Source organism: Oryctolagus cuniculus, chromosome 7 (genome assembly GCF_051225735.1).
Source record: "Oryctolagus cuniculus isolate XC-2025 breed Fujian yellow rabbit chromosome 7, ASM5122573v1, whole genome shotgun sequence".
Lineage (NCBI taxonomy): Eukaryota > Metazoa > Chordata > Mammalia > Lagomorpha > Leporidae > Oryctolagus > Oryctolagus cuniculus.
Window position 1 is genome coordinate 149,791,244 of NC_142873.1, and position 241,373 is coordinate 150,032,616.

The 241,373-nt window shown below is 56.9% G+C and overlaps 6 protein-coding genes and 1 long non-coding RNA gene across 20 annotated transcripts in view; 2 read left to right on the forward strand and 5 right to left on the reverse strand.

The window, feature by feature from the left end:
* Positions 1 to 2,034, reverse strand: part of LOC100348913 (chymotrypsin-like elastase family member 3B) — a 6,220-nt gene extending 4,186 nt beyond the window's left edge. For 2 of the 3 annotated variants that reach the window (XM_089299206.1, XM_089299205.1), the window contains exons 1-2: positions 1,907 to 2,018; positions 618 to 703 (exon numbers count right to left, since the gene is read on the reverse strand). In XM_089299206.1, the coding sequence (XP_089155332.1) occupies positions 618 to 655 (38 nt within the window). In that variant the 5' untranslated portion in view covers positions 656 to 703; positions 1,907 to 2,018. Of the gene's footprint in view, positions 1 to 617; positions 704 to 1,906 lie in introns of all 3 variants that reach the window. The other variant, XM_070076755.2, reaches the window with a different exon arrangement.
* Positions 2,035 to 24,611: 22,577 nt separating this feature from the next.
* LOC100339830 (chymotrypsin-like elastase family member 3B) lies at positions 24,612 to 31,207 on the reverse strand. Its single transcript, XM_002716039.5, has 8 exons — positions 31,151 to 31,207; positions 29,803 to 29,888; positions 28,524 to 28,621; positions 28,276 to 28,401; positions 26,323 to 26,459; positions 25,999 to 26,141; positions 25,297 to 25,446; positions 24,612 to 24,688 (listed from the first exon to the last, which is right to left on the reverse strand). The coding sequence occupies exons 1-8, from the start codon at positions 31,188 to 31,190 to the stop codon at positions 24,656 to 24,658; spliced, it is 813 nt and encodes a 270-aa protein (XP_002716085.3). The 5' UTR covers positions 31,191 to 31,207; the 3' UTR covers positions 24,612 to 24,655.
* Positions 31,208 to 81,280: 50,073 nt separating this feature from the next.
* On the reverse strand, positions 81,281 to 88,632 carry LOC100349163 (proproteinase E). The gene is made up of 8 exons (XM_002715997.3): positions 88,575 to 88,632; positions 86,490 to 86,572; positions 84,886 to 84,983; positions 84,624 to 84,758; positions 83,121 to 83,257; positions 82,718 to 82,860; positions 82,006 to 82,158; positions 81,281 to 81,368 (listed from the first exon to the last, which is right to left on the reverse strand). Exons 1-8 carry the CDS (start codon positions 88,612 to 88,614, stop codon positions 81,351 to 81,353), a joined length of 807 nt encoding a protein of 268 aa, XP_002716043.1. The 5' UTR covers positions 88,615 to 88,632; the 3' UTR covers positions 81,281 to 81,350.
* A 24,801-nt stretch (positions 88,633 to 113,433) lies between these two features.
* Positions 113,434 to 115,943, forward strand: LOC100340079 (uncharacterized). Of its 3 annotated transcripts, none has more exons than XM_051856721.3 (2): positions 113,434 to 113,577; positions 114,943 to 115,943. In XM_051856721.3, the coding sequence occupies exon 2, from the start codon at positions 115,012 to 115,014 to the stop codon at positions 115,867 to 115,869; it is 858 nt and encodes a 285-aa protein (XP_051712681.1). In that variant the 5' UTR covers positions 113,434 to 113,577; positions 114,943 to 115,011; the 3' UTR covers positions 115,870 to 115,943. The 3 variants fall into 3 exon arrangements, with proteins under 3 accessions (XP_051712681.1, XP_008263946.1, XP_089192891.1); XM_008265724.4 differs by having other exon boundaries at positions 113,434 to 113,540; XM_089336765.1 differs by lacking the exon at positions 113,434 to 113,577 and adding an exon at positions 114,126 to 114,715.
* Positions 115,944 to 129,817: 13,874 nt separating this feature from the next.
* On the forward strand, positions 129,818 to 231,576 carry HSPG2 (heparan sulfate proteoglycan 2). Of its 10 annotated transcripts, XM_089299212.1 has the most exons (103): positions 129,831 to 129,987; positions 166,043 to 166,178; positions 166,569 to 166,613; positions 174,351 to 174,460; positions 174,553 to 174,611; positions 174,791 to 174,951; positions 175,899 to 175,949; positions 176,319 to 176,447; positions 176,706 to 176,954; positions 177,042 to 177,161; positions 179,369 to 179,500; positions 179,675 to 179,819; positions 179,905 to 180,056; positions 180,153 to 180,299; positions 183,003 to 183,166; positions 183,708 to 183,887; positions 183,984 to 184,180; positions 184,288 to 184,435; positions 185,065 to 185,192; positions 185,525 to 185,611; positions 185,688 to 185,746; positions 185,903 to 185,970; positions 186,726 to 186,866; positions 186,946 to 187,122; positions 187,283 to 187,462; positions 187,551 to 187,669; positions 188,303 to 188,414; positions 188,611 to 188,724; positions 188,806 to 188,933; positions 189,287 to 189,373; positions 189,759 to 189,808; positions 190,109 to 190,203; positions 190,393 to 190,533; positions 190,712 to 190,903; positions 191,871 to 191,909; positions 192,330 to 192,431; positions 192,938 to 193,150; positions 193,855 to 193,938; positions 196,102 to 196,194; positions 196,514 to 196,594; positions 196,798 to 197,028; positions 198,838 to 198,951; positions 200,160 to 200,287; positions 200,420 to 200,506; positions 202,362 to 202,420; positions 202,565 to 202,729; positions 202,854 to 202,964; positions 204,548 to 204,648; positions 204,768 to 204,948; positions 205,614 to 205,739; positions 205,874 to 206,026; positions 206,104 to 206,246; positions 206,501 to 206,636; positions 206,730 to 206,887; positions 207,039 to 207,189; positions 207,863 to 208,014; positions 208,100 to 208,235; positions 208,647 to 208,798; positions 208,959 to 209,094; positions 209,169 to 209,317; positions 210,289 to 210,424; positions 210,565 to 210,716; positions 211,107 to 211,245; positions 211,346 to 211,497; positions 211,952 to 212,087; positions 212,189 to 212,340; positions 212,540 to 212,678; positions 213,186 to 213,337; positions 213,533 to 213,680; positions 214,657 to 214,808; positions 215,203 to 215,344; positions 216,016 to 216,167; positions 216,513 to 216,654; positions 216,790 to 216,930; positions 217,245 to 217,379; positions 217,603 to 217,784; positions 218,112 to 218,307; positions 218,576 to 218,755; positions 219,037 to 219,297; positions 220,385 to 220,589; positions 221,099 to 221,196; positions 221,560 to 221,826; positions 222,497 to 222,606; positions 222,798 to 222,945; positions 223,034 to 223,150; positions 223,457 to 223,474; positions 223,724 to 223,835; positions 224,427 to 224,571; positions 224,661 to 224,760; positions 224,907 to 225,016; positions 225,141 to 225,249; positions 225,676 to 225,774; positions 226,144 to 226,365; positions 226,626 to 226,870; positions 227,201 to 227,372; positions 227,456 to 227,578; positions 227,683 to 227,739; positions 229,277 to 229,352; positions 229,441 to 229,519; positions 229,673 to 229,743; positions 229,847 to 229,930; positions 230,205 to 230,308; positions 230,457 to 231,576. In XM_089299212.1, the coding sequence occupies exons 1-103, from the start codon at positions 129,925 to 129,927 to the stop codon at positions 230,627 to 230,629; spliced, it is 13,680 nt and encodes a 4,559-aa protein (XP_089155338.1). In that variant the 5' UTR covers positions 129,831 to 129,924; the 3' UTR covers positions 230,630 to 231,576. The 10 variants fall into 10 exon arrangements, with proteins under 10 accessions (XP_051712682.1, XP_069935230.1, XP_089155340.1 ...); XM_051856722.3 differs by lacking the exon at positions 175,899 to 175,949 and having other exon boundaries at positions 129,818 to 129,987; positions 186,705 to 186,866; positions 202,562 to 202,729; XM_070079129.2 differs by lacking the exon at positions 175,899 to 175,949 and having other exon boundaries at positions 129,818 to 129,987; positions 202,562 to 202,729.
* LOC138850717 (uncharacterized) lies at positions 150,967 to 152,504 on the reverse strand. Its single transcript, XR_011390860.1, has 2 exons — positions 152,170 to 152,504; positions 150,967 to 151,210 (listed from the first exon to the last, which is right to left on the reverse strand). It is a non-coding gene; the product is annotated as an uncharacterized LOC138850717 (long non-coding RNA).
* A 158-nt stretch (positions 231,577 to 231,734) lies between the features above and the next one.
* On the reverse strand, positions 231,735 to 241,055 carry LDLRAD2 (low density lipoprotein receptor class A domain containing 2). The gene is made up of 5 exons (XM_051856743.3): positions 240,595 to 241,055; positions 237,702 to 238,136; positions 233,986 to 234,117; positions 232,172 to 232,333; positions 231,735 to 232,086 (listed from the first exon to the last, which is right to left on the reverse strand). The coding sequence occupies exons 1-5, from the start codon at positions 240,980 to 240,982 to the stop codon at positions 231,869 to 231,871; spliced, it is 1,335 nt and encodes a 444-aa protein (XP_051712703.1). The 5' UTR covers positions 240,983 to 241,055; the 3' UTR covers positions 231,735 to 231,868.
* Between the last annotated feature and the right edge of the window lie 318 nt (positions 241,056 to 241,373).

The window sequence follows — 241,373 nt, forward strand, 5'->3', positions numbered from 1 at the left end:
TGGCCCACAAGATTGCAGCACCTGCTCTCTGCCCCCTCACAGAACACGCCTGATGACCCTGCCCACGGAACGTTCTGGGCTATGGAGCGGTTCTCCTCTCTGCTGTCCACAATCGGAACCACTGCCACAGCTGGCTCTAGAACACTTGGAATGTGGCTGGCACTGAAGGACTGAAAGTGCATTATTTGATTTGATTAATTCACATTTGCACATCCCCGTGTGGCTATGGCAGCTCTGCAGCACAGCACAGCAAGCTTTGGGCTCGGTGCCACCTCCTCGGCCCTGGTGAGTCTCCCCACTCCACCTGCTCCTGACCTTAGGCCCTGTCCTGTGATCTGAGGCTCTGACAATCAGTGCCCAGCTCTGCCTGCCTGAATTCCTCTACTCCTACACCAACCCCTTGAGAGAAGCCTTCCCCGGCCCCTGATCTTGCATTTTATCTGCAAACACCCTTGTGAGATTCGTAGATGGAACTGGAAAACAGCAGGTGAAGCCGACTGTCCAGCGCTCCTAGTTCTGGGCAGCTAAGAGGAGACAGGGAAGGGGCCATGGGCCCAGGACTGGCGCCTGCAGTCAGCACCTAGGGTGGGAGTCAGTACTGTTGGCGCTGCTCTCACCTGCCAGGGCCAGCTGTGGGCTTCTGCTTCCTCGCCATTGACCACGCGGCTGGAGGGGTTGTAGAAAGGTAGGGCAGAGCCCGAGGCTGGAGAGGAGAGGAGGGGCGTCAGCCAGCCACGGGGCCCCAGCAGGAAGGAGGGCAGGCCCCACCCAGCTGTGCACAAACGGGCTGTGTGACCCCATGCAAGGCGCTTTCCCTCTCTGACCCTAAGTAGCCGCCAATGAACAGTGAGGTCTGGGGATTTTGTCACTAACTACGGTGCCTGGAGCCCCGTGAGCCCTCATGATGGCGGCTACGTCACAGCGCGTGTGAGCATTGCGTGCACACTTGATGCTGTGGTTTTGGGGCCCCGTGAATCGCCCTCATCAGAACTGGTGTTGCCCGGCTTGCAGTTTGGCTCTGTGCTCTGTGTCTCTCCAGTGCAGACCACCAGGGCCAGCAGTGAGGCCCAAGGACTTGCGTCCTGTGACCCTGTGGCTCCCAACTCAGCCCAGTGGGACCCTGGCTGTGGCAGGCATCTGGGGAGTGAACCGGAGGATAGGCGATATCTGTTGGTCCGTCTGCCCCCTGCACTTTGGAAATAAAATGCTAAGTAGCATAAGCACAGTTTTGGTTTTTTAGTTTTAAGAATGGAGGTTTTGAAGTAAGACTTCCTGGGTTCAAAGCAGCCCAGCCCCTGGTTGTAGGATGCACTACGTTCCTTCTCTGAGGGTCAGTTTCTCCATCTGTGAAATGGGAACAAGAATAGCACTGACCTCATGGAGCTGGATGAGAACTGCATGGGGTCATAGGAGACGAAGGACTTAGCATTCTGCCTGGCATCCAGTAAGCACTCGGTAAATGTTAACTATCACCATGGCTGTCAGTCAGGGAGGCTGCTCAGAGGAGGTGGCCCTGAGCTGCAGTGTAACAAGGCAGAGAGGCCAGGAAAGGCTGGGCGGGGACGTGTGAGTGGGGGATTGGAGGGTCAGCAGAGGTTTGGAAATGCCACCCCACCCAGTCTAAGCACAGAGCCAGGCTCTTCACCATGAGGCTGCGTTCACTGCCCCTACTGAGGACACCCGCCCCAGCCCTGGGTGCTGCTCCCAGTCCTCCTGAGCTGCTCCATCCCCTGCTTCCCCTCCCCCTCCTCCCCTGCACCAAGCTAAAGCCCCCACTGCTGTGCCCCAGGTGTGAGCTGAGACCCTCCTGTGGAGCAGGGGCTGGGACCCCGGGACCAGGGTGGGGAGCAGATCTCAGGGCTCCTGGCCCAGGCAGCACAGGGCACAGACCGGGCTGGGTTCTTACCAAGGGCCACCAGCAGGAGGGCGCTCAGCAGCCGGAGCATCGTGAGTGTGGAGAGAGGACGAGCGACAGAGCCCGCGTTCTAATATAGGGCGAGGCAGGCAGGGGGCTGGACTGGGCCCCTTCCCAGCACAGGTGGTGGGACACCAGGTCTCTCCCATGTCCAAGGCCACAGCCCCCACCCCCTGCAGATGGAGGCATCACAGCCAGTGGGAGAACGCCCTGTTCCCTGCCCCACGTGGCCCCACAGGTGCACTGGGAGCCCAGTGATAACAGGGACCAGCATGGAAAGTTGGCATCAGCACGCGCCACTTCCTTCCGGAAAGGACTCAGGTGCTGGACCTCGCAGCCCCGGGCTCACGGCCGCTGTGCCGCCTCCGGCTCCGGGCCCTCGGGCACGGCTTCTCCTCATCTCAGCTTTCCCTCCCCCAGTGGGAGCAACGTTGTCTCCACCTCCTGATGAGACCTTGCTGAGCACCTGCTCTCCACGGGTCAGGCTCTGCTCTGGGGGCTGCAGCCGGCACCTACTGGGCCCCGACCTCCAGAAGTTGAGTCGAGTTGGGGAGTCCACAGCGAATCGATAGAAATTCCTGAACGCTGTGCCCGGCAGTAGGTCAGGTTCCACAGAGCAGATGAAGCAGCAGTGGCTGGCGGGAGTGGAGTGACTCACTCGGGGGAGGCAGGGACAGTGACACTGGACTGAGGGGCAGTGCGTGGCTGTGCACTCAAGAGAATGTGCACAGCGGTGAAGGTGCCACGTGCAACACCCCCGACCCATCCGGGGGCGCCTGGGCCCGAGCCCGCTCTCTGTTCTGGATCCAGCTCCCTGCTGGTGTGTGCCTTAGGAGACAGGATGTGAGAGACAGGAGACAGGTCCTGGGGTCCTGGCTCAGTGCCAGCCGTTGTATTTCTAGAATGAACCACTCAGTGGATGCGCTCCTTCTCTCTGCCCAATTGAACTGGTTTTTAGATTATTTGTTTTTATTGACACACAGTAGTAGTACATATTTATGGGGTACAATGTAATATTTTGGTACATGCAGACATTTTAATGATCAAATTAGGATAATTGGCATCCATCACATCATATATTCAAAAACGATTTATGTGGGGCCGGTGTTGTGGTGCAGTGGGTTAAGCTGTGGCCTATGATGTCAGCAACCTCTGTGAGTACTGATTCGAGCCCCAGCTGCTCTGCTTCCAATCGAGTTTCCTGTTAATGCACTGGGGAGGCAGCAGAAGGTGGCTTAAGCGCCTGGGTGCCTGCCCTCTTGTGGGAGTCCTGGACGGGTCTACTGGCTCCTGACTTCAGCCTGGCACAGCCCAGCCACTGTGACCGTTTGGGGACTGAGCCAGTGCGTGGAAGGTTGATCCCTCTCCCTCTCCCTCTCCCTCTGCCTCTCCCTCTGCCTCTCCCTCTGCCTCTCCCTCTCCCTCTCCCTCTCCCTCTGCCTCTCCCTCTGCCTCTCCCTCTCCCTCTCCCTCTCCCTCTCCCTCTCCCTCTCCCTCTCCCTCTCCCTCTCCCTCTCCCTCTCCCTCTCTTCCATTACACAGTGACATAGACAGAGCTGGGTCACTCCAAAACTGGCTACATCACCCAGAGCTGGTCCAGGCCAAAGCCAGGGGCCAAGCATTTCATCAAAGACTCTTTGGCAGGGACACAAGCCCTGGAGCCATCCCGCTGCGTTCCGGAGCACATTGCCAGAGAGCTGGATGGGAAGCTAAGCAGCCGAGACCCATCCAGCACTGGGTACAGGATGCTGGGACTTCAGTCAGTGGCTTGAGTCACTGTGCTGCCACCCCGGCCTGAAAATCATTTCTATAAAATGCCAGTCAAGGAAATTCTTGACGGCACACACTGCACGTGGAAGGGACAGCAAGTGCAGCGTCTGGAGATTGGAATTGGCTGACGGGAAAAGAGGCCGGTGGATTGGAGCTCAGCAATCCAGAGAAGCATGGAGGGGGCTGAGGTCGAAGCAGAGGTCACTCCCGGAGCTGGACTCGGGCTGACTCCCCGGTCCACTCCTCTGTGTGCGCCTGTGAGCAGCTCTTGCACTGTGCCCTAAGGGACATGGGTGAGAACCTTCGTACAGACCCCGTCCTCAATCCTTAATACCAAGGAACTAGAATACACCGAAATGTCCACCAAGTGGATGGCGGCATACATGTAGGACACTCACCTGGCTGACGATTAACTAGCCAAGCGTGAGTGACGGTGACATGTCACATGTAGACTCTGCTAGGAATATGAACGAAGATCAAAAAGTAGGCTCTAGAGAGAATGCACAGCTTAATAGCCTTTTTAAAAATGTGTTTATTTATTTGAAAGGGGTAGAAACTGAGACAGACGGCAGACAAAAGAAACACCTGCCACGCGCTGGCTCACTCCTCAAACGCCTACAGCAGCTAAGGCTGAGCTGGGTTGAGGCCTGGAGGCTGAGCATCATCCGGGTCTCCCAGGTGAGTGGCAGGGGTGCAGGGGCTTGGGCCACGCCTGCAGCCTGAGTGTGGGAATCACCCTCCTGGGGCATGCATGGGTCCCATGGGGCATCTTAACTGCTGCGCCAAATGTCCACAGACACCTGTTTTTAAAGTTGAGAGGCAGAGAGAGAGCGAGAGTAAGAGCAAGAGAGAAAGAGAGAGAGAGAGAGATCACATCATTTCCTTCCCCAAGAGGCAGGAGGCAGGAGCCAGGAACACAAGCCAGTCTCCCGTGTGGTGCCAGGAACCCAATTACTTGAGCCGTGCAAGGGTCTCCTGCCTGGCCAGGAGCTGGTCAGGAACTGGAGCTGAGAATCCAACCCAGGTATTGCGGTGTCTTAACTACTAGGATCAAAATGCCCACCCTGTTCATGTCCTTTTTAAAAAATTAAAACAATCGAAATGTGAAGATGCATTTTAAGGATTGCAAACAGGTGGGCGGCACCACATAAAAAGAGGAAGAACAGAGGAAGACGCTGGGGCTGCTGCAGCCACGCTAGCCCTGCGGTCACGGTCAGAACTCAGAACGCCTGGCAAAGCCAGAATGAAATCGCAGCAGGAGCGCTCAGCGCCACAGTTACTCAAAGGAAATAATGCTCAGGCCAAGATTCCAGCAAAGAGAACACAGCAGGTGTTACTCTGCCAGTCTTTGAACAGTGCCTGAAGGAAGGGGCAGTTAGGAACCCACTGGTCTGTCCAGAGCTGGGGAGCAATCGGCTAAATTAAGAGGAATTGTGTCACAGCAGTGGGACTGCTGGTGGGAGCAGCTTCGCGGCACACTTCCGGTGTGAAGGTCGCCACCAGGCACGTGACCCCCACCCAACACGTCATCATTCCCCGCACTGAGGGTTCCCTTGTTCATATCCCCACAGAGCTCGTCAGAGAGAGTGAGAAGTGTTTTATAGACTAAAGAAAACGCAGAAGAAAAATTCTCGAGAAAAAATGGAGAAAGACTTGGAGCAACGTACAGCTGCGGGAGAGGCCGTGGAGCCGGCTGATCCGGCTCAGTAGACTGTGCACCTGCTGGCGTGAATCGTCCCTGCTCTGGGGCTTCCGGGATCCTCACACGGGCTCCGTGCTCATTCACCGGGTGTAGGCTGCTTTCCTTTTTTCCGAAATTTTCACTGACTGTCAAATTCACCTGAACGTGCATTTCTGGGATTACGTTTGCAGAATCAGAAGTCAGCCATTTTTCACAGGTGAGTGAGATTGGTAAACCCGTCCAGGCGCTTCCAGGGTTTATCTGCGGCAGCGCACTCGCCCCACGGACGCTGTATCGTGCGGGATCTGCTTGGCAGGTGTTTCAGGAAGCGCCCTTGGGAACCGAGTGCTCCCAGCAGCCACTGCGCAGCGGCCTTCCCCGCGCCCACTCCTGGACCGTGGCGTTTAGGCTGGGTGGCTGCAGCCGCCCTGTGTTCCCGCGGGACTGCTCTCCCAAGTCACAACAACCTTCGCCGGTTTTCCTCGCATCACTGGTCTTTAACTTGGGAGCTGTTCTGCCACCTTAAATGCAGCTATGGTGTACATAGAGTAAAATGATTTAAAAATAAATATTCCCAGGGCTGGCACTGTGGCACAGTGGGTAAAGCTGTGGCCCGCAGTGCCGGCATCCCACATGAGTGTTGGTTCTAGTCTCGGCTGGGAAAGCAGTAGAAGATGGCTCAAGTCCTGGGACCCCTGCACCCATGTGGGAGATCCGGAAGAAGCTCCTGGCTCCTGGCTTCAGATCAGCATAGCTCCAGTCATTGCAGCCAATTGGTGAGTGAACCAGCAGATGGAAGACCTCTCTCTCTCTCTCTCTCTCTCTCTCTCTCTCTCTCTTTCTCTGCCTTTTCCTATCTGTAACTCTGCCTTTCAAATAAATAAATAAATCTTTAAAAAATAAATCAATGTTTTAGCAGTCAGCTCTCAGGCTGACAGGTGCGCATCCCGCCATCGCCCACAGAGCTCTGTTTGGACAGAGACAAAGCATAGACTCACTGCCGTCCATGTTACCCCGAGACACCTGCTGCATTCTGGTTATCAAGAGACGATCATGAGTGGGCTAGGAGGGCTTCACAACACCTCTCTCTTCCCTAAACTAAGGAAAACAGTGATTCCTATTTTGGAGTAGGTAAAAATATAAGATTTAAATTTAAAAAAAAAAAAAAAGAGGTGTTGGGAAGCAAAGGCTTTATAATAAGCATAGGATCAGGGTGACGGCTGGCTCGAGTCTGGGACTCGGACAGGGGACAGAGTGGATGTTGTTGCCAGAGGGTCTAGCTCTGGTCTGGCTTCATTGAAGGTTCATTGACATATGACAAATCCACAAGATTTCGATTAAAAACTTAAATGAGATTGAAATGTAGTGAGCTTTGACAAATACGTACATGCTCGCAGCACGAGCTTAATCATGACACAGATGTTCCCACTACTCTAAGTCACCCCCACTCCTGCCTGGGCACAGTCTGCTCCCACGCCAGGCCCCCGGTACCCGGCCACCTGCTTTGGTGGTGAGGGTCCTGCCTTTCCCAGACTCTCCGAGCTCCGATGGAACCACACAGTAGGGACAACCCCACCCCCCACCCCAGGCCTTTCTAATTTAGCAGTGTTTATGAGATCCCTCCCTGTCCTTGTATCACAGTCCATCTGGAAAGTTCTAGAGACATTATTGAAAATCACCGTGAGGTGTGGTGGTGGCCACATGGCGTCCAGCCCAAGTGGGGAGCCGTGGGGAGTGGGCTCGTGGCTGCCGGGCTTCCTGGCTCAGCAGGAAATGAAGCTGAAGACAGGACAAAGACGACGAAGACAGTGACAAAAACAAGGATGAAGGCGCTGGGATCACCGAGGAGGAGGCCAACACTGAGTTTGCGGCTTCTTCCATCTCGGGCCGCGATTGCACGGGACTAGGAAATCGCAGCGGTCTGGTCACTGCAGAGCCACAGCGCGCTCGGTGCAACAGAGCCAATCCGGAGCATCGTGAAGGAAAGAACCAGCGAGGCACACGGCCAGCAAACCACGCAGGAAGTGCTGCTCCCGCCTTCTGAGTAGTAGGACGACTGTGGAAGAATTCCATCAAGAAACGGAGCGACCAGAAGGAAGCGGAGTTGATGTTCGCAGCGCAGAGGTAGACGGTTCTGTGGGAGGCCACCAGGCAGGTCAGAGCTGGGCGCAGCGCGTGACACTCCTCTGGGAGGCAGCTGGTCTCTCTTGTTGGTTTTTTTTTTTTTTCCTTAAACTTTTATTTAGGCTGGCGCCGCAGCTCACTAGGCTAATCCTCCGCCTTGTGGCGCTGGCACACCGGGTTCTAGTCCCCGTCGGGGTGCCGGATTCTGTCCCGGTTGCCCCTCTTCCAGGCCAGCTCTCTGCTGTGGCCCAGGAGTGCAGTGGAGGATGGCCCAAGTGCTTGGGCCCTGCACCCCATGGGAGACCAGGATAAGTACCTGGCTCCTGCCTTCAGATCAGCGCGGTGCGCCGACCGCAGTGTGCCAGCCGTGGTGGCCATTGGAGGGTGAACCAACGGCAAAAAGGAAGACCTTTCTTTCTGTATCTCTCTCTCTCTCACTGTCCACTCTGCCTGTCAAAAAAAAAAAAAACACTTTTATTTAGTAAATATAATTTTCCAAAGTACAGTTTATGGATTATAATGGCTTCCCCCCCCATAACTTCCCTCCCAGCTGCACCCCCCCATCTCCTGCTCCCTCTCCCATTCCATTCACATCAAGATTCATTTTTAATTATCTTTATATACAGAAGATTGATTTAGTATATATTAAATAAAGATTTCATCAGTTTGCACCCACACAGAACATAAAGTGTAAAATACTGTTTGAGTACTAGTTATAGCATTAATTCACATTGGACAACACATTAAGGACAGAGATCCCACATGAGGAGTAAGTACACAGTGACTCCTGTTGTTGACTTAACAATTTGACACTCTTGTTTATGGCGTCAGAAATCTCCCTAGGCTCTAGTCATGAGTTTCCAAGGCTATGGAAGCCTCTTGAGTTTGCTGACTCCAATCTTATTTAGACAAGATCATAGTCAAAGAGGAAGTTCTCTCCTCCCTTCAGAGAAAGGTATCTCCTCCTTTGATGGCCCCATTCTTTCCACTGGGATCTCACTTGCAGAGATCTTTCATTTAGGGTTTTGTTTTCTTTTGTTTTGTTTTGTTTTGTTTTTGCCAAAGTGTCTTGGCTTTTCATGCCTAAAATACTCTCAAGGGCTCTTCAGCCAGATCCAAATGCCTTAAGGGCTGATTCTGAGGCCAGAGTGCTGTTTAGGACATCTGCCATTCTATGAGTCTGCTGTGTATCCCACTTCCCATGTTGGATCGTTCTCTCCCTTTTTTATCCTATCAGTTAGTATTAGCAGACACTAGTCTTGTTTGTGTGATCCCTTTGACTCTTAGACCTGTCATTGTGATCAATTGTGAACTGAAATTGATCACTTGGACTAGGGAGATGGCATTGGTACATGCAATCTTGATGGGATTGTATTGGAATCCCCTGGAATATTTCTACCTCCACCATTTGAGACAAGTCCGATTGAGTATGTCCCAAATTGTACATCTCCTCCCTCTCTTATTCCCACTCTTATATATAACAGGGATCACTTTTCGGTTAAATTTCAACACCTAAGAATAAATGTGTGTTAATTACAGAGTTCAACCAATAGTATTAACTAGAACAAAAAAAAATACTAAAAGGGATAAAGTATTAAATTGTACATCAACAGTCAGGACAAGGGCTGATCAAGTCACTGTTTCTCATAGTGTCCATTTCACTTCAACAGGTTTCCTTTTGTGTGGTTGGTTAGTTATCACTGATCAGGGAGAACATATGATATTTGTCCCTTTGGGACTGGCTTAATTCACTCAGCGTGTTTTCCAGATTCTTCCATTTTGTTGCAAGTGACCAGATTTCATTGTTTTTGACTGCTGTATAGTATTCTATAGAGTACATGTCCCATAATTTCTTTATCCAATGTACTGTTGATGGGCATTTGGGTTGATTCTAGGTCTTAGCTATTGTGAATTGAGCTGCAATAAACATTAAGGTGCAGACAGGTTTTTTGTTTGCCAATTTAATTTCCTTTGGGTAAATTCCAAGGAGTGGGATGGCTGGGTTGTATGGTAGGGTTATATTCAGGTTTCTGAGGAATCTCCAGACTGACTTCCATAGTGGCTTACCAATTTCCATTCCCACCAACAGTGGGTAAGTGTCGCTTTTTCCCCACATCCTCACCAGCATCTGTTGTTGGTAGATTTCTGTATGTGAGCCATTCTAACCGGGGTGAGGTGAAACCTCATTGTGGTTTTGATTTGCATTTCCCTGATTGCTAGTGATCTTGAACATTTTTTCATGTGCCTGTTGGCCATTTGGATTTCCTCTTTTGAAAAATGTCTACTGAGGTCCTTGGCCCATCTCCCAAGTGGGTTGTTTGTTTTGTTGTTGTGGAGTTTCTTTATCTCATTGTAGATTCTGATTATTAATCCTGTATCTGTAGCATAGTTTGCAAATATTTTTTCCCATTCTGTCTGTTGCCTCTTCACTTTCCTGACTGTTTCCTTTGCAGTACAGAAACCTCTCAATTTGATGCAATCCCAATAGTTAATTTTGGCTTTGACTGCCTGTGCTTCCGGGGTCTTTTCTAAGAAGTCTTTGCTGATGCCAATATCTTGCAGGGCTTTTCCAATGTTCTCTAATAATTTGATGGTGTCAGGTCATAGATTTAGGTCTTTAATCCATGCTGAGTGGATTTTTGTGTAAGGTGTAAGGTAGGGGTCTTGCTTCATACTTCTGCACATGGAAATCCAGTTTTCCCAGCACCATTTATTGAATAGACTGTCCTTGCTCCAGGAATTGGTTTTAGATCCTTGATCAAATATAAGTTGGCTGTAGATGTTTGGGTTGATTTCTGGTGTTTCTATTCTGTTACATTGGTCTATCCATCTGTTTCTGTACCAGTACCATGCTGTTTTGATTACAATTGCCCTGTAGTATGCCCTGAAGTCTGGTATTGTGATGCCTCCGGCTTTGTTTTTGTTGTACAAGATTGCTTTAGCTATTCGAGGTCTCTTGCATCGCCATATGAATTTCAGCATCATTTTTTCTAGATCTGAAAAGAATGTCTTTGTTATCTTGATTGGTATCGCATTGAATCTATAAATTGCTTTTGCGAGAATGGACATTTTAGGATGTTGATTCTTCCAATCCATGAGCATGGAAGATTTTTCCATTTTTTGGTATCCTCTTCTATTTCTTTCTTTAAGATTTTGTAATTCTCATCGTAGAGATCTTTAACGTCCTTGGTTAAGTTTATTCCAAGGTATTTGATTGTTTTTGTAGCTATTGTGAATGGGATTGATCTTAGCAGTTCTTTCTCAGCTGTGGCATTGCCTGCGTACACAAAGGCTGTTGATTTTTGTGCATTGATTTTATATCCTGCTACTTTGTCAAACTCTTGTATGAGTTCCAATAGTCTCTTAGTAGAGTTCTTTGGATTCCCTAAATAAAGAATCATATCGTCTGCAAAGAGGGATAGTTTGACTTCTTCCTTCCCAATCTGTATCCCTTTAATTTCTTTTTCTTGCCTGAAGGCTCTGGCTAAGATTTCCAGAACTATATTGAATAGCAGTGGTGAGAGTGGGCATCCCTGTCTGATACCAGATCTCAGTGGAAATGCTTCCAATTTTTCCCCATTCAATATGATGCTGGCCATGGGTTTTTCATAAATTGCTTTGATTGTATTGAGGAATGTTTCTTCTATACCCAATTTGCTTAGAGTTTTCATCATGAAAGGGTGTTGAATTTTATCGAATGCTTTCTCTGCATCTCTTGAGATAATCATATGGTTTTTCTTCTGAAGTCTGTTAATGTGGTGTATCACATTGATTGATTTGACTGAACCATCCCTGCATACCAGGGATAAATCCCACTTGGTCTGGATGGATGATCTTTCTGATGTGTTGTTGTATTCTATTGGCGAGAATTTTATTGAGGATTTTTGCATCTATGTTCATCAGGGATATTGGTCTGTAATTTTCTTTCAGTGCTGCATCTTTCTCTGGCTTAGGGATTAAGGTGATGCTGGCTTCATAGAAAGAATTTGGGAGGATTCCATCTTTTTCAATTGTTCTGAATAGTTTGAGAAGAATTGGAATTAGTTCTTCTTTAAATGTCTGGTAGAATTCAGCAGTGAATCCATCTGGTCCTGGGCTTTTCTTTGTTGGGAGGGCCTTTATTACTGTTTCAATTTCTGTCTCAGTTAGGGGTCTGTTTAGGTTTTCTATGTCTTCATGGTTCAATTTAGGTAGGTTGCATGTGTCCAGGAATCTATCCATTTCTGATAGGTTTCCCTGTTTGCTGGCATACAAGTCCTTATAGTAATTTCTGATGATTCTTTTTATTTCTGTGGTGTCTGTTGTTACATTTCCTTTTTCATCTCTGATTTTATTGATTTGGGTCTTTTCTCTTCTTTTTTTAGTTAGTTGGGCCAATGGGGTGTCAGTTTTGTTTATTTTTTCAAAAAACCAGCTCCTCGTTTGGCTGATTTTTTGGAATGTTTTCTTGGATTCAATCCTATTGATTTAGTCTCTGATTTTAATTATTTCTCTTCTCCTACTAGATTTGGGTCTGGTTTGCTGCAGTTTTTCTAGATCCTTGAGATGAATTGAAAGCTCATTTATTTGGTGCCTTTTCAATTTCTTGATGTAGGCACCTATTGCTGTAAACTTTCCTCAACACTGCTTTTGCTGTATCCCATAAGTTTTGGTATGTTGTGTTGTTATCCTCATTTACTTCCAGAAAGTTTTTTATTTCTCTCTTGATTTCTTCTATGACCCAGCGCTGCCAGCCTCCTTCTCAGCCAGGGTCCGTTAGAGTCAAACCAGAAAACAGAACTCTCGAGTCTCGGAAAGGAATTGAATGGAATTCAGGGAACTGAGCTCCCCGGTGAATGAATCGCTGAGACGCCACCTCCCAGGATGGCAGAGCACAGGGGCAGACGACGGCAGCCAGCGCCTGGTAGAAGCCGGCCCAGCTGGGCTGGCAGGTGACAGCCAAGGAGGAGGTGTGGCTGTCCTCCTCCTGCCCTCCCATCTCCCCCACGCCTGCCGTTCTGAGCATCCGGAAGTCCAACCTGCTCCTGCCAACCGCAGCGGAGTGAGGGACACACCTAGGGCTGGGGCGTCTGTGGGAAGTGAGGGCGGAGATGGGCAGACTCCTGCAGGGCGGGTGCCCCGTGGTCACGGGGAGCCCTGGTAGCAAGAGAACAGGATCCAGCTTGTGGCGGCACAGCGTATCTCTGGCTGCCGAGTGGAGAAGACTGTGAAGAGGAGCAAGAACCCCGTGGGGCCACCCGGGTGAGATTCTGCAGATTGGCCAGTGGCCGGGGTGGGGTCAGTGCCGGAGCAGGTGGGCCCGGGATCAAAGTGGTTCCAGAAAGGCAAAGCCTGGAACTGACGAAAGGACCAGGAGGGACGTGGCCAAAAAAAAAAAAAATGTCGCAGATATACAACCACTCCACAGGACAGGTACATCATGGGCATCACTGCCCAAAGCCTGGGGCACACACACACACACACACACACACACACGCCAGGGCTTGGCCACACCTGGCTCTTCTTCTGCCCTTCCCATGGAATCCGTCCCTGTAGAGTGCTGTGTTTTCAGAAAGCTTTTGGCCATGAGGCACAGATGACCCCCGTCAGGCAGCCCTACGTGCTAGGGGTCATCTTTCTGAGCCGGAAGGATGGCAGCCACCGCTGGGTCAGCTCAGCTGCCTGGCGCCGTCACTGCACACCCAGGCTTTCCTTCTTTGTGCTCTACTGGCCGTGAGTGCTGGCCTCGCCCCTTGGGATTGTTTCTTTATTGTCCCAGGAGCTGACCGAGGTTGGAGTCAACTTCGGGTCCAGGTGGTTTGTCTAGACGGTGACCCCAGGACACGTATGAAAGGGAACACAGAAACGAGACCAAAAGGGAAGTGCAGCCACGACAGGACGTGTCATAGACAAGGGGCCGCACATCCCACCAGGACACTCAGTCCAAGTGTGAGCAGGCTGCTGTACCCTTCCCACACATTGCACTTGGAACACGTGGAGGCCCCCTCTCCCATGCCCAGAGCCCCGTGTCCAAGCTCAGCCCCAGAACGCTCACCCCAGCACCCTCTTGTGCACACTCCTCACACCCACAACCCCAGAGCACACACACGCGCATCCACATCACAGTGCACCTGGTCCTCCCACTCCGTAACATATAGTTCCCTCTCACTCCTCTTACTGCAGACTGTGGTCACGACCTACCAAAACCCAGGACGTTGAACAATTCTGACAAGAACTCAGCCTAGCGGCACCAAGTGGAAATGCCAGCCTAAGCTGCATTGGAGGAGCTGAGGGGAAGCCCCAGGTCCCCTTCCCACAGGAGCACTGCGGCGCTCCAAATTACCAGCAGGTGGCGTGCGAGAGCGATGATGGTCACTTCAGGCTTACTCTGAGTGGTAAGAGTCAGGAGCTTCTCCTGGGGCGGCAGGTTGAGGGTGGTGCAGGCACTCACCGTCAGTTCTAGGCAGTGCACCTCTCCAATGCCCTGGCACAGCGATGGAGCTTGGTTCCTGTTAGATGAACGGATTGATTGATTGGTGAATAAATGAGAGGATGGACAGATAGATGAAGAGATGAATGAAGGACGGGGGAATAAGCAGAAAGGAAATCCCCCAAACAAGGAAGGTCTGGACAGGCGTTTGGTTAAGAGGACACTTGTAACACCCATGCCCCATAATGCAGTGCCTGCTTCGAGTCCTGGCTCCTCTGCCTCCAGCCCCACTTATTGCGAATGTGCACCTGGCAGGCTGTGGTGATGACGCAAGAATTTAGGTCTCTGCCACCCACATGGGAGACCAGGATGAAACTGGTCTCCTGGCTTCAGCCTGGCTCTGACCTGGTTGTAATGTGCACTCGTGATCCAGCAGAAGGAAGATCTCTATGCCTTTCAGGCTTGTGAAAATAAATTTTGAAAAACAAAGGTAAAGTGGCCAGCTCCGTGGCTCACTTGGCTAATCCTTCACCTGCAGCGCCGGCACACCAGGTTCTAGTCTCAGTTGGGGCACTGGGTACTAGTCCCGGTTGCTCCTCTTCCAGTCCAGCTCTCTGCTGTGGCCCGGGAGTGCAGTGGAGGATGGCCCAAGTCCTTGGGCCCTGCACCCGCATGGGAGACCAGGAGAAGCACCTGGCTCCTAGCTTCAGATCAGCAGCCATTAGGGGAGTGAACCAATGGAAGGAAGACCTTTCTCTCTGTCTCTCTCTCACTGTCTATAACTCTCTCTCTCTCTCTCTCTCTCTCTCTCTCTCGTCTAACTCTGCCTGTCAAAAAAAGAAAAACAAAGGTAAAGAGAGAAGTAGGAAGAAATCTGAAAGGCAGACAGACTGGTGTCAGGGAGAGTGGAAAGAGAAATGCCAGGGAGTCCCACCGCAGGAGGGGTGAAGTGAAGCAGGGGAGAAAGTCACATCTGCCAACCTCAGCGCCTTTCCACAAGAGGTCTCCTCCTCCCAGTGTGCCCCCTGCTTCCCAATAAAGCTCGCAACATTTCTAGCCCATTTGGGATGGCACCTTCTTCGGGAAGCCCTCATTGGGAGCAGACCTTCCTGCCATTTTGTTCCCACAGCTTGGGGGGGATTCTACGTCCCACCCTCTGCTCCTGAAAATGTGAGAGTGGGGTCAGACGGGGAGTGAACCAGCAGATGGAAGATTTCTCTCTCCAGGCCTCTCCCTCTAGCTCTGTAAATATGACCTTCAAATAAATAAAAATAAATCTTTTTAAAAAGAACAGAAGTATGCACTCTGTATAAAGCTGAAAAAATATCTGACATTTGAAAACATGCAAATCCCTGCTGTGCTGTGTAGCCCCACGTAGACCATGTCATGGCTGTGAAAGAATGTTTGAGATCAATCCCATTCACAGTAGCTACATAAAGTGAAATACCTTGGAATACATTTAACCAATGACTTCAAAGATCTCTATGATGGAAATTACAAGACATTAAAGAAATGTTCATGGATTGGAAGCATCAATAAATCAAAATGTCCATACTACTGAAACCAATTTACAAATCCAGTGTGATCCCAATCAAAATATCAAGGACATTCTTCTCAGATCTAGAAAAAAATGATGTGAAAATTCATATGGAAACACAAGAGACCATGAATAGCTAAAGCAATCTTATACAACAAAAACAAAGCCAGAGACATCATAATACCTGATTTTGCAGCATACTACAGGACAGTGTTAATCAAAATATCCTGGTACTGGCACAAAAACAGACTTGTAGGCCAATGGAACAGAATAGAAACTCCAGAAATAAATCCACGCATCTATAACTATTTATCTTTGACAAAGAAGCTAAAATCACGACTGGAGCAAGGACAGCCTATTCAACAAATGGTCCTCAGAAAACTGGGTCTCCTTATAAAGAAGGATGAAACTAGACCCCTACCTTACACCTTCCACAAAATTCCACTCAAAATTGATCCAAGATCTACATCTACAACCCTATACCATCAAATTGCTAGAGAATATTGGGGAAACTGCAAAACATTGCCATAGGCAAAGACTTCTTGGAAAAGATTCCAGAAGCACAGACAATCAAAACCAAAAATGGGGGGCGGAGCCAAGATGGCGGAATAGTGAGGGCGCGCACCAATAGTCCGTGAAAATTTAGTTTAATAAAAGCGGAGTTACGGTAGCCTCAGAAAAAGGATCAGGAAAAAATTGCAGAGGAAACTCTTCCGGATCTAGTGGCTGTGACTCAGAGGACCTACTGGGAGAGCAGGGTCGCCCACCGCGCAGAAGCTGAACCGCGGGAGCCGCAGAGTCTGAGCGCCAGTGCGGGAAGGGGAGACGATGTGACACAGACACCAGCGGGTAGAGGAGGGACGCCCAGGGCTCCAAGTCCACACATCAGCACTGGAAGGAAAGGTGAGCTGAGTAACCGGAGACATTGGCGGGGAAACGGCGGACAGAATTTTAGAGGGAAGAGGGCTTTGAAGCGGGAAAGTTCACCAGACTGACTACAGGAGAGAAAGAAAAAAAAAATGTGGGGGGGTACTGGTACAGACAAGTTTCTCTCTCTGCCAACCTTGCAAAGGCGAGCAAGAGACAAAGAGCTGGGATATACATAATAAAAGGGGAGAGTTAAGGCTACAATTCAGCAGCCTAGGCAACCCAGTGGGAGTCCACAGGAGAAATGGAGCCTGCACAGACTCTTTGGGTAGAAGCCAGAGATCGGAAGCTAAATACCATCAATTCTGCTCAGCCTTGCAGTATTACTTACCTCCTGAATAAAAAATAAAATAAATAAATGAATAAATAAATAAAGAGAGATTTACCACGCATAACCTGAGGGTGTCACCTTTGCACACCTATAACCCTGAAGAACCAAGCAGAGCTCTCAGGCCACACCCATCTCAAGCCTCCAAGGCTCCTCCAACAGCAGGCAGTCCACTTAACACAGACATAGAAAAAAAAAAAAAACCTCACAGTGAGGGAAAAAGAATTAACCATGCCAAGTAATAAACATAGAAATCGAGGGAACAAGATCAACGATGACACTATGACGCCTCCAAATAAACAAAACACCCCAAGCCAAGATTATGAAGATGATGAGATAGAAGAAATGCAAGATACGGATTTCAAAAAATTTATGATAAGAACATTTAGAAGTTTTCAAAAGCAAATCCTTGAACTACAGAAATCCTTATTGGACAGGATTGAAAATCTCTCTCGTGAAAATGAAATTTTAAGGAAGAATCAAAATGAAACGCAGAAACTAGTAGAACAGGAAAGTGTGATAGTGAAGAGAAATCAAAATGAAATGAAGAGCTCAAGAGATCAAATGACAAACACATTAGAGAGCCTTAAAAACAGAATGGGTGAAGCAGAAGAGAGAATATCGGACTTAGAAGATAGAGCACAGGAAAGGATACAGTCAAACCAAAGAAAAGAAGAGGAAATTAGAAATCTAAAAAATATTGTTGGGAATCTACAGGATACTATTTAAAAAACCAACATTCGGGTTCTAGGAGTTCCTGAAGGCATGGAGAGAGAGAAAGGATTAGAAGGCCTTTTTAGTGAGATACTAGCAGAGAACTTTCCGGGTTTGGAGAAGGACAGAGACATCCTAGTACAGGAAGCTCATAGAACCCCCAGTAAACATGACCAAAAGAGATCCTCACCACGACACGTTGTAATTAAACTCACCACACTGAAACATAAAGAAAAGATGCTAAAATGTGCAAGAGAGAAACGTCAGATTACTCTCAGAGGATCTCCAATCAGACTCACAGCAGACTTCTCATCAGAAACACTACAGGCTAGGAGGGAATGGCGAGACATAGCACAGGTGCTAAGAGAGAAAAATTACCAGCCCAGAATATTATATCCTGCTAAGCTCTCATTTGTGAATGAAGGTGAAATAAAGACCTTTCATAGCAAACAGAAATTGAAAGACTTTGCCACCACTTGTCCCGCCCTGCAAAAGATACTTAAAGATGTGCTACACTCAGAAACACAGAAACACGGCCATCAATATGAAAGAAGGTAAAGGAAGAACACCTACCAGTAAAAGAGCATGGGAAGCTCAAAGCATATACTAGAAAATATCTCTGGGAAAATGGCAGGGCAAAGACATTATGTTTCAATAGTCACCTTAAACGTTAATGGACTTAACTCTTCAGTTAAAAGACACCGATTGGCTGACTGGCTTAAGGAACAACACCCAACTATTTGTTGCCTACAAGAAACACATCTCTCTAACAAAGATGCATGGAGACTGAAAATGAAAGGTTGGAAAAAGATATTCCATGCCAACAAAAACCAAAAAAAATAAGAATTGGAGAACTCAGAGGGCTTCCATAACCTTGGAAACTCATGACTGGAGCATAGGGAGACTACTGATGCCATAGACAGGAGTGTCAATTGGTAAAGTCAACAACAGGAGTCACTGTGCACTTACTCCTCATGTAGGATCTCTGTCCTTAATGTGCTGTGTATTGAGATTTAATGCTATAACGAGTACTCAAACAATATATTTCACTTTGTGTTTCTATGGGGGTGCAGACTGTTGAAATCTTTACTTAATGTATACTAAACTGATCCTCTGTAAAAAAAAAAATTATCAACTCCCAACTTGACTCTCACTGGGATTAAACATGACAATAGGTCTGATCTGATTCCATCATCATTTTAAAAAAATCATCTATTATTTTTCACTTTATGTTTCTGTGTGGGAGCAAACTGTTGAAATCCTTACTTAATGTATACTAAGCTGATCTTCTGTATATTAAGATAATCGAAAATGAATCTTGATGTGAATGGAAGGGGAGAGGGAGTGGGAAAGGGGAGGGTAGTGGGTGGGAGGGACGGTATGTGGGGGAAGCCATTGTAATCCATAAATCGTACTTTGGAAATTTATATTCATTAAATAAAAGTTAAAAAAAAAAACAAAAATGACACATGGGATTATTTCAAGCTGAGAAGCTTGTGCACTGCAAAAGAAACACTCATCAAAATGAAGAGGCAGCCAACAGAATGGGAGAAAATATTTGCAAACTATGCAACTAATAATGGGTTAATATCCAGAATCTGTACTTCATCTTCGTGGTCTTCCCTCCCCACAAAGAAACCTTTTATTTAAGGAATACGGACTTCATTCATTTCATAAGTACAACTTTAGGAATATAATGATTCTTCCACAATACCCACCCTCCCACCCCTCCCCCTCTTCCTCCTGCCTCTCCCATTCTCCACTAAGATCCATTTTTGATTAACTTTATACACAGAAGACCAACTCTGTACTAAGTAAAGAGTTCAACAATTTGCATGGAAAACAAAACAAAAAAACTGTTCCTCAACAGTCGAGGCAAGGATGTTCAAAACCATCACATCTTGAAGTTAATTTTACTTTTTAGAAGCATAATCAATTTTAAAGAAGCACCCAAGAGTGATACATCTCTTGGGAGTACTTGGACATTAATTGTAATGCAACTCTTTGAGGACAGAGGTCCTGCATGAGAAGTTAGTGAACTTGTTGCTAATTTAACAATTAACACTCTTATTTATGATCTCAGGGATCACCCAAGGCTCTTGACATGGGCTGCCTAGCCTATGGAAGCCTTTTGAATCAACAAACTCTGTCAGTATCTAGACAAGGCCATAAGCAAAGTGGAAGTTCTCTCCTCCCTTCAGAGAAAAGTACCTCCTTCTCTGATGCTCACTTATTTCCACTGGGGTCTCACCTACCAAGTTCCTCCATATGGGACATTTTTTGTCACAGTGTCTTGGCTTTCCATGCCTGAAATGCTCTCATGGGCTTTTCACCCAGACCAGAATGCCTTAAGGGCTGAGTCTGAGGTCAGAGTGCTATTTAAAGCGATTGTCATTCTATGAGTCTGCTATACAAACTGCTTCTCTCCTTTTTAATTCTATCTATTATTATTACTAGATCCTAATCCTATCCATATGATCACTTTACCACTTAAGATGGTATTTTTACCACCTAATATTGAAGTGCTGTGTTCCTTTTGGGGATTCATGTTATCTTCCTTGTTGTTATTTCTTGTATTTCCATTCTTATTTTTAGGCATTTGTGGAAACACCTGTTTTTCTCCTCTGAGGACTTTATCTTTGAACAATGCCTCTGCAGCATAAGGAGTTTCTGCTCCTTGAGTGAATATCCAGAGATATATGATGTATGAGGCAGGGGTTTCTGGCTCTTGCTTGAGGGTGGGGCAGTAGTCCAAAGTGACTGCCAAGTCAGGCTTGGTAGATCTCTATCATCAGCATGGGGAGGGTATGATCATGCTGGCTGGTGTAATCACAGCATCAGCCCCTCGTTGCCAAGGTGAACCAACCTCCTGGGGTGCATATACAGTGCCTAGGCACCTTATCTCCATTGTATCTGGAACCAACATAGGATCTTTGTACTCCTCAGTGTGAGCATGGAACCCCGAGCCTCTGAAACCAGAATAATTTGCCTAAAGACACAGCCATGCCATAGCACATGCTCTAGTGCACAGGTCTCCCATAGTCACAGGAAGCAGGGCTTCTGCTGTCAACCCACAAGCCTCCTCAACTGTGGAAAAGACTGTGTTGTTCCTTGAGTCAGCTGCTTCACCAATAGAGGTTGGCTGATTCTCCACCTTTGCACGTCTAGTCCAGCTACTTAGAATGGAGGGGAGTGCTTTCCAAGTCTATTTGGGTGCCCTTCCCCCTGCCAATTTAAAAGGCTAGAATCAAAGTCAGTGGAGTTCACAGATTTATCCCTCAGATAAAATTTATCCCTCTGATAAAACAGAATAGAAACTCTAGAAATCAATCCATGCATCTACAACCAACTTATCTTTGACAAAGAATTAAAATTCAATCCCTGGGACAAGGACAGTCTCTTCCACAAATGGTGCTGGGAAAACTGTGGCTATGGGTGCAGAAGTATGAAACAAGAACCCTACCTTATAGCTTACACAAAAATCCACTCAAAAGGGATCAAGGACCTAAATCTACAATCTGATAGCTTAAAATCACTACAGAATATTGGGGAAACATGGTAAGACATTGGCACAGGCAAAGACTTCTTGGAAAAGACCCTAGAAGCACAGGCAATCAAAGCAAAAATTTGACAAATGGGATCACATCAAGCTGAGAAGCTTCTGCACTGCAAAGAAACCTTCATCAAAGTGAAGAGGCAACCAACAGAATGGGAGAAAATATTTTCAAACTATGCAACTGATAAAGGGTTAAAATCCAGAATCTAAAAAGAGCTCACAAAATTCAACAACAATGAAACAAACAATCCAGTTAAGAAATGTGCAAAAGACTTGAATAGGCATTTTTCAGGACAGGAAATTCAAATGGCCAACAGACACATGAAAAAATGCTCAGGATCACTAGCCATCAGAAAAATGCAATCAAAACCACAATGAAGTTTCACCTCACCCAGTCAGAATGGCTTTCATACAGAAATCAATGAACAATAAATGCTGCAAAGATGTAGGAAAAAAGGTATCCGGATCTACTGTTAGCAGGAATTAAGCTATTGAGTACATGTAATTTCAAGGAGTTGAACAGCTGAGACCTGAAGATTAATTAAGCAGAATCATGAACTTTTGACCAGATTGCTGGCAGTGGTTGACAAGAATTCCTGGCTCTCCACGGCCCACGCGCAGAGCGAATGGGTGACAGCAGTTCCCAGCCCTCCCCCGAGGCAGGGTGGAAGAGGCCTGTCCACCACGTCTCAGTGCATGTTATCCTGAAGCTATTTTGGAAAACTCTCCAAAATTTGGAAATTTGGAAAATTCTCCTTTCTCTGACCCATCAGGAGGAAGAGCAACAGTGGGAGAGATGGCTGCAGAAGAACTTATCAGGGAGGCTGAGACATCAGGGCTGACCTCAGGACAAGACTAGGGATGATTTGTCAGATGTGGGGGAGTGAGTGAGGCAAGACAAAGCAGGGGCTGTAAGAAGTGCTATTGATAAACTCCCTTTGGAGAGCAGTGTGGGCATGGGTGAAGGTGAGAGTGGGCACCTCCCTCTGAGAAACTCCATTTCTTGGAATATTCCCCAGAGAGCTCTCACACAGGTGCACCTGGACACACATCTAAAGACATGGCTGAATCACAGTTTGTAGTCACAGAAAATGGACCCTGCTCTCAGCGTCCATCAGAACGGCAAAGGTCAAGTAACTGGTGTGGTTATACAAGGGAGGCACGCTAGCACCCAAGAACTATGGAGACAAAGCAACAAGAGGAGACCTCGGGATTCCAAGGTCACAGGGAAGAAGCAAGTTGTGGGACAGCCCACTCAGCATGAAGCTGGGCTTGCTTTTAAAAACCAGAGCACTCCAATGAGTTGTTTGTGGGACTTACACATGTGATAAGATATACCAGCACGAAGGGGTAGGGCACACACCAAACCTATTCTATCAATCAGGATAGGTTAGGTTGAACTCCCTGTAACAGACTATGCCAAAATCTTGATGGTGGCAGAGTTTGTGTCTTGGCTGTGCTGCATGTCCACCAGGGGCCTGGGTTGGCTCCACTCCACACCTCCCCCACTGGGACCAGGCTGGTCAGCAGCCAGCAGAAGCCATGGCAGAGAGAGTGAGAGCTCGCAAATCACCCTGTCTACCCAAGCCTCATGTTGGCTGAAGTAAGCCACTTGGCATATCCAGGTTTAATAGATTATGTGCCCACAAGGAGAATGGTAATACTTGGTGTGCAGCCCTACACCCATCATGGTGCACAGAGAGGCCCCACTGTAACTATGGTTGTTATTTTTGAAACAGGAAGAATCTGAATTCTGTTATTTCTGAAGGGTAGACACATTCCAAGGTGTCTTCTACGAGATTACCCATGTCATCTGAAAGTATAATTTTTATTGAAATTTTTCTTTAAGTTTATTTGCAAGGCACAAGGAAAAGTCGCATTCCCTGGTTCATTTCTCAAATATCCAAAATGCCTGTAGCTGGGCCAGGCCTGCAGGAACCACAAACATAATCCAGGTCTCCCAGCTGTGCAGAGGAAACCCAATTGCTTGAAACACCATTTTTCTCTCCCATGGTCTTCTACACAAAGCTGGAATCAGGAGCCAGAGACGAGACTCGATCCCAGGAACTCTGATGTAAGACATGGGCATACTACACCTGCTCTCAGGAGATATGTGTCCAAGATTTATTTACTTGAAAGTAGGAGTGGGGAAGAGAGAGAGAGAAATATCTTCCATCCACTGGTTCACTTCCCAGATGGCCACAACAGCCAGAGATGGGCCAGGGCGAAGTATGGAGTCTGTAACTTGACCCTCGTCCCCTACGTGTGTGGTAGGGGTGCAAGCACCGGGACCATGCTCCAGTTTCCTCTGGCCCATTATCTGGGAGCTGGACTTGAAGCAGAGTAGCTGGACCTCAAACAGGTGCTCCTATAAGGGACGCCAGTGTCACAAGCAGAGGCTACTCCTGTGGCATCAAATGATGGATGCAATAAGTATAACCTTTTTTAAAAGATTTATTTATTTGAAAGAGTTACACAGAGAGAGAATGAGAGGCAGAGAGAGAGAAAGAGAGAGAGAGAGAGAGAGAGAGAGGCAGAGGTAGAGGTCTTCCATCCTCTGGTTCACTCAATTGGCCACAATGGTCGAAGCTGTGCCGATCCGAAGCCAGGAGCCAGGAGCCAGGAGCTTCCTCTGGGTCTCCCATGAGGGTGCAGGGGCCCAAGCACCTGGGCCATCCTCCACTGCCTTCCCAGGCAGCAGAGACCTGGATCAGAAGTGGAGCAGCCGGGACTCAAACCAGCACCCATATGGGATGCCAGCACTGCAGGTGGCGGCTTTACCCACGACGCCACTGTGCCGGCCCCAGTACGTATAACTTTTAAAGAAAGAGAACAAGGAACACACCTAGTTAAAGTAGTTGATGCCTGTCCTTGCTAGGGCCATGCTCAATGCTGCAGTGTTTAGGAGGAACCCAAGCTTCCGGGTTTGGCTGTTTGGGTTTCTTCTGCCTGTACCGCAGAGGTTGTCCTGACCTCCAGGAGCACGTGCTGGGTTCCAGCCTGCGTGCGTCATTGCACGCGTCCCTGTGCCTGTGTGTGCATCATCTTGTCCGACAGCCAGGGCTCTCCCTTGGCTGTCCCACTCGCCTCTGGACTCCCAGCTCTGAGCCTGCTGTCGACAGGCAGCCAGGCACTGCTGAGCGAATGCCTCTGATATGCTCATCTGTCATTATTTAATGAACCACTTCAGGGCAGGACCCACATCTCCCTCCCTCTCGGAGCCCACCTGAAACGATGAATGGTACTGAAGCAATGAATGAGCACAGCCCTCCTTTTCCTGCCAGTCGTGGAAGCAGAAGACATCTGGTCTTCCCCCCACACACACACAGGCCTCCCATGAGGGTGTAGGCTCAGGTTCTCTGCAGATTTCACCACGTTTGCGCCTGCATGGAGAAGCCACTGCTATACGTGGGACTACCCTGGAGTGACCTACTTGTCCCAGCTTTCCTGCCTCACTTTCCACACTGGAAGTCCAGGGCCTGAACCCCCAGCCCCAGGCACACCAAGAGGGTCAGTCTCCCATCACACTCCTTCTCCCAGGCCTCGTGCGGTCCTGGTCCTCCCAGGAGAGGGGGCTCTGGTCTCGTCTGCAAATCAGCTCTCAGGTTTAGGACCCGGCCAGGGAAAGTCACTGACGGACACAGATCCACTCGGGACTTGAGAGAGCTCTTTATTCTTTACACAGGACGTGGGGTCAGCACGAGCACTTGAGGCTGCTACCAATTTTCTGGAAAAGACAGGGAGGGGACAGAACAGTGGAGTGAGGGTGACAGGTTCTGGAGTCAATGGAACTGGAGCAGCTCCCAGCCCCCACTCAACTCCGTGTGGCCCCGAGGGAGTGACTGGCCCTCTCTAATGGGAGTGGTGATCCCAGCACTCACCCTGTGGGGTCCTGATTAAAGCATAACCAAGGCCCCAGCCCAGTCCTGGTGCTCATCTACCCAGTCTATACGGTGCTCACTGAGGTCACCATGGACAACACTGACCCTCTCTGACCAGCTGTCCCCAGATGACACATTTATTGCTCACTTCCCGTCTCCCCCAGCAGGGGGCGCCGTGGCCCTCTGTGCTCTGTGACAAGTAAGGACCTGACCAGAGCACACCCCTGAGAAGCCCTCCTGAGTCAGGAGGTGCAAACTCCACCCAGAGCCTGCGAATTCCTGGGGCCACGCAGGGCAGAGCTCACCCCCCTGCCCTCTGCCATGTCCCCAAGGCTCCGCCCCCTGCCCTCCCAGGACCCCTGCAGCCCCTCCCAGGATCTGCCCCTCCTCCCTGTGCCCCAGCCCTCTCAGGACATCCCCCACCCTGCAGCCCTCCCTGCTGCCCCGTCCTCACCGCCTCAATCCAGTCAATGAAGGCCGACACTCGGGTGAACACCGTGGGCTTCTTAGGGGTGTTGCAGTATTCAGGACCAAAGCTGACCACACCATTGACCTCCCATTTACACTTCACTCCAGGGCAGTTGAGGGGTCCCCCAGAGTCACCCTGCAGCAGTCAGAGGGGACAGGGCTGAGCCGCGTCTGAGGGTCAGGAATGGATCCTGAACTTGGGGACTGCAAACCACACCCTCAGTGTTGACCTCTGAGCCTCAGGGGCTCCTCTGAGCCGGGAGCAGGGTCTGTCCCACAGGGGCTGCTGGGGATGAGCTGGGACAGAGCTGACCTCAGCCCCACACCTGCAGAGAGGAAGCCCCGGGAGACGCCGGCTCCCACTGCCCGTGGCGCAGTCACTCATGGACGTGACGCTCATGCACACCTTTAACACAGGGGCTCAGGGTCCCTTCAGAACACAGCGTGGGTGACTTGGGATGTCCTGGTGCCAGTGCCCCCTGCTGTGCTGCTGGGGCCGCCTGAGCACCAGGAGGGATGGTGGCCTCCCAGGTCAGGTGAGCCAGGGTCAAGGCTGTCTGCATGGCGCTGACTTCCCCCACGTCCTGCCTGGACTGAACTCCCAGGATGCAGCGGGAAAGACCCCTCCCCTACCTCCACAGAGATGGTAGAGGGGCCCCAGGGCTGGGACAGGTGTGGGCTGACTCACGTAGCAGCCAGCGACGTTGGCACCGCCGGCACACACATGGATCTCCTTCACAGCCGAGCCCCACCAGTCCGGCTGGGAGCAGTGTGCATAGTCCACCACGGGCAGCAGCCCCTGCTGTAGCTTGTCCGGGGTTGGCCCATCAGCTGCAGGGACACAGAACAAACCCTAGGCTCCCGTGTGCGGCATTCAAGGCACACAGTGGTTCTGGCCGGGTGGGGACTCTCCTCCCACCAAGTCCACCACCCTTCACGCTCTGGGCACAGATGCACCCTGGCCTTTGTCCCCAGCTCTGTCTTTCCACCACTGTCCCCGGTCAGCACGTACTGTTGAGATTGCCCCAGCCAGTGACGTAGCATTTCGTCCCGTGGGGCAAGATGTAGCCAGCAGGAGGGAGGCAGGCGAGTTTGACTTCATCTGTCAACTCAGCTTTGTACGACAGCTTCAGGAGGGCGATGTCATAGCTGTAGGGAGGGAAGAGACGTGGAGCCTGATCCTCCGACTGGATCAGACCCCAGCCTAGGCCTTTGCTCCTAGGGTTCACGTGTTGGGGGCCCCACTGCTAGCTTGCCCCTCCCAAATCCACTGTTAGGAAAGAGCAGACTTCAGAAAGCCCAGTCCATTCAATGCCCACCAGCCCTTGGCCTTCACAGCTGTCCTTGTGTCCACCTGTGCTCCTCACATGCAGCATCCCAGGGCCGGCACTGTGACATAGCAGGTAAAGCCACTGCCTGCAGTGCCGGCATCCCATATGGGTGCTGGTTCAAGTCCCGGCTGCTCGCCTTCTTATCCAGCTCTCTGCTATGGCCTGGGAAAGCAGTATTAGATGGGCTGAGTCCTTGGGCCCCTGCACCCACGTGGGAAACCTGGAAGAATCTCCTGGCTCCTAGGTTCGGATCAGGGGCTCAACTCCAGCCGATGCAGCCATCTGGGGAGTGAACCAGCGGATAGAAGACCTGTCTCTCTCTCTCTCTCTCTCTCTCTCTGCCTCTCCTTCTCTCTCTGTGTGTAACTCTGATTTTCAAATAATTAAATAAATCTTATTTGAAGGGAAGAGAAGAGAAGAGAAGAGAAGAGAAGAGAAGAGAAGAGAAGAGAAGAGAAGAGAAGAGAAGAGAAGAGAAGAGAAGAAAAGAAAAGAAGCTGCATCCCAGATAGCAGTGCCTGGGTTCAAGTCCCAGCTCGGCTCCCCAGTCCGGCGCTCTGCTCTAGTGCACCCTGGGGCAGCAGGTGACAGCTCCACTGTTTGGGTCCCGCCATGCATTTTGGAGACCGTGACAGAGTTCTAACCCTCTGATTCTGACCTTGACCAGTCCTACTGCTGCAAGAATTGGGGTAGGAATTAGTGAATGGCAGATGATGGTGACTATTTCTCTCTCTCTCTCTCTCTCTCTCTCTCTCTCTCTCTCTCTCTCCATCTCCCTCCATCTCTCGCCCTCTCCTTTTCAAGGAAATAAAAATACATACGCAGAATGTTAAAGCCACGCATAGTTCAGGGGCCAGGCCAGGTTTCCTGAGGCTGTGGTGTGGCCGAGGCCTGAGATCTGAGGTTTCAGCGGGTTCCCGGGGGCTGCTGGTGCTGCTCACCCACAGACCACTTTTGGATCCATTGTTCTGCTGCTGCCACTCGGGACATTTTGTCTGGGTCTCCCTGGTCTCCCTAGGCCCCAGGAGCCCCGCCAGGACGGGCCGGGGTCTCCATCACGGTGGCCCCTCCCTCCTGCACTGTTCCCCAGGGTTCCGCCCCCTCCTGTGCTCCTCTCACAGAAAAGGCTGAGCCTCCCGGACACACAGGTGAGCACACAGGTGAGGCTGAGCGGGGCCTTCCCGCCCGTCACCACCACCAGGAAGCCCTGCTGCAGGTCACCCTCTGACCAAGGGGAAGCCGAGGCCCAGGCAGGGCCGTGACACCCAGGCCACTCAGGGAGTGACTGCCAGGGCCGACTCTCCACCCAGTGCTCCTCCTTTGTCCCCAGTGCCGGGACCCAGCTGTGCCGGATGGACCTGTGCTGACCACAGAAAACCTTGGACTTGGGGTGGTGCCCGAGGGGTCCTGGGCTGCAGAGCCATGGAGCCCAGCAGCCGTGGGGGGCTTCCTGCCTCTCCCTGGGCCTGCTGTCCCCTCTGCAGGGAGAGACGTTGGTGCTGTGGGTCTCAGTGTGTGGGGGCTGGGCCCGGGCTGCCCACTTTCCCGGCTGTCCCTGGGAGTCCCCTAGATGCAGCTGGGGGTCACAGAGGAACTAGCACAGGAGCCCAGGCGCCTGCTGGGAGCTCACTCACCCTTGGGAGGCATCATCGTTGTTGTAAAGTGGGTGCACGTAGATCTTCTCCACGGGGATGAACTGCTCGGGTCCCTCGGAGATAGTTATATCGTGCTCGCCCAACGCAACCCAGTATTTCTCGTTCCTGCCAATGGAGGGGAGGTCAGTCTGGGCCTCACAGCCAACTTAGGCCGCTGGCTGGCCTGGGCCGCCTGGATGTCACACAACAACAAAGACCAGGGCGGGGGTGGGGAGAGCAGGACTCACGAGATGCAGTGGGCGGCCGTCAGAACCCAGTTAGGTTTGATGAGGGTCCCGCCACAGTATATGTACAGCCAATCACCCTGCTCAATCAGCAAGAGGACCTGGAAGTCCGGAAAGAACAGACTGAGAGGTCCAGGCCCACCGTCCAGGTTGCTGTCCAGCTTGTACACTGCACAACTCAGGAGGACACCATTCACACAGAGACGAATAACCCCTTCCAAAACATGCAGTGTGCAACCTGAACCACTGCTCATGGTGGCCCTATCACTTCTCCCCTGGGATCACACTGTGGCTCTGTAGTCTCCCATCCCAGGACCTGTGACCTCCCGAGGACTCCAACGTTCTCTGCCCTCTGGGGCCTCCCTGAACCTCTGTCTCCTGGGAGCCCCCAAGACCCTCTGGCCTCTCAGACCCCCCATTCTCTGCACCCCAGCCCTGCAGGCCTCTCGAGCCCTGCAGGCTCCACTCCCCCGAGTCCTCTCCTCCCTTCCCGTCTCCTGCACATGCAGGGTTTCCCGATCTCCCTGGAGACCAAGGGTGACAGCTATGGACCCCGGCCCAGTGCGCCCATGGTCTGTGCAGGACGTAAGCATTCACGCACACAGGCCGCTCGCACACACACGGACCATCTCTGGCTGCTTTCCTGCTGCGATGGCAGGGCTGAGTCCCTGCTGGAGAAACCACGTGGCCAACATGGCTGCAGCACCTGCTCTCTGCCCCCTCACAGAACACGCCTGCTGACCCTGCCCACGGAACGTTCTGGGCTATGGAGCGGTTCTCCTCTCTGCTGTCCACAGTGGGAACCACTGGCCCCAGGTGGCTCCGGAACACTTGGGACGCGGCTGGGACCTCGTCACTGAGTGCTCCACTTAACTTGATGAAGTTCATGGAGATTGAAACAGCCCCATGTGGCCAATGACCCCTGGGCTGCCCAGCACAGCAAGCCCCGCCCTCGGTGCGGCCCCCACTGCCCCTGAGAAAACTCTCTACTCCCTGTCGTGCTTGACCTTGGAGCCCTGGGGTGTAAGTCAAGGGCTCTGAAACCTCCCTGAACCCAGGGCCTGGCTTCCTCTCTCACTGCACCAACCCCTTAGGTTAAGCCTTGCCTGGCCCCAGATCCTGCTTTCCATTTGCAGACAGCCAGTGAAATGTGCAGACAGAGCTGGAAAACCTCCTACCCCTGGGCAGCTGATATGGGGACAGGAGGGAGCCGCGGGCCCAGGACCGGTGGCCTTGCAGTCAGCGCCCAGGGTGGGAGTCAGTGCCCGGGCGCTGCTCTTACCTGCCAGGGCCAGCTGTGGGGTTCTGCATCTTCGCCATTGACCACGCGGCTGGAGGGGTTATAAAAAGGTAGGGCAGAGCCCGAGGCTGGAGAGGAGAGAAGAACACTGGTCACCCAGAGGGTCCCCAGCAGGACAGACGGGCAGGTCCCAGTCCTAGCTGTGCCACTAACAGGCTGTGTGAGCCCTGCAAGTCACATCATCCCGTGGCCCCTGTGAACAGTGAGCGTGCGACTTGAGCAGGGGTACAGAGTCCCTGCTGTCCAAGGCTGCAGATGCACACTGAGAACTGAGGGGCTGACGTTCTGACACGGCCTGGCGCCCAGGCCACCTTCCCATGGCCACAGCTGCTGTCAGAGTGCAGGCTTCGGCTGGAGCATTTGGTGCTGTGCTTACGACACCCATGGAACACCCGCACCCCGTATCAAAGTGTCTGCATTTGAGTTGCAGCTCTGTTCCCAGCTGCAGCTCACTGCCTATGTGCTCCCTGGGAGTCAGCGGTGATAGGCTGAGTACCTGGGTCCCTGAAACTCAGGGCTGCCGACTTCGGCCTAACCCAGCCCTGGCTGCTGGAAGCATTTGGGGAATGAACCAGAGGATGGGAGATACCTGCCAGCCTGTCTCTCTCTACTTCTGAAATAAAATACATAAACTTTTAAAAAATAGTGGAAGCTTTGAAAAACTATTTTCTGTGTTCAAAGCCCAGCCAGGCCCCTTGCTCTAGGATGAGCTACTTTACTTCCCTGAGGGTCGGTTTGCCCATCTGTAAAATGGGGACGATAACGGTACTGACCTCACGGAGCTGGGATGAAAATTACAAGAAAACGTATTTTTAAAAACCTTTAGCATTCTACTAAGCACACAGTAAGCACTCGGCAGATTTATCTGTTCCCATGACTGTCAGTCAAGGGAGGCTGCTAGAGGAGGTGGCCCTGAGCCGCAGTGTAACAAGGCAGAGAGATAAGGCTGGGCCGCAGGCTATGGAGAGGGTGGAGGGGGAGTGTGAGTGGGGAATTGGAGAATTGGAGCGTCCAGCAGGGAGTGGGAATCCCACCCGACGCAGTCTGAGCACAGAGCCCGACTTCACCACCCGGCTGTGTTCACTGCCCCCCACCAGGGACGCCGCCCCAGCCCTGGGTGCTGCTCCCAGTCCTCCTGAGCTGCTCCATCCCCTGCTTCCCCTCCCCCTCCTCCCCTGCACCAAGCTGAAACCCCCACTGCTGTGCCCCAGGGACGAGCTGAGACCCCTCCTGTGGAGCAGGGGCTGGGACCCCGGGACCAGGGTGGGGAGCAGATCTCAGGGCTCCTGGCCCAGGCAGCGCAGGGCACAGACGCGGGCTGGGTTCTTACCAAGGGCCACCAGCAGGAGGGCGCTCAGCAGCCGGAGCATCGCGAGTTTGGAGAGAGGACGAGCGACAGAGCCCGCGTTCTAATATACGGCAAGCAGGCAGGGGGCTGGACTGGGCCCAGTCCCAGCACAGGTGGTGGGACACCAGGTCTCTCCCATGGACCAAGGCCATGGCCCCACGCACTGCTGACAGAGGAGTGACAGCCCATGGAAAGAGCCAGGGTTCCTGCACATGTGTCTGCACAGGTGTCACGGGATGGACCAGGATGGAAAATTCTCATCAGAACGTGCTGCCTGCCTCAGGAGAGAGCACGGCTCGGGAACCCCTGCACTCCCAGCCTGCGTGGTCACGTGCCAGGGCACGCGGCTTCACCTCTCCAAGTCTCAGGTGTCCCAACCCTGAGATCCAGGCTGATTCCACCTCAGTAATGAGGTCTAGCTGAGCACCTGCTCTGCTGGGATCAGGCACTGCTCCGGGGGCTGCAGCGGAGCTCAGCACGTGGTCCCCGCCCCCCATGGAGAGTGAGTCTATTGGAGGAGACTATGACAAACCAAAGGCTGTGTCCACTCAGGGGGGCAGGTGTCCCAAAGAAGACCAGTCCCGGGTGCCTGGGGCGGGAGTGAGAATGGCTCACTTAGAGGGAGGCGAGGGAGCATGACATTTGGGCAGAGGGGAAAGCATGTTTTGAGTCCTAAAGGGAAAATAAAAGCCAGCTAAGAGAGGGGCGACAGACTGACAGTTTTAAGATGCCTCTTGCAAGACCCTCATCCCATGCCAGAGTGCCTGAGTCTGAGTCCAGATCTGCTCCCAAGTCCAGCTTCCTACAAATGTGGACCCTGAGAGCCAGCCTATGATGGCTCAAGGGCTTGGGTCCCTGCTACCCAGAGACTTCCTGAGCTCCCAGCTCCGGTGTTTGGCCTGCCCCAGGCCCGGGGTTTGTGTGGATTGTGTATGGAGCTCTTTCTCTACCTTTCGAATTAAACGCACATGAATCTTTAGAAATGATTTGTTTGGGGCCAGCGTTGTGTTCCAATAGTAACCTGGTTCCTGTGACTGCTTTGTCCCAGGCGGGTGTTCAAGCCCAGGCTGCTCCCTTCCCAGCTAGCGCCTCGCGGATGCACCGTGAAGTCAGTGGAAGATGTTACAAGTGCTTGGGCACCTGTGCCCATGCAGGAGACCCTGGTGGGCTTCCCGGCTTCTGACTTTGATGTGGCCCAGTCCTGCCCATTGCAGCCATTTGGGGAGTGAACCGGAAGATGGAAGGTCTCTCTCTCTCTCTCTTTCTCTGTCTCTCCCTCCCTCCCTCTCTCTCTCTTCCTCCCTTCTTAGCAACTCATCCCTCCAAATTAACAAAATAAATCTTTTAAAAATATTTATTTTGCTTATTTGAAAGACCGTGACAGAAAAGTGAGAGAGACAAAGAAATCTTCCATTCACTGGTTATTCCCAAAATGACTTCATTGGCTGGGGCTGCTGCAGGCCTAGCCAGGAGCCACGAACTCCATCCGGGATTCTGGGGCAGGGACTCCAGCATTTGGGTCCTCCTCCCCTCCATTCCCAAGCACATCAGAGGCAGCTGGACTGGAAGCCGAGTAGCCAGGTCTCATACCCGCACTTGCATGTGGTGTGCTTGGCTTTCAATTGGAGGTTTAATCCACTGCACTCAAAAATAAACTTTTTTAAATGCTAGGCAGGGGAAGCCCTGAAGTAAACACACTCCAGGTGGAACAGGTGGCAAGTGCAAAGGTTGGGAGGATCGAACTGGCTTGGCTTCTTTATGAAGAGGCCAGTGTCCTTGGAGCTCGGTGGTCTACGTGGAGGTGGAGAGAGGTGAGGCCACAGCAGAGGGGACCCCTGGAGCTGAACACTGGCTGATCCACTGTCCCCCTCACTCCTGCTCTGTACCTGGGAACAGGTGCAGCCACGTGCCCTAAGGGACATGGCTGAGAACGCCCATAGAGGCCCCATCCTCAATGCTCAAGAACAAGGACCAAGAAGCAACCCAAATGTCCACCTAAGTGAATGGATGCATGTGTGGGACATGCATGCAGGAAAAGATCAATCAACAAAGAGTGGATTGTGGTGACGTGGCACATGCAGACACTTCCCAGGCAATGAAGGGGAAAAAGTAGTTTCCAGCAGATTATATGCATTTTCACATTCTTTCTAAAAATGATTTATTTATTTGAGAGGCAGAGAGATGGAGACTTTCACACAGACACAGAGAAAGTTCTCCCTATGCTGGTTCACTCTCCAAATGCCTGCAATAACTGAGGCTGAGCCAGGTAGAGGCCTGGAGCCTGGAAAATTTTTTTTACTAACAGTTCCCCCTTTTGTTTTTTATAAAGCAGGAGCTGTGTGGGATTACATTAGCCCTAAAGTCCAGGAGGGGTAGAAGGACAATAACCTGTCCTTAGAGCTATTTCCTGCCGACATGGGGAGACAAGGTACTCTCTGCTGGCATGGAGTGATGTCTTAAGATGCTGTCTCCTGGGTGGGGAGCCGAGAATATCCCTGTAGCAGCATTTGGTTGACCGCCTGGTTGCTGAAGGCCTTGGTTCGTTCCATTATCAATTCCTATAAACACTTCAGCAGATATGGTAGAATAAAAGACAGGATGAGAATAGCAACCAATGATCCTAAGAGTGGCATTAACCAAGTAATGAGAGGATTTCATAGAGGAGAGGAGATGAGGAGGGTCTCTGGACCCTTGGGAAGACTGCTTGATGGATGCGGTTTGAAGCTCATCCCAACCAAGACCGGAAGAAAGGCCACTCATCTTTCAGGGGTAGAGGGGTTTGTCTGTAGAGAAATCTGAACAATCATACAACATTAAGTGGGGCAGAGGACCATCAATACACAGGTCAGGACTGGAGCCATTGATGTTAGAGTAGAGGCTATGATTACAAAGGAATGAGGCCCCAGGTGGGCTAGACAGGGTCTAGAACAAAGGACAGAGTCATTACTAGAGGACCTAAGAGAGGTGCTGTCTAAGCCACGTCTAAGTTCTCTTATTGAGAGGCAAATAGAAGCTGACAGAAGGGGCCTGATAATAATCAGGTGGGCTTTAAGGCCGTGCCAGTTAGGAGGCCCAGGCCTATCTATCTCTTCACATGGGGTATATCCTAAGGGAGGTGTGAGCCTCCTTGGGAAGGCACCCTGCTGACTCCCATCACCTGGCTGGCCTGGGAGGAGAGCTGGCCAGGTGAATGCAGGTGGCATCTCTCACAGGAAATTCACTGTTCTGCCTACAATGTTGCTGACTCTACTTGGCCATCCCCTCAACCCCAGCAGTTACCTTGGAAGCTGAGATGAGTGAAGGGCTTTTCAGCTTAGAGCCAGTAAGATCTGTGGCTCTGACCTGGGCATCCTTCAACTCCAGGGAAGGTCCATTTCCAGTGATCCAACTCAGCTGGCAGAGCTGCCAGGGCTCTTCATAAGCTGACTTCTGCTGAAGCCCTGGCCTTCCACACTGAAAGCCACTGCAGTGGGCTGGCCTGTTGGGTCTCTTCGAGGGCAGCCCACTGTACAGAGCACCGTTTAATAGGTTTGCCACCTATCCTTACATTGCTTCTGATGCCTGGCTTTCTCTTCCTCCTGGTTTTTGTTAAAGCAAGCCAGAGAATGCAAGTCAAGGGGGTGCAGAACCTGGAAATTAATCTGGGTTTCCTATCTGGGTGACAGGACCCAAAGTGCTTGAGACATCACCTGCTGAATCCCAGAGTGTGAATTAGCAGGAAGCTGAAATTGGAAGCCAACCTGGGACTCGGTCCTAGGCAGTCTGATATGTGACACAGTGTCCCACGAGGCATCTTAACTGCACACACACACCATTTTTTTTTTTAATTTATTTATTTATTTGAAAGACAGAGTTACAGAGAGAGGGAGAGACACAGAGAGAGGTCTTCCCATCCGCTGGTTCACTCCCCAGATGGCCGCAATGGCCTGAGCTGCCTATCCAAAGCCAGGAGCTTCCTCTGGGTCCCCGATGCGGGTGCCTGGGCCCAAGCACTTGGGCCATCTTCCACTGCTTTCCCAGGCCACAGCAGAGAGCTGGATCAGAAGTGGAGCAGCCAGGTCTCGAACTAGCACCCATATGGGATGCTGGTACTGCAGGCAGCAGCCCCAGCCGCTATGCCACAGTGCCGGCCCCATACCCTTTTTTTATTTGAGAAGTAGAGACAGAATGAGAGGGCATCAATTCTGGCTCCTATCCACTGATTCTTTCCCTAAATGGCCACAAGAATGGGACTGGGCTGAGGCTGTTGCCAGGAGCCAGGAACACAAGCCTGGTCTCCGACATGGGTGGCAGGAACCCAAGGACTTGAGCCATTGCCACTGCCTCCAGGGTATCCTGCCTGCCCAGGAGCTGGTCAGGAACCAGAGCTGAGAATGAAATGCAGATATTCCAATGGCTTAACTAGTAGAATAAACACTGCCACTCTCATAATATCCTCTTTTTAAAAATCTTTATTTATTTATTTGAGAGACAGAGTTATAGACAGAGAGCTAGATCAGAAGAGGAACAGCCGGGACATGAACGGTGCTCATATGGGATGCCAGCGCCACAGGCAGAGGCTTAGCCCACTACACCACAGAGCCGGTCCAATATCCTTTTTAAAGGATTAAAAACAACTGAAATGTTAAGATGTATTCTTGGGGCTGGCACTGTAGCATAGTGGGTAAAGCCACTGCCTGCAGTGCCAGCATCCCATATGGGTGCCAGTTTGTGTCCTGGCTGCTCCATTTCAAATCCAGCTCTCTGCTATGGCCTAGGAAAGCAGTAGAAGATGGGCCAAGTCCTTGGGCCCCTGCACCTGTGTGGGAGACCCAGAAGAAGCTCCCGGCTCCTGGCTTTGGATCAGCGCAGCTCCAGCTGTTGTGGCCAATTGGGGAGTGAACCAGCAGATGGAAGACCTCTCTCTCTCTCTCTCTCTCTCTCTCTCTCTCTCTCTGCCTCTTCTTCTCTCTGTGTAACTCTGACTTTCAAATACATTAATAAATCTTTAAAAAAAAAAAAAAGCTGTATTATTTAGGAACCAAAAACAGGTGGACAGCAAAGCTAAGAGAGGAAGGTACCGGGGCGGCCAGGACTGGAGCAGCCACGATCGCCCGGCAGGATACCCAGGCCACGTGGTCAGTGCAGAATGTCGGACAAGGACCAGATTGAAGTCCTCTCCTGGCCAGCGGCACAGACCATCATGAAGGATCATTGAGGAGGAACACAGAGAAGCTGAAACCCCTAAAGAGAAATGCAGGTGCCCTACTGCTCCGCGTTCATCAGCCCCTAAGGAAGGGATGAGACTGAAGTGCTGTGGGCGCAGTAGGGACAGAAGCCGCCTTTGCACTAGGCGAGGCCACGTGCAGAGCACCCAATTATCCAACACATAAACGAGGCCCAGGCGAAGACGAGCAGAGACCACGGCGGCGTTGCTTTGCCGGTATCGGAACTCCACCATGACGGAACAGGCTGTCCTGAGCTGGTTTAGCCAGGGGCGGGGAACAGTTGGCTGAATCAGAGAGGCATTGCGCCACCGCCGTGGGGCTCCTGGGGGAAGCAGCTGCACGGCCGATGTCAGATGAAGCTGTTAAGGTAACTGACAAGCATGCAGATGCCATTGAACTTGTCATCACTCCCCGGATTCCCCTTGTTGATATCGTCAAAGGGCTGGATGAGAGAGCGCGAGGGGATTTTCATAGCTTCAAGAAAATTCAGGAGAAGACAGCAAATCTCGGAAAAACCCGAGAAGGTCTTGGAGCAACGGAGAGCGGCAGGAGAGGCGATGGAGCCTGCTAGCTTTCGGGCTGAAGAGAAGGATGCCATGGGGCCGGCGCTGTGGCGCAGCAGGTTAATGCCCTGGCCTGAAGCGCCGGCATCCCATATGGGTGCCAGTTCTAGTCCTGGCTGCTTCACTTCCAATCCAGCTCCCTGCTGTGGCCTGGGAAAGCAGTAGAAGATGGCCCAAGTCCTTGGGCCCCTGCCCCCACGTGAGAAACCCGGAAGAAGCTCCTGGCTCCTGGCTTCGGATTGGCACAGCTCAGGCCGTTGTGGCCATCTGTGGAGGGAACCAGTGGATGAAAGACCGCCCCCCCCCCCTGCATAACTCTGATGTTCAAATAAATAAATAAATCTTAAAGAGAGAGAGAGAGAGAGAGAGAGAGAGAGAGAGAAGGCTACATCTCTTCCGTGTGAGTCATCTTTCCTGCTCTGGTGCTTTTGGAAGCCCTAACACCGGTTGCGTTCACTCAATTAATATTGGTGCAGACTAGTCCCCCTTTTGTGGCCCCAAAATTTCACAGATAGTAAATTTCCCTGAATTTCATTTGTGGAATTACTTCCGCAGAGTCGCAAGTCAACCATTTATCGCAGGTGAATGAGATTTGTAGAACCTCTGCTTTCAGGGTGTATCTGCAGCAGGCAGGCGCTCCATTCACTTCTGTGTCCTGCGTGGTCCGCTTACCAGGCATTTTAGGAAGCGCCCTCAGGACACAAGAGCGGTCTCAGCCAACCACAGTGCAGCCTTCCGTCCACACCACAGCCAGCTCTTGGCAGTGATGTCATCCACGGAAGATTCTCCTTGGACAAACAGAAAGTGGGAGAATCCCCGCGCTCATCTCCCTTTACTAAGAGGTTTAGCCTGAGACAGCTGCCACATTTGGGGTCGCTACCAAATGACTGCCGGTGAGTTCAGAGGGCTTCCTAACGCCTCTTTCACTCCTAACGTGAGGAAGATACTAACACTCATTTCGGAGTAAGTAGTAAAGCAAGTTTTTACTATTTAAAAAGGGGAAGCAGATGGCATGTGGCTGAAATCTGGGACAGGGGACAGGGGACAGGTTAGATGGTGTGGGAGGTTCTAGCTTTGATCTGGTTTTAACCAAGATTCATTAGCATGTGGTAAATCCACTCGTTCTCAATTAAAGACTTGGCTGAGTTTTCCAATTAGGTGAGTCTTGACAAACACGTGCCGTCCTGACACCAGCACGATCATGACACAGACACTCCCACTGCTCTAAGGGACCCCCTTGCTGCCTCATCACAGTCTGCCCCCCACATCTGGCCCCTGGCACGTGCCTGTCTGCTTCCTGCTGTGAGGGGCCTGACTTCCAGAACCTTTGTGCGCAGACAGACGCACGTTGGGAACCTCTGTACCTGGACACCTCTCACTGAGCACAGCGCTTCTGGGCTCCCTCCCTGTCCTCGTATCTCATGTGGTCTGGAATGTTCTAATGACATTGCTGAAAATCCCTGGGATTCTAACAACAGCGGCCATGAGTTGTTGATGAGGAGAGCAGCTCATGGAATGAAGATTGTGGTTAACCCAATTCTGCTACCACAAATCCAAATTTAAAGACACAGCACTAGCAACTGGGTGAGAACCAGACCCTAGAAGGGCTCCTGCAGAGCTCAGTGTCAGGACGTCGTGTCTTCTTCCTTTTAAAATTTCTGTTTATTTATTTTCATTTTTATTTGAAAGGCAGACACACGGAGATCTTCCAGCTGCTGATTCACTCCTCAAATGGCTGAAAGTACCAAGGCAAAGCTAGGAGATGGAAACACCATCCCACATGGGTGGCAGGGACCCAGGTACGTGAGCCGTCACCTGCTCTGTCCCTGGATGCACATTAGCAGGAAGCTGGAATCAGAAGCAGAGCCAGGATTCAAACCAGGCGCTCCACTGTGAGATGCGAGCATCCCAGACAGCCTCTTAGCCACTGCACCAGCACCTCCGAAACATAAGGAAAAAGTCAGGTTTCAGGCCAGGAGGTGGGGGTAGGGTGAGTCAGCAGAAACAGACCTAATTGCTTATCGACATTTTCCAGAACTCACTTCCTGGGTGCTGTAGGGAGCATGGGAGGGTGATAGTGAGTGGGAGCAGCTGGGTTTGGCCACCTGGAAAGAGCCTGGGTTTGTGGGACCTGGGGGAGGGAAGGCTGTGGCCTGGGATGCTGGAGGTGGACGAGCAGGGCTGTGTGGGATCAGCGTGGATCTGCAGCTGGAACAACGCGTGAGGCCGTCCCTGCGCCGTGGGAAGTGAGTGCCTGGCCCGAATGCAGTGAGCCTCGGCCCGAGGACCCTGCATGGTCAGAGACACAGCAGCTATGGAAACCCCGCACGTGGTGATAAAAAAAAAAACTGCTCTCCCTGCCCATTCCCTCTGGGCCTGGATGTATTGATTTTGAGTTTTGCCCCCAGAGACCTTCCCCAGACCCTGAGCTGAGGAATAAAGAGGGAAGGACCAGGAGGGGCCTCAAGGGGCGGGGTGAGGGGTGGCCAGTCCCCATCCCACTGTGAAGCATTTGGACCCGACAGGGCCCCAGAGAACGCGGGATCCGCGGAGGTTCAGCTGTGCCGCTGGTTAACCCTCTGGGGTTTAGTTTGGTTCCTGTGTTTTATGGTATATGGATTTATTTATTTATTTATTTATTTATTTATTTATTTGAAAGGCAGAGTGACAGAGAAAGGGAAAGACAGACATCTTCCATCTGCTGGTTCCTGCTCCAAATGCCTGAATAGCCATAGCGGTGCCAGGACAAAGCCAGGAGCTTGGAACTCCATCCCGGATTCCCACATGGAGGCAGGGGCCCAAATATTGGACCATCTTCTGCTGCCTTCCCGGGTGCATCTCCACGGAGCTCGAGCAGAAGTGGAGCGGCTGGGACGCCATGGGCTGCGGCATCACAAGCAGCGGCTGAACCCGCTGCACCACACCCGGCCCCTCTGGGGGTTTTCTTCTCCAGGAGCAGCGTGAGCAAAACCCCTAGTGATGGTCACCCCCACCCCCACCCCAGAGATCACGGCCTATGGCCTACCGTAGGTCTCAGCCTGAACAAAGCAAACTGCTGTCTGACTGGGGGGTGGAGGCCCCCGTCGGGGGTTCAGATCTGCATCTGGGCAGGAGGAGGTGGGAAGCTGGGGCCTCCTTGGGGAGGAGGTGACTTCCTGTCCTTTCTAGATCCACCAGATGCGGAGCTCCAGGGAGGCCCAGACTTCTCATCCACCTTCAAATTCCCGGTGTGCAGAAGGGAGCCTGACACAGCAGGGGGTCGACAACAGCATTTATAAAAAAGGCAGCGAATGAATGAGTGAGTGAATGAATGAAGCTGCAGGACCTCAGACGTCCTCGTCCTCCACCCTGGAGGTGCGGTCGGCCTTGGCGCCCACACAGCCGCTCTGCAGGCCCCGTGCGTCCCCGACAGGCTCAGCAGCAGCGGCACTGCCTGTGGTGGGGCCCGGACAGCCGCGTTCCCCAGGGAGGGCGTCCTGGGATGAATGCCTTCCTGGCAGGGAGCACCCCCAGCAGGGTTCTGTCTGCTCTGTTGCCTGCTGGGGCCTCGCGCTCAGAACAGACCCCAGGAAGACCCAATAAACAAGCAACAGTCAGAAGGGAGAGGGAAATACAAGGTCGACAAAGGTCAAATGGTTCCTGCCTGCGGGACTTCTCAGAGGCTTTAACAAACCAGCGTCCACTGCGGGTCACACACGGTGGTCTCACGGCCAGGACTCCCTGATGCCCCAGGGGCCTCCAGCGCTCCTGCTAGCAGCCCCCTCCCCAGGCGGTGCAGCCCAGCCTCGGGGAGGTTAGGGAAGCACAATGTGTGTCAGGTGCCCTGTGTGTGGCAGGAAGAAACCCCGGAAGGGATCCAGGGCTGGGATCTGTGCAGGTGGTCCTGTACCAAGGAAGGCGACCTCTCAGCTGAAACCTGAGCGGGTTCTTGGACGGAACCCAAGGGATCACTCAATAAACAATCAAAGGTCAGAAGAGAGTGGGCGATACAAAGTTCAGATGGCTCTTGCCTTCAGGACTTCTCAGAGCCTTGAACATGCCTGTGATCGTTCGAAATAACACAGTAGCCTAAGTCAGGACTGTCTGATGCCCTCACGGCTCTGTAACACTCGAGCCACGGGCTCTTACCCCTCAGTCAATGCAGCCCAGCCTCGGGGGAGAGGCCCCAGCTGTGGGACCCCCTGTTCCCTGCTACTCTTCTGTGGTCTTCCTAGCAAACACCTTCAGTAAACATTTGTGGAACACCTACCAGATCCCAAGAACTCTCCGTGCCCCTGACAACCCAGTCATGAAGGTGACACCCAGGGCCTCACCATGGGCGTCCATGGGCCAGGGCCGGAGGGCACCTCTGCAGGAGCACAGCACCGTCTCCACCTCGCTGTCTCCCTCTGTCTCCCTCTCGGCTCGCAGAAAGAGGGGATTGAGGGACTTGACTCTGGGAAATGCGGGTGCTGGCAGGAGACGCAGGACAGGAGGGTGCAGTCGGGGTATCTGTGCCCCAGCTGCCTCCTCACAGGCCCTGGTGTGCACTGGGTGTGCTCCTCCCCAAGGCCCTTGCTGCCACCCAGCACCCTTCCCCTGGGCTCCCGTGACTGCTTCCTCTGGGCCCCTTACGGCCGAGGGGCGGCCTCAGCTCTGCTGCTGCTGGACCAGAGGTCACCACCCCTTGTGAGTTTCTCCAGCTGTGCCCCCATTTTATCAGATATTCCTCAGTTCCTCCAGGCTGACATCTGTTCCCTCCAGGTCCTGACTGATGACGCAGGTGTGGCTGAGGTCGCAGACACCCAATCACAGTGCATCCATAGAGAGAAGCTTGTTCCCCTTCAATCCCAACCCCGAGCTGGCCTGTGGCTCTGCTCTGGGACTCCTCCTGCCACTTCTATCTCATGACCCTCCATCCCTAGGGGGCCCCCCACCCCCTGGCACATCCTAGGCATGGAGTTGTGTCCACCATGATCCCCGGGCTGAAGTCCTAACCCCTCAGACTGTTGCCTCATCTGCCATAGTCGGCCTCATCCGCCGACGTAATGAGCTGAGCTGAGGTCATTAGTGGCCCTCTTGCACTGTGACAGGTGTCTTTGTTAAAAAGGAATTGGAGGCACAATGAGACAGTATGGAAGGAGGGTGGCCCTCTCCACACCGAGGAGAGAGGCCTGGGGCAGAGCCCTCACGGTGCTGGGAGGAAGCCACCCGCTGACACCTTGGTGTTGGACTTGTGGTCACAGCCCTGTGCACAGTGGGCAATCCTTGTGTCACAACAAAAAAAGGAGAATGGATATTAGTGGTCACTACAGGTGTAGCAGGAAATACAAGATAGAGGGGCTCTTGATAAGCCGGTGGAAGCCACGAGGAGCAATTAAAATGACAGGTAAAATGAGGTCCACCACCACTGGTGAGGCCACGTGCTAGGTCCCAAATCTGCGGCTCACATCGCTAAGCTGAAAAGGCCAAGGCTAAAGAAACTGCCACAAGGCTGGGATACAGGTGCCTGTACAGAAGAACAAAGATTCTCAAAAAAAAAAACACCACTAGGTTTGTCTCAAAAGCCATGTTCTTGGAACTCTACAATCCACACTGTATGCTATTGCATTCGTTTAGAGTGAATGGAAAATAAGCATGCATTTTTCATTTTTGCTAGATTTCTCAACTTCTTTCAATACAACTGGCACTTCCTTTCTAAGTTCTTCCCTTCACTGACTTCAGTTAAGCCACATTTCCTTAGTTTCCCTACTATTTACATGGCTACTTCCCTCTTCATCCTGGTTATTTTTCTCTAGCAAGTCCCAAATATTGGAGTATTATAGGAGTTATTGCATCGCTTTAGAAGTCCCTGTGACTTTAAAGTGTATATTATGGCTTTTAACTCCTGTTTGGTCTCTGGCTTCAAAGGATATTACTTTTCATGGGGAGGAGAGGAGAAATCCTTAAGACAATTCCATGCTTGTTGTGCAGGTATATCATTCTCTGGGCTGCCCAAACCTTTGGATTAATATCTGTCTCAATTGAGGGAAGGCATAAGGATTGTCCTGGAGCCTTGAATACAGTGGTTCCCATCTGGGCTAATTGATCACTTCCTAGAAGTGGTGTTGTACTCTCTGGTATTATAAGGAAGGCATGTGGGAAAAAAGTCATGTCAAGTACAGCTTAGAGGCTGGATGCAGTATCTAACCAAAGACTTCCCTGAGATGTGTCCCAGAGTCATACCAAGAGAAGAGGGGAGACCCAGACTAGCAGAAGGACAGGAATGGTGGCTCCCGTGTCTAGAGGAAACACCTGGGGCTCCTGAGTGCTGACCGTCTGGGTGGTAGGAGCCTGTAGGATGAGCCCTAGGCCCTTCAGTCCTGCTGGTCATCCAGAGAAGGGGGCCCAAGCCCAGAGGCAGTGTCCTCTGGAGGTAGACAACCCTCCAATGACCCCCACTTTAGGATGACAGGGCCGTGCGGGTCCTCTCTGGCGGCATAACGGTGGACACTGCTTCTCGAAGTGCCCCTGTGAGCACAGTCATGGTACTTTGGAGGCTCCTGGGGACCTCAGGGTGCTACGACCATAAGGCAGCTAACGGAACTGTGATCTTCTTCTTAGCTTTATCTCCTTGTTGAGTCTCCTCCTGGTCCTGATTATAAAATAATGAAGTAGAAGTACTGAACTCGTGACACACTGGGTTAAGACTATGGTGCTGGCATTACTGGGTACTCCATCTCTGATCCAGATCCCTGCAAATGCACCTGGGAAAGCAGTCGAAGGCGGCCCAAATACTTGGTCTCCTGCAACCCATGTGAGAGACCCAATGGAGTTCCTGGCTCCAGGCCTTGGCCTGGCCCAGCCCTGGCCATTGTAGACACTTGGGGAACCAATGGATGGAAGATTCTCTCTCTCTCGACCTCTCTTGACCTCTCTGTCCCTCCCTGTATCTTTGTAACTTTATAAATTAAATAAATAAATCTTTTTTTTTAATGATCAAAATGGCAAACTGTGTGAAGTATTCTAAGTTACTCTCAGGTCAGCTAGCCAGGTTTTGAAGCTCTCTCTTAATCTGAAGCTGATTGAATAATCAAACTGGCGGCCGGCGCCGCGGCTCAACAGGCTAATCTTCTGCCTAGCGGCGCCGGCACACTAAGTTCTAGTCCCGGTCGGGGCGCCGGATTCTGTCCCGGTTGCTCCTCTTCCAGGCCAGCTCTCTGCTGTGGCCCCAGAGTGCAGTGGAGGATGGCCCAAGTGCTTGGGCCCTGCACCCCATGGGAGACCAGGAGAAGCACCTGGCTCCTGCCTTCGGATCAGCGCAGTGCGCCGGCCGCAGCACGCCGGCCGCGGCGGCCATTGGAGGGTGAACCAACGGCAAAAGGAAGACCTTTCTCTCTGTCTGTCTGTCTGTCTGTCTCTCTCTCTCTCTCTCTCTCTCACTGTCTACTCTGTCAAAAAAAGAATAATCAAACTGGCTTCCACGGAGACAGGAGATAGGGAGGCATTTGGGCTAAAGCCTCTCTCAGTCTTTCTGGAAAAGTTGAGGGATTCTTTTCAGGGCCCTGGTCTATCAGGGATCGTTTTGAGTAGTTTAATGGCTGGGTCTTTATCTCATATGTGTAAGTAAACTGTCTTTGAGTTAGCTGTTTTCTAAACAGGTAAACTCTTTTAGTGTTTTTTAAGGTCTGAGGGCCAAAAGACTGCCAGTGTCTGAAATGCACTCCAAAGGAGCACATGGCAAAGAAGATTTAGCTTAACTACGCCAGCCACAGCACTGCACTGCGGTCTCTCCACTCATGCTCCTGACCGTCTGGACAAGCTCCTAAAAATGTCGCAGGAATCTGCAGTTAGTACAGCTCTCTTCCTCCATGAGGTTTGTAACGTGTGTCCACAAACACCGGGGAGAACAGACAAGAAAAGCAGTTTATTGAGAGAAAGCAACAGTAAAACTTTAAAAATCTAACAGCAAAAAGAAGGGTCCCTGAAGAAGCCCCTGATGAGTAATGATTTTCTCAACTTTTTATAGGTTGTAAAGGGGGATTTTCTCATGACTGGTCTCAGAGATGAACGGTTTTCATTTGTTAATTGGGTGAAAGTTCCATCAAGACTCAATAAAGACAACAAAAAAGACATGAAACTTTTCTCCAAGATGCATACAATTCTCTACCTAGATCAGTTACAACAGCACAGAAAAACCTTGATAACAAGGACTAGCACGTGGCCTCAACTGCTTCACAGAAGCCAGGTGCCTGAATCTTCTCAGGTCCTCCAAGACTCGTTTCCACATGGTGGGGAAGGGACCCCTCCCTGGACCCTGGAGTTTATCCTTATCCCCCGGGGTGAGAAACAGCGGCGGCAGAGGACCACGGAGGACTTGGCCCCTGCAAGCAGGGGATCGGGAGAGGGGTAATGAGAGGGACGAAGCGTGATGGAAAGCCCTTGACTGGCAGCTCAGCTGCCAAGGGGCCAAGGGGCCAGCTTGGAGGCCATGGGTGGGGAGAGTCAAGCCTCAGGACTGTGAAGGGTGGGCCGCCCTGCCCTGTCCAGGACACTCCGAGACCCTGGCGTCCATCCCCGCAGCACTGGGGAGGGAGACGCAGCTGGTCTTTGTGGGGAGGTGGAGGAGGGGAGCTGAGTGGGGAGTGGGGAGATAGCTGCCCACCACCCTCATCTTCAGGCTGGGCTGCTCACCGCAGCGATGCCCCTTCTGAGACGTCCAGTGTGGGACAGGCACCACTGCTCGTGGTGTCGCTATCACTCTTCCACTGGGATCACGGGGATTCTCGTCTCCCCACCCCTGTCCCTGGGGACTCCAACATTCTCTGTCCTCCAGGACATTCTCACACCTTCTGTCTCCTGAGAGCCAAACGAGACCTCTGGTCTCAGCCCCTCTCCCCACACTCTCCTGACCACAGCTCTTCCAGGGCCTCTTGGGTCTTCGGAAGCACCACTCCCCCCGAGTGCTCTGCCTCTGTTCTCATTTCAGATTGGAGATCAGATCCCTGGAGACCAAGGGTGACAGCTATGGACCCCAGCCCAGTGCGCCCATGGTCTGTGCTGGACGTAAGCGTTCACGCACGCAGGCTGCTCGTGCACACACGGACCGTCTCTGGCTGCTTTCCTGCTGCGATGGCGGGGCTGAGTCCCTGCTGGAGAAACCACGTGGCCGACAAGGCTGCAGCACCCGCTCTCTGTCCCTCACAGAACACGCCTGCTGACCCTGCCCACGGAACGTTCTGGGCTATGGAGCTGTTCTCCGTCCCTGCTGTCCACAGTGGGAACCACTGGCCCCAGGTGGCTCCAGAACACTTGGGACGCGGCTGGGACCTCGTCACTGAGTGCTCCACTTAACTTGATGAAGTTCATGGAGATTGAAACAGCCCCATGTGGCCAATGACCCCTGGGCTGCCCAGCACAGCAAGCCCCGCCCTCGGTGCGGCCTCCACTGCCCCTGAGAAAACTCTCCACTCCCTGTCGCGCCCAACCTTGGAGCCCTGGGGTGTAATTCAAGGGCTCTGAAACGAGTCCCCCAACCCTGCCTCCCTGAACCCAGGACCTAGCTTTTCTGTTACTCTGCCAAGCCCTTGAGATAAGCCTTCACGTGGCCCCAGACTCTGTTTTTAGTTTGCAAATAGCACAGTGAGAATCGTAGATAGAACCAGAAAACCTCCATGTGAACCAAACCATTCAAGTATTCCTGGCCAAGGGAAGCTGAACGGCAGATTGCAAAGGGAGCTGCGAGGCCAACACCGGAGGCCTTGCAAATCAGAACTTGGTGTCCAGAGTCCACGATGGGAATCGGTGCAGCCGGTGGCGCCGTTCCCTGCCAGAGGCAGCTGTTGGGAGCCACACATCTCTACTGAGCCCACGGAGGGAGAGGCTGGGAAAGGTCAGCCTGAGACAGAGACTAGAAAGGAGACGAGAGGTGTCAGTCAGCCAAAGGGCCCCAACAGCACAGGGGGCGGGACCCAGCCCTAGCTGACCACAGATGGACTGTGTGAGCCGTGCAGGCCCCTTTCCCTCTCTGACCCTCAGTAGCCGCCTATGGACAGTGAGCACTGGGACTACAACAGGGGTCTCCCGGGTCCCAGGAGACCACGGATGGAGATAAAAACGCAGCCCCGTCAACGGGAGGACTGAAGAATTCGACACTTCCAAGTGGCATTGGAATGGCGCCTGGCAACAAGGAGGCTTATCAAGGTGGTGGCTATTGTCACAGAGAGTGGTGGCTTGAGGAGGACATTGCATGCGTGATTATAACACCGCAGGAAACACCCATACTCTATGGGAAAGTGCTGGGATCTGAGTTTTAGCTCCATTCCCAGTTCCAACTCCCAACTGGTGTGCTCCGAGAGGCAGCATTGGTGGACCAAGCGTAGGAGTCCCTGCAACCCACTAGCTACTGTCTGCAGCCTGACCCAGGCTGTTTGTTGCAGACATTTCGGAGTGAACAGAGAATGGAATCTCTCTCTCTCCCTCTCTCTCTCTCTCTCTCTCTGTCTCTCTCTCTCCCTTGAAGTAAAATGTAAAAGTAGAAAAAAATTTTAAAGATTGGAGGTTTAGGGGCCAGCACTGTGGCACAGAAGGTAAAGCTGCCGCCTGCAGTGCCAGCATCCATATGGGCACCAGTTCAAGTCCCAGCTGCTCCACTTTTGATCCAGATCTATGCTGTGGCCTAGGAAAGCAGTAGAAGATGGTCTAAGTTCTTGGGCCCCTGAACCCTTGTGGGAGACCCGGAAGAAGCTCCTGGCTTTGGGTCGGCACAACTCTGGCTGTTGCAGCCATTTGCGAAGTGAATCAGCAGATGGAAGCGCTCTCTCTCTCTCTCTCTCTCTCTCCCTCTGTCTCTCTGTAACTCTGCCTTTCAATTAAATAAATAAATCTTTTTAAAAAACTGGAGGTTTAAAATAAGACCTTCTCAGATCAAAGCACGCCATGGCCCCTTGTTCTAGGATGAGCTATTTTACGTCTCTGAGGGTCAGTTTGCCCATCTGTAAAAAGGGGCAATAATAGGACTGGCCTGTTACAGCTTGGATGAGAATGTCACAACATTAGGTAAAGAAAAAAAAAAAACTGCGCACCTTCTGCCTAGCATACAGAAAGTACTCACTACATGTTATCATCAGTCAGGGAGGGTAATTGGAGGAGGTGGCCCTGAGCTGCAATATGAGGTGGTAGAGAGACCAGGAAAAGGCTGGACCACAGGGAGAGAGTGAGTGGAGACATGGAGCATTCAATGGAAATTCAACCCAAGCCGTCTAAGCTCAGACCCTAGGTCTTAACCTTTTGGCTTTGTTCATCACCCCCACAAAGGACACCCTCCACAGCACTTGGGGTGCTCCCAAGTTCTCCTCCTGACCTGGTTCACCCCCCGCTTCCTTCCACTCTCCTCTCTGGCACCAAGCTGAAAGCCCCCACTGTCCTGCCCTGGGCATAAGCTGAGACCCCTCCTGTGGAAGTAGGGGCTGGGGATCATGGGACCAGGGTGGGGAGCAGATCTCAGGGCTCCTGGCCCAGGCAGCACAGGGCACAGATGCGGGCTGGGGGTTTAACAAAGGTCATCAGAGGAAGGGACTCTGTAGCTGGAGTGTTGTATGTTTGTGGATGATGAGAGTGAGACACAGAGCCTGGGCTCTAATACAGGGCAGAGGCAAGTAAGGGGGCCTCCCTGAGCCCAGTCCCAGAACAGGTGGTGGAGCACCATGTCTCCCACGGCCCAAGGCCACTGCCACCGCCCATCAAAAACTGGGTACTGAGCCAATAAGGACTCAGTGTTCCTGCACCATGTGGCTCAACAGGTGGTACAAGGTGGACAACTGATAACAAGGGACTAGCATGGAAAGTTGGCATCAGAATGTGCCATAGGGGCCAGCGCTATAGCACACTAGGTTAGTCCTCCGCCTGAGGTGCCAGCATCCCATATGGGCGCCGGTTCTAGTCCCAGCTGCTCCACTTCCGATCCAGCTCTCTGCTATGGCCTGAGAAAGCAGTGGAAGATGGCCCAAGTCCTTGGGCCCCTGTACCTGCGAGACTTGGGCACTTGGGCACATGGCTCACATCTCTGAGTCTCAAGTTCCCCATTGCCAACATGGGAACTATTAGTCTCCACCTCCCTGGAGATCTCGTTGAGCACCTGCTTCACCGCGGGAATTCCTGCCCTGGGATTCTGCCACACAGCAGTTCAGAGCCCCCACCCTCGCTCTCCTAGGGTTTGAGCCTAGTTGGGAAGACGAATGACAAATCAATAGAAATCCACAAGGCTGTGTCCAGTCGTGGGAGCAGGTGCCAGGGCATAGAAGGAGCATGGGCGAAAGGTGGGAATGGAAGTGACTGACACTCTGGCTGAGGGAGCCGTATTTGGCTGAGTCCTAAAGGAAAAGTAAAGGCAGCTAAGGAAGGGGTGCGTGTCTGCCGTAGCAGGTAAGACACCATGTACAGCACCCCCGTCCCACACCGGGGTGCCTGAGATTGAGTCCAACTCTGCTCCTGATTCCAGCTTCCTGCTAATGCGTGACTTCAGGGCGAGGCGGCGACGGCTCAAGTACTTGGGTCCCTGCTACCCACAGACACACATGGAGCTCCTGGCTATGGCTTCTGATCTGACTCAGTCCCTGCTGCTGCAGGCACTTTAGGAATGAATCAGTCAATGGAGGAGCTATTCCTCTCTCTGCCTTTCGAATAAATGAAAATAATGTTTTGAAAAAACTTGTTTAGGGCCAGCACTGTGGTGCAGTGGGTTAAGCCACAGCCTGTGTTGCCCCCATCCTATATGTGTGCTGGTTTGAGTGCCAGCTGCTCTGCTTCTGATCCAGTTCCTGCTCATGTGCCTGGAAAGGCAGCAGCAGATGACGGATGTACTAGGAACCCTACGCCCAGGTGGGAGACTCGGACTGCTGCCCCGACTGCAGGCTTCAGCCTGGCCCAGCCCAGACACTGGAACCCTCTGGGGAGTGAACCAGCAGATGGAAGACCTATTCTACCCCCCCCTCTCTCTCTTCCACTGTGCCCTTCAAATAAATAAATACAACTTCTTAAAAATTTATTTATTTTAAAGGCAGAATGACAGAAAGACAAAGAAATCTTCCATGTGCTGGGTCACTCCAAAGACAGCTGCTTCAGCAGGGACTGGTCCAGACCAAAGCCGGGAGCCAAGAACTCCACCCGGGTCTCTTGGGCTTGGACACAGCACTGGAGCCGTCCTCCAGTGCACTCCCAAGCACATAAGCACGAAGCTGGATTGGAAGAGGAACAGCCAAAACTCACACTGGCACTTGGATATGGGACGCTGATCTTTCAGTTGGTGGTTTAACCCACTGTTCCACAACCCTTCCCAAAAATAAATTTTTTAAAAGATTTTATTTATTTATTTATTTATTTGAGAGGTGGAGTTACAGACAGAGAGAGGGAGAGACAGAAAGGTCTTCCATCTGCTGTGTCACTCCCCAAATAGCTACAGTGGTCAGGCTGGGCCACGCTGCAGCCACGAGCCAGGAGCTTCTTCTGGGTCTCCCATGCAGGTGCAGGAGCCCAAGGACTTGGGCCGTCTTCCACTGCTTTCCCAGGCCACAGCGGGGAGCTAGATTGGAAGAGGAGCAGTCGGGACTTGAATTGGCGCCCATAAGGGACACCGGCGCTGTAGGTAGAGGCTTAGCTCACTGTGCCACAGTGCCAGCTCCTCAAAATAATTTTTTAACAAATGCTAGTCAAGAGAAGTCCAGAAGGAAACATACCACAGGTGGCAGGGACAGAAAGTGCCGGGCCTGGAGGCTGGGAGGGGCTTGGCTTATCCGAGAAGAGGCCAATGTGCTAGGGGCTCAGTAGTCCAGGAAGAGCATGGATGGAGGTGAGGCCAAAGCAGAGGTGATTCCTGGGGACGAGCTCACAGCAATACCCCGGTCTCCCATCCTTGGCCCTCAGTAAGGAGGACCTAGGTGCAACACGGATGCCCAGCAAGGCGGCTGGGTGCACCTGTGTAGGGCGCACGCAGGTGGGAGATGAATCAGCAGGGAGTGAGCCACAGGGCCCGGCACATACAGGTACGGCCTGTGGATGCAAATGAAGGAGAATCAAATGTGGGTTTCAGAAATGATATATAGTTTAGCACTTCTTTAAAAAAGTGTTTTTGTTTATTGAAAATGAAGAGAGACAGAGGGGTCAGTGCTGTGGTTCAGTGGATTAACACCCTGGCCTGAAGCACCAGCATCCCATGTGGGCGCCGGTTTGAGACCTGGCTGTTCCACTTCCAATCCAGCTCTCTACTGTGGCCTGGGAAAGCAGCAGAAGATGGCCCAGGCACTTGGGCCCCTGCACCCACGTGGGAGACCCGGAAGAAGCTCCTGGCTCCTGGCTTCGGATTGGCGCAGCTCGGGCTGTTACAGCCAATTGGGGAGTGAACCATCGGATGGAAGACCTCTCTCTCTCTCTCTCTCTCTCTCTCTCTCTCTCTCTCTGCCTCATCTCTCTCTGTGTAACTCTGACTTTCAAATAAATAAATAAAATCTTAAAAAGAGAGAGGGAGAGAGAGACAGAGACAGAGGCAGATAGAGAAAGATCTCCCATTTGCTGGTTTACTCCCCAGTTTCTGCAACAGCTGAGGCTGAGCTGGGTTGCAGCGTGGAGACTGGAACTTAACCTGGTTCTCGCACGTGGGTGGCAGGAACCAAACCGCTGGAGCCTTCACCTGCTTGCTCTCAGAGTGTGCATTAGCAGGAAGCTGGAAGAGGAAATGAAACTGGAACTCAAATCCAGGCAGTCTAATATGGGACACAGGTGTCCAAGAGGCATCTTAACCCTGCACCAAATGTCCACACACATCGGTTTTTTAAATTGAGAAGGGGGAGGGGGGAGTGCTTTCATCCACTGGTCAATTTCCCAAATTCCCACATGACTGAGGCTGAGCCAGGAATGCAAGCTGAGGCACCCACATGGTGGGGGGGGGGGGGTCAGGATCCCGATTACCTGAGTGATCGCTGCTCCCCGCCCCCCGGGTCTGCACTGGCCAGGGGAGAGCCTGGAGCTGGACCTGAGAGTCAGATCCAGGTATGGTGGTGTCTTTAATGCTAGGATAAAAACTCCTGCTCTCATAATATCCATTTCAACAACTGAAAAACTGCTGAAATTTTGAGATGCATTTTAAGGGCTACAAACAGCTGGGCGGCACTATCTAGAAAGAGAAGCCACGCGAGGAAGGCACTGTGGTGACCGGTACCGGAGCTGTGGCAGCCACAGCTGCCTAGCGTGGTCCTCAATCCAGGCACTATCAGACTGTCGGGGAAAGACCAAGCTGGAATCTTCCCCCTCGCCAATGGCACAGTCCATCATGAAGTCCCATTTAAAAGAAGCCCAGACAGGCCAAAACCTAAAGAAAAAAAAAAAAAATGGATGCCTTAACGCTTTGAATGCAACAATCCTAAGGAAGGTAAGAGTTGAAAATGTTGGCGGGAGAAGCTGCCTTTTCCTTAGCTGAGGCCAAACTCACAGCAGAAGACTTCAGCGCCACAGTTATCCAAAGTGTAAATGATACCAGGTGGACAGCTGAGCAGAAAAGATAACACAGCAGGTGTCAGTTTGCCAGAATCTAACCACTACCACGAAGGAACGGACAGTTATGAGCTGACTGGCTTAGCCAGAGCTGGGGAATCACTGGTTAAATTAAGAGGAATAATGCCGGGGGCTGGCGCCGTGGCTCACTTGGTTAATCCTCCGCCTGCGGTGCCAGCATCCCATATGGGCGCCGGATTCTGTCCCGGTTGCTCCTCTTCCAGACCTGCTCTCTGCTGTGGCCCGGAAGGGCAGTGGAGGATGGCCCAAGTGCTTGGGCCCTGCACCCCATGGGAGACCAGGAGGAGGCTCCTGCCTCCTGGCTTCGGATCAGTGCAGTTCTGGCCGTGGCGGCCATTTGGGGGGTGAACCAACGGAAGGAAGACCTTTCTCTCTGTCTCTCTCTCTCTCACTGTCTCTGTCAAATAAATTAAAAAAAAAAAAAAATGACTCGTGCCAAAACAGTGGAAAGCTTGGTGGAAACTACTTCACTGAAGACTTGCTTTGCAGCAACCGAAAGGCGTGTAAATGCCAATCATTCCCCAGATGGAACATCACAGAGATGGATGAAATAGCAAGAAGAGTTCTACAGGTTAAAAAGAAAAATACAGGAGAAGAAAAATATTCTCAAGGCAAAGTGCAAGAACGACCTGGAGCAGCAGAGAGAAGCGGGAGAAGCGATGGCGCCTCCAAGTCCGGCTGAAGACAAGGGCGAGGCTCTTCTGTGTGAATTCTTTCCTGCTCTGGCTCCTCCAGAAACCCCAACACTCGCTCCGTGTTAATCCGTGGCCTGTAGGCCATCTTCTTTTGTGGGCCCAAGAATTTTATGGGTTGTAAAATGTATCTGAAGGTCCATTGATGGGATAACTTTGCAGAACCATAAGTCAACCATTTATCACAGGTGAATGAGAGCTGTAAAACCTGCCCAGTCGCTTACAGGATTTGCTCTGCAGAAGTGTCACCAGCTCCATTTATAGCTTCGTTACGCGTGCTCAGTTCACCAGGCGTTTTAGGAAGTGCCTTAGGAAACACGGGCGGTCTCAGGACGAGGACTGTGGGGCAGCCGTCACTGCTACGCAGAGTCAGCTCCGTTGCCGAGATGAGTGCGGAATATTGTCACCCACAGTAGCTTCTCTGTGCATATACAAAGTGATGGCGTGCCCCACCGCCACCCATTAGTGATCGGGACAGCCACTTCACTTGGGGTTACTAATAAATGATTGTCATTGAGTTGAGAGGGCTTCATAATATCTCATCCTTCCCTAAAAGAAAGAACATTCTAAGTCTCATCTTTGAGAAAGCAACAAAGTAAATCTTTAATATTTATTAAAAGGAGAAGCAGAGGTCTTAAAACTCTGGGGCCCCCAATGACGGTTGGCTCAAGTCTCCGGCAGGGGACAGGGGATAGATTGTATGTTGCTAGAGGTTTGGTTTGGTCTGGCTTTATTGAAGGTGAATTGACGTGTGATCAATCCACCCGTTTTCAGTTAGAAACTTAGACGAGTTTTCAGATGTATAACTTGACACACACATATACTCCCGACACCAACACAATCACGAAACAGACATTCCCACTCCACAAGTTACTGTCCCTCCTGCCCCTTCCCAATCCTTCCTCTCCCCTGACCCCCGGAACCAGGCCATCTGCTTCCGGCCATGATGGTCCTGCCTTTCCCCGAATATTTGTGCAGGTACGGACCCACACGGTGGGAACCTTGAGTTTCCGGGCACGTCTCGTTGAGCGTAATGTTTGAGAAATCCGTCCCGTCCTTGTCTCATGTGCAGCCTGGCTGGTTCTAACATCACTGGAAATCACCGTGATTCTAAGTAACAGCGGCCACGAGCAGACCAAACGATACCATTTCAGCTGATGATGAGAGCAGCTCAGGGAAGGAAGATCGTGATCAACTCAGTTCTGCTTCCTGAAGTCCAGCTTGAAGGAGGGAGCACTACAAGTGAGAGAGGAGAGGGAGACCTTAGAAGGACCCGTGCACAGGCCAGGGTGACAGGAAGTTTGGTATTTCCTCCTCGTTTTACATTTTTGTCTGTTTATTTTCATTTTTAATTGAAAGGCAGAGACAGAGAGGTCTTCCATCCACTGGTTCACTCCCCACATGACCGCAATGGCCACAGTTGGGGCAATCCGAAGCCAGGAGCCAGGAGCTTCCTCTGGGTCTCCCATGCGGGTGCAGGGGCCCAAGGACTTGGGCCATCTTCCACTGCTTTCCCAGGCCACAGCAGAGAGCTGGATGGGAAGTAGAGAAGCCGGGACTAGAACCAGCACCCATATGGGATGCCGGCACTGCAGGTGACAGCTTTATCTGCCACGTCACAACGCAGGTCCCATGTGTTCTTTAATCCTAAAAATTCTCTCTCTCTCTGCTGGGTTCCTGGCTTGAGCAGTTAGCTAAAATGCAAATGTGTGGGGCTGGCACCATGGTTCACTTGGTTAATCCTCCGTCTGCAGCGCCGGCATCCCATATGGGCGCCAGGTTCTGGTCCTGGTTGCTCCTCTTCCAGTCCAGCTGTCTGCTGTGGCCCGGGAGGGCAGTGGAGGATGGCCCAAGTCCTTGGGCCCTGCACCTGCATGGGAGACCAGGAGACCTGACTCCTGGCTTCAGATCGGCACAGCGCCAGCCGTAGTGGCCATTTGGGGGGGTAAACCAACAGAGGGAAGACCTTTCTCTATCTCTCTCTCACTGTCTAACTCTACCTGTCAAATAAAAAAAATAAAAATAAAATGTAAATGTTGGTATCTTCAAGGAAAGGAAGGCCAGCATGCAATGCTCACACCGAGGGGATTTGAACAGAGAAGCAGAGAGGGCAGACCAGTCTGTGGCCAGCTAATGAAAAGTCATGTTTCCAGTTTGTCTATAGAGTGTTTGTAGGGTGATTTTTTTATTTTTAATTTTTATTTATTTGAAAGGCAGAGTTACAGAGAGACACCTTCCACCTTCCATCCTCTGGTTCAGTCCCCAGGTGGCCTCATCACCCAGGGCGGACCCAGGCCAAACCCAGAAGTTCCATCCGGGTCTCCCATGTGGGTGCAGGAGCCCAAGCACTTGGACCATCTTCCATTGCTTTTCCAAGGGCATTGTCAGGGATCAGAAGTGGAGCAGCCAGGACACGAACCAGTGCACATACTGGATGCCAGCATTGCTGGTGGTGGTTTTACCAGCTACGCCACAATGCCAGCCCCTTAGGCTGAATCTTTATCATGGAACAAGCCAGAACTTAAATCTTTAGATTTTGTAGGTGGATTGCCACATGCAGACCAGTTTCTGCTTCGAAGGCTTTCATTTAAATCAGGCATGGCTTCTCGCTTGCCTATTTCTCAGTCCACCTGGTCAGAAGTGCACTCAAATAGGCCATGTGGCTGAACAGCCACGTCCTACTATGGGAGCGGGAGCTTCAGCCTCCAAATGGAGGAAGCGCCACGTCCACCAGTGGAGGGTGAGATTTCCGCCTCCAGTATGGCGGCGCCCACCGGGACTTCCGCCCTCTCCGGAAGTTGGGCAGACAAGACACAGTTCCAACATGGCAGCCCCCACAGCTGATTGCACGCTGCCTGCCCCAGCATCTAATGTTCTCAAGGAAGGGGTTTTTCAGCTACAACATCTGAAGATGCCTGGACGGGAGCTAAAACTCCGGTAGCTGATTTCAGCCTGGTGCTGGGGTTTTTCTCACTCGGAGCTTGACCTCCCGGCGTGAGGCGCCCCCTAGAGATCAAAATCTTGAGCAGCGGTGGCAGCAGAGCCCAAGGAAATTTGGGCCACAGCGGAAATGCCCCAATTTCACATGTGTTTGACTCCTGACTCCTGGTGGGCTGGCATATTTATGATGGCATTATGTACCCTGGAGGCCAGCTTACCACAGGTGTGGCGCATATGCATATATATAGAGAGAGAGGGAGGGAGAAGGAGAGGGAGAGGGAATAGATAGAGGGGCATCAGGCAACGGGTAATACCACAGGTCAACTTGTTTACAACAGGGAACTGCCAAGTGGGCTGTTAACAATAGGAAGCCCCAATTTATTGTACAAAAGAGATTCTAAGGTGTAATTATGCATCTTCAAGTCACATCCTTAAACAAAACAAGGCTCCTGGAGAGCCATGTCTACTTTTGTCTTCTCAGATTCTACAAAGAGATTTTTCAACAGTGTATGACTCTGCATTCATTCCTAAGGACTCCCAAGGATACAGTTTCAGAAACAGGCCATGTGGGGCCAGTGCTGTGGCGGAGTGGGTAAAGCTGCCACCTGCAGTGCCGGCATCCTACATGAGCACCACTTCAAGTCCCAGCTGCTCCATTTCCCATCCAGCTCTCTGCTGTGGCCTGGAAAAGCAGTGGAAGATGGCTCAAGTGCTTGGGCCCCTGCACCCGTGTGGGAGACCTGGAGGAAGCTCTTGGCTCCTGGCTTTGGGTAGGCCCAACTCCAGCTGTTTCAGCCATTTGGGGCATGAATCAGCAGATGGAAGACCTCTCTCTCTCTGCCTCACTCTGCCTTTCAAATAAATAAATAAATCTTTTCTAAAAGTCTTAGTAAAATACTCCACTAAGACCTCTGTGGTCCATTTCCCCAATGCAAAGAAGTGATCATCAAGGAGGAAATGTCCCTTTCTACAAGGGAAGACTAGAACTTGCACTTTGTGCTTGGCCTTGTCAAATCCTGATGGATTCTGAGAATTCAGGAGGCTTCCACAGCCTAAGCGGATCACTGATGTCATACATAAGAGTGTTAATTTGTTAAAGTAATAAAAGGAGTTCCTGCCCACGCAGGAACTCTGTCCTCACAGCTGTACTACCATGGGAGTGGACAGTAAACCTCACTGCCAAAAATTGAGTTTATCCAGTGTTCCAGAGAGAAGATCTTTGTATACCTCACTAATTTGCTGATGTCTAAATGCCTAACGACCTCTCTCAGCAGGGATGTGCTGTCATCCCTGGGTGCTTCCGTGAGGTCAGCGTCTAAGTTTAATTCACTCATGTCAGCAGGTACTGAGGAAGACCTTCCTACTGAAATAAGAGAGTGATCCTCAAATCATGGAGCACCCGTGCCCGTCAGAGTTTTATTAACAGACAAAACCACATTTCCTCATTGTCCTCAGTGTCCCATGACAACAACAGCTATAGAGGGACTTCAAGCCTTGTCTGAAAGCTTTCTCAAACAAGGTTCTTGACATTTGATGTCATGGTTAAGATGCCCCTTGGGGGCCAGCGCCGTGGCTCACTAGGCTAATCCTCCGCCTGCGGCGCCGGCACACCGGGTTCTAGTCCTGGTCGGGGTGCCGGATTCTGTCCCGGTTGCTCCTCTTCCAGGCCAGCTCTCTGCTGTGGCCAGGGAAGTGCAGTGGAGGATGGCCCAAGTGCTTGGGCCCTGCACCCACACGGGAGACCAGGAGGAAGCACCTGGCTCCTGGCTTCAGATCGGCACAGCACGGCGGCCGTAGCAGCCATTTGTGGGGTGAACCAACAGAAGGAAGACCTTTCTCTTTGTCTCTCTCACTGTCTAACTCTGCCTGTCAAAAAAAAAAGATGCCCATTGGAACACCCACTCCCACGTCAGAGTGCCTGGAATCGCCCCTTTCCTGATTCCAAATTCCCACTGATGTGCTCCCTGGGAGGCAGCGTTAATGGCACAAGTACTGGGCCCCTGTCATCCACTGGCTTCCGGCTTCAACCTAGCCCATCACTGGCTATTGCATTTGGAGAGGAGCGATCTCTCTCTCTCTCTCTCTCTCTCTCCATTTCAAACATAACACATAAATAAAGTAACTATTTTTAAAGGGTGGAGGCTTTGGAGTAAGCCTGCCTGGGTTCAAAGCCCATCTAGCGCCTTGTTCTGGGATGAGCTCCTCGACACTTCTGAGAGTCAGTTTGCTCACCTGTAAAATGGGGATGACAACAGTGCTGACCTCAGAGAGCTGTGATGAGAATTCCTTGGGATTCAGTGTAGGAAAAAAACATCAGGGACCAGCACTCTGGTGCGGAGAGTTAAGCCACAGCCTGCAATGCCCACATACCATACGGACGCCAATCCGAGTCCTGGCTGCTCCACTTCCAATCCAGCTCCCTGCTAACGTGCCTGGGAAAGCAGAGGAAGATGGCCCAAGTACTCCCACATGGGAGACTCAGATGAAGCTCCTGGCTCCTGGCTTCGGCCTGGCACAAACCTGATCATTGTGGTCATTTGGGAAGTGAACCAGCAGATGGAAGCTATATCTTTCCCTCTCTCTCTCTCTCCTTCTCTCACTCTTAACTCTACTTTCAAATAAATAAATAAAATCTTTTTAAAACTTGGCATTCTGCCTGGAATGCAGTAAGCACTCAGTAAATGTTTTCTGTTACCAAGATTGTCAGTCTAAGGAGACTGCTGGGAAGAGGCGGCCCTGGGTTGCAACATATAATGTGTCAGAGAGATGAGGAAAAGTCTAAGCCAGAGGCTATGAAACGGGTAGGAGGAGTGTGAGTGGAGAATTGGAGCATTGGGCAGAGGAGTGGAAATCCCACCCCATGCAGTCTGAGCACAGAGCCAGACTCAACCATTCAGCTTGGTTTGCAGCCCCACAATGGATTCCCACTTTGGCCCTGGGTGCTGCTCCCAGTCCTCCTGAGCTGCTCCATCCCCTGCTTCCCTTCCCCCTCCTCCCCAGCACCAAGCTAAAGCCCCCACTGCTGTGCCCCAGGTGTGAGCTGAGACCCCTCCTGTGGGGGTAGGGGCTGGAACCACGGGACCAGGGTGGGGAGCAGATCTCAGGGCTCCTGGCCCAGGCAGCACAGGGCACAGACGCGGGCTGCGTTCTTACCAAGGGCCACCAGCAGGAGGGCGCTCAGCAGCCGGAGCATCGTGAGTGTGGAGAGAGAGGACGAGCGACAGAGCCCGCGCTCTAACATAGGGCGAGGCAGGCAGGGGGCTGGACTGGGCCCATTCCTAGAAGAGCAGGTGGGGTACCACGTACCTCATGGTCCAAAGACACAGCCCCCACCCACTGTAGGTGGAGGAGTGACAGCCAACAGAAGGACCCAGGGTTGCTGCACAGGTGTCACCAGGTGGCACGCTGATAACACAGCGGGGTGGAAAGTTGGCGTCAGAGCACTGCACCATTTAGGAAAGAACAGGGTCACTGGATTCCTGCACACCTGGATTCAGGTCCTGCCTGTGCCACCTCCCAGCTCCGAGACCTCAGGCACATGGCTTGGCTTCTGGGAGTCTTGGGTTTCCCGTATCAACACACCCTCAATCCCTCACTGCAGGGCTCAGCATTGAGAAGTTTGAATGCCAGAGTTTTCCAGCTTCAACATCCAAGGATTTAAATGCACTGGCATCACCCTGGTGCATAGCCTCCAGGTGTGGATTCAAAGCCCCCAAAGTTCAAGGTCCCTAAGGACGGCAACACAAGCTCCCAAAAATATTCAGGGCACTGGAGCTTCAGGATTCGAACTGAACTCTGAACCCTGGATTCAGCTTCAAACATGTTTGATGCTGGGGTCACCCTGGGAATAGACCCTAGGCATGGCTTTGATGTCACCTGGGGATGGCGCAAGACCCCAGATATATTTGGCGCACCGGATAATGCCCTGAGATAGACATCTCAGGCGTGGGTCGGAAGCCTCCTCTGCTTTACTGGACCCTTAAGTACAGCAGTGCCCTCTAGTGGCCAGAAGTCCTGGTACAGCGGTTAAAAGGCACCCAAAACTACTTGGGGCACTAGGAGATTGTATCCTAGGCCAGAGAAAAGAAACACAAATTAAATCAACGTACAGGGAGCATTGAAGAAGGCTGGGAAAGAAAGACCCAACTTGTGCTGCAAAAAGGAGCTCCTGGGAGGCCAGATCTGACTTGAGACAGATTCAAGTCACGGCCCTAAACACAGTGGGGACTTCTGCCTTCTCAGGCTCTGCAGTAGCTTCCCTTAAAATCAGGGCTGGCACTATGGCACAGTAGGTTAATCCTCCGCCTGCAGCACCAGCATCCCTTATGAGCACCGGTTCTAGTCCCGGCTGCTCCTCTTCCAATCCAGCTCTCTGCTCTGGCCTGGGAAAGCAGTGGAAGATGGCCCGTCTTCTAGTCCTTGGGCCCCTGCACCCGTGTGGGAGACCAGAGGAAGCTCCTGGCTTTGGATCGGTGCAGCTCTGGCCGTTGCGGGCACTTGGGGAATGAACCATCGGATGGAAGACCTTTCTCTCTGTCTCTCCTTCTCACTCTCTGTAACTCTAACTTTCAAATAAATAAATAAAATCTTTAAAAAAAAAAAAAAAAAAGGAAGCTATTTGCATCTGGGATCTACTTCCCAGAGGTGTGGATTGTGCATTTCCTTAACAAGTCTGTGCTGAGAGGCCCCTGGGAACATGACCCTGTGGAGACAGGAGTCCTGTGCGGGTGTTGGGATAGACTGACGCCTGTGTCAATTCAAGAATCAACACCTGACCCGTGATGCCAGTGAGGATCAGCTGGGGCTCTTGACACAAGAAGCCTCGGCTGTGGACGCCTCAGGCCCCATCCGCCTCCCGGCAAGGCCGTGAGGCCAGGCAGACTCCCTTCCTCTCTGCAGAAGAGGAGACGGTCCCTCTTCCAACCACACCTCTCATACTCCTTGCGCTTTTGTCTCAGCTTTCTGTACCTACATTTTCCTGTGGGCTTTGCTGCCAGACCATAATGTCTGCTGCATGATCCCGAGGTCACTGGGCACTGTTTGAAGCAACTGCTACCGTATGAGCCTGTTGCATGCACTGCTCCCAACGTTGGAGCAGTTTCTTCAGTCTGGTCTCTATTATTAACCACCTGAAAAGTCATTTTTGCCGTCTGGTTCCTGAGTGTCTGGGGTCCCGTGGTCAATTTCTGAAACTGTGCCCAAAGCAGTGAGTCCATAGGAATGGATGCAGAATCAGCCATTGCTGTGGTGCAGCGGGTTAAAGCCCCAACCTGCAGTGCCAGCATCCCACATGGATGCCAGTTGGAGTCCCTGCTGCTCCTCTTCCAATCCAGGCCCAACTCCTTGGACCAACCCACAGTGCCGGCCCCTCTACTAGTTTTTAAGGATACTTTCATAAGATGGATGGAAGCTTTTCCAACCTCAGCAGAAAAGGCACAAGAAGTGTCTAAAGACCTAGTAAAAGAAACAATCCCAGGGCTGGCTCTGTGGCATAGTGGGTTAAAGCCCCAGCCTGTATTGCTGGCATCCCATATGGCACCAGTTTGAGTCCCAGCTGCTCCACTTCCAATCCAGCTGTTTGCTATGGCCTGGGAAAGCAGTAGAAGACGGCCCAAGTGTTTGGGCCCCTGCACCACATGGGAGACCCAGAAGAAGCTCCTGGCTTCTGGCTTCAGATTGGCTCAGCTGCTGTCGTTGTGGCCATCTGGGGAGTAAACCAGCAGATGGAAGACCTCTCTCTCTCTCTCACTCTCCCTCTCTCTCTCTCTAACTCTGCCTTTCAAATATATAAATAAATATTTTAAAAAGAAATAATCCCTCACTTTGACCTCCCAATGTCACTCCCAAGTGACAATGAACCCTCTTTGGTGTCCAGAGTAATTCAGCAGATAGCTTCTGTTCTAGGGATCTCTTAGCGATCTCCGTCTCTCAGAGACTCAGCTGTCAAGCAAAGTTAGATAAGTTCATCGTTGCCTCAAATATATTCTAGTTCAGCTTGCAGAACCTGGTTAAGCCTCAGAATCACGGCTTAAGCTACTGCCCATTGCTCTCCTTGGAAAGAGAATGGCACCTAAGGTCACTTTAAAACTGGCCCGTTTGAGGCAAAGAGTTTCTGGAAAAGACCCAGGAGGCACAGGCACTCAAAGCCAAAATCAACTATTGGGATTGCATCAAATTGAGAAGTTTCTGTACTGCAAAAGAAACAGTCAGGAGAGTGAAGAGACAACCGACAGAATGGGAAAAAATATTTGCAAACTATGCAACAGATAAAGGGTTAATAACCAGAATCTACAAAGAGATCAAGAAACTCCACAAAAACAAAACAAACAACCCACTTAAGAGATGGGCCAAGGACCTCAATAGACATTTTTCAAAAGAGGAAATCCAAATGGCCAACAGGCACATGAAAAAATGTTCAAGGTCAGTAGCAATCAGGGAAATGCAAATCAAAACCACAATGAGGTTTCACCTCACCCCGGTTAGAATGGCTCACATACAGAAATCTACCAACAACAGATGCTGGTGAGGATGTGGGGAAAAAGCGACACTAACCCACTGTTGGTGGGAATGCAAACTGGTCAAGCCACTATGGAAGTCAGTCTGGAGATTCCTCAGAAACCTGAAGATAACCCTACCATACAACCCAGCCATCCCACTCCTTGGAATTTACCCAAAGGAATTTAAATTGGCAAACAAAAAAGCGGTCTGCACCCTAATGTTTATTGCAGCACAATTCACAATAGCCAAGACCCGGAACCAACCTAAATGCCCATCAACGGTAGACTGGATAAAGAAATTATAGGATATGTACTCTTTAGAATACTATACCGCAGTAAAAAACAAGAAATCCAGTCATTTGCAACAAAATGGAGGAATCTGGAACACATCATGCTGAGTGAAATAAGCCAGTCCCAAAGGGACAAATACCATATGTTCTCCCTGATCGGTGACAACTGACTGAACACCAAAAAGGAAACCTCCTGAAGTGAAATGGACACTATGAGAAACAGTGACTTGATCAGCATAGCCCTGACTGTTAATGAACAACTTAATACATTATCCCTCTTAGTGTTTTTTTTTTGTCTATTCTACTTAATACTACTGGTTTAATTCTGTAATTAATACACAGTTATTCTTAAGTGTTAAAATTAAACTGAAATGTGATCCCTGTTAAATATAAGAGTGGGAATAAGAGAGGGAAGAGATGTACAGTTTGGGACATGCTCAAGCTGACTTGCCCCAAATGGTAGAGTTAAAAACATACCAGGGGATTCCAATTCAATCCCATCAAAGTGGCATGTACCAATGCCATCTCACTAGTCCAAGTGATCAATTTCAGTTCACAATTGATCATAATGAAAGGACTAAGAGTCAAAGGGAGCACATAAACAAGACTAGTGTCTGCTAATACTAACTGACAGAATAAATAAAGGGGAGAGCGATCCAACATGGGAAGCGAGATACATAGCAGACTCATAGAATGGCAGATGTCCTAAACAGCACTCTGGCCTCAGAATCAGCCCTAAAGGCATTTGGATCTGGCTGCAAAGCCCATGAGAGTATTTCAGGCATGGAAAGCCAAGACACTCTGGCAAAAAAAAAAAAAAAAAAAAAAAAAAAAACCTAAATGAAAGATCTCTGCGAGTGAGATCCCAGTGGAAAGAACAGGTCTTCAAAGAAGGAGGTACCTTTCTCTGAAGGGAGGAGAGAACTTCCACTTTGACTATGAGCTTGTCTAAACAAGATAAGAATCGGAGAACTCAAAAGGCTTCCATAGCCTTGGAAACTCATGACTGGAGCATAGGATTACTGATGCCATAAACAGGAGTGTCAATTTGTAAAGTCAACAACAGGAGTCACTGTGCACTTACTCCTCATGTAGGATCTCTATCCTTAATGTGCTGTACATTGAGATTTAATGCTATAATGAGTACTCAAACAGTATTTTTCACTTTGTGTTTCTATGTGGGTGCAAACTGTTGAAATCTTTACTTAATGTATACTAAACTGATCTTCTGTATATATAGAAAATTGAAAATGAATTGTGATATGAATGGAAGGGGAAAGAGAGCGGGAAAGGGGAGGGTTGCGGGTGGGAGGGAAGTCAGCGGCGGGTGGGGGGAAGCCAATGTAGTCCATAAGCTGTACTTTGGAAATCTATATTCATTAAATAAAAGCTAAAAAAAAAAAAAAAAAAACTGGCCCGTTTGGAAGATCCCTTTTCACCTCTGATATCCTCTCTGATTCAGACACTGAAGATCCGATTAAGCAGATCATCGTTCTAGGTCAGGTTAAAAAACAAATGGCACCAATGGGTTATGGTAACAGACTTCGCCCAGTGCCAGATTCCAAGAGTCTCAGTCGATCTCCCAGGAGATCTAGTTCTGTTCAAAACTTGGGAGAAGGATCTCCTCCTGACCAGTTACAGCCTGAATGGAAGGCACCTCGCAGGGGTTACCTAGCAGTTAAATCGCAGGGCATCTACCTCACAGGTGCACATGCCGGACGAGTCTGCCTGCTCTTGGGAGGGAGCCGAAGACCTCAAATACCTCCTCTAAAGGAGAAGTGGTCCGCAATCCGTGCTCTTGCCGTATCGAGGCGCTGGCGCTTTATGGCAGACATGTTTCACCTACGTCTTCTCCGATGTGCTCAGGAAGCTGCAGTTTTCAGAAAAACTCCTTAACGAGTTCTTCCACAATAACAGAGAACATTCTACGTTAGCTCTTGAAAACACTTTTTAAAAATCCATTGCCTTGGCAACCTAGCCCAGACTAAAGTCTAGATTTTATAGCAAGTGATCAAGTCTGTGGCTGATGTAGCCACAGCAGTCTGAGGACGACTAAGTAACCCTAGGACGACTAAGTAACCCTAGGACGCACACTGGAGCAGCGGTTTGTGTCTCGGCTGTGCCGCACATCCATCTGGGGCTGGGGGAGGCTCCACCCACATCTCCTCACTCTGGGACCAGGCTGGTCAGCAGCCAGCAGATGGCAGAGGGAACCAGAGCTGACAAGCCACCCTGTCTCTTCAACCTCCCCTTAGCCGAAGCAAGCCTCCTGGCCACGTCTGGCTTTCAGGGCTCAGGGAAGAGCTATCCTTTTTGTGCCCAACAGAGGGAGCAGTGATGTTTGGTGTTCAGTGCTACACACCCATCGGAGAGGCTGCGCTGTAACTATGGTTATTATCTTTTAAACTATGAAAAAATGTGAAATGTAGAATTTCCTAGGCAGATTCCTACCTAGGTGTTTGCTATGATGTTTTCCAGGTTGTCTTTTTTGCCTTCGCAAAACTGAGGGTATAATTATTATTTAAAATTATCTTTAGGTTTATTTGAAAGGCAGAGACACAGATAAAGAGAAGGCTCCCATGCACTGGGTCAGTCCTCAAACATCCACAATGGCTGGAGCTGGGCCAGACTGTGCCAAAAAAATCAAGGGACCCAATCCAAGTCTCCCATGCAGGTGGCAGAAACCCAAAGACTTCAACCACCATCACTTCCTGCCAAGGTTTGCATTAGAAGGAAGCAGGGCTTAGGAGACATAGCCAGAATCAAGCTCAGGTACTCTGTAGTAAGACAGGGGCATTCCCATGAAAGTATATTCTTTTCTCCCCTTTGTTAAATATTTGTTTGAAAGCCAGAGTGATAGAGAAAGGAGATGAGAAACACAGAGAGGAAAAGACAGAGAGAAAGACAGATCTTTCTTTTGCTGATTCATTCCCCAGATGGCAATAATGGCTCAGACTGGGTCAGGCTGAAGCCAGGAACCTAGAATTCCATCTCAAACATGTGTGTGAGGGTCCAGGCACATGGGCCATCTTCCGCTGTGCTCCTAGGCCAGCTAGCAGGTAGCTGGATCAGAAGTGGAGCGGCAGGGACTTGAACAAGTGCTCTGATAGGGGATGCCAACATTGAACGCAGCAGCTTAAACCGCTGCACCAAACACCCGATGAAGAAAGTGGGACTTTTCCAGGAAGGGAACAGGGTGCAGGCTGCTAACGGCCGTGGCTGAGGCGTGTCCGTGCCGGGGCCCTGCCCCATTCTATGCTGGGAAGCAGAAACATGAGCATCGGGGACTGGACTGGTCACGTCTCTTTCCTGTGACGTCTTGTTGGTTGGTCCATGTGCAGCCCTGCGTGTGGCCCTGTGCCAGCGTGCGGTCTTCCCCTCCTGTGGCCAGAGCTCTCCCACTCCCTTTATCCCAGTCAATAAAAGCCAGATGATCCCATCTGAGGAAATATATAGCCTGACTCATCCACAGACAGTATCAGGAAGGTTATCAAGAAATGAATGTATGTGCTTCAGAATGGCCGGGGGAGAAAGAAGAAAACATTTTTCATTCTGTATCCTGCTGTTTTACTCTAAACTACAAATATGAGTTACTTTCATAACAATTCAAGGGGAAAAAATGTTCAAGCTCTCTACCCCTATCCACAACCTATTAGTAAAAATCCCTAAACCACTTAGGAAAACACCTTCTATTAATTTTTCTTATTCCCAGCACCCAAAGTCCTTACAACCTTGTATTATAGAAATGCTTTCAACTGTCAGCAGGCCAGATCTCAAGGTTGGCTCTGCAAGGCAAACCAATTCCACAACGGATCAAGTCTATAAATCCTATCAGTGTTAGAAGAGCAGCTGACAAACACAAGGCTTCCCTCACCAGTTACCAACCCAGTTCACTGAGCACGTAACTCCCATCTGGTGCGGTACCGAATGGTATACGCTCTCCTTGAAAGAATCCTCTCTTGTGAAATTCTGGATACAGCAACTGCCCCAGAAGTCAGCAGGAACAGCCAAAGTCATTGCTACAGATGCCACTAGGGACTGCAGCGCTCTGCTTGTTCTACTCGCGGACTCCAGTGCGGGTCGCTTGTCCGCGACTTCTTTAGCTCGAGCGCCCACACTCCTGAGCTCCTGAGCACGTGTAAAATGTGGCCTCGAGTCCGAGTCAAGCTGCTCAAGGAAATACACAGATCCTCATAGCGACTTCCTGAAGCCCAGCCGCGCTTTCCCTGTTATGCGGGTGCTCATCAGGGACTTGTTTCTGCCAACAGCAGAGTGTTTTACGACTATGACTAACTGGAGTTCTGCCACAGCCACTGCCCTAAACACGCAGGCCATCCTGTAGCCGCTGAATCCAGTTGCTTACAAAACTAGGCCACTAGCCACGAAAGGGACCCAGTTTCTGAGTGAGTGCTCCCAGAGCTATTCCTCGCTGCTCTGCTGCAGACGGACACTTTGTCCAAATTGGGGTTTCCCGGTGCCAAAGCTTCTGCTAGCAGCTCTTTAATCCTTTGGAAAGCCTCCTGTTGTTCTCCTGTCCAATCAAGTGGGTCTGTGCCCTGGCACTTTAAAACTCGTATAAAGGACTGGCTGTCAAACCAAACCCTGGAATCCATATTCTACAAAAACCTTTCATTCGGGGCTGGCACTGTGGCACAGTAGGTTAATCCTCCACCTGCGGTACCAGCCTCCCATATGGGCACCAGTTCTAGTCCTGGTTGCTCTTCTTCAGTCCAGCTCTCTGCTGTGGCCTGGGAAAGCAGTAGAAGATGGCCCAGGTCCTTGGGCCCCTGCACCTGCGTGGAAGACCTGGAAGAAGCTCCTGGCTCCTGGCTTCAGATTGGCCCAGCTCCAGCCATTGTGGCCATCTGGGGAGTGAACCAGCGGATGGAAGACCTCTCTCTCTTTCTCTCCCTCTCTCTGTAGCTCTGTCTCTCAAATAAATAAAAAAATATTTTTTAAATTTTAATTGAAAATAGATCTTAGTAGCTGGCGCCGCGGCTCAATAGGCTAATCCTCCACCTAGCGGCGCCGGCACACCGGGTTCTAGTCCCGGTTGGGGCACCGGATTCTGTCCCGGTTGCTCCTCTTCCAGGCCAGCTCTCTGCTGTGGCCCGGGAGTGCAGTGGAGGATGGCCCAAGTGCTTGGGCCCTATACCCCATTCAGATCAGCGTGGTGCGCCAGCCACAGCACGCCGGCTGGGGCGGCTATTGGAGGGTGAACCAACAGCAAAGGAAGACCTTTCTCTCTGTCTCTCTCCCACTGTCCACTCTGCCTGTCAAAAAAAAAAAAAAAAGAGTAATCCAGGAGGCTGTGCCACAAACGCAGCCCCTCGGCTCCTCGTTACTTCCTCATGACACAAAAGCTTGCCTCCTCTGCCATCCTTGGGAGGTGAGCTTGGCGCAGGTGTATCCAGAACACCTGCCACCCCAGGTGTGTAATCCAACAGCTAAGCTGCCCTAATAAGCTCTTGAATTCTGATATGAAGCTTCCTGCTTCACATCTCCCATACCAGCACTCCCGCTAAGCTCAGAGGAGCTGTCCTCACGCAGCCGTGTGTATTCGCATTGTTAAAAGAAGAATGACTGTATCTCTCCACTTTCTTCTTATTCTTTCTTGTTTATCTGAGCGGCACAAGAAACAAAAGGAAAGACACAGACCTCCATCCGCTGATTGACTCTGCAAACGCCTGCTACAGCAAGCACTGAGCAGGCCAGAGAGGGAGGCGAGAAACGCACCTGGGTGTTCCCCACGGGCGGCAAGGACGCAAGTGCTTGAGCGTCACCCGACTCCCCCCAGTGGACCCACGCACTCTGACAGCATGGGGTATGAGCCTTCCAAGTGGCATCAGCCATGCACTTTACTTTATCTCTTACCCATTAAAGACAGGGGTCACAAGGCCAAGGGCATTGTCTGTCCTGTCCCCATGGCCCCAGCACTCAAGACTCAGCATAAGCTGGGTGCACACTTGTTGAGTGAGTGCATGAATGAGCAGAGAAGTTTAAATCTTATGAAGAAGTCCATCTGATAGAGAGCACCGGGGGTCCAGTCATAGTTTATTCATTTTTTTAAATATTGTGGTGTCTCCTTTTTTTTTTTTTAAAGATTTACTTATTTATTTGAAAATCAGAGTTATACAGAGAGAAGAGAGGCAGAGAGAGAGAGTTCTTCCATCTGATGGTTCGCTCCCCAACTGGCTGCAGTGGCCGGAGCTGCGCCAATCCGAAGCCAGGAGCCAGGAGCTTCTTCCGAGTCTCCCACACAGGTGCAGGGGCCCAAGGACCTGGGCCATCTTCTACTGCTTTCCCAGGCCACAGCAGAGAGCTGGATTGGAAGTGGAGCAGCCAGGACATGAACTGGCACCCATATGGGATGCCAGTGCTTCAGGCCAGGGCGTTAATGCACTGCGCCACAGCGCTGGCCCCACAATTATAGTTTAATAAAGTCAGGTTTATTAGCTTGAGCCAGCAGCAGAGACACTACACCAGAAAAAAATGTGGCATGTACACCAAAGATTAGGAAGAAACAAGACTAATCACAGGAGCTGGGGAAGTGTGGGATTTAGGTGACATTGAATTGGAGCAGTGTTGATAGGCTGAAAGCAAGCCCAGCTGTGTGTAAAACGGCACTGCCTGCCTAGGGCTAAGAATTGGGCTCAAATTCCAGTTCCCCAGGCAAGAAAACAAGGCTTTGTCCCCAGGAACAGCAGTGGGCGCTGAATTTAAATTTCTGTAAATCAATTACAGATCTGTAATTGATGCACAGTTATTCTTAAGTGTTGAAAATTAACTGAAATGTGATCCCTGTTGAACATGGTGGTGGGAATGGGAGAGGGAAGAGATGTATAATTTGGGACATGCTCAGGCTGACTTGCCCCAAGTGGTGGAGTTGGAAGCATACCAGGGGATTCCAATTCAATCCCATCGAGGTGGCATGTACCAATGCCATCTCACTGTTCCAGGTGATCAGTTTCAGTTCACAGTTGGTCATGGTGAAGGGACTGGGAGTCAAAGGGAGCACATAGACAAGTCTAGTACCTGCTAACGCTAACTGATGGAGTAAATAAAGGGGAGAGTGATCCAACATGGGAAGTGAGAATCTCAGCAGACTCATAGAATGGCAGATGTCCTAAATAGCACTCTGGCCTCAGAATCAGCCCTAAAGGCATTCGGAGCTGGCTGAAAAGTTCATGAGAGTATTTCAGGCATGGAAAGCCAAGACACTCTGGCAAAAGATCTCTGCGAGTGAGATCCCAGTGGAAAGAACAGGCCATCAAAGAAGGAGGTACCTTTCTCTGAAGGGAGGAGAGAACCTCCACTTTGACTATGAGCTTGTCTAAACAAGATAAGAATCGGAGAACTCAGAGGGCTTCCATAGCCTTGGAAACTCATGACTGGAGCATAGGGAGATTACTGATGCCATAGACAGGAGTGTCAATTGGTAAAGTCAACAACAGGAGTCACTGTGCACTTACTCCTCATGTAGGATCTCTATCCTTAATGTGCTGTACATTGAGATTTAATGCTATAACGAGTACTCAAACAATATATTTCACTTTGTGTTTCTATGGGGGTGCAAACTGTTGAAATCCTTACTTAATGCATACTAAACTGATCCTCTGTAAAAAAAAAAAAAAAAAAAAAAAGAAATTATCAATTCCCAACTTGACTCTCACTGGGATTAAACATGACAATAGGTCTGCTCTGATTTCATCATCATTTTAAAAAATCATCTATTATTTTTCACTTTATGTTTCTGTGTGGGAGCAAACTGTTGAAATCCATACTTAATGTATACTAAGCTGATCTTCTGTATATTAAGATAATCGAAAATGAATCTTGATGTGAATGGAAGGGGAGGGGGAGTGGGAAAGGGGAGGGTTGTGGGTGGGAGGGACGGTATGGGGGGAAAGCCATTGTAATCCATAAGTCGTACTTTGGAAATTTATATTCATTAAATAAAAGTTTAAAAAAAAAAAATTTCTGTAAATCAGCTATGTGGTTTTCCTAGCTGCTTTGTAAACACTGAAATCTGTCTCCCTCTAGCTGTGTCTACTTGGAGTTTCAGACAGACCTTTTCAAAAGCAAATCTGTATTTTCTTTTTTTTTTTAATGGCAACTTTTTAAATATTTATTTTATTTATCTGAAAAACAGAGTTACAGAGAGAGGTAGAGACAGAGAGAGAGAGGTTTACCAACCACTGCTTTGCTCCCCAGATGGCCGCAATGGCCAGAGCTGAGCCGATCTGAAGCCAGGAGCCAGGAGCTTCTTCCAGGTCTCCCATGTGGGTGCAGGAGACCAAGGACTTGTGCCATCTTCTACTGCTTTCCCAGGCCATAGCAGAGAGCTGGATTGGAAGAGGAGCAGCCAGGAGTAGAACTGGCGCCCATATGGGATGCCGGTGCTTCAGGTCAGGGCTTTAACCCGCTGTACCACAGCGCTGGCCCCAAAAAATATTTGTATATTCTCTTCTTGATGCTAATAGCTGCAGGCCAGCAATGGGAACAGGCTGTGAGAGTTCGGGAAATGCTGCCAGTGACATAGAGAATGGCAGCCCACAGCCACTCGCCCACGACACATGGGTGTCACTGTGGGTGTCACTGTGTGGCCACAGGAAGTTGCTGGAGTTGGTGCCCCTGGGAGACATGGTGGCACCCAGCAGTGAGCCAACACTGCCAGATTCCATGTGGCAAAATTAGACCATTTCGGGCTTCAGATTCAGGCTTTTCCCTATTCACACCAGCAGTGCAGCTTGCCAACTCCACCCATTGCTTATGGGAGCGGGAGGAAGGCTATAAGCCCTAGCTGCAGGGGTGCAGGCCCCAAATACGTCTGAGGCACCAGGAAAGGCCCTGAGATAAGAATCTCAGGCACAGGCCCCGTGCCTCGTCAGGCTTACTAGAGCCTTAAGTACAACAGTGCCCCCTAGAGGCCAGGAGTCCTAACCCAGCGGTGAAAAGACCCTGGAAAATAATTCGGGTCCTGGACAATTCATTCTATCTTATGTCTGGGAAAACACCCCCCATCTAGATCAACTTGCATGGAGCCCTGTAGCAGGCTAGGACAGGAAAAGCCACATGGGGGAGGAGGGTAAAAGGGAGATCTTGGGATACCAAATGTGTCCTAATGCAAGGCCTTCGAGCAGGGTCCCTAAACACAGCCGGGCTCGTGGGGAGCTAAGAATATTTTTTTCTTCTCAGCCTCTGCAGAGATTTTCAGCCATGGGTGATTCTGCATCCATTCCTTTGGAATCACTGCTAAAGACACAGTTTCAGAAACTGGCCATGAGGCCCCACACACCCATGAGCCAGATGGCAAAAATAACATTTCGGGTGTTGGAGGCGACCCAGACAGCAGGCTCATAGGGTAGCAGTTGCCTTTTTTTTTTTATGACAGGCAGAGTGGACAGTGAGAGAGAGAGACAGGGAGAAAGGTCTTCCTTTGCCGTTGGTTCACCCTCCAATGGCTGCCGCGGCCGGCGCACCACGCTGATCCGATGGCAGGAGCCAGGTGCTTCTCCTGGTCTCCCATGGGGTGCAGGGCCCTAGTACTTGGGCCATCCTCCACTGCACTTCCTGGCCACAGCAGAGAGCTAGCCTGGAAGAGGGGCAACCAGGACAGAATCCAGCGCCCCGACCGGGACTAGAACCCGGTGTGCCGGCACCGCAAGGCGGAGGATTAGCCTCTTGAGCCACGGCACCGGCCAGCAGTTGCTTTAAATGTTGTGCAGTGGCTCAGTATCAGCCCAGCGGACATCCCGGCCTGGCAGAAAAGATCACAGGAGAGGGGTTAGGTGCAGAAGCTGAGACACAGGCACAGGACTGTTCCTCCATGTAGGACACCTCTTGCCGTCCATGATTCCAGTGTAAGAAAAGGGCCGTCGTAAGTGGGCCTCTCCCCTCCTCTGAAGGAGGAAAGAGCCCCTGTCACTCGTGGCCTTGCCTTAAGGCTGAGGGGCCTGAGGACTCAGGAGGCGTCCACAGCCTGGGCTTCTCATGTCAGGAGCCCCAGGGATCACCAACATCGCAGGTAAGGTGTTCATCTTTAATTGACACAGAAGTCAGTCTTTCTAATGTCCTACACAGGACTTCTATCTCCAAAAATTATATTGTTATGGGAGTCGATGTTAACCTCGCGCTCACAGATTTACTTTAGTGTGTCAAATAGAAGATATCCTAATCTCACCAATTTTGGGTAACATCTGCAAGTCCAACTCCTTTCCTTGGAAGAGATTTGCTTTCATCCCTAATTGCTCCTAAGTCTCAGTTGTTTGCCATGTTAATGAGCACAGAGGCAGACCCCAGCCTGGATGACCTTCCAGATGAAATAAGAGAGCAGACCCTCAAGTCAGGGGTCAAGGGATACTTAGACAGGCTTCACACGCTGTGCCTGACAAAGACCTCTTCAGAATCAGTAACCCACAAAACCAGAAGCTGGATGGGGGCTCCAACCCTTCACTGGGAAGTTTCTCAAACCTGGCTCTGTGTCAGTCTACCTATAATGCCCCAATTCTGCCTCTTTTAAAGTTAAATGAGGGGCTGGCACTGTGACACAGTAGGCTAATCCTCCACCTGTGGCACAGGCATCCCATATAGGTGCCGTTCTAGTCCCAGCTGCTCCATTTCTGATACAGCTCTCTGCTATGGCCTGGGAAGGCGGTAGAGGATAGCCCAAGTGCTTGGGCTCCTGCACCCATGTGGGAGACCCAGAGAAAGCTCCTAGCTCCTGGCTTCAGATTGGCTCAGCTCCGGCCATTGAGGCTATTTGGGGAGTAAACCAGCAGATGGAAGACCTTTCTCTCTGTCTCTCCCTCTCACTGTCTATAACTCTGCCTCCCAAATAAACAAATAAAATCTTTTTTTTTTTAATAAACCTTTTTTTTTATTTTTTTTTTTTATTTTTGACAGGCAGAGTGGACAGTGAGAGAGAGAGAGAGAGAGAGAAAGGTCTTCCTTTTGCCGTTGGTTCACCCTCCAATGGCCGCCGCTGCAGCCGGCGCACCGCGCTGATCCGATGGCAGGAGCCAGGAGCCAGGTGCTTTTCCTGGTCTCCCATGGGGTGCAGGGCCCAAGCACCTGGGCCATCCTCCACTGCACTCCCTGGCCATAGCAGAGAGCTGGCCTGGAAGAGGGGCAACCGGGACAGAATCCGGCGCCCTGACCGGGACTAGAACCCGGTGTGCCGGCGCCGCAAGGTGGAGGATTAGCCTATTGAGCCACGGCGCCGGCCAACAAATAAAATCTTTTTTTAAAAAGTTACATGGGAAATATTGAACAGTTCAAGACCTAAGGACTATTAATTAGTTATTCCACTTCACCCTATTCTACCAAGTCCTTAAATGACATTAACACAAAACCCTGAAGGCACCTCCTGATACACAGTCCTAGACTTAAAAGATACTTTCTTCTTCACACCATTAAGCCCAAAACACCAGTATTTATTTGCCTTGAATGTACTAACCCACACTCAAAAGTAACTCATACTTAGACAATTCTTCCTCCAGTCTTCAAAACAGTTCTTATTTGTTCACATGTTTGCGAAGGAACTCAGAGAGCTCCAGCTGAAGACTGGGGCCATCCTCCAAAATGCAGATGACATTCTCATTTGTGGCCCATCCAAGGACTGAGATGAAAATGCCTTCCAGGCCTCAGATTGTTTTGGAAAGCAGGGATATAGAGTTCCCCAAAGTCCAGATTTCTAAACAGGAGGTGAACTGTTTAGGGTATATTCTGATCCCAGAAAACCAGGCCTGCTCACTTAAGAGTGTGGAAACCATGGTATGTGTAGGGCCACGGCAAAGAAACAGCTAGGCGCACTCCTAGGAATGGCCGGTTTCTGTAGAATATAGATTCCAGGATTTGGGTAGGTAGTCAGACTTCTATATCAGGTTTTAAAGGGCCCTGACACAGACCCACTTAATAGGACAGGAGAGTGACGGGAGGCCGCCCATGGATTAAAGAGCTGTTAGCAGGAGCTCTGCACTGGGAATTCCAAGCTTGGACAAGCTGTTCATTCTTGTAGCAGAGAAACAGGGAATAACTCCAGATGTGTTCACTCGGAAATTGGGTCCACTTTCATGACCCGTGGCCTACTTTACTCTTTTTTGAGATGTCTATGTGGCAGGCAGAGCTACAGAGAGAGAAGCAGAGGCACAGAGAGAGATCTTCCATCTGGTGATTCACTCCGCAATGCCTGCAGTTACCAGGACTGGGCCAGGCAGACAGAGCCTCCATCTGGGTCCCCCATATCAAGCAGGGGCCCAAGCACTTGGACCATCTTCTGCTGCTTTCTCACGCACATTAGCAGGGAGCTGGATTGGAACTGGAGCAGCTAGAACTCTAAAGGGTGCCCACGTGGGATGCAAATGTCACAGGTGCAGTTTAACCTGCTATGCCATGACACGTCCCTTACTTTTCAGGCAACTAGACTCAGTGGCTGCGTGGTGGCCTGCATGCCTAAGGGTAGTTGCTGCTATAGTGTTTTTAGTGGAAGAAACCACCAAGCTGACTTCAGCCCAGCCACATGAAATTCAAGCTTCATGGGGCTGGCGCTGTGGCGTAGTGGGTTAAGCCACCGCCTGCAGTGCTGGCATCCCATATGGTGCCGTTTCATGTCTTGGCTGCTTGAACCAGTGCCCATAAGGGATGCCAGCACTGCAGGTGCCGGCTTTACCCACTATGCCACAGTGCCAGCCCCTGCTCCACTTCTTATCCAGCTCTCTGCTAGGGCCTAGAAAAGCAGTAGAAGATGGTCCAAGTTCTTGGGCCCTGCACCTGTGTGAGAAACCTGGTAGGGGTGTTGTGCCCAGATCGTTAGATCCCCGCAGAGACCCCCAGAGACTCGATCACACTGAACTGCAAAAGCAAGGTTTATTCGGGAGTACAAGCCGCGACAGGGACCCCATCCAACCAACCGGCACAGCGGAGGAAGGAGTGCGGCCCCGGTCTTTGTTGGGGAGAGTTTTTAAAGGAAAAAAGGGCTACATCAGCAGGAAAAAAGAGTTACATACAGCACAGAAGCTCTGGGCACAGGGAGGTGCAGCGGGGGCTTACAGCACGGAAGCTCTGGGCGCAGGGAGGTACTTTGTTCAGCAGTCTCTACTGTGCTGTCCTTGGTCTACCGAGCTCGCTGTCCCTGGTGAGCTTTGGTATCTCCGGAATGCCTGAATGCCTGCTTTTACAAGGACCCGGGTCTGCTATGGGAAACGGAGGCTGCTTTTTTATTGTTTTAAAATGGAGTCACTTTGGTTCTTCAGGGGTTCCTGGCTCCTGGCTTTGGATCAGCCCGCCTCTTGCCGTTGTGACCATTTAGGGAGTGAACCAGCAGATGAAAGACCTCTCTCTCTCTCTCTCTCTCTCTCTCTCTCTCTGCCTCTGCCCCTCTATAACTTTGAGTTTCAAATAAATAAATAAATCTTTTTTAAAAAAGATTCATACAACGCAATTGGAGTTCCTGGGTTTAATACTTTGCTACGCTCCTGACTCCAGCTACCTACCAATGCAGACCCTGGAAGGCAGTAGGTGATAGCTCAAGTGACTGGGCTCCTGCCACCCATGGGGGAGACCTGGGTTGAGTTCTCAGCTTCCAGCTTCAACCAAGACCATCCCCAGCCATTGCAGGCATTTGGGGATGGAGCCAGCAGGTGAGAATGAAAGCTTGCACTCCATGGGACTCCAAATCCCATTAAGCTGGCAGCTACCAATGCCATCTTACTAGTTAGAGTGATCAGTTTAAGTTCATAATTGATCACAAAGATATGATTAAGTGTTAAAGGGATCACATAAATAAAACCAAGTGTCTGCCAATAATAATAGTAGATAGAATTAAAAAGGAGAGAACGATCCAACATGGGAAGCAGGCCACATAGCAGACTCATAGAATGACAAATGCCCTAAACAGCATTCTGGCCTCAGAATGAGCCCTTAAGGCATTTAGATCTGGCTAAAAAGCCCATGAGAATATCTCAGGCATGGAAAGCCAAGACACTGTGGCAAAAAATGGCCTACATGAAAGATCTCTGAGTGAGATCCCAGAGGAAAGAATAGGCCATCAAAGAAGGAAGTATCTTTCTCTGAAGCAGGGAGAGAACTTCCACTTTAATTATGGCCTTGTCTAAATAATGTCAGAGTTTGTGGCCTCAAGAGGCTTCCATATCCTTGGCAACTAATGACAAGAGCCTCAGGTGATTACTGATGTCATAAACACGAGTGCCAATTGTTAAATCAACAACAGGAGTCACTTGCTCCCCATGGAGGACCTCTGTCCTTAATGTGTTGTACTATGTGAATTAACAGTAAAACTATGCTGGCGCCATGGCTCACTAGGCTAATCCTCCGTCTGCAGCACCAGCACCCTGGGTTCTAGTCCCGGTTGGGAAGCTGGATTGTGTCCCGGTTGCTCCTCTTTCAGTCCAGCTCTCTGCTGTGGCCAGGGAAGGCAGTGGAGGATGGCCCAAGTGCTTGGGCCCTGCACCCACATGGGAGACCAGGAGGAAGCACCTGGCTCCTGGCTTCGGATTGGCGCAACACGCTGGCTACAGCGGCCATTTGGGGGGTGAACCAACGGAAGGAAGACTTTCTCTCTGTCTCTCTCTCTCACTGTCTAACTCTGCTGGTCAAAAAAAAAAAAAAAAACCAGTAAAACTAGTCTTCAAACAGTACTTCATACTTTGTGAGTCTGTATGTGCAAACTGTTGAAATCTTTACATATAGAGTTGATCTTCTGTATATAAAGATAATTAAAAATGAATCTTAATGAAGAACGGATGGGAGAGGCAGTAGGAGGTGGGACAGGAGTGGGAGTGAGAGGGCGGGTATGGGGGGAGAACTGCTATAATCCAAAAGTTGTACTTATGAAAGTTATATCTAGGGGCCGGCGCTGTGGTGTAGCAGGTAAAACTGCTGCTTTAAAGCCACTGCATCCCATATGGGCACCGGCTCAAGTTCTGCTGCTCCACTTCCCATCCAGCTCTCTGCTACGGCCTGGGAAAGCAGTGGAAGATGGCCCAAGTCCTTGGGCCCCTGCACCCACGTGGGAGACCTGGAAGAAACTCCTGGCTCCTGGTTTCAGATCGGCACAGCTCTGGCAGTGGCAGCCAATTGGGGAGTGAACCAGCAGATGGAAGACCTCTCTCTCTCTCTCTCTCTCTCTCTCTCTCTGTGTGTGTGTGTAACTCTGACTTTTGAACAAATAAATAAATCTTTAAATAAAAGAAATTTATGTTTGTTAAATAAAAACTTTTTATAAAGAAGAAATAAAAATAAGAAAGCTTACACTCTCGATCTATCTCTGCCTCTCAAGTTATAAAAATAATAATAAAAATCTACTTCCCAAGGTTGAATTCTCTAAAATGAGTCCAATGTTAATATTCTGAAAAAGAAAAAGTAATGGAATTTTTGACACTGTTAAGATGACGAGACTGAATTATTGACACTTTAATGATTTTAAAGGATGATGAAATCATTGATATCATGTTATTAAAAACACAGTATTCCTGTGCTTGTCTCCATCATTTTTAAAAGGGAAGTGAAGGACTGGATTGTGCCTTTTCAAAAAATTGTCTGTTGGCTTTTCATGATTTGGACAACAAAGGCAAAAGCTTGCTGGCAGTGACATTACTTGAAAATTAAGTCATTGGCTAGATGTTATCTAAAAGATTTGAACTGTTGACACCTGAAGATTCTTTAAAAGGAAAATTGAAATGTCGATTCAAGTGCTGGCAGCTCTGGACAAGACTTCCTGACTTTCTGTTGCCCTCGTGTGGTGAGAAGTGGACACAGCAGTTCCCAGCCCGCCCCAAGACTTGGTGGGAGGTCCACTGCGGGTGCACCTCCTGGCCACATCTCCCTGCCTTCATCCTGAAGCTATTTGGGAAAACCCTCCCAGGACCCATCTCTGACCCATTAGGAAGAAGAGCTGCAGTGTGGGTAATGGCTGGAAGAGAGTTGTGTAGGAAGGTTGAGGCACTAGGAGTGACTTTAGGAGAAGAATAAGGGTCAATTTTTCATATGTTGAGGGCAATGGTGAGAAAATACCGAACAGGGACTTGTATGAAGTGTTGTTGGGGTCTGCGCTGTGGCACAGCAGGTTAAACCCTGGCCTGCTGTGTCAGCATCCCATATAGGCACCAGTTCGAGTCCCAGCTGTTCCACTTCCAATCCAGCTTCCTGCTAAGGCCTGGGAAAGCAGTAGAAGGTGGTTCAAGTCCTTGGGCCCCTGCACCTGCATTGGAGACCTGGGGAAAGCTCCTGGTTCCTGCCTTTGGATCTGTTCAGCTCTGGCTATTGTGGCCATTTTGGAGTGGACCAGCAGAGGGAAGACCTCTCTCTCTCTCTCTCTCTCTCTCTCTCTCTCTCTCTCTCTCTGTAACTCTTTCAAATAAATAAAGTAAGTAAATCTTTAAAACAAAGTGATGCTGATGCAGTCCCTTTGGAGAGTGATGTGGCCACTGGTGCAGGTGAGAGGGAGCTGTCACACTTCTTGGACTGTTCCCTGGAGGGGCTCTCACACGGGTGCACTGGACGCGCGTCCAAGGACACGGCGGAAGCACTGTCTAACCACAGGAGATGAGCCCTGCTCTCAGGGGGAGGAGAGAGAACTGGTGGTGTCCTACAAGGGGCACAAACCTGCAGCTGTGAGCTAGAGTCGGGGGAGACCCCAGATGCCTAAGGTCACAGGGAAGACAGCCCACTCCCCATGAAGCCAAGCTTATTCTAAAAACCAGAACACTGTGGCATGTTGTTGTGGGTACTTAGACATGTGCCGAACACACACCCGTGTGGAGGGGAAGGATGACCCAGTCCTGTTTTATCAGTCAGGATAGGGTAGGTCCGAGCTCCCATAACAGACAACGCACAAACCTTGATGTGATGACCGAAGAATTTGGTCTCTGCTGTGCTGCCCAGCCAGCAGGGGCCTGGAGAGGCTCAGCTCTATGGCCTCCCACGCTGGGTCCAGGCTGGTCTGCAGCCAGCAGATGACAGAGGAAATGACAGCTTGCAAATCACCCTGTCTGTCCAGCTCACCATGGCCAAAGCAAGCCACATGCCACCGTGGACTTTAAGGGGGCAGGCAAGAGCCATCCGATTCCATGCCCACAAGGAGAAGTGGTAACGCCTGGTGCACAGTCCCACGGCCACCATGCAAGGACCTCTGGGAAGAGCACCGAGGGGCTCCCCTGCCACGATCACTATTGCTTTGTAAATATGAAGGCAAATGTGACATTCATCAATTCTGAAGGGTGGACACCTGCCGAGGTTTCAGCTGTGATGTTTTCCATGTTGTGACTGTTTACCTTTGCAAAAGTGAAAACGTAATTTTTATTTAAAATTTTCCTTAAGATTATTTGAGAGGTAGAGAAAACACACATCCCCTGGTTCACTCCTCAAACACCCTCGATGGCTTGAGTCGGGCCAGTAGCCAAGAACAAAACCCAGGTCTCCCAGGTGAGGGCAGATGCCCAGTAACTTGAGCCAGCGCTCCCTTCCAGGGTCTGCATTAGCAGGAAGCTGGTGTCAGGATCCAGAGCCGGGAACTGAATTCAGGCCTCTGATGCAACACAAGGGCTGGGCTAAACACCTGCTCCCCAGAAAGGCTAAATCCAGAGGAGGGAACAGTGGGACACAGTAATACTGACAGTGATTGACGCGTGTCCTTGCTGGGCCGCGCTTCATTATGGGGAGTTCTGCAGGGAATGGGCTGTGTGTGTTTCTTCCGCCTGCACAGCAGAGGGCGCTCTGACCTCCAGGACTGCTTGCTAGGACCGGCCTGTGTGCAGCCCTGCACCTGTGTCCCTGTGCCTGTGCCTGGCTCCTTGCCCTGCAGCCCAGGGTCTCCCTCTCACCTCTGGACTCCCAGCCTGGAGCCTGCCAGGGGCAGGCAGCTGATCAGTGTTCACTGGATGCCTCTGCCATGCTAACTTCTCTTTAACTAATGAACCCACCTGTCCCTTCCCCTCGGAGCCCTCCTCTGAAATAAGGAATCAATGGTACTGAATGAAAGAATGACCACAGCCTTCCTCCTGCCAGCCAGTGGAGGCAGAACCCCTGGTCCTTCCACTCTGTCTGTCACTGGCCTCCCGAGAGGGTGTCGGCTCAGTCTCTCCGCAGGTGTCACTGTGTTTTGTGCCTGAATGGAGAAGCTGCTGCTCTCTGTGGGGCTCTACCCGAGGCTGACCTACTTGTCCCAATTTTCCTGGTTCTGTCTCAGTTTCCACATTGGAAGTCCAGGGCCTGAACCTCCAGCCCCAGGCACACCAAGGGGGTCAGTCTCCCCATCACACTCCTTCTCCCAGGCCTCATGCAGTCCTGGTCCTCCCAGGAGAGGGGGCTCTGGTCTCGTCTGCAAATCAGCTCTCAGGTTTAGGACCCGGCCGGGGGGAAGTCACTGACGGACACAGATCCACTCGGGACTTGAGAGAGCTCTTTATTCTTTACACAGGACGTGGGGTCAGCATGGACAGCCGGGCCTTGGTCCTAGTTGTTTGCGATGGTCTGGGAAAAGACAGAAGAGTGGAGTGAGGGTCACAGGTTCTGGAGTCCGTGGAACTGGGGCAGCTCCCAGCCCCACTCACTCTCCATGTGGCCCTGGGGGAGTGACTTGCCCTCTCTAATGGGAGTGGTGATCCCAGCACTCAGCCTGTGGGGTCCTGATTCAACCATAACCAAGGCCCCAGCCCAGTCCTGGTGCTCATCTACCCAGTCTATACGGTGCTCACTGCAGTCACCATGGACAACCCTGACCCTCTCTGACCAGCCGTCACCAGATGACACTAAGGGGCTCAGCTTCCCCTGGCTCTCACAGCCTTCACCATTATGGCTCACTTCCCATCTCCCCCAGCAGGGGGCGCCGTGGCCCTCTGTGCTCTGTGACAAGTAAGGACCCAACCAGAGCACACCCCTGAGAAGCCCTCCTGAGTCAGGAGGTGCAAACTCCACCCAGAGCCTGCGGATTCCTGGGGCCACACAGGGCAGAGCTAATCCCCTGCCCTCTGCCATGTCCCCAAGGCCCCTCCCCCCCTGCCCTCCCAGGACCCCTGCAGCTCCTCCCAGGATCTGCCCCTCCTCCCTGTGCCCCAGCCCCTCTCAGGACAGCCCCCGCCCTGCAGCCCTCAGGCTGCCCTGTCCTCACCTCCTGGATCCAGTCAATGAAGGCCGACACTCGGGTGAACACCGTGGGCTTCTTGAGGGCGTTGCAACCGAGGGAGGAGACGAAGCTGGCCACGCCGTGCACCTGCCAGGAGCCATCTGCTGCGGGGCAGTTGAGGGGTCCCCCGGAGTCACCCTGCAGCAGTCAGAGGGGGCAGGGCTGAACCGTGTCTGAGGGTCAGGAGTTGATCCTGAACTTGGGGACTGCAAACCACACCCTCAGTGTTGACCTCTGAGCCTCAGGGGCTCCTCTGAGCCGGGAGCAGGGTCTGTCCCACAGGAGCTGCTGGGCATGAGCTGGGACAGAGCTGACCTCAGCCCCACACCTGCAGAGAGGAAGCCCTGGGAGACGCCGGCTCCCACTGCCGGTGGCGCAGTCACTCATGGACGTGACGCTCACGCGCGCCTCTAACACAGGGGCTCAGGGTCCCTTCAGAACACAGCGTGGGTGACTTGGGATGTCCTGGTGCCAGTGCCCCGTGCTGTGCTGCTGGGGCCGCCTGAGCCCCAGGAGGGATGGCGGCCGCCCCAGGTCAGTTGAGCCAGGATCAGGGCTGTCTGCACGGCGCTGACCTCCCCCATGTCCTGTCTGGCCTGGAGTCTGACTGGCCAGCAGAAGAGACCCCTCCTCCGCCCCCTTGGGGATGGCTGGAGGACCTGGCCCTGTGCGCCTGGCGTGGTGGGAGCTGACTCACGTTGCAGCCAGAGACGATGTCCCCGCCGGCGCACACCATGGTCTCCTTCACGGTGAAGCCCCACCAGTCCCAGCGGGAGCAGTGTGCGTAGTCCACCACGGGCAGCAGCGCTTCCTGGAGCTTGTCTGGGAGTGGCCCGCCAGCTGTGGGGACAGAGAGCAATGAGCCAGTGGCCTGAGGAGCAGGACTAGGGGCCTGGATGTGGGGCATTGCAGGCACACATTGCATCCTGGCCTGACGGAGACCCTCCTTCCACTAATCCCACCATCCTGGTGCCTGTGCACCTCTGCATCCCTAGACCTAACCCTCAGGAGACCCCCTGAGGTGCTCAGAAGGAGAAAAGCCCAAAGACCATGCGCTCGCCGCCCCCAGGCCTTTCTACCATTCCCTGGTCAGCACGTACTGGAGAGACGGCCCCAGCCGCTAATGTAGCAGGGTGCTTCGTTGGGCAGGATGTCCCCCGCGGGAGGGAGCTGGGCCACCTGGACTTCAGGGGTCAGCTCCACGCTGCGCGACAGCTTGATGAGGGCGACATCATTGCTGCAGGGAGGGAAGAGTCACACGGAGCCTGGGCCTCCAACTGGACCAGGTCCACCCTGGGCCTCTTTCCTGGGTGTTCACCTCACAGGGACCCCCACTGCTCCTCTGCCCCCCTCAGATCCCCTCCTGCCCCTTCAGCCCATGCCCTCAGCCTTCAAATTATCCTCGATGGCCACCTGTGGTCCCACAGTCCAGTTGCATCAGAACACCCTGGAAGACGCATGAAACACAGTTTGGGGACAAGCCTTTGAGGCCATTTGCCACACTTGCATTTCATCTGGGAGTGCCAGGGTCTAGCTCCTCGCTCCACTTCCTACTCCAGCTTCCTGCTAATGCGCATCTTGGGGGCAGCAGGTGAAGGCTCGAGAGCTTGCGCTACTAACACGCACTTGGAAGGTCCAGGCACAGTCCCAGGATCCTGACTTTGGCCTGGCCCAGCCTTGGCGGTTGTGGGCACTTGGGGAGGGAACTAGCAGATGGAAGACTAGCAGATGGAAGATCTCTCTCTCTCTCTCTCTCTCTCTCTCCTTTCTGAATAAGTAAAATTTTTAAAACCACACAGGATTCTGGAGCTCACCCCAGGCTTTCTGAGGCTGTGGCCTGGCCGATGCCTGAAGGCTGATGTTCTAACAGGGCCCCAGGGGATGCTGATGCAGCTGCCCCTCAGACCACACCTTGGAAACCACTGCTCTACTTGCTATCAAGAAAGACATTTGCCTGGGTCTCCTGGTCTCTCTACAGCCCCAGAAGCCCTGCCAGGACGGGCTGTGTCTCCATCACTGACCTGCACGGTGGCCCCTCCCTCCTGCACTGTGGTTCCCAGGGTTCCGCCCCCTCCTGTGCTCCTCTCACAGAAAAGGCAGAGCCACCAGGACACACAGGTGAGTACCAGGTGAGGCTGAGCGGGGCCTCCCCGCCCATCACCACCTCCAGGAAGCCCTGCTGCAGGTCACCCTCTGACCAAGGGGAAACTGAGGCCCAGGTAGGGCCGTGACACCCAGGCCACTCAGGGAGTGACTGCCGGGGCCTGACTCTCTGCCCAGTGCTCCTCCTTCGTCCCCAGGGCGGGGAACCCAGCTGTGCCGATGGACCTGTGCTGACCACAGGAAACCTTGGACTTGGGGCAGGTGCCTGAGGGGTCCTGGGCTGCAGAGCCACGGAGCCCAGCAGCCGTGGGGGGGCTTCCTGCCTCTCCCTGGCCCTGCTATCCCCTCTGCAGGGAGGGAGGTTAGTGCTGAGGTTCAGTGTGTGGGGGCTGGGCCCGGGCTGCCCACCCTCCCCGCTGTCCCTGGAGTCCCCTAGATGCAGGTGGGGGTCACAGAGGGATGAGCACAGGAGCCCGGGCCCCGGCTGGGAGCTCACTCACCCGCAGGCCACACAATAGGAGTTCCATTTTGGGTGCACGAAGAGGTCCCCAGCATTGATGGGGATCACCTGCTCGGGTCCCTCTGTGACTGCCCGGTCGTACTCGCCCAACACCACCTGGTATGTCCGGGAGCTCCTGCCAGTGGACTGGACGTCATTTGGGCATCACTGCCAACCCCCCATAGCCACCCACTGGCCCGGGTGGCCTGGGTCCGGCACAGAGACAAAGACCGGGGCAGGGAGGGCTCAGCAGGGGAACTCACGAGATGCAGTGGCCGGCAGTCAGGACCCAGTCAGGGCTGATGAGGCTCCCGCCGCACGTGTGGTGGAAGGACCCATCCCTCTCATACTGCAGGGAGACCTGGGGGCCCGGGAAGAGTCTGAGAGGCCCAGGCGCACGGTGAGGACTACTGTGGAGGTTGTGCACTGCACGGCTTGAGAGGGAGCCATTCTGAGAAACAGTGGCCCTGCTGAGACCTGCAGCGCCCTGTGGTCGCCCCGAGGACTCCAGCGTTCTCTGCCCTCTGGGGCCTCCCCAAACCTTCGGTCTCCCGGGAGCCCCCAAGACCCTCTGGCCTCTCAGACCCCCGTTCTGCACCTCAGCCCTGCAGGCCTCTCGGGTCCCCTGGGGCTCCACTACCCTGAGCCCTCTCCTCCCTTCCCGTCTCCTGCACATGCAGGGTTTCCCGATCTCCCTGGAGACCAAGGGTGACAGCTATGGCCCCCGGCCCAGGGCGCCCATGGTCTGTGATGGACATAAGCGTTCACGCACGCAGGCCGCTCGCGCAGGACGGTCTCTGGCTGCTTTCCTGCTGCGATGGCGGGGCTGAGTCCCTGCTGGAGAAACCACATGGCCGACACGGCTGCAGCACCCGCTCTCTGCCCCCTCACAGAACACGCCTGCTGACCCTGCCCACGGAATGTTCTGGGCTATGGAGCGGTTCTCCTCTCTGCTGTCCACGGGGAACCACTGCCCCAGGTGGCTCTAGAACACTTGGAATGTGGCTGGCACTGAAGGACTGATAGTACAACATTATTTGATTTAATTAATTTGCACATCTCCGTGTGGCTATGGCAGCTCCGCTCCACAGCACAGCAAGCTTTGGGCTCGGTGCCGCCTCCTCGGCCCTGGTGAGACTCCCCACTCCTCCTGCTCCCGACCTTAGGGCCCTGTCCTGTGATCCGAGGCTCTGGAAATCACTGCCCCAGACTCCGCCTCCCTGACGCAGGGCCTGGCTTCCTCTCTCACTGCATCAACCCTTTGAGTGAAGCCTTCCCCGGCCCCAGTTTGAGCTTTTAAGTGCAAACAGCCCAGTGAAAGTTGCAGATGGAACAGGCAAAACCTCCATGTGAAGCAAACTGTCCCGAGGCTCCTGGCCCTGGGCAGCTGAAGTGGGGACAGGAAAGGAAGCTGTGGGGTCAGGATTGGAGGCCTTGCAATCAGAACTTAGTGTCCAGGGACCAGCACTGTGGCATAGCGGGTGGGGCTGCCCCCTGCAGCACTGGCATTCCCATATGGGTGCCGGTTCGAGTCCCGGCTGCTCCACTTCCCATCCAGCTCTCTGCTGTGGCCTGGGAAAGTAGTAGAAGATGGCCCAAGTCCTTGGACCCCTGCACCCACAGTGGGAGACCCAGAAGAAGCTCCTGGCTCCTGGATCGGCATAACTCTGGCCATTGCAACCATCTGGGGAGTAAACCAGTGGATGGAAGACTTTCTCTCTCTCTCTCTCTCTCTCTCTGCCTCTGCCTCTGCCTCTCTGTAACTCTGCCTTTAAGTAAAAATAAATAAATCTAAAAAAAAAAAAAAAAAAAGAACTCGGCGTCCAGCACCCAGTGTGGGAATCAGAGCCGCTGGCGCCGCTCTTACCTGCCAGGGCCAGCTGTAGGGGACTGCGTCCTCACCGTTGACCACGCGGCTAGAGGGGGGGGAAGGTTGGCCAGAGCCCGAGGCTGGAGAGGAGAGAGAGGAGAGGAGGGGCATCAGTCACCCAGGGTCCCCAGCAGGAAAGGGGGGCAGGTCCCAGCCCTGGCTCTGCCACAAACGGGCTGTGTGAGCCGTGCAAGCCCCTTTCCCTCTCTGACCCTCGGTAGCCGCCTATGAACAGTGAGCACTGGGACTACCGCAGGGCTTCCCGGAGCCCCAGGATGGAGATAAAAACGCAGCCTCCATCAATGGGAGCACTAAGAGGTTGACACTTAAAACACTGCCAGGGGTTTGGCATTGTGGGGTAGCAGTAAAACCACCGCTTGTGACGCCAGCGTTCTATATGGGCACCAGCTCGTGTCCCTGCTGCTCCACTTCTGATCTAACTCCCTGCTAACGGCCTGGAAAAGCAGCAGAAGAAAGCCCAAGTGTTTGGGCCCCATCACCCATACGGGAGACCCAGATGAAGCTCCCAGCCCCCTGGCTTCGGCCTAGCCCGGCTCCGGCCGTTGCAACCATTTGGAGAGTGAACCAGTGCTTGGAAGACCTCTCTCTCTCTCCCTCTCTCCCTCTCCCTCTCTCTCAGTAACTCTGAGTTTCAAAATAAATAAATATTTTTTTAAACTGTGCCTGCCCCCAGTAAGCCCTCTCACAGTGATGGCCACTCTCACAGAGGGTGGAGGCTTTGGGGTAGGCATTTGGTGCCATGGTCAAGATGTCCATTGAGACACACGCACCCCACATCTGATGCCTGGCTTGAGTTCCGGATTCACTCGCTATTCCAAATTACTGCCGAGGGGCACCCAAGAGGCAGCTGCTAACTCAAGTACCTGGGTCCACTGGCTCCTGGCTTCAGCCTGGCTGGTGCAGGCATTTGGGGAGTGAACCAGAGGATAGGAGATCTCTCTCTCTTTCTCTCTCTCTTTCTCTCTCTCCCTTTCAAATAAATAAAAAAAAAATCTTTTTTGTTAAAAAAAAAAAGAGTGGCAGCTTTGAAGAAAGACTGCCTAGGCTTGGAAATGCAGCGTGGTCCCTTGTTCCAGGATGAGCTGCTTCTCAGAGCATCAGTTTCCCCATCTGTGAAACAGGGACAATGACAGGACTGACATCATGGAGCGGTGAGAAGATTACGGATGTATTTAAGAAAGAAGTCTTGGGGTCCGCGCTGTGGCACAGTGGGTTAACACCCTGGCCTGAAGCGCCAGCATCCCATATGGGCGCTGATTTGAGACCCGGCTGCTCCACTTCTGATCTAGCTCTCTGCTATGGCCTGGGAAAGCAGTAGAAGATGGTCCAAGTCCTTGGGCCCCTGCACCCCTGCACCTGTGTGTGGAAGACCTGGAGGAGGCTCCTGGCTCCTGGCTTCAGATTGGCGCAGCTCTGGCCATTGCAGCCAATTGGGGAGTGAACCATCGGATGGAAGATTTCTCTCTCTCTTTCTCTCTCTCTCTCTCTCTCTCTCTCTGTGCTTCTCCTCTCTCTGTGTAACTCTGACTTTCAAATAAATAAATAAATCTTTTTAAAAAAGAAAAAAGAAAGAGTCTTAGCATTCTATCTACAATATAGAAAGCACTCAATGTTATCTGTTACCATGATTTGTCAGTCAAGGGAGACTACTCAAAGGAGGTGGGCCTGAGAGACCAGGACAAGGCTGGACCACAGGCTATGGAGCCGAGTGGGGGGAGCGCGAGAGGAGAATAGGAGCGTTCAGCAGGGAGTGGAAATCCCACCCCCACGCAGTCTGAGCACAGAGCCCGACTCTTCACCACCCGGCTGCGTTCACTGCCCCCACCAGGGACGCCGCCCCAGCCCTGGGTGCTGCTCCCAGCCCTCCTGAGCTGCTCCATCCCCTGCTCCCTCTCCCCCCTCCTCCCCAGCACCAAGCTGAAGCCCCCACTGCTGTGCCCCAGGTGTGAGCTGAGACCCCTCCTGTGGAGCAGGGGCTGGGACCCCGGGACCAGGGTGGGAGCAGATCTCAGGGCTCCTGGCCCAGGCAGCGCAGGGCACAGACGCGGGCTGCGTTCTTACCAAGGGCCACCAGCAGGAGGGCGCTCAGCAGCCGGAGCATCGCGAGTTTGGAGATTATGGGAGCCAGAGGGAGCCTGGGCTCTAATATAGGGCAAGCAGGCAGAGGGGGCTGGACTGGGCCCAGTCCCAGCACAGGTGGTGGAGCACCCAGTTTCCCACGGCCCAAGGCCACAGCTCCCAGCACTGCCAATGGCAGTAGCCAGGGTTCCCGACACCCTGCGGCTGCACAGGTGGCCCTGGCCGGACAACTGATAAGGGGAGCAGGATGGGAAGTTTGCATCAGAATGTTCCACGTCCTTCAGGAAAGAACTCAGACACTGAAACACTGAAGCCTGGACCTGGACCCAGACCTGGACTCCCGTCCTGCCCGTGCCGCCTCCTGGCTCGGAGCCCTTCCGTGCTCTGCGTCTCAGGTCTCCTGTCTCTAACGTGGGATCGACATTCACATCCCTCTCAAAAAAGAGGTCTCGTTGAGCACTCGCTCTGCAGATCAGCACTGCTCTGGGGCTGCAGCCGAGCACAGTGGGTGGTCCTGCAGCGTCAGTCTAGTCGGGGAATCAACGAGAAACCCACAGACATCAGCAAAGGCCGTGTCCAGTCGCGGAGACGGGGCCACACAGCTGAAGCGTGGGTGGCTGGGGTAGGAGTGGGAGCAGCTCATGTCAGGGGAGGCCAGGGAGAGTGACGTTTGGGCTGAGTGGGCCGTATGTTCCTAAAGGAAACCTAAAAGCCAGCTAAGGGAGGGGCGGTTGTTCGGCACAGTAGTCATGATGCCACTCGGGTGCCTAACCGCACCTTGAGAGGCAGCCGACGATGGCTCAACTGCTTAGGTCCATGTAGCCCACATAGGCGACTCATGTTCAGTTCTTTTTTAAAAAAAAATTATTTATTTATTTGAAAGCAGAGTTACAGAGAGGCAGAGGCAGAGAGAGAGAGAGGTCTTCCATCTGCTGGTTCACTCCCCAAATTGTCGCAATGGCGGGAGCTATGCCAATCCGAAGCCAGGAGCTTCTTCCGGGCTTCCCACACAGGTGCAGGGGCCCAAGCACTCAGGCCATCTTCTATTGCTTTCCCAGGCCACAGCAGAGAGCTGGATGGGAAGTGGAGCAGCCGGACTCAAACCAGCACCCATATGGGATGCCGGCACTACAAACAGTGGCCCTACCCACAGTGTCGGCCCCTCATATTGAGTTGTTGATTGCCAGTTTTGCCCTGGCTCAGTCCCAGCTATTGTGGTCGTTTAGGGGAATGAACCAGTGGGTGGAAGGTCTCTCTCTGTCTCTGTCCCTCTGCCTTTCAAATAAAATGAAAGTACATTTGCAAGAAATGCCAGCCAAGGCAAGGCCTGAGGGAACATACTTCACGTGGAAGGGATGGCAAGTACAAAGCTCTGGAGGCTAGAGTGGACTTGGCCTGTTTAAAGAAGGACGCCAGAGTGCTTGGAGCTTGGTAGTCCAAGAGGAGCATGGAGGGAGGGGAGGTCAAAACAGAGCTGAGTGGTGGAGCTGGACTCCCAGCCCCACTCCGCCATCATCTGTGAGCGTCTCTCGCACCAGTGCCCTAAAGGAGGTGGATGAGAATGTCCACAGAGGCCCTTTCTCAATCCTCAGAAGCAGGGACTTGGGGTGTCACAAGATGGCGGAGTAAGGAGGGCGCTTCCTGCTCTAGTCTAGGGGAAGATCGTTTTTAAAAAGTGGAGAGAATGCAATCTCAGGGAAGAGTTAGAGAGAAAACTCCACCCAAATTAGAGGGACACTGTGGACCTATGTGGAGAGTGGGGACGTGCACAGCTCAGGACCGAGCAGCCGAGAGCCTCAGCACCAGCTTTGGAGTGAGGTGAGACCAGACTGCAGAGCCCAGGCCACTGGTGATAAAGTTGCAGGAAGAGCCTGGCTGGAGTCCGGCTTGGAGCCCTGTGGGGGAACAGTGTACCTGCCGACCTAGAGGGAAAGAAAGGGCACGTTTCTCTCTCCCTGACCACTCACCAGCATCCTGTAACTAGCCAAGAGAGGGTGGGCCCCATTCTGTAACGCTGCGCCAGCTCCTGTCCAAACGGCCAGCAAGCAGCCAAGAGGAGAAGCCTGAGTCTGGCTGGGAGAACTGACAGGGGCCTGAGTCCTCGTGACTGTGGGAGCCTTGTGTGCTGGGACTGTGGAAACACTGTGGCTGCGTGGGAGGGTGCAGGGTGTGGCTGGGAAACTGGGCAGTCACTGTGGTGGCCCCACATGCTGGGGCTCCCTGGGTCATTGCTGTGGGATTCGTGCACACACCAAGGACTGCATGGATCCTTTATGTGGTTCTTGTGGCAGTGCAAATGAAGATTATATCCACTGGGGGTAGCAACCAGGCATTGGTCTCCTTTGAGGAAGTGAGCACAAGACTACACCAACAGAGCAGATTAATCCTCTTCTCTGATTAAAAGAGAGAGAGAGAGAGAGAAACTCCCCTCACCCTGGAGCACTACACAGAGCTCCTGGACCACACCCAGCACACACCTGTGGGTATTCAATGAAAGAACGGACACTCCACTAAACCACAGAGGCATAGTCCAAAGATAAAAGCTATCATGGGGGAAAAACAACAACAAATTTCTCTGCAAATGCCTAATAATAATCAAGAACCAAGAATGAGGAAGACAACGTGATGCCCCCACAAAGAACACAACACTTCAATACTAGAATGTGAAGATGAAGAGATTGAAGAAATGCCAGAAACAGAATTCAAAAAATTGATCATTGGATTACTTAGAAGTAATCAGAAACAAATCCATGACCTAAAGAAATCTACATATGACATGAATGAAAAATTTTCCCATGAAATTGAGATTTTAAAGTGATATCAAAACAAGATATTGGAAGTGAAGAATTCAATAGAACAAATAAAAAGTGCAGTGGAAAGCCTTAACAGCAGACTCGGTGAGGCAGAAGAAAGAATATCCGAGTTAGAAGACAAATCTCTGGAAATTTTACAGTCAGAGAGGAAGAAGAAATTAAGAAACAGTATTGGAGGTCTATGGGATATATCAAATGACCTTAGGAGTTCCTGAAGGTGTGGAAAGAGAATGGATTAGAAGGCCTTTTTAGGGAGATAATTGCAGAAAACTTCCCTAATTTGGAGAAAGAAAGGGATATCCAAGTACAGGAAGCACATAGAACTCCTCATAGACACGACCAGAAAAGATCTTCACCATGACACACGGTAGTCAAACTCTCCACAGTAAAACATAAAGGGAAGATTCTAAAATGTGCACAAGAAAATGCCAGATTACAATCAGAGGATTTCCAATGAGACTCACAGCTGACTTCTCATCAGAACCCCTACAGGCTGGGAGAGAATGGTGAGATGTATTCTAAGTCTTACAAGAAAAAACCATCAACCCAGAATACTGCACCCTGCAGTGCTCTCATTTATGAACCAATCCCTGGAGCAAGCACAGTCTCTTCAACAAATGGTGCTGAGAAAACCGGATCTCCACATGCAGAGTATGAAGCAAGACCCCTACCCTACACCTTACACAAAAATCCACTCAATGTAGATTAAAGACCAAAATCTATAACCCAATACCATCAAATTATTAGACAGCATTGGGGAAACATGGTAAGACATTGGCACAGGCAAAGACTTCTTGGAAAAGACCCCAGAGCACAGACAATCAAAGCCAAAATTGACAAATGGGATTACATCAAGCTGAGAAGCTTCTGCACTGCGAAAGAAACAGCAAAGTGAAGAGGCAACGGACAGAACGGGAGAAATTATTTCCAAACTATGCAACTGGTAAAAGATTAATAGCCAGGATATATAAAGAGATCAAGACAGCTAACGCCAGGGCTCAATAGGCTAATCCTCCGCCTGCGGCGCTGGCACCCCAGGTTCTAGTCCTGGTTGGGGCGCCAGATTCTGTCCCAGTTGTTCCTCTTCCTGTCCAGCTCTCTGCTGTGGCCAGGGAGTGCAGTGGAGGATGGCCCAAGTGCTTGGGCCTTGCACCCCATGGGAGACCAGGATAAGCACCTGGCTCCTGCCTTCAGATCAGCGCCATGTGCCAACCACGGCCTGCCAGCCGCTCTGTGGTGGCCATTGGAGGGTGAACCAATGGAAAAGGAAGACCTTTCTCTCTGTCTCTCTCTCTCTCACTGTCCATTCTGCCTGTCAAAAAAATAAAAAATAAAAATAAAAAGAGATTAAGAAACTCCACAAAAAAAACCAAAACAAACAACCCAGTAAAGAAATGGTCCTAAACAGACATTTTTCAAAAGAAGAAATCCAATGGGCAACAGACACATGAAAAAATGCTCAGGATCACCAGCCATCAGGGAAATGCCAATCAACACCACAATCAAGTTACCTCACCTCAGTTAGAGTGGCTCACACACAGAAATCAACAAACAACAAATGCTGGCAAAGTCCCCTAATCCACTGTTGCTGGGAGTGTAAAACTGGTACAGCCACTGTGGAAGACAGTATGGAGATACCTCAGACATCTGACTATAGACCTACTGTATGGTCCAGCCATCCCACTCCTTGGGGTTTACCCAAGGGAAATGAAATCAGCACATGAAAGAGTTATCTGTACCCCCATGTTTATTGCAGCTCAATTCTCAATAGCTAAGATGTGGAATCAACCCAAATGTCCATCAACTGAAGGCCAGATAAAGAAATGATGGGATGTATACCATGGAATACTACACAGTGGTTAAAAAAAATGAAATCCGGTCATTTGTGACAAAATGGATGAAACTGGAAAACATCATACTTAGTGAAATAAGTCAGTCCCAAAAGGACAAATACCGTATGTTCTCCATAATCTGTAATTACTAATAGAGCACCTAAAAGGTAATCTATAGAAGTGAAATTGACTTCGAGATGCAATGGCTTTGAACAGCCCCTGTCTCAACCGTTGAGGAACAGTGTTTTTTAATACTATTTCTTGAGCTCTTTACTTAGTATAGAGTTAATTATATGTGTATAAAGTTAATTGAAAATAGATCTTAGTGAAAAACAAGAATGGGAATAGGAGAGGGAGGAGGAAGAGGGGAGGGAGTGAGGGTGGGAGGGCGAGTACAGTGGGAAGAATCACTGTGTTCCTGAAGTTGTACTTATGAAATGCACAAAGTTTGTATTCCTTACAGAAAAAGGTTCTGGGACAAAAATAAAAGCAGGGACCTAGGTGCCACCCAAATATCCACCTGGTGAATGGATGCGTTGCTCCGCTGGGCATTCTTTTCTGCAAAATTTATTTTATGTATTTATTTAAAGGCAGAGGGGCAGAGGCAGAGAGAGAGAGAGAGAGATATTTTCCATCTGCTGTCTCACTCCCCAAATGGCTGCAAAGGCCAGAGCTGAGCCAATCCAAAGCCAGCAGCCAGGAGCTTCTTCCAGGTCTCCCACATGGATGCAGGGGCCTAAGGACTTGGGCCATCTTCTACTGCCTTCCCAGGTGCATTAGCAGTGAGCTGGACCAGAAATGGAGCATCCAGGTCTCGAACCAGTCCATATGGGATGCTGGCACCGCAGGCGGCAGCTTTACCCGCTACGCCACAGCGCCGGCCCCTGGACATTCTTGTGTCAGAGAGGAATCAGCAAAGGGTGACTCACAGTGCCGTGCCACATGTAGACTTCCTGGGACCATGACAAAGGAGAAAGATACTGAGTTCCAGAAGACTGTATGCAGTCCATAGCCTTTAAAAAAAATGGAGCTGTTTATTTGAAAGACAGACACGGACAGACGCACAGACACAGAGAAAGATCTTCCATGTGGTGGTTCACTCCCCAAGTGCCTGCAACAGCAGAAGCTGAGCCAGGCTGGAGCCTGGAGCCTGGAGCCTAGAACTGGGTCCCCCATGTGGGTGGCAAGGACCACAGTACTTGAGCCATCATCTGTTGCCTCCCAGAGTGTGGGTTAGAGAAATCGGAAGTGAAACTGGACTAAACCCAGGTACTCTGACACAGGCACAGGTGTCCACGAGGCATCTTAACTACTGCACCAAATGCCTGTAATTTGAGAAGCAGAGATCAAGAGACAGAGAAAGCGAGTGAGAGAGAGAGCACTCCCATCCACTGATCACTCTCCAAATGCTTACAAAGCTGAGGCTAGGCTAGGGCTGGACCCAGGAGCCAGCGGTCCCATCCAGGTCTCTCACATAAGTGGCAGGAATCCAATTACTTGAGCCATCACTGTTGCCTCCAAGGGCTGCGTTGGTCAGAATCCATGGTCAGGAACAGGAGCTGAAAACCCAGTCCAGGCGTGATGATGTCTTACCCACTAGGTTAAATACCCCCTCTTATAATATCCTTTTTACAGAATTAAATACTTCTGAAATGGTAAGGTGATCCTTTCAAGGACTACAAAGGTGCGGCTGGCACTATACAAAAAGTGAGGCAAAGGCCTGATAGACATTAGGACCCTGGATGCCATTGTCTCAAGACTGGGACAGGGGTCAGGGGACAGAATAGATGTCGCTGGAGGTTCCGGCTTTGATTGGCTTTATTGAAGATTAATTGACTTGTGAGAATCCCAACAGTTTTCAATTAAAAACTTAAATGAGTTTTAAAATTTAGGGAGTCTTTGCAAACGCATGCAGCCTGACCCCGCCATCAGAATTATGATACAGACGCTCCCTCTACTCAAGTGACTCTCCCTCCTGCCCCGTCACACCTGGTCCCTGGCACACGGCCATCTGCTTTTTGACAGTGCTACTGCACAAATAATCAGGCCCTGGCTGCTCGCCCCTGGACAGCCAATTCACCAGGGACAGGAGCGGGGAAGAAGAAAGAGTTCATTTCAAGAAGCCGGAAGTCTTGGGGCAAGAGTGACTTTCAGATCCTAAATGTGCTCTTTCCCTTCCAACAAGTTGGCGTCAGGGTCTTTGAAGGGTTGGGGTAGCTGTAGGTGGAGGTTGCAAAAGCAAGGAGCCTTGGGGCCAGCACTGTGGTGTAGTGGGCTAACCCTCCCTATGGGATGCGGCGCCGGCATCCCATATACGCACTGGTTTGAGTCCCAGCTGCTCCAGTCCAGCCCTGGGAAAGTAGTGGAAGACGATCCAAGTCCTTGGGCCTCTGCACTCACGTGGGAGACCCGGAAGAAGCTCCTGGCTCTTGGCTTCAGATTGGCCCAGCTCTGGCCGTTGTGGTCATTTGGGGAGTGAGCCAGCAGATGGAAGACTTCGCTCTCTGTTTGTAACTCTACCTCTCGAAGAAATAAATAAAATCTTAAAAAAAAAAAAAAGGCCGGCACCACGGCTCAATAGACTAATCCTCCGCCTGCAGTGCTGGCACCCCGGGTTCTAGTCCCGGTTGCTCCTCTTCCAGGCCAGCTCTCAGCTCTCAGCGCATAAGCTGCAGCGGCCATTGAAGGGTGAACCAAGGGCAAAAGGAAGACCTTTCTCTCCGCCTCTCTCTCTCTCACTGTCCACTCTGTGTGTCAAAAAATTTTTTTTAAAAAAAGGGAGCCAGATTTAAGGTTCTGATGATGGTCTGGGTAGAGACAGCTTGGTAATGGAGGTGGAGCTCAGCTGTCTGCAACTGATGACTGTGTGGGGAGGCAGAAAGAGAACCAGCAGGTGGACAAATAGGGGAAAGAGTGGGTCCCGAGATACGTAGGGAACAGTCCTGTGCCCAAGGATTACTAGAAGAAACAGTTTCTGACAGGTGCTAACGACAGTACTGAAAATCTCCCCGATCCTAACTAACAGCGGCCGTGAGTAGACTAAGCGATACCATTTCAAATGCTGGTGATGACAGCAGCTCATGGAATGAAGATTGTCATTCACCCAATTCTGCTTCCTGAAATCCAGATTTAAAGAGAGAGTGCTTGCAGGGTGGCATCATGGCCCAGCAGTTAAGCCACCGCTTGCCTTGCCGGCATCTCATGTTAGAGCGCCAGCTCTGGATCGGCTACTACACGTTCACTCCAGCTCCCTGCTAATGTACCTGGAGAGGCAGCAGAAGATGGCCCAAGGACTTGTGCCCTGCCACACGTGGGAGGGACAGATGGAGACCCAGGCTCTGGCACCAGCCTGGCCCAGCCCTGACCATGCTGGCCATGTGGGGAGTCCACCAGCAGATGGAAGATCTCTCGATCTCTCTCTCTCTCTCTGTCTCTCTCTCTATCTCTATCTCTATCTCTCCCTCTCACTCTGTCACTCTGGCTTTCAAATAAAATTTTTAAAAATATGTTTAAAATAGAGATCACTGACAAATTGAAAGAGAGAGATGAGGGCCAGACCCCAGAAGTGCCCCTGTGCAGGTCAGAGTGATGTGAGGTTGGATCTTTCTTCTTGTTTAAATTTTGATTCATTTATTTTATTTTTATTTGAATGACAGAGACATGGACAGAGAGAATAACAGGCAGAGCTGGGCCAAGCCAAAGTCAGGAGCTGGGAACTCCATCCGGGTCCCGCACATGGGTGATAGGGACCCAGGCATTGGAACTACCACCTGCGGTCTCCTGAGGTGCACGTTAGCCGGAAGCTGGACTCAGAAGACCCTGAGCTCCAACCAGGCACTCAGATACGAGATGCAAGCATCCCAGACGGCATCGTCACCATGCGCCGACCGCCCACGCTCGGTCTCTATTCGAAGCATAAGGAGGAACCCTGGGTTTCAGGCCGTGGAAGGGGACATGGGGTGAGGAAGCAGAGAAGGAGCCGGAGTCTCACTGATGTTTTCCAAGACTCTTGTGCTGGGTGCTGCAGAGGGGATGGAGGGGTGATGGGGGAAGGGGAGCAGCTGAGTTTGGCCACCTGGGCAAAGCCTGGGTCTATGTGGGATGGGGGAGGGAGGGGCGTGGCCTGGGACGTGGTGGAGGTGGACTTGCAGAGCCAGGTGGGTCAGAGTGGATCTGCAGCCGGAACAACACGTGCGGCTGTCCCTGCGCCGTGGGAAGTGGGCACCTGGCCTGAATGCAGTGAGGGTGATTCTGATGGATTCGTAGATCAGACTCGGCTCCTCCCTGGCTGCTGCTGGGGACAGCGCCCGGCCCGGAGTTGGAGGGGCTCGGGGACTGGTTCTGAACGAGGCGGGCAGCCGCCGAGACCTCCCTGGGAGATCCCCGCCGCCCTCCCCACCCTGCTCTGAGTGCCAGGCTCCTTCCCACGAGTGTCCCTGGCCGTGCACAGCCTTCTCTGGGGCTCCTCTGTGTCACAAGCCCAGGAGGAGGGCAATGGTGAAATGTGTGAGGTGGATCCCCCCGTGGTGCAAAGTCAGACGTGGGGTGGACAGTGACATCTACCCCTGCAGACACAGGTCTGTCTGGGCTCGAGGACAGCGTGTGGTCACAGGCACAACGTGGGGAAACCTCCACACGGTGATAGCACAGCCCTGCCCTCCCTGGCCCCATTCCCTCTGGGCCTGGGCGTATTTATTTGCTCAGCTTTGCACCCAGAGACCTTCCCCAGGCCCTGCGCTGAGGAAGAGGAGGGAGGGGCCAGGAGGGGGCTCAGGGGAGAGGGGCAGGTGGACTGCCCCCAAACCCACCGGGGAGCATCTGAATCCGACAGGGCCCCAAAGACCATGCGATCCAAGGGGATTGGTGAGGAGCTCACGTCCAGGAGAAAAACTAGGACTGGCTCAGGGCCCTTGGAATTGTTGCTGCTCAGCCGGACAGGGGTAACCCAAGGTCACGGGGAGGCTCAAACCCTCCCCCAACTCCAAACAAGCAGCCGCCAGCCCTTGTCCATTGGCCTTGAGCAGTCCCAGCCCTGACTGCCCTGGCCCTCTGCTAGGGCTCAGGGCAGATGGGCCCTCAAAGCCACGGTCCCATCACAGTCCCTGCCAAGTCAGCCTCACCTTCGAGGCCTTGTGGACAGACACGGGCAGCTGTGCCCCTGACCAACCCTCCGGGGGCTTTCTCCTCTTTTTTTCTTAAAGCATGTGTTTGTTTGTTTATTTATTCGAAAGGCAGCCTGACAGAGGCGGAGAGAGAGACCTTCTGTCCACTGGTTCACCTGACAAATGCCCACAAGAGCCAGGGCCAGAAGAAAACCAAGAGTCAGAAATTCCATCCTGGTCTCCCATATCTGTGGGAGGAGCCCAATACTTGGGCCACCATCCGCTGCCTTCCCAGGGGCATTACCAGGAAGCTAATCTGAGGTGGCTTAGCTTGAACTTGAACCTGTGCTCTGATATGGAATGCAGGCATCACCAGCAGCGGCTGCACCTGCAGCACCACAACCCAGCCCCCTCTAGGAGTTTGCCCATCCAGGAGCAGGTGAGCAAAACCCCTAGGGATGGCCCCTCCCTCTCCAGGAAGGAGCTTCCAGGGGAGACCTTGGTCTCAGCCCAAAGCAAAGCAAACGGCTTCCTGGATGGGAGGTGGAGTTCAGGTGAGCGATCCGGAGCGGGTCTGGGCAGGAAAGGGAGGGTTAGGGGGGTTGTCGAGTGGGAGCCTTCTTGGGGAGGGTGCGGCCTCCATCACTTTTAGCTCCTATCAGATGGGAAACTCCAGGGAGATCCAAACTTTATCTCACTCGTCCTGAAATTCCCAGGGTCTACAAGGGAGCCTGGCACGGAGCAGGAGGTCAACAGCAACATTTATTCCAAGGGGCAACAAATGAATGAATGAATGAGTGAATGAATGAAGCTGCAGGACCTCAGACGTCCTCGTCCTCCACCCTGGAGGTGCGGTCGGCCTTGGCGCCCACACAGCCGCTCTGCAGGCCCCGTGTGTCCCCGACAGGCTCAGCAGCAGTGCTGGCGGGGATGGGCCCTGAACATGGGGCCCCACAGCTCCGTAACGCTCCAGCCACGGGCCCTTACCCCCCAGTCAGTGCAGCCCAGCCTCGGGGGAGGGGCCCCAGCTGTGGGACCCCTGTTCTCTGCCCCTCTTCTGTGGTCTTCCTAGCAAACACCTTCAGTAAACATTGGTGGAACACCTACCAGAGCCCAAGAACTCTCCGTGCCCCTGACGACCCAGTCATGAAGGTGACACCCAGGGCCTCACCATGGGCGTCCGTGGGCCAGGGCCGGAGGGCACCTCTGCAGGAGCACAGCGCCGTCTCCACCTCGCTGTCTCCCTCTGTCTCCCTCTCAGCTCGCAAAAAGAGGGGATTGAGGGACTTGGCTCTGGGAAATGCAGGTGCCAGCAGGAGACGCAGGACAGGAGGGTGCAGTCGGGGTGTCTGTGCCCCAGCTGCCTCCTCGCAGGCCCTGGTGTACACTGGGTGCGCTCCTCCCCAAGGCCCTCGCTGCCACCCAGCACCCTCTTCTGGACTCTAGGAATTGATTTCTCCAGGGCCCCTGGAGGCCGAGGGGCGGCCTCAGCTCTGCTGCTGCTGGACCAGAGGTCCCCACCCCTTGTGAGTTTCCTCAGCTGTGCCTCTCCCCCTTTTATCAGACATTCCTAAGTTCCCCTCCAGGCTGACGTCTGTTCTATTCTGAGGGGGCACCCCACCCCCAGGCACATCCTAGGCATGGAGTTGTGTCCACCACAATCCCCGGGCTGAAGTCCTAACCCCTCAGACTGGGGCCTCATCTGAAATAGGGTCCCGCCAATGTAATGAGCTGAACTGAAGTCATGCAGGGACCCTCATGCGCTGTGACAGGTGCCTTCGTAGAAGGGGGAACTGGGGCACAATGAGACAGCATAGAAGGAGGGTGGCCCTCTCCACACCGCGGAGAGAGGCCTGGGACAGCCCTCGCGGTGCTGGGAGGAAGCCACCTGCGGACACCTTGGTATTGGACTTGGGGCCCCCAGCACTGCTGTTACCAGGACTGTGTGAGGGGGAACACAGCCAGGAGGGGCGGGGCGGGCTCACACAGCCACGCCCAGACAGGAGGAGGTGGGGCGGGCTTAATCACTGAGCAGCCAGTCTGGGATCTGCACCACCTCTTCCGCACCTGGCCTCACCTGGTCTAACCTGGCTGTCTGGGAGGCAGGGAGATGTGGTTTCCATTCTGAAGGGAGCAAGAACCCGGTGGGGCAGCCCAGGTGGGATTCTATAGGAATTGGTCAGGTATCCAGGGGGCAGTGGAGGGAGGGGGCCCAGAAAGACAAAGCCTGGAACTGACAGAGGAACCAAGTGGGACATGCACAAGCACACGTCCCAGATACACAGACCGTCCACAGGGCTGGCACACGGCAGGCATCAACACACATGGTGCACACACACACTGGACACGGCTCTGTCTCCACAGTTCAGCCTCAGCTGGCGCCAACCTGCAATATCCTTTTTTTTTTTTTTTAAGATTTATTCATTTATTTGAAAGTCAGTTACGGGGTAGGGGGGAGACAGAGAGAAAGAGAGGGAGAGAGAAGGAGAGACAGAGAGAGAGAGAGAGAGGTCTTCCATCTGCTGGTTCACTCCCCAAATGGCCCCAACAGCTGGGGAGGGGCCAGCCTGAAGCCAGGAGCTTCTTTCAGGTCTCCCATGTGGGTGCAGGGGCCCACGCACCTGGGCCGTCCTCTGCTGCTTTCCTAGGCACCTTAGCATGGAGCTGGGTTGGAAGTGGAGCAGCCAGGACTTGAACTGGCACCCACATGAGATGCTGGCATCACAGGAGGTGGGTTTACCCACTATGCCACAATGCCGGCCCCAATATTCTTTCTTTTTAAAGACTTTATTTATTTCTTTATTTAAAGGCAGAGTGAAAAAGAGGGAGGGGGGAGGGAGAGAGAGACAGAGAGAGAGAGAGAGGGAGGGAGAGATCTTCCACCCACTGGCTCATTTCCCAAGTGACTGCAGCAGCTGGTCCAGGCTGAAGCCGGGAACCTGGGACTCCATCCAGGTCTTCCACATGGTGGAAGGGTCCTAGTACTTGGGCCATCTTTCACTGCCTCCCTAGGCAAGGTATCAGGGAGCTGGATCAGAAGTGGATCAGCTGGGACTTGACATGGCGCTCCAACAGGGGATGCTGGTGTCACAAGCAGCCGGTTAACTCTCTGACCACAAGGTGCTGCATTCTTAGACAGCTTTCAGCCACAAGGAATGGATGACCCCACACCAACAGCCCTACATCCTAGGGGTTTTCTCACTCAGCTGGAAGGAGAGGCAGCCACCAGCTGGTTAGTTCAGCTGCCTGGTGGTGCCATCACCAGAGACGCAGGCTTCAGTGGGCTGGGGTCTCCCCCTGGGCTGCTTCCTTCATGATCCCAGGAACAGATGGTGGCAGGAGTTGAATTCAGGCAGTTTGTCTGGAAGGTGACTCTGAGAAACATATTAATAGGAGCAGAGAAGCAAGACCAGGAGGGAAATGCAGCCGTGACCGGGTGTATTATGCACAAGGGGCTCCACCCCACCAGGGCACTCTGGGAGCCTCAGAGCCAGATGTGAATAGGCTGCCGCACACCTCCCCACCACAAGCACACACCCAGAATTCACACCCACGTGTACACCCCCTGCACCCGCAACCCCAGGGCTCACACACACCATGCACATCTAGTGCACGTGATCCTCCTGTCCCCATAAAAAATACTTCTCTCTGATGCTTCTTACAGCAGCCTGTGATGGCGGCCTGCCAAAAGCCAGGGCACTCAACATTTCTGATAAGAACTCCAACCTGGAAGCCCCTAAATGAAGCTGCCATCCTACACCACAGTGCAGGAGCTAAGGGAACTGCCCCGTGGGCCCTTCCCACGGTCACATCCAGCCCCAGATGTATTCTCCCAGACTACCAGCAGGAGGCGGACAAGAGCCATGATGGTCACTGCAAGGGAGGACAAGTGTCAGGGGCTCCCCCACCCCGGGGGTGGAGCTGAGTGTGACGAGTGCACTCACCACCAGCTCTAGGCAATGTATCCCTCCAATGCCCTGGCGCAGAGATGTAGCTTGGTTCATGTGAGATGAATGGATGATGAATGAATGGGTGGATGGAGTGAGTGATGAATACATGAATGGATGAGTGGGTGAACAGACGAATGGAGGACTAAGGGAATGAAGAGAAAGGAATAACCCAAAATAAAGGAGGCAGGGGCAGGCATTTGGCACAGCCGTTAAGACGCCACATGGGGAGTCTACGTCCTATATTAGCATGCCTAATTCTAGTCCTGACGCCTCTACCTACAGATCCACTTACTGCTAATGTGCGCCCGGAGGCAGCAGGTGATGGCTCATGTAACTGGGTCCCTGCCACACACATGGGAGATGGATGGAGAGCTGGGATCCTAGCTTCAGCCTGGTCCAGCCTCTGCTGGTGTGGGCATTCAGGGAGTGAATCAGCATATGAAAGATTATCTCTCTCCCCTCCCCTCCCCTCCCCTCTCCTCTCCTCTCTATCTCTGTCACTCTTTTAAATAAATTTTTTAAAAAATCTTAAAAACTTGGGGCTGGCACTATAGTGCTGTGGGTTAAAGCCCTGGCCTGAAGCCCAGCATCCCGTATGGGCACCGGTTCAAGTCTCAGCTATTCCACTTCCAATCCAACTCCCTGCTATGTGCCTGAAAAAGCAGTGGAAGATGGCCCAAGCCCTTGGGCCCCTGTGCCCATGAAGGACACCCAGAAAAAGTCCCTGGCTTCTGACTCCCATCTGGCCCAGCCCCAGTCATTGTAGCCATTTGAGGAGTGAGCAAGAAGATAGAAGATTGGTCTCTCTGTGTGTGTGTGTGTGTGTCTTTCTCTCTCTGTATCTACCTCTCTCTGTAACTCTGCCTTTCAAATAAATAAAAATAAAATCTTTTTTTTTTTTTTTGACAGGCAGAGTGGACAGTGAGAGAGAGAGAGAGAAAGGTCTTCCTTTGCCGTTGGTTCACCCTTCCAATGGCAGCCACGGCTGGCGCGCTGCAGCCGGCGCACCACGCTGATCCGATGGCAGGAGCCAGGTGCTTCTCCTGGTCTCCCATGGGGTACAGGGCCCAAGGACTTGGGCCATCCTCCACTGCACTCCCGGGCCACAGCAGAGAGCTGGCCTGGAAGAGGAGCAACTGGGACAGAATCTGGCGCCCCGACCGGGACTAGAACCCAGTGTGCCGGCACCACAAGGCGGAGGATTAGCCTGTTGAGCCACGGCGCCAGCCAAAATAAAATCTTTTAAAAAAATCTTTAAAACAAAAAAAGCAAATGAGAGAACGATGCATTCAGTGAAAAGCCATAGTACTTCTGGCATTTGAATACATGCAAATCAACGCTGTGCTGCGTGTAGTCCCGGGGAGGGTTAGGATAAACAAGCACAGCAAAGAGAATCAGAGATCAGCCGGTGCTGCCTCCCAAGGAGAGAGGGGCTGGAGCTGGTGGGGCTTCAGCAGCATGAACTGCACCTGGGAGCTGAACTTGGTTTTGAGTTCCTTGAACATGGTGAAGGGAGGGAATTCATAGCCCTTCTCGGTTTTAATCCACAACAACCCTAAGCATGAAACAGGAGGGAGCGGCAGAGGGGCATGGAGAAGAGTCCCCCATCATCCAGCCTTTGGGAAGCAGAGATGGGAGTGGCCCAGGCCCCCTGACCCCAGCTGCCCTCCCGGCCCAAGCAGGTGCTCTGCATTCGTGGAGTTGTCGCTGGTGCTTTCTGGTGGCAAACCAGGTGCCCAAGTTGCCGGGTAAAAGCAGCTGAGCTCTGGCACACTCGGCAAGAGGGGTAGACCTCAGCGCCCTGGTCCAACACTCAGCCATGACTGGGAGAAGCCAGGGCCCAGGCCCAGGGAGGCCTCCTGCCTTCAGGTCTGCTCCCAGGCGACCTCCTGGTGGTCAGTGGTCAGGGCTGTGGCCAGACTTGGACGGGGTCTCTGGGGCAGGAGGCGGAGGCCTCTGAGCCGCTGATCCTTCAGCCCTGGGGCGATCCCAGACTCCAGAGCAGGACCCTCAACTGCAGACCCCCAACCCCTCGGGCTTCATTCACTGGGTCCACGATGTGCCAGGGCTGTGCTGGGTCCTGGGAGACAGAGATGAGGCGACAGCCCCTCCCCTCCAGGGCCTCCAGGGCTGCTGGTACAGACATGAAAATGAAGAGGGGCCTAACGGATGCTCAGTACGCGTGTGGGCTGAAGAAATGAAAAGGATGCCGTAGAATCCTGCCCCTGGAACGCTGCTGGAGACCGGCCTGTGCGGCCCCGAGAAGGGCTGTGGCTTGCTCCAGGGCACTGAGTAGTTCAAGGGCACAACTGAAACTGGAGTCCAGGACTTCACAGTCAACCCAGGGCCCTCTCTACTGCATCCCACTTTTCTTTATTTTTCAAGGCTTATTTATTTGAAAGGCAGAGTGAGTGAGAGAGAGAGGGAAAGAGGTCTTCTATATGCTGTTTCACTCCTCAAATGGCCACAGCAGCCCAGGCTGTACCGGCTGAAACCAGGATCCAGGAGCTCCATCTGGCTCTCTCCCAGGTGCAGCAGAGGCCCAAGTTCTTGAGTCGTCATCTGCTGCTTCCCCTGGTGCCCACATGCAGGAAGCTGGGTGGAAGTGGAGTGAGTAGCCGGGACGTGAGTGGGTATGGGAATGAGGGTCCTACAGAGCCGTGGTGCAGCAAGTTAGGCCTTGAGACACCAGGATCCCCTATTGTATCAGTGTCAGTTCCAGTCCGGGCCCCTGGAAATGCTCCTGGCAAAGCAGCAGAAGACGGCCCAAGTGCCTGGGCTCCTGCCACCCCTGTGGGAGACCTGGGTGGAGTTCCAGGCTCCTGGCTTCAGCCAGGCCCAGCCCAGGCCATTACAGCCTACAGCCATTTGGGAAGTAACCAGTGGACTGAATCACTCTCTCTCTCTCTCTCTCTCTCTCTCTCTCTCCCCACTCCGTGTGTGTGTGTGTGTGTCTTTCAAGTAAACATATAAATAATTCTTCAAAATAAGGAAGACAACGATAGGCCCACTAGGAAGGGGCCCCTAGAGGTCATCAGTATGAGCTTTTTATTTTTTTTTAAGGTTGATTTATGTATTTGAAATTAAGAGTTACACAGAAAGAGGGAGAGGGGGAAAGAGGGAGAGAGAAAGAGAGAGAGAGATCGATCATCCATCCACCAGTTTACTCCCCAGGTGGCCACAACGGCCAGGGCTGGGCCAGGCCAAAGCCAGGGGCCAAAGGCTTCCTTTAGGTTTCCCCCATGGATATCAGAGCTCCAAGCACTTGGGCCATCTTCTGCTGCTTTCTCAGGTGCATTAGCAGGGAACTGGATCAGAAGAGGAGCAGCCGGGACTCAAATCAGTGCCCATATGGCATACTGGCATAGGTTATCTGCTACACCACAATGCTGGCCCCCAGTATGATCTTAAATAAAGAATAGAACTGGGTCCTTTGGGAAGCCACCTGCAGCTCTGTGACACCCCCATGGGGGCAGTGTTGCCTCCCCTCCAGGCCCGCCCCAGATATCCTCCTTGCGCCATGGGACAGATCCCTTTTTGCCGGGAGTTCAGAGCGTTTCCTGGCTCCATAAAGCCTCTTTGGCACCAGCTGGGTGCCCAACACTTCATTTGTGACACTGTCCACCTGATGTTAGCTTCAGATCCCACAAGACGTCCCCCACTTCAGACACCTGGTGCAAGTCTTGCCCCTACCCCCACCCTGGCCCCTTCCCTGTACTTCTATGGATCATGCAAGGTTCCCACGACCCCCTTCTCAGGGTTGACAATTTTCTAGAACTCACAGAACTCGGGAAAGACACTTGACTTACGTTTACCCAGCTATGACAAAGGACTCCAAGGAAGAGCCAATCGGAGAGGTGCACAGGGCAGGTTCCAGAAGGATCCAAGTGCACAAGGCAAAGACTCATGGATGTCGATAAAGAGAAATGCGGGCCTGGAACAAGCTGTGGAGACCAGGCACCCCAGCTTCTCTTTCGGGGCGGGGCAACGGAGGTCTCGCTCATTTAGCAGCTTCAGTACCAGAGCTGGGTCTGGAACCCAGTTCCTCCAGCCGCCAAACAGTGCTGCAACAGGCAGTGTTGATCAAGAGCCGATTGCCTGCCATGGATCAGGCTTCGGGGGCAGGTGTTGTGAACCCCAGTTTACAGCTGAGGAACTGGAGGCCCAGGGAGGGGACAGAACTTGCCCCGAGGTCCCCCCGGCTGACCTGGAGCAAACCCACGGTGCTAAACGGCTCGCCGGGGAAGGTGATGCTTGTCCCCCACCACGTACTGAAAGGAGCCAGTCATCCAGCAGAAACCCTCGTGGGAGCTACCTCCCCTGTTAGTAGGAGAGGCCAAAGGAGGCTGTGCCGAAGGAGACTGTCCAACACCCCTACCCCAGGGAGGCCAAGGGAACCAGGAGCCACTTTGCTGAGTACAGAAAGAACCAGAAATGTTGGCCTCTCTGGTCAATAGGCTGATGCTGCTCAGCTCCATGGGGGCTGTGGGTGTGGGGGTCCCAGGGGAGGCAGGTATGACAGAGAAGGGTCTCCCATGCCCTACACGGAGGGAGGCCTGGGGCTGAGGGGAGGAGACCAAGAGGAAGCATGAAGACCTGAGTCAGCACGGCTGTGCTCTCTCCTGTGCTGCGGGGTCGTCCCCTCGGTCGCCCCCAGGCCCAAGGAGAGTGTGTCCCAAGAATGAGATCCTATCACTTGCAGCAACAGATGAGCCTGGGGGACACTGCGCCAGACACACAGACAAATACCGCGCATTCTCCCTTCCACGTGAAGCTAAAATGCCAGATGTTATGGAATAGAGGAGAGTGCGGGTCACACAGGCTGAGAAGCATTGGGGGAGAGAGGCTGGTTAACGGGTGGGTACAGGGCTACGCGTGGGCAGGGGGAATAACTACCAATGTTCTATAGCACCGTAGGGAACGACGGTTAACAACCATTCGTTCAGTATTTGAAACCAGCTAAAAGGACTGAATGTTCCAGCATGAAGATATTATAAATGCTCCATGGGACGGATATGCAGTTACTGTGAACCCATCACTACCCATTGCGTGCACGCACGGAAACACCACGGAGCACCCTGTACGCATGGGGTATGTCTCAAAGAACTCTTGGCCAGAGCTGGGCCAAACCAACGCCAGGAGCCTGGACGTCCATCCAGGTCACCCATATGCATGGCAAGGGCCCAGTTGGGCCATCTTCTGCTGCCTTTGCAAGCGCATTAGCAGGGAGCTGGATCAGGAGTGGAGCCACCAGGACTCAAATCAGTGCTCATATGTGACGATGGCGTCCTAGGAGGTGGCTCCAGCTGCTGCGCCACAGTGCTGGCTCCTATCTATTTGTTTAGTCTGTCATGCTAATTGCACGTCCATGAAGTTCTGGTGCACGGACAACACAGGAGTTGTGGCCACAGTGGGGCGTGGTTGCAACTCTGCTGAGAGAAAATGACCACCACTGGAGGTGGGGCAGCAAGACGGGCCAGGAACTGGGTCAGAAGCAGGGATTCAGAGACAGGGGCCACAAGAGGCCACGGCCGTCCCCTGAGCTTCCTTGGAAATAGCAGGAAAAACTCAGAACTTCCCATAGCACAGAGGGTGAGGCTTAGAGGAAGAGTGAGCCCCGAAGGCTGGAGTCTGGGGTGCACCTGTTAGCTGCTGAAACATTTAGGGCAGTGCCGCCACTCAGTGAATGCTTCCTAAAGGCCAGTGTGGTGATCGCCATAGACACAGCAGAGCACGGGTTTAGCAGGCAGACCGGAGACAGATGGTTTAACCTGAGCCAAGGTTGCAAGGTGAGCTAGGCTGCTACCTACAATGTCAGCATCCCGTATAGGAGCGCTGGTCTGGCTGCCCCACTTCCAGTCCAGCTCCCTACTAATGTGCCTGGGAAGGCAGGGGACGATGGCCCAAGACTGGGCCTCTGCCACCCATGTGGGAGACCCAGATGGAGCTCCATGCTCCTGGCTCAGTCATTAAGGCCATTTGGGAACTGAATCAGTGATGGAAGATCTCTCTCTCTCGCTCGCTCTCGCTCTCGCTCTCTCTCTGTTTCTCTCTCTCCCAACTCCCTCACTATTTCTCTATCACTTGGCCTTTCAAGTAAATGGATAAATCTTTTTTAAAAAAGAAAAAGATCGTATTTTGGCCCTGTCATTTTACACAAATTATTTCACCTTTGCCCTTTAGTGTCTCATCTGAAAAGTGGGGGTGCTGTTAACAGCAGTAAGGTTGTCATCTGGAGCAGACGAGACAATGCGTGGCACCTAGGATACAGTTAGCGCTCTCTCTATATGCTATTATTATTATAATTATTATTATTATTATTATTATTCCATGGAAGCAGAAACAGGCTCAAAGGTTAACATTTGGCATCAATCACTCAGCTCCCGTGGTGTGCTGGGGAACCAGGTCTCAGGTAAACCAAAGAAGTCTGGATTTGTCACCTAGTTCCCGTGCTGTAAACACACCACAGCTGATTGCACGCTGCCCCTGGCTAACAACCAGCCTGCCACATTCCAGAATACTTCACAGTGGGCAGCGGCTGGCTCCATCACATCGCCACAGCAGGTGCATGTGGGTGGAGCAGTTAGGGCCACACCTGGAACCCAGGGAGCACTATGCAGATGTGCCCTACTGATGCAGGGCGGTCACGGCAGCCGCCTTCCTTACCCCTGTCTCCCAGGACAGGAGACTGAGGCTGAGAGCAGTTCAGCTACGTAGCCCAGGTCACAGCACAGCCAGTCTCGAGCTCTCCTACTGCCCCTGAGTCCTGTCTCCTCTCGGCATGGCTGGACTTGGCCTACAGATGACCCTCACTTGGACCCCCCCCCTTTAGAGGGCATTTCCCCAGCCCCATAAAGATGGCTGTCCTGTCCCCACCTGGACTGTGTGAAGCCTCAAAACCTGGACAGAAGGGAAGCTCCTGGTGGCTGGGACTCCTGCCAAGCCCCACCTGCCCATTGCTCCTGAGCGCAGATCTGTCCTGGCTTGTGCCTCCCACATGTGGGCTTGGGATGCCTGTTTTTGGCAGTGGGTGAGGGCCCTTATCTTTGAGGGTGTGAGATGATGGGAGGGTGACTCATTGAGGGGGAGGAGGTGGAAGGTGCAGAGGTGGGGAGAAGGCAAGAATCCTGGCCCCAGGGGAGGTTTTCAGCCCCGTGTGCAGGTCAGCGCAAGGCCAGGTGAGTGACACTGCCACAGTGACCCCAGCCTGGGCACAGGTGCCTTTCTGGCAGGGTGGGAGAGCTCGGGCGGTCTCACGGCCCTTGGCACTAGCTGTTCCTCACGTGTGACTGCTGAGCTGGGCTTGCTGCCACATGATGTTTCAAGAGCCATGTGGCTGAAAGGACAAGAGGCCCCTCCTCCCAGCATCTCAGGCCCAGGGCAGGAAGACACTGCTGAGTGGCAGGGAAGGGGTTAATGCTCAGCCTTGTTCTAATGCGCAGGATCCTAAGGTCTCTGGAGCACAAGACGGCACCCCCTAACTGGGGAAGTGCAGAGGAATGAGATGACCTTGAATTCTTTGTGCCTGGGGTGGGGGGCAGGAGGGACACAGGGCAGTGGCTGAGACTGTGGCCCTGCGGGGGACAGGGAATCCGGTGAAAAGGGAGAGTGGGAGGGGCAAAGCAACTTGGAAAGTTTATGATTGGCAGCTGGGTTTGCAAGGAAGCCAAGGAGCCAAGAACGGAGGCTGCGGAGGAGGGGAGAGCTGAGGCTGGGGACTGTGCACAGTGGAGCGCTCCACTCCACGCAGGACGCTCTGAGACCCTGGTGGCCATCCCCGCGGCACTAGGGAGGGAGAGGCAGCGGGGCTTGGCCAGGAGGTGGAGGATAGGAGCTTAGTAAGGGTGGGGCTGCAGCTGCCCGCACGCTCATCTCCAGGCTGATGGCCCCCAAGGCTCAGCCCATGAGACCACTTAGTCCCCCAGACCTGGGCGTGGGGAGATGGCTTCCTCTCCCTCACTCAGTGCTCTGCACCCAGAAGGGGGCGTTTCATTCCCGCTCTACTGGCTGAGCGTGGCCAAGTCCCTTGCTCCCTCTCTGTCTCAAGGACCTGGTCTGGAAGACAAAACCACTGCCTGTCAGGGGTGCTGTGAGGATTAAACCAGAGGGTGGGAGCAACAGGCGTGGCCACGACAATGTCAGGGTCTCTGGCACCCAATAGGTGCTTTTCGGACATCACCTTACAGGGGTGGGCCTGGACAAGGGGTGGGGCAGGCACCTCCCAGTCCTCGCAGTCACGTGTGCTGGCTCGGGGTCAGCCAGACCCCAGCCGGCCCACCCTAACTGCAGGCTGGGCCCTGAGAGCCCAGGATCTTAGTACAGAGGCCGCCTTCCCTGACCAGGACATGGGGCTGGAGCCTCCTGACTCCACTCCCCACTCCCAGCCCCTCCTGGCTCCGAGAGCCTCTGCAGCCCCCGCGGGCCTGGAGGTCTCCCGGAGTGGGGGCTGGAGAGGGACTTCCCCTGACCTTCCGGGAAGTTGGGGAAACAGCACATTCCTCCCGAAATAATTGTCCCAGAGCTATTTCCAGCGGCTGTCAGTGCTCAGGCCAGAAATGGCCAGTGATCTCGGTGCCTGGGTACCTTCAGGACAAACGCCTGGGGCCCAGCCCTCCAGCTGGGCGCCTGCCCGCCGGGCCCCAGCCTGGAGCTGAATGGCGCCCTGGCCAGGCCCCCCACGGAGCTGCCCCCATTCCTTCCCACGTGCGCTGGGTTCCCCCACAGCCCCTTCTCTGTCCTGCAGCGATGGTCTCTGATCCCTCCCACAGGCTCCCTGCTTCAGGGACTGTCACGCCCCACCCCAGGGTGAAAGGCCCTCCGCTCCCAGCGACTGTGCACTGGGCTCTGTGTGCTAAAGCGCTTTGTGGTCCTGGGTCTGGTCAGGAGGAAACAGCAGATAACCCACACCAGAGAGCATTCCCCAAACACACCTGCATTCTTCAATCATGTCACTGTCCCATGAAGACATGACGACCGAGTACGGAGGTTTGCCCTGATTTGAAGTCACACGAGGCATGCAGGCACTGGGTCATCACATGGTACCCCATTTTTATGTGTCAGTTAAAAATCATATCTAAGGGCCAGTACTGTGGCACAGCGGGTTAAGTCACTGTCTACAGTGCCCATATCTCATATGGGCACAGGTTTGAGTCCCAGCTGCTCCACTTCCAATCCAGCTCTGCTGTGGCCTGAGAAAGCAGTAGAAGATGGCTCAAGTCCTTGGGTCCCTGCACCCACATAGGAGACCCGGAAGAAGCTCCTGGCTTCAGCCTGGCCCAGCTCCAGCCGTTATGGCCATTTGGGGAGTAAACCAGTGGATGGAAGATCTCTCTCTCTCTGTAACTCTGCCTTTCAAAAAAAGCAGATAAATCTTTAAAAAAAATAAAAGTCTACATCCTAGAAGACAGAAGAAGGCTGAGAGACTCTTCAAGTTTCCAGGAAGCTAGAGAGACATGGGGGTGAGTGCAGTGCCCGACCCTGCCCGGGTCCTGGACTAGAAAAGCGGTTGCTGGGAAGAACATTAGAGACATCCGGCAAAATCGGAACGCGTACTGTTGAATAGATAATAACGCTGGATCGAGTTGAAATATTTGGAATTGGAACAGTGATTAAATTGCCGCTTGGAATGCCCACACCCCACATCTAAATGCTTGGTTTGAGGCTCCTCAGCTCCTGGTCCAGCTTCCTGATAGTGCGCCTGGGAAGCAGTGGACGATGGCCTGAGGACCTGGGTCCTGTCCACCCGGTGGGAGGCCTGAATGGAATTCCAGTCTCCTGGTTTCAGCCTGGCCGTTGTGGGCATCTGGGGAGTGAACTAGCAAATGGAAGATCTCAGTGTCTCTCTCTCTCTCTCTCTCTCTCTCTCTCTCCTCTTTTCAAATAAAATGAAAATAAATACATTCTTAGAAATTTTTCAAAACCTCTGAATTTGATCACTTAAGGATCCATATGTAAGAAAATGCCCTCGACACCCCCTAGCAGGAGGGACATGAGGAAATAATCCAGGGCAAAAAATACTTCTGTCTGTGAGTTAGTCACAGAATTGTGCAGGTGACAGCTACGGCAACATCGCTAACAATTCATGCACTTGATTGAAGCATATATATATATGTATATATTTATATATGCTTCCCATTTTATATATATAGTTCCCGTTATATATTAGATACATATAATATATATTATGTACATTATATATATTATATTTATATTTATATATATAATGGGAGTTCGTTGTCTTCTAAGTTTTCAGTAACTTTGAGAATCTTTGGGAATAAAAAGCCAAACTGCATTTTCCATATTCATGAAAAGAAAATGATGGAGAGAGGCAAAAACCATCAGGCCTCCAAGGAGAATTTCGTTCACACACCCACAGCACTTGTACTGGGTGCTCCCGACAAGCCAGAGGGCCCTGGGGTTCTAAAATGAGGGCTGAGATTTACCCCACGAGGGCCCTCGGATTCTGGCCAGAGCCCAACACCTAGCAGATGCTCAGTGTGGGGTCGTTTTATTTTTTGAGAAGGAGAGACACAGAGTATGCACTCCCATTTGCTGGCTCACTCCCCCCAAAGGCCTGCAATGACCAGGGCTGGGCAGGGCAGAAGCCAGGAACTCAACCCAGATCTCTTACGTGGGTGGCAGGCGCTCAGCCACCTGAGGCATCACCGCTGCCTCCCAGGGTCTGCATTAGCTGGAAACTGGAATCAGGAACCGGAGCCAGGCTTCAGATCCAGGCCCTCCAGTGTGGGCCGTGGGTGTTCTAACTGCTAGGCGAGCACCCCTGGGCAACGTGGGGTTGCAGGCAGGAGAGGCAAGAAGGCAGGAGAGCGTTATGTCCCTATGCCCATGGATGGGCCAGCTGCAGGGACAGCACTTGAGACTTGATACCTGTTTGCTGCTGACCCAGGGAGATAGGAAAAGAAATTGATGCTGACCACAGCAAGCAGGAATTATGTTTGGGCTAGCATAGAACTTTCTGGCTCTCAGCATAATTAAACCCGAGGAAAACAACAAGGAACTCTGGACCACGGCCACCCCAGCCTCATTTCAAAAATAGAGCCCATCTGTCCCAGCAGGCTTAAAGCGGCGCTGGCCCTGAGGCAGGGGCCTGACCCGCATGACCCTGGAGGCCCCTCCCAGCTCTAGGATTCCATGATTCTATGACATGGCCAGCAGTCTGGAGTGGCGGCATGAGGGTATCCCCAGTGGAGAGCAAGAGGAGGTCTAAGTCATCTACCTCCCAAAAGACAGAGTGAGAGGGGAGAGGGCCCAGCAGCCAGGCAGGGAGGGTAGGTCCCATGGGCTCAGCCCTCAGTCGCCTCCTGCTTGTCCAAGGGCGGAGATGGGGTGGGGTTGGACCAGGGAGGGAAGAGGCCCTGGGTATGGACATTCCACCCATTTCAGACCCAAAGGACAAGGGCAGCTGAGGGGCTGTGGGCTGCGAGAGGGGCAGGCAGCTGTTTTCTGGGCGGGATGAGCGCAAATCCTCCTCTTTCGCCAGGCAGCCATGGAGAATCAGCAGCGAGCTGGCAGTAGCCAGAGAGAGAAGTCCGAACGTTCCTTTGGGCAGGGGTGGGGGAAACGTGGGAGGGTCAGGACTGGGGGACCAAAGGGGACAACAGGGACTCCCCTGCCCTGGTTGTGTCCGAGCAGGCCCGGGGATAAGAGGAGTTAAACAGACCAGGCACTTCTTCGGCCTGGGCGTGTCTTGGGCTCCAGAAATGCCCACTTTGGGACGAGGAGAAGTGGGAACCCCACAGCCCCTCCTCTTGTGAGATGACTCAAAGGGGATCGAGGCCAAAGAACTTGAAACCTTCTGGTCCTGCCGGCCCAGCCCGGAGTTGCCCTGTCACATCGGCTGCTCCTGCTCTCCCTTGGGCCTCCCCCGAAGCCCAGGTCAGCAGGGTTACCGATTAGCTAGCACCCCTCTCCATCGACCTTCTCCCCACGGGCGCCCCCATGCAGTCAGGCAAAGCAGGTATGCTGGGAACTCATGGCCAGAAGACTGGGAGGGGGGCCAAGGTCACCCGTGACAACACAGCATTGTCTGTCGGGGGCCACCGGACATACCCCAGACAGGACCCTGGCACCCGCACCCCCGCACTGACAAGTTGAGTCATCATAGGCAAGTCACGTCATCTCTCTGAGCCTCAGTTTCCCCATCTGTCAACCAGGACTGGGACAGTCAGAACTACCCCTTGCCGTGTGGCGGGCAGCGAATGAGTCCCTGTGAGAGCTGCAGGGAGGGGCTGAGCACACGGGGGCACGGGGGCAGCGGTGACGCGCAGACGCGCTGTTCTAGCGTGAGGGTGCGTTGCTCAGCTGGTTAGCTGCTTGAGATTACCGAAAGCCCATCTCTGCTTGGAATTTCGCCGTTAGAGATTCAGTCCTTAGTCCCTGTGGTCTGCTGGAGCCCCAGCTTCAAAGGTGAATAAGAATTTCAGAATGTGGGCTAGAGTGAAAAGAAAAGACACAGCCCTGTTTTTCTCCATCGCCTGAGGGTCTTTACTTCCTCCTGGTTTCCTTCCTGTTCTTGGAAGAAGCGAGGGTGGGGAGAGGGAGCGAGGCCGGACTTCCAGGGGACACCTGGGGAGGAAGCCTCTGGGGCAGGTGGCAGGGAGCCCCTGTGAGCTGATCTGACTCTCTCCTCCCAGCCCAGGCAACTCACCCTGATCTGTCCAGTCGGGACAAAGTCGTGAAGCTTGATCCGTCCAGCTGGGACAATGTCTGGACGCCAGGTGAGCCACTCCAATGCTCACAGCCGCTTGAGGCAGCCCTACAACGCATCCTTTCCAGCCCGAGCTCCAGGCTGGACCCAGAGCCCCAGCCTGAATGGGGCGAACAGCCTCAAGCGCCCACGCACCCCGAGTGGCTCCGAGTTCAGCAGCTGCAGCAGCCACTCGGATCGCTCCTTCAACCCCGGCTCCCCCAGACTCCCACTGCGGAAGATCTGCATGGGCCGGCCCTACAACTCCAAGTGCGTGGAGACAAGCCACCTGGCCAGCCACCGCAACGTGGCCAAGAAGCCCGCCTACCGCAGCAGCCCCCACTGCCTCCTCTGCACAGACCGTCCCTCGGACCCTTCCAGCCCCACGTTCCTGGACCAGCTCATCAAAGGCATCAACTACCTGGACCGATCCACCAACGCCTTCTATAACAGCTGCCCCAAGTCGCTGAGCCTGCCCAGACTTGCAGCCAACTACCTGGAGCGAGCCGCCAACTCTCTTTACCTGGACCACCTGGAACAATCTGCACCACGCACTTACTCCAGCCCCAGCGCCAGTGTGCCCTGCCCAGACACCAGCACCCCCAGCACCCCCAGTACCTGCATGGTGCCGTCCCCTAGGGGTGCCAGCGCTCTGCAGTGCCTGGGCGAGCCCAGCACCCCGAGCTGTCAGTGCCAGCCTCCTTACCGGAGCCTCACCCCCGTGTTACCCCAGAGGTCAGGTATAAAGCTGCCTGAGATCCCTTTGTTTGGCAACGGGCTCTTTTCATTAGGTCGGCTGCCCAAGTTCTGGGAAGCAATCCGCTCAGGCTGGAGCGCCCCCGAGCCCATCCCCAAACCCTCTAGCTGGTGGTGACCTTGACACCCTTTGTGAAATGGACACATGTCCACCAGGCTGCAGTTGTGGAAAATAAAGTGTCTGTGGCAAAATGCTCTTTCCAAGGCGCTGCAGGGGAGGGGAGAGGAATGGCCGCTCGGATTGGGGGCTGCAAACCTCAAGGGCGTCACTGCACAGTTACACGTGTGAACGGGGCTGGTGGCGGCTGGGCAGTGTGCAGACTGCGAGTCGCGAGGGACGGCTTGGTCTGCACCCAGCTCTCAGTGGTGGTACCGTCTTTAAGAGAGAGCCAGAGGATTGATTTTTCTAAGGCAACAGCAAATTCAACAATGTCACGGTGCTCTGTGAGCTGAAAAGAGTAGTTGTGGTGAGGGGGGAGGTCTCGGTGCCGCAGCTGGGACACCACTTGGGACACCCACATCCCTGAATTTGAGTCCAGCTCCACTCCTGATTCCAGCTCCCTGCTAGTGCACACCCTCGGGTCCCTGCCACCCACGTGCATGAACCAGCAGATGGAAGATGTCTGTCTTTCTGCCTTTCGTATAAATAAATCAATTTTTTTAATTTAAAAATTTGCCCTTAAAAAAGTACTTTGAGGCTGAGAGTGAAGCCTGCAGTTCTCAGGAATCTCGAATGGGCCACTGAGGTAGGGGCAGGGGGAGGAGCCTCTCTTGGCCTCAGTTTCCCCATGTGGAGAAACAGACCGGCCATTCCCTCCCAGTCCCTCCTGCCTTCCCAGGATTGCTGATTGTAGCACAGTCCCCTGGGAGCAGAACAACAGCACGCTCATGCGGTAGGAACAGTTCTGGATGCCCACGGCGTCCAGAGCTAGGCCTGGGCCCAAGCCAGGAGCCAGGGACTCCATGCGCTGCTCCCACCTATGTGACAGGAAACCCAGCCAGGGTCTGCACGGCAGGAAGTCAGAGTCAGGAGCCAGAGCCGGGAATTGAACCCAGCTGCTCTGCTGCGTCCTCACCGGTGGCTTCCCTGCTAGGCCCACACCTGCCCTGCGTTCTGAGAACGTCACACCTGCTGATCCTGTTAACGTGAGCTATCGATGACCAGGGCAGAGGGCAGACAGAGAGAGGGCTCTGGTGGCTGGCGCGAGAGGAGTTAGGACAGGCCGCCAGGCAGAGTCGCGGCCAGCAAGGTGAGCCTTCTGGGACGTCTCTGAACAGTGATTCTGCCTGGGCCAGGCAAGAGCCGGAAGGGTTGGAATGAGTGAGTCCCTTTGTCCCTCGGCCTTGCTTGCTGATCTTGCTGATGGGATCTGGCAGAATGTTCCCTCGGCCACAGAGGGCTCGAAACCTTCAGAGACCCCGCTGATTCGGGTGCTGGGAAACCAGCCCCCAGCTGCCCACCATCCTGGAGACCAGGATCCCAGCCTAGTCCAGCCTAGTTCTGCCCTGAGACTGTGAATACACTGCTCCCCACTCCAGGCTTTTGCTTCGCCAGCTGGAACATGGGTGCAGCAGCTTTGCTGACCTCTAAGGGCCCCCAAGACCCTGATGTTTCTGAGATCCTCCTCCTGGTCCCAGGCCAGGCCTGGCGCCTCCTTAAGAATCAAGAGTCCCCCACCCCAGGACTCAGGCCTCCTCCCCAGGCTGCCCAGGGGCCATTTCTGTGTGGTTACAAACTTCAGACCCAGTCCATATTGCTGAAACTCTCCTGTCTCCTTGGCAACGTGCAGGCCAATAGCAAGTCAGAGTGTGGAATGGGGCAGACCTTGAGACAATGCAGAAGGCCCACAAGGTTCCTGGGTGCTTAGAGACCATGCTCTGCTGTGGCCTGGACCCTCTGTCCCTACAACTATCCCCACCGTGAGCTCACCATGATGGTCCCAGGACAGGAAGAAGGAAGGCACCAAACCCCTGGCCCATGGAATTCATCCCTACTCCAATTCCATCTCTGGGGGACAAGGGAGCCTCCCTGGGCCCAACTCAGCATGCAGCACAGCCCCTTCTCTGTCTCTTGCACCCCTTGCCTCCCCAGGGAGAAGACTTTGGTCTTAGTCTAATGGCTCCTGACTCCAACAGCGACCTGTTCCCCAGGTGAACATGCACAGGAATGCAGCTTGTTAGAATCCAGTTCGATCCAGTTCAAGAGATGGTTCAAGAGTGACCTGATTCCTAAGCCCTCTGCCTGGTGACTCAAAGCCATCCCCTTCCTGTTCCAGGTCTGTGTTTCCTGCCTCTGGGAGATGCCCCCTTCCAAATGGTCTGATTTCTCCCAATTAAAGTGTAAGATGCTTGCTTAGGACACTGCTGTTGAGGTTTGCAGCATCTAGCTCAGTTCTGGCTCACAATAGGGGCGCAGTTTTTATACTAACATTGGTTACAAGGAGGCCGGCGTCGTGATGCAATGTGGTATGCCACTGCCCGAAATGCTGGCGTCCCATATGGGTGCCAGTTCAAGTCCCAACTGTTCTGCTTCCAATCCATCTCCCTGCTAATGTGCCTGGGAAGGCAGCGGAAGATGGCCCACGTGCTTGGGCCCTGCCACCCTCATAGGACACCCAGATGGAGTTCCAGGAACGCTGGCATCCCAAGCAGCAGCTTAATCGGCTTTGCCACAGTGCCCATTGCCAACATGAAGCTCGTGACTTTGTGCCAAGCCTTGTTTTAAGTGCTCTGTGTGTATTAACTCATTTAAGCCTCAAATCAATTCTTTAAGGAAAACACTATTATTGCTATTTTACAGTTGAAAAAACAGGCCCTGGGGCCAGTGCTGTGGTGTAGCGGGTAAAGCAGCCGCCTGCAGTGCCAGCATCCCATATGGGAACCGGTTCAAGTCCCGGCTGCTCCACTTCCGATCCAGCTCTCTGCTATGGCCTGGGAAAGCAGTGGAAGATGGTCCAAGTGCTTGAGCCCCTACACCTGCATGGGAGACCCAGAAAAAGCTCCTGGCTCCTGGCTTCAGATCAGCCCAGCTCTGGCCGTTGCAGCCATCTGGGGAATGAACTAACAGATGGAAGACCTCTCCCTCTCTCTCTCTCTCTCTCCCTCTTTCTCTCCCCCCTTTCTCAAATGAATTTTTTTTTTTTTGGACAGGCAGAGTGGACAGTGAGAGAGAGAGAGAAACAGAGAGAAAGGTCTTCCTTTGCCGTTGGTTCACCCCTCAATGGCCGCCACGGCGCACCACGCACCCGTGCGCAGCCCGCGCACCACGCTGATCCGAAGCTAGGAGCCAGGTGCTTCTCCTGGTCTCTTATGCGGATGCAGGGCCCAAGCACTTGGGCCATCCTCCAATGCACTCCCTGGCCACAGCAGAGAGCTGGCCTGGAAGAGGGGCAACCGGGACAGAATCCAGTGCCCCAACCGGGACTAGAACCTGGTGTGCCGGTGCCGCAGGCAGAGGATCAGCCTATTGAGCCATGGCGCCAGCTAAATGAATTTTTTTTAAATAATAAAGCAGTGGAAGTTGTGGTGCAGCAGATCAAGCACCACTTAGGATGCCCACATCCCGTATCACACCACCAGTTCAAGTCCCAGCTGCTCCATTTCCACCCCAGTTCTCTGCTGCTGCACCCAGCAGGAAGCAGCCAATGATACGCCAAGCACTTGAACCCCTGCCACCCACATGGGAGACCTGGGTGGAGTCCTGGCTCTTGGCTTTGTCCTGGCCCAGCCCCAGCTGTTACAGGCATTTGAGAGTGAATCAGAGGATGGAAGATCTCCCTCCCTTTCTCTCTCTCCCTCCCTCTCCCTATCACTCTGCTTTCCAAATAAATAAATAAACAAACAAATAAATCTTTTTTATAGGCTTTAGTATTTAAAAATTCTTTCAAAAATGAATTAAGATAAAGTGCATGGAAGACAGCGGCTCTTCGAACACTGGCAGCTGGCCTTGTTATTACAGAGTAGCGGGTGCAGAGCGTGCACTCAACAACAATAATTACCTCCAGGACTACCCGGTGTGGCTCTGCAAATACCCTCGGTGTGCCCCTGGTGACTACACAGGTCATTATAGGGTCTCCTAGGTGCTTAGATGAGGTTTGCGCATCGGTGGGGATTAGATTACACCCTACAGGGACAGAATCTCTGCCCTTGGCCCACAGGAGAGAGCCTCACTGCTCACCAATCCCTTCCACGGGTTCCCTTGCGAGCGAGAGAAGCGCCCCTGGAGAGGCCACAGGAAGTCCCCCACGTCCACAGTCCAAGCCGTGCATCTGCACAGTCCGTGTAAACAGGAAGCAGCACTCTGGCAGCAGAACAATGCCGCAGCCTGCTGGGACGTCCCCCTGCACCGAGGAGCAGCCGAGGTGTCCCGTGGCTGAGGAAGGCTGTTCACGCCACAGGTGACTGGGCACCCACGCCGTGTGCCAGGTAGGCTGCCGTGGCCTGAAGCTCTCAACCCTTCCCACTGCCAGGCTGCATTTTACTACCCCATTTTGCAGAAGGGAAAACTGACACACGGAGCGAGAAGTGGCTGACCCCACCCCTGGAGAGCTGGGATTCCAACCCAGGGCTCTGCCCTCAGCCAAGGCCCTTCCACCCAAAGTGCAGTTTCTATCTTGATATTTATCGAATGGGTTCCAAGAGAAAGGGGTACTTGGCCTCCAAAATATACAAGCAAGGTGGCATTTTCATTGAAAAAAAAATTCATTTCATTTATTTGAAAAGCACAGTGACAGATTGAGAGAGGGAGAGAAATAGTTCTCCCATCCACTGATGACCACAATAGCCTGGGCTGGGCCAGGCTGAAGCCAAGAGCCTGGAACTCCTTCCAGGACTTCCACGTGGGTGCAGGGGCCCACGCACTTGGGCCATCTTCCACTGCTTTCCCAAGCACATTAGCAGGGAACCAGATGTGGTCGTTTTCAAATAGATAATCTAGCATCACTATTTTATGATTCTAGAAACTAAATGAAGCCTGAAAAAAAAAAAAGATTTGGGGCCAGCGTTGTGGTGTAACGGGTTAATCCACTGGCTGCAATGCCAGCATCCCATATGGGTTCGGTTCAAGTCTCAAATGCTCCACTTCTGATCCAACTCCCTGTTAATGCACCTGGGAAAGCAGAGGAAGATGGCCCAAGTTCTTGGGCCCCTGCATCCATATGGGAGACCCAGATGAAGCTCCTGGCTCCTGGCCTCAGCCTGGCCCAGCCCTCCTGGCCATTGTGGCCATTTGGGGAGTAAACCAGTGAATAAAAGATACCTCTCTCTCTCTCTCTCATCTATCTATTTATCTTTCTTCTCACTCTCTGTAACTCTTTCAAATAAATAAAAAAAGTTAATCTTAAAAAAAAAGATTTATTTGTTTGAAAGGCAGAATGACAAAGACAGGGGAAGAGAGAGAGGGAGAGAGAGATCTCCCACACGCTAGTTCACTCCCCAAATGGCTACAACAGCCAGGGCTGGGTGAGGCCAAAGCCAGGATCCTAGAACTCCATCCCGGTCTGTAATGCGGATGGCAGGGGCCCAAGGGCTTCTTCGGCAGCATCTTGTGTGGCCTTTCCAGGCACAACAGCAGGGAGCTGGATTGGAAGTGGAGTAGTCAGGACTCGAACCCGTGCTTAGGTATGGGATGCTGGTATCACAGACTGTGGCTTAACGCCCTGCACCACCACACTAGCCCTGGCTTTTTGTCTTGACCAAGATGCATGCACGAGAGACAAACTCATCCCGTTCTTGATGTGCTCCTCCCCGAACCTTTCCTAGCGAACCCAGGCCTCTGCGGTCTCAGCCCACCTGTCCCGGAGCCCCTCGGGCTCCCCTGCTGCCTCTCCCATCTGCACACAGCTTACTGTACTGGGAAACACACAGCCAGGGGTGGTGGCACCCCCACCCCAATGGCATCCTCAATGCCCTCTTGGAAGTTGAAATCTGCGGGAGAAGCAAAGGGCCGGGGCTGTGGGCTGGGCCTGAGCTGGTGGCACCATTTTTGGCAAATTCTTTAACAGCCCCCCAGGCCCCTCCCAACAGGGTAGGAATTTCTGGTGAACAATTGAACAAAGCCGGGAACTTGGAGGGAGAAGGCACAGGACATTCCAAAAGGATTTCTCTCAAGCCCCAAAAGACAACAGGCAGGAACACTGCTCACGGCCAAGCAAAGACAAGCATGAAAGAGACGGAAGATCTGCCGGGTAGGAAGGGCAGGGCAGGCCTCCCTCCAAGGAGAAGGAACCAGGGGCCAAGGGTCAGGAGGCCCAGGCAGGAGGCCCCTCTCTGCCGCTGTGTCCTTGTAAAAGCCACTCTACCTCTCTGGCCTCGGATCTGTGGTCCTGAAAACCGAGGGAGCAGGGCCTAAGCGGCTGTGTGGGATGCCAGCACCCCGTTCGCAGTGCCTGGCTTGCAGGCCCAGCCCGGCTCTCTATCCCAGCTTCCTGCTAACACACACCCTGGGAAGCAGGGGTGAGGGCTCAGGGAGCTGGGTCCCTGCCACCCACGTGGGAGACCTGATCGAGTTCCTGGCTCCCAGCTGCAGCCTGCCCTAGCCCCAGCCGAGACAGGCACTGGGGGAGTAAACCAGAGGATACTAGCTCATTTCCTCTCTCTGTGTCTCTCAAATAAGGAAAATGAATGTTTTCTTAAAAGATTTGTTTATTGGATCTATCTCTCTGTCTCTCCTTATCTCTCTGTATTTCTGCCTTTTATTTTTTATTTGAAAGATAGAATTACAGAGAGGCAGAGAGAGATCTTCCATCTGCTGGTTTACTCCCCAAATGTTCACATGGCCAGGGCTGGGCCAGGCCGAAGCCAGGGACTAGGAGCTTCTTCCAGGTCTTCCACGTGGGTGGCTGGGGCCCGAGGACTGGGCCATCCTCCACTACTTTCCCAGGCCAGCGCAGAAAGCTGGATCGGAAGTGGTGCATCCGGGACACGAACCAGCACCCATATGGGATGCCAACATCGCAGGCAGAGGCTTAACTTGCTACACCACATCGGTCCCTAAATAAATAATTTTATAAAGAGAAATATTACGTGCAAATATTAGTGCTATTTAAAGTACCTGTTCCACAAATTGATAATGGTTACCATCTGCAATAAAGAGCATGTACCACAAAAGAAATGTTTGCCTCCAACACGGAATGAGCATTGCTGGGAGAAAAAATGTCAGCTGAGCTAGAAGTGCTTACACACTGGAGCAAGGTCCTTATCACAGTCCCAGCAAATAAACACTCTGGGGACTGGCATCCGTCCACCGGGCCGCGTCTAGGTAGCCCTGGTCTTTACTGATGCACAGAATTGTGTCTACGAAACCAGTTGAGAGAAGCAAGACACGAAATCGTCCGTGTACGCTGAGCACAGTGACACAGAACGCACACATCCACACAGACAGAGGACGGCCACGGACATTCACGGCGTCCCAGCCCAGCCCCGCGTGGACGTCTTCCAAGCTGCAGCAGGGGCTTAGGAGCAGGAATGTGGGGGGGTGGACGGGGGACCAGGAGAATTCAGCCTGGCTGGAGGGGCGTGGTGGGGTGGGGAGCAGGGGTGGCACATGCGAATGATAAAGACCATGTATGGTCAGCTCAGGAGCCAGGCTGAGTGGAGGCAGGCAGTGTTGGGAGGAACAGTAGTCCTGTGAGAGGTTAAAGGGGTTTCCTACAAAAACAAGCTGTTTCCGTTCTTGAATCTGTTGGGGAAGGTTGGATTAAGCAGGGCTAGGAGGTGGGTTCCGAAGCTTTCCCGAGTCGGTGAAGTCCGAGATAGATGGGTCGGAGTTGGGGGGAGAGCAAGCAGGTGACCCAGGAGGCTGTGTGGGAACCCTGCCCTGGGCCTGGGCTGCAACGTGGGAGCTCAGCAAGAAGGTGATGCCAAGGGAAGACATCAGGAAGGGGCAGGGGGGCCAAATCCAAGGTCACCCTGAGAAGCCTCGCTCTTCTGCCTGGGCAGGGTTGAGAAGAACCTGGGACGGCAGACCTGGGTGTGGCTGTGAATCCCTGGCTCTCCCCCATTCTGGCTGCGTGAACTTAGCAGACTCATCCCTGAGGTCTCAGTTTCCTCGGCTGGAAAGGGGAGGTAATACAATACACTCACTTGGGACCGGCCCTGGTTCAGCAGGCTAAGTGGCTGCTTGCAGACATCAAACGCCCTCAGCACTGGAGGGCCAGTTGAGTCCCGGCCACTCTGCTTCTGATCCGGCTTCCCGCTAATGCCCCTGGAAGGGCAGCAGAAGACAGCCCCAGGACGTGGGCCCCAGCACCTATGTAGGAGACCAGAATGGAGTTCCTGCTCCCTGGCTTTGGCCTGGCCCAGACTTGGCTATGTGATCATTTGGAAAGTGAACCAGCAGATGGAAGATCTTTCTCTCCCTGTCACTCTCCCTCTCTCTGTCACTCTGCCTTTCAAATAAATAAATAAATAAATCTTTTAAAATATGGGGCTGGTGCTGTGGCATAGTAGGTAAAGCTGCTACCTGCAGTGCCAGCATTCCCTATGGGTGCTGGTTCAAGTCTCAGCTGCTCAACTTCTGATCCAGCTCTCTGCTAATGCACCTGGGAAAGCAGAAGAAGATGGTCCAAGTACTGGGCCCCTCACCTACATGGGAGACCCGGATGAAGCTCCTGGCTCCTGGTCTCAGCCTGGCCCAGCCCTGGCCGTTGTGACCATTTGGTGAGTAAACCAGTGGCTGGAAGATTTCTCTCTCTCTCTCTCTCTCTCTCTCTCTCTCTCTCTCTCTCTCTCTCCCTCGCCTTCTCCCTCTCCCTCTCCCTCTCTATAAGTATGCCTTCCAAATAAATCAATCCATCATATGTATACACACACACACACACACACACACACACTTGCTTACTCAGGACTGTGGTAATGATCAAATAAATTACTTTCAGGGGCCAGCACTGTAACATGGCAGGTTTAGCTGTCTCCTGCCACACTAGCATCCCATACAAGCTCAGTTTGAGCCCTGGCTGCTCCACTTCAGATCTAACTTTGTGCTGACGCAGCTGGGAAAGCAGCAGCAGATGGTTCGAGCGCTTGGGCCCCTGCCACCCACACGGGAGACCTGAATGGAGCTCCAGGCTCCTGGCTTCGGTCTGGCCCAGCTCCAGCTATTGAGGCCATTTGGGGAGTGAACCAGTAGATGGAAGCGCGTGCTTGCTCTCTCTTTCTCTTCCTCTGTAACTCTACCTTTCAAATAAATAAATACGAATTTTTTAAAGATTTATTTTATTTGAAAGGCAGGGTTACAGAGAGGCAGAGAGAGAGAGAGAGAGAGAGAGAGAAAGAGAGGTCTTCCATCCGCTGGTTCACTCCCCAAATGGCCCCATGGCCGGAGCTGGTCTGATCCAAAGCCAGGAGTCAGGAGCTTCTTCCAGGTCTTCCCATGCAGGTGCAGGGGCCCAAGCACTTGGGCCATCTTCCACTGCTTTTCCAGGCCATAGAGGAGAGCTGGATCGGAAATGGAGCAGCTGGGACTCCAACCGGTGCCCATATATGGGGTGCTGGCACTGCAGGCGGCGGCCTCACCCGCTATGCCATAGCGCCGGCCCCAATAGATATTTTTAATGATAAAAAATGAATAAATAAGTTACTTTCAGTGTTGACCGGTTGATAAAGCGTTCGTCTTTGTCCTAAGTGCAAACCAGAAGAGGAACATGTACACCACACACAGGGCCTGCACCCACTTGTTCCCTCGCCCAGGGAAAATTCATCTCAGTTCCAGCTCTGTGCCAGGCACTATGCTCTCCATGAAGCCAACAGGGTTGCGCTGTCTCCATCACGCCTCCTAATAGTGGGTGATCTTCAGGGTCCAAAATGCTAAGAGAGATGGCAGCTATGCCAAAGGGGCCTATCCTGGGAGGCCAGGGAGGACAGCTCTGGTGACATGGCACTGAGCTGACCCTGAAGGAGGGGACAGTGATGGGGGTGGGGGGCAGTGCTGGATGGAGAAGGAACAGCATTGCCAGGACCATGTTGGGGAAGGGGCGTGGCTGGAGAGGTGGGCAGGCCCTGGGGGGGGGCTCCCCCCACCTCCATGGGATCTTTCCCTGCTTGCTTAGAACGGCGCCTCACTCCACCCCCCGCACCGCCTCCTTGCTTCCTCTCCTCCATCTCCAGTGCCTTGCACACCAGTTTCTGGGCCCTCAGCCTTCTCTGCCAGTACCTCTTTCCCAACACGGTACGGAAACCCTTGTGGATAGTAGGTGTTTAATTCTAGAGGGGATTTAGGGCCACAGCCAGCCCAGGGAGTGCTCTCACAGGTATTGACAAAGGGTGTCCCCGCTGGGCAGATGGATCCCCTACAACAGGATGTATTACAATCCCGATTTTGCCCACTTGGCTGCACACACTTCTTCAGTGAATAACCTTCCCAACTGCGCGCTGCAGCCCTGAATGGATAAATAAATGAGTGAACAAGGAATGCGAGGAAGCTGAATGAGAAGCCCTAAACCAGAGGAAAGGTTTGGATTGGGAGTGGAACCAGGAGAAGCTGAGTCCTGTCAATTTGGGGGCGACAGACAGGTGAGCCGCAAACCCTAGCTATTGCTTCCAAACACCCCCAACTCCTGTTTTTTTCCAAAGCCAGGCTGAGTGGCGGTTCCTGCCTATCCCAGCTCGCGAAGTCTCGCGCCACTTGAGTAGCTCTGTCCCGTAGGGAAGGGCAAGCACGCTGGGCTCCAAGCCTGGACAGCGCAGATCGGGCACCCCAGGGCTCGCTCAGCCAAGTGCAAAAAGCCCTGCCTCTGCTCTCTTGTAAGCCATATGAGGAGATAGCCAGGGCCGAAACAGAGAACTTGAGTGTATTTATTTACTCAAGACTCCGAGGACCGCAAAACAAAACAGGGCCAGCCAGATGCCTTAGTGGGAAAGAGGGTCAGAGTAGACAGGTTCATGACCACTGGTCAGCTCCCTGGAAACCTTGCTAGCCTGGGGGGGGGGGGGTATTTTCTTGCCCTCTGGGTCAGCCCAACCCCTCCCCGCCCCCACTGGCTCTACCATCTCCCTCCCCACGCTCTTCTAGGAAGCAAGACTTATGGCTCTCACTTCATCTTGACCATGCATCCACAAAGAGCCGCTTGTTCCCCTTTCCCTTCGCTCATGAGCAAATCATCCAAGAAAAGCTCTGGGACTTAAAGGGCCCGAGGTGGGGACCAGACACAGAGGCAGCTCATGAAATGCGATTTGTCACGGATGCTGACCCTCCACCGGCAGGCAGAGCCTCGGAAAAATCCCGCCACCAGGCGGGCCGCTTGCCAGCTCTGAAGTCAGCGGCGTTGGGAGCCTTCCTCATCAGACAGAGAGCTCCTGAGGGCAAGGCTGGACTCCCCCATCAGACTGAAGGTCCTGGACCTGGGGACGCATCTCACCATCAGACTAGGAGCAACACACTGGGTGCACAGGCTGCTCCCCCCCCCAGGCTGGAGCTCCCTGAGGGCAGATGGTGTCTCCTTTTCAGATTAGGAACACAGCCAGAAAAACTGAGAGCAATGGCTGCCACTCATTTGGCGCTTACCACGTTGATTGATATAAAAAGACTACGAGGGAAGTCTCAGCACGATTCTCTTTTGCTACACAAGGAGACTGACACGTGGAGGTTGAAGACCTTGCACAGTTAGAGGTGGGTACTTGGTGCAGCGGCTCAAGTCACTGCTTGGGACACCCGCATCCCATATCCAAGTACTTGGCTACTTTGTTTCCAATCCAGCTTCTTGCTAAGGCACATGCTGGGAGGCAACAGGCAGCTCAAGTGCTTGGGTCCCTGCCACCCACGTGGGACACCCAAAAGGAGCTCCCAGCTCCTGCCTTCGGCTTGGCCGGGCCCTGGCTATTTTGAGCATTTGGGAAGTGAACCAGTGGATGGAAGAGCTCTTTCTCTTTGTGCCTCTCCCTCTCCCCCACTTCTGTCATTCAAATAAAGTGAAATTTAAAAATTAAATAAAAGCCAGTTTTAAAAGAGACTGCACAGCCAGGTGGTGTAGGCAGGGCTCTCCCCCAGACTGTAGAGTGTGAGCACAGAGAGCGTGCCCCCCCCACTCTCCCTGCAATCAGGTTAGGGACCTGCACTGGGGGGGTCTTTCCTCTGCCCACCCCATCTCCCTGTCTGGGATGGCGACAGCCTTAGTCAGGGTTGTGCCTGGAGTCTGGGCTGGGGCCGGGGTTGACGGAACCCTTGAGGACAGAGTTTCTGCCCCTCACAGCTCTGAGCTGGTCCCCAGAAGCAGACCCCTGATGGCAGAGAAGAAGTCAATCTTTCAGAGACAGGGCCTCTATCTGGGGTGGGGGTCCGGATCTCCCAGGGGCTGGGCTGGGTGCCCTCGGAGTGCCCGGAAGCCTGCAGGCCCTATCACAGGGCACACGCCTTCCCAGGGTACCACCCAGCAGGCCGGGCATTTCCTCCTGTCCACAGCTCACCTCACTCCTGGCTGCACACCCAGGCAGGAGCCTCTGGGGCCCAGCAACGCTCGCAGGAAACAATGGAAATTTTGGTTCCTACTCTCCTCCCTCTGTCGTTACTCAGAAGGTCCCTGCCCCCTACACACACACACACACACACACACACACTCTTCTCCACGCAGCCTGCCCTGAACACTGCAGACAGAGGAGGGGGCCCCGCAGCGGTGTGGCCGCCTGTGGCACTGTGATTGACTGCCCTGGCATCTGGAGTGGGCACTTTGGCAGGGGTTGTATCGGGCCTGGGTGTGTGCACGGCTGTGTCACCACAGCGTGGGTCTGGGAGTGCTGTGTACGGAAAATGGTGCAGGGTGGGAAGACAGCCCACTGAGACACTGTGACTAACCCAGGAAAAAACGTCACAAACACAGGCTAGGGCAGGTGTTTGGCCTGGCAGTCAACATACGGTTCAAGAAGCCGGAGTCTCGGGCACTTCTTGTGGTGCGGTGGGTGACGCCACCTCTCGCAATGCTGGTGTTCCGTATCGGAATGGCAGCTGGAGTACCGGCTGCTGCACTTCCAATCCAGCTTCCTGCTTATGTGCCTGGGAAAGCGGCAGAAGGCAGTGGAGGATGGTCCAGGTACTTGGGCCCCTGCTGCCCATCTGGGACACCAGGGTGGAGTTCCTAGCTGCCGACTGAGACTTGGCCCAGCTCTGGCTGTTGCATCCATCTGGGGAGTGAGCCAGCAGCGAGAAGATCTCTCTGTCTCTCTATCTCCTTCTGTTGCTCCACCTTTCAAATAAATCTGAAAATAAATAAATAAATAAATAAACACGGGAAAGTCTAAGGCCCATGTCGGAGCACCTGGGATCAGTGGTGGCTCCCTAACTCCAGCTTCCTGCTAGTGCAGACCCTAGGAGGCAGAGGGATGGCTCTGGTAGTTGACTTCCTGTCATGCTAGCAGGAGACACCGGCAGGGTTCCTGATTCCCGGCCTAACTTCAATGCCTTTGCTGGAGTGAGAAAGAGGTCAGGCAACAGATGGGAGCTCTCTGTTTCTCTGCCTTTCAAATAAAACTCAAGAGGAGTACCCACGGGGCAAGTGCCTGTGAAACTGGTGTTTATGTGCAGTGGCCACCTCACCTGGGCAGGTGCACTTCACAGCATGGGAAGGTGTTCACCTAGTGTGAGGGTTGTTGGTACCCCGAGGCTAACCCGGAGAGTGCTACAGTGTTGCCGGGAGCCAAGGAGCGGTCAGTGCCTGGAACCTGTGAGGTCAAAAGTGGGGGTGCATCGGCAGCGTCAGCGCTGTGCGTAGAAGGTAGAAGGCAGTGGAGGATGGCCCAGGTACTTGGGTCCCTGTCCTCCTGAGCTGCCCGAGGGGTGCGGGAGCCTTGGCGGTGCGCGTGCATGGACGGAGGGCGGGGCCCGGCCGCTCCGCCCCGCCTAGGGCCCCCGGCCCCCGTCCCATCCCTCGCTCCAGGCCGGGTTTGGCCGGGAGCCGGCGGGCCCGCGGTCGCGCGGAGGGGGCTGGGGGCCCAGACAAAGGCCCAGTCGGCTGCGCGGCCGGCTCGGGCGAGCCGAGCCTGGGCCCGGGGGCGGGGCCTGGCGCGCGGGGGCGGGGCCTTGGCGGCGGGGGCGGGGCGGCCGGCCGCGGGGGCGGGGCGGGCCAGGGGAGGGGCGGGGGCGGTGGGAGCGGGCCGCGCCGTCCCGAGGACTCCCGAGGCCAGCGAGCGGGCGGCTGCGGGCGGCGCCGAGCGAGCGAGCGAGCGACGGAGCGGCGCGGGCCTGGCCATGGGGCGGCGGGCGGCGGGCACGCTGCTGCTGGCGTTGCTGCTGCACGGGCGGCTGCTCGCGGTGAGTGTGCGGGGCGGGGGACGGGGGACGCCTGCTCGCCGCGCCCGCCAACTTGTCGGAGAGGCGCCCGAGACTGTGCGGCCAGGACTCCGGCCCGGGGCGGTGGCGCTGCCTCTCCCGGGATCCCGCGAGCTGGCACCGGCCGGCGCCACTCTGCGGCATGGGTCTGCCCCGGGGCGGGAGGGGGGCGCCCCAAGGGGGACCCTGCGTGGGCCTGGAGGCGGGGCCGGCCTCGTGGGAGTGCGTGGGGCACCCGGCCACGTTGTCGAGTCTCGGGAGTCGCACTGGTCCTGGCCCGACCTGCCAGCCCCAGGGACCGCGCGGAGAAACTTGGAGCAGGGTGGGAACTTGGCAGGAGGCGAGAACCCTTTTCTGGGCCAACTTGGCAGAAGGCGCAGTCGGTGGTGATGAGGACCCTGTCGGTCCTGGCCGGAACTTCACCACGCTGTCCTCTTGGGGAGCTCGTAGCCAGGCAGACGCAGGGAGAGAACTTTGGGGCCGGGACTGCGGCTTGCTGGGACTCCCGGGACCCTGGAGTCAGGCAGCGCCGAGCTGGATCAGCCGCTGCCCTTGGCCTGAGCACCTGTGTGACCTCCGGCAAGCGGAGGCTGGCTCCACGTGGGTAAAGGCTCGCAGGGTGTAGCCGCCGGCTGCTTGCTGGGCTCTCCCCCTCCCTGGGACCCGAGTTTCCCCAGCTTCCCTCCTCCCGGGTCTGCTGGGTGCAGGGGAGGCCCCGCCCTGCAGCCCAGTCCCCGGCTCTGAGCTTAGATGGGCCCACACAGAGGAAGAGAGAATTCCTGGGCTCAGGAATTCCAAGGCCTGGAAGGCAGTTGGTCCTGAGAGGCCCCGAGGACCGGAGTGATTTCCAGGAGGGCTGGGCTGGGCAGGGTCAGTGGGCAGGGAGCTGGTGGCAGATGTGGGTGGGAGCCCATGTGGCCTGCCACAGAGCGCCCACTCACTCTCTTTGAGGTGCCCCTGGACAGTCCTCGGCCCTGCCCGCCCCTTCTCAGAAGGACCGCGTTCTCACTGAGCTGGCGTTTACTCAGCGACTCCCTGTCACCTCTACCCTCATTCAGGACTTGCTAACCCCCCACCCAGACCTGACCCCTCACTGCCTGCCCCTCCCATCCAGCACGCGCCTCCCCTGCCCACGCCCCAGCCGGGGGCCTCCTCGTTCCTCCTCTCAGCCTCTCACCCTGTTACCCGGACGCACGCAAGCAGGGCCGTCCGTGTGGTCCCATTGCGTTGACCCAAACTTGGAGTGCTGATGCTGACCTTCGCTTTCCCCACGGCACCAGCCTGGCCGCTGCATGGCTTGCACAGCCCAAGGTCATTCCTGACCCCCCTCTCCTGCACCCCAATAAGAGGCTCCTAGGTGCAGGGGCTGTGCAGTGGCAGGAGAGGTGGGTGGGGCTGCTGGCTTATAGAAATTCCTGGACGGCCTGTCATCTCTTTCCCTTGTTCATTCAACAGATTTTCATTGAGTAACATTTTCCGTGACAGTCGCTGGGAGTGCAGGGGTTCAGTGACTGGGCAGATGCGTGCCAAGCGCCTACCGTGCACCTATGTGCGGTGGAAGGCGGTGGTGGTGTATGGGTGAGCCCGGACAGGCCCGCCTGCACCTTCTGAGGACTTGGCTGGGACAAGGCCACCCCAGCAGCCACACTGAGGTCGTCACGGCCCCACCCCAGGCTGCTGGTGAGGGGCTGGAAAGCGCTTGGCCTCTGGAGTCCTCTCAAGGTTGAATCCCGCTCTGACATTTTCTAGCTACATCAGCTGGGACAGGTTCCTCTCTGTGAGCCTCAGTTTCCACATCTGTAAAATGGGGGCGAGAAGTTTATCGTGAACCTCCAGCGCGATCAAGTTCCTAGCTGTGTCCCAGCAAGCCCCGGGCTCCTGCTTGCCCACTGCCCTTGATCTGTTCCACTCATGTCTGCAGGTCAAGAGTGAGTGGGGGAGGGATGGACACAAGAGCAAATAACGTGGGCCTTAGACCCCAGTGGTTGGTGCTTGAGTGCGGGAGTAATTTCAGTTCTTAGGTGGTGGGGAGTCAGTCTGGGGGAGGGGCTGGGCCACGGTGACTCAGGACCCCCCTTGGCCTGGTGGCCCCTTTTCTTCCTGCTGGGGGGAGATCTCGGCCTTTCCTTCCTGGGGGCCGGCCCTGCCGGAGACAGGAACCCCGTGGGGCCACCGTGGTAATTAGCCATGTTTTCCAGACCGAGGAGGGAAGTCACCCAGATACCTGCTTCCTGCCTCGGCTGGATTTCCTCACCGGGGCGGCTGCCCGCCCGGCCGCTGGCAGGAGCTGGAGGGGCCTCCCCTTCCTGGCCTCCCCTCTGTGCGGGGCTGGCTGCCCTGCCCCCCCATGCAGCTCCCCTGGCTGCTCTGGATCAGGAAGGGTTGTGAGTGTGTCCCAGGGGGTCCCGGAACAAGGGCAGGCCGCAAGTCCTCCACAGGCGGGGGCAGAAAGCGGGGCCCCCTCAGCTCTTAGGCCACGCTCCCTCCTTCCATCTGAAGAGTTGTCTGGTCTCAGCCTGGCTTGGCCCAGGCCTGTTCCCCAGCTGAGTGCAGGCAAGTTAGGATCTGTGGGTCTGAGGCCCTGCCCGAGACCAGTGGCAGGTAGGTGGCAGGAGGTGACTGAGTGCAGGCTGGGGAGGTGTGGGAGCACGATGGGGGGGGGCGGGGCTGGGGGGGTGCGGTGCAGCTGATGGCAGCATTGTGGGGATGTGTGAGCCCAGTGCCCGCTGTCTGCGAGGCGCCGCGTTCCCCCCATCCCCACTCGGGCTTGCGTCGGCACCTCCCCTGTGGCTCAGAGGCACGTCCCAGCCCCTGAGCTAACTCAGCCCACAGGCCCTGCGGCATGTGGCTGCCCCACTCCCCGTCTGCCCTCCAGCGTTCCGCCGTCTCACTCGCCTCCAGCCGGGCCAGTCTTTGCTTCGCCAGCGTGTCAGCCACACTTCCACCTTAGGACCTTTGTGTGTGCCCTTTCTCTGCCTTGTCCCTGAGCGTCCTCCATCTCAGAGCCCAGCTAGTCTGCCTGTCACACTGTCCCCTTATGCTTGTCACCGTCGGACCTGTGTTTATGTGTTGATCCGTCCCCTCGCTCCCCCACTTAGGCTGCCTGGGAGCGGGGCCTCCCCTGTTTGTGTTTGCTGCTGGAGTAGCAAGTGCTCAGGCATCTGTGTGTTGAGTGTGGTGAGCGGTAGACGCAAAGCAGAGGAAAGTGAGGCCCAGAGAAGCCATGGAACTTGCCCCATGATTGACACAGTCGCAAACTCGGGGCTCCCACCCACTGCTCTCCCTCTCGTAGTGGGTCATCAGTAGATGACGGTGCACCTTGTCCCGGACGTTGAGGAAAGCAGGCACTGTGGTCCCAGGAGCCCTGGGACGTCCGTCCCCAGCAGGGAGCAGCAGGGCCGGGCCTGACTGGAGGCACACAGGTGCAGGATGGGTGTGCCGGGGGCCCCGGACGCCTGTGCTGGCGGGAGCCTGGGAGCCAGCCTCTGGCTGTAGGTTTGTTACTTAATCTCCTCATCAGATCTTCCCTGAGACTCTACAGACAGTTGGATTAATCCGAGGGCTTTCGGGCGTGAGTGGGCCAGGCCAGGCCCTGCGCTGGGCGGGAATGGAGGACCTGCGGGCGGGGAACGGGAGCTCTGTGGCCTGGTCACCCTGTTTGGAGCTGCACTGGCCTTGCTGGCTGTTCCGTAGAACCGGAAGCTCGGGATGGGTCTGCAGAGGCTTCGGGGCTTGGGGTGGGCGTCCCAGGAGAGAGGGCAGGAGGGACCACCTGGATGTGGGAGGGCCTGGGCTGACAAAGGCCACTTGGAGGCCCAGATGTGCGTCCTGGATGCGCAGACCCCTTGAGGCATGTGGGAGGGGCTCCCCGCTCTCCCCGGCTGTCCTCTTCCCCACTCAGGTCCCAGCTGTGAGGGGGTCCGGCTGCAGGAGGAGGGGCCCACACAGCCCACTGCCCAGCACCTCCGTAAGGCGTGCTTGACCTCTGGCCCTCCCAGGACCGCCCACCCTGGCCTTCCTGGCTCCCATTCCTGCCCCTGCCTGGAAGGGGAGGCCTGGCTGAGGGTCTCGGCCCCGCTGGAATGCTGCCCCGGCCTGGGCCTTGGCCTCTTTGGCCCTGCCACCCCCTCCTGCTCCCTGGGTCTGGCTGGGGCCCGCTGCCCCAGTGCCCAGAGCTGGCTGACTGAAACCCAGAAGTATGCGTGGAACTCACTTCGCGGGGAGCCGCCAGCCTCGCTGCCCAGCCTGGTGGCGTCCGTCGGGGCCGTGTCAATAGCAGTCTTGAGAGGGGAGTGGCTCGCGGCTGCCGGGGGTGGCTGGGCGGGGGGCGCCGTCATGAAAGCCCAGAGCACAAGGTGGCTCTTTGAGGCCTGGGAGTGTGGGGCCTCCGTGTCTCGGTGCCACCAGAACCCTTCTGCGCTGTCTCTGTGCCGCGGGGACCACAGAGCATCCCGAGATGTCCTGGGCACCGGAGCCTTCCCCGGGTATGGAGGCGGCTGCCCCGCGCTCTGGATTTTAGGAGTGTGTTGAATGAATGAGTGAACAAATGATGTAACCAAAGCCTCCTGCAGGTGTGTGTTCAACTTCACTTAACAAATACTCAGGGAACATAGGACCTGCTCTAGGTGTTGAGGTCACGGCAGAGAACAAAAAAAAAAGTCACAGTCCCTCTCCTCCTAGAACTTGCACTGCAGCCAGCACAGGAAGACGGACCATAAATAAAGTATGTCAGGTGGTGAGAAGTGCTCAGCAGGGAAAATAAAGCTCGGAAGAGGTTAGAGAGCAGGGAGGGGTGGGGTCGGCAGGAGAAACCCTGATAAGATACCATTGGTGCAGGAGATCTGAAACCAGCCCTGCTGATACCGAGGGAGAGGGCCTCCCAGGCACAGGGAGCAGCCAGTGCAAAGGCCCTGCGGTGTTTGTGGGAAAGTGAGGAGGCCCTTGTAGCTGGACCCCATGAGGGAGGGAGAGTGTGGCAGGTGCAGGCACGCGGTTTCCAAGCCTCAGCCTTGGAAAGGGCCATGGCTCTGCCTCTGATGAGAGGAGAAGCCACTGAAGGTGCTGGTGTTTCACAGCATTGCTCTCGCGTGGCAACGGGGATGGGGCAGGTCAAGGGCACAGGCAGGAAGTTCATAACCCAGGCCAGAGCACATGGGAGCTCGTGTTTGAATCCTGACTGTGCCGTGCGTGAAGGCAGGGCCGGCAGCACTGGATGGCCGAGGTGGGGTGGGACAGAGCGGGGAGGCCCTGCAGCCGCCGGTGTCTGTGTCCAGCAGAATGGAACTGCCGCTAGCAGAAGGGAAGCTCCAGGGACCTGGGCTTGGGAGGAAATGAGAGAAGCAGGTGCTGCAGGGGGCCTGGGAGGGTGAGGCCACGCTGCCTCCCACGCTGGGCGTCTGGGTGCGTGGAGGGGGCTTTGCGGGGTGTGCGGCTGCGAGCCAGACACCGATTGCATTTGCGCTGTTTCTTTGGAATTTACTGCCCCCTCCCCGCCCAGAACAGAAGCTGCAGGAGGGCTCATTGCCCTTGCTGGTGTCCGGCAGGTCGCTGGCAAGTGAGTAAGCGAATGGCCTTGAGGAAGCCAGCAGAGCAGGAAGCCCCAGGCTCCTGACTGAGAGCTGGCAAGGGGCTTCCTCTGGGCCCTGGCCTCAGGGGCGCTGCCTGTCCAGCCACTGCCCTCTGCGGAGGCCAGAGGACATGAGTCAAGCCGAGCTACTCACTCCGCCACCTCGGCTTGTCCAGGTCCTCATGGGACTCGGAGTCCCTCCCCTGCGCAGGGGCGTCCTCCAAGGGCCCTGCCTTCGAGTCTTGGCTTAGCCCCAGCTAGCTGTGTGACCTTGGGTAAGGTGCTTCCCCTCTCTGAGCCTCAGGTTATGAGATGGCCAGGAGTGTGGTGGGTGTCCAGCGGTCGGCGGCAGCTGTCTCTGTCTTGATCCTGCCCAGGGCGCGGCCAGTGGGTGTTTGACTCAGTGTTGCCCGTGCCCCGCCTGGCAACACCTTCCCCGTGGACTCAGGCCTGCCCTGGGCCAGTTGAAGGGACGGCCGTGGTATAAGGGGAGCGCCCCGTTCCCTCCGCCTCGCCATCCCAGGCCCAGAGCCCTGGTGCAACTGCAGCTGATTTGTCACTAGCCCCCCCTTCCCCCACTGAGGCCACAGCTGCAGGACAGAGTCCACCCTTCCACCCTCCTGGCTCCTTCCTGGAGGGGGAGAGGGAGGGGGCACACCCCAGGGTGTGGCCTGGGAAAGGCTGGAGCCTGTGGACGTGCTGTCCCCTTCCCAGATGTGTGTAGTTGGTGGGCTCTGAGCAACAGGAGGCGTGGCCAAGTGGCTCCCATGGGTGCAGAAAGAATGTTCGTGCATATTGAGGGGAGTGGCAGGGGGGGCCTCCTGGGCTCCCATCCCAGCCCCCTTCTCCCTTAGGGCCTGGCCCAGGGAGCTCTGGGCCCATGTGTAGCCCATCCTCCTTTGCTGGGGTCTGTGGGCAGCTCAGCTAGGGCTCTGGCCCCAGGAGGCTGTCAGAGAAACGGCAGGGCTGGGGAGAAAGAGACACACGCAGAGTTGGGGTGTCTCGCCCCACCCTGCACACATTTGGGCTTGGATCTCAGGGTAGAAACTTGCCCCCACCACCACCAAGGGGTCATATCCAGGTGTTTCTTTTTTTTTTTTTTTTTTTTTTTAGCGCTTGACATCTCTCCCCCCTCCCTCCAATCCCAGGCTGTGGGGAAGGGGAGGCAGCCTGGGGCTGGACAGAGGAGGACTTCAGAGGTGGCCTCGGGTGACCCCACAGATGCTTCTCCTGGGGTGGGGCTGGGAATTCCCAGCTGCCTCTGGCCCCTTCCCAGTCCACCTCCAGGTCCCTGCCCCCACCTCTCCATTCCCTGCTCTCCCATAAGGAGCCAACTCTGGCCCCCGCCCCCCAGCTGACTCATCCCTTGCTTGCTTGGCGGCTCCAGCTTTCGCATAGTTGGGAACTGGGATCATGCCTCTCCTTGGAGCCCTCCCTGAGCTGGATGGAGTGAGGTGCTGGCCTCAGAAAGCACAGCCCAGCGGCCTCTGCCACTTGAACAGCTCTTCTCCCTTTCCTGTCTGCCTTCCTGCAACCCTGGGGCAGAGGAGCAGGAACCTCGGAGTTTCCTGGGGACACCCCTGTCTCTTTGCCCTGGGACCTGCAGGGTCTCGTCTCCAGGACCTCTGTCACCCAGACCAGCAGCCAGCATTCACTGAGCTCTCACAGCTGCCACTCTGGGAGGCAAACCGTGTACTGGGCATTTTCTGAGAATTATCACCATAGCATCTCCACAATTGTCTTTTTTTTTTTTTAAGATTTATTTGAAAGTCAGACCTAGAGAGAGAGGGAGAGACAGAGACAGAGAGAGAGAGGCAGATCTTCAGTCTGCTGGCTCACTCCCCAGATGGCCGCAACAGCCAGGGCTAGGCCAGGCCAAGCCAGGAGCCAGGAGCTTCTTCTAGGTCTCTCACATGGGTGGCAGGGGCCCAAACGCTTGAGCCATCCTCTGCTGCTTTCCCAAGCCATTAGCAGGTAGCTGGATTGGAAGTGGAGCAGCCGGAACACGAACCCACAACCATATGGGGTGCTGGCGTCACAGGTGGTAGCTTTATCTGCTACACCACAATGCCAGCACCCTACAACGGTCTTTTGAGGTTGGCATTGTTATCTTCCTTTTTGCAGAGGGGGAAACTGAGGCACGGAGCAAGGGAATGGCTGGCAGCTGTCCATTTGACACATGACAGAGCTGGGAGTACAGCCAGGATGTCGACTCCCAAGTTGCCATCCTTCCCCTCGTGAGTGTAGAGGGGGGGTCTGGGAGAGGGCAGAGGCAGAGCAGGCCACATGGAGAGGTGGGACCAGGCTGTCCCAGGGCCTCGCCAGCTCCTGCTGCTCACACCTGGTGCCCCTCGCCTCAGTGCAGGGACAGCATCCCTGGGGAGACAGGTTTGGCTCTCCCTGGCACTGAGACCCCTGGGAGCCTGATCCTTCTCAGTCAGGTCCCATGGCCCCTGTGGGGCCTACAGGTTTTGCTCTATGGGAGTTCACTGAATTAGCCTGTGCCCACCCCCCAGCCCGGCCTCAGTCCTGGGAGCCTGGGCGAAATTCTAGACAGAAGCCCATAGCCCAGCTGGAAACCAGAATCCCTAGAGAAGTTCCAGTCTGGGCCGTCTGATCACCTCTGAGCAGTGCAACATTCAGGAATCCATCCACCCATCTGTCCATTCTTCAGTCCTTCATCCAGTTAACATTGCCTGAAGGCCTACTGTGTGCCCCTCCTTGAGTTCCCTGCAGACCCACTGTGTGGCAGCCTGAGGGTTTGAGCTGCATTATCAGTTCTCCAGTGGCATTGGAAGGATGCCTGCATTTCCCAGGTGGGCTAGTGGCGTGTGCAGGATGCACAGCCCGGGGCAGAGAGAGGTGGGAGGTGCAGCCAGCATGGCCAGTGCTCCTGGAAGGCACTGGAGCCTGGGCCCTGCTCTGCCTTGGGTCTTGTGAGAGAGGCAGGAATCGGGAGCACAACTCGAAGTCCAGACAGTAGCAGGTTGTCGGGACGGGGAAGCTCCATCTGGCCTGGAAGGACTTTCTGCAGGAAGTGCAGCTTAAAGAGCGAGGGGGTTTGTCTGTGGAAGAGGAAGGCACGGGGCAGGGTCCAGGAGTCGCCCGCATTGTCCACGTTGTTGTTGGGTGTGCAAGAGCAGGAAGGCCCTTGCCTGCTGCTGGAGTCGTTACAGCTGGGGAAAGAATGAGAGGAAGTCCCCAAGATAGCCTAGGTGACATCCACTCCAGCCCCCTGCCCTCTGCCTGTTCTGACCAGAAAGCAAGAGGGCCAGGCCTGCACCGGCCAATCACCAGCCTTCTTCCCTGGGCCTCACTTTTCCTGTCTGCAAAATGGGCTTCTCTTGCCCTTAGACCATGCACCAAGTCAGAGGAAAGGAACTTACTTCTGCCAAGACTCCGTGGTGCTCCTTGGCCTGGGGCGAGGCTGGCAGCCACGGCAGCACCCAAGCCGTGTCCTCCGTCAGGATGCCTCCAGCACACCAGCACCAGGCCCTGGGCCAGGCAGGCGGATGAAGGTGATGGCTCCCTGTGCCCTCAGCCCCCCTGGAAGCCGTTCCGCCCCCCCCAGTCACTCCTGCAGCTGCCTGCAGTGTTCACCTCTGTGCGCCCCGGGGTACCAGGCGCTGAGCTGACAGCCAGGGGCACTGTCAATGCCTGAAAGCCGATGAGCACTAGAAGTAGGAGTCGCAAAATTCTCCTGAGCTGTCCAAGGCAAGTCTCGCAAGGTCTCTGAGCTTAATTTTCCCCAGATGCAAAATGGGGTCCATTCATTCATGCACTCATTCATTCAGCCGCCGTTCCTGCCCCGTGTTGGATGTCAACAGGCCGGGTGGGTGGAAGGAACTCAGGCTCTGATAGAGGTGGAGCAGGGGGAAGGAGACTGGGTCTGGAGCAGGTTCTGGGGCGCGGAGCCTGCCTGCGATGCCGGTGGCTTCTATGACTTTGCTTACTGTAAAGTCTGTTTAGGTTGTGCGGAGAGGGGCTGGAGATTCAGCTCTGGCTGGCTGGGGCCCCAGAGAGCCCCGCAGGCGTGGAGTGAGAAGCTGGGTTTCTTCTGAGTCTCCGATGAGCTCACGGATGGGACACGCAGCAAGGGCTATTTATACTGAGCCTGGTTATTTTAATTTAGGAGACGTGGAGGCTGCCCGCAGAGCCCACATTTGGGGTGCTGTGGTGCTGAGGGAGTTCATTGAGGGGAGCAGGGCTGGGGCTCCGGCTGTCCTCCCATTTTCATCCCCTCCGCTCCCCCCACTTTCCTGGTGACTGGGTGGAAGGATGCGGAAAGCGAGATCAGCTCAAGCCTGGAGTTTTACAAATTTTATTCATTTATAGGGGGGCGGGGGTGGGCACCTGCCAAGACCAGGGCTGGAAGCTACAGGAACCCAGTCACTCGCGCCATCGCCTCTGCCTCCCAGGGTTTGTATCAGCAGGATGCTGGAGGCAGGACTCCAGCCCAGCCACGGTGAGGTGGGAGGCTGGCATCCTAACCTCTCCGCAAGCCTGGATTTGACCTGAGGAGCTGGGAGGAAAGGGTTAATCTGGCCTGGTTTCCACCTCCCGGAGGAGGCAGAGGTGGGGGAGAGGGGATGGGACAGCTGGGGCAGGAATGTGTGATAAGATCAAAGCTTTCCTCCTGCCTGGGCCTCACCTGGGTTTCACCTGAGCGATTGAAGGGAATTCTCTGGGTCTCCGAGGGACCCTGGCCTCCTCGGGGAGGGGTTTAGTCCCCACCTCCCACCTTCCAACTCTCCAGAGGCCCATCCACCCCCTCCAGTCTCCCAGAAAGCCCACCGCTTGCCCTGCAGGTGCTGGACACCGCGCGGGGCACTTCAGGTGTGTGTGGGGGTCCCTCTCCAGCCACCGGGTCCCCTCCTGCCTCTCCTGGGCGCTCTCACTGTTGGAGTTTCTAAGCCCAGACTTCGGTTTTGAAAAGTTAGCACTGCAGCTAAGACGCTAACGGGAGTCACACAGCACAGAAAGAACCCCAGAGGCTCCCTCTTTTTTTTTTATAGAAAACTTTTATTTAATAAATATAAATTTGGAAAGTACAGCTTTCGGATTGCAGCCTTTTTATAGCTGTTGGCGTCCGTGCCGGCGCATTCTGCCCCCTTTAACTCCGCAGGCTGGGCTCTGGAGCAGTGTCGTTGGCAGCAGGCACGGCCCTGAGTCCTGTCTTAGCTCGGTCACTCAGTACTGTGTGACCCCGGGCTGGTGGGCTCACCTCTCTGAGCCTCATCTGTTAGGTAGGGATGGGGGGAGGGGAATTAAAGATCCTAGAAATTGCCTGGAGCTGGAATAGGCAGTGGATGCGGAACGGAAACTATTTTGTTATTTCTTTCTCCTCCTCCAAGACTGTCCCTGGTTCTTGGTCTCAGGTGCCAGAACAAACCTGGGGCTTCCACGCTCCAGGGGCCACCCTCCTGTCCCACACTCCTCACCTTGGGGTTTTCATGGGAGGGGGCAAGGAGGCAGGGGAGGAGCCAGAGGGCCCAGAGCTCTGTAGATGCCTGCAGGCACCTGCTGGGCCTCGGCCCTAGTGATGCAGGTTGAGCCTTCCTGGACCTCCTGAGCCGGCCACTCATCCAAGCCACCCGTTTCCAATACCAGAGGCCTCACCAGCCCAGCTGAGTGGCTGGAAGGTGGCCCCCGGGTGCAGCAGGTGGAGAAGAGTGGACCCCAGGGGTGCTGCAGGTCTGGCTGCTGCCTTAGCTCCCCACCCTGGCTCTGCCCGGGTTAATGATTACTCTGGGCAGCCGGAGAGCCCGCCCTCCCAGCTCCTTAACCACCGGGTGCACCCGAGGTATGTCAGCTGCCTGGGTGTTCCCTGCTTTAATGTGGCAGCCCTGCTCTGGGGTGGGGGGTGGGGAACGGAAGCTTGGAGCCAAGATTGACAGGCAGCTTGGGCTCCTGGGGTCCTGGGTACAGGCTTAGGGTCCACAGGCTGCAGATGAACTGTGAACCTTGGCATAATCAAAGGTCCTGGGGTGTGGCGTTAGCCACGTGAGCCACCCCTGTAACACACGCCAGGCGAGTGGACCCCTTTAGTACAACGCCTGTCCTGGCCCTGGCTCAGACCCCGCGAGGAGCCCCAGTTCTAAGGTAGTGCAATGATTAGGGCTGTGGGGAAGCTGGGCTTGGCTTCTAACCCCACCTCTGCCAGGGCTGGGCTGTGTGACCTTGGGCGAGTCATTTCACTTCCCTGAGTACCTGCATCCTTATCTGAAAGAAGGAAATGCTAATCCGTTCTTGGCAGGTGTCAGCCAGCCGAAGTGTGGGAAGTATTCAGCTTGTAATTAATACCTGGGGCATGGTAGCAATTATTATATTGCCGGCTCATTTTTCTCATGGGGAGAAAGGGAAAGTTGACTGCCAGTCCGGGGAGGCCAGGGCCTGCGCCTGAAGATCTGGGGGAGAGAAGGGAGTGTGGGGAGACCCCAGGGAGATCCATGAAGAGCATGCAAAGGTGGAGAGCACAGAGCAGGGTTCTCTTGGTCACCCCAGGCCCACCGCCGTCTGCCCAGCCTGGGTTCCTCCCTGGGCCGGGTCCTAAGGCTGGTGCCAGCCAACAGTGGGGGAGGCGGGAGAACTGTTTTATTTTGATAACATTAGGGCATTTTCCCCTCCTGGCAGATGCTATTTTGAGAGCCCCGGAGAGCAGGGGCTATGGTTAAATTAGGTAATGTTGCTCTATAAGGAATGTGTGAAGCGGTCAGCCGGGGCTGCGGGGAGAGGCCAGCCAGTCCACTCCAAATAAAATTGAAATGCAACTTGAACAAGAGCAGCTCCGGCCGCTTTATAAGGCGATGGAGGGGAGGCTGCTGGGGGAGTGGAGGCGGTGGCCCTTTGCGGGGAGCCTGGGCCGGTGCCTGGAGGCCTGGCTGACCCAGCGAGGAGCTGGTGCCGGGGCAGAGGGGCAGGGCTGCTGTGTTCTCAGCTCTGCACTGGGCTGCAGCTCAAGTTGGGTGGGGCTCGAGGTGGCGTGATGCAGGGGAAGGATGGGTTGGCGGTGTGACCTTGAATCCTGCTTCTGCCTCTTGTGGCTTGGGCGAGCCCACAGCCTCACTGGACCGGGGCAGCGGCAGCAGTGGAAAGTGGGCCCGTTCCCCAGGGTCAGGGAGGGTCTGAAAGCACCATCCCAAGACGGAAACGTGGTGCTGGCTTTCATGGGAGGCCTGCTGTGTGCCAGGCACAGTTCCGGTGCCTTTCTGTCTTTCTGGCTCCAAGAGTGGTCCATCCGGGTCTCCCACATGCGGACAGGGGCCCCAGCACTCGGGCCATCTGCTGCTGCTTTTCCAGGCACGTTAGCAGGGAGTTGCATGGAAACAGAGAGCCAGGACTTGAACTGACGCTTGTAAGGAATGCCAGTGCCGCAGGCAGCAGCCTAACCTGCTGTGCCACAGCGCTGGCCCCTCTCGTGTCATGAAAACTGCCCCTGGGATGTAAGACTCCTTATCCCCATCTGACTACTGTGTCGGAGCCCTGGGCTGACGTAGAAACTCCAGGAATCTCCCCAGATTCCTGCTCCCTCTTGGTCTGGGCTGGGATGTGGGGAGGAATAGGAAGGTCTGGGAAAAAAGTCAAAAGTCGGCCGGCGCCACGGCTCACTAGGCTAATCCTCCGCCTAGCAGCGCCGGCACACCGGGTTCTAGTCCCGGTCGGGGCGCCGGATTCTGTCCCGGTTGCCCCTCTTCCAGGCCAGCTCTCTGCTGTGGCCAGGGAGTGCAGTGGAGGATGGCCCAGGTGCTTGGGCCCTGCACCCCATGGGAGACCAGGAAAAGCACCTGGCTCCTGGCTCCTGCCATCGGACCAGCGCACCGGCCACAGCGCGCCAGCCGCGGCGGCCATTGGAGGGTGAACCAACGGCAAAAAGGAAGACCTTTCTCTCTGTCTCTCTCTCTCACTGTCCACTCTGCCTGTCAAAAAAAAAAAAAAAAAAGTCAAAAGTCTCATCTGCCTTGTTTGTGTAATTAGTAAAGATGTATTTATCTGAAAGGCAGGTGAGAGAGAGGGAGAGCTCTTCCATCCGCTGGGTCACTCCCCAAATGGCCACAACATCCAAAACCCGGCCAGGCTGAAGCCAGGAACCAGGAACTCCATCCTGGTCTCCCACACGGGCGGCAGGGGCCCGAGTGCTTGGGCCGCCGTCCCCCCCCGTGCAGAAGCAGGAAGCTGAATTGGAATTGGAGCAGCCCGTTCTCGAACCAGCACTCTGGTTTGGGATACCGGCGTTGCAAGCTGTGGCCTAACCCAAAGCTGCGCCACAACACAGGCTTCTGGCTTTTTTTTTTTTTTTCTAAGAATTCTTATTTATTTATTTTAGACACCAAGTGCTCTCATCTGCTGGTTCACTTCACAAATGCCTGCGACGGCCAGGGCTGCGCTAATGTCTGGGAGAACACAAGCCAGGTCTCCCGTAGGGGTGGCAGGGACCCAATTTTTGGAGCCATTAGTGCAGCCCCCCAGGGTATGCATTAGCAGAAAGCCGGAACCAGGAGCCGGAGGCAGCAGTCCCATCCGTCCAGTGAGGGATGTGGGCAGTCGTCACCCGCAGGACAAAAGCCCATTCCAGTCTTACTGGCCTTGAGGCTTTACCAGATCCTCTTCTCTCCGTCCACTCCTGGGCCCAGCACAGCTGGACAAAGGTCATCTCCCCACAGTCATTCAAGGCTCCTGTCCTGAGAGAAGGGTGGGGGCAGAAAAGGAGCTCTGTGGGGAGCCGGCAAAGCGGGGAGGGGGAGACGGAAGTGGGCAGCCCCGGGCCTCATTGCGGTCGCAGCTGCCTAGCACCTCTACATCGGGGACTGAGTCAGCCCCGCAACAGGATTTGAAAACTGTCTACTTTGTGTCCAGCCCTGGATGAGTACCTAAATTTCTCCCAAACCTGTAGATCCTTCATCGTACAACAGAGAACGTGGAGGGACAGTTTATTTGGCAGCTGGCATGTGTTTTACTCTGCGCTAAGCACTTTTCTTCTGTAATCTCTTTTATCTCTTTGATGTCACTGTCAGTTTCCTCCTTATAAATAAGGCAGTAGTAACAATGTCTATCTCATGGGGTGTCACGGAGATAAAGTGTCTGGCATGATGAAGTGTGTGTTAAGTGCACGTGGTCAGTACTGGTAGCCTGCAGGCAGGGTAGATTCTCTTACTGCTTGCATTTCAGAGGTGCACAAGGTGGGGAGCAGAGCAGGGAAGGGACCCCCCTGCTTGGATCACAGCGAATTGGGGCAGAGCCCTAAGAAATCAAGTTGCTAAATGTGTGAGCCAGTATTATCATCCAGCTCAGTCAATATTGTGTGTGGCCCGCGAGCTGCGAGGCACTGAGAGGTGTCTAAAGGGTATACATGAAAGCAGGAGTGGTGTGGGCAGGGTGCTGTGGCCCTTAACTTGCCGCGTGCGGTGCCTGAATCCCCTCTCAAGGTGTCTGGCTGGGGTCCCGGCTGCTCTGCTTCCAATGCAGCGTCCCGCTAAAGCGAACCTTGGGAGGCAGGCGCGGTGTCCTGAGCACCCGGCTCCTGCCGGTCCTTCCAGGGCTGGCTGCTGGCGCCCGACTGGCCCAGCCCCGGTGGTGTGAGCATTTGTGGGGTAAACCAACAGATGAAAGATCTCCACCCCCCTCCAATCTCTGTCTCTCTGTCTCTGTCTCTCTCTCACTGCCCTTTCAAATAAAAAATAAACAAATAAAGATCAATACATAAAGCTTTGAAAACACATGAAAAGAAAAACCAACCCAACCTGGATGTGTCCCCGGGGAGCGTTGGTCCCAACAGGAGACAGAGATGTGGTTAATCTGGAACTCCAGCGCGCTGGGGCAGCAAGGGGGGCCTCCAGGTGTGTGAGGGAGAAGGCTGGCTCTGAGTGGGCGGGTCTCAACCTGGAAGTGGTGCCTGAGTTGGGCCTTGAAGAATGGACGAGTAGGTTCGCTGGAGAGGCCTGGAACAGCTTTCCAAGAGGAGGGAACAGCATTGATAAAGGCCTCAGGCAGGCCCCCTGCTCTGTGTTGCCCCCCCCCCCCAGAGGATGCAGGGGGCTCCAAGGAGGGGAAGGCCACTGCCCACTGAGGATTCCCAGTGCTCTCTGCGGTGGCTGCTCCAGCAGTTGGTTTCATTCTTGTGCAAAAAATCCAAGTCCTTGATAGATGGCCCGACACCTGACAGAGCCTCTGCTCGCAGCTGCCGGGCCTGGAGCCAAGAGCGGGAAGCCCTGATGTCTTGATGAACGAGGCAGCCCTATCGCCCAGGCCCGGTGGACTTCCGGCCATGGTGGACTTCCGGCCATGGTCTCCAGTGCCGGCAGTAACTCTGGCAGAGCAGTGCGGGGGCCGGGCCTGGGCTCCACTCCTGCCCCTGTGCTGCCCCAGTGGGCAGGCCTCAGTTTCCTCCCTTGTGGGTAGAGATTGCTCTCCAGTAGGCTTGGCTTATGGCTCCAAGAGGGAGAAATCCTCACCGTCCAGTGTGGCAGCCGCCAGCCACATATGACCACTGGCGTAGGGAACATTAACAAGGAAAATGAAATGAGCACATTTTTAAGAAGCCACATTGCAAGTGCTGGTGGCCGCCGTTCGGGGCAGCAAAGGTGCAGGGCGTGTCCATCAGGTAGAGCTGATGCGCGTGGTCGGGAGTGGCCATGAGTACTGCTACAGGCGCCCTGTGCCTGCTGGGAGCCACCCTGGGCCTCAGGGGGTGTAGAGAGCGTTGTCCCCTCTCACTGTCCCATGCAGCAGAGGCGAGATGTCACACTCCACTCTCTGACACCAGCCCCAATGGTGAAACTCCACGTCTCGGCTCCACCCAGCCCCCAGCCCTGTCTTCACTGCCCACCCTCTCCCTTCCGCTTGTCTCTGCTGATCTGCCCGCTCAGCTGCTGGCAGCTGGACGCTCCATGTCCAGGCTCTGAGCTTCCCACTGCCTGTTCCCAGTGGGGGAGGGAGGCAGAGGCCTCCCCTTGCGGTCCCCAGTCCCCTGTGCCCAGCAGAGGTGCTGGCCGCCCGGGCCCCTCGGCCGGCAGGGACGATGGTTTGTTGTGACGGGGGCAGTGGGCAGCCTGCCCGCTCTAACACGGCCGTATCTGGGCACCAGGCGTGCTGTTTGCACTTGGCTGAGCCTCGGGCTCTGGCGCAGTGCCCGAGGACTGGCCTGCGCCGGCACCCCTGGTAACAAAGGCCGCCCGTGGGCCTCTGAGCAGGGCTGAGGTGCAACTCTGACAGCTGGAGCCAGAGTGCAGGACAGGAGCCCTAGCTGTGCCTGAGTCCTGGGTGCTGCGTGCACATGGGGCTCACGCAGGTATAGCAGGCTGCAGACTCTGGGGGGCTGGGCCGGAGGTCACCCTGGGCGGTTCTGGTTGGTAGGATCTGCCCCAGCGATCACACCTGTCCCGGGAGGAGTTTTCTGTCACCAGAGAAACTCCAGGTCGCCTCCCTGCACCGTGCTCCCCTCCCCCTTCTTTGGCCTCCTCCCTGGTCCGTGGGAGGGGCATACAGCAGGCATCCTTGGCCCCCAGCGGTGGGGTCGTTGGGGCTCACCAGGAGGGCGGTTGGTCCGAGATCCCACGGCCGTCTCGGGGAGACCCCAGCTCTGCGTCTAACGCCCTCTGCACTTTGCTCTCTTCCTGTCCCTGGACTCTCAGCCAAGATGGAGGGGAGGATGCTGGCCCTCCTTCTGTGGCCTTGGGCAAGCCTCGGAGCCTTGAGTTCTACCTCCGGGGAGTAGGGATCAGGGGCAGCTGGGAGGGTTAGATAACTGTCCTCCTGGCTGTTTCCAGAACATTCCGAGGATCCTCCTTTCTCCGCAGCCTTCCCAGCTGCTGTTCCCTGGGCCCAGAGTGCTCTTCCTCTGTGCGCGAGCCTGGCTTTCGGCCCCCGCTCTCCTGCCTCTGCAGGTGCTTCCTGTCTGAAAGAGCAGCCCCCTGCCCAGCCCCTGCGGGTCCCCCTCATTCCCCTGGGTTCTTTTGAGCAGCCACCGTTTGGCATATGCACGTTGGGCATTAACTTGCAGCTCACTGGCTCCCATGGGGGCAGGGAATGCTGGGTGACCCACGGAGCCCGTTCCCATAGTGACTGCTGCTTCCCTCCCCACCCCCTCCCCACCCCGCCGAGGCCCCAGCAGCCTCTGTTTGTTGGTCCTGACTATCTGTGCCAGGCCTTGTGCTAGGCGACTGCTACCCCAGGGCTGTGAATTTCACAGGTCCCACCATGGGCTCTTGTCAGCTGCACATCAGGGATGAAGGGCGGGAGGTGCTGCCATGCTGGTGTTCCCAGAGCCGCCTGGCTGAGGGGTGGCAGAGTCTGGCTTCCAACCCAGAGCTCACCCCCTCCCTGCTGCCTCCCGTGTGGGGCTCAAAACCCATGCAGGACAGAATGAGATCAGATCTCGGGGTGGCTCTCAATCTTTTTAGGGCCCCCCTTCTAGCTGCTCCTCCTTTGCTGTCATTGACCCCTTGCACCTGCTGCCCCAGAATGGCAGGTGGCCTGTCTGGGGAGACCCCGAAGCCCCAGGGGTGGGATAGGGAGCAGAGGGTGGGCAGAGGTCCCCAGCAGTCCCGGGCCGACCGGGCAGGTGGACAGGATGTTCCCTCGGGCAGCAGGCATTCCTGGTCGGAGGTGCCAGGCGGCAGGGGGATTTACCATTTCCGGTAACCCGAGTCCCTGGGGTGTCGAGTTCTCCCTGCCAAGGACACGCACCCCTGCTTGCCAGCCCTTCCTGCCACTTCCTCCACTGGGCCTGTCTATGCCTTGAGGACGGGAGAGGGACCAGCTGTGGGTCCCAGAGGCTGAGCCTGGGACCTCAGCCTGGTTGAGCCCCTGACAGAGACCTGGCCTAATGCCGCCCTCCCAGAGTCCCCTGTGTGACCTCTTAGCCTGGTCTTTGAGGGGATCCCTGTCCTCAAAGAGGAGGGAAGGAGGTGACTGGTGAGGGTGGTAGGAGCCCGGAGGCCTGGGGCCCAGCGCTTCCCTTCTCGGAGCTGCTGAGCCCACACAGTGTGCTGCACATGCCACACGCACGCAGCCCGGCCTGTTCTCACACATGTATACAGCCATCCAGCGGCCAGAAGTGTCAGAGGTGGGATTTGAACCCCGGGCCTTCCAAGTTGACTGATGCCCCTCGATGTGCTTATTGCCTCTCTCTCGGCCTCGGTTTCCCCTTCTGATAAGGGAGGGCACCGGGGTGGGTGCCTGGGTGGCCCAGGAGCAGGCAGGTCTCCCCGGCCTCTTACCTGGCCTGTGAGGGGGCAGGAGTCATCTTCCCCCACAGTGGTCTCTCCTGCTGTGTGAGCTCTTGGCAGGATGGGGGCGAGGGACAGGAGGGGAGGGAACAAAGAAGTGGCACTGAGTCAGTACCGGACACCAAGCATTTAGGTTGTCCTGTTGAATCCTGAGTTTTTTTATTCCCATTTTACAGTCACAGAAACAGGATCAGAGAGGTCAGGTGACTTTTGCAGGGCCACACAGCTAGGAGGTTGCCAGGCCAGGCGTGCAGACTGCTGCTCCAGGTGGTGTGGGTGCCTGTGGCTAGCACACCTTGGCTAGCGTGCTGTGATTTGCTCATGGACTGTCGTGTCGCTGTCGTCTTCCAGAATTATCAACCTGCCCCAGAGGTCTGGGCTCCCCACGCTGCACCTCCCCTGCTGCCCGGACACACGGAAGCAGCCCGGAAACCCTTTGTTCGTTGCTTTCTTGATTGCCGGTCGGCAGTGTGGTCGGTGGTAATGACGGGTGTGCAGAGTTCACAGCAGACAGAGCGCGTGGGCCGGAGCCGGCTGGAAAGCCTTGGCCCTGAGCTAGGAGTGGAGCTGGGGGGGCCGAGGGCCAAGTTCTCAGCCCCCACCAAGGCTCCCTGAAGGGCCTGCAGCTGGGGCTGTGCCAGGAAAGCCATAGGCCTCTCCTAGGACCCCGCCCCACCCAGCCCTGCCCCTCCCCCTCCGCCTCTCCCTCCCCCCAGGGTCCCCAGGGCAGTTCAGGCTCCAGCTCAGGCTGGGCAGGCAGACCCATGCCCCAGCCCCTTCACCCTCGCTGCAGGCTTCCCATGGATCTGGGTAAAGGGCTATGGGCGGGGAACAGCGAGGCCCGCGTCGGGACGTGCGCAGTCGGCAGCGGAGGACTGAGATAACCCCAGTCGGCCTGTCCCCCTTCCCCCAGCCCTCCCCCCTGCCCACTGGGGAGCCCTTGGCCTGAAGCCCCAGCAGCTGTCAGCAGGCAAGGGTGACAGAAGAGGGTCAGAGGTGACTTCCAGCCAGCCCCTCCTCCCCCTGCTGGGGCCCGGCCCAGAACTCCGCCAGCTGTTGTCCGCAGCTGCTGGGCACCCTCCCTCCCCCTCGCCCTCCCCCAGCGCCTGTTCCCATGGAGGCCTCAGGCTGGCTGGGGGACTGGTCACATCCTTCAGTTCCTTTGATCCCGCCAAAGCCTCAAGAAGTGGGAATGAATGCCCCTGGGTTTGTTTTTCTTTCCCTTTTTTTTCCCCCCTAATTTATTTTATTTATTTGAAAGGCAGGGAAACAGAGAGCGAGATCTTCCATCTGCTGGTTCACTCCCTCTAATGCCCGGAACAGCCAGGGCTGGACCAGGCCAAAGCTAGGAGTCCAGGCCTCCCAGTGGGTGGCAGGGGCCCATGCACTTGGGCCATCACCTGCTGCCTCCCGAGGTGCTCATTAGGAAGAAGCTGGATCTGAACCAGGTGGGCACCCGATCCCAGGCTCTCACTCCACATGGGAGGCTGGTGGCCCGAGTGGCAGCGTCACCTCCATGCTAAAGGCCTGCCCAGGTGCCCCTGTTTCCACGGAAGAGAAGCCAGCCTCAGAGAGGCCAAGTGACTTGCTTGAAGTCACACCGCTGCCCAGTGGCTGCCCTCGGGCTCCAGGCTCCCAGGTCCCTGCCTTTTCTTCAGGGGCGCTTGTGCAGGATGAGAGACGCCCCCGGGCCCCTGGGACCCAGCCCCAGCTTAGCCCTTTAGTCCTTTCAGGACCTCGAACTCCTGGAATGGTTTTCTTGCATGGAAAACACAAAAATCACAGCACCTAGCACTTGGGACCGCCGAGCAGACTCGCTGAGCTGCCCCCACCCCCACCCCACACCGGGCTCGGCGTGTTCCCTGTGCTGGAGCCGAGCCCCAGCCTTCCCTCCAGGGCTAGCAGCCACCTGCGTGCCCAGCTCGCTGGCTGCTCCTCTGAGACCTGCAGACGCATTCCACAGCTATCCGTAGCAGCCAGTCAATATTTACCCGGCACCTACTGTGTGCCAGGTGCTGGAAGAACAGAGACCCATCAGACACAATTCCCACCCCGGCTTCTTCTCTGTCCCACACGGTGGCTGGGAGACAGGAGCCTGTGCCATGCGTTACACACACTGGGATCAGTACTCATAGTTTGCAGATAAGAAAATGGGGACTCAGACACCCCTTCTTTTTTTAAGATTTATTTTATTTATTATTTGAAAGTCAGAGTTACACAGAGAGAAGGAGAGGCAGAGAGAGAGAGAGAGAGAGAGGTCTTCCATCCGATGGTTCACTCCTCAATTGGCCACAATGGCTGGAGCTGTGCCCATCTGAAGCCAGGAGCCAGGAGCTTCTTCCGGATCTCCCATGTGGGTGCACGGGCCCAAGGACTTGGGCCATCTTCTACTGCTTTCCCAGGCCATAGCAGAGAGCTGGATAGGAAGTGGAGCATCTGGGTCTCGAACCGGCACCCACATGGGATGCCGGCGTTTCAGGCCAGGGCATTAACCCACTGCCACAGTGCCAGCCCCTCGGACACCCCTTCTGAGGGTCTTGGACAGTGCTCTTGAGCATGGGAGGCAGCGCCTTGGGCTTCCTGGAGGAGGAGGCACTTGGGCCAACTCTCACAGGGCCATGGGCCTGCTAGGAAAGGTTAGGAACATCACGAGACGCAGCCGCCACCGTCTGGGCAGCAACAATTTCAGGAAGGGCTTGCAGAGGGCAAGGCCCCCGGCTCCCCAGGGACAGCTCCCAGCCAGGGCTTTAAATACCGCGGTGCAGCCCAGAATAGCCCCCATTGTCTGCTCCACAGCTCAGGGGGCCAGGGCGCAAGGGGCAGCCCCGAGGGAGACCCTCAGGGAGCTGGCGGAGGCCTCCCCGTGCTTCCCTATTGGGCTCGAGTGGGGCTTCCGAGTCTGCACAGCCTTGTCCGCTTGGCTCTGCGGGCGCCCCCGTGGGAAGGGCGGAGGCACAGTCAGCCCGGGTTCTGCGTGAGCAACGTGCAACCTGGCGGGGGGGAGCCCCATGGGTGGGGGACTCCCGGGGAGGGCTGCGTGCCCACATGAAGGTGCCCTTCTGTGTGCCAGGGGCGTGTGTGTGCTGGCCCCCTGGGCCCTCCTTGGGCAGGCCTAGCCAAGGCCCCCGCCCAGGGCCTCCTGGCACTCTCTCCTGCTCTGGCTATTTTGGGCACTGGCTGTTTAAGCTTGGGGAGCGACGGGTGATCCTGTCCAGACCCGGGATGCTGGGGTCACACTCCCCACACCTCCATCCCAGCCTCCTTGGATCTTTGCTAGAATCCCTGCCCCTGGCTTCAGCCCCAAAGAATCACAGTCAGTGGACTGAGAGGGGACGCCAGCCCCCGCTGGCGAGGCGGAGAAGGTGCCAGACAAACCTCGTTCCTCGTTCACTCCCTGCTCTCTGAATCCAGAATGGCTGTGCCTCTTCTAAGCAACGGTTTTGTTTTTACCTCACGGGACACACAGTCTAGCGACCGGTCAGATTTCCTTCTTCCCATTGGCCGCTGGAAAGCTCGGAGCCCAAAGACTTGCTCCTCTCCCACCTCGCCAGGGTTCGGCACGTGCTCTGTCTGCCCTCCTGCCTGCAGGTCGTCGGCCGCCCGGCCTGAGTTTGTTATGAAAGTTAAGCTTCTCCTGCTGTTAGGCGTGCATCTTTGTAGGCAGCTTGGCGTCTGTGTGGCAGGTGTGGTGGGGGTGGGGAATTATAAATAAAAAAATGATGGCAATGCCAGTGATGGGCAGGCCCGGAGGCCGGGCTAGGTGGGGCTTCAGTCTGACTTTGTAACTCCTTCAGCCCTGCTCCGTCTGCCTGCAGGCGGGAGGCACAGCCTAGGCCCTTGGAATGGTAACATCTCAGGGTTCTACAACTTCAAAGCCAGAGGGAGCCTTTGGAATCCTCTAGACTGGCAGCTTTCCCACTAAGCAGCGAAATCCTGATCTCCATCAAAATAACAGTAGTAATCCCCGCAGTCGGAGCAGCGGCCCCTGTCTGGTCTGCGCTGTTTGTAGCATTTTGCAGTTGTGTTTAATCCACAGCTTGCAGTGGGCCTGGGCACGGGGTGGATGCCAGGAGCCCCGCCCCCGGGCGGCTCTGCCCCCTGTGTCTGATGAGGGAGCATTTGCAGGAAACCCTCTCACCTCCCTGTCTCACCTCTGCGGGCTCTGAATCCTCTCTAGGTTACTCCTAATGCCTGATACAATGTACATCTTTGTACTGTGTGGTTTGGGGAGTGATAACTATCCGTGTTCAGTACAGATGCAATTATTTTCCCAAATTTTAGAAAATATTTTTTATCAGTTTGAAAGGCAGAGTGACAGAGACCAAGAGCGAGAGAGCGCGAGATCATCCGTCTGCTGGTTCACTCCCCAGATGGCTGCAATGGCCAAGGCTGGGCCAAGCCAACGCCTGGGGCCTGGAACTCCATCCCGGTCTCCCATGTGAGTGGCAGGGGCCCGAGGACTTGGGCCATCTTCCACTGCCTTTCCGGGCACATTAGTAGGAAGGATGCTGGATCGGAAGAGGAGCATCTGGGACTCCAGCCAGCACTCCGACTGGGGATGCGGGCGGCCCAACCCTCTGCGCCACAACGCTGGCCCCTGTGCACGTGTTTTAGGTCCACAGTTGAATCTGCAGATGCAGACCCCGCAGACACGGGGAGCTGGTCGCACGATGGGTTAACTTGCCCATTTTACGGATGAGGAAATGGAGGCCAAGAGAGTCCAAATGACTTGCTCGTGGCCTCTGTGACAGCCAGACATCTTATATAGATCAGAATACGGAATGGGGAAAAGTGTGTTTGTTTCGGTTGAAGTATTTGGGGAAGGGGGAGCAAATCCTACCCGTCCGCCTCTCCGTCCTCGCCCTGTGTCTGAGCTGCCCTGAGGCTGCTGAGGACAGATGGGACAGCGGCCGTGGCTCCTTCCGTGACCCGCAGAGTCTGAGGCCCAGGGCAGGAAGGGACTTGCCCAAGAGAACAAGGTGAGCTGGGAGTCTGACCTCAGTCCCTTGTGGCCACTCTCCTCCCTGGAGGACCTCCGCCCCAGCTAGGCCTGGCCCACACTCTGAACTTGAACTTGAACCAGGAGTGAACGAACACCAAGCCACATTCTCGCTGTTCCCCTCTACCCACCACTCCCTGCACGCCACACACTCCCAAACGGGCCTCATCCCCCGAGACAGCAGGCTGGTGGCCAGGGGAGGAAGGAGCGGCTCCCGGGGGGCTCCCCAGGGGACGAGGTGTCACCCTGAGGAGAAGGAGTTGCCCGCTCACCATTGCCAGCCTGTCAGTCACCCAGCCTGCTTCTCCATCAGGCCTGTCACTCCACAGGGCCCCGTGGCTTTTTGGTCGTCAAGACTCTCCTTTGTGGGCCTGGCGCTGTGGCGTAGCAGGTTAAGACGCCACCTGCAGCACCAGCATCCTATCCCATGTGGGCGCCGGTTCGAGTCCTGGCTGCTCCACTTATGATCCAGCTCCCTGCTAATGCACCTGGGAAAGCAGCAGAGGATGGCTCAAGTGCTTGGGCCCCTGCACCTGCATGGGAGACCCAGAAGAAGCTCCTGGCACCTGGCTCCGGCCATCTGGGGAGTGAACCAGCAGATGGAAAACCTCTGTCTCTCCCTCTCTCTCTATAACTCTGCCTTTCAAATAAATAAAACATAATAAAGTAAAAAAGGAGAATCTCCTTTGCAAGGCCCCTCAAGCACTGATTTTGTAACAGCCTCAAGACCAGCAGGGGACAGACAAACTGGGTTTGACAATGGCCTTCTGAGGGCATGGCCGCTCCGTGATGGAGTGTCTTCCTTGTTCAGTAATTTTTTTTTCAATTTTAAGATTTGATGGTTTTTAACATTTGGCCATATTAACTTCTTATATACATATACAGACACTGTTTTTTCTTAAAAACAGGGAAATTAATATCACAAAACGTGGGATTCATGTACATGTACATGATATGGTTCAGCAAAGCGGTATTTATAATTACATACCAAATAATTTGACATCTGCACAATTTTTATACCTTCTCTGTATGTCAGCTTCTACAAATAAGAGTTAAAATTCTACATGCATTCTAAAAATGTGTGTTAAAATTTTTTAAAAAGGGAAAATGTGATATTTGTCTTTCTATGGCTTTTTTCACTTTCTTTTTTTTTAATATTTATTTTATTTATTTGAAAGACAGAGTTACAGAGAGAGGTAAAGCCAGAGAGAGATAGGGAAAGATCTTCCATCCACTGGTTCACTACCCAAATGACTGCAATGGCCAGAGCTGAGCTGATCCAAAGCCAGGAGCCAGAAGCTTCCTCCAGGTACCCCACGCGGGTGCAGGGGCCCAAAGACTTAGGCCATCTTCCACTGCTTTCCCAGGCCACAGCAGAGAGCTGGATCGGAAGAGAAGCAGCTGGGACTTGAACCGGCGCCCACATGGGATGCCGGCACTGCAGGCTGGCGCGTTAACCACTACACCACAGCACTGGGCCCTTTGTTTCACTTGCATAATGATCTTCAGTTCCATCTGTTTCTGTTGTAAACATCAAGATTTCGTTCCTTTTTATGGCTGAGTAATATTCACACGCTCCACATTTTCTTTATCCAGTCATGAGCTGATGGACATCTAGGTTGATTCCATATCTTTACTTTTTAAAAAAATATTTATTTGAAAGGCTGAGTAACAGAGAGATAGGCAGGAGAACAAAGAGAGAGATTTTCCATCCCCTGGTTCACTCCGCAGATAACTGCCACAGCCAGGGTGGAGCAGGGCCAGGCCAAAGCCAGGAGCCCAGAACCCCACCTGGACGTCCCAGGGGCCCAAACGCGTGGGCCATCTTCTGCTGCCTCCCAGGCCATTGGCAGGGAGCTGGATGGGAAGTGGGGCGCTGCACTATGGGGTGGGGTGGCAGGCAGCAAGTCAGCCCATCATGCCCCACGCTGGCCCCTGCATCTCGCTGCTGAGACGCCGGCTGCTGGAAGGGCCTTGCACACGTGTGCGTGTCTGCGAGATTGTCCCGTGCCTGTTCCTGCCCTGGGAGGGACCCCAGCTGTGGAGAAAGGGGCGTCCTGTCCTGTCCAGCTCTGCTGCTCGCGGGCCCGTGTCAGCCCAGAGCGCAGCCCTGCCTGCCCCTTCCTCCACTCCGGGGAGCAGATGAGGCAAGCGGGCCTCGCTGGCCACAGCTGCTGGGTGGCCGGTCAGCCTGTTTTTCCCTCCGGCGCGCCCAGGGGAGTCCCTGGGCCTGGCTGCCTGGCTGTCTTGCGCAAGGCCTTTGGAACCCGAGCTCTGGCCCCTGCTCGCCTCCGAAGCCCCCTCCCGCACTTCCGGGTTGCTGTTGAATGACCTTGGCAGCCTCTTGTCCCCTGAGAGATGGGCTTTCCTGCAGGCAGGCCCAGCATCAGCGCCCAGAGAGAGGGCACGTGCAGGAACCTGGTTGTACAGAGGGCCTTCAGCCTGGCGTCTTGGGTTCAAGCCCCGCTCCTCCAACCGTGGGCCAGTGGGCAAGTCGGTTTTCCGAGCCTCCACTCCTTCCCACCAACCCCACCCATATGTTAATTCAGCAAATACTGTGGAGCATCTCCTGTGCTCCAGGCCCTGGGCAGCCAGCGAGGAGCAGAACAGAGGCACTGCCTTCTTGGAGCTTGCCTTCTAGTGGGACCGCCGATGACAGGCAGGTGACGGGGTCACTGTGGGTGGGACTGTCAGGAGGTGAGCTGTCCTGGGGGAGCGGTGAAGCCTGGGGAGGGGAGTGGCAGAGCTGGAATGGAATCCAGGCCAGGGAATGTGCTCAGAGGGGGGTCTCTGAAAGGCTGACATTTGAGCAGAAGCTGGGGGAAGGGAAGGGGTAAGTAAGCAGTGACCCGGGCAGAACAGCAAGTGCAAAGGCCCTGAGGCAGCAGGGACTTGGTGTATCTGGGAAGGGTTGAGCTGAATAAGACCAGAAGGTGGAGGGAAGGGAGAGCACGGTAGCAAAAGGGGTTGAAAGGTGTGTGTGTGTGCGTGCGTGCCCATGCCTGTGTGTAGGTGCACATGCCTGTCAGATCACATAGAACCCAGTTGGCCACAAGGAAGGCTTTTCTGACCCTTGAGTAAGTCAAGAGCAAGGGAGAGGCCTAATCCAGAGACCCGGGAGTGGCCATTGGTGATAGTGGTATCTGGTTTCCACCATTTGTGCAACGTTCCCCCCACCCCCCACAGGCCGGGCACTGGGCTGGGGGCCTCATCAGGAACCCTTTGGGCAGTGAGCCAAGAGGTCATGGGTGGGCGGGCCCCGCCAGGTTGGTGAGCCCTGGGAGGCCCACAGATATGCTGATACCCCACAGCTGTGGGGGACCCGAGAGCCGTGGCGGGCTGCAGGCGGGAGGTGGGCATGTGAACCCCGCAGTGCCCAGCAGAGAGTAGCCAAGCTCCGGGGACCTTCTTGCTGGGCAGCCCAGCCCGGAAGCTGCGCCTGCTTGGGCCAGGCCCTCCACTCGGGCCACACCTGGCTCACAGAGGGTGGGGGCATTTCCTGGGGGCTTCCTACTTGCTCCCTGGAAGCTGGGAGGGAGCTCATTCAGCTGCCAGGAGAGGCCCGTTCTTGGGGTACCCGGCGGGGCAGGGAGGCGTGGCTTCTGCACCCAGAGCACAGCTCGGGGCACGGTGCTTCCCAGTAGAGGAGCCCATGTGGGCTGCTGCTTTGCTGCTGTCGCCCCCTACATGCTTCTGGCCCTCCAGCGTGCCTGCACCGTCCCGTGTAGACCCCAGGGATGTCCCTGTGCCTGCACGCTGTCCCCTCTCCCCTGCTCCACCTCACTGAGGCAGTCAGTCCCGTTTCAGGCCTGGCAGAGCTGTCACCTCCTTTGGAAGGCGTTGCCTGGCCAACCCAGCAGGCTGAGTGAGGGGACCCTCCCTCCTCCGGATGCCCCCAGCCCCTGGCCGCCTCCCACTGTGGAGTTGCGTGGTCCAGGGGTCTGTGCACCTTCTCCACGGATGAGGGGAGGCCGGCGATGAGGTGGCCTGGAGTGGCAGTATGTGACGGTGCGGCGTCTGGCCAGAATTGAGGGCTCCTGCTGGCCAGCAGCAGCAGACTAGTTCCGGTGCCCATCTGCCCCCGCTCACCGCACACCACACCAGGGCTGCCTGGGCACGGCCAGATATCGCCGGACAGCACCCGCCGGGCTTCCCGGAGGTGACCTCCACTTGCCTGGAGGGACTGTTAGGCAAGGGCAGGGGTCTCACTTCGATCCTTGGGATGAGAAGGGACTGGGTCACATGACTCGCGACTCAGGGACCCTGCTCTGGCACCGGCGGGATCCATGGGGCGGAACAGATTCCGCTGCTTCCCAGCCATGGGCACGGGGGCCAGCCTTAGCTTGCTTGCTGCACGTTGCTTTCTTCTGTTGCATGGGCAGCTGCTACCCCAGGGCTGTGGGGCAAGTGTGCGCATGCAGCCTGTCAGGCAGCAGATGCGTCCTGCGGACCTACTAGGTGCTGTCTGCCGTGAGCCACCGATGTGAAAGCAGAGGAGAGTCACTGCCTTGCTGGGGTTTTTGGTCTTGCCCAGAACAAATGGCGCTGCCTGCTGGAGTTTCTTTTAAAAAAATTTATTTATTTGAAAGGCAGAGTTTCAGAGAAGCAGAGAGAGAGAAAGAGAGGTCTTCCATCTGCCAGTTTACCCCCACGATGGCGACAACAGCTGGAGCTGGGCCAAGTCGAAGCCAGGAGCCACGAGCTTCTTCCGGGTCTCCCTCACGGGTGCAGGGGCCCATGCACTTGGGCCTCTTCTACTGCTTTCCCAGGTGTATTAGCAGAGATGTGGATCGGAAGCAGAACAGCGGGGACTCGAACTGGTGTCCATGTGGGATGCCAGCACTGCAGGTGGCAGCTTCATCCGCTACACCACAGCACCCGCCCCTGGAATTTCTTAAAATGGAAGGGAGCAGGGGGCCTGTCCCAGGCCCCAGAGTTCAGAGCAAGCTAGGGCTGGCATGGCCAGACCCCAGCTTCCGGTTCCTCGGCACTGAGGGCCCTGGCGGGAAGGCAGCCCTTCCAGACCCCAGGCCTTGGTATGAGCTTGCAGAAGGCAGGGGTCAGAGGCCAGAGCAGGGGCCGGAGAGCAGAAGAGTGAGAGCCCAGCAGAGCCTGGTTGCAAACTCGATCCCGTTGCCTCAGCTGTGTGACCTTGGGCAGGTGATGTCACCTCTCTGAGCCCGCTCTCCTTATCTGGGAGCCAGGGATGCCACCGCCACCTAGCTGGTGGGGATGTTGAGGGTTGAGTGACAAAAGAAAGCCCCGTAGAGACCTGATCAGCAAGTGGCACACAGTGGCACTTGAGCCTGGGCCCGGCTCCTTATTCTGGGGCTCGGTATTTTTAGCAGGCTGGCTGGCAAAGGTCTTGCCGCCTGGGGGCCCAGGTGTGAGCCGCTGGCAGGCCTCCCGAGCGGCACGGGCAGCACAGGCAGCCAGAGGAGGTGCAGCCACCTCCTTTCCGGCCCGGCGCCCCTCTCAGACAGCCAGGGGATTAAAGGCCTTTCGGCCTTTGTGTCGGGCTCAGCAGCCCCTGGCAGTGTGCACAGCAAAATGCTGCCCCGACAGATTCCTCCCCCTCCACCACCCGTGCTGTCCCCTGCTGCTGCCCTCACCGGGCACCGGGAGGCCTAGGGGAGGCGGGGGTGGGGCACGGCACCTTGACCGTGAGATTGGGGCTCGGATCGGATCGTAGTGGAGTAGGAGGGGCCCCTGTTTGGGGTCACCTGTATCCGGCAGAGTCGGGGTGGGGAGCTTGTCTCCCTGCAGTTCCGCTGCCGAGGCCAGGGAGAGGGGCACTGAGGCAGAGCGTACTTGGCAGATGGTGGGGGAGGGGGCAGGTGGGCAGGCCAGGGCTCGCTGGGCCCCCGCCCCCACGCTGTCTCTGGATTTTCATGCAGTGAGCTCACTCCAGCCTCAGATGCCTGGAGCCGTGCCCTGGGCAGCTGCAGCCACCCTGGGGACCCTGCGGTGCTTGGACCTTCCTGCCCAGCTGTGGGGGCGGTAGGGGGCACAGCCTCAGGCCTGGGCCATGCTCAAAGCATGTGAAGAATGTCTCTGGGGAAGCCCCCTCCCCCGCTCCCACCCCCATCAGAACCTGAATGGGCCTCAGAGCAGACAGATCACTAAGCCTTGGAATGGAGGGCCCTCCCTCCACCCCAAACCCGAGCCCACACCTCACACCCCCATGCATTCCCCCCCACCCCCTGCCCACCCCACCCTCCCTCTGCCCTGCGCTGGCTGTGTGTGAGCACCCCTCCCCCCTGCCCTGCCTGCTTGGTCCCCCTCACACAGATGACCCTCTCAGAGCCCCAGCTGCCTCACCCGCGAGATGGAACTCCCGGTCCCCGAAACCGTTAGGGGCAGGTGGGACTGAGAGGGTCTCGAGTCTGAGAAAGGTGACCTGCAGCCTGTGCCGGCTGCGATGGGACATCCCTAGAGGGGCGCCTGTGGTCACACACAGGTACCGCCTCCCCAGGTGCCGGCTGACAGCCGCTCACAGCCGCGCGCCCGTTCCAGGCTGGGAACAGCTCGGGGCTCTTGGGTCTGCTTTACTGCAGGTGAGGGCCAGGGTCCCTGTGTGGCCAGCGCTGCCGGGACTGTACAGTGGGTGGCCCAGAGGCAGGCGTGGAGAGAGCCCTACCCCGAGTCCACTCCTGTCACCTTGGCGTCTTGCTGCCTTCCTGCACCTTTGCCCTGAGCCTGGGAGCTCTCACCTCCACGCGTGACCTCTACAAGGCCTGCGGTCCTCACTTTAGAACCCCTCAGAAAGCCAAAACCTGCCCCCCCCCGTGTCTGTGCCACCCTGCCCCTCCCTAACAGCCCGCTTTCTCCCCGCACTGCGGCCTTTCCTAGCCAGCCTGACGCCCGCTGCGTCCTCGCCCAGGCCAGACCCTGTCCCTCGTCCCCTGGCCCTCTGCAGGACCTGGGCCCAGAGCTCCGCGTGCACTCTTGCTCTCACCAGGAGGGCGTGGAGGCTCCAGCCTCAGGGAGTGGGTGCCTCCCAGAAGTCCCGTCTGGTTCCCTTCTGGCCCCTGGCTGTGTTCAGGGAGGGCCTATCGCCTGGGGTGGGGGTGGGGGGGCATCCTGCCTGTATCCCGGCCCCAGCAATTGTTTCCAGCAAGTTAGAACAGACCTCTGGCCTTGGCCTGCATGAGTCACACACACCCCCACCACCACCCACCAGGAACCTGCCGGGTCTGGAAAATCCCCCTCTCTGCTCAGCCCCCTCCTGTCTGGCCCAGGTCTCCCTGTGACCCCTCCTCCCCAGCCCCGCCATCCGGCTCGGACGCCCGCCTGAAGCACTGGGTTCCTTTGGGAGGAAGCCGGGCTCCCTTGTAGCCGGAGACAGGCTGGAGGGCAGGAAGCCTGGGTTCTATTTCTGCCCCCAACCGTCGGCCACTGATGGCCCGTGCTCAGGACCTGAGGCCCACACTGCCTGGGCTTGGCCCACTGCCTGCCTGGGAGCTGGTCAGTCATGGGCACTGGCCAGCCTGGAGCTTTCTGCTACTGCCCTTTGCTCAGGCCTCGTGGCCAGTCTGGCGGTCCAGCCCAGCCCTGGCCCCTCTCCTGGTGAGCAGAGGGCTCTGGTGGGGTGGCAGCCGCTTACCTGTGAGCTGGCCAAGTTGCTTGTCCCAGGGCCTCTGTGAATGGAGCCGTCCACACCTGCCCCCTCCCCCCAGTCAGGTATCCTCACAGGGTCCTTGTCAGGGTGACACTGATGCTGGGGAAATGGTCACTGTGGCTAAGGTGCTTCCAGCTCCTTCCGTAGCCTTGGTTACGGAGGCCGCAGAGTGCCGTGGTGAGAGCCTGGGCACTGCAGCCGGGTCTGGGGTTCAGATCCGGCCTCACACGTTAGCTCCAGCTCTGCACAGTAGGACGGCTGAGCACCTGACTCCCGGTTTCAGAGCGCCTGGTGCACAGCAAGTGCTCCCAACCTGGGCTTCGCAGGTCTGGATCCCAGTTCCCTTCTGTGGTCAAGTCTCTCTCCGGGACCTCCTTCCTGTCTGAGTCCGTCTCTCCTCCCAGATGAGAAATGCAGCTGCTCGAGCGTTTGATCTTCATCGTTTTACAAATGAAGTCTCTGCTCTTGCCGAGTTGTCCCTGGCTCCTGGGCCCTGATCAGACCCTGGGGAGGGGGCTGGCAGCAAGGGCAGGTGGCCTCCCCGGGGACCCCCGGGTTCAGGGAACTTCTCTCCAGACCCCGTGCTGTGGACTCTCGTTCCCCTCTCACTGCAGATGTGTGTTCCTGGCATTTTTTCCATGTTGAATCTCACTTTGCTATTTCCTGTCTGACACATTGCACCCCCCCTTCCCTCCCTGGGAAAAGCTCTAGCCCTTGCTCACCACCAGGCTTTTCCTTTCCAGACAGCGAGGTCTGGGGGTGCCAGGAATCTCTGTGACCTATGCACGCCCTCTGCAGCCTTGGTTGCCTGGAGAGGGGGCAGGGTATGGCAGTGACAAAGGTGGGGAGGACCCAGGCCTGTCCTCTAAAACCTCCCCAGCCCAGAGTCAAGGCCCCCTGCCAGCCCTAGCTTCCTACTCCCCTTGGGCCCATCAGAGCCCCGCATCAGCCAGTAGGAACACTGCCCCCCGCCTCTTGCCAGGGAGTGAAGCTCAACCCCTGCCTTGTGTTTTTGTTTTTAAAGATTCATTTGTGTACTTGAAGGGCAGAGTTACAGAGAAAGAGAGGGAGAGATAGAGAGAAAGAGAAATCTTCCATCTGCTGGTTCACTCCCCAAATGGCTACAACGGTTAGGGCTGGGCCAGGCCAAAGCCAGGAGCCAGGAGATTCTTCTGGGTCTCCCATGTGGGTGCAGGGACCCAAGGACTTGGGCCATCTTCTGCTGCTTTCCCGGGTGCATCAGCAGGGAGCTGGATCGGAAGTGGAGCAGCTGGGACACAAGCTGGCACCCAAATGGGACGCCGGCACTGCAGGCGGCAACTTAATCCAATATGCCACAGCGCCAGCCCCAGTCTTATGGGTCTTATTCAGTGACCGACAGTGGCTCTGAAAAGGGGCCCGGGAACCTGCATTTCCCAGCAGCTCCAGGAGGATTCAAGCCTTCTGGAAACAGATCCCATGGAGGTGGCCCAGCAGTGTGTGGGTCGTCACTAGGACAGAGCGGGCACTTGTGCAGAGAGAGCGTGGGGAGTGGAGAGGAAGAGGAGGCGGCATCGCCCATAGAACAGGGGGGAAGGAGCCTGCGGCCATGGCAGGGACTGAGACGCGGGCAGTGCACTGTCACTCAAGGCCCTGCAGCTTTGCAGACTCAAAGATAAACAAATGGTGTCTCATCCGTGCCGCCAGGGAGCTCACAGCGTAAGGAGACGACGGGCTGCCTGGGCATGGGCAGTGCCTGCAAACCACGTCGTCTCTTCAGAAGGCGGCTGGCGCTCACCACCAGGGACGGCTTCGTTCCTTCCTTCCTTCCTTCATTCATTTATGTGTTGAACACAAAGTGCTGGGAAGGGCGGGGTGAGTTGCTCACCGTCCCTGCCTCCAAGGTGCATCTCTACAGCTGCAGCATGAGCCCGGGAGCCTGGAAGGGCCGGAACCCTGCCTGGGGCAGGAGACAGGGTGACTGTGAAGGGTGAGACTCAGGACAAAGTCGCCCAGGAGAGATTTTCCTGTTAGTCATCCCCGTGGAGGTAATTACACACCATGAAAAGAACCCATTTAGCACGTTTATTTCTAATTTATTTAAAAAGACAGAGATAGACAGAGAACGTCCATCTGCTGGCTCACTCCCCACATGCTTGCAACAGCTCGGGGCAGGGCAGGTCAAAGCCGGGAGACTAGAACTCAATCCAGGTCTCCCATGCAAGTAGCAGGGACACCTCTACTATTTTAAGATTCATATATTGGGGCCAGTGCTGTGGCACAGTGGGTTAAAGCCCTGGCCCATGGCACTGGCATCCCATATGGGCGCCAGTTCGAGACCCAGCTGTTCCAGTTCCAATCCAGCTCTCTGCTGTGGCCTGGGAAAGCAGAAGAAGATGGCCCAAGTCCTTGGGCCACTGCACCCGCATGGGAGACCTGGAAGAAGCTCCTGGCTCCTGGCTCCTGGCTCCTGGCTTCAGATCGGTGCAGCTTCTGCCTTTGCGGGCATTTGGGGAGTGAACCAGTGGATGGAAGACCCCTCTCTCTGTCTCTCCCTCTCTCTGTGTAACTCTGTCAAATTAAATAAAAAAATCTTTTTAAATTAAAAAATATTTTTAAAATATTTATCTTAAAAGAGTTACACAGGAAGAGGGAGAGACAAAGAGAGGGATCTTTTTTTTTTTTTTTTAAGATTTATTTTCATTTGAAAGGCAGAGTTACAGAGAGGCAGAGAGAGAGGTCTCCATCTGGTTCACTCCCTAAATGGTAGCAATGGCTGGAGCTGGGCCAATCCAAAGCCAGGAGCCAGGAGCCAGGAGCTTCTTCCAGGTCTCCTACACAGGTGCAGGGGCTCAAGGACTTGGGCTACCTTCTACTGCTTTCCTAGGCCATGGCAGAGAGCTGGATCGGAAGTAGAGCAGCCGGGACTTAAACCGGTGCCCATATGGGATGCTGGCACTACATTTGGCGGCTTTCTCCACTACACCATAGCGCTGGTCCCAAGAGAGATCCTCTACCCGCTGGTTCACTCCCCAGATGGCCGCAATAGCCAGCACCGGGCCAAGCTGAATCCAGGAGCCAGCAGCTTCCTCCAAACACTTGGACCATCTTCTACTGGTTTCCCAGGCCATTAGCAGGGAGCTGGATGGGAAGTGGAACAGCCAGAACACGAACTGGCACCCAGATGGGATGCCAGAGTCCCAGGCAGTGGCTTTACCTGCTATACCACAACGCCAGCCTCTGGACCCAACTACTGAGCCATCACCACTGCCTCCTAGGATGTGCATTAATAGGAAGCTGGAGTTGGGAATGAACCTGAGATGAACTCCAGTATGGGGTTCGTGGCAGTCCCTGTGCCACACCCCTGCCTTAGGGAATGGGTTTGAAGCATACAGTTCAATAATAAGGAGACGGATGTCCCTTGTGCCCCTGCCTGGTCACCTCCAGGCAGCTCCTGATTTTTCTGTCTCTGTGGCCGAGGCTTTTCCCCTGGAGTTTTCCGTAAGTGAACTCCCCCTGCAGGGAGCCTTGGCGTCTGGCTCCTGTCGCCTGACATTCCTCGCGCCACCGTGCGTATCAGACGCGTGTCCCTGTCTGCCCCTGAGGAGCAGAGGAGCTGGTCCTGGGAGGATGCACTGGAGTGAGCCCAGGAAACAACGCGAGGCCGGGCCTTCGAGCCCAGGGACCGCGGCGTGAGGGACGTGGACCGTGTGCAGTTGTGGGACTGGGGAGGTGGGGGCGCGCTGGCCGTCTCCTCTGTTTTCCTCATCCTTGGGCCTTGCTCCTGCTTGGACCTCGTCATCTGGTCTGGCTGGAGGATTCGGTTTCTCCCAAGTGAAGACTGTTTCCTTCCGTGTAGGCTGGGCTGCCCAGATGGGGCCCTGCCTGAGGCCCTCTGGCCAGGTTCTGGGGCCATGGTAAATCTGCACACTTGGCTTGCGGGCTCTGGGCCCCCTCTGGTGCCCTGGGTTTGTTTTCTGCCGCGTTACCTGGTACAACTTCTTTGAAAACGTTGCGATCTTGTCTAAGAGGAAAGGGGCATTCATGGTCCACACACACACCTGAGCAAGGCACTGCTGCTCCGCTCATGGGCTCGGCCCCAGCAGCCCCTCCGCAGGACAGGAAGCTCCAGGTAGAGCTGTGGTGGGCTCAGCACGAGCCTGAGGTCACGGGTGTTGGCAGCACGCCTGCTGCTGGGTGCTGCACCCCCAGCTGTCCGCAGGCAGCAAGGACCAGAGCTTGGTCTCCAGCCTAGGGGGATGCATTCCCTGTACCTGGAGATTGGCAGGCCTGACAGGGGCAGGAAGAAGTGGCTGTGTGGCCTGGAGCCACTCACCCCTCCACGCATGCCCTGGCCGCCTTCCACCTCCCGTGGCCCCCATCTTGGCTGGCCAAGGCCACCTTTGCCTGCCTGTGTCCCCCAACCCCACCACTCAGGTCTGGGGTGGTTTTAGTTTCATTGTCTGCTTTATGTGAAGATCAATTCGAGACCTACAGATGCGGGCGCTAAGGCTTCCGGGGCTAATGGGAGCTATGGAAACTGAGTCATCCCCTAGCCTGGCCCTGCCAACTCCTGGGGAAGACCAGGGTGGGGCCCTGGGGCCTGGCAGGTGCTCTGGCATGTGACTGAGCAGTGCCGTCTTCCGCAGGTGGCCCACGGGCTGAGGGCATATGAGGGCTTGTCTCTGCCCGAGGACACAGAGACCGTCACAGAGGGCCGAGCCGGCTGGAGCTATTCCTACCTGTCTGATGACGAGGACCTGCTGGCTGATGATGCCTCTGGAGGTGAGCCTGGCTCTGGGTCCGTGGCTGGGAGTCGGGGTCCCTCCCACACGCCTTTCCGCAGGCCCCTAAAGTTCAGCCCAGGTGGGTCTCAAGAGATGGGCTTGTGTTGTCCCAAACTTGGCTGCCTCCACTTAACCCATGCGACCTGGGACAATCAGGCCTGATTGCGAAGGGGCCAGGGCGACTCCCCCTGCTCGTCCTCGTCTGGAGACCAGCCTGACCTGATCCCCGCCCCTGCAGTGGGTCCTCTGTCCACACAGTCTCCGAGGAAGGCTCCAGGCCCGGGATGGGAGGAGGGGGGCCGCTCTGTTTTCATGCCCCCTCCCCTCTCTGTGCCAGGTGTTCACACATCTGTGTTGTTAACTGAATACGTCTCCTTTCTGCTTGCAGATGGCCTGGGCAGCGGGGACCTGGGCAGTGGGGACTTCCAGATGGGTAAGTTGCTGAGGGCATACCGCAGGTCCCCATCCTGCCCCTCCCAACCATAGAGGCCCCCCTCTCCCGGGCCGAGGGTCTTGGGGGCTCCTTGAGCCAGCCCTGGGGGTGTGCTGCGAGGAGAAGTGGGGCTGCTCTCTTACCTGCTGAATGACAGGTGTGTGGGACGGTCAGCAGGTGCCTGCACGGGTGGGAAGGGCTCAGGACGGTGGGCAGGATAAGTCGGGTCTGATGGGGCCAGCCACCCAGCTTCCTAAGCAAACTCCGTGCCTCCCCAGTTGCTCAGCTGTGTTGATCTCCCCAGAGCCTTGCCTGGGGGGGAGGGGGCTGCTGCAGAGCTGGGGAGCCCCCGGAGCGGGGTCAGAGCCAAAGGTCCCTGTGGAGCGGAACGATCAGGCAGGCCAAGGGTGCTGGCCGGGGGCCACACAAGCCTCACTGTGGACTTGGGAAGGAACCCTGCCTTAGGGCAGGTTCCAGCGTGGGGAAGGAAGGGAGTCAGGCCTCTACCAGCCTCCCACCCCAGGAGTCTGGGTAGGGAAGGAACTACCAAGTTCAAGGCCTGGCAGCTCTATTGTCCCCACTGCCCCCTTTGTGAGTCAGTGTCCGGGACACTGGGGGATCAGGGCCAAGCATGGAACAGGGGCTGGGCTCAGACCAGCTCCCGGGCAGCTCCACAGTATGGCCTGTGCCTCTCCAGAGCTCATCTCCCTTCAGTGGACATATCGGGGCATCCACCTGCCTGAGGGTGGCATCCTAACAGGCCAGTGCAGGCAGGGTGCTGGCCCTGGGACAGCCTGGTCCTGACTGTGACCTCCAGTCTCTGCAGGGCCATGGCAGGCCTGGGAGCTGGCTGGGGCTCAGTTCTACACGCCACATCCCAGAATGGTCTACACTGAGGCAGCCTAGGGAGCTGCTGCTTGCCAAGCCAGATCTGCCTGCGGAGGCCCTGGTCTGCTCCACTCCATCCATGTGGAAACAGCTATAGCCCCTCCTGTGGGGCTGCCCATTCAATGTGGTCCTTGCCTACCCACCTGCCTTCGCCAAGAAGTAGCTGGGAGGGCAGGGGAGGCCGGAGTTGGGGCAGAGGGGACGGCAGCTAAAAAGACCCAAGATCAGGGCCGGTGCCTTCTCTACTCTTGGGACTGATCTGTGGGAAGAGCTGGGACCTTAGACCTCCTGGGCCCAAACCCTGGCACTGCCAGCAGCCCTGTGGGGCAGGCCCAGCAGCCAGGCTGTGCTTCCTGGAAAGCAGCAGGTGCGTCTCCCCGGTTCCCAGGCCCTCGTGTGCAGCCTTGCCCTTGCCTAGGCCTCACCCCAGACCCTGGGATCTGGCCCCGGAGGTGGCCTTTCCCCTCTCCTCTTCCCTCAGGCTTCTGTCCCAGCCCTGCCTGTGCGTTACCACCCCTCCCTGACTGGCCCTGGCTCTCCTCTCCCACCCCAGGACCCCTTCCCACCTCCTGTGCCCCAGTGTCTGCCTCTGTCTGTCGCACTTGGTCTGTCCTGCTCTGGCACCTGTGCCCAACTCCTTCTTCCTGCCCTGCCTGGGCTGCCCATTTGCTACCCTGCACCTGCCTCTGCTCTGTGCTTCTGCCCTCTGCTCCCCTCCGTCCTCCTCCTCCCTCGGTGGCTGCCATCCCTGCCACACTGTCCCCCTCTGTCCTTGGCTCTGCCTCTGTCTTGCCTTTTCTCTCTGCCTCCCACCCTCACACACACACACACACACACACACACACACACACACTGTCATTTCTCTCTCTCTCTCTCTCTCTCTCTCTCTCTGGTCCCCTCCGTCTCCTTTGCTGTCTCTGTCACTGCGACCTTCCCTCAGTCTCCACTCTGCAGGCTCAGGGTCACCCCAGGGCCACCCTCGCATGGCTGCTGTGATGGTCCTGAGCCTGATGCTGGCCTCCCTCAGTGAGGGACCCAGGCCGGGCCGGGCCTCCCTGCCTCCTCCTCACTCTCCATCCTTCCCCCAACCTGCACTTCACCGTGAACCACACTGCACACTCAGGGCTCCGCCCAGCAGAGTCTGGGTCCAGTCCCTTCCCCTGCCCGGGACTCAGCGGGCCCCATGTGGGCTGGAGGATGTGCGCGCAGTGGCCTGCGGCCCTGCTGTTCTCGGGTGCTGGCAGGGCGGGGAGGGGTGCAGCAGTGCCTCGGGAACAAGGCCCTGGGGTCCGGAGGTGGCTCATACCTGTCTCAGAGCCTCCTGGGTCTAGGCCTCCCAAGGGACCCTGGGGGGCCAGGACTGGATTTCAGGGCCCAGAGGATATGTGTGTATATTGGGGGGGTGGTTCTTGAGTAGCAATGGACATGGCGGGGAGCCTGCTGGGGGGCCGGGGTGGTCAGGTATGTGCCCCACCACCACTCCTGAGGTACAAGACAGCTCCGGGGCCTCCCTCCTAGCCTTTGGCCCACAGGGGCTCTTCAGATAGGGGCCAGGGAGCATTAGGAGGGGCAGCACTGGCCAGTGCCAGAGGGCCTCACGCAGCCTGGCCTCACCTTCCACCCACCCGCCGGGAGCAGCTCGAGGTTGGGGCGGGAGGTGGGAGGGACTTGTCTGCTATGGCCCTGGTCAGGGAGCAGGGAGGGGTAGGGTCCAGGCCTACTAAAAAAGGGCTTTATGGCCCTCCAGCCCCCTCCCCCGGAGTGGACACATTCCTAAGCAGAGGCCCGGCCTCCTCGCCCGAACTGGGCCGTGGGCTGAGGCCAGAGGCCGGGGTGGGGGTGCTCTCAATGGGCCTCTGTGCCGGCTCACAAGGGGCCTCTGTGGCCAAGCTCATGGCCCCCACACCCTTGCCCACAGAGTGGATCCCGCCCAGCACCCAAGCGCCCAGCCCGGCCTGGTCCCCGTGGGTTAGAGCAAACAGCGCTGCTCTTGCAAGCACCCTCTCTCTGTGGGGGAGTCCCAGCCTCTCCCCCAGGGCCCACAGAGGGGGCCAGGGTCCTGGCCCCAGGGCGTGTGCCCCTGTAGACCTGATAGACAGAGAGAAAAGTCAAAGGAGAACAACTCCGGTGGTCAGCCCAGCCAGTGCTACTCTCTGCCCTAGCGCTGGCCGTCTCTGCTTTCGCTGAGCCCATGCCTGCCTCGGGGCCTTTGCACTTCCCATAACCACTACCTGGAATGTTCTCCCAGACACTTCCTGTGGCTCGTTCTCATCCTTCAGACATCTCGGAAGAGAAGCCCTCCTTGGCCCCCCAGCAGAAAATGGTAGACTCCCCCTAGGCATAGCAGGCCCTGTCCCCAGCCCCCATGTCTTTTTTTATTTTTAAAGAGTTATTTATTTACTTGAAAGTCAAAGATATACAGAGAAGGAGAGAAAGAGAGAGAGAGAATGAGAGGCAGAGAGAGGCCTTCCATCCGCTGGTTCACTCCCCATTTGGCCCCAACGGCCGGAGCTGCACCCATCCGAAGCCAGGAGCTTCTTTCTGGGTCTCCCACATGGGTGCAAGGGCCCAAGCACTTGGGCCATCTTCTACTGCTTTCCCAGGCCATAGCAGAGAGCTGGATCGGAAGTGGAGCAGCCAGGACTCAAAGCAGCGCCCATATGGGATGCCGGCACTGCAGGTGGCGACTTTACCCGCTACGCCGCAGCACCGCCCCCCACCCCCCAGTCTTTTTGCCTCAGTCTGTGTATGCCTTGCTGATGCGCTTTCTTTCCTGTTTCCTGTCCCTGGATTGTGGTCTCCGTGGGGATGCAAGTGTCGGTTCGCGGAGTTCATGGCTGAATCCCCTGCCCCGTGGGCATACCTGACATATCACAGGACCTCGATATAGGTTTGTTAGAAGAGTGAATGCCCTTCTCAGACGGGAGGAAATAAAGCCAGGTGCATTCTCCAGTTTGTCATAAAGAGCAGTGATTGTAACGACAGCAGACCGGAAACTCCTGCCGCGCCCCAGGCACCATTGCAAGCTCTTGCCGTCTGTAGGCGTGTTTAATCCTCACAGCAGCCTTGGGGTGGGCATGACTATTCGCGTTACTTTTTTATACAAAGATTTATTTATATTTGAAAGGCAGAACTGCAGAGAGGGAGAGACACAGAGAGAGGTCTTCCATCTGCTGATACACTCCCCAAAACCAAAACCAGGAGCCAGGAACTTCATCCTGGTCTCCCACCTGGGTGCAGGGACACAGTACTTGGGCCACCCTTTGCTGCCTTCCGGGGTACACATTTTCAGGGTGTTGGATCAGAAGCAGCTTGGGAGCTGGCACTGTGGTGTAGCAGGTAAAGCCGCCGCCTGCAGTGTCGGCATCCCATATGGGCGCCGGGCGCCAGTTCATATCCTGGCTGCTCCACTTCCGATCCAGCTCTCTGCTATGGCCTGGGAAAGCAGTAGAAGATGGCCCAAGTCCTTGGGCCCCTGTACCCACGTGGGAGACCCAGAGGAAGCTCCTGGCTCCTGGCTTCGGAATGGCTCATCTCCAGCTGTTGCAGCCAATTAGGGAGTTAACCAGCAGATAGAAGATCTCTCTCTCTCTCTCTCTCTCTCTCTCTCTCTCTTCCCCTCTCTCTCCTCCCTCCCTCCCTCCCTCCCTCCTTCCCTCCCTCCTTCCCTCCCTCCCTTCCTCCCCTCTCTCTGTGCAACTCTGACTTTCAAATAAATAAATAAATCTTAAAAAAAAAGGCAGCATGTCCAGGGCTTGGACTGGCACGCTGAGAGCACCGTGGCTGCTTCACCCGCTGCGCCACAGCCCCCGCTGCAGCAGCCTCATTTTACAGATGCGGAAATGGGGCTCAAGGAAGTTCAGTGCCTGCTCAAGGTCACAGGGCTGTGAACGCAGCTTGGCTGCAGAGGTTGGGTTTTGGGGTTTTTTTCCCCCTAATCCCATCCACGGGTTCACTCCCCAAGTGCCCAGGAGTCCAGAACTCAATCTGGGTGTCTCCCATGTGGGTGGCAAGGACCCAAGCAAGCCCTTGAGCTGTCACCTGCTGTTCCCAGGTTGTGCATCAGCAGGAAGCTGAGTCAGGGCAACAGCCGGGACTTGAACCCTGGCACTCACGTGTGGAGCGCAGGCGTCTTAACCGCTGTGCCAAACACCCACTCCCAGAGGCTGCGCTTTTGCTTTTTCTTTTAAAGATTTATTTATTTATTTATTTGAAATGCAGAGTTACAGAGAGGCAGAGGCAGAGAGAGAGAGAGAGAGAGAGAGGTCTTCCATCTGCTGGTTCACTCTCCAGATGGCCACAGTGGCCGGTGCTGTGCTGATCCAAAGTCAGGAGCCGGGAGCCTCCCTGAGATCTCCCGCGCAGATGCAGGAGCCCAAGCACTTGGGCCATCTTCTACTGCTTTCCCAGGCCACAGCAGAGAGCTGGATCGGAAGTGGAGCAGCCGGGACTCGAACTGGCACCCATATGGGCTGCCGGCACTGCAGGCGGGGGCTTTACCCACTACGCCACAGCGCCGGCCCCAAGGCTGCACTTTTAACCACTAAGCTCTGGTGCCTCTCCTAGGACGACAGCTCATCATATGCTGCTCCTGCCCTGTGCCAGGCTGTGCTCTCAACACTGTGCACGTATTTTTTTTTAATTAATTACCTTATTTGAAAGGCAGAGTTATAGAGAGAGAGGGAGAAACAGAGAGAGAGGTCTTCCATCCACTGGTTCACTCCCCAGAGGGCTGCAGCAGCCAGGGCTAGGCCAGGCTGAAGCCAGGAGTCAGGAGCTGCAACCAGGTCTCACATATGGGTAGCAAGACTTGGGCCATCTTCTGCTGCTTTTTCTCGGCCATTAGCAGGGAGCTGGATGAGAAGTGGAGCAGCCCAGAACGAACCACTGTGGCGCCCATATGGGATGCCCACCATATGTTCCACTCCGCCACAGCACCGGCCCCTCACCCACATTGTGAACTTTATGGCATTAAAAAAAAATCCTGTATATAACAGGTGCTTAAGAAACAACTGAGAGCTGTGTGTGTGTGTGTGTGTGTGTGTACTCATGCAAGGGGACTTCAAACAGCTTGTGGAAAAAATAGGATTAAAAGATAAGTATTTTGGTGCAAAAAAAACTTTGAAATCCATGTGTAGTTTTTTCATAATATTCATTTTTTAAGAGTTACTAATTTAGTTGAAAGGCAGAGTTACAGAGAGAAGAGGGGGAGAAACAAAGAGAGAGGTCTTCCATCCACTGGTTCACTCTCCAAATGGGCAAAATGGCCGGAGCTGCACAGATCCGAAGCCAGGAGCCAGGAGCTTCTTCTGGGTCTCCCCCGTGGGTGCAGGGGCCCAAGGACTTGGGCCATCTTCTACTGCTTTCCCAGGCCACAGCAGGGAGCTGGATTGGAATTGGAGTATCGGTTCTCGAACCGGTGCCCATGTGGGATGCCGGCGCTTCAGGCCAGGGCGTTAACCCGCTGTGCCACAGCGCTGGCCCCAGCATTCATTTTCTATTAGCTTTTTGAAGACTGCTTGTATGCATGGATTTCAAGAGTCTTTCGCACCACAAAATGCCTCTCTTTTAATTCCATTTCCCATCACTTCTCAGTCTTTTGGCTAAGATCGAGTGTAATTCCATTTTGCACAGACTTGAAGTACTTCCACCTGTAACTCATCGGCTACTTGATTTAATTAGTGTTGATAACACACGTGAGGAGTCAGCATGTGACGGGTGGGTTAAGCTGCTGCCCGCTGTGCCGGCACCCACACTGCAGCACCGGTTTGAGTCCCAGCTGCTCCACTCCTGTCCAGTTCCCTGCTTATGCTCTCGAGAAGGCAGCAAAAGATGGCCCAGGTCCTTGGAGCCCTGTCGCTGGTGCACTTGGGAGACCCGGGTGGAGGTCCTGGTCCTGGCTTCTCCCTGGCCCTGCCTTGACCACTGTGGCCACTTGGGAAGTGAACCCTTGGATTAGAAGACCTCTGTCCCTCCCTCTCTGTCACTCTGCCTTTCAAGTAAGATAAATCATGAAAAACAACAGTGAAATCCATGGAGGAGCTCATAAACACTTTGAAATCATGTTTGTGTATAGTAGGTGCTTAAGAAACAGTAGTTGTATGCGCACATCAGGTTTGTTCAGCCTTCACTTACTGGGTGCCAGGCACTCTGCAGGCACGGGGATACAGGAGTGAACGTGGGCCAAGCATTCATCCAGGCCGCCGCGTGGTGGTGGAGGGAGGAGAGTGGCAGGGCTGCGTCTGAGCAGAGAGAGGTGCGTGGGTGTGCAGTGTCACCTGCTCCCGTGGCAGCCCAGTGTGGCAGAAGCCAGGAAACAGAAACTCGGAGAGGGGAGGCCGGGGCCCACGCTAACCCTCGAGTGCTGCTGGGACCCGAGTGACCCCCACGTAACCAGCAGGATCTGTGCAAGGCGGCGCGAGAGGTGCCCTCCTGGGGAGTGCTGTGGGTGCCCAGAGGAGAAGCCAGTAGCCCAGTCCAGGCCGTCTTCTTGGAGGAGATGGTGGCTGGGCAGAGTGCGGAGATGAGAAGACACTGGCCAGGGAAGCCTGGGGTAATCCCTGTGCCTGGCAGCCCCCTCTGGAAGCCTCCCCTCCTTGTCCAGCCTCCTGAAATGCCAGTTTCCTCTTCTGCATCATTACTTGTCCCTGTCACTCAAACTGGGGCTTCAACTTGGACCTCTGGACAGGGCTTCCAGGGCCACTGTGGCCTGAGTTCCTCTAGGCAGGACTGGGCGCAGCCGTGGGCACATGGCGGCCCATCCTCCGCTTTGTCCACCCATTGGTCCAGCTGCCTGAGGCCCCCGCAGGCCAGGCTGAGCCCCTCATGGTGACTGGCCTTTTTGCACAGTGTACTTCCGGGCCCTGGTGAATTTCACGCACTCCATCGAGTACAGCCCTCGGCTGGAGGATGCAGGCTCCAGGGAGTTCCGGGAGGTGTCGGATGCCGTGGTGGACAAGGTGAGGGTGGGGAGCACCCTCAGTGTGGCCGGGCAGGGCTGGAGGTGGCGGGAAGACGTCGGAGGGCTGATGGCTGCTGTGTTCCTCCCCAGCTGGAGATGGAGTACGCGAAGATTCCTGGAGACCAGGTGGTCAGCGTGGTGTTCATCAAGTGAGAAGGGTCCCCCTGGGCACCGAGGGCAGGCAGGCGGGGCCTGCGGGGGCGAGTGGCCATTGGTAGAAATTGGGGAACTGGGGCGGGGAGAACTGGGCCCCTCGTTGCCCAGCTCTGTGAACAGGACCTGCCTCAGGCGTGGTCCTCAGCCTCCCCGCGCCCATCCCCGTCGGCAGGGAGCTGGACGGCTGGGTCTTTGTGGAGCTGGACGTGGGCTCAGAAGGCAATGCGGATGGCGCCCAGATTCAGGACGTGCTGCACAGGGTCGTCTCCGGTGGTGCCATCGCCTCCTACGTCACGTCCCCCCAGGGGTTCCAGTTCCGACGCCTGGGCACCGGTGAGCCTGACCTGGGGCCTGGGGCCACCACCTCCGACCTCTGAGATTTGCAGGGTCTCCACCCTGCTCTCCCTGCGTGGGCTTTCCCACCACTGGGGACCGGGCGCTCCCTACCTCTCAGGGTGGCCCTGTGGGTCTCTGTGCAGAGCCCAGACTGCCCACCCTACCTCGCCCCTGTTGGGTCCAACGCCCGCTCTCTGCCCGTGGACACTAGTGATACCTCCCGTCCGCACACACCCAGAGCTTTCAAGTCCAGAACTCTGTGCGCTTAGTGGTACTCAGCTGTGGTGTGCTGAGCACCCACTGCGCCAGGCACTCTGCGGAGGCCCTTACGTCTCCACAATTCCGAGGAAGCGAGCTCTCCCCCTCCCATCTCAGAGAGGAGGGCACCAGAGCAGAGCCGTGGCTTATCCCGATCCACAGAGGCCCACAACGGGAAAGCCAGAATCTCAGCCAGACCCTGGCGGGGCCAGTCTTGCCGGGACTCGAGATGAGACGAGAAACAGGCTCAGAGAGCGTCAGAAACGTGCCCAAGGGCACAGAGCTGTGAGACGCAAACGCCTGGCCTCTGTACGCTGAGCGGGCCCGGTCTCTCCTCCTGCTCCGTAGTTGCTTCCTCTCTGGGCCACACAGTCGCAGCGCATCCCTTACGGGCTGTGGCTCTCCGCCCTGTCTCCATCTCACTCTCCTCTCCCTGGGAAGGCTCCCACAAGTCACCATCCCTGCCTCCGAACAAAGCTCAGTTTTGCCACGATTCAGCCCAGTTAGAAAACACCCGCCTTGTTCTGCACCTAAGACCTCAGTGACCGCACCCAACACTCAGGCTTGCTCTTCGGACGTCCCCAAGCCCAAGTCTACTCCCACTTTGCAATGAGTCTTCCTGCCTGGGGATGGCGGCATGGGCCTGACCCAGGTGGGTCGGCTGCTGACCACATCTTCCTTTCCAGCACAGACCCCCCCGCCCCCTCCGGCCGCCGTGGGGGTCACAGTGACGTCAGGTGAGAGTGTAAGCCCAGCCTGGGCCCGGCTGGGGACATTGAGAAGTTCAGGGACGGAGGGACAGAAGGACAAGGCCAGATGGCTGGGCACGGCCCGCAGGCTGCCCTCTCGCTCCCTCCTCCCTCCTCACTGGGCCAGGCTGTGGCTTGCATGTGTGTGGTGTGGTGGCTGCATACGTGTGGCATGTCTGCTGTGTGTGCACCCTGTAAGGACTGCCAAGGCCACCGCCGTGTGTCTCACATCCTGTGCGTGCTGTGGATGTGCCCACCAAGTGCTCGCCGTGTCTGCCACAGTGGCCCCCTCGCCGCCGTGCACTGCCTGTGCTGTCCCCACCCGCCTGCCCCCTCTGACTCCTCTCACCTCCGCAGTGCCCCAGATCCCGAGGGTCTGCACCGAGGCCGAGTTTGCCTGCCACAGCCACAACGAGTGTGTGGCCCTGGAGTATCGCTGTGACCGGCGGCCCGACTGCAGGGACATGTCGGATGAGCTCAACTGCGGTGAGGGGCTGTCCAGGGGCACACATGGCCTGTGGACACCAGGGTGGGGCTGGGGTTCCTCACGCAGGGCTCAGAGTCAGTCCTGGGCCATGAGGCTGGGGCGCAGGTGGAGGGGTCAGGGGAAGCAGGCAGAGCGTGGTGACATCACAGTCAGGGCTGCAGGGCGTTCTCTTGGGGGTGCAGGGAGGACCTGTGGACTTGGGACAAGGACTGAGGAGCCACCCCTCCTGCTAAGGGCCCCCTGTGCTCCGTCCACAGAGGAGCCGATCCCAGCGCTCAGCACCACGAAGCCCTTTTTGGAGACACCGTCTTTCCCGCCCCAGCCAGAGGTCGCCACACAGCGGCCACCAGACATGGCCATTCCCCAGCCTCTGTTCCCCAGTCTAGGCAGGCCTGAGCCCTGTGGGCCCCAGGAGGCTGCATGCCACAGCGGGCACTGCATCCCCAAAGACTACGTCTGTGACGGGCAGGAAGACTGCACGGATGGCAGCGACGAGCTGGACTGCGGTGAGCGCCAGCCGGGGCTGGCGGGGGGTGCGGGTGATCAGGCACTGGCCAGGGCAGGGCTGCCGCTGACCCTGCCCCATCCACCAGGCCCCACACCGCCCTGTGAGCCCAATGAGTTCCCCTGCGGAAACGGGCACTGTGCCCTCAAGCTGTGGCGCTGCGATGGCGACTTTGACTGTGAGGACCGCACCGACGAGGCCAACTGCCGTGAGTGTCTGCGGGTCCGGCCGGTGCCCCACCCCACCCCCTTCTCAGGCAGGTGCATCGGCCCCTCTCCGGCTGAGCAGGGAAGGCCCGGAGACCAGCATCGAGGTCTGTCTCTGACCAGACTCTCACTCCGAGCTGGCCTTTGGAGGGAGCAGCATGGCTGTAGGCTGAGCGTGGCTGTACTGCTGTGGCCCGTGTCTCATTGCGTTTCTCTGTCTGTTACTGTTCATCTGTGTGTTTGTGTGGGCTCAGGTGAATGACGAAGGTGGCTTGCAATGCCAGAAGGAGGCAGGGGCAAGGCCAAGGCTCTGTCCACTGTGTGCTGCTCTCAGGGAGCACCTGTCCCCGGGAGACTTGCACACAGCAGACGTTCACTCGGCTCACGGTCTCGAGGCCACACCTGGAGACAGCCCCCTTGCTTCTGCCACGGCAGAGAGTTCGCGAGGGAGCAAGAAGGGAATCAGATTCATCCTTTGTCCACAAGCCCCCTTCCCCAGCAACCACATCAGCCCATTCCCGGGCAGAGCCCTGAGGACCTACTCCCCTCTTAGGGCCCCACCTCTCAACCTGTTGCCTTGAGTGTCCAACCTTGGCCTTCGGAGGACACATTCAAACCACAGCGTGGAACCATGACACTGGCTCTGAGTGATTGTTCTCCATGTGCTCACTTCTTCATCCGTCTGTCAGACCAGTCACCCATTCAGTCACCCAGCCAGCCACCCATCATCGCAGCATCCTTCTCTCCCACCATCTGTCCCCTCGCCCACCCACCCACACATATATCCATCCAATATCTACCCACCCACCCATGCACCCACCTGTCCATCCACCCACCCACCCATGCACCCACCTGTCCATCCACCCACCCACCCGTGCATCCACCTGTCCACCCACCCACCCACCCGTGCATCCATTGCCCGTCTACCCAGCTTTCATGCCGCTATCCACACTTCTGCTCCACGTTCTCCCTCCCATCCATCTCTCCATGCGTTTCACTACCTGTCTATCCATCCCTCCCCTTTCACTCGCCCAATCATCCATCCATCCGTTACCTGTCTACCCGCCTCTTCCTCTACCCACCTAATGTCCATCCCTCCCCTTTCCCACCCTCCCCTGCATCTACCTAACCATCCACGCATCGATTGCCCAACATCCATTTCCCCCAGCCATCCAGTCCATACTTTGGGCGCCATAACAGTCACCTCGGTGAAGGAGGCTGGAGAGTCAGAGGCCACCTGTAGCATCCCGCGTCCTGTCCTGGGAGGCGAAGCCCCGGCTCGTCGGTCCAACCCTGGGGATGTTCAAACCATTTCCCTGTGGACATGGCTGTTGGGGGCTGGTCTGCCTTCTCCTTGCCTCCACCCTCCCTGCCCCACAGCAAGCACTGGAGAGAGGCAGGCCACTGGTGACGCCCTTCTTGGGGCTCTGAGCTTGCTTGACGATGCCAGCCCCTTGGGAGAGGGAAAGTAATCGAGGGCTTTGGTCGCACAGAGGCCTCTGCTGGAGAAGAGGCCAGGGCAGGCCGGGGCCTCATTAGCAGGGCCCAGACTAGCAAGCGCGATGCCTCGGGTTTCTCCAGGTGTTGGGACAGAGGCCCTGTGGCTCCCCTGGGCTGTCCCTCTGCGTGGCAAGCTCCCTGCTCTTCCGTGTGTCTTCTCCATGTGTGGTCTCTCTCGAGCTGTCTGTCCAAGAAGAATGCTCATCCCATCTGCTGGAGCTGCCTAGCAGGGGCCCAGCCGCAGAGCCAGATGGGCTCCGGGCCTCTGACCAGTAGAGATGTGGCTGCCTGGGGTACGGTGCCACCCTTGGGCCCATGAGTGGGGCGTCAAGCGTTGAGCCCCACAGGAGGAGCTGAATGGGGCAGGCCCCTCACGTGCCAGTCCTGCAGAAAGAACAGGATCCCCAGTGCAGGGTCCCTGGTGTCCGGAGGTACCGCCCGCCCTGTGGCCAAACCTTCCATGGGGCCCATGTGCACACATGAGGTGACACTCGTGACTCTGGGACTAAGGGACACTGCAGCTGGGACGGTACTATGCCAGGCAGAACTGTTTCAGGGGAGGCAGGGGGCGGGGCGTGAGTGCTGGGGTGGCACTGTGGGCAGGATGAGAGGGACCTGGGACGCTGGGTGGACTGCTGGGCTCAGGAATGGGCTGGGCCTCCCTGCAGGGGTGCCCCCGGTGCCCACACCGCGTGGCTCTGTCCCCTAGCTGCCAAGCGTCCCGAGGAGGTGTGTGGCCCCACCCAGTTCCGCTGCGTGTCCACCAGTACTTGCATCCCAGCCAGCTTCCACTGTGATGAGGAGAGCGACTGTCCCGACCGCAGCGACGAGTTTGGCTGCAGTGAGCAGGGCACCAGGGGAGTGGGAAGGGGGAGATGCGGGCCCTGTCCCTGCGCTGGGTGCCAGGTGCTTCTGTCCACAGCCCCCACCCTTCACCTGCCTGGCTCCTAGGAGCTTTCCCCCCAACCCCTCCCTTGGCCCCTCAGACCCTTCACCCCAGCCCTGGTCTCCCCAGTGCCCCCGCAGGTGGTGACCCCTCCCCAGGAGTCGATCCAGGCTTCGCGGGGCCAGACAGTGACCTTCACTTGTGTGGCCATTGGGGTCCCCACCCCCATCATCAACTGGAGGCTCAACTGGGGCCACATCCCCTCTCACCCCAGGTGCGACGGGCCCCAGGTGGTGGGTGGGAAAGGGGGCGGGGCAGCGGCCAGGACCCCACCTCCTCACCGTCTCGGGGCCCACCAGGGTGACAATGACCAGCGAGGGCGGCCGTGGCACCCTGATCATTCGCGATGTGAAGGAGTCAGACCAGGGTGCTTACACCTGTGAGGCCATGAACGCCCGGGGCATGGTGTTCGGCATCCCTGACGGCGTCCTGGAGCTCATCCCGCAGCGAGGTACGGGCTGGGGGCCGGGGGCTGGATGGGCCCTGGGTGCAGGGCTGGGCCTCCTGCCGGTGGCCAGCCGTAACCGCCCTCCCTGCTGACCAGCAGGCCCCTGCCCCGACGGGCATTTCTACCTGGAGCCCAGCGCCTCCTGCCTGCCCTGCTTCTGCTTCGGGGTCACCAACGTGTGCCAGAGCAGCCGCCGCTTCCGCCACCAGATCCACCTGCGCTTTGACCAGCCCGGCGACTTCAAGGGTGAGTTGCCTGGTGACTTCAAGGGTGAGTTGCCGGGTACGCGGGCCGGTGGGCAGGTGGGCACCAGGGGAGGTGGCAGGGGCAGCACCAGGCTCCCTGGTGGCCTCCCAGGGCAGGTACAGGGGTATGTACTGCATGGACACAGAGTTGCTGGAGAAATACTGAGCCCTGGAAGAAGAGGAGTATTTCAGGGGAAAACAAACAATTTTAGGGAAAGCCAAATGCGTTCTTGACCTTTGGCCCCTTCCAGGGCTGCGGAGCCAGATTCCTGGTTCGGATCCTGGCTCTGACAGTTACTGCCCGCGTGCCCTTCCTCAAGTCACTCACTGTCTGTGGCTCAGTTTTCTCATTTATAAGATGGGGATGGATTAGCGACTGCCTCCTAAGCTGTTGGAAGGCCTTACTGGGTGAACCACTCAGAACAGCGCCTGGTCCATGGTGGGCATCCGGTGGTCTTTGCTGAGGTCATCATCTCGTCCTCGTCCTGAGACAGGGGGCCCCAGTGCCCGCCATGTGAGAGCCCAGGCTCCCGCATCTCGGCTGTCTGACTCCGGGCAAGCCGCGCGGCGTCTTGGGGCCTGCGTGTGAGCAGTGCATGGTCAGGTGGCTTCGCCACTGTGTGAACCCCAGGGTGCATGGGCACGGATCTGCGTGGCGTGGGTCTCGGTGCCGTCCGCAGAGGCAGCAGGCGTGAGGCAGGGGAGTCCAGTGCCAGGGAAACACGCCGCTGTGTCCTACAGAAACCCTGGTTTCTGTAAGGAGCACTACGCTCCTGAAGAACGAGAAAAAGCACGCCGCGGCAAACCCACGCAGCAGTGCCGCAGCCGCTTGCACCGGGCTCGGTGTTGCTGCTGCTGCGTTGCGCTCCCATCGCTGGCCGTGCAGCGCTCGCGTCGGCTCTGCCACTAGCACGGAGCAATGCAGTGCGCTAGCACGTCCAGCCGTGGGAACCCCACGGCAGTCCCGGGGGAGCCCTGGGGTGCGTGCAGACACAGGCAGCCGGACTCAGCCTCCTCGGCTCCCAGAGGCACAGTGGCAGAGCGGCTGGGCGCATGAGCCGGGATCAGGTGGGCTTGGGCTCACTCCCGGCCCCCACACAGTCCCTCAGCTCCCCGGCTCCCTGTCCTTCCCCCTGCCCTGGAGGTGGGGAGACCCGGACCCTGGCCGCCCGGCTCTGCACTCTGTTGTTCGAGGAACTTGAGAGAGAGCAGTGTCAAGCGTGGGTCCCTTGGGCCATTGTCCCCAGCGTGTTTGCAGGGCTGGCCCGAGTCGCACGCCAGCCCCGCATGGCTGATGAGCTTGGCGAGGTCAGGGCTCTGTCTGCAGTGTTAAGATGACAACTCCGAGTCCGAGAGGTCGTGAGGCCTCGCCAGGGTCACCCAGCTGTTGAGAGGCAGCGAGCCGGAACCCAGGCCCCCGACGGAATCTGGATGATCAGGCTGGGTGAGGATTCCAGGGCGAGCAGGTGGCCTGTGTGTGGAGGGCGCCTGAGGGCGGCCCCAGCAGGCCGGGAGGCGGGAGCAATGCTTGGATTTGCAGGCTCTCGTGCCCCTGCCACAGATGAGGGCCTGGGCGTCTCTGCAGGGTTGCAGGGGGTACAAGACAGATGTGAACTCTGTAAGGAAGAACTTTCTAGAATTCACACCTGTCCCAAGCTGGGAGGGGCTGCCTGTGTAGGTACTGAGCTCCCCATCACCTGGCACTACGCTGGCCAGTGTGGTAGTCACCAGCCACGTGTGGCTGTCCACGTTTGGATCCTGTCACCCAGATCCAGTGTTTGATAGCCACGTGTGGCTAGAGGATGCCGTGTGTGAAAGCACAGATTCAGAGCAAATCCATCATCATGGAAAGTTTTGTTGGCAGATCCTGCTCAGGGAATCCCTGTGTGTGTGTGTGTGTGTGTGTGTGTGTGTATCTAGGAGAAGGGTAGACCAGATGACCCTTCATAGCAACAACAGTAGTAAAAACTAACTTAATTTTTTTTCATCTATTTTATTTATTCAAAAAAGAGAAATCAAGATATCTAATCCACTGGTTCTCTCTCCAAACGCCCATAACACCTGGACCTGGGCCAGGCCAAAGTTAGGAGCCAGTTCTCCCACATGGGTGACAGGGACCCAAGTCTTGGAGCCACCACCTGATGCCTCCCAGGACGTGCGTTAGCAAGAACCCCAGAGAGGAGCCAGAACTCAAACCCAGGCTCTCTGATGTGGGCTGTGGGCTGCACCTTAACTGCTACCCCAAATGCCTGCCCTTAAAAAACTGGTGTTGGGGCATCTCCTTGGGCTATAGCTAATTTTGTCGTAATAACTCCATGAGGCAGGCCAGAATTTATTCCATTTTACAGATAGGGAAACTGAGGCCCTCACCTAGGCTCACCGTCTGGAGCATGGTGGAGCTCTCCACTGCCCACCCGGGGCTGTCCCAGCCCCCCGGGTCCATGCATCGCTTAGCAAGCGAAGGCCCTGAGAAGTCCTGCGGCAGAGTCCCCTGGGCCTGCCTCTGACTGCTCCCGAGCGTCGCGTCCTGGCTTTCGCTTTCCCCGGAGCATGCTTCAGGAAACGCTGCTCCAGGACTCTGAACGAGAAAAGCAACTTTGCTTTCTCTTGGCGACGGGAGAGACCGCAGTGTCCCCCAGAGCCCCCCGCCTCTGCGGGTTACCGCGCCTCCTGCACCCTCAGCCCGCCCCTGTGCCACCCACAGGTGTGAACGTGACGATGCCCGCGCAGCCCGGCATGCCGCCCCTGTCCTCCACCCAGCTGCACATCGACACCGCCCTGCAGGAGTTCCAGCTGGTCGACCTGTCCCGTCGCTTCCTCGTCCACGACTCCTTCTGGGCTCTGCCTGAGCAGTTCCTGGGCAACAAAGTGAGGGGCCGAGCTGCTGCCCCCCAGGAAGCGGGGGCGGGGTGGGGGGGCCGTATCCTTCCTTCCATGCTCAGAACCTGCTTGGCCCCTCCCTCAGAAGCCGATGGGCAGCAGGGCAGACACAGATCTGGGGAAAAGGTGCTGTTGTGCCCCAGTGCGGCCCGTGGGGCTCATTCATCCAAGCAGGATCCCTGCCTGCCACTCTTGGCAGGGGGAAGGACTCAGCCTTTGGAAAGAACTGGCGTCCCCTCCTCCAGGAAGCCTTCCTTGACCACTACCCCAAACCCGGGCTAAGTTCAGTGCCCCCGGCCCTGGCCTCCCTGACCACCTGTTGCATAGCTTTGTTCTACCTGCTATGGCCTGAGCAGCAGAGCCTGAGTCTCAGCCACCTTGGCTCCCCTGTGCCTAGCTCGGGTTCAGGCACAGGTAGGCTAAATGAGGGAGGAGCCAGAAGACTGCACATCCGTCCATGGCTGGCCCAGGGGGCTCAGGTGTGCCCCAGGTGTGCCCTGGCTGCCCTGATCAGCCCTCTCCCGGCCAGGTGGACTCCTATGGCGGCTCCCTGCGCTACAAGGTGCGCTATGACCTGGCACGTGGCATGCTAGAGCCGGTGCAGCGGCCAGACGTGGTCCTCGTGGGTGCTGGGTATCGCCTGCTCTCCCGAGGCCACACGCCCACCCAACCCGGTGCCCTGAACCAGCGCCAGGTCCAGCTCTCTGAGGTAGGTGGCACCTGGGCCCTTAGGGCCGGGGATGGGGGAGCGGCTGCAGGCCGGGGAGGCGCTGACCAGTGACTCCCTCACTCCATCCGCACCCAGGAGCACTGGGTCCACGAGTCTGGACGGCCAGTGCAGCGGGCGGAGATGCTGCAGGTACTGCAGAGCCTGGAGGCCGTGCTCATCCAGACCGTGTACAACGCCAAGATGGCCAGCGTGGGGCTGAGCGACATCAGCATGGACACCACCGTCACCTATGCCACCAGCCACGGCCGCGCACACAGTGTGGAGGAGTGCAGGTGCCTGACCCCGCCGGGCCGGGCACCACAGGGGCGCTACAGGGACGGAGCGCACCCAGCAGGGCCTGCGGTTCCTGCAGCGCCCTCTCTCGGTGCTGTCCCCTCAGATGCCCCGTCGGCTATTCCGGCTTGTCCTGCGAGAGCTGCGCTGCCCACTTCACCCGGGTACCCGGTGGGCCTTACCTGGGCACCTGCTCTGGCTGCAACTGCAATGGCCATGCCAGCTCCTGTGACCCTGTGTACGGCCACTGCCTGGTGAGTGGTGCCAGCCGGCTCCTGGACACTGGCTGGGGCTGGCGTGAGACCCCCAGTGCCTGTCCACTCAGCACGAGCCTCCACACTGCCTTAGCAGCTGAGCCGGCTCTCGTGGCCTCTGGATGCCTTCATAGAGGTGGCGGGTCCAGACCGGGGAAGGGAAGGTGGTCCTCTGTCCGCCCGGTCCAGCTGGGCCTGGGCAGAGGCATGTGGCCTGGCCGTTAGCAGGGCAGCCGGAAGCGGAAAGGCCTGGATTCCGTGCCGTGTTTCTTTGGAGCAGTGAAGGGAGCTGGGATTGAGGGATTGGCAGAACAGGAGGCCCTGCCAGGGCAGAACTGACTTCTCCAAATCCTTCCAAAGTCGTCAAGGGCAAAGAAGTGGGTTCAGAGGGCAGAAGTGGCTGGTGGGTGTGGGTCAAAGAGGGCGGCAGGATTCTGTCCATAGGAAGCGGCCCTTTGTACCCATCTGTGGGACTGGCTGCCCTGGGGAGAGGATGCGCCCCCTGCTGGCAGTGAGAGGACGCAGTTGGACACCCCGGTCTCCTGAGCCAGCAGCCTCAGGGGCCCACCAGGCTGTCCAGCCCAGTCCTGTCCTGCAGAAGCTGAGCCGCTCCCTCTGCCTCCCTGCAGAACTGTCAGCACAACACGGAGGGACCGCAGTGCAACAAGTGCAAGGCCGGCTTCTTTGGGGACGCGACCAAGGCCACGGCCACTGCCTGCCGGCCCTGCCCTTGCCCGTACATCGATGCCTCCCGCAGGTCAGAGCCAGCTCGGGGGAGGCACGGCAGCGGGACAGGCTGGGGGCATGCTCTGGGCAGGGAGGTGGGAGACGTGAATTCAGATCCCAGCCTGGTCCCCTAAGCTGTCCATGCTCCATGACCTGTCTGGACCTCAGTCTCCCTTTCTGTGAAATGCATCCATCTGTCTCCCCTCCGTTGCTCTGAGGCTGCAGATAAGGGCAGGTGGGCAGGGAGCTGGTGCCAGGCCTCGTGGCGTGTGGTGTCCGTGCAGACAGCGCTGGGTTCCCAGGGTGGGCGTGTCAGGCCTGGCCCCCAGCTCTGCCCACGCCCTGCCTGCTTGACACCCACAGATTCTCGGACACTTGCTTCCTGGACACGGATGGCCAAGCCACATGTGACGCGTGTGCCCCTGGCTACACAGGCCGCCGCTGTGAGAGGTGAGGGCCAGCGGGCGGGGGCTGGAGCAGGCGGGCCGTCCTGGGGAAGTGCCACTGACAGCCCCCTCTCCCCCAGCTGTGCCCCCGGATATGAGGGCAACCCCATCCAGCCGGGCGGGAAGTGCAGGCCCACCAGTGAGTATCTCAACAGCCATCCCCTGGCACCCGCCCCATGCCACCAGTGGCCCCCCCGAGCCCCGTGATCCTCCGAGGGCCGCCCCACCCCATCCCTGTGACTGCCCCGACTGTGTCTGTCCCGTTCCCACCTGCCCTCCCACTTTGTGTCCCCAGCCCAGCAGCTTGTGCGCTGTGATGAACGAGGCAGCCTGGGGACCGCCGGGGAGGCCTGCCAGTGTAAGGTACGCACACTGCCCCAGCCGCTGGGCACCGCTCCGCGGCGCCTCGGCCCGTGGACAGAGGCCAGGGTGGGGACTCACGGCCCAGCTGGCTGGAGAGGGGACCTGGCGTTGGGAGGGAGCCCTGGCTAGGGAGCCCAGTGATCTGAGTTGGAGCCCTAGACCTTCCCTGCGGAGGCAGTGTGTGTGTGTGTGTGTGTGTGTGTGTGTGGCGCTTTCGCTTTCCCCGCACTCTGTCTGCTGCCACACTGGCATTAGCTGATGCGGACATCACACCCCCAACGTGGGGATGAGGAAATGCAAGCTCCAAGGGGACCGTCGCCTGCATTGTGAGCGGGAGAGTGAGTGTCAGCGGACAAGGCCATGGGATGGATTTTGGAGTCGGGCACCCTTGATCTCAAATCCCAGAGCAGACGAACATGCTCCGTTGTTCTGCAGATCAGTTCACATCCGGGGCCTCAGTTCCCTCCTGTGAGGGGTGGAGCTATCGCCTGCCTCTCAAGAGATGTAGGGGAGTCGAGGGAGGTGATGGTTGAACAGAAACCAGAACAAGGCGGGCAACCCTCCAATCAGCAGTAGCAGTCATTGTTTTCGTTAAGTTGCTGTATTTCAAACATCAGTTCATTTGACTGCCCCTGCAGCCAAAGTGGTTGCCCAAGTTCCTGTTAACCCCATGCAGACCGTGGGTGGGTCGGGCCGGAAGCTCCAGGCGGCCCCTCCCGTGGGCTGTCCTACAGCTCGCAGCTCTGTGCCCGCAGAACAACGTGGTGGGGCGGCTGTGCAATGAGTGTGCCGACGGCTCATTCCACCTGAGCACGCAAAACCCCGACGGCTGCCTCAGGTGCTTCTGCATGGGGGTCAGTCGCCAGTGTTCCAGCTCTTCCTGGAGCCGCGCCCAGGTACCTGCACGAGGTGGGCAGGGCCGGGGAGCCCAGGGCTGCATAGGCTCCCTCTCCTGACCCCGTCCCCTCCTCCCAGGTGCTGGGGGCCTCCGAGGAGCCCGCGCAGTTCAGCCTGACCAACGCTGCGGGCACCCACACCACCAGCGAGGGCATCGCCTCCCCCACAGCCGGGGAGCTGCTCTTCTCCTCCTTCCACAGCCTCCTGCAGGGACCCTACTTCTGGAGCCTCCCTCCGCGCTTCCGGGGAGACAAGGTGGGCAGGGGCTGGGCAGGGGCCGGGAGCCCCAGGCAGCAGCCAAAGCACAGGCGAAGGCGTGGACGCCGGAGCGTCGTGGTCCCCCGGGAGCTCTGTGCAGAAGACGCTCTGCTGGAGCAGGGACAGGGCCCAACCGCCTGTCCACCCTGTGTCCCAGGTGACCTCCTACGGGGGAGAGCTGCGTTTCACAGTGACCCAGCAGCCCCAGCCCGGCTCCCCGCCGCTGCACGGGCAGCCCCTGGTGGTTCTGCAGGGCAACAGTATCACCTTGGAGCATCGCACCTCCCAGGAACCTGTCCCCGGCCAGCCCAGCTCCTTCACTATACCCTTCCGGGAGGTGAGCCCAGCCAGGCCCCTGCTCTCCTCCTCAGGGTGTCAGCCCCCCAGGGGTCAGGCCTTGAGTACGTGGGCTCTCTCCCTGGCAGCAAGCATGGCAGCGGCCTGACGGGCAGCCAGCCACACGGGAGCACCTGCTGATGGCACTGGCGGGCATTGACGCGCTCCTGATCCGGGCATCCTACAGCCAGCGGCCGGCCGAGAGCAGGTGTCTGGGACCCGGGCGGGAGGACGGGAGAGGGCTCAGCGAGGGGGGGTTGCAATCCAGGGGGTGCTGTGCAGGGCAGCCAGACCACCAGCCCTGCTACTGACAGGTTGTGTGGCCTTTTGCTGCCTCACTTTTCCCATCTGTAAAGTGGACATTATAGCAGGGCTTCCCTTGCAGGGCTTCTCCTCCATCAGGCTCCCTAGAAGCAAACCTAAGACGGGCAGTGGAGTGAAAGTGATTCACAAGGAGGCCTCACAAAAGAGGGAGGGACACAGGAGGGGGTGGGGCCGCACAGGGAAGTGGCCTCAGGTCTGGCGGTCACCTCCTGCCCCAGGGAGCTCCGGGCCGTAAATCAGCCTACAGAGACGTCTTAGTCTGAGGCCAGGGGGCTTGCACCCTGTGTTGGCCTGTGAGCGGTCACCTCACCCTGGCAAGGAAGGTGGCCCTTTGGAGAACGCTGCCTGTGTGAGCCTTTAGCCACAACCCCTGCAGCAGCGGGGGGAGGAGGCCTCAGCTGGGGGCCTGGACTGGGCCCCCACAGCGTGGGGAAGGGGCCGCTGGGAGATGCGGTGAGAAGGGCCCTACCGTGCGGGTTGGCGAGGGCCCACTCAGAGCGGGTCTTGTCGTGCTCAGGGTGTCTGGCATCAGCATGGATGTGGCTGTGCCCGAGGGCACTGGCCAGGACCCTGCACTAGAAGTGGAGCAGTGTACCTGTCCACCTGGGTACCGTGGCCCGTCCTGCCAGGTGAGCCCTGCGCCCCACTGACCTGTCCATCCAGCTCTCTTTGTGGTGCTCCCTGGCTCCTCCTCATTCTTGAGCTCCACCCCCCCAACCTCCCCATGCCCTCTCCACAGCCCCAGCCACTCACGGGACTGTCCAGGACTGTCCCAAACGGGTCCCGTCCAGGAAGCCCCTCCCACGTCCCCCTTTCTGCCCCCAGGACTGTGACACAGGCTACACACGCATGCCCAGCGGCCTCTACCTGGGCACCTGCGAACGCTGCAGCTGCCACGGCCACTCGGAGGCCTGCGAGCCTGAGACAGGTGCCTGCCAGGTGAGTCCCGCCCACCCTCCTCCCCACCGGGCATCTGTGGCGTCCAGGAGCCCAGCCTGAACCCGCATTCTGTCCCTCCAGGGCTGCCAGCACCATACAGAGGGCCCTCGGTGCCAGCAGTGCCAGCCAGGATACTATGGGGATGCCCAGCAGGGGACACCACAGGACTGCCAGCCTTGCCCGTGCTACGGAGCCCCTGCTGCCGGCCAGTGCGTCCAGGCCCTGCCCATGCCTGCCCTTCCCAAGCATGTCCACCACCCCCTCCCCATACCCCTTCCTCCCCGTTTTACCACTTCCACAGTGTGTCACTTGGTATATGATACACGTGGCCTCGGGGCCTCAACTTGCCCATCTGTGAGATGGGGATGTCACCCCAACCTTAGCGCCAGGTGTGTGGGACTCTAGCACAGGGCCTAGCCCATAGCTGGTGCTCAGAAGGCCCGTATTCACTACCCCACCCTCCCCTGACACCCACCGGCCCCAACCCCGGTTCTGAAGGAGGCTGGGGCAGAGAGCGGGCACGGCTGCCTTGCTAATGGGAGTTTTGCCCCTGTGTTCTCAGGGCTGCTCACACGTGCTTCCTGGACACTGATGGCCACCCCACCTGCGACGCCTGCTCCCCGGGCCACAGCGGGCGGCTCTGTGAGAGGTGAGGCAGGGGGGCACAGATGGGGCCCTTGTTCCCCCTGGGGGAGCCAAGAACTTCTTCCTCTCACCATCCGTGGGCCCCAGAGGCAGCTCGCTGGCTCCATGGGGGGCTCAGCCCCTGGGCCAGCGTTCAGGACCCTCAGACACCCAGGCCTGCATTCCAGCCCCAAGCCTGGCCAGGTTTTGCTGAAGGCCCTGGGCTCGGGGCCTGATCAGGCTCATTCTCTGGCGCACCCCACTCTTCTCCCTCGTGTTTCCCCACTGTAAATGGGTAAGTGAGGTGGATAGGTCTCCGTCAGCACCGTGAGGCCACGGAGGCCCGCCCGGGCCTGGGCTGACGGCTGCCCCTCCAGGATTCTCTTCCTGCAATGCGTTCTGTCTTGCAGGTGTGCCCCCGGCTACCACGGCAACCCCAGCCAGGGCCAGCCGTGCCAGAGTGAGTGGGCTCAGGGAGGGCTTTGTGCTTGGGCTGCCCGGTGTCCTCAGGGTGGGGGCGAGGCACAGGCTTTGTTCCTCTGCGACCTGGGGCGGGTGGCTTCGCTTCTAGAGTCTACTTCTTCATCTGTCAAATGGGATGGGAGCAAACTCCCCCCACCTCCCGGGGCTAAGAACGGGGTGCCTGCCTCAGATCAGCTCCCCCTCTCGGTGCTGAGCCGGGTACTGGAAGAGTGGCGGGGACAGGTGGGCTTGGTGGTGGGCTTGGGTCTCCAGCTGTGACTCCCCCCCCCCACCTCAGGAGACGGCCAGGTGCCAGAGCCCATAGGCTGTGGCTGTGACCCCCAGGGCAGCGTCAGCAGCCAGTGTGATGCCACTGGCCAGTGCCAGTGCAAGGTCAGTCCCACCCTGTCCTTTCCAAGCCCATCTGCCCCCCAGCCTGGGGTCTGGTGGGAGCCGGGACCTGGGCACAGGAACCAGGGCAGGGGCTACCCAGAAGTGGGTGGGAAGCTGTCCTCAGAGGCCGCTGGGGGCAGGGGCAGCCCACCGAGGTCCCTGCACCCATCTTCCCATCCGTCCGCCCAGGCCCAGGTCGAAGGCCTCACCTGCAGCCACTGCCGGCCCCACCACTTCCACCTGAGTGCCAGCAACCCCGACGGCTGCCTGCCCTGCTTCTGCATGGGCGTCACCCAGCAGTGCGCCAGCTCCTCCTACACGCGCCACCTGGTAAGAGCCCATGGCCAGCAGCATCCCCAGGCTGTCACCCACCTTGGCACTGGAGCCAGCACCTCACAGTGTACCCCTCTGATGTCCCCCACACTCCCCAACACCCCGTCTCAGCCAGCTGCCCCACCCCCACCAAGATGTCTGCCTCGGCTGACACAGGCCCTCCCTCCCCTGCCAGATCTCCAGCCGCTTTGCTCCTGGCGACTTCCAAGGCTTTGCCCTGGTGAACCCTCAGCGCAACAGCCGCCTGACGGGAGGCTTCACCGTGGAACCCGCGCCCGAGGGGGCCCAGCTCTCTTTCGGCAACTTCGCCCACCTCGGCCAGGAGCCCTTCTATTGGCAGCTGCCGGACGCATACCAGGGAGACAAGGTGTGACGCCCAGCGGGGGCTGCAGACCCCAGGCCCCTGCCAAGCACGGCTTTGCCTCCGAGCTGTCTCAGTGGGCAGGCGGGCCGGCAGGTGTCTGCTCCGTTTCTGCCACGTCGGGGCTAAGTGTGAGGCTTCTGGGGTGTCGTAGGCCTCGGTCTCACGCCCAGCCCTGCTGCTGCCCCACCGGACACCTCTGATGAACCTGGACTCCAGGGAGACCCGGGGGCCTGCGGCTTGCGCCGGGCACTGCTCAGGGTCAGCTGCTGCTGATTGTCAGCTTCCAGGCAGGCAGGCGTCCGGCAGATAGGTCCTAGGCAAGGCCCTCGGATCGCCAGGACAGAGGAGGCAATTTGGGGTTCGATCATTTGCTGACTTAGTTCCCTGCCGTGCACCGTCGGCGCTGTGCGTGGTGTTGGGTGCAGTCCTGACTCCAGGCCTTGCGAGTACTTACTGAGCACCTGTTAAGTGCAGGGCACTGTGAGCTAGGTGCCACTGCTGCCCCATCTCACACGGGAGGAGAGAGAAAACTGACCTCACATCCCACGGCTGTAGTGGGTGGCAGTGCTGGGATTCGAACCCTGGTCAGCAGCCACCGTGCGGTGCGCCACTCATCAGAGAGCACTTGTCTTTGCTACTCCGTGGTCCAGTGGGAGGTGCCGGCACTGGGAACGGTGTTGCAGGGGGCGGGGTCTTAGTGATGGACTTAAGGGCCCCCTGCTCAGCTGTGCTCCGGGAGCAGCGAAGGCCACCTTGTGGTTCCCAGGGGAGGTAGGATTCGGCAGCACCCCCAGGGACCCAGGAAGGGAGCTCTGCCTTGGACAGAGCCTGCTACCCCCGCCCCCTCCCTGGGCTGCCTGCTGCTGTGGCCTCTTTCTCTGTTCCTCCTGCTTTGGCCCCCTGCTGCCCTGCCCTGCCCCTCTCAGACCTTCCTCTGTCTCTTCTCGTGGCGTTTCTCTGTGCCCCACAGAGGGAGGCTGACTTCGTGCGGATGCGCCGGGCTCACCAGGTAGGCCGGTGATGCACATGGCACGAGGCCAGTGTGATGTGGGCATGTTGTGTTCTTGTGAGCCCTCGGCCCGGTGCCCAAGGTACCGTGGGTCTGCATGAAGACAGCCAGCACCGGTGGTCCTCTGGTCAGGGCACTACTGTGCCCCCTGGTCCCTGTGCCCAAGGTGGCAGGGAAACTAACCTGATGCTAATCCCTAGGAGTTTGTCTGGACCCCGGGTTCCCCCAACAGTTATCTCCTAAGCAGCCACCTCTAATCCCCTGGTGCCCATGCACCTGGAGGAGCCCCGTGTGCCTGCCTGTCTCCCAGTCCGTGTGGACCTTTCTAGCCACCTTGTCCATGGGTAGGAGACCCTGCCCATGGCTCTGATGCCGGGACAGTAGGAGGGCTGATGTGGCCTGTGCCCTCCACCCCATCAGAACCGCACGTCCCTCTCAGAGGAGCAGTGGCGGGCAGCTGTGGCAGCTGGGAGGATCCTGGGGCCCCCAGAGGGCAGAGGCTGGGCACGGCAGGCATCACAGGTAACTGAGGGCCTGGCCAGGACAGGCTGCATCTGGGGCTCCAAGGAAGAGACTGGATCCAAGGCCCCTGCAGGCTCTCCCAGGCCGTGTCCCCCAGTTCCGGCCCCAGCCTGACCCCCAGTCCATTCCGCTGTTGTCCTGGGGAGACAGCCTGGAGCCACCTTGGGTGGTGCCCCGGGTCAGGGGCATAGTCAGGCCCCAGGAGCACCTCCCCTACCCGAGGCCGCTGCGGCTGCCTCCAGCTCCTGGCCTTGCCTCGGGGAGAGGTCTGCCCCTGTCTTGCTAGGCACCCTCTGGAGGGCTTCTCCCCAGCAGCCCCAGCCCAGAGTCACCGCCCCACACCCAGGAAGCCCACCTGGCTCCTGAGGTCCCGGGTGGGGCAGCGGGCCCTGGCACTCGGGTCAGTAGCACAGCACTGGCGGCTGGCTGGGCCTGGCTCCGCGTGGGGCGGGCGTGCTGTCTGTCCCTCGGCTTCTTTCCCTGCCCTTCCTCTCCTGCCCCCGCAGGTGGACGAGGCCCAGAGGCGCGTGGACGCCGAGATCTGGCAGCTGCTTTCCAGCTTTGCTGCCCGCCCCCGACCCCCTCCCCGGGGACCCTCCACCCACTCCCGGCCTGCCGCAGCCCTGAGAGCCGCTCCCCACTCCTCCTCCCTCCCCTCCTCCTTCTCCTCCTCTTCCTCTTCCTCCTCCTCCTCTCTGTCTCCTCCAGCAGGCCCCCAGGTATGTGCCAAGGCCCCCACAAGGGCCCCTCCGCGCCAGAGTGCTGTGTGGCCTTAAGTCACTTCTGAACCAGCTTGTACCATTTCTCATACTACCTGGACTGTGACTTCCTGGCAGTCAAAAAGCAGCGGAAGTCGGCTGTTGCGCTTTTAAGATTTAAAGTGCATTTATTTGAAAGGCAGAGTGACAGAGGGAAAGACGGAGAGATTTTCCATCTGCTGATTCACTTCCCAAATGGCCGCAACAGCCAGAACTGGGCCAAGAACTCCATCGGCTCCCACATAGGTAGCAAGAGCCCGAATACTTGGGCCATCGTCCGCCGCCCTCCCAGGCGCAGTAGCAGGGAGAGGGCTCGCAGTGGAGCAGCCAGGACTGAAACCGGCGCTGTGAGGTGGAATGCAGGCACCCCAAGCAGCAGCTTACCCCGCTGCGCCACAGTGCCGGTCCCTGGTGGTACATGAAAAAGCCACTGCATTTTACCATGTTTGCCAGTGTGCCACGTGGATCTGTGGCCCACAAGGGGAGCCCACAGTACAGGAGGAGATGCTGGCCCAAGCCACGCCCAGAGAGAGGCAAGCCGGGCTTAAGGTGGGAGTGTGGGGGTCCCGCCCCCTCCCCGCCTCTGGGCCCCCCGTCCCGCATCCACCACCTCCGCCCGTGGGCGCCCACCGCCCTCCACTCTCACTGCCTGTCCTCTGTCCTAGTTCGCTCTCTCCTACGAAGGCTTCTCTCTGCTCCCTGGGAGCCTCTATTACTGGCAGCTGCCCCAGGCCTTCCTGAGGGACAAGGTAACGGGGAGTTGGGGGAGACAGGGGGGTCAGGATCAAAAAAATCCCAGATGAGGCCTTTGTAAGTGCCCTTTACGTGGGCAAGCTGAGGCCCACAGAGGGGAAGGGGCTTGTGTGGGGTCCCACATCCAGCTCAGAGCGCAGCTGAAATCTTGCCCACCTCTTCCCTTACCCTTCGGCGAGGCCCTGGCCCTGGCACAGGGGCTGTCTCCATGGGAGGGGTTCTCCGGCGCCTCCTCTCTCGGCTCCCTTAGACCTGAATCATTCACTCATTCATTCATTCCTGAAGCACTGATTAAGTTACTGTGGGCTGTAACTCTGTAAGAGATGTATGTATTTAGTTGAAAGGCAGCGTCAGAGATAGAAAGAGACAAAAGGAGAGACTCCCATCCTCTGGTTCACTCCCTGAGCTCCAGCCAGGTCTCCCGCATGGGTGAATGAGGCCCAGGCACTTCACTGCTTTCCCAGGCACATTGGCAGGGAGCTGGATTGGAAGTGGAGCAGCCAGGACTTGAGCCAGAGCTCTGAGAGAGGGTGTGGGTGTCCCAGGTGACTCCACCCCTGCACCATGATGCCCACCCACCTGCACCTGTGAAGAGCCCCCCCCCGCCCCGAGCTCAGCATCGGTCTGATGATCCTTCCTGTCGTTGGCATTGGCGTTGGTATCAGTACTAGTTTTGATACTGCCTCCGTCTGATCCAAAGACAGTTTAGAACGCCCCGGAAGAATACACATAATAAGTGACAGCTGTAGAATAACACCCAGCGCAAGCGAGGGGAAGGAGAGGCCTGAAGCCGGGGAGGAGCTGGCAGTGTGCTGAGTGCATCCCCTTGCATGTCCTGTGTTGCGTGATCCTTGTGATACCCCTTAAGCGCATATTGTTTTGTTTCCATTTCCATGGGAACAGAGTGGGGCTCAGAGTGGTTAGGTGATGTGTCCAAAGCTGAACAGCCAGTAAGGCTGGAATTGGAACCCCGGTCTTTTGGGCTGTGGTGTCTGCCCGCTTACCCACTGCTCTGTACACGCCTGCAGCTTGCTAGAAAGCTGGTGGCCAGGGATGGCATCCAAAGTAAACAGGAAAGCAGTTGTGTCACGGTGCTTTGGTGGTGTCCCTGAATTCCCTACCGCGCCCTGAGCTTGTGCAGAATGTCCCCGGGGCCTGGCAGTCAGCAGGCAATTGATGGCTGCCCCCCGACTGAATGTTGAACGCACAGATGAACACACAGGGCAAGCGTGGTGCAGCGTGGCACTGGCTGGACACCTGCCCTGGTGGCAGAGCTGGGGTCTCAGCTGCCCGCGTGAAAGCCACTGCGGCAAGCGGAAGAGCTCTTCCGGTCCCGGGCAACAGAAAACCCAGGTCCAGCCGGCGCATCGGCGACCAAGAACCTGTTGGCTCACGCAGCTACAGAGGGCGGGGCCATCTGGTATCAGGCATGGCTGCATCCAGGGGCCCATTAGGGCTGTGCCTCGGTTGGTGTCACTGTCCAGCTTCTCATGTGACTAGAGAAAGGAGTTGCTCTGTTTCAGTAGAAAGAGAAGGGCCAGGGTCCCTTGTCCATCCCTGATGGGATGGACAGGGGACGTGGTGGGACGTGCAGGTGGGCCAGGCCTGGCTCGCTGTCCAGTGCAGAGGAGCAGGGGCCAGGCCCCATGAGCCACATGGCCTGCAGGTAGGGGAAGAAAGCCAGATGCAATCTGCAGAAAGGAGGAATGGATTCTGGGAAAACAAAAGCCACCTGCCCAGGAGGCGAGGACCCCCAAGGGGCCACTTGCAGCCAGAACCGTGGCTGAGAACTTGGCAACCTTGTAGCCTCCCTGTGGCCTCACTGCAGTTATCGTGGTCTGCTTCATGGGAAACCCCTGCCCCTGAAAAGGGACCTGCAGGGACCCTGGGACGGTAGAGACTGGGGAACCCCATGGAACAGGAAGGAGGATGCCTGGGGTCTTGCCCCACCCCCCATGCCGAGACTGTGGAGGAACTGAGACACCACAGGCCACACACCCTGACCTCAGGGGTGGGGGGTGCGGCACAGGTGCAAAACATCCTGAGGAGGCTCTGCCCCTCGCCTGTCCAGTCGAACACACAGCCCCAGCAGGAAGCGCACGGACACACAGCCCCAGCAGGAGGCGCACTCAGCCTGTGCCCCTGGCTTGCCTCTGCAGGTGGCGGCTTACGGCGGGAAACTGCGCTACACCCTCTCCTACACGGCGGGACCGCAGGGCAGCCCCCTCTCTGACCCTGACATCCAGATCACGGTGAGCACCCCCACCCCACGCCCCGGGGGCAGAAGGCACTGTCCGCACCGAGTCCCTCCAGTTCAGCAGGCACTTGGGCCTGGCAAGGGCTGGGGGCTGCACCCACACCCCCAGCCCCAACCTGCCCGGGTGAACACGACCCAGGCCAGGGCATGGCTGCTGGGAGGAGGGGCGGTGGCCTTGAGACATAAGAGCTTGGGAGTGCGGGGAGCTGGGGGACTGCACATTACAGAGGCTGGGACAGGTGGCTGGCCCCTCCCCCTGCCCCGCGTCCCCAAGCCTCTGCATGCCCTTCTCAGTCCTGCTGGTGTCTCACCAGGGTAACAACATCATGCTGGTAGCCTCCCAGCCTCCCCCGCAGGGCGCTGAGAGGAGGAGCTATGAGATCGTCTTCAGAGAGGTGAGAGGCGCTTGCCCCCCCGGATCCCCACCCTGATTCGGAGTCTGGCTTTGAGGCTGCCAGCCGCATGTGGCTCCCCCATCCTCCCCTCCCAGCCCACCCTCAGTGCCTGGAGGGCAGGCGTTGGGGGCGGGGGCCGCAGGAGCAGCACGCATACCCCCGCGCCCCTCGCCCATGTTGGTGGTTCTGCCCCTGCCCCCCAGGAATTCTGGCGCCGGCCTGACGGGCAGCCAGCCACCCGCGAGCACCTCCTGATGGCGCTGGCCGACCTGGACGAGATCCTGGTGCGCGCCACGTTCTCCTCCGTGCCGCTTGCAGCCAGCATCAGCGCTGTCAGCCTGGAAGTCGCCCAGCCCGGGCCCTCAGACGGACCCCGGGCCCTTGAAGTGGAGGAGTGCCGCTGTCCCCCGGGCTACGTGGGCCTGTCCTGCCAGGTGAGTGTGTGGCTGGCCCAGCCCCTCTGCTCAGCCACAGCTGGTCACGTGGCACTGCCGTGGCCCGTAGTTCATAACTGGCTGCTCTTAGTCTCGTGTAGTCCTCCCAGCAGGTGAGATAACTGATACGTGCAGTTACCCCCTTAGTGGATTGCAAAAGAAAAGCAGAGGCCCTGAGGGGTGGGTGACTCACCCCTGCTTACCTGTGGCAGAAACTTATGGAACCCAGGTCTGATGGACACCGAAGCCCAGTGTGTCCTAACCACTGGGCAGTACTGCCTCAAGCATGGGCTACGCTGGAGGTTAAGACCCGCCTCGTGCCTTCCAATGTGCCTCGGAGACAGGCAGACTAGAGAAACAGAGATGACCAGCCCTGAGTGGAGTGTGGACACGCACAGAGGGGCGGACACAGGGAGCCGGCGGGTGGGGGGGGGTTGGAGGCAGGAGGGCCGAATGCGCAGGTGCTCAGGGTGGTGCATGGGGAGAACTCCAGGCAGCAGGGTCACCCCCCAGAAAGCCCAGGAGGGCCCCACTTTGCAAGGCTTGGAGCAAGGCTTCCTGCAGCAGGAAGCTCCCAGGCCGTGCGGGAGCGCTGGGCTCCATTGGAGCTGGGCCAGGGAAAGTTCTGCTGGGTGGCATGGCGGGGAGGGGGAGGGAGCCTGGGTGGAGGGAAGGGTGGGGGGGGCGGAAGTGAGGACGGGCACTCAGCAGGCGCCCAGCTGAAGTCAGGAGGTGAGGCTTGGGCAGAGCACGCCCCCTGCTGGGGACGCCCACAGCAGGAAGTTCACTTCCCTGCCCTTTTCCATCTTTGCTCCTTGGGGCCGTGAGAATTCCCAACCCCACTATGTGGCTTTTATGTTCTTGGGGTTATGAAGGAGGGGCCCCTGGGGACCCCACCACCCTTGGCGCACATTGTCCACAGCGAGACAGAACAGATCCCTGGACCTGGCTCTGGGTGGTGCAGAGGGAAGACCAGAGCAGGCGCCGCAGCAGAAATGCTGGGTTTTGGTTTTGGTTTCGATTTTTGAAGATTTATTGATTTATTTGAAAGGCAGAGTTACAGAGGGAGAGAAAGAGGTCTTTCATCCACTGGTTTACTCCCCAAATGGCCGCAATAGCCAGAACCAAGCAGATCCAAAGCCAGGAGCTTCTTCCAGGTCTCCCACATGGGTGCAGGGGCCCAAGCACTTGGGCCACCTTCCGCTGCTTTCCCAGGTGCATTAGCAGAGAGCTGGATCGGAAGTGGAGCAGCCTGGACTTGAACCCGCGCCCTTGTGGGATGCTGGCTTAACCCTTTAATGCCACAGTGTCGGCCCCAGAAATGCTTGGTTTTGAAGCCTGTGGCTGCACATACCCATGCATGAAAGCCTCGCTGGGTTTTGTGTGCTCTGGCCCCTTCCGCTCTGTTCAGTGGGGGCATCGCAGCCCTGGGGAACCTGTAAGGGCTCGTCCGGAGCTGGGGTCTTTCCCGTTAGGTGCAAGGATTTTTAGGCAGGACCCTTGCTGCTGAAGGAGTTTCAGGGGACTGAGTCCTGGGGATGCAGAAGCAGTCTCCACTAGGGGTGACTATGGTTTCACCAGATTCAGAGAGGCTGCAGCCACACGGCAGGGCCGGGAGACACTGTGTGGCTCTGCATAGTGCAGGCAGTGAAGGGGGAACATGGGGCTCAGAGTCACCAAGAGCGGGCTTGGGTTGGACGGCTGGGCCCAGGACTGCCCCAGCTCGGGGGAGAGGGATGCGGGGCCTGCTGACTCTGGATGCGACTCCAGGCTTGGGAATGGAAACTGACCCTTCCCTCTGCCCCCCAGGACTGTGCCCCTGGCTACACGCGCACTGGGAGTGGGCTCTACCTCGGCCACTGCGAGCTGTGTGAATGCAATGGCCACTCAGACGTGTGCCACCCAGAGACCGGGGCCTGCTCGGTGAGTGCCAGCAAGGCTGGGGCCGGGGGTCAGCTGGCTGGGCCTGGGTGGGGGCCCAGGGCTGGGCATGGACAGGGAGGGGTGGACTTGGCAAGAGAGGCCTGGGTCTAGGGCAGGGTCAGGGGCACAGCCTGTGGGCAGGGCACCTGGGGGCTTCCAGAGCTGTGGAACACCGTTCTTTATGCAGACAAGCAAACAGCCAGCAAAACTAGTTTGTACTAAGGATCTGTGGTTCTTACTGAACCTCAGTCTCTTATCACCAAAGTGACGCGTTCCCTGGTAGAGGAGTCAGACCAGAGACCAACCAGAAGGCAAGGAAAATCCTCTGCCTGGAGCGGGGGGCGGGGGGCTCGCCTGCCCCCTTTTCCTGCAGGTTCGCTCTGGTACACGCACTTTTCCTTTACAACCACACAAAGGGCCTTTGTGCTGGCGCGTCAGCTGTTCTCACTTAGCGGTGCCTGACCCTCTCTCCTAGCATTCGAGTTGTTTGGTTTTGTTTAACCTCCAGGACCGTTCAGAGTTTGTGTGTTGCCCTCTAGGGGTCACGGTCAAGGGCCAAGTGGTTGTCAGAGCCACAAGCTAAACCTGGAGCCCGGAACTTGCCGGGTTCCCGCTGCAGCCGCCTCTCTGGGGGAGGATGTGTAACCCACACACACACGCGTTTTCATGTTGAGGCATGTGTGTCCCTCTGCCTACCTTGGATCTTATGTTTAGGTATTGAGGTAGAAAAGTGTAGGAGATATAATCAGCATCTTTTTCACTACTATTTGGATGAGTATTTTTCTTTTTATTTATTGTTTTTATTTGAGAGGTAGACGGAGCTCCCATCCCCGAACAGCAGCTGGGCCAGGCCCCTATTGGGAGCCAGGGCTCCATCTGGGTCTCCCACCTGGACGGCCAGGACCCAAGTACTTGAGCCATCATCGGCTGCCCCCTGGGGTGCCCCCTGGGGTGCGAGCGGGGACAGGGGGTGTGGGCGTCCCAGCTGCCATGCCCCGCCCCAGGGCTGCTTTTCCACTGACCCAGTTCCCTGTTCCAGGGTGTTTATTTTGTTTCCACCTCTCGGAAATGCATGTCCTTGTCACAACATCTTTATGCCCCTCCGCAGCCCTCTCTGTAAGGGAAATCCACGTGCTCGGAGCTGGTGGGTCAGGCGCTGCACTCCAGCGTCGGGGAGGGCTGGGGTGTGACGTGCTTGTGCCCCACAGCAATGCCAGCACAACGCCGCCGGGGAGTTCTGCGAGCTGTGTGCCCCCGGCTACTACGGAGACGCCACGGCCGGGACGCCTGAGGACTGCCAGCCCTGTGCCTGCCCACTGACCAATCCGGAGAACATGTGGGTGCCCGTGCTCAAGGCCCAAGGCTGAGGAGGGAGGACCCGGCACCACGCTGGCTTCCAGGCCGGAAATGGAGGGAGCCAGTGGAGGCTGGACTTCCTGTGACCTGACCTCTGCCCCGCCCTCCTCAGGTTCTCCCGCACCTGTGAGAGCCTGGGAGGCAATGGGTACCGCTGCACAGCCTGTGAGCCCGGCTACACCGGCCAGTACTGCGAGCAGTAAGTTTGCAGAGGGGAGGGTGAAGGAACAGGGCAAATGGTAGCCCCCGAGCTGGGAGCCCTGAACGATGATGGGCCGAAGTCTCCACCAGGGTCTCCGCCAGGGTCGTGCCCCTTCCCTGCCCAAAATGCTCCCGAGACAAGACCACGCACGCCGTGCCTCAATCTCCCCACTCTGACACCCAGCTGTCCCCTCCAGCTGAACTGGACTTTTTGAATTCTTACTATTCAAGTCTTGCATATACTATTCCCTCTTTGAGGAACATTCTTCACCTCCAAACCACCCCTTCCCGGCTCATTCCCTTTTAACCTTCAAGGCTCAGCGCCGTTTGCTCATTCAGCAACACCTGCTGTGTGCCACACAGTGTGCGGAGGGCCTGGGGACAAAGTGGGGCGCAAACTGCATCCTGTCCCAGCCCCTGTGGAGTCTGCCACCTGGAGTAGCAGGCAGGGCAGAAGAAAGAGCTGTTGTGGAAATCCGAGGGAGCTTCAGAGAGTTCAAGGAAAACATGGAATGGGAAAACTATGCATGGCCCTCTTTCTTTTTTTCCACCAACATAAGTTTACCTTTTATGCATTTAAGAGTTTTTCAATTTTTATTAATTTACTTTCATTTTATTCAAGATTTTATTTATTTTTGTTGATTTGAGAGACAGAGATCTCCCATCTGCTAGTTCACTGCCCAAATGCGCCCAGTAGCCAAGGCTGGGTCAGGCCAAAGCCAGGGACTCCATCCAGTCTCCCACGTGGGTGGCAGCAACCCACGTATTTGAGCTGTCACCCCCTGCCTTCCAGAGCGTGCATTGTCAGGAAGCTGGAATAGGACTTGAACCCAGGCACTCCGATCTGGGATGTGGGCGTCCCAAGTGAGGTCTTAACCTCTGCCTCAAACATCCACCCCTAAAGTGTTTTTTTTTTGTTTTTTGTTTTTTGGTTTTTTTTTGTTTTTTTGTTTGTTTGTTTGTTTGTTTACAGGCAGAGTGGACAGTGAGAGAGAGAGACAGAGAGAAAGGTCTTCCTTTTGCCGTTGGTTCACCCTACAATGGCCACCGCGGCCAGCGCGCTGCGGCCGGCGCACTGCACTGATCCGATGGCAGGAGCCAGGTGCTTCTCCTGGTCTCCCATGGGGTGCAGGGCCCAAGCACTTGGGCCATCCTCCACTGCACTCCCTGGCCACAGCAGAGAGCTGGCCTGGAAGAGGGGCAACCGGGACTAGAACCCAGTGTGCCGGTGCCGCAAGGTGGAGGATTAGCCTAGTGAGCCACAGTGCCGGCCAGGTTTTGATTTTTTTTTTTAAGATTTATTTATTTATTTGAAAGAGTTACACAGAGAGAGAGGGAGAGGCAGAGAGAGAGAGAAGTCTTCCATCTACTGGTTCACTCCACAGTTGGCTGCAACAGCTGGAGCTGGGCCAATCGAAGCCAGGAGCCGGAGCTTACTCCAGGTCTCTCATGTGGGTGCAGGGCCCAAGGACTTGGGCCATGTTCTACTGCTTCCCGGGGCCATAGCAGAGAGCTGGATCAAAAGTGGAGAAGCTGGGACTAGAACCAGCGCCCATATGGGATGCCGGCACTGCAGGTGGTGGCTTTACCCACTATGCCACAGCGCCAGCCCCAAATGAAGGTTTCTTTACACAAAGGAGGCCTTACTGCTTTCACTCCCAGCCTGCTAGTGCTCCCTGTTACACTCCACTTTCTCCACTCGCTGAGGCCCTGTACTGGGGCCACTTTGGTCCCCAGAGTCCTTCCAGAGTCCTGAGCCTCCTCACCCCACTCCAGAAGCTCCTGACTCCCGGGTCCCTCGTGAGGCACTGGGTCCCTTGTGGCTTGACAGCTGGCCTTGTTCCTCCATACAGGTGCGCCCCAGGTTATGTGGGTAACCCCAACGTGCAAGGGGGCCGGTGCCTGCCCCAGGGTAAGTGGGGTGATGGCAAGGCGGGGAGTCTAGGGTGTTTGGGGGAACATAGGTCTGGGAGAGGACAGAAGAGAAGTATCTGCAGCCAGGCCGCGTGCCAAGGGCCCCTGCCTGAATGGCCTCTGCTGTCCACCTTCCCAGCAGACCAAGCCCCGCTGGTGGTCCAGGTCCACCCTGCTCGGAGTGTCGTGCCCCAGGGCGGCCCCTACTCCCTGCGGTGCCAGGTCAGTGGGAGCCCCCCACACTACTTCTACTGGTCCCGTGAGGACGGGCGGCCTGTGCCCAGCAGCACCCAGCAGCGACATCAAGGTACCTATGACCCCGTACTCCTCGGTGATCCAAGCCACCCCAGGCCTGTGCCTGCCCCTGCACACAGGGCTGGATGGGAGGAAGGCCCCTGCCTGCACCCATGAGCTCCTACCTCTTTCTCCAGGCTCCGAGCTCCACTTCCCCAGTGTCCAGCCCTCGGACGCCGGGGTCTACATTTGCACCTGCCGTAATCTCCACCATGCCAACAGCAGCCGGGCAGAGCTGCTGGTCACTGGTGAGTCCCTACGGACACAGCCCCAGCATGGGTGCCTTTTCACTGGGGTTTCCCCAAAAGCAGAGTCGGAGACAAGGATTTGTGCGCAGGTATTCCAGGGAGGGCGCAGGAGACAGGCAAGGGAAGGCGTCCAGTAAGAGGGACGTCATCAAGTAGGGGGTGCCCATTAGTAGGTGTTGCTTAATGCAGCCAAGGATCCTGGGAGCCTGCGCAGAACATGCACCTCTAAGTCACCCTATTTGCTGTCCAGGGAGCTGGGGCCCGTGCATGCCGGCTACTGTCAGTGACTCTCTGCTGGGAGCCTCAGTCCCCCTGCATGCACGGTGGGCTCCAGAGGCCCGTGACAGCCCCTCTCCAAAGGAGTACAGAGGCTGGCAGAAGTCAGGCAGGCAGGCACTGGAGTGACAGGGCACCCGCAGCCCCAGCGACCAACAGGTCAGAGGAGATCCTAGGTGTGGTCTGAGTTTGATTAAGTTTGAAACGTTGGGGCAATATCTAGTTAGATTTGTGACTCTGAGGTCAGGCAGGAGGCCGTCGCTGCAGAAGTGGATCTGGGAGCCATGGGCACAGGGAGGTGTGGCTGGGAGACAGGGCCCAGGGAGCTCTGAGCTGAGCCTGTCTGGTTGAAGCGGAAGGACAGCAGAAGACAGGGTGCAGCTGGAGAGACAGGCAGAAGCCAGGGCACCATGGCGTCCAAGAGGTGAGCGAGGGGAGGGGCTTCCAGGAGAACGTGGCCGTCTCCCCAGCCGCCTCTGGGCAGGAAGCTCCGGGCAGAGAAAGGACCCTTGGAGTTGAGCCTCCACATAGAACAGTCGTCAGGGCAGGAGGGTGGAAACCATCTCGAGCAAGGCAGGGAGTGGGCGGGCAGGCAGCAAGTGCAGAAAACTCTTTCTGGGGTCATGGCTCAGAAGGAACGGGGCAGAGGCTGGGGGAGTGTGGGGGAAATCCTAGAACACGTTTGTAGGGTGAGATGGTCCCAAGGAGAGGGAGAGGAGAGGCTGAAGTTATAAGAGATCGGTGGAGTTGGAGGCAGAGGGCCGGCTCTCGGGGGTCCAGGGGCGCTGAGAGGGCCGGAGAAGGGCCCCGGCCTTCAGGGGCCAGGAAGGGAAGAAGGGAGGCTGGTAGATGTGGAACGATGGGAACACAGGTGACAAGTCATTTGCATTTTCTCAGCAAGTGCGGGTTGAAGCCCTTGGCCGTGAGCGTGGAAAGGTGCAAGTAGCAGGTGGAGGAGATGGGAGGAGGTGTGAAGTGGTTGCTGGGGAGGCTGGGACCTCAAACCTGCTGGAGAACCCCAGTTGGAGCCAAGTGTGAAGAGTCAGGAGCTCATTTGTGGTGACGTTCTAAGGCCCTGGGGCCCACAGGCTCATGGTGTGACATTCTCCGACCACGTGGCGCTGGCCGCTCGGTGCCAGCAGGGAGAATGTGGACAGCTGGGTTCAGCCAGGAGGAGGGAAGGAGACGGCAGGGAGTGGACTGGCGTCTAAGCTGAACAAGAAAGAGTGGTGACACCCAGAGGTGATGGACACAGGGCGTGGACACGGCCAGCACCTGGCTCACTGGCAAGCTTCCTGTCCCCACAGAGGCTCCGAGCAAACCCATCACAGTGACTGTGGAGGAGCAGCGGAGCCAGAGCGTGCGCCCCGGGGCCGACGTCACCTTCATCTGCACTGCCAAAAGCAAGGTGGGCGGGGCAGGGGTGGAGCCCAGGCAGTGAGGCAGGCGGGGCAGGGGTGGAGCCAGGCAGCATCCCTGTCCGGGAGCCTCCCCGGTGAGCTCCTCCCCATTCCCTCTGCCCTGCAGTCCCCAGCCTACACGCTGGTGTGGACCCGCCTGCACAACGGCAAGCTGCCCTCGCGAGCCATGGATTTCAATGGCATCCTGACCATCCGTGGCGTGCAGCCGAGTGACGCGGGCACCTACGTGTGCACTGGCTCCAACATGTTCGCCATGGACCAGGGCACCGCCACACTGCACGTGCAGGGTACGTGTCTCATCCGCACCGGGCCCTCCCATCCCCAGCTCTGCCCCCATACCCACTGGGACTGCCACCTGCTGCCTGCATGAAGTCTGCCAGGCCCTTGTCTAGACCCTAGAGAAGCAGGGTGGAGAGCAGGAAGTGCGTGTGCTGGCTGGGAGCCGGCACAGCAACAGAGGAACAGACAGGATCAGTAGACCAGGTGATGAGTGTAGAGCAGGAACGCACAGAGCCATGAGCAAGACGCGAGGTGGGAGAGGCCTCTCTGGGAGGCAACATCCAAGCTAAGACCTGAAGGGAAAGAAGATGAGCCAACCACAGAGCTGCCACCGCATGTCTGCGCCAGCAAGAGCAGCACGTGCAAAGGCCCTGAGCCAGGAACGTGTTGGTGCGCTTGCGTGGCTCGAGTCAAGGGAGGAACTTGAAGTTGTAAGCAGCGGTGAGAGTGGAGTATGTGGTGGATCAGAATGAGAGTCTAGATTTTATTTGGAAAGCACCAGGGAGCCGTGGATGTAGTGGGGACGTAACAAGACCCCATCTGCCTGCTGTGTAGACAGCCAGCCCCAGCGGGTTCAAGTGGAAGCAGAGGGTGCAGGCAGGAGGCCGTGGCCAGGCCACGGGTCCGATGCCGCCCCCCACCTTGACCACATTTCCTTTCTTCCTCCTCTCAGCCTCGCCCACCTCGTCTGCCCCCACGGTCTCCATCCACCCCCCGCAGCTCACGGTGCAGCCCGGCCAGATGGCCGAGTTCCGCTGCAGCGCCACCGGGAACCCCATGCCCAACCTCGAGTGGATAGGTGAGGCTGGCACGGGACTGACTCCCCGGGCCTGGCTTCCCTGGATGGGCTGTGGGCTCTCCTCCCCTCTCCCCGGGGGGGGGGGGGGCAGAGCAGTGCCATTCCTGAGGGTGCCGACCCCATTTCTACCCCAGGGGGCCCCGGCGGCCAGCTCCCTCAGAAGGCCGAAGTCCGCGGCGGCATCCTGCGCCTGCCGGCCGTCGAGCCCTCCGATCAGGCGCCGTACCTGTGCAGAGCCCATAACAGCGCCGGGCAGCACGTGGCCAGGGCCGTGCTCCACGTCCACGGTGAGCAGGCTGGGCTGGGATGGCGGCTGGGAGCCCGGGGGCGGCCAGACGGCGTTCTCACCACGCTCCGTCTGCAGGGGGCAGTGGTCCTCGGGTCCAGGTGAGCCCAGAGAGGACACAGGTACACGAAGGCCACACCGTGAGGCTGTACTGCAGGGCTGCTGGGGTGCCCAGTGCCACCATCACCTGGAGGAAGGAAGGGGGCAGCCTCCCCCCACAGGTGAGGCCAGGCAACGCCCTGGGTCCCCCCCTCCTGCCTCCACTCCCTCCCCATCTCCTCTCTGGCTCCCTCTACTTGCAAGATGGCAGCCACCTGGGGCCCTGCACCCAGTTGCTCTTCGCTTCCTCTTTGCTGCCTGGCCCCATCCTCCTTGGTACCCTAAGAGGGCTGTGTGCCTGCCTCTCCCCTGTGTGCCCCCTCTGCCTTCCTCGGGCCGCTCACCCTTGCCTGCTGACCCCTCCCAACACGTGCAGGCCCGGTCTGAGCGCACGGACATCGCCACGCTGCTCATCCCAGCCATCACCGCCGCCGACGCCGGCTTCTACCTCTGTGTGGCCACCAGCCCTGCAGGCACTGCCCAGGCCCGCATCCAGGTGGTCGTCCTTACAGGTGCGGGTCCCCCCCACCCCAGAGGCAGAGGGCATGGGGGGGAGGGCACGCCGAGGCTCCCCAGAGGCCCTCTCAACCCTCCTCTGGCCCCAGCCTCAGGCGACAGCTCACCGCCTCCGGTCAGGATCGAGTCCTCCTCGCCATCCGTGACAGAAGGACAGACACTCGACCTCAACTGCGTGGTGGCAGGGTCGGCCCACACCCAGGTCACGTGGTACAGGCGAGGGGCCAGCCTGCCTCCCCGCTCACAGGTAGGAGGGTCCCCAAGCCTATGGCAGGGCTGGGGGCTGTTTTCCCCCCTCACCAGCACCTGGCGTGCGTGGCTGAGAGCAGGGCCAGTGAGAGTCTGCTGAGGGATCCCCTGGCTCTGTCCTCACACGGCTCTGCCCCAACCTGGCGCAGGTGCACGGCTCCCGGCTGCGGCTCCCTCAGGTCTCCCCCGCTGATTCGGGAGAATACGTGTGCCGAGTGGAGAACGGCTCGGGCCCCAAGGAGGCCACCATCACCATCTCTGTCCTCCGCGGCACCCATACAGGCCCCAGCCATGCCCCAGGTGAGGAGGCCCGTGGGGCTGGGAAGGGGTCTCCCCGTTGCTCCTGGGGGAGGCTCCTGTGGTCTCTTCAGTGGCTTGGGACAGAGGACCGTCAGGCAGTCCGCGACCTTGCCTGCCTGACCCGGGGTGGGGATACGGTTGGTCTGGCTTCCCTGGGACCCCACGAGAAGGAATTGTTTCAGAATTGGTCAGGACACAGCAGAATGTCAGGGTTGAGCACCAAGCTGGGAGCCAGGCTGGCCTGGGTTCGAATCCGGGCTCTGCCCCTTGTCAGCCCTGGACTAGTTCTTGTACCTGCGGAGGCCTCAGTTTCCTTATCTGTGAAATGGAGACAATGGGCTGGCTCCCGGTGTGGTTGAAAGGCACTTGGAGCACGTGATAAACACAGAGGGAATCAGCCGTCTCATTCTCTGTGGCGGCATCTGGGGGCACAGCCCTGGCAGGAAAGGTCTCTGGGCCCCTGCAGGCCAGGGCACTTGGTCGTCAAGAAAGTGCAAATGGGCCTGGAACACCGATCAGAGGTTGGAGGCGGGCGGAGGAATGTGGTCCCAGGCCCAGAAAGGCCTCGCTTCCACCCCCAGATGGAGGCCCCACCATAGCCCAAGGCCCTGTGCCCTGGGGTGCTGGCTAGGGCTCCAGACCCAGGCCTCTCACCAGCCTCTCTGAACACCAGCTCCAGGCAGCACCCAGCCCATCCGCATCGAGTCCTCCTCCTCCCACGTGGCCGAAGGGCAGACGCTGGATCTGAACTGTGTGGTGCCCGGGCAGGCCCACGCCCAGGTCACGTGGCATAGGCGTGGGGGCAGCCTCCCCGCCCGGCACCAGGTACAGCAGCCCCCCAGGGCCAGCCTGCTGGAGGGGTTGGCTGGAGCTGTCCGGCCCCGTCTCATCGCACCCTGTTGTCACCCAGACCCACGGCTCACTGCTGCGGCTGCACCAGGTGTCCCCCGCCGATTCGGGCGAGTACGTGTGCCGCGTGCTTCTGGGTTCGGAGCACCTAGAGACCTCTGTCCTGGTCTCCATCGAGGCTTCGGGCTCCATGCCTGGTGAGTGACTCCCGGCACCATGGATAGCTGGAGGAGGATCAAAGCCTTCCTGGGGCTGAGGCCCCAGCTGCTGGGGAAGGAGGCCCGGGCTAGAGCCGGCCAGCGGCCCAGCCCAGGCAGCCCCTGTGTGTCTGAGACAAGGTCTTCTGTCATCCCAGCACGCATCTCAAGGGCCACTCTGCAGGTTGCCACACCAGACCCTTGGTGTCCCCAAGCCTCAGCTGTCAGCTCCGTCACATCCTGACCCCCGGGCAAGGCTTGCTCAGATCCTCCGTCAGGGTCACTGGGCTGTGGACATCAAGGCCAGGCCACCAAACCCCCCAGACCTGGGCCTGGCCTTGGTGCCCAGGCTGTGCAGTTCCTGTCCCCTCTTCTGGGGAACATCTACTAACCCGGCCCCTGTCCCCACAGCCCCAGGACCTATCCCACCTGTCCGGATCGAGTCTTCTTCCTCCACGGTGGCCGAGGGGCAGACCCTGGATCTGAGCTGCGTGGTGGCTGGACAGGCCCACGCCCAGGTCACGTGGTACAAGCGCGGGGGAAGCCTACCCGCCCGGCACCAGGTACGCAGCCGCAGGAATGTGGGAGGGGACCAAGGACGGTGGATGGCAGGGGTTCTGGCTCCTGGGCTAGGGGGCTGGTGATTCTCAGCTCAAGGGGGACAGGGGGCCTTTGCTGGGCTCCGGGAAGCCCCCTCTCACACCGCCGCCCCTGCCTACCCAGGTCCGCGGCTCCCGCCTGTACATCTTCCAGACCTCCCCTGCCGATGCTGGGGAGTATGTTTGCCGGGCCAGCAATGGTGCGGAGGCCTCCATCACCGTCACAGTAACCAGGACCCAGGGGGCCAACTTTGCCTACCGTGAGTGGGGCCACCAGGTTGGGCGGGGGGAGCTTTAGGGAACTGGGGTAACCGGTGACCATCTCATCCCCCAGCCCCTGGCACCCAGCCCATCCGCATCGAGTCCTCCTCCTCCCACGTGGCCGAGGGGCAGACGCTGGATCTGAACTGCGTGGTGCCTGGCCAGGCCCACGCCCAGGTCACGTGGCACAAGCGTGGGGGCAGCCTCCCTGCCCGGCACCAGGTATGGAGCTGGGGGATGTGCTTGGGACAAGAAGGGGGAAGGGGAGGTCCTTGGGTTGGGGGCTTCCAAGGGGAGGCGTTGGACCCCAGGCCTGGGCAGCCTGGCTGTGAGTCCTGGTTTCCCCACGTACTAGTCTGTCACCTTGGCCAAGCTACCTAACCTCTCTGTGCCATAATTATACATCCATGAAATGCTAGCATGTACAGTAGTCCCTATTTGATGGAATTCTCTTAAAAGACTAGGGTAATTAATATGCATGCAAAGTGCAGGGCCCAGGCTCATCGGGAGTGCTGGGAGCTATTACCAGTACCGCCATACCCTGAGCTGCACCCATTGCAAGATGCACAGCTGTGGCCGGCGCCGCGGCTCACTAGGCTAATCCTCCCCCTGCGGCTCCAGCACACTGGGTTCTAGTCCCGGTTGGGGCGCCGGATTCTGTCCCGGTTGCCCCTCTTCCAGGCCAGCTCTCTGCTGTGGCCAGGGAGTGCAGTGGAGGATGGCCCAAGTACAGGGGCCCTGCACCCCATGGGAGACCAGGAGAAGCACCTGGCTCCTGGCTTCGGATCAGCGCGGTGCGCTGGCCACAGCACACCGGCCGCGGCGGCCATTGGAGGGTGAACCAATGGCAAAGGAAGACCTTTCTCTCTGTCTCTCTCTCTCACTGTCCACTCTGCCTGTCAAAAAAAAAAAAAAAAGATGCACGGCTGTTCTGGGTAGCTCTGAGGGAGGGAAGGAGCACCCACGGATAGCTGTCATTCACTCGTGTTAGATGCGTCTCGCTCACAGGGGCGTTACAGGTGTGTTCTAGGACTGGTAGGGTGTAGAGGCCCCTTCCCCACCACTAGGCAGGACAGGCAACCTGACCCATAGCTGATGGCCCGGCGCGGGGGTCAGGGGATGAGCAGGGCTGCAGGTTGCCAATGTGGGGGTCCCGTGAGGGCTCCTTCTGACCTCACTCCCATTCTGGCCAGACCCACGGCTCGCTGCTGCGGCTGCACCAGGTGTCCCCTGCCGACTCAGGCGAGTATGTGTGCCGCGTGCTGGGGGGCTCCGTGCCCCTGGAGTCCTCCGTCCTGGTCACCATTGAGCCTGCAGACTCTGTGCCTGGTAAGTAGCGCTGCAGGCCAGCAGAGGGCTGGGGCTCCACGCAGGGAGGCTCCCCATGCCAGCCGCGCAGCAGGAGCCAAGCTCACCCTGCACCTCCACTCACACTCACCTCTCCCCACCTCCATGCCCTCTGTCCCCAGCACACGGAGTCACACCCCCAGTCCGGATTGAGTCATCGTCCTCCCACGTGGCCGAGGGGCAGACCCTGGATCTGAACTGCGTGGTGCCTGGCCAGGCCCATGCCCAGGTCACGTGGCACAAGCGTGGGGGCAGCCTCCCCGCCCGGCACCAGGTATGGAGCTGGGGAGCTGAGGAGGGGCCCAAAGGTCGTCCGTGACTACAGAGTAGAAAGGGGGCTTTGAACCGCACCGTGTGTGAGTCCAGGCACTGCCGCGCCACCTGCCGCAGTGTGGTCCTAGGCCGGTCACTTGACTTCCCCGATCCTCAGGGCGCACATCTCTCAGACGTGCTCACCTCACCTGTAGTTCTCAACAAATACTTTCTGAGTCTGAGCAGTCCTGGCACAGGGGAGGTTGCAGGCTGCACCAGTGCTCACCCCCAGGCAGAGGCACTGAGAGATTAGCTCCCAGCCGGCCGGGAGGGGCCAGGGAAGGGAGCAGAAGCCTGGCTGTGAGCCCCAGGGCCTGGCTCAGCGCCTGCCTCACCTTCCCGCCCCTCGCAGGTACATGGCTCAAGGCTGCGGCTGCCCCAGGTGACCCCAGCCGACTCCGGGGAGTACGTGTGTCGTGTGGTCAGCAGCTCGGGCACCCAGGAAGCCTCAGTCCTCGTCACCATCCAGCGGCGCCTGGGCCCCTCTCACCGTGAGTGTCCCAGGATCAGGGGCAATGGTAGGGGTGCTAGGGCTCAACCCCACCCTCAGCAGCTCCCACACCCTGCCTCCCTTCCCTCTCCCCCTTCCAGCCCAGGGTGTGGTGTACCCCGTCCGTATCGAGTCCTCCTCCGCCTCGCTGGCCAATGGCAATACCCTGGACCTTAACTGCCTGGTTGCCAGCCAAGCCCCTCATACCATCACCTGGTACAAGCGTGGAGGCAGCTTACCCAGTCGGCACCAGGTATGGAGCTAGCAGGTGGGGGTGGGGGAGCAAAGCAGGTGCACCTGCCCCGAGTGGAAGTCCAAGGGGCTCTCAGCACCTCACCCTGTGCTCATTCAGTCATTCAACAAACACTGAGCATCCTCGCTAGGTGGGTCTGGACAGGTGCTGAGGCGGCAGAGATGCAGTTGTGTGCACCTGCTTACAGAGCTTCCCTGAGCAGCTGCGGGTCCCAGTGGAATAAGACAGGTGTCCGCCCTCAGGCATCTCCTGGGAGGCAGACATGGTGATCAACACAGCACAGGGCGCTGTGGCCACAGCAGGCTTTGTGGAGGGGCTGAGTGAGAAAAGTATGAAGTCTGGAGGCACCGCCTGCCAGCCAGGGCCAGGCCAGGCGCGGGGCTGGGAACCAGGCCCAGGCGCGGAGGCCCTGCCCCCTCCGCTGGGACCCCTGCCACCTGCTCCCCTCCTCCAGATCGTGGGCTCCCGGCTGCGGATCCCCCAGGTGACCCCCGCGGACTCTGGCGAGTACGTGTGCCACGTCAGTAACGGGGCCGCTTCCCAGGAGACTTCGCTCATCGTCACCATCCAGGGCAGTGGCCCCCCCCACGGTGAGGGCAGGGGCCCAGTCTCACGGGTGCAGGGAGCAGAGGTCCCCAGTGCTGTCACTCTGCTGACCCCGGCTGCGTGGCCCACGCCCCCCTGTCCACAGTGCCCAGCGTCTCCCCGCCCATCAGGATCGAGTCCTCGTCCCCCACCGTGGTGGAAGGCCAGACCTTGGATCTGAACTGCGTGGTCGCCGGGCAGCCGCAGGCTACCATCACGTGGTACAAGCGTGGGGGCAGCCTTCCCTCCCGACACCAGGTACAGAGTGGGGGCAGCGGGGTGGGCCTGGCTGCTGGGCGGCCAGTGCAGGGACAGCTCTGTGGCTCCTCGGGCACCCCAGGGAACGGGGCCCTAAGGAGACAGAAGGCGGTCTCGCGGATCTGACAGGGGAGACCTGAGCCAGCTGGTGGCCGCGGCTCCTCATTTCCCTCTCCGTCTCCCACATCTGCGCCCCCAGACCCACGGCTCCCACCTGCGCTTGCACCACATGTCTGTGGCCGACTCGGGCGAGTACGTGTGCCGGGCCAACAACAACATCGATGCCCAGGAGGCCTCCATCATGGTCTCCGTCTCCCCCAGCCCTAGCAACCCCTCTGGTGAGTCTGACGGAGGCCCCGGTGGCAGGAGAGGGCCAGTGAGGTATCCACTGGGAGGGGTGCCCTGCTGATGCTCAGGGCAAGGGCTCTGCTCAAAGGTGCCTGCACCATGAAGGGACCAAGTGACTCCCTCGGCCTCAGTCTCCTCATCTGTGAAACGGGTACAGGAGCACCAGGGAGCTGCACCGTTTAGTGCAGGGGCCAGTAGCCCCTGTGGCAGTAGACATCATGTGACATTGAAGATTCCATTTTGCAGTGCTCAGTAGCTACACGTGGCCAGTGCCACTGCCCCGGGCAGTGGGAGGGAAAGAACATTCCATCACCAGGGACGTTTCTGAGTTTTGAAAGGGATACTTGAGCTGCTGCACACAGGGTGCCCAGGAAGGTGCCTGGCACGCTGGGAGCTGCCTACCCTGGGTATGGGAATTTCTGTGGCTGAGACTCCCATGACCCGGTTCCCAAATCTGTCTGCGGCCAATCCCCAACTCACTGGTCCTGTGTCCCCAGCCCCCGGCGCCGCCACGCCCATCAGAATCGAGTCCTCCTCCTCCCACGTGGCCGAAGGGCAGACCTTGGATCTGAACTGCGTGGTCCCTGGGCAGGCCCACGCCCAGGTCATGTGGTACAAACGTGGAGGCAGCCTCCCCACTCACCATCAGGTAAGGGGGGGCCGGAAGTTGTGGGAGGGCTGTGGGGTGGGGTCCCACTGGCTCTGCCCAGGAAGGAGGCCTGGCAGCAGCCCCTGTTGGGTGCTGAGCCCACCCAAGTAGAAGTCAGCCCCCGGCCTCAGGCCCGCAAGGGTTCCAGGTCAGCATCTCACTGCTCCTCTCTCTCCCTGTCCTGTCCCTGTTCAGACCCACGGCTCCCATCTGCGGCTGTACCAGGTGTCCCCAGCCGACTCGGGCCAGTACGTGTGCCGTGTGCTGGGCAGTTCTGGCCCTCTGGAGGCCTCGGTCCTGGTCACCATCGAGGCCTCTGACGCTAACCCTGTCCGCATCCCTGGTGAGGTTCCTGCGTGGGGCTGGGAGGCTGAAGGCAGGGGAGGGAGCCCCGTGGGCAGAGCCCTGGAGGCAGCTGCACCTCAGACCCCACACTTCTGCATCCTGCCCACCCTTGGTCCCAGACTGAGCTGCCAGGCTGGCCAGGGGGAGGACGGTCCACCTCAGTCCAGGGCCTGAGAATGCAGGTCTGAGAGTCTGGCATCTTGAGTCCCTGCCCCGCCCCCACCCCTGCCCGCCCACACCTGCAGTTGTCCATGCGCCTCTGTCCTCAGCTGTCAAGGACAGTGGAGCGCCTGCCCCTCCTCTGTAGCGCAGAGCCGTTCGGGGAGTCGCCTCTGCAGGTGCTTGGGGCGACTGTAGGCGGGGCTCCGACTGACATCCTTCCTGGGAGTAGTGGTGGCTCGGGTCCTCACTGCACAGAAATCATTGCCCACAGTGGGGATAAGGATCCAACGTTTTTTAAAAGTGAATCGACTGGAAGGAAAATGTTCAGTTAGAGCACTGGGCACCGCCGTGGCAGAAATCCAAGTGGTGCCAAGTCACCAAGTCCGCGCCGTGGCCTGGCCCTCACTGGTGTGAGGGTGCCAGCCCTGAGCTGTTTGCCCGCCTCACCCCGCTCCATCCTCACAGCAGCCCTTGGAGATGGCTAGGATGGTTCTCCCATTTTACAGATGGGGAAACCGAGACCGGTGAAGTGGCTTTCCAAGGGTCCCACAGCTGATGTGTGGCAGAGTGGGGGAGGTTGAACCCAGGCAGCCTGGTTCTTAGCTCCTCTCACTACCCCACATAGAGGGGCCTGGCCCTGAGCCCTGGAGGAGGGGGTGGTGGGACAGGGAGGACCTAGCCCAGCTGCTCCAGGCCTCGGTGGAATGGGGAGAGAGAGAAGCCAGTCCCCAGGAGGCCTGCACATCTGGGCACACAGGCAAGGTTGGGGTACAGGGTCGGAATCCCAGTTCACAGATTTCTCTGTGCCCCAGCCCCTGGCGGAGCCCCACCCATCCGCATCGAGACCTCTTCCTCCCACGTGGCCGAAGGGCAGACCCTGGATCTGAACTGCGTGGTACCTGGCCAGGCGCACGCCCAGGTCACGTGGCATAGGCGTGGGGGCAGCCTCCCCGCTGGGCACCAGGTAAGTGCGGGGAGAAAGCAAGATGCATGCCTCCTCCCTCTCCCCCTCCCCCTGCCTGCCACAGTCCTGCCGGAATCCATCTCCTAAGGGAAGGAAGGGGACCCAGGAGGGGGTTTGGGGAGGACTGAAGCAGGAGATCCCTGGGGTCAGAAGGCAGGGACAGGCCGGGCACGCAGGGCCATCAGGAGCACCACGGGGCCGTGGTGCAGAACAGAAAGGGCCCCTCCCGCCCGAGACCCCTGACTTCCTCCTGCCAGAAAAGAAATAGCACAGTGAGCATCTGGCAGAGGGGCCGCCTCGGACAGGCTGCAGCCTGCGTGGCTGTGCGGAGCAGGCCTGGGGTGGGGCCAGAGGCCGTGGCCACCCTCCCCACGCTCACCCCCGCCCTGGCCAGGTTCACGGCCACATCCTGAGGCTGAACCAGGTATCCCCAGCCGACTCTGGCGAGTACTCCTGCCGTGTGACCGGCAGCTCAGGCACCCTGGAGGCTTCTGTCCTGGTCTCCATCGAACCCTCGAGCCCCAGCCCCATTCCTGGTGAGTGACACGGACGCTGGGCTGTGCTCAGGCCCAGCCCCAGGGCCCCTTCCTGGCCTTGCTCCTCCCTGCTCCCCCAGTAGCGCTTTTATTTATAAATAAATAAATAAATATATATATATTTAAAAAAGATTTATTTGAAAGGCAGAGTAATAGAGTGGGAGAAACAGAAAGAGATCTTCAGTTTCCAAATGACAGTAACAGCCAAGGCTGGGCCAGGCTGAAGCCAGGAGTCAGGACCTGAATCCAGGTCTCCCACTTGGGCAGCAGAGGCCTAAGTATTTGGGCAATCTGCTGGTGCTTCCCCAGGCACTCCAGTAGGGGGTGGGGCATACCAGGTCACAACTTAACCCCCTGTGCCCCAGTGCCCACCCCCCCAGCAGGTGTTGCCTGGGGGCTAAGGATCGAGCCAGCCCAGGTGTTCAAGGATCTGGCTGTGGCCAAAGCCCTCACGAGCTGCATGTGCCACCCTAGTCCCTGGTGGCCTCTCTGCCCGTCCCCCCACCAGGGGGCGTCGAGCCCTTGGTCTCAGTGACATCTTAGCCCCCGGGAAGGGAGACCCTTTGCAGGTCCCTAGAGCTCACCCATGGCGGCCACTTCCAGGGCCACCCCCTGAGGTCCCTACCTTTGGCCACAGGAGCCTGGCCTCTCACCCACCCCTGTGCCCACAGCCCCAGGACTGGCCCAGCCCATCCACATCGAGGCCTCCTCCTCCCACGTGGCCGAGGGGCAGACGCTGGACCTGAACTGCGTGGTGCCCGGGCAGGCCCACGCCCAGGTCACGTGGTACAAGCGCGGAGGCAGCCTCCCTGCCCGGCACCAGGTACGATCCAGGGCAGGTACGGCTGGCCCTGGAGTTGCAGCAGCCCTCATGCAAACTCCAGCCTGCTTGGGGACCCCAGGGCACAGGCAGTTCAGCAGCCTGGGAGCTGGGAGACCTGGGTTTTCCCTCTGCTGTGCTGTGGAGTCTTTAAGCCTCACTCCCCTCCTCTGGGGAAGGTAGGGGCTGGACTTAGGATTCTGGGACTGACTCTCCCTGCCGCCCTAGGAGCTGCAACCCTGAGCTCCTGGGCCCCGTGGGAGATCGTGGGTCCTGACGCAGCTGGGTTTGAGGATTTGCCTGTCCTAAGCGCTCTGGTCTGATGGCTGTGCCTCCCCACCCTGACAGACCCATGGCTCCCGGCTACGGCTCCACCACGTGTCCCCCGCCGACTCAGGCGAGTACGTGTGCCGAGTGGCAGGCGGCTCGGGCCCTGAGCAGGAGGCCTCCTTCACAGTCACTGTCCCGCCCAGCGAGGGGTCTTCTTACCGTGAGTGTGGGGGGGAGGGGTGGGGAGGTGCCACGGGCAGGGTGGGGAAGGGAAGATGCCGGAGCCAAGGCAGGGCCTCCCTGGGTGGAGCCAGCCCACGCCTGCTGAGCCAGGCCCTCTGCTGCTCGGCCCCAGGCCTTAGGAGCCCGGTCATCTCCATCGACCCGCCCAGCAGCACCGTGCAGCAGGGCCAAGATGCCAGCTTCAAGTGCCTCATCCACGACGGGGCCACCCCCATCAGCCTGGAGTGGAAGACGCGGAACCAGGAACTGGAAGGTGAGCCAGGCAGTGGGTGGGGCCACACGTGGTCAGGGGAGGTCCAGGGGAGACACAGAAGGCGGGGCTTGGGACCTCAAATTCATCAATGACCCTCGTGGGGCGTCAGTGTCCCCTTATCTCTATGTGGTAAGGGGCTAGGCCCAGGCATCTCCGAGGACTCCTTCCTCTTCTGCCCTCTGTGACTCAGAACTAGTCACTGCCAGGCCAGAGGGGTCAGGGGCGTGGGGGCCGAGAGGCACCAGCTGGCAGTGCCAAGGCCTGAGAGGGGCTGGATTGACCCTCACTCACCCCTCCCCCAATGCCCCCCACAGACAACGTCCACATCAGCCCCAATGGCTCCGTCATCACCATCGTGGGCACCCGGCCCAGCAACCACGGGGCCTACCGCTGTGTGGCCTCCAACGCCTATGGCGTGGCCCAGAGTGTCGTGAACCTCAGTGTGCACGGTGAGGACCCCATGGCTCTGACTGCCTGTCCTGGCCCTGATCCTCAGCTGAGAACCTGCAGGCTCAAATCCTGCCTCTGCCATCAGACCCCCTCTCGGGCATTTTCCCTGTCTGAGCCTCAGCCTGCACATCAGTGTAGTGGGCAGACCGGTGCCCACCCGGCCAGTGCGCATGCCCAGCAGAGCCCTACAAGCGTGTCAATGGTTCTCATTGCTCTGGGCAGGGCCCCCTACAGTGTCCGTGCTCCCCGAGGGCTCCGTGCGAGTGAAAATGGGAAAGGATGTGACCCTGGAGTGTGTCAGCAGCGGGGAGCCCCGCTCCTCCGCTCGCTGGACCCGGGTGGGATACCCCGCAAGGCTGGAGCCACGGACGTACGGGATGGTGGACAGTCACGCGGTGCTCAAGGTGAGCCAGGCTGCTCCATCTCTGAGTGTGAGGCCTGGTCTGGGACTCAGGCTTGGGCAGGGACTTGGGAGAGTGATGGGGGCAGGTGGGTGTGAGTGGGTGGAGAGGGCAAGGGGAGGCATCGGTGAACACACCGGAGAAAGAAGAAAGGCGGAAGGCGAGAAAGAGAAAATGGGTGGGTGGATGGACAGACTGATGAGCCTCAAGCAGCCCGGTGGGGGAGTAAAACCAAGAGGAGGGGAGGGGAGAGGTAAAGGCAGACGAGCAGTGGGTCAGTGTCTGTGGCCCCGCTCGGCTCCCAAGCAAGTGCGCCTTGCTTCCTTGTAGATTTCATCAGTTAAACCATCAGACGCGGGCACCTACGTGTGCCTAGCGCAGAATGCACTGGGCACAGCACGGAAGGAAGTGGAGGTGATCGTGGACACGGGCACCTCGGCCCCAGGCGCCCCCCAGGTCCAGGTGGAAGAAGTGGAGCTGACCGTGGAGGCTGGACACACAGCCACCCTGCGCTGCTCGGCCTCAGGTGTGGCAGGGAGCAGGCCACCGGCCGGCAGAGCAGTGGTGCCCTGCCTGAGGCCTAAGACAGAGACGTATAAGACCTGAAGATGATGTCCTGCCTGGGGCAGGGCTGGGGGGCGGGTGCCACTGGCATCTCCCACAAATGGCTGTGTCCACTTCATAGCTTCCCACAGGGTGACAGGACCTCCCAGGGCCCCTTCCTCCCACCCCTACCTGGGACGTGGTCCCTGGAGCAACCCAGCAGCCTTGCCATCTCCCTCTGTCCGGCACAGGCAGCCCCACACCCACCATCCAGTGGTCCAAGCTGCGCTCCCCACTGCCCTGGCAGCACCGGCTGGAAGGCAACACCCTGCTCATCCCCCGGGTCGCCCAGCAGGACTCGGGCCAGTACATCTGCAACGCCACCAGCCCTCTGGGGCACGCCGAGGCCACCGTCATCCTGCATGTAGAGAGTAAGATACCCGTCCCTGCCCCCGGCCGCCCTCTCTGCACCACATGGAGGTCTGAGCACTCCACCAGGCTATACCCTGGACAAAACCCCTTGGTCCCCATCCATCAGGGGCCCCAGTGCCGATCCTTACCTCTGGCCACACCCCCTGCTGAGGCCTTTGCTGTCCCCGGCCCCAGTCCTAGGCTGCCCATCCACCTTCCCTGATGCATTTCCAGTCCCCGAGATCCAACTTCTGCTGCCCTGTGCCCAGCCCCACCCTGGCCTCTGTGTCCCCCACGCCAGGCCCACCGTATGCCACCGTAGTCCCGGAGCACGCCTCGGTGCGGGCTGGAGAGAGAGTGCAGCTGCAGTGCCTGGCACACGGCACGCCCCCGCTCACCTTCCAGTGGAGCCGCATGGACGGCAGCCTCCCCGGGCGGGCAGCTGCCAGCAAGGAGTTGCTGCACTTCGAGCCCGCGGCCCCTGAGGACTCAGGTCGCTACCGCTGCCAGGTCTCCAACAAGGTGGGCTTGGCCGAAGCCTTTGCCCAGGTGCTCGTTCAAGGTGAGCAGCCCCGGCTCGGGGTGGACATGTGCAGTTGGCTTTCTTCCAGCCCCTTTGATCACCCAGCATAGGTATCCAGTGAGCCACACTTGAGGTACAAAGGCCTCTCTCTGCTACCCCATGGGCTTTGCCCTGTTCTTCCAGGCCCAAGCTGGCTTGCCTCCTCCAGGAAGACCCCCTCGATGGCTGTGTTCTCAGCCTCTGAGCTGCCAGAGGAGGTCCTTAGGCTTACACCTGTACCCCAGCCCGCCCCACCTGCCATGTGACAAGGGCAGGGCCTGGACCCATTCACCCCAGCAGCCCAGGTTCGCTGACCACCACTGGGCCCAAGAAGGGCTTGGTAAATGCTTGACCAACAACAGTGGGTGAGTGGCAGGCAGCGTGCCCAGAGCTTCAGTGGGTCCCCGTGGTCTCCTCTGATCCAAAGCCAGACGAGGGCTTTTGGACTCAGAATTCTAGAAGCAGCAAAGCCTGCAATCAGAAAGTCTTGGCTTCTAAGCACAGCTCGGTCACTTGCTGGCTGTGCAGTCTCAGCCAGGTCATTTAGCCGCTTCAAACGCCAGTTTCTTCATCTGCAAAGTGGAGAGTATGAGGCCTGCATGTAGGGTGAGTTAGAAAGATCGACAGACGTAAAGTGACGAGCACGAGGCCTGCACGGAGGGTGAGTTAGAGAGATCCACAGACGTAACACCTGCAGCCCGCTGGAGGTGTGGAGTGGACAGTGAGCAGGTGGGCCACCCCGTCCCCGGCATCCTTCCCCAGCATCACGGCTGCCCCGAGTCTGACCGCACACGGCATCATCTTTGCCAGGCTCCCTTAGGAAGACAAGAGTCCTTCCGTTTTTGTCTTGGGCTGCTCTCCCCACCCAAGGCCAGCAGCTGTGGAAGCAGAGCCAGCAGCCCACGGGCCCTCATACGTGCTTGCTGAATGGCTGTTCAGTGAGGGAATGAATGGATGTGCCCTCGAACCGCCTTCCTCAGCAGGACAAGAGTGCCCCTTGAGTGTTGGGGTGGCGGCCTCCGAGTCCCAGGGAGCGGCAGGGACAAGACCTACCTGTACATGCAGACGCTTGTCCGTGTCCCCACAGGTCCCTCCGACACCCTCCCTGACACGGCCACCCCAGCAGGAGCCCCGCCCACCGTGCAGGTCACCCCTCAGCAGGAGACCAGGAGCATTGGGGCCAGCGTGGAGTTCCACTGCGCAGTGCCCAGCGACCGGGGCACCCAGCTCCGTTGGTTCAAGGAAGGGGGCCAGCTGCCTCCCGGCCACAGCGTGCAAGACGGGGTGCTCCGGTGAGTAGGGGTGGAGAGTCAGGGCAGGACTAGCCCAGGGCTGGCAGTGGGGCTCAGTTGGAACACCTGCCCTGGGGGCCTCGGATTGTGGCAGTGGCCGTGGGTACAGTCTCTACCTCTGTGAGCCTCGGCTTTCTCAGCTGTACAGTGGGTTGTATAAAGACTTAAATGCGATTGTGGAAAACACTCAGCTCGGCCCTTGGAGGGCCTTCAGTTAACAGTGGCCCGTATTCCTGCTACCAGTAGTGGAAGAAAGGAAACAGCTCTGGGGCCAGATATGCACAGATACCCCAGCTCTGAGCCCTGCTACCTGGTAACTGTGTGACCTTGAATTCAAGGTCTTGGACAGGCATCATGTCCACACCCTGCCTGTCTGCCTGCCTCCCATGATTTCAGGGAAACTGGAAGCCGGCGCAGCATGTGAGCCGTGCCAGCCTTTACCTCCCACACAGCTGCAAAGCATGCTGGGCTGCCCTTACTCCCTGACATCTTCTTTGTCCCCTTTACAGAATCCAGAACCTAGACCAGAGCTGCCAAGGGACATATGTCTGCCAGGCCCATGGACCTTGGGGACAGGCGCAGGCCAGTGCCCAGCTGGTCGTCCAAGGTAAGAGGGTGGCATCGGGCTTCCGCCAAGAGCAGGGGACAGAGACGAGGAGGGAGCAGTGCAGGGCCTGGGTCGAGTTGCCCAGGCAGCCCCTGGATATGTAAAGATACAGAAGATCCTCGTGTTGCGTGCCGCTCTGTCTGGTGTAGGGCGAGGGGGCCTGAGGATGTTACAAGCACGGGAGGAGAAAGGGAGGCGGTGTCGCGAGTGGGTGCCCAGCCACGCCTGTGCAGAATGAGTTACTGGATGAGTGAGTGAGTGAGTGAGTGAACGAACGAGCAGAAAGTGAGAGGGCTGAGTGCCGGGCGCCAGGGCTCCCCCGCGGGGCTGACTCACCGTCCTTCTGCCTCCCTCCTCCCGCAGCCCTGCCCTCCGTGCTCATCAACATCCGGACCTCCGTGCAGACCGTGGTGGTCGGCCATGCTGTGGAGTTCGAGTGCATGGCGCGGGGTGACCCCAAGCCTCAGGTGACATGGAGCAAAGTCGGAGGGCGCCTGCGGCCCGGCATCGTGCAGAGCGGCAGCGTCATCAGGATCCCCCACGTGGAGCTGGCCGACGCCGGACAGTACCGCTGCACCGCCACCAACGCCGCCGGCACCACGCAGTCCCATGTGCTGTTGCTCGTGCAAGGTGACGGCGGCAGGGACCCTGGGGGGGCACGGGGAGCGGGGCAAGCACTCCTCCCGCTGCCACTTCCTGTCTCACCTGCATTTCTCCTCCCGTCTGCTCTCTGGGGAGATTTTCTGTGTATTTAAGGGGCAGCCGGAACCTGCCGGGAAAGAGCTGCGTGCAGGGCATCATGGGGGAAAACCGTGTGCAGTGCTCACCTGCAGGCGCTGCCCGCTCCTTTGGGGGAGCCCTCCAGCCAGTCTGGTGGCAGAGGCATGACAGAAACACAGGCGGACATGACAGAAAGTCAAAGACAACAGATGCAGTGCACACACAAGCACTGGGCTTCTTTAAGGGCAATTCCTTTTTGACCCCAAGCCTGCTCACCGATGCTGCCCAAGTGCCGCCTTCCCAGGCCCCCAAAGGGCTGCACAAGTCTCTGCACAGGCGTGCTGAGGTGTCAGCTGTGGGGTCACGGGAACCTGCCCTTGATCCCTGACTCTGCCCGATCCCCTGCATGCAAGCAGGAGCAAGCAGCTGCTGCTCCCCGCTCAGCCATGATTTCCCCGTCTGCAAAATGGGACACGGTGTCTCCCCCGAGAGCTGGTGTGAGGATCAGGTGAGGTGAGACAGGCCGGGCACACAGCCGGCTGGCCGTCCTCATCTTGGTCCGTGTCTCCTTCCCCGGCAGCCTTGCCCCAGATCTCCACACCCCCAGAAGTCCGTGTGCCTGCTGGCTCTGCAGCTGTCTTCCCCTGCATGGCCTCGGGCTACCCCACACCCGACATCACCTGGAGCAAGGTAAGTGGTGGGCCAGGGGCCGGCAGGTGTGTCTCCAGGGCCAGACCCAGGTCTGAGCCATCTCAGGGCCCCCAGCACGTGGCACAGGCCTGGCACGGGCTAAAAGTGCCGTGTCTGGAGGTGAGCCTGGGAGCAGGCACTGGGCGAGACGCGGGCCAAGGCCAGGGTGCTCAGAGCTGGTGTGTCTGCAGCTGGACGGCAGCCTGCCGCCCGACAGCCGCCTGGAGAACAACATGCTGGTGCTGCCCTCGGTGCGGCCGCAGGATGCCGGCACCTACATCTGCACTGCCACCAACCGCCAGGGCAAGGTGAAAGCTTTCGCCCATCTGCAGGTACCAGGTAGGACGGCCCCGCCCCCACAGCTGCCAGTGCCTGCCCTGCCCCCGCCCCGGAGGACACCCGCTCTAACAGTGCTCTCTGCTGCCAGAGCGGGTGGTGCCCTACTTCACCCAGACCCCCTACTCCTTCCTGCCGCTGCCCACCATCAAGGATGCTTACAGGAAGTTTGAGATCAAGATCACCTTCCGGCCGGACTCAGCCGACGGTGAGCGGGAAAGGAGCTGATCTGCAGGGCCTGCCTGGGGAGAGGGCCCTGGTGGTGTGAGCCCTGCCTGTCCTGGGGGCCTCCCGCTCCAGGCCCCCGCCTGTGCCTCCTGTTTGCCTCCCTGCCCTGGGGGTCTCCCGCTGCAGCCTCCTCGTCTCCCTGTGTCGCCTGGGTGCATCACGTGCTGGCCTCCAGCCCCATCTCTGCTCCTTCCTCCTGCTTCTCCCACTTCTCACCTCCTCCTCCTCTCTCTCTCTCTCTCTCTCTCTCTCTCTCCCCTCTCGGGTTCTGACTCTCACTGTCCAGGCCTTCTTCTCTACTCGGGTGAGTCTCTGCCTCTCTTGCTCCCTCCCGGGAGACCCTGCGTGGGTGTGAAGCATTCGGCCTCTCTCGGGGCTGCCAGCACGGCCCTTCCGTCCAGGGCACCGACCCTGGGATGGCGCGGAGGCTGGGCTGAGGGAGGGCCAGGAGCCAGAGCGTGGACAGGCTCCAGGGCTCGGGTCATGCCCGGCACGGGGGTGACAGGGAGCCTGCGGCTGGAGGGGGACCCCTCACACTGCTGTGTCTGCCCAGGGATGCTACTGTACAATGGGCAGAAGCGGACCCCAGGGAGCCCCACCAACCTGGCCAACAGGCAGCCCGACTTCATCTCCTTCGGCCTTGTGGGCGGAAGACCCGAGTTCCGGTGAGACCCTCGACCTCCCTGTCTGGGGGGATGCGGGACCGGGGGGCTGCCCCCAGAACTGAAGTCAGCATCCACTGCCCTATGTTCTACAAAGGAGGCTCTGGGGGAAGGGGCACAGCCTGGCCGACCACCCAGTCTGCTGGAGGAGGCACAGTATGGCAGTCAGGTGGAAGAGGGAGCAACCGCAGACTTGGGGCTGCTGCAGGCCAGGATTCATGCATTCACCCACCGTGTGCCAGGCCTGATACAGACTTAAAGAGACCCCATTCTGGTCCTTGTGGGGAAGCCACCCTAGCCTGGGAAGTCCTCAACAGAGAGGAACAGGGGACCTCAGAGCGAGAGGACTCAGGAGCAGCGAAGGCAGGCACCAGGCTGAGAGCCCCGGAGCCAGGGTGCGCTCAGAGCAGCCCCAGGGCAAGGATGCAGGAGACACTTGGGGAAGGGTCAGGGCTGGGGCTAGCCTGGGCAGCCCCAGCGCTCAGACTGCAGGAGAAGGTGATGTGGCCCAGGCTGGGCCCCCTCCACAGCCCTTCTTTACAAACCCCACGCCCGCTCTCTCTGCCTCTCCCCCACCCCCACCCCATGGAGCAGGTTTGACGCAGGCTCCGGCATGGCCACCATCCGCCACCCCACCCCGCTGGCCCTGGGCCAGTTCCACACTGTGACCCTGCTGCGCAGCCTCACCCAGGGCTCCCTGATCGTGGGCAACCTGGCCCCTGTCAACGGGACCTCCCAGGTGAGACCCGGCCCGGCCCGCAGCCCCAGCCCCCGGCTGCCCCTGCCCGGTGTCTGTCTCCAGTCCTGCCTTCTCCTCCACCTCCCCAGGGCAAGTTCCAGGGCCTGGACCTGAACGAGGAGCTCTATCTAGGCGGCTACCCTGACTACGGGGCCATCCCCAAGGCAGGCCTGACCAGCGGCTTTGTAGGTGAGCCCCGCCTCGCCTCTGCTCAGGGCCAAACCTCCTGGGCTGGCAGGGCCTGGGCAGGCCTTGCAAGGTGTGGGGTGGGCTGGACAGACTCCCCGGTGGCCAGCCCTGCTCCTGGCTCATCCGGCCCGCCCGCTCGCCCCCAGGCTGTGTCCGGGAGCTGCGTATCCAGGGCGAGGAGATCATCTTCCATGACCTCAACCTCACCGCGCACGGCATCTCCCACTGCCCGACCTGTCGGGACCGGCCCTGCCAGGTGAGCCCACGCGTGCGCCCCCTGGCGGCCCCAGCCACTGCCCTCCCTCGGCCGCGGCCAGCCCCTGTGAGGAGAGGGGAGGGCCAGGGTGTGCTCGGCCTGACTCTTGAGGGCTGCTTTGCAGAACGGGGGCCAGTGCCACGACTCGGAGAGCAGCAGCTATGTGTGCGTATGCCCGGCTGGCTTCACCGGGAGCCGCTGTGAGCACTCGCAGGCCCTGCACTGCCACCCAGGTGTGTACCCCACGTCTGCCTGGATGCTCGCCTCTGCCACCCCTTCCTCTCCACCCACACCCCAGCCCATCACGCTTAGCCAAGAGCGTCCCACTCCTCCCAGATAGCCCCTCCTCCAGCTCTGCCAGCCAGGGAGCCCCCATCACCACCACACAGGTGCCTGCCCACTACCATCTCACTCACTGAGGGAGGATCACACCCATCTCCCATCATACCCAGCCCCGCCTCCCCTGCCCTGGTCACTGCTGGCTGGATGCTGACCACCAGGCATCCTGTGACCATGGAGCCACTCACTCACTGCCCCCAGCCTCCTGGGAAGCCCTCCCAGGCCGCCTTGGCCACAGCTAGCCAAGGACACACGTGCATCAGGGCCCCACCCCCCCCCAAGTCACCTCTGTCCTCCTCACTGGCCTGTGTGTCCCCCAGAGGCCTGTGGGCCAGACGCCACCTGTGTGAACCGGCCCGATGGTCGGGGCTACACCTGCCGCTGCCACCTGGGCCGCTCGGGGCCGAGGTGTGAGGAAGGTGAGTGGAAGTGGGCCCGGGATGCCCTGGGGGCTCAGTGATGGTTGGGGAAGCTGAGCAGGGCACCCTGAGACTAAGATGGGCCCTACAGGTATAAACTCAGCCCAGAGCCAGAACCAGTACAAAACTACCTGGCCGCAGGTCCGCCCAGCCTGAATCCCTCCCGTGAGGGTCCCTCTCTTATGAGAGTCCCTCCCAGCCTGGTGTGCAGTGCCGGGCACAGAGGCTCCCAGGCTGCTCCGGCTGCCTTGCAGCTGGTCCTGAGCCCCTGTGGTCGGCGGGGGTCCCGGAGCGGGGCTGAGCAGCAGGACCCGCCCCACACTCCGGCATCCCCACTGCTGCGCCCTGGCTGAGCTGTGGCTGCCACAGGTGTGACAGTGACCACCCCCTCCATGTCGGGCGCCGGCTCCTACCTGGCACTGCCCGCCCTCACCAACACACACCACGAGCTACGCCTGGACGTTGAGTTCAAGCCGCTGGCGCCCGATGGGATCTTGCTGTTCAGCGGGGGGAAGAGCGGGCCTGTGGAGGATTTCGTGTCCCTGGCGATGGCTGGTGGCCACCTGGAGTTCCGCTATGAACTGGGGTCAGGTACGTACCGGGCGCCAGAGGCAGATGGGCCTCAGGGTCCCAAGCTCTGTGGCCCCCTTGGCCTTCCATGCCCCACGGAGGCGGGGAGGAGGAGACTCGGGGGTCAGGCCCCTGTGGTCCCCTGTTGCTACTGTCCCTTGCCACGGTGACTTTAAGCCCGTCCCCAGAGCCTTGGGTTCCTCCTTTGGGGTGGCCAGCGATGTGGGAAGTTCCCCATCTGCCCAAGTCCCCAGCCCTGACTGCTGTCCCCCACACCCCAGGGCTGGCTGTTCTGCGGAGCCCCGAGCCGCTGGCGCTGGGCCGCTGGCACCGCGTGTCTGCTGAGCGCCTCAACAAGGACGGCAGCCTGCGGGTGAACGGCGGCCGCCCCGTGCTCCGCTCCTCTCCCGGCAAGAGCCAGGGCCTCAACCTGCACACCCTCCTCTACCTGGGTGGCGTGGAGCCCTCCGTGCCGCTGTCCCCGGCCGCCAACGTCAGTGCTCACTTCCGCGGCTGCGTGGGCGAGGTGAGGAGCCACCTGCGAGAATGACTAGGGGAGAGGGGTGCAGGCTGAGCCGCCGGCCGTGTCCCACTGGGGTCCTGGGAAAGATGGTTCGCCTCAGAGTCTCAGTTTCCCCCTCTGTAAAATGGGACCAACACCTCTGTTGCAGCAGTGCACTGAGGGACCCACCGCCCGGGTGGACGGCTGTTCCTGGCACATAGGGGTGTCACCTCGGCACCTCTGGTCCACCTGTCGCAAGGCTCCCATCTACCCTCTACCTCTTCCTCTTGGCTGGCTCACGTGTCCCCCTGCCTCCTGCACCCCTTTAGTCCCTCGATGTCCCTGTGCCCACAGGTGTCTGTGAACGGGAAGCGGCTGGACCTCACCTACAGCTTCCTCGGCAGCCAGGGCGTCGGGCAGTGCTACGACAGCTCCCCGTGTGAGCGCCAGCCTTGCCAGAACGGTGCCACCTGCATGCCCGCTGGCGAGTACGAATTCCAGTGCCTGTGTCGCGACGGCTTCAAAGGTAGGACAGCTGCCCGGGTGCTGGGGGTCCGCGACACCTCTGGCCCATGCCCACCACGCCCTCACCTCTGCCCTGGCCCCCAGGTGACCTCTGTGAGCAGGAGGAGAACCCTTGCCAGCTCCACGAGCCTTGTCTGCATGGGGGCACCTGCCAGGGCACCCGCTGCCTCTGTCTCCCTGGCTTCTCGGGCCCACGCTGCCAGCAAGGTACACGGCCCTGGCTGCTTTCCACCGCCCTCTTGGGACCCTGGGGCTGGACCCAGCGCGCAGCGGAGCTGTGCCCACCAACTGGGCCCCGGTCTTTCCCGTAGGTCCTGGACATGGCCTCGCGGAGTCCGACTGGCACCTGGAAGGCAGCGGGGGCAGCGGTAGGTGCCTGCTGTGACCCACAGGGAAGCCGGGGTGCTGGTCTCCTCCCTGGCTTCTGTCCCTCAGCCCCGCTCTCCAGCCCACGTCTTCAATCCTGAGCAAAACAGGCTGTGTGAGGGCCTCACAGGGCACAGAAAGGGCAGAATGAAGAAGGGCACTGCCCAGAGCTGAGTCCTGCCCCATGCTGACCGGCAGGGTGACCTCGGACAGGTCTTTGAGCCACTCTGACCTTGCTGTCCTCCCCGTGCCCATACTGGGGACAGTGAAGCATAGATGAGTAAGGACCCTCATTCTCCAGGACTCCCCCATAATATGATAAAGAATGCTCATTGGTCCCTTGCAGGCTCTGTGCTAGCTCCTGTTTAGGTACGTGTTCCTTACTCCACACTAACAGACTAGGAGAGATGGTGTGGAGTAGTTAAAGAGCCCAGACCCTGGAGCCAGCCTGCCTGGGTTCAAGTCCTAGCCTGCCCCTTAATAGCTGTGTGCCTTTGGATGAGTCCCTTGACCTCTCTGTGCCTTAGTCTCCCCATGTATAAAATAGAAGGAATCTCTTCCCAGAGGCTTTGGGTACAATGCTGCCTGAGAGTAAAATGGTTGGGTATACTGAGCATGCTCAGAACAGCATCTGGTCTGGGACGCTGGCCCCTTTGACTGTGGGGTGCTGGAGGTCTCAGCTCAGGGGAATGAGGCTGGCAGCTGGCTGTGAAGCTCCCTGCACAGGCTCACAATGGGCGCTTGGCAGATGACAGCAGCCATTGTCCGGGGGACGGTGGCCAAGCGTCCTGCCCAGTGCTAGCCCGAGGGTGGGTCGTGAGCAGATGGGGGTGGAGGAGCTGCACACAGGACCTACGGGAAAGACCAGGGCCCAGTTGGTGGGCACAGGTGGCACTCCAGGCTTCCCACTCCCTGGGCAGGTAGCTCAGCTGAGTCTGACCTCCCATCTGTAAAACCGGGAGAGCACCAAGGCTCCAAACCACTGTTCGCCATGGCCCAGGCGACCGCCCGTCCCGGCCTGCTCAGGACCGAGGGGCTGTCTGGGGATGTGGGACCTGCAGCGCCAAAGCCAGCCAGAGCCTGGCAGATGGGGAAGGGGGCCAGCCCACAAGAGCCTGCCCGACCATGTGAAGCCAAGGACACCGGTTGAGCCGAAATGTATGGAAATACTTTTAGATTTGTCATCTCTGCACTTCTTTATTAGCACAATAAATAGGGAGGCCTAGCGGAGGTCCTAATAGCAACCACGGCGTCAAAGCAGTGGGCAGCGCCCGCAGTACTGGAAATTTCTACACTCGAGCCGCGGGCTAAGCCAGTGTTAGTGGCCGGGTCCCTGCTTTGTCACCTACGTCCGTAACGGCCAAACTTCAGTACGAAGTGAATAAAAGCAGACGGGATGGTTCTCTGCCCAGTCGACGGCCCCCGGGGCTGCTCGGGGACTGCAGGTTCAGAGCCCAGGAGTGCCCAGGTCACAGCCGAGGTGGGGTCGGGGCACTCACACCTGCTGCTCACCACCGCCCCGCCCCCCTGCTTCCGCAGACGCCCCGGGCCAGTACAGCGCCTACTTCCACGACGGCGGCTTCCTGGCCCTCCCGGGACATGTCTTCTCCAGAAGGTGAGGCGGGCCCTGGCAGGACCGGGGGCCTGGAGGGAGCCTGGGATTCCAGGGCTCTGCCCCTCACGCCCTCCTCCCCTGCCCGCAGCCTGCCGGAGGTGCCCGAGACCATCGAGCTGGAGGTTCGGACCAGCACAGCCAGCGGCCTCCTGCTCTGGCAGGGAGTGGTGAGTGTGGGCACGTGGCCCAGTTTCTGGGGCAGGCAGCCGGCCTCCTGCTGGCCGGGGCCACGGGGAGAGAGGAAGGGGGAGGCTACTGTTTTCCAGGGCCTCTGCTCTCCAGGGCAGGGGGCCCCAAGAGACCCTGTGCTTCCCCGGCAGGAGATGGGAGAGGCCAGCCGAGGCAAGGACTTCATCGGCCTTGGGCTTCAGGATGGGCACCTTGTCTTCAGGTGGGTCCCGCCCCTGAGCAGCTTGCAGCGCCCCCACCCCCGCCACCCCCACCCCCTCCTCCGTTCCTGTCTGGCTCATACTCTCTGGGGCCCGTGACCGCAGCTACCAGCTGGGCAGTGGGGAGGCCCGCCTTGTCTCTGAGGACCCCATCAATGACGGCGAGTGGCATCGGGTGACGGCGCTGCGGTGAGGGAGCCCGACTGGGCACTCGGGCAAGGGGCCCCAAGTTCTGGGGTGGGACCCCAAGTTCCGTGGAGGGCAGGGAGGCGGGCATTTGAGCTCTGCAGAGATAGAACCTGAAGCTGGGCAGAGAGACCAGGAAACGGGGTTGTCGGGGCCCAGTCTCTCACCCGGCGGGCGCCAAGGAGCTCAGGGGGCTGGGGGCAGCTGCGATTCCTTGGGTGGGCCTGGGAAGAGGGGGGGCGGTCTGTGGCAGGGGCCTGACCCAGTTCCACTACAGAGAGGGCCGCCGAGGCTCCATCCAGGTGGACGGTGAGGAGCTGGTCAGCGGCCAGTCCCCAGGCCGGAACGTGGCAGTCAACACCAAAGGCAGCGTCTACGTGGGTAAGCACCAGGCTCGGGTCCACTGCAGGCCTGGAGCCACCCTCAGTGTGAGGGGAGGGAATGGCACTCATGTCGAGAGCAGTGCACCTGCCCTGCCTCCCCTCCTGGCTTCTGGAGCCAACTCACTCCCTCGCTTCGCCTCCCGCAGGCGGAGCCCCCGACGTGGCCGCTCTCACTGGAGGCAGGTTCTCCTCGGGCATCACGGGCTGCATCAAGAACCTGGTGCTGCACTCGGCCCGGCCCGGCGGCCCACCCCCACAGCCCCTGGACCTGCAGCACCGCGCCCAGGCTGGGGCCAACACGCGCCCCTGCCCCTCGTAGGCACCTGCCTGCCCCCAACGGACTCCCGGGCAGCGCCCAGCCCGACCATGTCGAGTATATTATTATTAATATTATTATGATGATTTTTTGTAAGAAACCGAGGCGATGCCACGCTTTGCTGCTACCGCCCTGGGCTGGACTGGAGGGGGGATGACACCCCCACGCACACCTGGGCAAAGCCACAAGGCTGGTAGGCGGGGCAGGTCGGATGGAGTAGACGCCCCAGGAGGCCACCAGGACGTGGAGTCAGGCACGGTGGCTGGGCAGGCCCTGAGCTGCTCCCACGCGGCCGCCCTGAGGGGCCCCTCCGGGCAGAGCCAGGATGCCCACCTCAGCAGCCCTTGCCAGCCCTCATTCCTGGGAGAGCCCACCTCGGCTTCCATCCTGGTGCTCGCCGTCTACCTGGAACAGGAGGGCATCACGGGAGCCCTGGCCACCCCCTCTGGGCTGGGAAGCTCTCTAGCGTCTGCTGTGGCGCAGAAGGCAGCTCCCCCTCCCCCCAGCCCACGTCTCAGCCTCCCTCCATCTCCCCGCCCCCAGCCGGCCAGGCCACCTGTGCCGGGAAGCCTCCCCACTCCCACCAAGCCCCCTGGCCTGCACTCCCCACCTCCCACGCACAGCCCAGGGTCCCTGACCACAGGGGCTACAAGGGAACACCCCCCCCCCCCGCCCCCGCCGGAGCTGTTCCAGGCAGAGCTGAGCACTGAGAGGCTCTCCACCCACGCCAGGCCCCATCCCCCCACTCGTCTGGAAGTGAAGGCCCAGGGGACTGGGGGGCTGCTGGCGGTCGGAGGAGTTGGTGCCTTAGGAAGGGGATCGCCAGCCTGTCCCATCGACGGGAGCCTGTCCGAGGCTGGGGGGTTGGGACGCCCGGCCTCCATGTCCGAGAACGGACCCTCTGTGGTCTTTGTCCTGATTTTTCTTAATAAACGGTGCTATCCCCGCCAGGGCTTGCCTGTGTGCTTTACTGGGGTTTGGCTCCAGGGCCCCTGCAGTGGGGCAGAGAGAGCAGCCGAGGTCCAGGAGTGAAGCGAGGCAGCCCCCACTGCAGAGCGCAGCCACCAGCAGAGCTCGGGCCTGGTCACCGCCCCCACCCCCCCAGCCCTCACCACCACCCTGCAGGGCGGGAATGTCCCATTCCCTGAGGGGTTTAAGTGGCTGACCCAAGGTCAGCCAGCTGAGGGGTTGGAACCCGAGGTCCATCTGACCCCAGAGCCCTCTCTGACGCCCGCAGCCCCTCTAGGGGTGGTCTCCCCGACCTGGGGAGACTGGCCCACTCAGCTGCAGCCCTCCGGGGGCGACTTGGCCAGGACACACGCGGCAGACAGTGCAGGCTGGAGCAGCAGGCCACCAGGCCAGCCGGCCAAAGGAGCAGCAGCACCAGAGGAGACCCACGAGGAGGCCAGCACAGGCCAGGAGCAGAGAGGAGGCCAGCGCCACGCCCCATCGCCAGGGACCTGCGGGAAGGAAGAGCCCACTCAGCCCTCAGCCCAGGCCGATGCCCTGTCTGTCTTCACCATGTGTGATGCCGAGTGCTCCTACCTTCCAAAGCTGTGTCCTGGAGTGCGCGGCCCCGGCCCTCTGGGGGACTCCTCGGAGCTGTGGTCTGGGGGGAGCCTGCAGACCCGGGAGCCCAGGAGAAAGGCGGGGACTCGGAGGTGTCGCCGTCCACACTTCCTGTCTGGCCAGGCACCAGAGAGGGACCTGTGGGGGGAAGTAGCCGAGGGAGCACGCTGACAGCGGCCCTCTCTGGGGCACTCGTGTGTTTCATTGAATCCCCACAAGACCCCGCGGAGCCCGTTACAATCGGTATTTCCAGGTACAGAGGCAGGAAGGGAGGCACAGAGAGGTTCAGTCGCTTGCCGGGGTAACACAGCTGGGCTGGTGACTGGAGGAGATGTGATGTCCCCGCATTCCCCGTGCTGGGCTCTTTGTACGGTGGATGGCAACTCTGAGAGCTTTATCATACACAGCTCACAGATAAGGAAACTGAGGCACGGAGGTTCATTCTTCTACTCTCTCGTGTTTCTTGAGCATCTACAATTCCACAGACATGGCTCCAGGGACTGGAGGGTACAACAGGGAGCAAGATAAAAACGAGTTCACGGCCTTGGTGAATTAGTGTGCACAATGCAAAATGTGAATATGTCGTATGTCACGAGGGGAGGAGCAGGTAAAGCCACCCTTGGCGACATCGCAGAGCACTGGTTCGAGTCCCAGCTGCTTCCTTTCTGACCCAGCTCCCTGCGAGTGCCCCAGGAAGGCAGCAGATGATGGCCCAGGGCTTGGGCCCCTGCACCCATGGGGGAGACCAGGATGGAGCTCTGTCTGCATTGTTCCGCTAACTCCTGCAGACAGGACCAGCAGGGCAGGTGTGAGAAGGGGCGGAGCCTCAAGAAAGGCTGACTCAGCAGCTGGGGCCTGGGGGACTGGAGGGTAAGGAGAAGGGAAAGGCTGTGAGGGGCCCATGGGGGTGGGTGGAGTTTGAGATGCCGCCTAGACACCCTTGTGGAGCTGACAGGGTGGGAGGAGACTGTGGCTGGAGTTCAGAGTCGAGTCCAGCTGCTGACACCGCGTCAATGAGACCACCAAGGGGATGGGCGTGGATGGGAGAGAAAGGGACATGGGGGCTGCACATCACAGCCAAAGGATTGTGCGTCAGAGAGACAACCAGGAACTGGGAGGAGGCAAGGAGGCGGGGCGGGGGCGGCTCTCCGGAAACCAGGTTTATCCTCAGTTAGGTGCTTTCTTGCAGTGAACAGCCTGCTCCACCATCCAAGGCAGCTCTCCCTCCATCCCACTCCTTAATGGGAGGCAGGAGACATCCCTGGACCTCCAGGAAGGTTTTTCCCAGGTAATGTGTTCTGGTCCCCCCTGGCCACACAAATCATCCCTTCCTGCTCATGTCACTCACTGGCTGCATGAAGGGGGGGGGAGGTCGTCGGTCATTTCTCCTGTCCAGGTCTCCATTTCTGTATCTGTCGAATGTGTGGGTCCGACTGGGTCGACGGATTTCTAAGTGTGTCGTGAGGGCGACACTCAGAGGGACATCAGTCAGCCAGGGCCAGAGCCCCCCAGGGCAGTCGCCCAGAGCCTCCCTGCTGTTGGTGGCTCGAGCCCTCCGTGCCAGGCCCCACTCAGGCAAAGTGTCCAGTACTAAAAATCCTTTGGAAATGGCAGGACCAGGTCATCTCCGGCATCATCCGAACTCCGACGGCTCTGGCCTTCAGGACTGGGATCTGAACGATTCTCGTTCTACCTTCTCTCTCCGGCCATGCTGCCGGCTCCAGCCGGGGACTCGGGGACAGGCCACCTTCTAGCTATTCAGAAAGGACTAAGTCACACCCATCACTGACCTCTGCAGTTGGATGGTGGCCAGGAGCCCTGGTCACTGCTGTCGCCACAGTTGTCCATGCCCCAGCGATCACATACCAGGCCCGGCGGGATGCACCTGCCATTGTGACAGCGGAAGTAGGCTCCACAGGGTCCTGGGGTGGAAAGGGGAAGCCGAGGTGAGGATCCCATGTGGGGCCTGTGACACGCAGGGGGTGTGGCCCTCCAGTGAGAGATCGGCAGGTGTGGGCAGGACACAGCGGCTGTCATGTGCAGGCAGGTGAGTAGGGATGGGTGTTTCAAGGGTAGAGATGATGTTGATGATGACAACCCAGTGCGGTGAATGCTGCCCTGAGCCCCATTTTCCAGGTAAGAAGACTGAAGCACAGTGAAGTTAAGTCACTTGACCGAGGCCACCTGCCTGGATAGAAGTCCCATGCAGGCTGGATCTGGAGCCTGGGCTCCTAAATCCACACTGCAGCACAGGGCTGTGTGTATGTGTGTTGTGTGTGTGTGTCACTGTGTGTGTGTTTATATGTGTGTGTGTGTTTATATGTGCGTGTCACTGTGTGTGTGTATGTGCCTGTGTGTGTTGTGTCACTGTGTGTGCATGTGTGTATCTGTGTCTCTCTGAGTGTTTATGTGTCTCTCTGTGTGTCTATGAGTGTCTGTGTGGGGCACCCTATGATGTCCCAGTGAACCTCTGAACACTCCCAGCAAAGCCACCGCTCTGCACTTGGCCAGCAGTTCTGTCTGGAATTCTTTTCCTTGGACAACATCCCAGCCCACTCCCTTGAGATCACCCCTCACACTTTAACCTTATCCGCAGGCCACCCTTCCCTGGGGCTCCCTCCCTCCCTTAGGGCTTTGGGCCCCTGTGCAGGACTGACCACCGCCACAGAACGTGGATCTGCCTGAGCATGTGCCATGGCCTGTCCCCCACCAGGATGCCAGCTCTGAGAGCACAGGGGCTTCTCTTGGTCACTGCTGGAGCCCTGGAGCCGAGCACAGCCCCTGTCCTACAGCAGGTGCTCAAAGAACATTGAAATGGGTGCAGATGTGGAGACACAGCAGGTGAAGCCTTCACGGGGGATGACAGAGTGCGTGAGTCAAGTCCCAGCTACTCTGCTGTTCCGATCCAGCTCCCTGCTACTGCACCCGGGAAGCAGTGGGTGATGGCCCAAGTACTTGAGTTCCAGCCACACCACCCACATGGGAGACCCGGAAGGAGTTCCTCTCCATCCCCCCCTTTTCTGTCGCTCTGCCTTTACTAGAGCCATGGGAGAAGTTGCCTGCCGTCTATTTCATGAGATCGGAGCTGCAAGAGCGATTGTGAACTTGGAGCTGCAGCGTCTCCTGCTGCCAAGCAACAAAAGGAGCTCCCTGAGACGGAAGCCAAACAGACCCAGGCACAGTGAGGACAGAGAGAGGGAATAGAGACAGCCCAGATGACAGTTCCTGAACTCCTGGATCCAGCTATACCTGAACCAACACCCTAAAGTCCCAGTTTTTGAAGCTCCCAAAAATTCTCCTTTAAGTCAACTACTAGATGGAAGATCTTTCTCTCTTTGTCTCTCTTTCTCTGTAACTCTGACTTTCAATTAAATAAATAAATCTTAGAGAGAGAGACAGAGAGAGAGGGAATGCCTTAGAACAGAAACAGTAGCATAGTGACACATGGGAGCTACATGTGATAGTGACACATGGGAGTTCCACGTGTCACTGTAGGTGTGTGTGTGTGTGTGTGTGTGTGCCAGGCAGGTGCCTGTAGGTATGAGTGACGGAGACGGGCATGAAATGAGCCTTTCCTCCTTCAGATGACAAAACTAGCTGAAGCCAGGGCGGGGAGAGGGCGTCACCACTGCCCCTTACGGGGTCCAATCTTGCCCAACACGGAGCAGCACAACAGTCCCAGCCTCCCTGGCTGCCAGCGAGCAGGGCTGGGGAAGGGAGAGAGTGAGGAGGGTAGGGAAGGTGGAGGTGCCGATTTCTAGCCAGCCAGCGAGAGCTGCCTGGGAAGCGACATGATGTGGACCCCGGCTTGCTGCAGACGCACACAGGGGGCCTGGGCACCACCGATCACGGCCCCGAGGATTTAGGGTCTAAGTTGCATAGCCCAGAGCCAGACCCTAACAGGGCAGAGACAGGGAATCTAAAATCCAAAATCCAAGGATGAGCATTTGGCCTAGTTCTTACGCTACTGGCTGGATCATTTTTTTTATTATTTGAAAGGTAGAATGAGAGAAAAAGGGAGGGAGGGAAAAAAGAGGGGGAGAGAGAGAGAGAGAGATCTTCCATCTGATGGCTCACGCCCCACATGACTGCAGTGGCCCAAGCACTACGCCTTCCTCTGCTCCCTTCCAGGCAATTAGCAGAGAGCTGGATCAGACACAACGCAGTCAGGACTCAGACACAAAGCAGTCAGGACTCGAACCTGCATTCCAGTATGGCGCAGACAGCAACCTAGTTCACTGCGCCACGATGCCTGCTCTCCCTAGCTCTGCTCCTGATTCCAGTTTCCTGCGGGTGTGCACCCTGGGGAGCAGCAGGGGACAGCTCAAGTAGTTCAGTCCCTGCCACCCATGTGGGAGACCTGGATGGAGTTCTGGGCACCCAGCACTGGCCATTGTGGACATTTGGGGAATGAACCAGCATATGGGAGTTCTGTCTGTCTGTCTGTCTCTCTCAAGTAAATAAATATTATTGTGTAAAAGGAATAAAGAATTTTTGAAATAAATTAAAGGAAAAAAAATCCTAACTCCAGACCTTGCACAGCTGAGTCGAGTGTGGCTGGAGGACCAGAGAGGCAGCATGAAGGCCTCCTTCAGCAGCTCGGCGTCGAAGGGCCATGCACAGCTGACAAGTCCGGGGGTAGCCCTTGCCCAGCCTGCGCTGGCCCTCAGAGACCCCATGCACCTGCCTGGAAGTGCTCCCCCATCGCCCAGGAATTCTCCAGCCTGAGTGTCCTGCCAGAGGCAGTGGTAAAGCTTCTCTGTGGTTCTAGAACCCACTAGACTTTGGGGGCACCCTTGCTAACCATTGCTGGACACAGCTTCTGGGGTGGCATCAGCAGGGGGCTCTGGTCCCAGGGGAACCTGCGGGGACAAAGCCTTGAACTCCAGTTGCGCTGAGGGGTGTCCCTGGCATTACTTACTGCTTTACTCTCCCTCCCTGCGCCCGTGCCCCTGTCTGCAGCTACGAGGGTCAGAACACTGCACAGCAGGGCTGCTGTGAGGCCCGGGCAGGGGTCAAGGGCACTGCCCAAGAAATAAGTACTGCTCATTTCCATCCTGAGAGGCCCCTGTCCTCGCTGACAGTTTCTGTGCGAGAGGCAGGCGTCTGAAGGCGTGACCGGGACGGAGGAGCCCGTGTGTGAGCATGAGACTGCGTGTGTGTGCAGTGCGCAGGTGTGGAGGTGGCACCGTGTGTGTATGAGCTGTGTGTGGTGTGAACTGTGGGTGTGCAGTGAGTGTACAGGCATGTGGGCTGTGTGTGTGCGTGTGTGTGCATGCCTGGGGCTGGGGAGGGGTATGGGACACACATTCAAGGAAGCCAGGTAGTGGGGGGGTGGCTCTTGGCTCCTGGGACATCCCTTACTGTGACCCTGCACTGCCCTTGTCACCACCTGCTTCCCTTGCTGGGACCCAGCCCCTGCAACGTGCGTCCCAGGGCCCCACCAGTCCCTGCCCCCCACCCCACACCCATCCAGCCCAGGGCCTGGTCTTCAGCCCCAGCTCACCCAACCGGAAAGAGGTGACTTCACCCACGAAGTCCACGCGGGGCTGGCGGCCTCTCGTGACCAGGCGCAGGCCCAGGAAGGGTCCGGAGGAGGCCACGGGGGCAGGAATGGTCAGGCCGCAGAGAGGGGCCCCCAGGGGCTGGCCTGCCCCTGGTGAGCCCTCGTAAAACTGCAGGTAAGAGCCAGGCGCACAAGGGTCGGAGAGCACCAGGGCGGAAGCGTTGGGAGCTGGGGGCGCTGGGGAGGCTGGCGCCAGGCTGTAGACCAGGAAGAAGCGGAACTGGAAACGGATCCTGTCTCCGGGGGCCGCCGCCCGCACCCAGAGCCTGCAGTCAGTGTCCGGAGCCACGAAGTAGAACTTGCGGGACGTGGAGTGAGAACGCAGCAGCAGCCCGGGCCCCTGCCACGTCTGCCCGCAGAGGTGCACCAGGTCCGCTGTGGAGAAAAGCACCGACCCTGGAGCCCTGCGCCCTGGGCTGGACCTGGCTCCGCCCCTGCTCGCTGGGGCCCCCACAAAGTCTCTGCCCTCGCTGAGCCTCCGGCTCCCCATCAACCAAATGGGAAAGGTTAGGCAACCTTAGAATGTTTGTGAAGAGTAAGCGATTGAATTTAGTCCGAACGCACAATCCCTTATCCGAAAGTCTAGGATGTGTTCCATGTACATGGTACATTATAGTGCCGCCCCACATGGGTCTCCAAAATCAGTCTCTAGAGAAAGCAAAGAAACATGTACCCTCGGGACAAACACAGCAAATGGCCTTCTGTTGGGTCAGGTCCAAGTTTTCAGTCAATTAGTTAAGAATAAATTGGGGGCCGGCGCCGCGGCTCACTAGGCTAATCCTCCCCCTGCCGGCGCCGCAGGGGTAGGATTAGCCTAGTGAGCCGCGGCGCCGGCACACCGGGTTCTAGTCCCGGTCAGGGCGCCGGATGCTGTCCCGGTTGCCCCTCTTCCAGGCCAGCTCTCTGCTGTGGCCAGGGAGTGCAGTGGAGGATGGCCCAAGTGCTTGGGCCCTGCACCCCATGGGAGACCAGGATAAGTACCTGGCTCCTGCGCGCAGGCCACGGCAGCCATTGGAGGGTGAACCAACGGCAAAGGAAGACCTTTCTGTCTTTCTCTCTCACTGTCCACTCTGCCTGTCAAAAAAAAAAAAAAAAAGAAAAGAAAAGAAAAAATTGGGGTTTTCAGGGCCTTCTGTGTTTTGGAATTGCAACGAAACTGCATGGACATGAGGTGTTGGGCTGCACTCAGCATTTTTTTAAGACTTATTTTTTTGAAAGTCAGAATTGTGGAAAGAGAGGGAGAGAGAGAGAAAGAGAGAGATCCTCCAACCACTGGTTCACTAGTTCACTCCCCAAATAGCCACAATGGCCAGGGCTGGGCCAGGCCAAAGCCAGGAGCTTCTTCTAGGTCTCCCACGTGGATGGCAGGGACCCAAACGCTTGGGCCATCTGCTGCTGCTTTCCCAGGCCATCAGCAGGGAGCTGGATGGGAAGTGGAGCAGCCGGGACTTGAACAGGCACCCACCTGAGTTAGAGAAGGGTTTGTGATTTTATCTTACTCACTGTTATTCAAGGACGGGGCAAGCACTCGAATGTACCTGTCCCTGTTTCTTCTTGCTACAACAGCCTGATCCTTGGCTGCTGCTCAGGTATGAAACCTGCAAGACCTCGGAGAGGGCTGCCCCGAGCTCCTGAGACAGCTTTTCCTCTCTGGTGAAACGGCAGGGGAGGGGCCCGCTCCGTGGCGCAGCGCGCTAAGCCTCAGCCTGTGACGCCAGTTCAAGTCCCGGCTGCTCTGCTTCCGATCCAGCTCCCCCACTAATGCATCCACAACAGCAGCAGGAAATGGACCAAGTACTTGGGCCGCTGCCGCCCACATGGCAGATGGGATGTGGTGCCCGACTTCCGAAACAGCAGATCCCAATCCCTCCCTCTCTCTCTCTCTCTCTCTGCCTTTCAAATAAATAAATCTTGAAAGGAAGGAAGGAAGGAAGAAGGCTGTTAGCTGAAGATATGATGCCCAGAGCTGCAGCGGCTGCCTGCAGGGATGAAGTCGTGAAGATCACAGAGAAATGCTGCGAGCTGAGCCGCTGAATGAGCCACCTCCAGACCCGCCTGCAGCCACTCTCTCTAGGTGAAATAGCACGTTCCCTTATGTCCCAAGTCCCACTTGGCTTGGTACTGTTACAGCCCCAAATACCCTTATTGGTATAGGATGCAGTCAGGATGAAATGAGATACTATGTAAGTATCTGGCGGGAGGTGGGGGCCCCAGTGGGTGCTCCAGGGCCGGGCAGGAGGAGGGTCCTCAGGGAAGAAGTCTTTCATCAGGGCTCAGGGTGCAGAAGCGCGCCCCCCAATCTGTGCAGAGCTGCTGACGTCAGAGCCTGCACTGGAGGCACATGGGTGCGGGTGGCACTCAGAAGGGAGTAAATTAGGCATCGTTTATGCGCCAGGCACCAATGTCTTCTTGCCTAGTTCAACTCATCTTCTGTGCTCAGTAGTAGTCGTCCTTCAGGGAAGAGGGAGGACGACCATTGGTCCCATTTTACTGCCAAAAGATTGAGCCTCAGAGAGCTGTGAGGCTGATCTCAAGGGTGAAAACGTAGGAGGTGGCAGACTGAGTGTGAACGCAGGGCTGTGCAGTTCCAAAGCGCACTGTTACCCACAGCCAGAGCTGAGGGCGGTCCCACCCTTGCGCAGACCCTGCTTCTGGGCGTCTTGGAACTCCAACCTTCCCGAAGGACCTGGGGCTGTCCAGCGAGACCAGGAGCAGGGTTTCCCAGCCCCCCATCCCCACCCCAACTCATGGGACCCCAACCCGCCAGGGTAAGTTCTGACCGGCAGAGGGGGCCTGAGCCTCCCGGTGCCCCCGCCAAGCCCCTCACACTCACCAGTCTCCACGGCAGATGCAGCCAGGATGGCCGCCCCGAATAGCAGCAGCCTCTGGGGCAGCTGTGGGAGACACGCCCCCATCCAGGCTCTGCGGTGCCCAGCAAAAGCACAGACCTGTGGGATCCTCAGGTTGGGGTCTTTGGGGAGACTGGGGAGTGAGGTCTGGCCAGGCCAGCGGGGAGGCCGACAGGGGAAGAGGCGCCCCCAGAACAGGGGGTGCAGAGTGCCCAGCTCTTCTGGCCTCTCCCTCGGATCTTTGCACTGCCCCCGCCCCATCCTCTTTCCCTGGGTTATGATTGCGTCTGGGGTTGCCATGGAGATTTGGGGCCAGGGCCGGAGCCTGGAGAGAGAAGGAGGGGAAGGATGTCTGCTCACCCCCTGCTGCATAGGAACCAGGAAACCCAGATCCGGGTCAGCCCCAGGGCTTCCGGGATAGGAATCCACAGCCTCAGCCCCTGCCTTCTGGACAGTGACACCCGAGTGACTGCACGTGAGGGCAGCACAAGGCACCAGGGGAACCTCTCTGAGGGCCTACAGAGGGAAGTGGTGAAGGGGCACCGGACCAGGAGACGGCCCTGTTACTAACAAAATCTCCCTGCCCCAGGGCCTTGGCTCTCACAGTTCTCTCTGCTCGATGTGCTCTTCTCCCACGGCGGCCTGCGGCTGGCTCCTTCAGGTCATCACATTTCAGCTCCCACATCCACTTCTCAGACCACACTTCCCTGCCCTACCAGCGCCCCCTCTCCTAGTCACTGGGTCACCTCTCCCTGAATGGGCC

Bases quoted from the DNA above. Each gene is read 5' to 3' on its own strand.
- LOC100339830 (XM_002716039.5), bottom strand. From the start codon at position 31,190: ATGCTCCGGCTGCTGAGCGCCCTCCTGCTGGTGGCCCTTG. The intron at 29,889-31,150 runs GTAAGAACCCAG...TCTCCTCTCCAG, and splicing joins CCTCCTGCTGGTGGCCCTTG to CCTCGGGCTCTGCCCTACCT. The intron at 26,142-26,322 runs GTACGTGCTGAC...GTGTCCCTGCAG, and splicing joins TGGCTGGGGCAATCTCAACA to CTGATGGGCCAACCCCGGAC.
- LOC100349163 (XM_002715997.3), bottom strand. From the start codon at position 88,614: ATGCTCCGGCTGCTGAGCGCCCTCCTGCTGGTGGCCCTTG. The intron at 83,258-84,623 runs GTGAGTGAGCTC...CCCTCCCTGCAG, and splicing joins TCCTATTGTGTGGCCTGCGG to CAATGATGTCGCCCTCATCA. The intron at 82,861-83,120 runs GTACGTGCTGAC...CTGTCCCCACAG, and splicing joins CGGCTGGGGCCGTCTCTCCA to CTGGCGGGCCACTCCCAGAC.
- LOC100340079 (XM_051856721.3), top strand. From the start codon at position 115,012: ATGTCTGGACGCCAGGTGAGCCACTCCAATGCTCACAGCCGCTTGAGG.
- HSPG2 (XM_089299212.1), top strand. From the start codon at position 129,925: ATGGGGCGGCGGGCGGCGGGCACGCTGCTGCTGGCGTTGCTGCTGCAC. The intron at 188,934-189,286 runs GTGCGTCCAGGC...CTGTGTTCTCAG, and splicing joins GGAGCCCCTGCTGCCGGCCA to GGCTGCTCACACGTGCTTCC. The intron at 229,353-229,440 runs GTGAGGCGGGCC...CCCTGCCCGCAG, and splicing joins GGACATGTCTTCTCCAGAAG to CCTGCCGGAGGTGCCCGAGA.
- LDLRAD2 (XM_051856743.3), bottom strand. From the start codon at position 240,982: ATGCAGCAGGGGGTGAGCAGACATCCTTCCCCTCCTTCTCTCTCCAGG. The intron at 238,137-240,594 runs GTGAGTGTGAGG...TTTTCTCCACAG, and splicing joins TGCATCTGCCGTGGAGACTG to CGGACCTGGTGCACCTCTGC. The intron at 232,087-232,171 runs GTAGGAGCACTC...TCCTTCCCGCAG, and splicing joins CCAGGACACAGCTTTGGAAG to GTCCCTGGCGATGGGGCGTG.